The sequence below is a fragment of the Pieris rapae genome, chromosome 3 (assembly GCF_905147795.1).
Source record: "Pieris rapae chromosome 3, ilPieRapa1.1, whole genome shotgun sequence".
Taxonomy (NCBI): domain Eukaryota; kingdom Metazoa; phylum Arthropoda; class Insecta; order Lepidoptera; family Pieridae; genus Pieris; species Pieris rapae.
This window is the reverse complement of record NC_059511.1, coordinates 1,284,703-1,496,195: the sequence shown is the minus strand read 5'-3', so window position 1 is coordinate 1,496,195 and position 211,493 is coordinate 1,284,703. Positions and strand designations below refer to the sequence as shown.

Sequence of the window (211,493 nt, the reverse complement as noted above, 5' to 3'; positions counted from 1 at the left end):
TATTGCAAAAGAATAATAAAACAAGGTTTTTTTATTCCTGGATTCACACTATTTTCTTACTTACATATTATGTATTATTAATCCTAATCTAAACATAATAAAATAATAAATGTAGCTATTCAAAGGGACTAGAACGCGTCCGAAGTCCCTTTAGGTAAGGTTCCGAAGATACTACTAGTATCTTCGGAACCTTGCCTAATAAATAATTTTAATTATTAAACTTTAAGGTTACTTATTAGGGATATTAGAATTATTTACAATTCTTAACTTATTATATATTTTAAATATATGCTTCATAATATAATAATTAATCTTATTATATTATTATTACCGTTTACAAATTCTGTTTATCTTTCTTATTACCAGCAAGACAAGACCCAAGTTGTGTAAAGGCCTATTCCAAAGATGTCTTGGCTGGGTGTTTGACTCCATTGTGAAAAATAATTAGCAAGAATTTTTCGTTTGACGCAGAAACTCACGCTCCAAAACAATTTCCGCGTTGAACATCGCCGTCTCCCATTTCCCTATCATTCGTCAACGTCTCAGCCTATTTCCTAAAGCCGTATGACACGCGCTTGATTCATTAAAATACTCCAGCTACTCGTCAAACATTGAGTTTCGCTATTAAAAAAGAGCTTTGAAAATCTCATAGCTGAAAACTTATATATAAAAATAGATAACGACCTATACTTCGTCTTTAATCGGCAGCTCATGTCTGAACGTCAAGGTCAGCAACGAAGCATCTAGAGTGGACTACCTTCCACCGGTTTCTGACTAGCGCTTCCCTTACGTACAGTTTTGAAGACCATGCGTGTTTCCTTTGATCGGTCCATCTGGTTGGTGAACGGCCACGTGATCTTTTGCCTTCTGTGTTACCAACCACGATCAGTTTCTCCAAGCTCTCATCGCCTTTGCACATTGTATGGCCGAAATGCGATACGATTCGTTGTAGGCATATGGTAGACAAGCAAATTTGTATGCGAAGTTGGGTCAGGGTTGATGTATTGGTGCGCTTCGCTGTCCACTGTATTCTGAGCATTCGCCGCCAGCACCAAATCTCAAACGTTAATCTTTTGCCTTTCTGGAGCCACGATAGTCCACGTTTCTACTACAGGAAGACAGGGATCACTTGAGCCCATATTAGTTTTTTTTTCAGATGTTGACTAAACGTGTCATATCATCTTTAGCCATGCCGATTCACCTTTTTATTTCGGAGACAGAATTGCCGACCTATACTTAGACCTAATGTAAAGATCAGTCGAGGCGTTTGTTTGTTAGAAGTACTGAGACAGATTTTAAGCCATAACGTTCTCATAAAGATATCTCCAAGTATTCTTTTCGGGGTTCGAATGACATACAAAACAGTCATAGACATAGAAATATTATTTATTACAAACAAAACACACACACATAAATACACAACACAGCAGTAATCAAAGAGAAAAAAATAAATAAAAGATATAAAGAGAGGTATATTATTTTTTTTCCTTTCCATTCGGTTCGTCTCAAGCATGTATTGCGTGTGTGCTGTGGCTGTAAATGGCCCTGGCTCAGCATGATGCTGAGGAGCAGAGTGTTCCACAGCGCTGGTCATTCTGCCAGAGACCACATCAGCTAGTTTGCGCCTTAGTCGCAAAAGAAAAGAATATATTAACACTCAGTAGGAAATGATAATAATAACATTATTGAAACTTAGCGATATCGGTAACAAAGTCTTGTGTAATATGGTGTGAAGTAAATAGGTAAAATTAAAGTTTAAATTAAGAATAATTGTTAAGTTTTATTATTACTATTATTATTATTATTTTTTTTACGTCACAGCATTTAATAACCCTAGATAATACAAGTTAATTAAGAATCCTTAAAAATTTAAAAGAGATATATTTTTCAAGTAGCAGGGGAATACAGTAGCAGTTGGAATCGACCCAAATCGGAGTTTTTACTACTCGGAGACTAAACCATTCTCATTCTACCGGTACAAATCATACCCACTTAAAAGGAGAAGAGTTCCTTGTCAAAATTCTTGAATTCCTATTGAAACATTTTTCATATTTGGCAATTTTTTTGAGGTTTAATATGGGTATCCAATGGTCTTTCGCTAGCAAAACTTATAGCATTGCTCATGAAATCTTTTGACCCATCCAAAAACTCTCCAAATATTATAAAAGCACCTGACACCATTTATATTTCCTTTTCACTATATACGCCGAATTGACAAGACTTCTAATGTTATAATAGAAGCATTAACATATGAGTATTATTTAATTAAAAGGCACACATTCTATGGTCAATCACTTCTATGAACGAAATCAAAAACAGGTTTGTATTACGCACTTTAATGACATTGTACATAATTAAATACGCTAGGACCGAGATTCGTTTGCAGCCATTTTGAAAAAACATGTCGATGTCCCGTTTATCTTTTGTTTATCTGTTCGCTCTTCTACGCTGAAGCAATACACTTGATTTACATTTTACCCGTGCTATAGTCGGGTTTCGTGTAATTACTAAAGCAAGCATTATTTCAATGTTTATAAGTTTTCGTGTACTATTACTTTCAAGTGTCTTATAAAATCGATTTTGTAATTTCTTTATGTTATTATGTTGCTCTAAATTTCTGTTTACATTTTCGTGCCTATATTGTATTTTACTTTTTCAGTTGAGTTTCTCATATTTTTATAAAAAGATCTTATCAGTAAGAAAATTAATTGAAAATTTTGTAATTATAATAATTATATATTTGTCACGTTCCACTTCACGATATATTGGTATTTAATGTTATAAGTTTTTAGAAACAATATATTACTAACACATAGATGGTAAAACATAAAAAATCAATAACGTTCATAGACAAACACAGCTTTAAAATATTAACAAAAACATACCTTTGAACCTAACCATAATTACATACATTCTACTTACGTTTCGCATTTTTAGAATTCAAAGTCAAACGAACGACTCAGCGATAACTATCGTTACTGTAAATCACTTTAATATGTAAAAGAAAAACAGCTCTTAAACGTTTATTTCCCGACCCGAAATACATAATAATATTATCTATAAAAAAAATTCTCACTTAATATTTGCACTATAATCTTTAAAATTGCCGGCAGTGCACTCGAGTGAGGGGCATTGAGAGTGTCCATGGGTATCAGATGAGCCTCCTACCCGTTAGCAACCTAAGCTGTATATATAATGCTGGGTATTTACTATGTTGGTGGAACTCTTGCGTTCCGGACTCCTGCAACTGCTCCACACAGTGGATATCTTCGCGCTCACCCATCACGCTCCATGACCGGTTAAACGAATTGATCGGAAGAAAAATGTTTAACTCTAATCAGGTAGTACCGAAAATATACTGTGCTGTGTGATCTCCAGGACGAAAATTTTGCGAGAGCACTGTGGAGTATGCGAGTCCCTATTGTATATACGCATACCGTCTCTATCAGAGCAGTTGCAGGAACGCGGAGCGCAACAAGTTGTATCTTAAGTATAACTTCAAATCCAAAATTAATTTACTAATTGCATTTATTTATACTGTTTGTATTTTTTTTCTGAAAATAAAGCTAGTTCAATAAATGGCACTCTCAATACTGTCTTGTACTTTTTTCATTGAACACAGTGCAGACGGGCAGGAAGCCCACGTGATGCTAAGAGAACGTACGTCATTAAAATACTGCACTTATTATACTTTACGATACTGTATAACATCAATCTTATAGCCACGATTAATAACTGACCATACACCGTCCAAGTCACCTATAAATAATTCACACCTAAAATAGATTCTATAAACAAGAGAATTTTTCACATCTGTAAACTGTTGCTATAATTTAGCCTTAACGCTATGATGAAGAATTTTGTAATCATAAACGCCCAAACTGTTTGAACCTAGAGTTTATTGTATAAACTAGTCAGTTCCTTGATCCCGGATTCTTATTAACTATATTATACCTAATGTAGGCATAATTTATTTGTTTAAAAGACAAGTAAAAAATTTTATGAAATAAAATTCAAAACAAATTTTTCATTTACACATCTACAAAATTTTTAAGTGCCAAATTTCAAATGAAAGGCGAAGACCGAAGAGTTTCATCTGAAGTTGCTTCTTCTGGCCGTTCCACAAGTATTGCCACTTCTCAAATGAACCGCGGAGAGCAGAAAGAAAGAAAGTACCAGGAATCATTCAATCGATTTTTTTTTTCAAAATAAATATAAGAACTGCACAAATCATTTGCACTTGAGATGGAATGACGTCTTCTTTATAATAATGCTACAATTCTGATTTCCGTAGATCTTATAAAACTAGGTTTTTGTTTAAGATGATCATCTTAAACAAAAACTATTACTAATTAGTAAAACTATTTACTAGTTAAAATTAAATTCCAAAAAGCGGTTATGTTAATACATTAACGACAATATTTTTTTGTTAAGCTATCATCGAGAAATCTATGTAAATAAACTTGTCAACGACTTGATTGAGATGTTAACGCGTTAATTGTCACTTGAGATGTAAAATGACAGATGCCAGCGGATATAAGCTGTTTTTGCAGAAATCAAAACGATTATAATTAGCTTGAATCTGCAAAAAAGTCATTAATGGTATAATTATATTTCTCATTAGGGTAACGAATAACGAAACAAACAAAAACATTGACACAGTCATTAAAAGAATAATCATTTTATTTAAGATATATAATATGTTAAATTCATTAGTAAACCTTACATAATTTAAACTTAGTTATTTGAATTCCAAGAAGTTTGGTGTGTTCAGTAAGGAAAGACGGTGCTTTACTCCAGGTCATCGCTTACTGAGATTACACCATCACACCAGCTTCTTCCACTTGACCGTATTCAACAAAGAGTGGTTCGAAACTGAATTAGTTTTCAACGAAGACAATCCAGTTCCAAGCCCCTTGGAATCCTCCATTTCTAGCTATTACGTTGAGAAGTAGGGTCACAAAAATTTGACAGAATTATCTGCTTGAAATGATAACTGGTAATGTAAAATAAATATTCTCTTTAATAATATGATTTAAAATTTAATTTCATAGGTAAAAATGTTAAGAACGTAAAAAATGGCTCATTTATTGAATAAATGTATAAAAAACGTAAATGTTTACAGCGAAACGGTACATTGTAAATATGATACACACAAACCCGCATAGTAGAGCTGTACCGGATACTATTAAATGTTATTATCATGGTGAAGACAAGTTAATTGTACAGGCATATTATAAAGTAAATATTAATTATATTTAATTTTTTTGTATTTTTCCAATAAAAAAAAACAAACTGCTTATTTATTGCCATTAAGGCGGAACAAAGTTCGCCGGGTCAGCTTGTTTTCTATAACATAAACATATATATACCGATCTGGAATTCATACATTCTATCAAATTTCGGTTATGGAAAAACATAATCCTTCCAATTATAAATTAAATATGTGCTTTTCATTGTATTAAATTTATGATTAAAGTAAACAAAGCGTTCGATTTTATTTCGATATCAACAACATGGTAACCATGGCAACCATGGTAACCATGGTAACAAATAGAAATTACTTCGGTTTTACAATTAATATCGATGTTGTCATAAATAAAGATTATTATTATTATAATGCCGTTTAGATTTTCTGGGCCATTTGCACTGTAGCTTACATCTGGCGATTGACAGTTCCATACCTCTCGTAATCCGATGGACATCATTTATACTCCTTAGAGTAGAAGGAAAGAAGGTTTACTTCATCAGACGAACATGAAGCCATCTTTAAGTCTCAACTTCTATGTTGAGTCTATTCCCGTTCCCGCAACCACTTCCAAGTGGCCGAGGCCACAATAGTCTTCAGAAAAAAAAATCCGTCTCGTAAACTTATTTCCACAGATAAGCAAAGAAATTTTAAAGTGAAATAGCGCTCAAATATTAATTCACACGCTTGACGCTTGAAAACTAATACTTTTTCACATCAATCATCGAAAAACACCTTGAAACCACGCTGAATGTCACACACTGATGTCGTTCAAATATCGCTAATGATTTTCATGTTGTATTTTTGATTAAGATACATTCTGTAATGTTGCACAGCAAGTATCTGTCTCTTAAGAGCAAGTCGCAAAAGAGGAGAAGAGATAGGAATAATTGGTGCACACACTGAAGTGACCACAGGGATGTGGTCTCGTGGTGGCTGTGCACCATTGGTGCACAGCCGGGGCTCGAACCTCCAACCTTAGGTATGAGAGTCGCTGAATCCACTAGGCCAACACTGTTACACTAAATTGATTTATTACAATACATATAATCATATTGGAGCAGTGTAGGCCTAGTGGCTTCAGCGACTCTCATACCTGAGGTCGTAGGTTCGATCCCCGGCTGTGCACCAATGGAGTTACTTTCTATGTGCGCATTTAACATTTGCTTGAACGGTGAAGGAAAACATCGTAAAGAAACCGACATGTCTTAGACTCAAAAAGTCTACGGCGTGTGTCACTGGAGGCTGATCATCTACTTGCCTAATTACATTTAAAAATGATCATGAAACAGATTCAGAAATCTGAGGCCAAGACCTAAAGCGGTTGTAGCGCCACTGATTTGTTTTTTAATCATATTAATTTAAATGAGCATAAATTAATTAAATAAGTTAAAGATTCGTCAAATTCCCTTTAGTTAGCAAACGTGTTTTCAGTAAAATTAGAACGTGTATTCAAGTAAAAAAATATGTTTTTAATGAATCTTTTTGTCCAGAAACTCGGTAACAATACACTAATTTAATTCTTGCGTGTAATCAATACGTATGTAACTAGTAATTTTTTGCGTGCAATTAATCACAATAAAGAATTTTTTATTAAGATATATCGTGTCAGTGCCATATCTTGTTCAGTAATTGACACTAGGAACTAAGAAATTAGATAACACGAACTAATAAAAATTATAAAGCCATCTAATCCTATATTTGAGAATAACATTACATATCTGGTATAATAAGTAATTAACAAGAAATACTTGTTCAGCATAGCGTACCAGCTTCTTCATTGTCACTCTATCATTTGATGGAATTGTCCACTCCTCGTCTGTCTGATGCATGTATATGCATCATCCCAGCTCAATAGCTTCCCGCTTTCTCTTTAAAATGAGATGTAGAAGCTTTGTCGTAAATTAATTGAAAAAAATATCATTTAAAAATACGTTTTAAGTCGTCTTGGGTCAAACCCACCATGTTGTTCCAATTATGTTTTTATGAGCGCACAACAGTTGTTCGTTCGCAGAAGGGTTTTTTTTAATCGGAAAGCTTTAATTATATAATAGACCTATAAATTGGGGACGTATATCAGGAACAATATAAAATAGATATAGCAATATATCTGCCATACATTATGATACGTCATCACTAATGCCTAGAGGCTGAACGAGTCAACATTTCAGAGAATCCAACAATTAATACAGAATAAAGTTATCATCTTCGCTAATTTGCAAAGAGATGCCGTTTAGATAATATATGTACCTTTCGTAACAAAAATAATATACGTAATCCATTGTAAGTATAAATCTTATTTGTACATTAATTGTTACTAAGGTAAGGACCGAAAAGATGATCATGTCCTAATATCACTCTTTGTATTTGTATATATATATACACACTATATTCACACTGTTTACACACTGTATAGGTGCTAATGATAATTAAAAAAATAAAAAAATCTGCGTTTACTGCACAAGACGTTATGCAACAGAATTGCCATCTATAGTTCTAATATAATATATTATATCTAACTACTTAACGAATGCATCAACTATTAGCGTGTATTTTTATCGATCTCCCGTTCTCACTCTCTCTCAATCACTCTCTCCCTTGTGTTTGACAAAAACGCTGCACATCTTCGTGACGTTTCATCCGTGAAAATTTCATACGCCTAAAAAGTTTCACTTCAATTATTGGGAATTTCTAGTAACATAAGAACAATTTGTTTTCCCCTTTATAGAGACTATTAGTAGTGTAATTGGACAATTTCTTACGTCCTTATTGGTAAATTAAGATTCACTTCAATTATGTATTTGCCTTAAATTAGTCTAGATTATCCAATCATATCTAAGTGAAGAGTCAATTATTTTAAAGAATTGGAATTGAATTTGTTTATCTTACAAACATGTTATTTTGGTAGGTTTCACTAATATTCAACAACTTCTTAACACACACTTCTTGCGTCGCTGAGTGACACACATGATGATCAAAGTTAAAGTATAAGTTTTGTGTTTATAGGCAAAGAAAGCCGAAGACGGGCCGAATACAGAACGCGACTAAAGAAGAAGCCAAGGAAACCTCTGCTTGTGTCTATAAAACAGTTAACACTGACAAAGACGCGACGTGAAGGCTTTCAGGTTCTCAAACACGAGAATTTCTTACAAATCTATGCGAATATACCACCTTAGTTCATGATATACAAACACATCTAACGGTGCGACAAACAGTTGAACAAAGCAAACCAACACATGACACATTAACATCAAATCTAGATTATATTCAATCCCTATTATCAATTCCCGCCACCACACAACGGTTTAGCGATCAATAGTAATATTGAAATTAAATTCCTTGTACCCTTCAGTTTATTCAATAGATATCGTATAAAATTCACGGATATATCCCATTGTCTTTGACTAGCAAACTCGTGCGCATTGTTGCATTGTATATTCAAAGTAATAGTTTCCCGTGATTCACTATATCCACACTTTATAACTGTTGTCAATCCTAAACCACAGCTGGCTTTTGTTTCATTTCCCATAATTTCGGATTTCATGTAAAGCTGTGAAATATTGAAATATAATTTCAAAGGATCACGTTCGGTGTGAGACTTCGTTCAATCAAGCATTCGTTTGAAGCCTTTTTCCCCTTTTAAGGAAACAAAATATAATGCATCGTTGTCTTTTAATTTACTAAATTATTGTACAGTTTGGTGAACCTGTATTTTACGTCTCGTCCAAGGGATACGCCTTGGACCACTTTTATTACGATACCAATGATCGAAATGACAAATAAAAATCACTTTTGTTTGGTTTCTTATCTATTTATTTATTAACGTTTACCACATCATAATATATCGTTCTAAATCTGAGGCAAATGTTACAAGCTTTTTTATTTAAAATATATGACAATTTATGTAAACATAAACATAAACCTACCTATTTCATTCTCAGCTCACATAAAAAGCTTTTCCCATTCAAATTATATTAATTATTAAGTTATTTGTAAAGTGTTATCTCCAATCTAATCTTATCCTTAATAGAGCCGCGTAATCAATATCTTTACCGTAACCAATTGGCGACTAATCTAAATTGTGGGGCCATTAGCAAATGTCACTTTGTACTTTGCACTCTCTTTAAAACCCCGTGTGCCATCGAGATACACTAGGAATCATTCATTTGTCCTTTCATTACGCGTTTGTATACTTTGAAATCGACTTTTCTATTAATTTTGTAATTTTAATTGTTTTGTTTCATATTTGTATTATCTCTTTGTGTATGTCATTTTGGTCTTGTGTCACATTTAAACTTATATATTGTGGTTCTTTTATCAACGATGCCTTTAATACAGAATTATGATATCATCATCAAACGACTGACATGCGTTTCGGACGGAATTAAAACTTAAAATGAAGACCATATCTCGTTTGGAAGTTTTGTGTGTACAAAGTTTTGGAGTACATCTGAAAAAAATAGTTATTTATTTAATTGGTTGATTCTAGTTGATAAGGTACACCAATCAGCCTTTTAGCTGTTCTATATATTGCGTAAAATAACCACTGGATTAATATTAAATGCAGTTGGTCAACACCATACAATTCATCTAAATCTGAACTATCGTATTAAAAAAATATTTACTGACTGTGGTGAAAAATGCACGCAGCTATATCTTCTATCACAGTAGTGTTTCTCTAGTGGGTTCAGCATGAGACTCCCACCTCTGAGGTCATATTTTCTATTCCCCGTGTAAAATTCTCTCGAACCGTTAAGAAAAACATCGTGAGGAACCGGCTTGCCTTAGACCCAAAAATTCGACGGCGTTTCTCAGGCACAGGCTGATCACCTACCTATTATATATATAGATTAACAGTTGACCATGACATAGATCATTTGAGGCGAGACCTAAAGAGGTATTGAACCACACATTTATTTAATTCTTCTATTTATTTTTTGCTAAATATAAATTGCTTAGTAATTACGAAGTACTGATGCGGTAGGCGACCTATTTTCTTAAGCAATTTATGGGCCGGCGCCTTTGCAACTATCAAAGCGATGACGTGCTAACCAAATCATTGATAACGTAAATAATGGCATTTCATTAATAAACTATGATCGTATAGCGACATAAATTACGTAGTGATTAATTAAAATTCCTTTCACAATAACTCTTTAATAAGAAATAACCAACTTTTCCGTATTATACGTTGGGTGATTCATACATGTTGAGGAGAATAGAAGTATGTTGAGTAAAACCTCACTATTGGTATTTTATTAAAACCTAAATCAAATAAAAATAAAAATACATTGTTAATACTGTATATTCTGTCCCCCAACTTTGATGCCTTTTGTGGTCATCCCGTTGGCTAGTTCGCCTGAGATGGACAGAAGACGACCTGATGTGAAGTTATACCCACATGGATACTGTCTATGCCAGAGGTCTTCACTTATAATACTTAATTGAGCTCGTCACGCAGATCCGTGAGTATTTCCTTGGTGAAAATATTAATCTATAGCGTTTCTATTATGAACATGAAAGGGTTTGCTGATAGCATACTAAGGAATTATGATTTAAAAAAATGTATTAATGAATTTAAATCACATCTTGTAATTTTATATGCCCGTTAAAATAAGCGGGCAGTTTATTTTAATACAAGGAACTACATAAACATTATTATTACATTAAGGGCCTGTTTCACAATGTCCGGATAAGTTCCAAATAAGCTATTTGTTACTTATTTGTAGGATAAACAGTATTTTTTTAGCATTTCACGACTGTCAGATAGCGCTATTCGTCATGAAACGCAAAGTATCTTATTCGGAACTTTTATCTTTCGAATAATTTATGTGTTGCATAGCTATTTGGCACTTTATCCATACATTGTGAAACAGGCCCTAACATTTCAAATTTATATTATAAATAGGGTAGACCTAAAAATAGAAAATATTATTTCAATTAAATTCAAATAGAGCACGATTGACAACGCATCCGGCGCGTCATGTTCACGTCACTCGGAGTCGTGAAAACTCGCGAAGCAGGGTTGTCGGATAACAGATATCTCGAATAAAACGTTACGATGCGGGGCGGAGATTGAATTTATTATTATTAGGATTGAAATTATGCGTTATTGTTTTTTTTCGATTTTCCGATACTTCACACCAAACAACAAGAACAATCAGTATCAAACAACCTGTCAACAATCCTCAACAAATGCGTGACGCAATACTTGTACGCTCCCTTGCACTACGTTCCACTATTTCTAAGTTTGTAAAGATTATTAAATATACATATATATAATATTATAATATTTAATGATATGTATGCAACCCTAGGACGAAAACGTCTTTAATATTCGCTATCTACGGGATCATGACGGAAGCATCAGTTTGTAGCAGCGGTTGCGCATCTCAGCGGATTTTCAGATAAGTCACGAACTTTTGATAGGAAGTAACGCTTTTGTGATATTTATTGCCGATTATAAACATTTTTAGGGCCTGTTTCACAATGTCCGGATAAGTTCCAAATAAGCTATTTGTTACTTATTTGTAGGATAAACAGTATTTTTGCGTTTCACGACTGTCAGATAGCGCTATTTGTCATGAAATGCCAAGTATCTTATTCGGAACTTTTATCTTTCGAATAATTTATGTGTTGCATAGGTATTTGGCACTTTATCCATACATTGTGAAACAGGCCCTCAGACTCATTTATTGTGGATTGTATTGCCTCTTAAAGGATCTGTGTATTTGCTTTTAGGTTTGAATTTCATTCACTATATATACATTTATAGAAAATGATTGCCTCGTAACCGTTCAGTGGTAGACGAATTCAAGATATTATATATACTAACATCCAAACAACTACATACAACTACATATAGCTTCAAAAAAAGCGTACCGATTCCTAAATGGTAACGCACAACGCACACAACTTTAAAAACAAAAGAGAGCTTTACAGAGCAACGTACATGATTTTGTTTTACCGGGAACTGAACTCGCGAACGCTGTGATATTCAGCCGTCGAATTCTCTAACTGTTTAAAAAAATCAACGATACTAAAAATACTTCTTTATGAGTATCACATTATAGCGAGAAAATGGAATTTATGAATTTATTAATTTTTAATTTGTTTTATATTAATGAGTAGGTTAAGAAAATTGACACAAAATACTTTTGATTGTCTTTATTACGAATATACATATAATAAAAATAAAGATCTCCTTTGTTATATTATGTACATATCTCTCATTTATTATGGCACATAAGATAGACAGGTATCACTTATAACTAACCTTAAAATTTAATAATTAAAATATATTATTAAAAGAAGTCCCTATAAGCAAGGTTCCAAAGATACTGGCAGCGTTATCCTTTGAATAGCTAGACTAATTCTTTGTCCGAGGTAGCTGTCAGCTCTTCGGTCTCCTGTAATGTCGACTAACATTTTTGAACTTCTCATTTGTATTAATTACAGAGTTAAGTTGTTTATTGTCTGGGACTAATGGAAATTAATATTTACGATAAAACGAATCCCTTATAAATTATACAATATAAATAATAATGATGAATAACTCATCCATAACAAAGTGTTTGCAATATAGATTATTATGACATAAACTTTAGTTCAGGTAGTCGAATAAATCATATTTAATATTTATATTAAAAAGGGTCTACCTTTTCATACATTAACAAGGTTACATCTACCAAGAAGTAATACAAAGAAAAAAAATGTCAAAAAGTATCCATGCATTTTGGTGACGACATTGATACGGCGTTTTGTGTGTCCTATGACAATGCAAATACGAAAAAGCTCAATTGTACTACTCGCAGAAGTTAACTAGGCACCTCGCTGTAATGACGTCATAGTGATGTACTAACTGCATAAAAATTCTACTCGACATTCGCAATAGTAGGTAAACGTTGATGTTATAAAATAAGGGGGTTAAAAGTAGGTATATTTTTGAAGTAACAGTTCTATATCCATAGGTTAATAAAAAAATATTATATTTAATTTACTGATCGTACTGTCGCGTCAAGGGCGAGAGCGGTAAGCGGTGGGGTGTGGTGGGAGGGGAAGCACACGCCACACAGGTGCCAAGTTGATTTGTGCGTGTAGTAGGACATTAATCAAACTTCTAGTTTGCCACGGCATTGTTTTCTTTACAATAGACTGTTATAAGCTTCGATCTCTCACATATAGTAATTTTATAATTGAATAATCTTCTTTTTTATAAGTAAGGGACCGTTCAAATACGAGAAGGGAGCATCTTGCAATTATCAGCAAAATAATTTATCTTTTCGTGTATGTTATGTTTGCCTCTAAGTCCATGTCAGATTAAATATAGTATTTTTTTGTGCTAATATTGATATATTGGCATTGTGCATTCTATAAATAATATATAAAAGGAAATGCTTGCTTAGAATTCCTATTCGCTGGAAAATACAATGCAGTTAATTAGAGGTTTAGTGCCTCAGACGTTGTAATGAGAAGCATGGAATGTATGATGCTCCAGTTTCAATGTCGAGATTAAAGGTCAAAGTATACCGCAATGCGGTTTCGAGTATTGAATTCTATTGTTGAGATGGTTTTTGTGTTATTAATGCGGAAGTGTTTTTTCTAAATAGATCAATAAATATGTATTTTAAGAAATGGTATATTAAATTTTAAGAAAATGGTTATATACTTATTTATCTTTATGTTTTTTTTAAGTTACAAGAGGCAGACGAGCAGGAGGCTCAGCTGATGTTAAGTGACACCACCGCTCATGGACACTCGCACTGCCAGAATGCTCGCAAGCGCGATGCCAGCCTTTTTAGAATCGGTACGCTATTCTGTTGAAGGCCCATTAGTCGATTTATTTACCAATATAATTTAAAAAAGGGACTGTTTATTTTTTAATTTAATTACTCCTATGTACTAAAGAAGCATGGGTACATATGTACACACGTTAGAAGTTATACTTCATTGTCGTAACAAGATAAAGATCTTTGAAATTTGTTTTCTTTAGCCTTATTCTACGTTTGTAGAAAAACGACACTAACAGTAGAAATGATATTTAATACATTGAAAGTTTTATTATAACTCATTATCTAGTTTAATAAAGTATATTTAAAAATTACAAAAAATATTTCAACATAATTAAATAAATAGACATTTTGTATTTTAAAATGTTGACTGTGCTAACTTCAGAGTGTCGGTTTTTTGTGATGGTGTGCGCGCGCATCTTACAAATGTACTCTTATCATTTTTCCGTAACGCACCTAAAGAACTATTACAATTATAAATTGGATACGCACACACACGAAACTTATCAGAACTGTATGATTTATACATATGTAGATATAATATATATAAACCATAATTCCAGGCTGGCAAGTTTAATTTTGGGCGCCGCCCTTCCAAACAATGGCTTAGTGATTTGGCCATTGTCTTAGATTTTTTAACGTGCGTCTGAATCCAGGTCTCCTTATTTGCTTGATATGTATATGATGATAAGTCGAAAGAGCTTCTGTTTTTTTGGTGTCACGCAAAACGTGTCCGAAATTTTTGAAAAATTTTTTATTAAAAAATTTAATAAGTCAATAATGTTTTCTCTGCCACGGCCAAATCGGGACACGAGACGCAGATCAAAAATTACGTTAAAACCAATTATTAAAAGGAAATGGTTTTAGTAACCTTTTATGCAACAGAAAATTAAAGTGTTGTTTTATTAACTTACTATTACAATTTCGAATATGTGTAAGTAGCTGTGCCTGGCTGTGTAACCCCTCTTTCATAAAAATGTATAGATAATAGTGAAACAAAACGACAATTTCCATTCGAATTTCAAATCCAATGGAAGTGCCACTTAGCTATGGAAAAACGCGGCAATATAGTACAATCGTTTATTCATAGGATAATGTACAAGACAAGCGTATAAAGGCTATTGTTCATTCCACGCCTAGTCATCAATGATAGGGGTGGGGACAGGACAATGGGGGTGATGTTGACTATCGATATTCAGATTTTATCAATGTCGACATACCATTGAAAGCTCTATCGTGACAATGATTTTGAATCATGTCAATGCTCCTAATTAGATTAGCTTCAAAAGAATTCTATTATTTATAATCTGAAAGAGATACCTTCCATGTTCCAAACCCCCATGTAAAATCTTATTCAACGTTAACCATAGGAATAACACGGATTTAATTACATACTGTATAATGAAACAAATTATTTTTTCCTTTACTAGGTAATTTATTTATCAGTATCTAAAGCCAATTTAAGTAAATAAATCGCGGATGTATAGGGAAATCCATATGGGATTAGGGGTCCCACAAACAAAAAAAAAGCGATTTACACAATTAAGATCCACGTAGTTAATTTTTAAACTATTTAAAATGATCACACACGTTCTACTAACATCAGTGTTGGTCGCTGACTCTCATCTCTGTGATTGTAGGTTCAATCTTTGGTCAACGGACTTTTCTATATAAGTGTATAATTAACATTATTATACAGTAATGAAAACATTTGAGAGTCGAAAGTCCTTAGTACCTAAGAGTCGACGACGTAATGCTGATCATATTCATGCCTATTCATCATCGAGAAACAGATACAGAAATCTGATGCCAAGATCAAGGATTATAGCCCCTGTATAGATGCTCTGTTTAATGTAAAAGTTTTCACCGTAAGTACTGTTAGTTACAAGCACTCGTAAACTTACTTTGAACATTCATTAAGTATTCATAACTTCTCGGATGAGCAGCATTTTAATAAATAAAAATACTGTGAAGATCCTAAGGGATCTGAGCGAGACATGACGTGATTGTATGGACGGCAATTTACGACCTTAAGAGCCTATTTCACAATGTATGAATAAAGCGCCAAATAGCTATGCAACACATAAATTATTCGAAAGATAAAAGTTCCGAATAAGATACTTTGCGTTTCATGACGAATAGCGCTATCTGACAGTCGTGAAATGCTAAAAAAATACTGTTTATCCTACCAATAAGTAATAAATAGCTTATTTGGAACTATCCGGACATTGTGAAACAGACCCTAAATGGGACATTCACAGAGTATGTAACAAATTTAAAGATCGACTTTATTAAAAAAAAACGAAAAACTTCAAAAATACGCTATCTCGCGAGTTAAGCAATGTCTATGAATCTTCTATATCAATAGATTATTGGAAAAATACTATTTATTAAGGATTGTATTAACTGTCAATTGTCAAATTGTTAATTGTCTAATCACGTGTCATAAAAAATGTATCGCAACTGTCACGCATAAATCAATTCGTAACAAACAGTTTAAACAATAGAGACACAAGTTAGGGTAACGTTAAATATTAACAAGCCAGATATTGTCAACAATAAATGCACTCGAACGAAGCATAACTCATTCCATTAAACAACCTTCTGCGGGTCCATAACCACGAACTCATCGTCCAATTTAAATCGACCTACAAATATTACATAACATCATAATGCTGTATTAAAATGAGGGGTCAGGCTATAATAGTGATAATTCACTTTTTACGCTAATGATATCTTAACGTTGAGAAAGTCATTTAATTTGACTAATTGCAACTTTAATTGGTGGAAAGTTCGGGTTCGATGCGTAGGCTGTGATACGCCTGATTAGGTTTTGTTTAAAGGGAGCCTTTAATCCTTTATTTATATGAAAATAATTTTATATACAGAATTTCATTGTGTGGAGATCAAGTAAATAATCGTGCATTTGTAAAGAAAGTGATACATTTAGATTTATTACAATAACCACACATATAAAAATAGGCATGCAAATGTTTATTTAATAATAATAACAGTTAAGTTATTTTATATTGTCTACACTTATGGTCTAAATACACTTCCAGTCTTCTTCCTGTTGAAAGGCAGTGTCTTCTATGAACTTGATATGAACTTCGAAGGTACCTAATTGAATAGTTTGATAGGCATTGCGTTCCGTTTTTTTAAATACATCGTGGTGAAATATGCAGGAACCCACAGCCGTGTTGGGTCTCTCAGTAAATACAGGCCAGTTTCTTTGATTGTTTTGTATAAGTTTAGGTACATTTATACAGTCATAAAAAAAATATTTTGTAAGTTTGACATAAATGACATAAAGGTTTCCTAGAGTTATCATTTTAAGTAAACAAAATATATTTTGTCCATTTTCATGAAAATTATATTAAATGAGTCATTATCAAAGATATGATGCGAATCTGAAATCAAGAGATTGATGCTGAATGGAATTTAATCAAAAGATTTCCAGAGTCCTATGGAATTTTATGTTCCCAACATATTGGTATTCTGTGAGTGATAGAGTGAGAGAGTACGCAATAAAAGGCCATCAACGTATCATCCAAATTAGATGTCCATGAACTGTCCTTTACGTTTACCGTTTCTTTATAAAAATCCAGATCTCATATATGTTTTATAGCCACATTTATTTAATTCAAACAGTTTCTATTTTATTTAAAACCTGACACTAAAATACACAATACATTGGAAGTATAAAAATATTGTATATTATGTTTAAACCCACTAAGTTACATTAAATAAACAATATCACACAATGCGTTCATTACACAAAGGCCTAAATTAAAGTCGTTATTCACGAGACAGAAGCTCCACTGAAATTTACGAAGTTGCGCGTAAACTGGGTAATAATATATTTATTAATATGAATAAACGTTATATATTTATTAGATTGATTTGCTATTTTAAAAGAGTACCGAGAGTTCTTTACGTTGGCTTTTTCTCTCGGCCTACACCCTCTCTCTTCTTTGCCCATGTCTAAGGATGTCTACAGATACAAATTGAACGACGTAGAATAAGTGATACGCATCTTTTTTTTTTAAGAATCTTCGTTCAGTTAAAGCATCAAGTCATTGTTCGGTAGGCATCCAAAGTTGAAATAGATGATGATCGCGAACCTTCAAAACAAGATGGCACGCGCTACAACCTTATGAGGTCTAGGCCTCAGATTTCTGTATCTTCTTCACGATCTTATGTTAATCTAATATACAAGTAGGTGATCAGCGTCCTGTGCCCAAGTCTCGCCGACGTGGATTAAACTAAGCCGGTTTCCTCACCGTTCGAGCGAATGTTAAATGTGCCCATAGAAAGAAAGTCCATTGGTGCACAGCTGAGGATCTAACCTACGACCACAGGGATACAATCTGAAGCCACTAGGCCAACACGGCTCGCACTAAAACACTAGTTCAGTCCAACTAAGACGGTCTTATCTCAGGAATAATTAGTTCCTAATTAAAAATTATTTAGGGTTAATTGAAAAGGATTCCGGAAAAGAGTGCAAAAGGCTACTGCAGGCGAGCGATGAGTGAGAAATATTATATTAAGCTAAATTAATACTAGACAACATTTAATAAGCTTATATTATAAGATTAAAAGTCATTCAAATACTTATCCGGAGTCATCGGTGTAGGTATTTCAATAATCATTTGTCATTACACGCGTTGCCGCGTCCATCACCACCCGCTGCGCCTGCGCATCGACTAATATCTATATGTGAACCGCGGTCACTTTGTAAAATCTAGCGCGCGTTTGATGCTATGCGTTTGAGTGTTTTCGGACTGAGTCCTTGAATACATTGCGGAAGTTTTGTTTGGGCCGGTATAATAAACTTTGTTTATGAACTACTACGCTCATTATGTAGAGATCCCGAAAAAAAGTGTAAGCCGAAGTACCCCAGTGCGGCAGAGGACATCCAGCGTAGACAGCCTGTTCGATCTCTCAATTTCACTCCACGTCATTCCTTCCAATTCTTAAAAGGCCGATAACGCACTCGCGAGCCCTCTGGCGTTGAGTGTCCATTGGCGGCGGTATCACTTAACATCATTTGAGCCTCCTGCACTGAAAAAAACAAATATTTTTCGTCGCCAGGTCTGTTTTAGGTGGCTACGTTTTTTTTTGATTTGATTCATTGCATGCATGCATGATTAGAGATTTTTTCGGACCAAAATATTTCAAGTATTTGACGAAGGTTCACGAAGACCTGGAGTTGTTGTGTGGTACTATTTTTATGTTTTTACCGTCGATAAGAGTTTGCAATTATGGTAAATAAATATAACAAAAATATGTTTTAATATTTTAAGTCATTTCATTTCTTATTAACCCTTTTCTCTTCATTTAATTAAAGTCATACCACCACACAAATCAACCAACCTCTGTAATGAATTCTTTTAATATTAAATGGAATAATAATAAACAATGACAAAATTACTGAATCACGGTTCTTTGTATGTGCTGCCATCTTTTACTCAGTAGCTATACATTATGTATGTAACAGACAACGGTCCTCAATGGTTGAATTCGATCTTACAACAAAAAATAGGATTTGTTTTATAGTGCCATCTAGTAAAAAGTCATACGACTACTTAAAATTATAACTATAATTTAAAATATTGGTAATTTTTGTAGCTAAACTAGATTTAGAGATTAGAACTATTTTTATTTGTGCATGTTTTATTTATTGAGAATTTGCTTATTTTTTAAAATATATACTAACAATGACATTGTTTCAGGCCAATTGTCTAGTTTAAACTGACAGTAATAAAACAATAATATATTTTATAAGTCATTACATAGTACATTATTTTGTAAGTCTGTGCAACAAAATCACAAATACAAATTACACAAGTATGTGAAAGAAATTAATGTTAAATTCCTTTAATTGGGATTTTTATGTTGTATAAATATTACATTTTAATTTTGACTTTCATTAGCGTAATTTAATCATAGTCGAAGCAAAGAGAGAAATGTGATTTAGTCCACAATGAAAATAATTACCTGAACCTGACTAATATTGGTATTTCTTCATATTACACTTATTTTCAAAATGAACCCTGCAGCCTGTCGTATGATTGGTAAAAACCTACACCTAAATTTCTATATTAAAATCTTAGGTAGAAGGGTTAACTATAGTACAATAGACGCTATCGACACATTCTCCTATCTGACCAGACACCTCAATAAAAGTGATAATATAATACCTAGACTTCCACAAAACCTGCATAATGATTTCTCTAATAATGATGGACACGTAAGAACTTTTAAAACTGATATCTCTAAATTGTCTGGCATTGAGTTAGACAACATTCTATTAGAACTAGAACATCAAAACAAAGATAGAGAAGTAATAAAATTTATCAAGGAATGTTTGGAATATAAAATAACTATTGGAAAAGATGTGATTAAGAAACTATTTAAAATATACAGCTCCAGAGCTAAAATAGAACATGTGGAACTGTTACAAAAGTACTGTTCTAGGATCACACCTGTTTTGTATAAGAAAAATGGTGAATTTGTCCATTATGTCGCAAAAGCTCAATGTATGAAAGGTAATTCTGATAAAGGACTATCTATTTTACTTGATGCTTATAAAAAGAATGTACATCTAAGAGGATATTACAGGATAATTTTAAAAGAACTAATTCAGGACTCTGTTATGAATAGATCAGAGGCGTCCCTTGTCATTTTTAAAAGATATGTATTAGAATTTAGTTACAAATGGCAAGATAATTTTCCATTGATCTGTCTTTGGCACATTTGCTGGAAGAGTGATTGGTTCTCTGATCAAATGTTAGCTGATGAATTGTTGGAGACATCTAAAAGTCTCCAAAGTATTTTAGCAGACATGTAAGTTTGAAAAAGAAGTTATTTTTAAGTATTGCCATGTATTATAACTTAACAGTAACATAAAAAACAAACAGTTTTCATTATTTTCAGTGTTATAAAACATTGCTTATCAGTAAAGGTTTTTAGTCCTTTACAGTTTACAGATTCTTGTTGCTAAAATGTTTATTTAGAATTTCATAAAATTTATTATAAAGTGCTAATAATGCTTTTTATAGGTCACCTACTCTTTGTCATAGTATTTTAAAAGAATACAATGAAGACGCAGTTACAAGACTCATGCAGTCACTATTGAAGTACAAAATGATGGATCAATATGCTAATGTAATACAAATTCTATTTAACTTTAAATGTGAGTAATTCAGTACAGTATACATACTGCCACTATGGTGTGATTGTTAATGGTTATGGGGTACAGTTCAGAAATCCCTGATTTAGGTTTCTGGCAAAAACTACATTATTATTTAAACTCTAATAATAAATCTTAACAGCTCTATCCCAGAACGCGAATTAGTTTGGAAGTAGTAAAAATTATTAGTTGTAAAGTCCATATAAGTCCATGCCAAAATCAATCTTAATTTTTAACAAACGCCTCTCAGATTTATTAATGTTCTGCTATTTAAAATACATATTAGTTATTTATACATTTCTGATAGCTTATATTGTGTGAACTAGATAAGTCACAGTTTACCTTTGTTCCTCAACAAATATGTTTCTTTCTTATCCCTGATGCTTCATTAGGTTAATCAAATTAATATTAATAATTATTTATAAATATGTTGGAGTGGCAGAAATGGAGTTGATTTGCTACTTTTCATGTATATTTATTTTGCAAATGCAACAAGTTCTTTTTTGTCCAGGACAAGTCTTTTAAATCATCAATGATTATTTTTTCCTTCATGCACTTGATAGTGATTTCATTACTATATTATTTTTAAGGATATGTAATAAGCTACTAAAAATTATAAATATTTTCCATCTATTTAATTTAATGTGATGTTATTATATTTAATTTTTTAGTAAGACACAAAGATGTAAGAGGCTGCACAGAGATTCTTCGGAATTGTGAGGTGCTTGGAATTTCTATACCATCATACCAGCAGAGCCAGTTCATCAAACTAATGATTGGAAAGGAAGGTGATAAGGCAATTCCTACTAAGGTTGAGGACTTCAAATTTAAATTTTAGTTTGCAGTTGCTCAAAAAGTCTTTAAAGTTTGCTCGCTACACAAGAGCGACATTGAGTATTGTGATTATATAACCATATAGAAGTATTAAGTTTGTGCTCCACTCATATCTACATTGTAGTATAATAAGTATTATGTCAAATTTCAAAGACAATATAATTATAGAGCATTAATTATGTTTATGAGTAATACTTTATATAATTTTTACAATACCAGCAAATGTGACATGATAAAAGCATATATTTATTATTAAAATCTTTATATATAAAGAAATCAAACATTCTATATTCATATTTTTAATAACACCGATAAGGACTGGAAATTGTTATTTGTAATATAGTTAAATCGTCATGTATAGTTTTACCTCCTCAGAATTGTATAGTGTAAGATTTAATAGTAACTCTGTAAATAAAGAAGTTTTAAAATGTTTTGTACATGTTTGTATAGTATAGATAATAAATTGGATACACTTTCTATATCTCTAATTTAAATATACCTTGTTAAAAAAGACGTTGAACATTCTCTAACTTCAGATACATCCCACCGCCCAATAGGTGGCGCTAAAAACATTAATTGAAAAGCTATATTTCCGTTTTGTATTCAAATATAAAAATGATCGTAATATTATTTAATCAAAGTATTTCTATTTACTGTTGCTTTCAAATTTTTTGATTCGATTTAAAATCCCTAAATTATTGTGCCGGTTGAATAATTTAACGCAGTAGTCGACGCGCGTTTTTCGATTTGCTTCACTCAATTTGTGAAGTACCCTCCCAACTTTCAAGCATTTTCACTCTCCCAATGTGCTTTAAGTGGATTGAATAGAGTTTTATCCATAACACCGCAGCCCGCAGATAACGCATACGTAGTTTGCGATGGGTACACTTTTTTTTTCTTCCACAATAGCCTTCAATTCTTCGTTATCAATTCTTTGTTTTTTTTTGTTTAAATTGGTCTCCGGCCGTCCACGGGGCTTGTTCGTCAGTACTTGTCTAAATATCCAGAAAGAAAATGTTAGAACCAAAAACGTCTTGTCTTCTCCTTTACGACACAGCCTTCGCACCATGAATCCTTCGATTCTGCAGAATTGGTACCACGGTGGGACTCATACTCGTAAATAACGCTATATTTCATGTTTTCCATTTTATAAATAGAGTTATGTGATGAGTAATATTATATAATAATTCAAACATGAGAATGAAATGAATCATGGTTTTTGAAAAATCAATGCACGATTGATAAGGTATCAATAATTGAATTTGGACTGTATTGAGTATATCTATATATATAAAAGAAAGTCGTGTTAGTTACACCACTTATAACTCAAGAACGAAAGAACAGATTTGAGTGAAAATTGGTATGGAGGTAGCTTAGAGCCAGGAGACGGACATAGGATACTTTTTATCCCGTTCGACAGCGTTCCCGTGGGACTTGACATGAAACGTCAGTCACTATAAAAAGTGGTATAACAAATAAGAATCAGACTTGGAATAATAAAACGCAAATGATAGCTATGTAATTGACGTATAATGACAGCTATGTAATGACGTATATATGACAATTTGATATTTGTAAGAAATCAATATTCAAAATATTTCTATTAAATAAATACGTTTAATTATTTTTACAATTTACAATTTAATTATAATGATAGTGCTATTGCCCATTCGTATAAACAGTGAAGAGAACTATAAAACTCGGTATGGTCGTATGTATACAGTTCATCCAAAGAATGATGAATGTTTCTATTTGTTGTTGTTGTCGAATGACGCATTTAATCGAGTAAAGGAAGTTTATGATACTTTAATGAAGGCAAACGATGATGAAAATGGTGGTTTATATTTCCTAGATGCCCTTGGTGGAACTGGCAAGACATTCCTCATGTCATTAGTTTTAGCAACTGTTCGGGCGAGATCCAACATAGCGGTTGCAGTTGCTTCTTCTGAAATAGCAGCCACATTGTTAGAAGGATGCCGTACGGCTCATTCAGAATTAAAATTACCGTTAAATCTTCAAACTATTGGAGAACCAACGTGTAATATTGCAAAACACTCAGCAATGGCCAAAGTTTTAGCGGCATCGAAAATCATCATCTGGGACGAATGCACAATGGCGCATAAACGTGCATTGGAAGCACTTAACCGAACATTAAAAGATTTACGCAATGAATCGAGATGTTTTGGAGGAGCAATGATTTTACTGTCTGGCGATTTCCGCCAAATACTGCCAGTAATTCCAAGATCTACGGCTGTCGACGAAATAAACGCTTGCCTCAAATCGTCAAATCTATGGCGCTATGTGACGAAACTGCAGCTGACAACAAACATGAGAGTTACATTGCTTACTGATAAAAAAGAAGAAAAAGAATAAAGATGTAGATGACCTGAACTACATAATGGTATGCGTTTGGTGGTTAGAAAATTGAAGAACAATGTAATTTACGCTACGATAATGATAGGAAAATTCAAAGGTGAGGAAGTTCTTATTCCGAGGATCCCGATGATCCCAACCGATATGCCGTTTGAATTTAAAAGACTTCAATTTCCGATACGTCTTGCATTTGCCATGACCATCAACAAATCACAAGGCCAATCCTTAAAAGTTTGTGGTTTAAATCTAGAACATTCATGTTTTTCCCATGGTCAATTATACGTGGCATGTTCACGGGTCGGAAGACCATCAGCGTTGTTTGTTTTTGCGCCTGATAATAAAACAAAAAATATCGTGTATGACAAGGTACTTACGTGAAGAGCAACCTATGTACTAAAATACAGAAATAATAATGAATGATTAATGTAGGTATTTAATTTTTTTGTATTTTTTCCAATAAAAAAACCCAAACTGCTTATTTATTGCCATTAAGGCGGAACAAAGTTCGCCGGGTCAGCTAGTACTTATATATAAATGAGTTCATTACTCCCTTGTAACAACGAGGAAACGTGTTAAGGTTATCAGCAGTATCTATTTAACAACAAACTAAATTTCCCTTAAGCGTTAGTAAGCTGATTTTAAGTAGATTTTAGGGCTCTCTTCGTGTCACTTATTAAAACCATAAACAGTAACACCCAAGAAACGATTCCAATTCAATGATTTTCAATTTAATTTTGAGATATTAGGAATTAAACACAATTACTTTTAAATATTCAATCCATTTTTAATTAAATTATAAAAAATTCATAAACGGAAAAATTACAATAGAAAGTCGGGGTTACCAATAGAAACATTATCTTTATTGAGATTTTCCAATAGGTACATAGGTATTAGCAGATAAACTTAACAATAAATATATTTTAATACAATAACATAAATTGGCTAAAATCTTGTTACTTCGCCATCACATTTATTTTCTGTGGACTGCTCTTGCTGGATTTCCCTTCGTCGAATGATGTAAAGCGTTCTAAAACAAAAAAAAAGTTTAATACTCTGCATTGGTCTCTAGTCTATGTCAAAACTAAGAAGGTAATACACCATATTATGACATTCACGTTACTGCCAAAACATCTGTTTATGATAATATTTACCATAGTTTGCCATTTTAGTATTAATTCACGCAGAAGTGAGGTCATTACTACTAAATGATAGTGTAAATAATAAAAATTCGTCGAAGTAAAAACGCGATGTAAAAACATTCCACTACTATGCCAATTATAATAGAAATAGTTGAATTAATTAAATTAAACTGGGTAATGTGTCATATTTTTTTAACTTTAATAACTTGTGAAGTTTACTTGTTTGTCCACCTAGGATTATTTTTAATAAGAAAGCACAGTTCAGGGCTGTTCGTTTGTAGAAATGTAAGGGCGTGATTGACCGAAGGCCCTTTTGTGTCATTATGTATTATTGCTTCGGTACGTGGAAATATCCCTTACTATTACGCATTTTTATACTAAACATACATATACTATATTTGGAAGATTTCTTTCACTGGTCTTAATACAATATAAAGCAGTTATATTGTATGTGATAGTTTCATGTAAGTTTGGTTTTAACACTATCCCGCATAATGCTAGGCTTAGAAACTATCGACATATTTATATGCAGAATGAATTCACAGCGACATTGTGTGTAGGAGAAGACAAAAGTTGTTGAATGTCAAAAAGTATCACAGCTGTAGAAAAAGTTACACTATCTGTGTTTATTTCCCCGTGACCCCGCACGCTGTAAAGCACGCGAAACGTCGAAAAACTTTAAAATTATCTTAAATAATTAGAAGTTACATAAACCACAGCTTCAAACCGCTAAAAAGTGTTTTCTTTATTATGTTAATTAAATAATTAGAGGTTTAGTAATACATAGCTTCAATCCGGTAAAAAGTGATTTCTTTAAATATGTTAAAGCTATGTTAATAAAAAAATATTACCTATTTTTAACTCTTTACAATTGACAGTACTTACATATAAATTAGACTAGCAGGAACTGCTAAGCTGGCACTGATGAGATAGAAAGCTCCAGCGAACGTGGACAACGTGCTCAAGTAGACCTTGCTGTAGACCGGTGAATATATTACTGGCACCAATGCTTCCGATATGCTGATTAGAGAGCTCGTTTTACCTGAAAAATAATACATTTATTTTTTAAATGTCAAATTTTATAAATACATACATGGACTAATATTTTCTAGCACAAGGGTTTTGTATGTAATCAACAGGTGGTATGTTTGATACTAGACACTGTTACTACTAATCAGTTTCATGACTGACTATTATGTCAGTTACGATATCATATATAAGACAAACATAACTTTTAGTAAAAGATTGACATGGAAATGGACAGGATACATTATGATAGAAGATAAAGAAATGGACGAAAAAAGGTAGGTACGGAATGGCTTTCTCGCTATGACAAAAGAAAACGAAGAGGCCAAATAAAAAGATGGGTGGATGATGTGCGAAATGCAGCTGGCCCTATGTGGCTGGAAACAGAGAGGAGTGGAAGGAAGCTTTTAGAGGAGGCCATGTCCAACGACAAGCTGAAAAACAGGAATGCAACTAATACTAATAATTATTCGAACGGCTTGCCGATTCATTTTTAGTATTTATTTTTGTTTTTAGAGTTATTTTTTTAGTGCTTTGTATTTTTAATATACTAGTATATTAAAAATACAAAGCACTATACTAATTACAGTAATAAAGTCTTCATTAGTATTATATTAGACAAAAGTGTATTTCAACACGAGAGATGAAAAGCATTATTTAAAATATCAAATATTATTGCTGAATGTTTTTCAATACTGATGATTTTTTTTAATTCAACAATCATTAATTACGATACAGTATTCATTTTTGTGTGCTAATTCTAATATAATGTCTAAGATTAGAATAAATTAAATATTGTACATGGACGATGATAAATTTAAGATAAGGGAAGAATGTTTGGCGAACGTGCACGCCATGGTTGGTGCGAGTTTTGCGTAGATGCATTTTTAAACCATTAAAAAAAAGGAAGTTGATAATTCCGTGGGATCAAAGGAAACTATTTCCTTGTCTCCTGTCCTAATGAGAAGGCTGGCATTAACCTAAGGTACCGGACCGTATAAGAGCTGACGACCCTCATCTAGGGCAGATCTCAACCATTTAAACTTCAAATTATGGCCAGTTTTAGAGGACATGGCTTGCTCTCAACGACATGGCGGCGTCTCTTAAAAAATCTTTGAAGCAACCAGTGGTGACTTTTCCCTTGGAAATAGTGCGGAAATCCATAGGTTCGTGGCCAAACAGATGAAAGGCTAAAGGTGGCCATTTTAAATAGAATATTTCTTAATTTTTTTGCTGAGACGGTAATAAATATGTAGGAATAAATTTTAATCATTTTCATTATTAACAAAACTTAATGTTGGACTAGATTGATTTTCCAAAACAAAAAATATTTTAGATGCGAATTATAGAGAAATTATATGAAGGATTAGGAGAAATTATATAAGCTAAATAACTTATTCATATAACGTACTACATCTCTACTTTGTATGCTATCCTGTTATATGTTTCAAACTCAAACTCAAATATATCTTTATTCATACAGGTAAACATGTACACTTATGAACGTCAAAAAAAAACAAATTAAATTAATTGTAAATTTACATTTACAACCAGTTCTCAAGTCAAGCGCGTAGAGCGGGTAAGAAGAACTGGCAAGAAACTTTCCGCCACTCTTTCCAATCGCCAAGTTTTTAATACAAATTGTTTGAACCAAATGAATCCCAAGGATTAGGATCATTTAAGTATCCCTCACTTCTATAAATTATTAATTTATTTACTTTTAACAAGGGCTTGTAGCTGTTATTAAAAAAGTATATAATCAAAAAAGTCAACTACATGAATAATTTTGCCTTAATAATTTAATTAAAGAAATAATTATGTATACATGTAAAATACTTTTTTATAAAATTGAAATGAAGTCATTTTAAGCAGAAATGTAAACTATTTAATTTTCGATTTATTTTTAAGTAAGAATTTAATTTTGAATAAGATTGAGATTATCGCAAGAAATTATAACTGTTCATATTTATTAATATTATTGCATAAAAAAAACAAAACTTACTACTTATAAACATTGTTGAAATAAACACAATACCTGGCATGCAATATTTTGTGTTAATTATGAGGTAGAAGGATTGTTTTTAATTTAAATATATTAACAATTTCACGATGACCTAAGTTTTAGCTCTCATAAGAGGGCCATTATCTTTTTAACTTAACCACTTTTTAAGAAAATCCGAGGCAGCATTACGTTTTTATTAACTTTTAATTAATTATTTAGCCTCGTGTGACCAAGGGTGACTCTCTTATGTCAAAATCCAATACGTTTTTTTCATACTTAGGTCTGCGTAAGTTGAGTATGAATCTGAGTGTGGAAATGGAAAGTGGAGGCTAAGCGTGAACTTACGTATGTCAATAACGTTATTGATTGATTGGTAATTTTGTCGAATCACGGCGCCATCCACTTTTTTTTGATGGGCCTCCATTTTTTTCTACATATTTACATCACTCGAAAATAGTACCATGCAATTATCAAGTGGTGCATGCTTTATAACCCCATATAAATTCATTAAAACAATAGATTTGTGAAATTAAAGAAAGACGGTGCAAATTTTTGTCTTTAACCTAACCTTTTGTAATTTACTGGGGCGTGAGACAATATCATTTACACGCATGTAATATGTATCATCAGTGTTTTAAGGGTCTAAAGACTCTAGACTAAAGGTCTACTGATTGATATTTTCCTAATCTATAGATGATATAAGAGTTTGTTAATCTATCTTTCTGAATGGCAAAAAAAATATAACCGAAGTCTATGAAATAAATTTGTTCATAATTTTGATCTGTCTGCGGCGAATCAGATTTCCTACGGCTTTAAATTTCAAGTAATATATTAATTTTCTTCAATCAACATTCTTATTACTATTTTTACTGATGGCGAAATATTATCTAGATAACATTGTGAATTAGCAACAAACTTATGTCTGCATAAAAAAGTTTCAACAAAGAATTTAATAGTATGATTTCATGATTAAATTTATATCATTTTGCATTTAACCGTGACTACTATAACTATAGAAATTACAGTTTCTGTCGAAATTAAAAAATCTTCCAATACGATAGTTAATATTTAATATTCTAAAATTATTAATATAAAATAATGATAAGTTTTAAATAATTTTAACATATATTACGATTTAATGTTAAGCACGTTTTTGGTACAAAAACAATTTCTTGAGTTCTTTTTTTTTATAGAGCAAACGGGCAGGAGGCTCACCTGATGTTAAGTGATACCGCCGCCCATGGACACTCTCAATTCCAGAGGGATGCGAGTGCGTTGCCGACCTTTTAAGAATTGGTACGCTCTTTTCTTGAAGGCCCCTAAGTCAAATTGGTTCGGAAATACTTCAGTCGGCAGGGGTGCGCGACAAAAACTGCCTAGAAAAAGTTGTGGAACGGTGGACATCGAGGTGATACGGGTGGAATTTGTTTCATGAGGAATCAAACCAATGTCCTTCGGAACTTTTAAGTATTAATTGACTGAAAATTTTGCATTGCATAAATCAAACACATTGGCCTTTAAAACCTATCATTATAATTCAAATAAGATATATTTTACGCATATCACACTTCTTTGTTTATAGGAAAATATAATCTATTGTTTTAATAATGAACAAAGCAAGCGAGTAGACAAATCTAATTTACAATATAAACAATGCCCGTGCACAATTTGTTAAAATTGATAACCATGATCAAAATACATTTAAGGTTAGTTATTAGGTATATTTTTATGTATTATGTTATTTGTTTTTAATTAAATTGTAAATACATTTAACCTTATTAAATGTTTCAGTGGATTTTTTTATCACACATAATCAATATGCAGTTTGTGTTCGTGACACAGAAGGAGTGATCTGATAAATAGAGGAAGAAAGTATCTGCCTGTATCGTCATGAACGCCGACAACATCCTAAGATACGCTTGGATCTTCGTGGAAGCCGGCTGGCTTAAATAGGCTCTTCTTTCGTTTACTCATATTTAATTATATTCATTTTTTTATAGAACAGGGGGCAGACGAGCAAGAGGCTCACCTGATGTTAAGTGATACCGCCGCCCATGGACACTCAATGCCAGAGGGCTCGCGAGTGCGTTGCCGGCCTTTTAAGAATTGGTACACTCTTTTCTTGAAGGACCCATGATTCTGTTTACAGGATGTAAGATGGGGATTAGGTTCCTTTTATTTTTGTCTACAAAATATAACAGAGTTGACCTTCGTGAATGAAAAACCGTATTGGCAGCTAAATATAATACTGGATAATGGAACTATACTTTTCTATACTATTATATATATATATATATATATAGATACTTCTTCTTTTTTATTCTTTATATTTTATGACTGTTACGGCTTTTACGATGGTAAAATAAGAGAGGATAAATCCAAATTAGTAATTAAATAAAAACAAATCTTATATTAACCATTTGGTATGCAAGGAAGAATTTTTAAAAATTTAATGTTCCTCAGTCAACGACTGAGAAACATTTAATTGTTATTTAACATTATTAGTAATGAACAACGAATCAAGACCATTTCAACGATACTTCAAGTGGAATATTACCACATTTACATCTTTTAATTATAATTTTAAATGTAGTCATGACGTAAAAGATACGGCTAATTGAAGTTGAATAGAAATACGGTTTTTTTTTGACAAAGCCTTTATACTAATCTCCTATATATATAAAATAAAATATCATTGTGAAAACACATAAATAAAGCAACTTAAACTTAATTAAACGTTTATGCACGTGTATAAACGCTTTTTACGTTATCGATTTATACATATATTAATAAATAAGATATTAAATACCTATGACCAACTCAGTTTTATAGTCTCTAATTTTCTCGATAAAGCATGTTTTCAATATTTCAAACGAAATACAACAAAAAAATTGAATAAATAATTTCCCAATAATATATATGTTAAAGTACTAGTTACTCTAGTTTTTGAACATACTACTTCTTAATATACGCCCGCTTCAAGTATTGAGTGTAATTATCAGCAATTACTCTACCTTTGTCCTGATTACATTTATTAATAAACTGGCTGTTGCGCGATTTCGTTCGCGATATCTTGGGGCAATACCTATTCGAAGTCGAAAGTTAGCGCCAAATACAGATACCGGCAAACATCTTGAACAAATGTCCTTGCCTGCTCAGAAGCGATTTTTAGGAAGGGTGCGGCGGGGGGGAGTGACGTGTCGATCTCGTTATTGGTAAATCAGTTGACGTTTGTGTCCCGCGCTGCGATACGATGCGCAAAATTTCCCCCACTCCCTTGTTTAATGCTCAAGAAGTTTGCGGGTAGGTATCTGTATCACTCCCGTATGTTATAATCCAGGACTTTATTGACATACTTAATTGCTCATTCTGAATTTAACCCTTAAACCAGACAGCGAGAAGCTACTTTGATTGTTAAGATTTTTAATGAGCATTTATAATGAAAAGCTTACAGTGAAGGAAACTTCTAAGGAACTGCCGTAGCTAATCCTCCCTATTCTATAAATATAGAATAGGGAGGCAAAACGGGACGCCCAAAAAGAGCACACCCATTTTAGTGGGTGCGTTGCCGGCCTTTGAAGGAGGTGAAAACTCCAGAAGACCTATACCGGGAGACGAAATAGTTAGTTTTGTGAAGCAGGCCGTGCAAGAAGATGGCGTGCATTACCCACAACCAAGTTGTTGTGTATCTGATTTCTTTATAAATCCTTTAATCTACTCCTCAGTTGGCTGCTCATGTCTGAGTTCTGAGCTAGGAAGCATCTGGAGCGGACAATCTGTATCCATCGGTTTTTGTCTAGCGCCTTTAATAGCTCCTTTAAACAATTCCAATAAAACCATAATACCAGTAAAAATAGTAAAAACACGCAATTTATTTCATAGCTATGTATTTATACTTTCAATCTTCTTTTTTATCAATGAACGGTTGCTGGGTGATCGCGTGAGTCGTTGCATAACTTGGATTTTTGCATTAACAAAACTAGCTCATGATAATCTATTCTTGTCAATGTAAACTGAATTAAAAATTGTATAAATGATTTTATGATCATGTATTTATGTAAACTTGTTTGAAATAAAATGAATCGGTGGCGCTTCAACCTGATGAGGTATGGGCCTCAGATTTTTGTATTTCACGATCATTTATTCACGATATTTTTCAATCTAATAGGCAAGTAGGTGATCCTGACACACGCCGTCGATTTTTTGGGTCTAAGACAAGCCGGTTTCTTCACGATGTTTCCGCCGTTCGAGCGAATTATAAATGCTGAATAAAAAAATTGGTGTACGCGGGATTGAATCTACCGACCACGCTAACCTCGGTGGCACTAGGCCACCACTGCTTGCATGCATGTAACGTTTTAACGTGGCGACTGACGTTGAATATTAGCTCGATGTGAGCATGTTACAAGTCGAATGCCAAGCAGATCGATACGAGCTGGCGAATCCCTTCGAATTTTAAATTACAAGTCAGTTGCCACCGCCTCTACGTCGACCATTTACACTGCAACTATGGATGGGATGGAGCAAGGCGAATCGCCAATATTCAGGTGTTGTTAATTAAATATTCATGCCAATATTTACATCGAACGAAAGTTCAATGTCAGTCGCCACCTTTATGTTTAATATATTTTAAAAACGGAACGATGGTTCGATTTTTCTGAAACATTTCTCTAGCCATTCTTATTTCACATAAGTTGTCAATATTAATTGACTTTAATTGAATATTTTGTAATAATGAAACGAGAGGTCACTGTCATTAAACACACAGAACAAGATCTATGTAGTATGTAGTTTTTATAAATAGAAATTTAAAAAAAAAAAAGATCAAAGATTAGCAGCATTCCCTTGCTGTATTGTCATACTTTTCGTTGAGCAAGGAAATCTCTGGGGTTACGGTTACTATCTACCAGCCAACATACATCTTTATTTAGCGCCTGTGCCCTTGAACCCTCGACCTAAGTGTCTACTCCAAAGAGAACAAAATGGAAGCGGAATGACTCTTATATTTCAGCCATTTCTGCTTTTTTCTCTTCATAATTAGCAGTTAATCTGCACTAAACTGTAGCTGGAGACATAACTAAAACCTCTTGGAAAATTAAATTATCTATATGCGCTGTACTTATCAAATATCTATAATGATAACGTCTTCTGTCACTCCTGGGAAACGTTATATTTGTAGTCAAATATTTTGTTTACTTCCTTCGTTGCGCTGTGGAAATTTGTAGATGATATGTGATCTAAAATTAGCTATGTATTTTCATACCACCAATTGTTCAAATAAAAATCCATAAACGTCACCGATACAAAATATGAATGTTAGGATAATGACCCCACCGCAGTATTCTGCATATGTTAAATAATCTTTCCTGGCTGTGAGTCAAATTAATAAGTGGGAGACAAAGTGGACACACTGATTTTATTTTAAATTTCGAATACAAGTTACTAAACATGCCTTCTAACGACCACAGAACATCATTATAGTGTTTATTTGTCAAAGCTAATGAAAAACGTTCGAAATTTAAAATTTCGTCAAAATAGCGTGTTTCACTTGTCTTAAACTAATTAAAAAACATTACTCACCAACTTCATCTGCATTGACCAACTTAGTAGCAATCGATCGAAGGGATGTCGCAGCAGCAGCACTGAACATATCCAGAACTGGTCCCAGGAAGTACACAGTTCTGTTCGGTGCCATCGCATACACCACACTGGCTGCTACACGGCTGACACAAGCAATGATTCCGATAATGCTATCATCGATTTTCCATCTCTTACTGAACAGGTATATTGTAATGAAGGAACCTGTAATGCGATTGTATGATTTTCATTTAATTTAGATTACAAAACTCGATTAATACAAGCGAATAGATTGTTTATGGAATAATTATTAGAACTCTAATACACTATAAATGAAAACACAATTAATAAAGTTGGTTACCTTTCGAAGAAGTGTTGCCAACTACGAGAGTTCATGTTTAGTTAATTTATTATGAAATTTCAGCGAAAGGGTTTCAGGTTGCTAAATGCTATATCTGCTATATATCGAAATAGTTATAAACGCAATAATTATTTAAGGCATTCGTGAACTCAACTAGCTTTTATCGTGGTAATTCTTGGAATCATGCTGGTCCGGCTTCATAGGAAAATCGTGCAGAGCTTTGACAAAATCAATTACAACAGCGACAAAAATAGTCGCTGATCTAATTTTACATATTTTTGTTTCATAATACTACAAACTGTAATTATTTTATTTTTATCTCACACACTGTTATATTTTTATAACTCTTTAATGTTTGATATTCTACGATTTCGATATTTGTAAATATGTGAGTGTTTGTTAAAATTGTAAATAATTAATACATTTTATTATATTTTGAAATAAAATATCTGTGAAAAGAGTTTGATATCTAGAATCCGTCAGCTAGCCTAGAGTGAATAATATTAGGAGACTTGTAATTATTATTTTGCGATAATATACACAATATTTCGAAAAGGAATCGAAATGCGTTGGGTTTTTACGTGATTGCTTACGTAACGTGAGTAATGTCATTATTAAAGAAGAATCAATTCGAATCGCCTACGGTACTTGTTGATTATTAAAGGATTACGTATTATATTAAACATGACGTGCCATTTATTAATAGGCGGTAATTAAACTTTGAGAAATGATAATGTAACCGAGACAGTTACGACGAAGCATCATAGATATTCGTCCTGCTCACTTCCCTGCCCACTACGGATGAATGTAAATGCGGCATAATAGCATCAACCTAATATCAGAAAAACGATCGCAACAATACAACCTATGTTAGAGAGAGTCTTTCAGCTTGCTGAGGTAAGAGAAATGGTAGCAATAGATTCGTTTCTAGTATGTCTGCGATGTTTTCTGGTTATGGACTCAAATGCAATCAGCAACTGATGGTGGCGTGATATATTTTTGACGTGAATGTTTTCAATGAGAATAAACTTCGGTCCAAAGATACTTTGAATACTAGCTATATAAAATAGAAATATTAGTTTCTAACAATATGTACAATATTATTTACAAAAGTGCAGGTAGCGCGCATTGATGTAACAACATATAAATAAATGCTAGAAAGGCTTTTACAAACTTTAAACCTAACTAAAAAAATATTTTAAATATGTATAAAACATACACAAAAAACATATTTTAAAGTATGTGTGTAGAAAAGTGTAAAATTTCCATTTGCTAATCGTTCTCAACTAGAATCCAAGGACATCTAATCAATAAAGTTTACGAACAAAACAATTTGCATTTTGACGATGTTCCACACATCAAATCTCCCCTTATGCGTCTTGTTTATTTACACGTTACTAATAATTTTCTATGTTAAACAAACGTGTGATGGGAAATGATTATTCACATAATTCTTATCACATCTGTATACGTATATATATGAATACTTCTAGATCATTCCTAACTTTTATAGACGAATGATTAAGATTGACAATTGTCCGAATGAAACCACAGATTATGCAATTCTATTGAAATTATGGACAATAGCAACTTTTATTGCAGAAATAAAATTGAGATCTCTTATATAAATAATTTGTTACATTATTTTAACTAAAATAATGCAAGGTAATAACAATTGAGGTCTTATTCATATATGCCTTAAAATAGATTAAACGCTGTCCTTTGCATACAGAAAAGTTTACTTTTCTATCTAGCTCATATTTATATGAGCTAAACATGATTTACCTATAGTAAAAACCTATATTAAAACCCAAATGAATTTTCGGGTTGCATAGTGCTTTGCAAGAAAGTCTTCTTATTATTGGGGACGTTTAAAATGTATTATTATATTACGAGATTATAATAAATAAATAAAATCATTTATTTCAGACCAATTAATAAGTCAATATATTGTTAGTATAGTAAAACTTATAACTATGTTAATAAAATTATTAAAAAAAAACTTTTTAATATTCAATTCATAAGTCTAAGATTTGAGACACCAGGTACATGGGTATGTATATTGAACCCAGTGTCTCAAAACAGCATAAGAATGTGGGACACATTAATATTAATATAATTTTTATTTTTCTTCATTTATTATTTTTCATTCAGCGCTCTAATAAATTGTCACGACTTATTGATCGATGTATTAATTTGAACGGGTCATTGAATTAATTTTCGCAAGGTTGTTATTACAATGAGATTATTTTTATTCCATTAAACCAGTTAAATATTAATATAAAATAATAAAAAATCAATGGCGCTTAACCTTTTTAGGTCTGGGACTCAGAATTCTGTATCTGTTTCATGATAATTTGTTATCTAAATCAAACTCAAAATATATTTATTCATATAGGTAAACAAGTTTACATTTACTACCAGTTCGCAAGTCAAGGGCGTAGAGGGGGCAAGAAAAACTGGCAAGAAACATTCAGTACTCCTAATGTAAATGCTTTTTACAGAAACTGAGGTGAATACTAAAGGCTACTACTTTAACATAAACATATTTTTATCTCTATTTAGCAGGCAGTAGGTTATTTTAAAACCTAATATAATGTTATTGTTGATATAAAAGAGATAAGATAAATCTTTATGAGATATTATAAATTTCGTCGAGTTGCAACCGCGCCTCTGTTATTAGGACAATAATGTTATATGTGCCAAATACATACACATGCATCTACGACGTAGCAGAGTACTAGTCGTAGCAAAGAACCGGGAAGTAGATAAAAAAAAGAGTGTGTGTACTTATGTACACGCGTTAGAAGTTATAATTCTTTGGCGTATGGAAAAAAAAACTAAAATGCAGTAGTGATTAACGATAAATGTTAAAATTAATCGAAAAGATTTTATTTAAATAAATAAATTATTAGTAAATATCACCGTCGAAAATGAAATTGATTTAAAAACACCAAAATAATATTTATTTATTCACACTGTTTAATTGTATAATTGATTAATTGTTCTAAATATAAAATACTAGAATATACAACTTGAACATAGTTATCGATTTCCATGCCCTACCACCCAAACCTAACTTTACGATGTCGAATTTAGGTGTTAGCGCGCCTGCATCGTAAAAATTCACTCTCATCCTTTTTCTCCATCGCGCCAAAAGAAGTATAACTTCAAATATGTAAACCTTTAATAATGTTTTACTTGTTTTCTTTTTTACAGACTTCTATCGCTACTATCCCTTAATGTATGGAACATTATTTTTCTTGGAAATGGTGTGTTAGTTAGAAGCAAGATGTGACTTACACTATTGATTTAAAGACTTGCGGGGGTTGGTGAGAAACCCCAGTATTCTACAGAAACTCAGTTTCTCTGTACATAAAGGATATGTGCGACGGTCAATGCCAAGGCTGTTTGTGATACCAGTCTCTTGTACAGATCCCCGTTAACAAAAACGTTGCTTACTGAATGCTTATATAATATATATTTAATATAAGTATTGAAAATTAAGCCGAAAAAATCTGTTAAAATATTTATTTAGAAACAATCTGTTAAAATATTTATTTAGTTAAAATCGCTAATATTGAGTTTATTTTTAGTCTCCAAAAAACAGACACACTTATATTCGGTCGATTCAATTGAAATGTTATTTTTATTAGACCTAGATTTTTATTAGAACTAGACTTGTAAAACTGATGAAAAAATTGTAAATAACTATGTTTAATTTATATTTGATTAATATTTCCGGGCCTTATATTTTATAGTTATTCTACATTACGTTTGAATAACGCAGGCACAGAGATGTTATACGTAACAGGATACAATTTTAAATTACGTTTTAAACATTGTCATTTTTACAAGCTACTATTGTATCTACAACTACCAGATATTACTTAAACAAAAAGCTAATTAGCTATGCTCCTTCCAATGTAAAAATGTTCAACTGGAAACAAAATCTCCGCGTCACACATAATTTGGTAAGATAGTGTTAAGCGTAAATTAAATAATTTGGCTAATTTGAGAATCGTTTGTGAAATATAAACTAAATATCGAGCGCTTAAAGATCGTTCAAGTATTAAGTCACGCAAGTTTAGGAGATTATTGACCCCCCCCAACCCATGTAACGCGCCGTAACGTTATTCTGTATTACTATAGGCACGTAAGTCTAGCGCTGGCCGATACGTGGAGGGGATTGCTGCGCATGTGTACTGTGGTGCGGGGCCGGAATGTGACTGGAGAGCCAATCAACGCTCTTCATTCCGCTAGCCCCCCTCAGGTACCTTATTTTTTACTTCTGCGCAATAACAGTCAGCGCTAGAGTTTCGTGCCGCTACTAATACCTAATAGTAAAACGTCCCGTACCACCCAGTGACACATTAAACCTTAAATTTTCCATTGTGGTGTAAAGTATCGGAAAGTCGAAAATAAATTCAAAGCCCTCGTTAAAAGTAAATTAATTAATAAAGCTTTTTATAAATTTGAAGAATACTTAAATGATCCTAATCCTTGGGATTGATTTGCTCCAGTCCAAACAATTTGTATTAAAAACTTGGAGATTGAAAGGAGCGGCGGAAAGTTTCTTGCCAGTTCTTCTTGCCCGCTCTACGCTTTGACTTGCGAACTGGTAGTAAATGTAAATATACAATTAATTTATTTTTTTTGACGTTCATTAGTGTACTTGTTTACCTAGATGAATAAAGATAATTTGTTGTTGTTGTTCTTATAATATTTCCCCACCCCGCATCGTAACGTTTTACCCCAAAACCCCCCCCCCTCAAATTCGTTACATAATACTTGAACGCTCCCTTAGCTGATAGCAATTTGAAATTGTTGGGCTTACTTAAACTACGGTGGATATTAGACTTGATATATAGTATAGATATATGATATATAGATAGTAATAAAAAAACACTTACCAACAGTACCAACGAGGACGGAGTATGTTAAGAACAAGCTGTAGTCCACTTCGGTGAATTTGTACTTGTAGCGAGTGAACCAGTACGTCATCTGCGCCTCACCTTACCAAACGAAACATCTATTAGTCAAGTGTCGGCGTGTGCGACGATTATCTGCAAACAATTAACAGCTACTTTTGCTGTAACAGTTTGCTATCCTAATCTATTGAGTATTACATGTCCTGACTGTATTGCTATGATAGGAACAAACAAATTATGGGTATAAACGCGTAATAATCTTGTACGATAGATTTAGTTCGTTTTTTTTAGAATAGGGGGCAAACGGGCAGGGGGCTCACCTGATGTTAAGTGATACCGCCGCCCATGGACAATCTTAATGCCAGAGGGCTTCGAGAGTGTCCATGCTTCGTTCTAAAATTTGCTGTCTACAGAAAGTTGTTAATAGATATGCTATTAAGTTATATATCTAAATTACTTTTTTTTAACAGACATAACTTATATTACAAACAAAACACACACACATACATACAAATAACAAGAATTAAAAATAAAATAAGAGATATCAAAATTAAAAAAACCCTTTTCCCATTCGGTTCGTTTCAAATATGTAATACGTGTGTATGTAATTGACCCTGGCTCAGCATTATGCTACGAACTGTTCCACAGCACTGGTTATTCTGCCAGAGACTTTAGAAGCTAGTTTGCGCCTCAGTCACAAAAAAAGGAATGTAATAAATACTTATTCTTATTATTACATTCCTTTTCTTTCTTTTTTCTTTCTTTACTTAATACCTCTGATGACAGGGAATTAGCTAGAAATTCATTGTGCCCTCTGATTAGTGTTACAGGCCTTTATGGAGTACCTACCAAACATTAATTGTTAATAGTCAAGTACTGTAGTTCGATTGTTAAGTCCAGAATATGCCGGAATCTGTGTGATATTTTCTAACACCGATTAAAGAAAAGTTACATACAAAAATCGCGAGGCCAAATTAGACCTTTAATCACTACTATGCTTAGTCTTGCAAGGGTTTGTTTTTTAAATTTGTATAAATAAGATAATATTATATTCTGTTTATTATATATATATATTTTATAAATAACTTCTGGTTATGCACTTCTTGCACTTATCATTTTTATTTATTGTTTTCTTTTCTTACTAGGGTTTTGCCTGGAAGAGATCGCTTGTTAGCGACAAGGCCGCCCGTTGCATCCCCGTAATTTTTATGTATTGTTTTATTTGTGTTTCTTTGCAACGAAGTGTAAATAAATAAATAATGTAGAATATTAGAAACCGTGTTTTTTATTTCCTACATACTTCGTAAGTGACAATAACACAATGTTTATAGAAATTCGTTAAGATTGTCTAAATATACGAATGTAATATATGTAAAAACCAAATTTTAATTAAACTACAAAAAATATAAAAAAACTTTAAATTACACTTTTTGCTTCTTTTTTCAATTATTTCAGTAATTGATATTTTTACCTGTAGTAAATAACCACCAATTAAACTATTAGTACCTAACTATAAAATTTCCGAAACAATTTCAGTAATAATACAATACAAGTACACTATCGTGTATTGTATTATGAATGTATATATTATATGCAGTAATGTATGTAGTTTATTTTCACGGCATACGTTTAAGTCTGTTCTGATAGCGGAAATGAGAACGTTAAAGTAGAACTTGGAAGAACATTTTTTTAGAACAGATGGCATCTGATAAGTGATACTGCTGCCCAGCCAGAGGACTCGCGAGTGCGTTGCCGGCCATTAAATATTAAAATAAGGCATAAATGTATTTTATATTTTCGAACGATTGCGAGGCTTATAGATAAATTCCTTTCAATACACTAAATACAAATTATTTGACACTGAAGCTATTTTTAAATTGATAACAAAATTGGCTGATTCCTATAAATAAAACTAATGCAGTAGATAGAAACCGTGGCAAAATATGATCACATAAATCAACTATTTATAGATACTAGACAAGTTATTTGTTAAAAAGGTTATATAATATAATCAAGACTCATTACTTTAATTAGATTTTCTTCTGTATTTGGTTGGCTCCTTGACACAGCCAGGTCTGGGTTAAATATTCATGAACTTTTATAGTATCTAGCTACGACAAGGGCGATACTTTGTCTCCTATGATACATAAAATTGTATTACAACGTGACCCATTTCTTTAAAATATTACTTACACCCTATAAGTGCAAGGTTCTATAGTTCTCTAATTTAGTTTACCCGACAAGTTCTAATGTAGTCTAAATTACTAGACATTAGATTATCTTAGTCTACGTCAATAAAAGTTTGACATATGTCAAAATTAAAGTCACCTCGTACCGTTTAAACCCATCCAGAAACAAGATGGCGGATGTTTATCATCCTCTATTATTTGTTTAATTGTTATTAATTCTATGTGACATAAAACATATGTGATTAAGAAATACGATTTCATCCTTACTGATTAAAAACTTTAGCGGTTCACTTGACAGAATTTCAACAGTTCTATTAATTATTACTTAAATATTCTATATATTCTATTATTTTCCATTCAAATACTTTTAAGAATTAATATTTTTCCATAATCCTATTACTCCTAAGTGCATTACCAGTCTCCTAAGAATTTGTTTTCTCTCTCTCTCTCTTTTTTTGACTACTCGTATTCTACCAACAACGCGGCTCTTGTCTATTCATTCAAACTTCTAACCTTTGACGTTACCAGTATCAAATGATACAGACGTGAGGACAAAGGGTAAATCTAATTTATATTTCCCCGCCGTTTTCAAAGATAGGTCACGTTGTACGTGCGTTTTTATATTCTGAATATAAGATAATTATACAATGCTCACAATTCTTACGTATTAGGAAATACATAGATTAAAGAACGTAGTCGTTGATGTGTCAGTTACAGGCAAAACAGACGTATTAATAATATACTGGTAGCTTTTTATATAAACTGGCAACACAGAGAATTTTTGTGTACAGACTATATTCTAATAGCAGATAACTAGTATGTGAACAAGGATGTAATGAATATTTGAGAATGCAATGGGATGCAATATAACTTCAGCGATATTATAGTATGGAGCTTCTGTACCACGTATCAAAGTCCCAAGTAGAAAATTAAGAGTAATTGAAATCGACCCTTAATTATTGTCTCAAATTATTCGTTAAAATGTGGGCATCAAATGGTTTAAGCCTTTCTCTATTAATTGATTTCCGAAAAGAAAAAGTTTCCAATTTAAATTTGTATAGATTTATTTATTTATATCATAATTATATATTAACTGTAACTACTAAAGCGATAAAACGACACAATGATACCTACATCGATTATCCTACATAAAAAATCATTAAAAATATATACCTAAATGTAATAACAAATAAAGTAATATATTTGGAATAATAAAAATATTGTTACGAAGACGGGTCAACTGCAATGTTTTTAGATTTTTCCACTACTTAGAGAACTTTTCAGCAGGCTGAAATATGATTTATGACCGTTTCAGGAGAGGGTCAATCACATATTAGAAAATCGAAATTTACGTAATGTTGCCGTAGTTTTCAGGAGGCTGAAACATTTTTTCAGTCGGTTTCAGAACACGTATAGACGAATGGTACACTTTTCAGCAGACCCGTTTTCAGGCGTTTTCAGGCCTGGTTATAACCCTTTGATGAAGGAATGTTCTAGAACGAATTTTCTAGGTGTGGGACAAGCATTGTTTGATACACGAAAGAGAGGAAAGATAAGAACCTTCTCGAAGCTACACCGAGAATTCTAGAACGCCGTACGACAAGCACGTAGCAGTGTGCGAAAGAGATAGCAAGTACGCGCGTTCTAGAATTAGGCGATCGCTACTCAGTAGCGCTCCCGCCTAGAAAGTTCTCGTAAACATCGGAAACATCGTTCGAGATTCTTCCCAGGGATATATAAGCGAGCCAAAACGCGACCACTCAGTTCAGTATTGAATGCGATTCCAAGCGATAAACACCGAAGAGAAAAAGTGCGATTAAGTGCGAACCAGTGATAAAGTACTGAGTGTTTTAAGTGATTAGTGACAGTGTTTCATTGTGTGTGTTATTAGTGCTTTTCTGTGCGTAATTTCCAGATATTAGTGTATACGAATTCCTCGTAGATTTTATTAAAATAAACCCTTGAATAAATCGACGGCAGTTTCTATCCGATCCCCTAGCTCGTAACATTTTGGTGTCAGAATTGGGGATAGAAAAATGCCAATTACTCCAAGGGAGAGTCAAGAGGAGTTTGTAGCAGAGTCTTCAGCTGCGGAGGGAGTGCAGACCAGGGCACAAGCAGCACGCGACGCCGCCCGGAGACAGAGTTTCGATGCGAACCGCGGAATGGGCGAAAGCAGCGACGCCAACATCCTTCTTGCTCTGCGCCAAATGATGGAAGAACAGGCACGCCGTCAGGAGGAGCAGGCACGCCGTCAGGAGGAACAGGCCCGGCATCAGGAGGAACAAGTTCGACAAATGATGGAAGAACAGGCACGCCGTCAGGAGGAACAGGCCCGGCATCAGGAGGAACAAGTTCGACAAATGATGGAAGAACAGGCACGACGTCAAGAGGAACAGACACGCCAAATGGTGGAAGAACAGGCTCAGACACGTCGTATGATGGAGGAACAGGCTCGTCATATAGGAGAAAAATTAGGAGATCTTAAACAAGAAGTTGATAAAAAAAATGAAAATTTGGAATCTGACGTGGATAGCAAGCTAGCGAAACAGGACAAACGGATTCTCGGATTGGAACATGAAATGCAGTGCTTGAAGACCACGGGTGTCGTAACGTCTGTAGCACCATCTGGAAATCTAAAAGTGCCTCCCTTTGATGGTAAATCTTCTTGGGGCGCGTACAAGGTACAGTTTGAGACTGTAGTAGAGTCAAACGGGTGGAATGACGATCAAGCTGTCACCGCCCTTATTATGGGACTGCGAGATGAAGCCCTCACCATACTAGATACCAAGACAGGTAAAGTGACGTTGAAGCAACTGCTGGATGCCCTGGAATCACGGTACGGAGATGCACACTTAGAGCACGTCTATAGGGCTCAATTAAAGGATAGGATACAGCAATCAAATGAAAGCTTGCAAAAATGGGGAGTAGAAATAGAGACGCTGGTTAGGAAAGCTTACGCATCCTTACCAGATGTAGCAGACAAGATATTAGTGCAAACCTTCATAGATGGAATAAGAGATCGTGAAGTCAGGCTGAGAGTGAACCTTGGTCACCACAAGAACCTGAAGGACGCTCTAGCCCATGCGTTGGAGGTAGAGGCGATTCAGAAAGATCCTCGACCTTACCGCATTAGGGCTGTCACGGAAAGAGCTACTGGTCAACGTGGGCCAACCTGTTACATCTGTGGGGAAGTAGGGCACATGAGGTTTTCGTGCCCTAAGAAAGACTTCCGAGGTGATGTAAAGGTTAGACGTGGAAATACCTTAGTCATCGACGGAGAAGTCAATGGAACTAAGTGTAATGTGACACTTGATACTGGAGCTTCACGAACAGTAATCAGACACCAACTTCTGAAGACATTTTCTAGAAACCCTTCTAGAGGAATTGCACAGCTTGTTACAGCTACGGGTCAACGCATAGCCGATCGGGGAGAAGGTATCGCGACCTTCAAGATTGGTGAACGTTTTTACAGACACAAGGTAGTTCTTGCTGACATAGTAGATGACTGTATAATCGGGTTAGACTTTATGAAGTTTTACAAATGTAAAATAGATCTGGAAAAAGGGATCTTCAAGTGTGGAGAACAGGAAGTCTCCTTAAAAGGCAATTCTTCAAATTGTGGTTATGGCATCTGTAGAGTAATCGATGTGGACGGACAGGCCAGTAAACAACAAGAATTGAACGCAGTTCGAACATTTCCGGATAACTATGAGGAAGCCTTATCAACACATCTAGCAAAGGCAGAGGAGCAATTAAAGAAATTTTCCGATTTGTTATCGACCCATGAAAGAGAGCTAAGAAGGTGTTCAGACGATGCGTCTCAAAGGCCAAGTGAAAAAGTCACCAAACAGGACGGAAGGGATGGTAACGTGAGGATGCTTAGAACAGCTATCATTCATTCAGATTTCGGTGGGAGATTGATGCAGATAGCACAGCAAGAGGATTGTGACATTAAACCAATTCTGGATTGGATGAAATCTTCAGCTGTCAAGCCACAATGGAGTAAAGTTGCATCTACAAGTAACACTACTAAGAGTTACTGGGCTGAATGGGACAGTTTAGTTCTACATAATGGAGTGTTATGTCGCAAATTGAAAAATGCTCAAGGCGATCATTTGCAGTTAGTGGTGCCAAGATCCAAGGTTCGCGACATACTAGAAATGTGTCATATTGAGTTGTCGAGTGGACATTCAGGAGTAAAAGGGACTCTTAGGAAGGTTAAAGAAATATTTTACTGGATTAATTATCGTGAAGATGTAGAAGACTGGATCAAGAAGTGTAAAGCTTGTGCAGGCGATAAGGATTCACAGACTCGGTCGCGATGGAAAAGGATAATGAAGAAAGGAAGTGATGATGCTCGGGACGAGCATGTCTAAGGAGAGGGTAGTGTTACGAAGACGGGTCAACTGCAATGTTTTTAGATTTTTCCACTACTTAGAGAACTTTTCAGCAGGCTGAAATATGATTTATGACCGTTTCAGGAGAGGGTCAATCACATATTAGAAAATCGAAATTTACGTAATGTTGCCGTAGTTTTCAGGAGGCTGAAACATTTTTTCAGTCGGTTTCAGAACACGTATAGACGAATGGTACACTTTTCAGCAGACCCGTTTTCAGGCGTTTTCAGGCCTGGTTATAACCCTTTGATGAAGGAATGTTCTAGAACGAATTTTCTAGGTGTGGGACAAGCATTGTTTGATACACGAAAGAGAGGAAAGATAAGAACCTTCTCGAAGCTACACCGAGAATTCTAGAACGCCGTACGACAAGCACGTAGCAGTGTGCGAAAGAGATAGCAAGTACGCGCGTTCTAGAATTAGGCGATCGCTACTCAGTAGCGCTCCCGCCTAGAAAGTTCTCGTAAACATCGGAAACATCGTTCGAGATTCTTCCCAGGGATATATAAGCGAGCCAAAACGCGACCACTCAGTTCAGTATTGAATGCGATTCCAAGCGATAAACACCGAAGAGAAAAAGTGCGATTAAGTGCGAACCAGTGATAAAGTACTGAGTGTTTTAAGTGATTAGTGACAGTGTTTCATTGTGTGTGTTATTAGTGCTTTTCTGTGCGTAATTTCCAGATATTAGTGTATACGAATTCCTCGTAGATTTTATTAAAATAAACCCTTGAATAAATCGACGGCAGTTTCTATCCGATCCCCTAGCTCGTAACAATATATCAGTGGCGCTTCAACCTTTTTTCTGGGCCTCAGATTTTTCTGTATCTAATTGATGATCATTTGAAAATCTCAGAGCGCGGCCACATGATTCGGTAAGTCACACGGGCTTTGCGGTGTGGCAATATATTTTACTTCTCCTGCCTCGACTCGCAGGACACAAGTCCGGCACGCTTGCAGTGCGACGCCGCGAGGCGGTGCAACGCATCGTGTGACATGGTATAGGAATTTGTATGAAGGATGACGGTGCGGTTACGCTTCGGCGCCGTACCGTAACATTACCGCATCGTGTGGCCGCGCTGTAATAGGCCTCCTGTGCCTGACACGCCGTCGACGTTTTGGGTCTAGCGGTGGTTGGAGCAAACGGGTTTTCCCACGATGTTCTCCTTCGTTCGAGCGAATGCTAAACGCACACATAGAAAGAAATACCATTCGTGCACAGCCGGGGATCGAACCTACGACCTCAGGATTGAGAGTCGCACGCTGAACACTGCGCTATTTGCAACAATCAGAAAATAATGAAAATCCACATGTAATAACGTATTTGGAACAAACAGAAATTAATTAAAATCATGCTCAATTGTCGATATCTTTCGCAGTACACGGATATAATTAGTAACATAGGAGTACATTGTATTACCGATGTTAATTAACTGTAATTATATAAAATAGTCGATTTCCAAAAAATTTGATTATATGAACCTAGATCAGCAAAATATATAATATTGTACTTTGTAATATCTATACACTAGCGGGGGCGCGGCCATGCAAACCTGGCAGATGAGGCAAAGAGAGTCTGATAGTCTTGGAAACACAAGGCTCAAGGCCAAATGCGTTGGAGCCTCACTGTTGACGCTCTCTGTCAGATCTGGGGGTTTTAGGGTGACGTCAAGTAAGACTTTGAAATACGTTAATATTATCGAATTTTTAGATTTGTGTTACGACGCCAAAGAGATTGTTTCATTGGTTAATTATTTGTCTTATAATTCGATGGAACCGGCTGCAGGCACGAAAAAACATGACGCATGCGGCGTTACTTCGCTCTTGACGCATGCGGCGTTACCTCTCTATGAGGTGTTCCATTTATAGCTTGAAGTACAAGAGAGAGCGCGGAACGAGCGACAAAGAGGCACCATCGGCCTTGAAGAGCAAATTAGGCAGTCTATATTTTCAGATTTCGCTCAAAGTACGCTTTCCGATTTCCACAGAGTTCCTAGCCGAAATGGCTACGAATTTAAACTTGAATGTCAATTTAGTTTTAATAGCTGGGGCTATAACAATATAGTGAGATTAGTGTTGCCAGTAAAAAAAATACCCATTATAAGGGGAATAATTGGAAGTCATGCAGGCCAAGTTAATTTTATTGAAATGTCTTAATAAAACAATGTACAAATGTGGTATCTTAAATATATATCGAAAATATAGTTGTTCGGAATATAATCATTTTTAGTTTATAAAATTAATTGAGGGCCATGAGGGTGGTCCCAAAAATATTTTTAACTCGGCTGATCCGCGCATACGCAGTGCGAAGGAGTCGTGGTTGAACATTCGTTGCGTAAAGTTAGATGCAATTTTATAGTGTATTTTTGTGCATTTCTTGCTAATAGTTTCGTCCTCCATTAAAACCTATAGTGAGTGTTTTTGTGCGTGAACTATTATTGTAAGGCAAGTTCAACATCAGTCTAACATTTCTTGTTCCCAAAACTAACAATCTATCCATCCTTACGGCTGACGTTTTTTTTTGTGCCTTTCGCCCTAATAAGGAGCAATACCTTGAGGTATGTACTCAGGACTTATTTTAGTATAAGATTACGTATCGACGGCCACCGAACCGTTCTTTGTGATACAATAGTTTTAGGCTTAAATAAATGCGATACTAAAGAATAACTGATATGATATATTTTATTATATGTAGTATAAATATAATATATTTTAACTAGCAATCAGAACCTGAGAATAGATGGTAGTACCAGTTTCAGACGCCGGACAAGAAATGTATGTGGTAGATTCATTTTAAAGAGAAGAAAAACAATATATATATATATATATATATATGACAAGTTTGTATAGAATTAGTATTGTAATTTAGAATTGTAATCTGTACGACAATTATTTTAAATTAATTCTATGTAAAACGAATGTTAATTATTCCATGTACTTGCTATGGTTTTATGTATTCCTATTAAATTTTGTTACTACGGAGCCGTATCTACTGCTCGGTTTTATTATCAAACAAACTTTAGTAGTTGAATATTTTGTGATTGTTTTTAAATGAACACATGGCAACGCGAGCCTTCTAGTAAAGTGAGTGTCTATGGGCGACGGTATTACTTAACATCTATACTATATAGATAAATAATGTTTATTATTAGGGCTTATTAATGCTGGAAATATAGGCGATTTTCCATACAAATGATTCCACTGTGACGCTAAATACTTGTGCTAAATTTCAAACGTAGACATTACAAGGACCAGACGCAATCTGATCTGAGTTAATATTTATCTGCCACGCATACTGTCACATTATTAACATGAGCTAATAAACATGCTGATTGTTTTCAGCAGATGGAAAATTACCAGCTATTTCTATTCTGTGCTGTATCTATTTGTACGTTTCTCTGTGGGGTGAACTTAATTTTTATTATTATTTTCATCAATAGTGTGATTTCCATTAAGTGTTTAATAGTTTATTTGACTAAAATACAAGGATGAGACAAGCACACATGTTGCCAGAAAAGCCGACAATGTACTCGCGAGCCATCTAAAATACGCACTGTCCATAGACGGTATGACTTAACTCAGGTGAGCCTCCTGCACTATAAAAACGCAATGTACAGCTGTAGGCCGAAACTTGTTACTAAAAACATTACATGTTAAGGCGCAAGAGGACTTAGGGTCTTACAAGAAAAGAGCGTACCAAATGTCTCGCAATCTATCTGGCATTAAGATTCCGTTGAATTCATATTGACCGTTTGCCCCCAGTTCTATTAAAAAACACAATTCTTTGATTCTGTCTTTCCCCTATTCAAGTTAATCTTATTACTCTTTTAGCAAGTTATTTGTTAAATAAATGACATCAGTTTTAGATAATTTATAACAATTAAAAACTTGTATTGTAATAATTTAAAATTAAAAACTTTTGTACACTTATGGAAAGAAGAATGTATCAAATCTTCTTTTTTCTAGCGTCTTTATATTTCTGTGTAAGCTTTTCGTTTAACTTATAAGCTCACCCAAAATACAAATGCCAGTTCGATAAAAAAAGTATGGAACGTTATCTGTCACGTTTCATTACAATGCAATTTAACAAATGCTTTCATAAAAAGGCTAAATCAATTTTATTAGTGACTCTCATAAAAGCATAGCGAAACATAACCATATACATATTATACCTTCAAAAGGTATACGTTAGTGGAAATGGGCGCATACTAAGAGGAATAGAAACGTGGAAAAGACAATTAAGAAGGTGGATAAACCAGATTTAGTATATGGCAGAGAGTGGCATAGCGCTGCCAGAAATGGCGGGATATGTAGGCTTAAATTATTAATTATCATTATTATTTTCTGTCCGTCTTTTATGTATCAATTCATTTAGTTGTTTATTGTTTTGTAAGCAACTAGTAATCGACCTCTAAGTTTTTATTAATGTATTCGTTGTTATAAATAAATTATAATCACGATAGAAATTAAACAGCACGAAACCAATCGTAATTTGAATAGTTGTTTTACTTAGCTTAGCTATTCAAGGAGGAAGAAGGAATTATAGTTATGCTAAATGCTTCTTGGTTATTAAATCATGACGATGTTAATATGAAAATTACGTAAATATGCAATATTGTACATGTTAAGTCACTTTTAACCTACTTGAAAAAAAATTTTTTTACTAAATTAGCATAGAATAAACTTACCTATACTAGCATAGTGTATTATAGTAGAAAACTTAGAGCAGTACACTGACTAATAACTGAACAGAAATGGACCAGAACTTGAAGAAGCCTGAAAATTATCTTCAGTCTTCATCAATACTTTACGAATTAGAATTAAACAAGTGTTTTCACCAAATCATCTGAAGACGTTTTTAGGAACTTGGACTGGGAAAATAAAGTAAATTGTCATAATATATTCTAGTTATTCTAAAGTCATTTATTATGACTGCAGTATCTTACTGCAGACATAACATCTTCAAACACTATCAACTCTAAATTCTTCGAAAGTAATTTACTTAAACTTAATAGTTGAAGTATTTCCGAACCAACTCGACTTAGGGTCCTTCAAGGAATGGGCAATTTTTAAAAGGCCCGCAACGCACTCGCGAGCCCTCTGGCATCGAGAGTGTCCATGGGCGGCGTTATCACTTAGCATAAGGTGAACCACTTGCCCGTTTGCCCCCTGTTCTATAAAAAAGGGTGACACCAATATATTATATATAGAAATATAGCATGCAGCAGATCCCTAGACAATGAAATAGCTTAAAGCTACTAGCGCTGAAGGCGATTACTATATAGAATGTTTTTGTTTTTAAAAGATGCAAAGCAAATTAATATTTACGTAAAGAAAGCTTTATTTACACAATCAAAAGCTAATCGTCCAAAAATAGACGATTATCGTAAACGAGTGAAGAAAATAAGTATTTAGATTGTGTGAATCCTCTTCAATATACATATATCTGTCTTTTAGCTTAACAGAAGTAATAATAAAAATGATTGCACAATGATATCTTATTACACTTGCGTTCAGAGGCGAGTAATTATTAGCAATACTTCAGTCAAACTTTCCGTCAAGTAAAACGCAAGAAAGTCCTTGAAAATATAAAGATATTTCTAACAAACTTCGTTAATAATTCTCTGATACATATTGTGAATTCTTTCATACATTGTGACATTCATTTGAATATCAAGTAATACAAGAAATAGTGGATGTATCATACATACCATGTTAATATTATGAATGCAAAAGTAACTATTTCTATGCGACTGTTTATCATTACATTTCAATATTGAAACTTTGTTACGTAAAACAAAAAGTTTCTATTACCGAGTCAGGTATTGACTAACTGTTGTCGAATGTGCCCATTTTTACCTTAGTTAATGTTGACAAAGGTAATATATCGGGTATATACAACAGAGCAGTATTGGCCTAGTGGCTACTGTGGGCTCTCATCCCTAAGACTTTAGGTTCGATCACCTCCTGTGAACCAATAGACCTTATGTATGCATTTAACATTCGCTCGAACGGTAAAAGAAAATATCGTCTGGAAGGCTTGCCTTTGACGCTAGAAGTCGACTGCGTGTGTCAGGCACAGGAGACTTACTTGACCATTAGATTGACAAATAATCATGAAACAAATTCAGAAATGTGTCACCCACACCTAAGAAGGAACAACAGGGATACTTGGCGGGTACTATAACTCCCGTAACTCAAATCTAACACGTTTTTGACTATAACTTTAAAACTAGCAAAAGTAAACTAAACTGATACGTAATTATATTCAATACACGATGGGTTAAAATGGGATGGTCCAATGTGGCTTCGAATCGCTAGAGATCGCCACGATTGGAAAGAAATAGAGGATTTAGAGGAAGCCTTTGTCTAAAGATAAGCTCTATTTCTATTTACTTTATATTTTGCATGTAAGCTAAACAGCATTAAAGGCTTTTTACGATGCACGTGCACATTGTCACAAAAAAAGCGACACCCTGAAGTTGAAGAAGGATAAGGAAGCTATAGTCAACATTTTAGTCTTTTTGTGATATTTAAATAAACAGCTATAACTATATAATGCGTTATAATAAAACTTTCAATGTATTTAAAACCTTTTTTCTATTGTAAGTGTCGTTTTTTTTACAGTTTTTAAAAGATTTTTATCTTATTACACCAAAGAAGTATAACTTCTTACAAGTGTACATTAGTACACACACTTTTTTTTCTATTAACCTTTATACAACACAACATTTATAATTGAAGTATATAACTGCCAGAGTTAGCGTTATCTCTAATCACCAAATAACTAATTTTACTAAGTAATAAAAAATATTAATCTAAATATTAAGTTATTCAATAGAATTTTTGTATAATTATAAATTAAATATATGATGAATTCTTTAAATATTTTTTTATAATTTACCTCCACAATTAAAATTTATTATCAATTAAATAAGTCAATATTTATTGTCTGGCATTATTGATTATATCTATCTATAGATATCTATTATATCTGTTTCATAAGGACCACATTTAAGTTCGTGATTCTGATAGACTTAGTTTTATAACAAAACATGACTGACGGGGATTACGTGTCATTGTTTTGTCTAATTCAGTTGTAAAAACAATTGAGAACCAAACGTAGTTTAGACCTATTTGAAGATAGAAAATATTCCAAGTAAATTTTACTAACGAGACCACTTCATTACTGTTTTTGTAATTTAACCACCAATTCTGTTAGAATGCCGATACGCCTTAGTATACAAAACAACAATGTTTTTCATTAAGTATTACGCATCATAGATAGAAAGAACGACTTGTCTATGAATCACACAGAAATCGAATGTCATTCGAAATTTAAATAATAGAACATGCCTTAAAACAAAAGACATTTGACAAAGTTTGAAAGACGTCTTCTATCTCATAAATACGCTCATAGCAAAATTTTCCATACAAATATTTAACGTAAACCAGTGTTGCGTTAAGAACATCGTTTCAAGCAGTTTAAGACCAAGATAACTAGTGGGTTTGATTCCCCGTCAGAGCAGAAATCATATTTATAATTAGTCCTCGTTTGAGACACTACTAAAAATTATATCAAAAGCCATCGTCATGTCAAAGTATGACTGAACCCCTTAAGTATTAAAATTCTGGCAACGCACTCGCTAATCCTCTAGCATAGTCCATGGGCGACGGTATCACAACATCAGGGAGCCCGTTTCCCCCCTGTTCTATAAAATGCATGAAGAACCCGACACGGTACGTAGGTGACTGATATTTAGACATTATTAGCTTTATCTTCTCTGCTTTATCAATCATATTTGGAATATCCTTAAATATTTTAAAGTCCAGGTCTGTCTGTGTCATTTTGTATAGGCTTTGCGCAGTATAAATTGCCTAAAATATATGTTATAGGTCGCTAAGAATACACGAAATCCACGCGCGTAAAGATGTGATTGGAAGTAGTTTTCAATTGTTAAAGGTTTATTAAACACGTGCATATAATGACTGCGAGGATTTATACACGATAAGTCATAACGAGGTCTAATTTACTTTGTTTTTAACTAAATAAGATTAGCGTCCTTATGACCTTTGAACTGTGATAATTATAATGTAAATACACAAGTTTGAACTAGATTTTTATTGGAGTACTCGTTCCACTATCGTATCGGAGACGATTTAATTACTATTCGGAAGAAGTCTGGTGCGATATGTTCACTAAATAACCCTTCTTATGTTTAATAACGTTTTGGTTAATATGTTTTTTTTTCATTCGAAAGTGTAAATGATTAATGACATAATTAAATACACGCTAGAAACAATTCAATGTTTATTTTGACTCCACCAAAAGTGTAATGAAAACATTGTACAAATCTACGTTCACACATTCTTCATGTAAAGAATTCTAGCAAAACCTGTACGTTTATAAAACAGCACTGAAACAAGTGTATTTACGTTTTGCCATAAAAAGAAAATAAAACGAAGCGATCCAAGCATATGTGAATTTTTACGATAATAATATTTTCATTTATGATGATTTTTTTATCCGTAACAATATACTTATAAAGATATTAATAGTAATTGCTTCGCCACGGTTTACGCTGTATTAGGTATCGAAAAGCAATCAGCATCTTTCGACACCATTAAAATGATTTAGAATTTATTAAAAATTACTTACCGAGAACAGGGCCGACGATTAACATATACGCGAACATTATCAGGATTATTTGCAGGCGTCGGAAGCCTTCCCGAGGCTGGAACGCTACATTCACCGTTGCTACCAGGTCTTTCACGGAAAACGACACTGACTGCTTAGTATCGGTTTCAATTGTCTTTTTCGTTTTCTCCTTCAGTCTTAACAAGATATACACGAATCCTGTCAAGTAAAAAAAGCACGCAACCGTAAACACACCATAGTAGCCGAATCTCTTTGTCATAATACCACTGAGGGCAAGACCGATCGGTCTGCTTAGAGTCAAAATTGCCGTTATAATCCCTAATCGAAAAGTCCTTTCGGATTCACTAGTAATGTCTGTGATATAGCTGTACACTGCCATTGTCATGGCAACGCGGCCACCGGCCAGTGCTGGTGGGAGACCTTCGATAACAGCTGTTTCATTTACACCAACTTGGCGGAAAAACATAGTGCTCAGTATGATTCCAATTATCGATATTAACTTTCCAAGTATAGGTAAAACCATGAACGTCTTTCGGTTTCCAGTGCGATCGCTCCAGGCTCCCACGAATAAGGCTAGAATTCCAGGCAAGGCTGTTTGTAGGGGGAAGCTCCACGCTGTCATACTGGCTACCATTTTTTGGACGTTTTGCTCCTGCTCTGTGAGGTTGCTGGTGCGCCCTTGCATGATGTTGTTGCATGTTCTTTCGTCGTAGCTCAGATTGACGAGGCATGATTTCTCCAAGCAGAGATTCTGCACGGCCAGCCCGGCTAGCACGCTTGGAAGTATATAACATATCACGTACGGCTCAACGGTGACTTTGGATCGGAACGACCACGAATTTTTGATAATCTGCTTGATTCTCCTACTGAGTTTTCCCTCTCTCTTCTTTATCTCGCTACTGAATGATTTAGTACACTTGCAAGTGTCGACATTCACAATTTTTTCACCGGTCACTTCGACCCGCAACGTCATTTTCGAAATGTATTACCACTGTAATGTTCATTTGTTTTCTGGCATAATTTGGGAAAAAATATCTGAGAGATATAATATTTTTCAATTTATTTATTTTGTTCCAGTTTATGTATTTGTTAATAAATATTTCGTAAACTGATTAGCGGCGCGTGCGATTGACGACTTGTTTAGTGTTTTGTAACGCGAGTGTCGTGGCCGAGTTCCGATCGGCTACTACCTATCAGCTGGCTGTGTTACTGTTTAATTTGTACTTTATCTTGTTATCACATGGCCATATTGTTAGCTGCGACTTCTAAGCCCAAGCTTCTTCTAGCGTTAGCCATGCGATATTGCTCACTCCCACAAGCGGTGGCCTTGACGTACTGTATGAAAAACATTACGAACTTTTCTTTTGCTTATAAACGCCAACACGTAGGAACACGTTCTAATTTTTCCCCATAAACTCGGTCAAGAAGAAAATTGCGTAATGTTCTTTTTATTAGTGGTATAGTGATTGGGACTACAGTCAAAAAGCAATTTTGATTTCAAGGTTTGTAATTAATTTTGCTCATTTGAAATTATTTTTTATGCACTCGTAATGAGAACACAAGATAAACACGAACGATACAACAATATTGTCCCTAATTTTATACACTATTGAAGATACAAGTATCAAAATTAAATAGTTAGAAAATGTAAACGCCTCATAAAAGTTATGCCTTTCAAGACGGATGTCATAATATTTGCTCGTTGTTTTATACATATATTCATAAAGGCCTGTAAAAGAGTCGCTGGCTAACTTAATAATTTATTGAAATGTCTTAGTGAAACAATATATGTATGTAGAAAATAAGTTTAAATAAATGTGACACATGACAAACATAGAAGCAACTGAAACGATAGATTTTGTTACTTGTCCTCTTAATATTTTAAAATACCTCGCAATCAGAACCGTTAGATATATAAAACTTTTTCATTTTAATTAACAAACAAGGAACACAAATATATCAATATTAGTTTTATTAGATGTTGGTAAAATTATTAACTGTACGCACCAAGAAATGACAGTTTTTCAGTCTGACATTTCAAAATGGCGACCGTAGTACTGGCCAAGAAAACTATGTTGTATTGAGGTTCTATATTTTATTCTTTTAAATTCATCATATGTCATAGTTCATAAAGTGGACTAAGACTAATCTATATTAATTTTGTTTTTAAAATCACAAATATGCAATGTGTAATTCACTTTGGTAGATCATATTAACACAATCAATAATCCCAAAGAGGCCGTCCATATATTACGTCATTCATTTATTTTATTTCATTACAAATTAGGGGGGGGGGGGGGGGTTTGGTCTGCGGATGACGGTAAAATGATTGATGGGGGGGGGGGGGTGTTTCGAAATTGACTGATTATTTCTAACTAAAATAACTCATTATAAAAGAAATGGTAATTAAAAAGGTATATTATATCAAAGTAAAAATAATAAGAATGTATATTATATCAAAGTTAAAATAATAAAAGGTGATTCTATAACCAAGTGTTTTAATCATATAATACCCTATTTTTCTCTAATCTGCAATGTTTTATTTTGTCAAACTGGTAATGACGTCAATTTTGGGAGAAGGGGGGGGGGTCTGTAAGAAATGACGATAGGATGATTACAGGGGGGAGGCGGTCTAAAATCGGGAAAAAATCGATGACGTAATTTATGGACGGCCCCAAAGTTATTATTACTATAAATTTGCAAATAATTAATAATTGACATCTTGTAAAATTAAAGTGTAGCCCAACTAAAGTCTAGTAAGTAAGTTATTTAAGTCTAATCTAAATTACTTTAAAGAAAAAAAAATACACTACACACTAAAATATATAATGATGTTATTTATCATCATGTTTGTATGTGATTAAATTATAAAGAGGAATTAATTGTGTTGTGTATTTGTAACAAATTCAGAATGTACAAAAAATACAGAATCCAAAATAGATAAAAGTTAGTAAACTGTTTTCTACTTTGGATTCTGTATTCTTTTTATTATTAATCTAGTAAGATTTTTAATTAATCTAGTGAGATTTTTTATTAATCTAGTGAGATTTTTTATTAATCTATTGAGATTAACTAAGTAATATAAGTTATATATTTAAAAATAATTGTCCAATCGTGCTAACATATAAGTATTCCTTAAAAAAAGTTTTAATTAAAAGTAAATCCAATTTACAATAATTTATGCTTAGTTTTTTGTTAGCTAAGTTCTTGTAGGTAGAATCCAATTTGGATATACAATTGACTGACGGAATATATGTTTTGCTATAGATTATTTTAATGACGTGTTCATTGAACTGAAACAATACAAACATCCTTATTAACTTATAAAATATTATATTTGATAGGAGAACAATTATATTGCACGTAGTAAAAGGTGAAAATTCCGAATTCTTCCGAAGCTCTCGGTACTCTTTTAAAATAGCAATTCATCAAACAACATAATTCTTGCAGGCCTTTGCATTCTGAAGTAAAAGTCGCCATCGCAATCTATTTCGTGCTTCTTGCGCCCAAACCCCTATTGGACGTCCTTGACAACTGCATACCACCAACGCAGCCTCGGTCAACCTGGGTTTCTCTTGCAGATGTGAGTCCTGTAAGAACCTTTAGGTTCTGTCATCCACCATTTGGTGCACATGTCCCAACTATTTGACGCAGTTGCATTTTTTCGAAATTTGGTTAATTTAGGAAGTAGCAAAAGTTTTTTGAGTCATAATATTACGTGACTGAGTATCACTTAATCAAAATATAAGTTCAATATGGTACAAAAGGTCTAGGTCACCAGGCAAGTTGTCTACTCGCACACATAGGAATGCACAGATGATTGGGGTTCTGTTGTAAACAGTCACGCACGCGTCGATTTCAAAATCAAACGCTGTTGGGATTGCAACATCGCCGTTGAGTATTTTTTGTTTCATATTAAATAAACAATACATATTGGAAACCGCGAACGTTATTAACAATTTACAAAATATTTTTTAGATCGAGATAATAAATATAATATGAGAGAGAATGCGTGTAGTTTGTGGGTGTGCTGTGCGAAAAAGCATGTGTGTTAAAATTAGCTAATAGTTATTAATATTTTGAGGGAATACATTAGCGATGAAAAAATCGTTGTATACTGCTGACAGGCGACTAGTGAGAATAATCGAATTTATTATTGAGTACATCATATGAACATGTCAAAAGAATGAATGATAGAAGATAAGCTTGCTGCTTGTCCCACTTCACTGTAACTAACGTATTTAACTAGTGATCAAAAAATCAAAATCAGAATTATTTATTCATATAGATAACAACAATGTGTCACTATTGAACGTCAAAAAAGGATTATACATTAAATGCTTCTAAATTTAGATTTACTGCCAGTTCTCATATCAACGTAGAATGGAAGAGTGGAACTGGCAATAAACACTCTGCCTTTCTCTTTAATCGCTAGTTTTTTGTTTTACACAAGGTTTGTAAGGAGCTGCAACCATTACACCATGTTCCATACATCTTAATCTTAATTAATAGTTAATTAATCTTAATAAAAAATAAGTTAAGAGAAGATGTTAGAAATGCGTTCTAAAATAGGTACATTATTTGACATCTTGAAAAGTTAAAACGGTATGTATGATGTTAAAGTTGGTATTATGTATGATTTGACAACTAGTTCCGAGCTGTATAAGTGTCTCATGCTGAAATATGATTAATATTGCTACATGAAAGATACCTTTGTCGTTAAAGTAATTTAATCGAAATCTTTAACGATAACTTACTATTTAACTATCAAAACAATTGTGATACTAAAAATCTAATCTAATAACACTTTTACAATATACGGAACTCCCAATTAAATATAATTTTAAGCTTTTAATATATATTTTTTATATGTTAAAATCTATGCTTAGATAAATAAAATATTAAAGCTCATGGCCATGCTAGTGTTGTACCACAATCATAATTAACACGTTTGAACTTGTCTGAGCGAAGGAACTGTATCATCCTGCAGGCGATTGCATTCGGATAATTCAATCATGAATTTTATCTGTTCAGAAGGCTACTAATAAACATAGTTTAAATAATAATGTATAAGAATGTATGAATTTTAATATAATGTCCGTTACTGTTAATGACATTCATTCAAAGGTCATACGGATATAAATACCAAATGGGATCTCGGCGGAGAAGACGATTTGATATAAACGAATATTATAACATCACCATTAAAGATGCTGCGGTCTCAAGTATAATTAAAAACGAGTTTCGAATACCCAAAGTAACCGATGATGTCAGTTCTTGCTGGTGTTTACAAATAGATAGACATATGTAAAACATAATAAAGCTCAAAAATGTCAAACAAAATAAGTGAATTAGAAATAAATGAAAATAAAGACAGTGAACCAAAAGCCAGTGAAGTATCGGCAGTTTCTTTTAAAGACAGAGTTAAACAAATTTTCAGCAATATAACTGTTGAGCCATTTTTACTATGTTACTTACTGCCAATGGTAATCACTGGTATTGCAGCGCAAAAATTTAATATGATCAAAGCGTGCCGTGTGGACTTGGGATATTCAGAAAGTATTTGTGAAAACGTTGTTAATGGTAACGTAACTGACAATATAACAGCTGAAGCTACAGATGGAGCACAAAGATTAGTAGCTGATATGTATGCGTGGGCTCAGCCACTGCAGACTGGATTACCAGCTTTTATCATTCTCTTCATTGGAGCTTGGAGTGATAAAACCGGAAACAGGAAGGCTTTGATGATCATACCTATATTAGGAGAAACGATATCTGCATTTGGATTATTTCTTGCTACATACTTCCTCTTGGAGTGGCCGCTGTGGGTCACAGGTTTAATTGAAGCACTTCCGTCTGCACTCTCAGGAAGCTTCGCAGTTGCTTTCATGGGATCAACTAGTTATATTGCGGATGTGACGACAGTGGAGTCTAGAACATTTAGAATGGGAGTTGTATCACTTATAGTTTCCATAGGTTTTCCTTTAGGTATTTCTCTTGGTGGCTACTTGACAGAAGTGCTTGGCTTCTTAACGGTGTTTATATCGATGACAGTTTTATTCGCTATTGGATTTATTCACACATTATTTCATATTAAAGATGTCAGACGTCAGCCACTCCAAGGAACAATTTGGAGCAAGCTTACTCAATTTTTTAATTTTGAAATTTTCTTGTCATTTCTGAATTTGTTTCGCGGGAAGAAACTCCTTCGTGTGATACTACTTATTTGTGCTTACATAGTAATAATTGGACCAATTTTTGGTAAGTATTAAATAATTAATAATTAGTAATTCGTGTAAGGTTGTACCGTAATATACGATAAAAAAGTGACATAGTTTATTCGTTAAAAACATTGACCTCCAAAAGAGTGAAAGCCTCTAATCCTTTAATTTATGTCTAATCTTCACTAACTTTCCCGATTTTTACTGCCACATCTTTTATACCATCGAATTTACTAACATTAAAAAACTCTTCGTTATTACATATTGATATAAATGGATGTCCTTCACCGAATGTGTCAGTTCTAAAAAACTACTCAACTACACGAATATTATAAATTGATAGTTATAAATAAAAAACGTGTGTGTACAATGTACACGCTTTTGAAGTAATACTTTTTTGGCAAGTTGGTTACAAGATAAAAATCTTTTTAAGGATTTTTTTTCGCCTTGTTTGTAGAAAAAAACGACACTAACAATAGAAAAATCTATAATGTTGGCTATAGCTAACTTCAGATTAAGAGACATCATCAGCTGTCGGTGCTTTACAACAGTGTGCGCGCGCATCGTAAAAATTGATTTAATATTCTGATCGTTTTCGCGCCAAAATAAGTATAACTTAAAACGTTTGCTTTCCATAATACATTGCTATAATCTTTAATAATTTTGTTATAAGATTAACAATACACGTTTATTTATAAATGTTACACATTACACACAAACATAGAATTTATTTAAAACCAAATTTTATGGTGAACACTGCAATGACAGATACTCGTATATAAAATATAAATAATATTATTATTGAAATAATATGATAAAAAATATAATTGCTTCATGTCTTGTATCCGGAACTGGAAGAGGCTAGAACGATAACTGTTTCGAGTTGAAGGGCATACAAACCAGATAGTCCCATTAAATAGATTCTATATGTCGGCCTGGTTCGTCATTGAGGCAGTGAAATTATTTTTTTACATATATTTATCTATAATTCCCTGACTATACTTTTGAGGTATTAAGTAACATAGGTATATAATATAAGTTAATATTTTTTTTAATAACTTGTTGAATAATATTTACAGCACATTTTGAAAATATCTTTTTTATCATATTTTCTCTTTTAAGTTCGTCTCTTTTACATTTCGATAATTTTTTTCGAACAGATTGTACATTTAAGCAACATTTTACTTTACATTCGAAGCAAAAACACCAACACAATTTTTTTTAAATGAAGCAAAAACAGCGCTGTATCCATGGCGAACTAGGCATCAAAGAAAATAAATTATAATAATTCAAATCGTATTAAAGTGTGTCTAACGAACACAATTAAAACGAGTATTACAAATGGTCCAATTATTAATTTCAGGTGAAACAACTTTGAAATTTCTATACGCTCTCAAAAAGTTTGGAATGACTAACGCCGGGTTCAGTCTATTTACAACATATTCCCAAGTAATAGGAATGGCAGGTAATATTAGTCGATTAATAACAATTGTAGGTGCAAATCTATATTACCTCGACGTCTGTTTCACAATTCAGCGTTATTTTAAGGCAGTTTCTGCCGCGGTTCACCAGTATGTTGAACCAGCTTCCCATTGAAGTATTTACGAACCTTTTCGACTTATGGTCCTTCAAGAAAAGAGGGTACTAATCCTTGAATGGCCGGTAACGCACTCGCGCTCACCGGCATCTGTTAGCGGAAGTATTACTGAACATCAGGTTAGACCCATTTGGCCCCTATTCTATAAAAAATATGCCAGTTTTATCACGATGTTTGTCTTTACCTTACATATTATAGAATAAAGGCCAAATGGGCAGAAGGGCATATATATAATATACATATAGAAATTAAATTCTATGGGCCCATATCTTAATAAATAAATAATATAATATCAAGAAATAAATCTAGATCTGAACGTCTCTTTGGATTAAGAGTCTCTTAGGCCAACTCAGGTCTAAGGAAATCTATTGTGACGGCAGCTCAACAGATATTTTTCTCTGATACTAAGAAGAAAAGCCACATAGTCTATCACAAAATAAAATTGAGATTAATGTGTCATCACAATCATTTGATAGGTGAATAGTTTATACAAGGCAAATCTAGCCTTTCTCCAGGAACCATCCAGGGGTCCACCGCTGACATGATAATAATAATTTGATTAATATTATCGTGTATAACTTACCACGTGACTAATTCGATACTATTTTACTTATTATCCCATTTTTTTAATAGCAGGGGCAAACGGGCGGACTCAAATAATGTTAAGTGATAGTTTATCACATATATTGCCAGAGGGATCCAGAAACCGCCGCCCTCATATTGCCAGAGAGCTCCCATTGCCACCTTAACCCTATTTCCAAATGGCGTAATGACATTGCCACATTTGGTTTCAGGTACCACAATTGTTGTTGCTGTATTCAGCAAATACTTTAACATGCATGACACACTTCTTGGTGTAATTATATCAATAAGTAAAATATTAGGAAACTTTTTCTTTGCCTTGGCTCCAAGCGTTGGATGGTTTTATGTCGCACCTATTATTGATATATTTGGGAACGCTGGAGGTTTAGTCGCAAAATCATTTGGGACGAAAATCGTCGAAGTTCACGAGATTGGTAAGTACCTTAAAACACTTATCTGTGTTGAGTCGAACACGGAAAGTGGCCTCGAAAAACATAGGAATTACTGCTTATTACAGCTCTGTTCTGCGCTATGCCGCAATTTTTATAAGCTTTTGGTATCCTGTTATTGCATTATTTATTAATAGGTACATATAACACTTGTACTAACCAGTTTTTAGAGAGATTAGTATTGTCTATTGAACTAACATTGTGTAACCTTCAGATAGGAAAATATTAGTCTCTATATAATATATTCTCGTGTCACAATGTTAGTTCCCATATCTACTCGTCCGAAACGGATGAACCGATTCTTATGCAATTTAATATTCATGAATGATATGAGAATCGGCTTCTTTCTATGTATGGAACCCCTAAACGAGAAGGGGTGTCCAGCCCAATAATTTATTTTTTATTTTTTAGAATATGTTTTTATGATATAGCATGCAGAAATAGTAAGAACCCTTCATTTTTATTAATTAAGGAGAAACAAAGTTAGCGAAGGCAGCTAGTTATATTACAAAATTTATGACGTATTCTATTTTCAAATTCAAACACAATTCATGACCTCCTTTGTTTATCTATGTTTCAGGAAAAATCTGTTCCCTTCTGGCATTTGTGGAAGCAATAAGTCCAGTAATATACTCGCCTCTATTCTCTAAGGTATATTCGAAAACCCTTCACACACTGCCGGAGGCTTTCTTCTACCTTGGCGGTATTATGACCGTGCCTGGTCTGTTTGCTTTTGTGTAAGTACCAGTCAATAAACTCTTACCTACCAGCCTTTATCACGCCGTTAATTGTTGTTTGTATATGATATTGTATTTTATAACAACTCACAAATATTCACAATTTTCTAGTCTTCCAAATAATAATAATAATAATAATTAAAACGCATTTTAAAAGTTATATTCCTGTGGGATTGTATCTTTGACGCCGGTAGTATTTCTTCACTGTTTTGCGATTATCATTTGTTGAGCCATGAAAACACAAGCTCTGGAGTCATCGGTCCTATCCTCTTCACATCATCACTTAGATCTAATGTACCACACCGTCCAAGAAGAGACTCCAAAGGAAAAAATCTCGAAGTTGGAGGGTAGACTCTTAAATTTTACGCTGTTTATTATTTTCCTCCAGTAGTAGCATAGTATATATTTTTTATCAATATTATATAGTATATTTATAATAATATATACGATTTATTGTATGTTGCCACGCAATTTAAGGTATAAACCTTGAAAATGTTTCTTATCAACTAATTTAAGAAAGTACAATAAAACAAAACAATGTATTTTATACTTAATTACATAAAATAATATACATAGCAAATTTTGTTAATTACTGTGATCGTTATATTACATCAAGGTTTCTTTGATATAACAACATAGGGAAGGGAAGCAATAATATGAAGTGTAACAAGTTATATTTTAGAGTTAGAGGATCTAATGGCTGCTATTTTATAACACTATACACACATATAGAGCAATGTGGGCCTAGTGGTTTCAGCGTGCGATGCTCATAATTGAGGTCGTAGATTAGACTTAGGGTCCTTCAAGAAAAGAGCGTACTAATTCTTAAAAGGCCGGCAACGCACTCGCAAGCCCTCTGGCATTGAGAGTGTCCATGGGCGGCGGTATCACTTAGCATCAGGTGAGCCTCCTGCCCGTTTGCCCCCTGTTCTATAAAAAAAAAATTCGATCCCGGGCTGTGCACCAATGGACTTCCTTTCTATATGCGCATTTAATATTTGCTCGAACGGTGGAGGAAAACATCGTGAGGAAACCGACATGTCTTAGACCCAAAAAGTCGACGACGTGTGTCAGGCACCGGAGGCTGATCACCTACTTTCCTATTAGATTTAAAAATGATCATGAAACAGATTCAGAAATCTGAGGCCAGGATCTAAAGAGGTTATAGCGCCACTGATATATTTTATTTTTTATACACACATATACACATATACACAAACGCACACATAGTCTTACATTTGCATAATACACGTGTAAAATTTATTTAAAAACACATTTTATATAATTCTAGTGACTATATATTTAGTAGATCGGGTTAATATCAGTTTACATGTACTTTTACACAATTTTTTGTAACAGAAATCTTCTTTATTATTTTAAATGCGCACTTCACACATGGCATACTTTATATTATGTATATAATGTATATGTTGTTTGGAAAATGTAAATTATAAATAATTAATTTACAGCTCATTTAAAACTTTCATAAAAATCTAAATTAAAGTCAATCGTCAGGACAACTATTAAAATTAGAGTTTTAATATGACAATAAGCTTATCCATTTTTGTTACCAGAGCTCTCTACATCTTGCATAAAAGAGATGAAAGAGATGTCGTGAAGAATCCCGAAGCGAAGGAGGAGCATGCACATGAAAATTCAGTTACAGTTCTATAATCAGCGGCAATTCCCTGGAATACAAGTGGGCATATGTTTTAATTTCATAAACTGGAAATAAATTTTGGGAGGTTCATCAAAATAAATCAGTGTATAAATGGCGGCCAAAGATGGCGCCAATTGACAAACGCCATAGACTAAATATTCTTCGGTGATTTGACATTTGACACGAATCATAATTATTTCAACAACAATATAATATTCTATGTTTAAATTTTAATGAAATCTTTGTTAATCAAATATATACCTGTGTCATTTTTCTAAGTATCTCTTAGTGATATAGAACACGATATAGCAAAGGAAATTGTAAATTAATATCTACATAAGAAAAAATAGCGTAAAAGCAAGAGATTTAATAAAATAGTTATGAATTTCTTTTCGTTTGTATGTTTATTTTAAATAATAATTTTAACTTATTTTTTGAAGGCGTTTCATTTTCAATATTATTATTACGTAAATTTATAAAGGCGCAATTTTTTATACAGCTTATCAACGGCGGGTTGACTAGCTGTATTTAAAAGAAACGATGAGCATCATCATTTTTATATCGTGTTACATCGTATTTTATTATAAGTTTTATGGAGGCCAGAATGCAGTATTTTCTTACTTCTACGATGACACTAATATAATATTAAAACTATAGATACTATATTATTATTATAACATAACTATATTAGTCTTAATAGTCATTAATAGGATAATACTGCTCTGATAATTTATCTTTCAAAGCCGGGCATTGCGAACGACTATTAGCCCCTTCCAGCCCAAACTATTGTATCAGCGGTAATCGAACCCGATAAAACAAATATTACTTCTCTTTAACCGAGGGGTCCAACAAGTCTGTGGATGCCTGCATGTTGCATCGTAATGTATTTAAAAAAATATTACGCTGTGGCTATTAAATTATTTAATCTGTTATCTACTTTTTTGTGGTTTCTTTACGCTCCGAATAGTAGAATTATTAATAAAATATCGGACAATAACAATAAATAAGTAAAATAATTTTACGAATGCAAACAGCATGGTGCCATCTGTTGACAAAAATGCGCATCGTTATACATCGATTTGTGTCAGTTCAAGAAATTTCGATCTTGAGGTGAATTAGGAGATGGATAACCAGGCTTTGATTTGATCAAGATATGTGTTACCTCATTAAAAAAATTTTGTATATCAGAAAGTACTTTAACATGCAGTATCGCAATATTGGTACTAGAGAAAAGAGGCCTTATGTGTAAAACTGCCATTCATTTTCGCAATGGCAACAATACAACAAAATTTCTGAATTTGTAAAAAAAGTTGTATTATGTAAACCATAATGAAATCTTATAATAAGTTAAAGTAATCTAACAACAATACTATTGACTGTACGGCGGAACGAAGTTAGCCGGGTTAGCTAGTCATAAATAATCTAACTAATTATTATGATATTGTGTTGATGTTTTTATTAGATGACTGAATGAAAATATAATGACTTTTGTATGCCTGTTTTAATATGGCTGATAGTCAATGTGTTTTTACAATCGATCTAAATGTACCACTTTACAAATAAATGATTTATTATGCTTATTTATTTATATAAACAACTAATTACGCAAATAAGTTATTAACATAATAGGTAGGACATTAGCTAAATGATATATTATGATTGAACAAGGAATAATGGAATTCAGAATCAAGATTACTAAAATTTAAAACTTTATGGAAACATCAAAAAATCGCAACTGTTAATACCATAATATTAAATCGCTCGTTTTCTGTCAAAATAGTATGAATTAATACATGAATGCTAAACCTTGAAATCGGGTAGTTTTTATAGCAATTATTTCCAGATGAGTTGTCGCAATGTAAACACGTACAAAGGAAGTAATATCATAAAAAGAAGTCAACGATCTTATATCGTCTATTTAATTAATATTCTTTGTCTCGTTTCACTAAAACAACCTTGCACAGTCGAAATTGCGATAACAAAAACTCGATCACAAGTGTTTTAATATTTGTAGTAACATCATTAACGCTACTCGAATTGCTCAGATAAACGAACATTTTATAAAGACAGTCGTGTGTGATGAGACCTCTGTTATCGCCTGCAACCGAGATCAATTCGTACGCAAGTGCATTCATATCGCGCTTCATTTTACAACTTAACTCGTGTTTTTGGAAACAGAAAGTCACGGATAAAGTAGTCGCTATCGGACGGCGGCGCGTGCCAAGTGTAGTGTTGTGCGCGGATCAAAAACACTTTTACTTACTCTCACTCAATCATGAGTAATACAGTTAATATTTGTGGCTCCGTAGACTTCACCAAATCCAACATTCGCCTCACGGACGACCTTGAACGGGAAACGTGGCGGAGAAAACTGAGCTGCCAAATAAAAAACGTGAAAAATATCCTTCGAGAGACGACCGTGGAGCCATGTCTGTTTACCTACATGTTGTGTACTGCGTTATCCTCGTTGGCCGTGCAGAATATGCACTTGGAAAAATCATGTAGAGTCAACTTTAACTATTCAACAGATATATGTGATCGAATACGTGATAGGAACACAACTGGCTTAGAAAATGAACTGAACAATGTACAATCACTAGTCGCGAAGGTCGTAGCTTGGAAGTTCCCATTACAAACCGCTATCCCGGCTGTTATGGTATTATTTATCGGCGCATGGAGCGATAAAACGAAGAAACGGAAAATTTGTATACTTTTCCCTTTTACGGGGGAGATTATCGCAAACATAGGGCTGTTATTAGCGACATATTACTTCTACGAATTATCATTAACAGCGACGGCGTTAATAGAGGCGCTTCCCGCTGCCTTCACCGGCAGTTACATTATAATATTCATGGGGATGTATAGTTTTATGGCTGATAGAACAAGCGTGAAAGACAGGACATTTCGCTTAGGCGTGGTGACAATTTGTGTGAGCTTTGGCACCCCTGCCGGGACCGCTATAAGTGGTATTGCATTACGTGCGTTGGGTTACTATGGTGTATTTTCCCTCCTACTTGTGTTGCACATTTGTTCCTTCCTTTATGGTTTGTTCAAATTAGAAGATGTGTTGCCGAAGGATGAACGGACGTCAAATGGGAATCAGTTTGATACGAAGTTGTTTGAAGTGTTCGGTTTAGTTGCAAATACTGTGATGGTGATATTACAACCTCGATTTTTTGGATTACGGAAACAAATAATTTGTGTAATTATTTTGTATCTATTGATGGTTGGACCATTGTATGGTAAGTAAATAAGGCAATAAAACCAGCAATTTATATTATTTGTTAAATATTTACGATAGTTCTAATGTAATATACACTGTTTATGGACTAATTAAATCCATGTACGATATATTTATTTAGACATTTATGGCCCTTTTTTTATATCGGTGAATGAAATTTTGTAATCTTTCGTTACAAACGTTCAAATATTTCTTTTTATCTAATAACTGTTACTGAAAGAGTAATTGGTACATTAGGTTATGTGCTTGGGTATAATAATATGAAAATAAATTTGTTAATATAATCAAACATGGTAGATAGTAGTTACATGATGACAAACAAATTTTGATCAATTATCTAATTAAGAGTATGATTAAATTAATATCTATATCCATTAAAAATATATAAAAACTAGTATATGGAGCAGCGGGAAACGAAGATACATTTTTTATAATTATTTAGGTTTTGATATAACAATTTTGTTTAATTAGTAAACTTCACACATGTGATGAGAGTCGTTTTAAAACTTTTCTTATAGCACCTTTATTTCTCTCACAACTGAATTAATTTAATATCTACAAGTAAACGCCACAAACGCCTTGAACTCGTTACGGTACAAATTTAAATATTTTATCGGTATTTGGGGTAAATGGGGTCAATATTTAAAGTCTTAACCATCACTTGCAGCTGCTTTTACATTAATTAAAAACCTATATTAGTTTAGAATGTGTCATATTGGCTGTAAGTTTGTAAATACAGTCAAACCGTTTACGACGACATCGTTTAGAACAACATACCGGTTATATTGACCAAAATCAAAGGTCCCGGCTGAATTGTATTGTATTAGGTTTTCAAAAAATCATTTATTCATATAGGTAACATAATGTACACTTATGAACGTCAAAAAAAAAAGAAATATACATGAAATGATTCCAATTTTACATTAACTGCCAGTTCTCAAATCAAGGGCGTAGAACGGAAGAGAAGAAGGTCAATTTCAGGTCAGTTTTTAATAACAAGGTCACCACGATCGAAGGTCATCAAGATGTTACCACTATCGGTTATTACGACGAAATATGAGTAGTCCCTTCGATGTCGTTATAACAGATTTTGACTGCTATTTCAAGCAGTGATTTCAAATACCAGAGAGTAAAATTGTTTAAAATTCATTAAAATTGTGATATAGACAAATACAGACAGACAGACCGTTAATTGGACAATGAAAATACCGTTAGGAATGTTGGGTATTTTTTTTTTCTTGACACATTTATTATTACAAGAACTGTCTCATTAGTGAGTCTAGATCAAATAATATATGTATGTATGTATGACTGCATTTGGGTCGTTACACTCAAACGCACGAGGTAAACTGCTCGGCACACGCAATATTCCACAATCATAACAAAAAACTAATTTATACAAGGCTCGACGCTTAGACAACGAAGATTATGTGTTTAAATAATAATTGACCAAGCGGACTCTACCAAAATCATATATGCCTACGTACTCGGTATTCGAAGTGGGTTTGCCGACGTCCATAAAAAAAATCAGCGGCGCTACAACCTCTTTTAGGTCTTGGCCTCAGATATCTGTTTCATGATCATTTTTAAATCTAATGGGCAAGTAGGTGATCAGCCTCCAGTGCCTGACACACGACGTCAACTTTTTGGGTCTAAGACGTGTCGGTTTCCTCACGATGTTTTCCTTCACCGTTCGAGCAAATATTAAATGCACACATAGATAGAAAGTCCATTGGTGCACAGCCAGGGATCGAACCTACGACCTCAGGGATGAGATCTGTTCATCTCTTCCAATATCCATAGTCGTCTTTACAGGGCCGGCAACACACTCGCGAGCCCTCTGGCATTGAGTGTCCATGTGCGGCGGTATCACATAACATAAAGTTCTGCCCGTTTGCCCTCTGTTAAGCGTAATTCGAATGTGCCGGGCCGTATTTTAACATTATTTTTACTATTTATTCTAATTCATTCTGGACTGTATTCGCGCATGTATATTTCTTTCACTTTGAGACAGTTATTTATTTAATAGGGGCTATTTTGGGAAGCGGAAACATCTTGACTTTCACAAAAGCAACAATTTAGTTATTTCTTTAAAATATTGTACCGTAAGTTTCATGTTTAATTTTAGTTTTCTTTTTCTTACCTAATATTTTCTCTTTGATATTTTGTTTACCATCGTAATCTGTTTTGGCTTTATCTAAGTGTTATGTAATATGTAGCTATCAGATTAATAGGCATAAAACAATCACATATAAAATACACGCAGTTTATAATAATAATAATATTTATTTATTTTCTCGCAAAACTTACAAAACTTCATACATTATATTATGTTACAACTATTTATTAACGGATCAGTATAAACAATTGTCATTCTTCTTTTGAGGAATTGCTAATATACATTATCTTAAATCTATCAATCAATTATGTAAGATAAAAGACTAAATTAGGTTAGGTTACTGAGATCGAATTACAAATACGATGGATTATGAATAATCTATAAACTTCGTACATACTGGTGCAGTTAACAGATTATATACGGAATAATTTTGAGAGTTCGTGATTTTGAAGTCGGATTCTAAACACTTCTCTAAATCAGAAGACCGAAATTACTTTACTGTAATAAATATATTCCTGGTTATTAAATAATCTGAATAGCTGGCAGCTACCTCGGATAAATAATTAGTCTAGCTTTTCAAAGGGTAACGCTGCCAGTATCTTCGGAACCTTGCCTAAAGGGACTCCTTTTAATAAAATATAAGTTACATTTAGTTAGCTATATGTTTATACTAATGCATATGACAATTAAATAAAAAAATAGCCCGTATTCATGTACTAGACAGTTAGGATTACATTATTCAATTCACATACACTTGTGAACGTCAAAAAAATATATATTAAATGCTTCTAATTTTACATTTACTGCCAGTTCTCAAATCAAGGGCGTAGAACGTAAGGGAAGAACTGGCAATAAACTCCCCGCCACTCTTTTTAATCGCCAAGTTTTTTACACAACGTTTGTAAGGAGCTGCAACCATTACACCATGTTCCATATGACATTTGATTAATAAAGAATAATAAAATAAATTAAAAACAAAGATTAACTCCATCATGTTTCACAATAGTACACGACCTCCGATGTAGTGGAGGCCTTCTCCAAATTCTTGCATTTGTCTCTCATCCTCCTTACTACGTTTCAATTCTTCCCCATCTTTCCAGCTTTCTGGTCGCTCCGTTTTTTTGCTAATTCATTCATTTAATGAAACAGTTGAATTCTCGACGGTTTTATTAAAAAAATATTATAATATAAAAAATAGGGAAAGGTTTTTATACAATTTGTTATAGTGACTTTGAAGATAATTTAAAAATATAAAAAACACTAACTGCCCCCGCAAACTTCGTTTCTCCTTCGTTTTACAAAATAAATTTTATTTATACGTTAGCCTAGTGGTAATCATGATATTGAATTGTAGCTTATCGTTTTACTTTAGGTGTCGGTTTACTATAGCAGTGACATCTATTGATTACTTACTCAAGCCAGTCGCAAAGTATCGACATCTGATAGAATTATAGACAAATAATTTGCAATAATATAAAATTGCAGCTATAATTAAAAATCTAAGTTATCCTATCTCTTAAGTTTTTTTAAATTAAATTGTTTATGAGTCCATCGCGGACAAACATCCTGACAGGAGATTTATATACATATATTAAGATTACTTAACAAAAAAAAACAGGTGGTAAAAATTACAGAATTCATTTGGGAATGCCATTATAATTCACATGTTTATTTTTAAAATGCAGTGCTACCTAAAAATGCGTTATAGCTAATGAGGACGTAAAAATTTTGTAGTCTCAATAAAACCCAGGTATCGACCGAAAAGTTATTCTGAATGTCAACAGCAGTTCTACTTTCATTAAACGCACAGTTTTGTAACTTTATTAACCAGTTTGCAGATTACTTAAATGGCAAAATATGGCTCGATTTACACACGTTTATAGTGTATTTGTTACTAAATAGGAATACTTTATCACTAGCTACCGTTACCGTACAAACGAATTAATGTCCTTCAAGAAAAGAGCGTACCAATTCTTAAAAGCCGACAACGCACTCTCGAGCCCTCGGCATTGAGGGTGTCCATTGGCGGCGGTATCACTAAACATCAGGTGAGCCTTCTACCAGTTTGCCGCTTGTTGAATAAAAGATAAAAAAATATAAAATTATACAATAGACAAACAAAGATTATTTAAAAAAAATACTGCTAAATAAAACCTCCCGTTTCCAAGACATTTTACCCTACGTTTTCTTCTCCTTTGTCTTAAAATATATTATCGATTTATTAAAGGTAAACTATAAAGTGTACCTGCAAGACAACATTTTTGTTTTGATTCGAGACAGTAAACAAACGAATAAAAATCAGTTATAAATAATAATTCTTATTTAACACCGGTAAAATTTCTCTTGTAATGTGTTTTTTGCCTAGAACCCGCTGTTTTTGGTGTATTCAGAGCAAAATTATCGGACTTACTGCCAGTGCTTACTGGGCAGTACTGGTCTTAACTTCTTTGTTTGAATTGCGACGGTGTATTATTTTTTTCTATTCATTTGCGCGGATCGCTTGCACAACGATAGTAAACATTAAGGGGAAAGCGGGATGTCTTTATCTTTAAAAGGCTGATCGCCTATTTGCCCATAAATTGCATTTAAGGTCAAGATCCATGCGGTCTTGTAGCGCCACGGGCTTATGAAAATATCCAATAAGGCATAACGGAAACGATATGGCTGCAAATTTAAAAATTATCACTTTTTTGTTGACAAAAAAGACGCGCGAAGTCGTATTTGGTCCGTAACATTGTCCGATGCATTGGACTCACTAAAACCAAACAGCCTCATTTGCTAGCTATGGACAATGGTAACAGTTTCCCTAAACACATGTCTATTTATTTGGAAACAAAACAGGTACATCTACACAATAAAAAAAAGTTAAAAAAAATAACATAATATGCACACATTGGATGTATACACAAAAAATATCATCTATAAAAACAAAAAGTTTCACTAATAAAAAAAAGTCCCAGTCAAGAGCGTCTTCTACGCTACTGCGAGCTCATCTTCCAAATCACAGAGTGCGTAATCGCGTCGGTCTTTTCGGCTCGGCGGCGTTCTCTTTAAGTGTTACGAGGGACTTACAGAACACTTCAACATTTCTGTCTCTCATAATTGAATTTGTAATAGGTGGCAAACGGGCAGGAGGCACACCTGATGTTAAGCGATACCGCCGCTCATGGAAATTGAAGGCACATAAGTGAGTTCCCGGCTTTTCAAGAATTCTAATTGGTTCGGAAATACTTCAGAGGGCAGTTGACTTTGTTTTTAAGGCAGTTGTCGAACGACGGACATCGAGGTGATACAGATGTAATTTCGTATTTTGCCTTGACGTCCGATAATGAAACTCAGCTGCAGGCATTAGAACGAACAACTTCTCTGAACACTCTCCACGGTAAATGCAGTAGAAGATGCAGAGTGACCCCACATCTCTACGCAACGCCAAGTGAAAATTAACTGATAAAATTTGTTCTTATCTTCGCTACGTGTTTTCGATTGGGTTATTATGATCGTTCTATATCTATAGCCTTCTCTTCTAAATGATTAACTGTATCAAAGTAAAAGAAATGTAAATAATGACGATCGTGATTAGATTACTAATAAACCCTATTTCATATTTACTTAATAAAGTTTTGTTGACGCACGACTTTCCGACACTAAACATCAAAAATCTAAAATACTCTCTAGAGTAAATCATGCATGGCGTCTTCTGGATTAAATTCCCTGTGAAACAATTGTTTCGTGTTGGCAGGCATCGAAGGATCTGCCAAATTTCTATGAAATATTAAGGGTCTGTCGCCAGAACAGTTGAACAAGTTTACGGAATATCAGAGCATTTTAAAATTATTTGGATCCAATATTTGCATGTTCATTTGACTTAATTTCAATAAAGATAATAAAGCATTTCTGATACCCAGAAAAATTCTACCAGATGAACATAAAATGTGTTGAGATACTTAAATTATACGTTGTTCTTAAAAAAATGTTTTCTCTCATTCTTTTTTGTTATTTTGTGTGTTGATGTGTTTTGTTAGTAATAAATCATATGTATGTGTCTATGCCTATGTCTAGATTACGTAAATTGTTTACATCATTATGACATCATCATTGCAGTAACGTAATGTGCAATCTTCTTAGGAATGTTACCAGTTCATTACAGCTGTATTTATTAACCTAACTTTAATAACTATATATCTTTTATCTCTCAATATATTTTGTAAATTAAAAAAGCCAAAAGATGTTTTTTGGCTTAAATTCGTAACATACAAATTATTCCTCATTATAATATTAGTATAAATTATATATTGAGTTCTGTGTACCAATATTCCTCCTCCGTAAAATTTCTTGTGCACACAGCGTTAACCACTCCTACTGTGAATGAAAATATCATGCCTAAGACCCAAATAGTCGACGGCGTGTAGGAAGTATTCAAAGCTTATAGATTTGTCTTTTAAAATAAAGAAAAAAAGTCATGACACATACAAAAGTCTAACGCCAAGACTAAAGATTATATATGAACTGTTTTATTCGTGCGCATTTAACATTCGCACAAACATTGGGAGGAAACCAGCTTCTCTTAGACCAAAAAAAAAATCGATGGCGTATGTCAGGCACAGCAGTCTGACCACCTATCAAGTTAACAAATGGTTATGAAACATAAATAGAAATCTGAGGCCCAGACCATAGGTTATAAAATAAGTCTTATTTATTTATTTATTTTGTATTGTTTGATGATTTGCTTTTTAAAAGAGTACAGAGAGTTTTTTACTCCGGCTTTTTTCTCGGCCTACATCCTCTGTCTTCTTTGCCGATGAATAAGTGATACCTGTCTATCTTATGTACCTTTGTAAACATATTTTGTATGTTATTTTTAATGACGAAAATCTATTGCATCGAGAATAATTATTTTTCCACCCAATGCTAATCTTTTTATCTTGTAACAGTGAAATTGTCGTGATTACCTGAGTTATTAAAGTATTTATTCTTGTCAAAATCTGTATTACCTGAGTTATGAAAGTATTTATTCTGTCTTTCTGTAAAGCGATTACAGAAAGACAGATTTTGATATGATCTTATTATAATATCATTGACGTCTTCTGGTTTTTGGAAATTGTTATCCTATCCTATACTTGATTGTGAATTCTAAATTCAAATTACGGCAATTTTGTTGTTGTAATCTTTACATCCGCTGGGTTGTACATAGCACTTTCTTTATTTTCTTCTGTATGTATAATCTATTTGTATGTATATCAACAAATACAATTTAGCGTTACCATAATAACATTTCTTTTAATATTTTAATAACCTAGTTACAAACAGGAGATAGTAAACTTAAAACCTTGAATTCGCGTTTTATAACTAGGCCGTATATTATGAATATTTAAATTTGGAATTCCAAATTAAGAATGCGATAATTGATATCTAGTTTGTCAATAAGAACAAATTCATATTATTAAGGACCACATTCTTACTAGAGTAGGTTAACGGAAACATTTAAGATATTTCTTTATGGATCTCATAAAATGGGACATGCTTTTTAATTTCTACCGCTAAAAGTTATAATTAAAATGTTAGAAGTTATATTAATTGCACCGAGCTATATCTTTATATGCTGGTAACATATGTACACTCAAAAACTTCTGAAACGAATCTCAAAAAAAGTAAAGCATAGCATTTTTATCAACTTATGCAATTATATTTTTGTATTTACCATTATGTCATTGTGTGTTAGGTTTATTTTCGTTACGGAATTTCTTGATTCGGTTAGTATGCTTATTATTAAACATAACGAGTAACATTTGCTTACTTGTTATATTATATATCCAAAATCAAAAACGAGAAAGTTAGCTGCCTATTTGACGGCAATTTGACGGTTCAAGAGAAGCTAAAGCCTTGCGTTTCACAGCTCCTACGTGAGCCTCTACAATTAATGCTAAACGTTTATAATCAAAAGAAAAATGTATAAAGAGGTGTTTCATAATTATGTAGTTGAAAACTTTTACCAAAAGACGGTTCTAGGGTGGTTCTTTACATTTTCAAATAAGGAAATACTTTCGTCACATAAACTTCAGTATAAAACTGCCTATAAATATGGAGGATTATTGTTGAAAGTATAGTCAATTAAAGATCAACATCAGATTTTCCATGTCACATATTTTCGTCTATAATAAAATATTACTAATATCCTTTTTACTTTGTAATTTAAAAAAATCTAGCGGCGAAACAACCCTTTGTTTGCCAAACTTGGTCCCCGATTAAAAAAAAACATTTCAATCACTTACGACAAAAAAATTAAAATTAGAATCATCAGTAAGTTACCAAAATGTACAAGTATGTATTTTGCAAATTACAATTTCAATTGTTTCAAGCAGAACTAATGAAACAAAACAACTTCAATACGTCTTTAAGTCTTTGCCATAGTCTGTGTTTCGATGTTAATGACCCGCCCAGATAAGGCATCACAATAATATCGACTGATATTTTCTTACAGGGGATTCTCAAGTGGGCTACTTGTACGCGATTCGAAAATTCAACTTTAATGAAGTGGAGTACAGTGTTTACGGGACCATTAACATTATGTTGGGATTGATTGGTGAGTGTTTATCGATGGTAATGCGTGCTCTGATTTGGGCTATGACATCTGAGCTATAAAGCCTATTTCATAGTTATTATTGGTTTTAGGTAAGTAGTTGATCAGTCACCTATATCAAAATATGTTAACCTGGGATTAATAATAGACTTGATTAGTAATAATTCGAATAAGGGTGTTTTAAGAAAAGAGCGTATTAGTTCCTCAAAGGGCGACCGGGTGTCACTTTACATCAGGAGAAAGTATTTTATATTTTTTTATTTTTTTTTGAAGTTAGTATTGTCTTTTATTAACATAACTTTTATACATTTAAAGAAAAACACTTTTTCACTTTTTAATAAATTACGTTAGGTATTTTATCTGTGTATCTAACCCGGTAACTCTAGGTCATAGGCCTTACATAAAATTACTATTAAACATTTATATGCTGTTCAATTATATTCTACACTGCTATAATGTTATAATAGTATTTAGAAATTCTAGACTATGAATCATATAGTGAAGACTTGCCAAATACTTCTCCCCGTACTTGATATACAGTATAAACGTCTCTCGATTTAACGACAAAACAGCGTCGAACTGGGCTTGATTTGGCTTAGCTTTTCTTTCATACAATGATATTCTCTTTACATATCATTACACCCACAATAACGACAATTAAATAATAATGTATATGTATTTTTTATGTTGCCGAAATTAGTCCAAACTGCAAAGCTACATTCTTTTGTCGCTTTATTGTAATAAACTTGATTGTCGACATCATACGTACCGAACTTTCTAAAAAGTTATCTTAGCAGTAAAGGCTATTTTTTAAATGAAATCTAAAGGACGGGTACCTCAGTCGATCGTCCCACTGAAACAGAATTTTGTGTTTCGCTAGAGTAATGCTAGACGCATTTTAAATTGTATCACATTTTTGCCAATTATACTTATTAGTTACGCCTACAATATATTGTTTCTTAGTATTGGTACTATGACTGATAATTATGTGCCTTTATTAAGGTTAAGAATGTATCGAAACGAGGTATGTACTGTGGGCTTAATATTTAAAATTGTGTAACAATCGTCAAGGTGACTGGTCCGCGACGATCTGACGTCCGCACGACGCGTTAGTTGCATCAATGGCTACTACGCAATAAAATTATTATCTTTTTTTATGTTTGAACTTAATTATTAATGCATAAAAAATGATACGTAAGTATGATAATAAATTTAGATATCAAATTATTATAAACTTCATTCCGTCTCCAAATATTTGCAGATATTTTAATATTAATACTGTAAGCATCCGGAGTTTTAGGTTTCTAAACCCATTTTTATGTGGCATTTTTCATTTGAACACAAAATATATACATTATAACTATTGTTTTTCTTAATTTATAATAACTGATTTTGTGTTCCCACAGGCAAACTCCTCTCCCGTTGTCCTCGATTTTTCCTTATTGCATATCAATGTCGTCCAGGTCCTTCTAGCCATTTCCACGATTTCATCAGCCCACCTTTTAAATTGCCTACCTCGGTGTCTTTTAGGGCCTCTTAGTTGCCATAGGAGTCTTACAATTTTGCTCCATGTATCTGCTCGTCTTATAGCATGTCCAGCACATTTCCATTTCAGTTCTTTTTCATATTATGTGTCATTTACATGTAGATAAATATGGCAAAAATGTACCATATTATTTTCTTGTACAGGTACGTTTTTCTGCATATCAGTGCTTAGCAAAAAGTTTGAAGTTCAAGACAGTGTGATCGGAGGTTTAGCTGGTGTGAGCAGGATAGCATCATGTTTCGTATTTGCATTTGCACCTACAAGAAATTGGTACTACGCAGCGCCTGTTTTCAACATTTTCAGTGGCACTGGTCTCACCGCTGTCCGGTCCATCGCTACAAAGATTGTCTCCAATGAAGAAGTAGGTGTGTAGTTAAATAATCGTTAATATAATTGGTTTCTTTATTAAAAGTATATGTAAAGCTAAGATTTATCTATTAACTCAACAAAAATTCTACGAAATCTAGCTTTTAATCTGCCCAAAGAAAATTATCTACTTCTTAATAATAATTCTTATTTTTAACTTTTAATTATATTTTATTAACATCTTTATTAATTGAACTATACACTTTTACAAACTGCATTACGTACACTGGTAACTTTTATTATTATTTTTTCTACTATATATTTAATACATTCTTCATTATGTTTTCTTGATATATTTTTCATTTTTATTTCACTGAAAATATAATAAATAACTGCTTGTATTTGTATTTTTGTGAATAAATAAATATTTTAAGAAATCTCAATGCCATGTTCGATTGTTTCAGCCAAACTAAGTTCAATTATGGGTGTGATGGAGGCACTTGCGCCATCAATTTACATGCCTGCATCCAGCTATATATACATCAGTACAATAGACTGGTTCCCTGGTGCATTCTATTTGTTTGATGCAGCTCTTACAGTATTCGCTTTGGGATTGTTCACGTAAGTCACATAACAAAGGGGCAACGCACTGAGAGCCTTTCTGATAGAGGCTTGCCTTTAACCCTCTGTTATATAATAAGAAAATATATTACGAATCGTTGGGGATATTTCGTTGGGTTTTTTTGTTCACATCAGACATTTTGTACCGGCTGTAGACGGCTCAAGCCGAGGTCCTAGTCTTGCAGGAGACGTACTTGCGATAGTCGCAAAACGCTAATTCCGGCCAACCTACTCTCAAAAATACAACCCAAGCTAAGCATAAAGGCCCTTAAAGCAAATAGCGAGACTCCATTCCAAAAAAAATCTCAAAACTTTTTAGTAGCTACATATCAACACATGAAACATTTTGCTATGTTAACCCATTGAGAACGTTCTCTTTTCCGGAATCAACCTACTTGATAAATAAAACTAAGTTTTTAAATATTTTCTCCCCATAAAAACTTAGCAACTTAGCACAGAGTTCAAGGAATATATAAATTTAAAGATATTCGTGTGCCTCTTAATCGTTGAATTATAAAAAGTATTACACAAGAAAAGAAAGTTTAAATGCAAAAGTTTCTTGAATATTTAAATAACCCTTAAAGATCGATTCGCATTAAGATGTCAATCAAAATTAAACCTGTCTTATGTAAATGATAATTTCTGGAATTTGATATTTTTTTCTGTGATCATTTACGTTTGTTATATGGCAAAAACAGGCAATGAAACATTTATCTATTGGATTTACCTCTTTCTGATAAGAACAATATTAAGGAAACTTTGTTAATAAATACATTAAAAACACGCCTTATTGACTTAATTTGTCACAGACTAAACAAATTACGCGCTTTTTAATACAAATAAAAACTGTTTAGTGGCATACAGTTTATAAATATGGACTAATATTTTTTAATGTCGATTTCTTTGTTTCGACTAACTTAATTTTGAATTATTTTGATATTCTTAATTTAAATGTTACTTTTCAGAGTTATCTATGTACTGGTAAAGAAGAGAAATGAGACAATAGTCACAGACCCACAAAGAAAAGAGGAGTATGCAAGAACAAATGATATTTCGCATTTTTAATATAAATACGATTTTAAAGGCTGTTTATCTGTGCAATAAGAAGTGTAACAAATAGTATAAAAGTTATTTGGTTTTTAATAGTGTGTATTTAATAAATATATGTTGTTATCATTTATTTCCTTAATACGTTTACAGCCGCAGCTTGTAAAAGCATAAAACAAAAAAATCTTGAGGAAATTGTTATCTGAGATAAACAAGAAAAGTAATAAAATTGTGTGAGTACTGATTGAAACCTCTAAAGTTTGACAGAAATAAATTTTAACCGATTATTTATTTGTTCGAACACTGCGAATCAATTTACATAATTTATGTGTCGAATGAAATACTATGTATAACAGTACAGAAAACACAAAACTCCGTTATTCTATTTAATATTCTATGCATCACTTAAAACCCTGTTATATGATATTATATAATACGCCATATTTCTCATAGAAATATTTACAATGATTTTTTTCCTATTTTATTTTAATTTTTGTTAGTATGAGAGCACCTTTTGAATTGAAGGATTAGAGGAGTTTTTAGATTAATATGTATCTGTGTTCCCACGAGAATATAAGTGTGTTCTCCTATTTCATCATGCCTCCTGCTGATAGAGGACAAATCTTTGTTTTTAATTTATTTTATTGTTCTTTATTACTCAAGATCATATGGAACATAGTGTTATAGTTGCAGCTCCTTACAAACGTTGTGTAAAAGAAAAAAGTTGGCGATTAAAAAGAGTGGCGGAGAATTTATTGTCAGCTCTTCTCTTCCGTTCTACGCCCTTGATTTGAGAACTGGCAGTAAATGTAAAATGAGAAGCATTCAATGTATATTTCTTTTTTGACGTTCATAAATGTACATTATGTTACTTACATTAATAAATGATTTTTGGATTTGAATTTGAATACCAACTGAGTTTCTTCATCGGGCGTCGTGGCACAATACGAAATTCTATCTGAATCACTTCGACGTCCTTACACCACTGTCGAACCAGCTGCCCCTGTTTTTACGAACCAATTCCACTTAGCGTCCTTCAATAGAAGAGCATCCTAATACTAAAAAGGCCGGTAACGAATTTGCAAGCCCTGGCAAGGGAAGTGTCCATGGGCGGCGGTACCACTTAACATCAGTTGAGGCTCCTGACCACCCCCTGCAACGTAAAAAATACCAGTTTTTCACTTCATAAGTTACATAAATAAAGCTTCTTTCTTGACTGTTCTATAATGGAGATCTGTGGTCTTCCACGGTGACCAGCTGTCTTGGAAAATTATCTTTTATATATGTATTATATACGTTATGATGGTGCCACAAGGTATGTTAGAAGTCACAAGTCAATATATAGAAAAATGAAAAATAAAGTAAAATATTTGTTCAAAACAGAAACTCTTTTTTGAATATATTGCGTGTGTTCTATCTTAAAACCTAGCTAACTTCAAATATACACGAAACAGGTCAATAGTTTCAAAATGAACAATCAATATGAACACAAAATTGTCATATCAAATGTAACGTGCGAAATACACGTCGAATTTCAAAGTATGGAGATTGGAAATTTCGTTTCCCTTCAATTTGCCGAGTCCATTAGCACCCTTTGCTTCACTTTACCTGCGCCGTCACAGGATACAAGGCAAATATCGTTACTTATATAACCTTATTTGAGAATATTTAATAAAACCTCCACCTGAATAACTGGAGTTTTCACATACGGAAATCGGAAAATTCATTTGGTTAGGGATTTGATGTTATAAATTAAAATGGTTTTCCGTTGAATTATCTGGTTTGTGTTTATAACTAATATGTATTATGAGTATTTTATCGATTCATTACACGCTTTAACAGCGCAGATTTTATATTATTTTATATTATTATTACAAATTGATTAAAACAGACTTATATGTCTCATATGCATTATAATTAGACCAATATGTCTCCTTTCAAATTTATCTTGGCAAAGTGGTCTTGATAATTTTAAGCAATTCTTACCAGGCGCTAAACTACAAGTAAGTTACATCACAAGGAATACATTTTAATCTTAATCTTAATACATATATATATATATATAAATCTCCTGTCACGATGTTTGTCCGCGATGGACTCCTAAACAACTTAACCGATTTTAAATTAAATTGGCACACCGTGTCAAGTCTGGTCGAACTTAAGAGATAGGATAGCTTAGATCTTTAATTATAGTCGCAATTTTATTTTATTGCAAATTATTTCAATCAATAGATGGCACTGCTATGGTAAACCGACAATCGTGTCATATAAGGTTCAATTCAATATCATGATTACCACGTGTTATTGAGGCTAAAGTATAAATTAAATTTATTTTGTGAAACGAAGAAGAAATGAAGTTCGCGGAGGCAGCTAGTATCTTGTAAGTAGTAAGGAGCAGAGGCCTTAGTGGCTTATATACATGATTTTCTACCCTTAGCTCATTTTAATCACGGCTGAGCGTCAATATTATTTTATCTCTTTTTAATTGGCAAGTAGGTGATTCGTTTCCTGTGACAGACACTGGCTTTCACTTAGACTATAAAAAATATTAAAGTTACTGAAGCAATCTATGGCTGATTTATCTTGTAAGGAAAGCGTGCGCCTTCGAATGGGTAGTTGTCAATTGACACCGCCGCCCATGAAAACTCAATGCCAGAGAGCTCGCGAGTGCGTTGCCGGTCTTTTAAGAATTGGTTCCATATAATGGTGTTGCACGGCAATAACGTCAAACCTGCCTTAATAAAAGCTCAGTTGTGGAACGACAGACGTCGAGGTGATACGGATGGAATTTTGTATTCTGCCTCGACGTCCGATAATGAAACTCAGCTGCAGATCGAAGGAATCAGTCACATTATGCTAAGGTTTTTACTGTGTTATGTGAGTTGGCTTATGAAATGATTACAAAAACAATAAATCTTTTTGAGATTGATTTATCAATAAATATCCCTCAAAAATTTGTTAAAATTATAAAATGCATTTACTGCACTAAAATACATAACAATTATCTTGAAAAAATAAAAATATATATATAGCTATTTAAGTAATTTAAAATACTATTTTATTTAAACCAGCCACCAGCCCTCTACCGATTATATCAAGGTCTGGTACTGGTAGTGTTTATTTTTTTGTATTCGCGAAGAATGCCTGAACATTTAAGTACATAACACGTTTCGTTTTCATTGTGAGTCGTCATATACAATTCAGCAAGGCTCTGTAAAGGTTTCAGATTTACGTCATTCACTCGCGGGACACAAAAAATGTTTTATTTAAAATTCAGAGTGGCGCTTTTAGTTTTGACGAGCTTACAAACAAATTTGTTACGGTACGATAAAGACACGAAAGAAAAAAAATGATAGTTTAATTTTAAATTTTTCTATTACGTTTTTTAATTGTTATAAATTATACAGAGCAAGTAATTATTTTAATTTAACGAATGTTTGACCGACTATAACTTAGAGTCTCAGTTTAACACAAAATAAGTTGGATCCTCGCAGCCCTTGTATAATTGTGAGGGTGAAAATGTCTAACGATACCAGAACCAAATAACCAAAGAACTAGATGTTTAGTTGCAGTATAAATAATAACCTAGATACCGACTGCAACGCCATCTGCTGGTTTGTGAATATAAACCATCCATGACGCGACCCAAACGCATACAAAAGTTCATTTAAGTCGGCCCAGCCGTTTATCAGGAGTCCCGTGACATACACACGTACAGCAGAATTATATATATAAAGATGTAATGCACTGTAATAATATTTCAATATATAGACACCATACATGTGCTATCGTAACAAAGTCAGAATTACTTAATATGGTTTTTTTATACCAAATTTTTTATGCAAACGGGCAGGAGGCTCACCTGATGTTAAGTGACACCGTCGCCCATTAACACTCTCAATGCCAGAGGGCTGGTGAGTGCGTCGCCGACCTTTAAAGAATTTTTACGGTCTTTTCGTGAAGGATCCTAAGTCAAATTTGTTCGGAAATAGTTCAGTGGGCAGCTGGTTACAGTTTGTGGTGCGCGGCAAAACTGTCTTATAGTGTTTAAGTATTCGAAAATTTTATCATTTTTAGAGCAATTTTCTTCATTTATATACATATATATATATATATATTTAAATTAAGAAGTAGGTTTATTCATATTGAAGCTTATACCCACTAGATAACTCCCACTCAAAACAGCTATACTAGACGGCAATCTGCTTCCGGAGGCAAACAAGGTGGATGTAGGTAGCGTGGATGCAATATGCCAGCAATAATTCAGTTATTGTATCGATTCTGTCCTTCCCCAAGCAACTAACCTACATCACAGTTATTCAATATTAACTACCCTAGTATATCCCATGAGGCTTTCATTGCAATCATATAGTCTTTAACCCACCACTGATTAAGAAAGGATATTTTTAAACAAAAATTATTACCGCCTTCCGTAGGTACGCATTTGTGTTGTGTGAGAGTAAATTTTTACGATGCCCGCATACACCGTCACAAAAAACAGACACCCTGAAGTTCGCTATACTCAATATTTTAGTTTTTTAAGTTATACTTCTTTTGGCGCCTTAGGAAAAATGATTAGTGTAATTTTTTACCTCTATCAGTTTTACTTGATACGTCAAACAAGTATGGCTTGTACACACAAATGTTTTTTTCTATAACACTCGTCAGTCGAACCAGCGCATTCTGGATACAGCTTCCGGATGCCCACGCCCACTTACATCTAAACGTTTATAAAAAACTGTGGGTTTTGGGGCACAGGAAATAATTAGTTTATGAAAAAAGTTTGAAAAAAATGCAAAATTTAAATTGTGTGATAATCTCTCGAACCTCTCACTAAACACCAAATGAGCCTTCCGCCCGTTTAGCCCCTGTTCTATTAAAAAAGACATACTAAATTGGAATGTCACCATATTTTTGGTCATAATCTATGAATTAACGTAGTCGCGCTAACTGAAGGGTATAAGTAACTTTTTACTTTGCACAACCTAAATATTTTCGTAATAAATTTGTGAAATCTTTTTCACAAGTTTGTTTAGATGTTAGCAAGTCTGAATACACGAGATCTTTAATCCCGGAGATTTAACCAAACAATTGACCAGTTTTTGTTATTCTTTATTACTCAAGATGTCATATGGAACATGGTGTAATGGTTGCAGCTCCTTACAAACGTTGTGTAAAAGAAAAAAAACTTGACGATTAAAAAGTGTGGCGGAGAATTTATTGCCAGCTCTTCTCTTCCGTTCTACGCCCTTGATTTGAGAACTGACAGTAAATGTAAAATTAGAAGAACGATTTAATGTATATTTCTTTTTTGACGTTTATAAGTGTACATTTTGTTACCTACATGAATAAATGATTTTTGATTTGATTTGATTTAAAATTTCAACTAAAGGATTCAACTCACGCCAACCCATGCATGCGCCAAGAAAGCCAAGCTATGACGATCTAATATTATTAACCGGTTTATATATATGTATATTAATTACATTTTTTTCTTTAAATTAAGCCCTGCAAGTTTTAACAAACTGTGCCTCGATTATATTACTACATATAGTATTAAATCTAAGCTTGTAAACCAATGAGAATTCTTCATGAAATAAAAAGCGTCTTAAATATCCTGAAAGTAATCATGTCATTTCCCTTCTCATTTCCCGTTTTTGACGTTCTCTGGAAAACTATCATATGAGGTAACAAATTGCCTTTAATCGGGTAATGATTATAGAGATAAGTTGTATAAACTCCAAAGCTAAATCTGGGTAGAGACTTACGTATGGCTCCCGTATGTCAAATTAAATTTTGACGTATGGAAGTCACCAAGTAACGCACTGAATCTAAGAGAAAGTATTTGCACTGGACAGAGTTTTATGCTAGATAACAAAATATGATTTCGAACATAACAATGTCGTTTTTTTGTGTTTAAGGCCCTATCTCATTACTAATTGCCGTGTTAGTGTCTCGGGGTGGACTTAGCGTAATAGAGAGTTGGAGCACTGAGGCGCACCGGTTCGTAATAGCAATTTGTTATGTAAAACATTTTTACCAATTCTTAAAAGGTCGGCAACGCACTCGCGAGCCCTCTGGCATTGAGAGTGTCCATGGGCGGCGGTATTACTTAACATCAGGTGAGCCTCCTGCCCGTTTGCCCCCGGTTCTATAAAAAAAAAAACATTAAATTAATGTAATTTTGCCATTTTTTTTCTGAAATGGATTACTTGGTTTGCGACAAAATATATCGTGTAAATTTTAAAATCATTTTCAATATAAATATTCGGCATAAAATGAGTGTTTTCATTTCTTTTCTATCGAGCGTAGTTATTTACATCGTGTGTTGATCTTTCAAAATGGATCCATAAACTTCTCAACTCCACCATATATTTCTTTCCTTTTGCCCTACTTTAAGAAACGATGACAAATAATGGACAGAAACAATTCACTTTTTTGGAGTTTGGCGACGGGATAGGTCCTTCTGTGATAACAGTTTGAATTAAATTCATTACCGTTTGTGGCAGCTTTTTCACATTTATAACTTTTAGTACTATTTTTAGTGTGGTGCTCGTTAGTCTTCAGTGTTGAATAGGGGCCAGTGGAAAATAATAGACGTCCGCCATTCTACCTTTACCGCGCACCACCACTTTGCGGAACCAGCTGCCCACTGAAGTATTTCCGAGCCAATTTGACTACGGGTCCTTTTAGAAAAGAGTTTACCAATTCTTAAAAGGTCGGCAACGCACTCGCGAGCCCTTTGGCAATGATTGTCCATGGGCGGCGATATCACTTAACATCATGTGAGCTTCCTGCCCGTTTCCCCCCTGTTCTATAAAAAAAAACAAGAACAGAGTGTCTTTATAGAGCCTGTTAGTATACTGTAGTACTGTTATAGAACACTTTCTTATGTTAAATAAGGTTAGGTTTAAATTATTTACTAGCTGTAAGTTACGCTATATCGTAATGTTAATTGTTGCCTTTGTGCAGAGACAATTGAAAATAAAAAATATATTAAAGAGTATATATTTATATATTACATATTTTTACTTTAACACAGGTTTATCTTTTCTTTATTCTTCTGAAAATTACATTATTTAATCTTTATAACTAAAGAATGTAAGTTTGATATTTCAATATCAAAGACTGAGTCTGTACAAAGGATCGTGATTAAAAATCAAGTAAACCAAAAGTGCTGCGTCATTAAATTGCTGAGCATCATCTTTGAGGGATCTTCACACTCATTGATCCTCGGGAGACGATGTCAACAACACCCTCAAGAATATCTGCGCCAACAATCTGGCCCAAGGCAAAAAATCTCGTTCTTACCTTTGTGCATTGGGATATCCGAGGAACTTATTTTGGAATCATATTTTATTGTATTCTCTTCGCTTCAATTATTGTATACACAACGGGGTAATTTGATTGTTATGTGGGCTATACCTACATTTATTTTGAATTTAAAGTCATCATCCAATACTAATCTCGATCCCGTCGGCCCATCGCTCTATTGGTTTACCTTTGTTTCTTTTGGACCAGTCCATTTGGTTACTGTTTAGACCATCTATTATCTGTACAATGGACTACGTGGCCTCCATGGCTATCCATGGCACAAAACAAAGGGTGGATAAAGTGGAGGAGGCCTTCTTCCGGACAGGGCCCGCATCTTAGTTAAAATTGTATTTAATCTACTTTTTGTTAAATGTATGTTAGGTGTGGATAAATAAAGATAACTGAAGATGTTCCTAGTGATATCTTCCTAAAACCTATCTTGGAAGTTTCTTACGTGTACAATTTTTTTTAATATTAAAAATTATGTATGTTAAGATAGGGCTTGGGGCAAAAAACGTTGTGATATACCAACGAATCGTTATTGATTGAAGCCAAAAGATCAAACTTCTTAAAAGTCTATATCATAATGGTTACACAAAAACTGACTGACCTTGGACTTTTTATGTGTCTTTAAAGTCCTAACTGTGCTACCCACTGAAGTATTACCAAACCTATTCGACTTAGGGTCCTTCAAGAAAAGAGCATAACAATTCTTGAAAGGCGGGCAACGCACTTGAGAGCCTTCTGGCAATGTGAGTAGGTACCCATGGGCGGCGGTATCACTCAACACCAGTTTTCTGCCCGTTTGCCTTTCCATTAATGAAAAAATAAGAGACGAAGACGAAGTTATAGTGTTACTTTAAATGTAATACCTAATCTCCACGTACTTAACATCTGAATATAATTTCATACATTGCGTCTATCGTCCGTAGAAAACCTTGGGAAATGTTGGGTGTATAAACGTCATTAATTTTCCTATAATCCGTTTGAGTGAGCATCGCCGTCTAATCATATTAGTCTATCATAAATCAAAGTACATGAAGAGAATTCAATTGGACACCCCCAGTGAATGAGGGTGTACCTTTTTTAGTGTGAAAATATTATGTTACAGGGAGCTATTAAAGAAAATAACTTTTTTAACGGATTGAAGCTGTGTATTATTGTAAACTTATAATTATTTAAACATAATTTTCAATTTAACCGACGTTTCGCGTGCTTTACACCGTGCGTGGTCACGGTGACTGAAGACAAAGGTGTTGAATGTCAAAAAAGTATCACAGCTGTCGAAAAGTTGTATTATATTTATTTCCCCGGAGATTGTATCGACTAAAGATGTAGGGTTTCTGCAGAAATTTCTCACGGTATCCTTCAGAATTTATGTAGTGTTTTTCTTTAAATGTGTAAAAGTTATGTTAATAAAAGACAATACTAGAGGGAGCTTGTCGATTGAAGTATGTAAAAATGAATGAAGGGCAAATAACGCTCTCTCTTTCTCTCTCTATTTAAAACTGATACTGACGAAATACGGAAGGTAACCAGACCTTCCGTATTTCGTTTCTTAATCTAGTCGCTTTTGTGAAAGCGTTTCGTAGCTTACTAAAACTATGAAAATTTACTAAGTAATACGTAAGTGGTGGTGCACGGCAAAAAATGTCTTCAGAATCGGTCGGTTGTGGGACGACTGTGGTGGAAGTGATACGGATGGTATATTTTTAACACAAAGAAAAAAATTGAACCTACAACGGGATTATTGAAAGACGTTGCAGTTTTTTTTTTTGACGGAATTTTGACGAAAAAGTTTTTACTACAGTCAAAATCTGTTATAACCAGAAAGTTATTCTGAACGAAATCGTTAACGATTTTGGCTGTATATATAAAAATTAAATTGTAGTATATTATTTAAAAAGCACATCAGAAAACAGTGAGAACAATAGAAGAAATCTCATAAATAACTTATAAAACATATTAAGATCATCTGAAATTATTTTTACATTCTATTGATGGATACTATAACACCAAGATGGCAAAAAAAAAACAAAAGAATGTCTAATACAAAAGTTATACAATACATAAAGAAATCAAAAGTTTAAGTCAGTTCTGAACCGAAGCTTGTTACAGTAGGAAATGTGGAATATTTTAATAATGTTTAATAAATTTCAATAATAAGTAAATTGAAGGGAATTATTTACAGTCATAGAATATCAAACTCTGATAAAAGAAACTATGATACTTATTTACTGAAAAAAATTTATTTTTACCCCATAATGCGACTGAATTGACCCAAATGAAGCATAAAGAAGTATCGTGTAGTCATACAAACCCATTACCCCACGTGCTATTTTTGTTTCCTTAAGAATCGAATTTATGTCCTCGAGCCTACACACACAAATACTCTAGTTAATATTAACGAGAACGACACTTACACTTACACAATTAACACTTATTTAAAAATATTCAATACTAAAGAAACTTCATGTCTAAAATATTATTCTCTATTGACTATATAAAAACTCTTTTTATTTATGTTCCATAGATTATCTATAACAACACTGTAGAAGGCGTAAAAAGTTTTAGTAAAGATTGCTCAGCGCAGATTCCAATTGGAGCGAGGAAAAGACAATTTCCAGTGTGTCATTTGATTCGGAGATGTGCAGTCGCGTCGTCTTCCGCGTAGTTTCCCCAAGTTTATAGCGTGGATTGTGTTCTGTGGTTTGTGTTATGAAACAGGATTTAGGCGCACTATTGGTAAGGTTTATAAATATTAAAAATATATGTTGGAAAAAAATGATGATACTAAATGATTTTTACTTTACTAAGGCGTCATCTTATTTATATACATTAATATCTTATTTATGTTATTTACTATTTTATATATCATTTTAAAAAACAACAATAGATTCATTAATTAAATTTGATTTATAATTTGTTATCATTTATATAAAATTTGATATATTGTGTAACTTTATAGTAAGTATAAATACATTCTTTATCCCCCTTTTCATAAAACATATCGGTCTACTTGTATTCTTAACTAAATAACTCTTTCGTCTCTTTCTATTAAATGGTATTTTGGCTGGAATGCAAAGAAATATATTATGAGAGATTACTGTAGTTAAAACGGCACAATTATATTGGATATATTTTTGGAATCGGTATCGGGATACAAGGTGTATTTAATAATTGAGTTTCATTATTACAACTCTATTTGTGTTGAACGATTATTCCCAAATTAAAAATGCTTTCCGTGACAAATATTTGGTAAACAAATGTCACTATTGCTTAAGCAAAATTAAATAGTTGTTTAATTATTCACGAAACATCACACACATAATTTAAAGTTTTTCAGCAGTAATAGTATGCAGAAGGATTCAGTGGAATTCGTTCTTATCCAATGCTGATCTAACAGCTGAAGAGCGTTTTCAATAGTGTTATAGATCAGCAAATACGTATTCTGCAATTATAAAGAGAATACTTTTCTACGAGTCAAAAGTTTGAGGCCTTTAAATATGTTCATCATCGGACGTTGCAACAAAATAATCAGCTGCCCACTAAAGAATTTCCGAACCAATTCGACTTAGGAGCGCACCAATTCTTACAAGGCTGGCAACGCACTCGCGAGCCTTCTGGCATTCTGGTTTATCGGAATCACTTAACATCAGGTGATCTTCCTGCCCGTTTTTAAAAAATATATATAATATAATATTAGAAATAAACTTTCATATATCCTTTTAAAATATACATATTACCAATGAGAGCGTATATTGATTGCTGCTCGAACGAGTGATTTTTTACGACCCATTTTATGATGTACTGCAGAATTGGAGTACTCTCACTATGTCTATATTTACGGCCTTTTACCATTTTTTATTTTCGACAGGTTTGAACAAAATGATATGAAATGAAATCGTTTATTTAATAAGCTAAGATAGCGGTACAATTAAATAGATTAATTATAAAAATCAGGATAATCCGATCCGATATATAAATAGGCATGCAAATATCATATTTATTTTTATAATGTCATATAATAATACAAACATTAACATAATGTCATAATAATAGGTAAGTTGAGTTATTTAGAATTGGTGTCAAACTAATGGTTTTTTTTATAGAACAGGGGGCAAACGGGCAGGAGGCTCACCTGATGTTATGTAAGATACCGCTGCCCATGGACACTCTAGAGGGCTCGCGAGTGCGTTGCCGGCCTTTTAAGAATTTGTACGCTCTTTTCTTGAAGGACCCTAAGTCGAATTGGTTCGGAAATACTTCAGTGGTATCATTATATTATATGTATTGCCTATAAATACGTATGCGTAATATTCGTTAAATATATACGTAATAAAAACTTTAATATGAAAGTGCTTTTGTTAAAATTACCCATTTTTCATGAGATATAAATCTTATTGCTCCGTTTTAACCAAAACAGAAAACAGTCTCTCTCTCTTATCACAGCGAAAACAAAATTAAACTTATTAACGTTATTGTCATATTTATTTATTTACAAATATACCTGCAAGACTGATAAGGACTAGATGTCAGTTTAATTAGTGCGTTTATAAATCACAACGCTTTTAGTTCTGGGCCTCAGATTTGTGTATCTGTTTCATTGGTCAATTTAATAGGTATATAATAAAATTATCAACATTTATTTTTGGCTGTAAAGCTAGCCAGTTTCCTTACGATATTTTCCTTCTGTTCGGTTGATGTTAAATGAGCATACAGAGTCCATTAATGCACGGGATTCGACCCTAAGACCTAAGGGATTAGAGTCACCCTTACTGCGTTGATGAGTGACTAATTTAAGCAATATACCAAATTCTTCAGGGTTTTATTTCAACCATGCAGAACCTAGTATTGTCTTTTATTAACATTTCTTCATAGCTTTTACACATTTAAAGAAAACACTTTTTTACCAGATTGAAGCTATGTCACCATGACACGCACGATGTAAAGCACGCGAAAGGTCGGATAAATTAAAAGATTATGTTTATATAATTATAAGTTTACAATAATACATAGCTTCAATCCGGTAAAAAAGTGTTTTCTTTAAACATGCTGAACGTATTAAAAAAATATTTCGATAACTTGGCACTTGACCTTGAACTCATATGAATGACTGTCGTCGAAGCTAATAAGATAACATTGAAAATATTTTAGCATAGTACGTAAAATATTAGGCTTAAGTAAAACGTGCGTAACACACACACTCAAAGAAAAATTTATTGATTGATTTTAACAATTACGAAAAAGGTTTTGACTTAAGAAACTCGCTTTAATTAATTAGAGTTGTAATATACATTTAGAGTGAGACTCATACCATCAATAAAATAACTCTTGGGTTACCGAATCACCCAATAAATATTATCGTTATTTTTAGCGTTACTTTCTATCGGAACGTATATAGTAATAAATATAAATCCTACTAGACAGAAATTAATTCAGCAAGAGAGAATATAACTGGCAACAACTCAAAATGAAGACGCCAACTAACACACAAGTGGAAATTATTTTAAAATAAATGTAATCTTGTTTAATATGACAGATGTTTATTAAAAGATAACCTCTTTACTGAGTACGCGTCAAAAATCATACAAATCATCACTGTATCTATGTTAAGAATAAATTTGTCTATAGATAATAGATTATATTTTCTAATCAAAGAGCGATATATCTATAAATTGTCTACGGGTTACGGGTCTTAACTGTATAGCCGAAAACAAAAGGCGAACGAAATTAATGATGAAACAAATCACATCGTGAGTCAACCCCACATATACCGTCAGTTAATATCCTTACTTTCACACCATCAAACAACACAGCCGAATTACGTATTTACTTAGTTCGTAAATTTTCCTTTGGGAAATGTTTTAACTTTTACGTTTATATTAGTCATTTCATCATTGGCTAAATCATTAGATTAATTGTTTCATGTTATATATAATTAATGTTAGCAGTTGAATTACAGAGTAAATAAATACATAACACCAAACAGGTGAATGATTGGGTATTATTTGCAATTACGACAGCAAATACATAAATAATTACTGAAGTGTCTTAGATACTGAATATATACAGTCATAATTCCATATTTTAATGAGATAATAAACACGAAAAAATATGTGAAATGGCGCGAAATCGATATAAGTTTATATATTATGTTCCAAATTCAAAATAACTAAAAAGTTGAAAAAAAGAAAAGTTTCGGCTAGACTCTTGAATTGTAGATTACAATTATACGCCCTTGGAAATATAAACGTTTATCAAACACTGTAATTTTAGAAATCTAATTAAGTCGAGAGCTTAGCACTAGCAAATTATTTTCCACTCACAATGCCCTGTTTATTTACATTAGAAGCGATAATGTTTTTAACGACGTGTAATTGGTTCCGCGTTCTTTGTTCTAACATCAATAAGTCGCGAATGAATGAATTGTACTCTTTAATAATAGAGTCATAATGACGCGTCAACTGTTGCTAGTCAAGCTAAAAGTTCTATTACATATAAAATGTATTTTTAAGTGAACATCATGTTACCTAATTTAAAGAATAGTATATTTCATTACAAGTGCGGAAAGCCTGTCATTGCAACGAGTCCGACGGATGTCTACCCGAGCCGAGGCGCAGCCGAAGGTGAGGGTTGACAGTCGGAACAAGTTGCAATGACGGTTCCGCACGTGTACTGAACGACTATTTTTAATACAGTTGCGAAAAGATAAAGCAATTTAATTAAACTATTTGCTTTTTTTCTATTCTCTCTACGGAATAAATTCGTTGCACGTAGATATGTAGCGACTTATATGTTTCCGGTAAATTGTTCTCCGAAGCATTTTATGCAATTATACTGCGTTCGGGTGGTATTCATTCAAATAAAATATCGTCGAAATTACTCATTTTGTGCAACAAATAACTCTACTCGAAAGAACATCTTTGGAAAATGGCGCCAACCGCAAAGAATATGAGCAAAGCTTGTTTTTTCTTTTCTTCACCCATTCTCGGTAGGCAAAGGGAACTTGGCCCATACAGCCAATTCTTCAGTAGACTATTTTTATTAAAAGAAAACCAAATATAACTCATTGAGTCCAATCATTAAATCTGATATTGAAACAAATAGTAGCTTCTTTTTAAAATATTTGCATGAATCATAAAAACTTCTGTGATTTTTTTTAGTAAAAACTTCATGGTTAGTTTTTTCTTTTTAATATTTTTTTTATTGATATGAAATAAAATAAACCTAACCTAACTTATTGAATCCAATTATTAGTAAACTTTTTAAAAATACGTATTTGCATATATTATAAAATTCTTTTTAATATTTTTTTAATTGATATGAAATGAAAAGAAACCTAACCGAACTTATTGAATCCAATTATTATAATATTTAGAAATCATATATCATAAAAACTTCTATGAATCTTTTGAATAAAACCTTCGTGGTTGGTTTTTTCTTTTTAATACACATTGTTTTGACAGTTGGCAAAGAAAACGCACGAGTGCGGGAATGGCAAAGAAAAAGCACGAGTGTGTAATAGCCCACTTTCCGAACGCTATACCCCCCTGCAATATGCCACTTTTTGAGCAACTGTATTAAAAAATATTTTTTTTACCGGATTGAAGCTATGTTAAAAGACAAAATTATTTAAAATTTTTGATCTTTGGTTAAAAATTAAAAGAAACAGTGTAATTAGCGAAGACTTACAAACATAACAGACGTCGTCAAACATTTAAAGTTTCTGACTATATATAATTAATTATAGTAATTCATAGTTTTATAGTTTATAGTAGGTGAATACAGGCTATTTTTATGATTTATTTTATTTAATTGTTCAATACGTTCTACTCCATTTTGATTCAGTATTGCATGCTTCGACGCGTTATTAATGTTTCGTATTGTTTGCGCAGCGGTATTGCCACATAGCCCAGTCATATTAGGTAAGAAAAGGGGTCAACCTCGGAATGAAAAATAATAAGCTGCAAATTGGTATGAACCTTTGTTTTGTCATTCTGAATGTTGTCTCAAAAGTCACAATCGTTATCGTGTCCGCGTCTCAAGATATTCAAGGTCAAAGGTCACAAAAATCGGTTTTTCGCGAATATCTGGCTTCCTATCGGTTAAATGAGATTTGCATTTATTATAAAAGTTGTAGGCTATAAAATTCCCTACAACTTTTGTTTAAACTTTTTTTTCATACGACCAACCGTTTTGAAGGTAGAGCGCGAAGTGCACATCGTACAGACATAAACCTGTACAACTGTCAACACTTCCACCAACAAGTGCAGCAGCTCATCAACACATAAAACGTGTCTACTACCAGATTCAAACGTGGTTAGGGAAGGACTTAGAACCTCAAGAATGGGGCTGGATGCTTGAAAATGAAATCCTGGAGCCCATACGAACGTTATTACCTCCAGCACCAGCCGAACTACTAAACGTAATATTTTGCAATTGCAAAAATGGTTGTGGTTCCCGCTGTGGATGCAGAAAATCAGGGCTACAATGTTCTTTAGCTTGCGGCCAGTGCAACGGACAAGCTTGCCTCAACGCTTCACTGTATCCAAGTAATCCCGATGAAGAAAATACATATGATCCCGATATTCTGGAAGGTTTGGAGATGAACATGACAGATAATGAGGATGATGACAATGAATCGAACATTTTTGAGCGACAAGAAGAAGAAGAAGACGAAGAAGAAGAAGATAATTAGCTTCCATTTCCAATTTCATTACAATTAAAATCAACAAAGATACTTTTGATATTTGAACTCACATTTTGATAAATGTATATTATGCCGTATTTAATAATAAATAAAAATATGTGTAAAATATATACTCTTACTATCATTTTAACTTAAAATAAAACTAAAATATATAATCCAGAATTAATAATATTTTATACTTAAATAGTTAAATATGAATAATTATATATAAATAATCAAGTTACTTACTTTAATTAAATATAAATAATTAATAGTTAGAACATAAATAATAGGCATTGTTTAATAATTATAATTATTGTAAATAATTGACTTTATAACGTACTGATAACCATAACTCACGCTTGACCTTGCATTAGGCCGTATATGACTGTACGATGTGCACTTCGCGCTCTACCTTCAAAACGGTTGGTCGTATGAAAAAAAAGTTTAAACAAAAGTTGTAGGGAATTTTATAGCCTACAACTTTTATAATAAATGCAAATCTCATTTAACCGATAGGAAGCCAGATATTCGCGAAAAACCGATTTTTGTGACCTTTGACCTTGAATATCTTGAGACGCGGACACGATAACGATTGTGACTTTTGAGACAACATTTAGAATGACAAAACAAAGGTTCATACCAATTTGCAGCTTATTATCTTTCATTCCGAGGTGAAACCCCTAATATGACTGGGCTAACACAGGAACTCATAAAAGTGTACGAACTTTCAGTTTATCCATAGCTCCAAAAACCACAATGTAACTAAAACAAAATGCTGAATTTCAACTAAATTAGGACGGCTTTGGATAAAAAAAATCCAATTTCGAATTGCGCTCCAATCCATAGATAATTAAACCTTTTAATGCTGGTTATAGAATCCCTAATTACATAGGTAAAAACACGCAGGAGAGACTTTGTAAAATCGTTAATTTGTACTTTATCTTCATAGTGTTATTAGCTCAACGGCTGCCAAATAATTAAGTTCAAAGCCCGGAGCTTGTTTGAGTTTGCCCTCAGCACATTTTAATTGAAATACAATTAGGTTCTTTAATAAAATACTAATATGTTAAATTAAACATTTAGGACCCTTAAACCTTGAACAATTTTAAACCATGACTTATAAAAGCACACAATCAATGTGTAGAGCAGTCTCATTCTGCATTTAATAGGAGCAACATGGAGCTAATTATATATAGCAGGGGGGATTAGGGCAGGAGACTCACCTGATTATAAGTGCCACCGCCGCCCATGGACACTCCCAATGCCGAGGTCTCGCGAGTGCGTTGCCGGCCTTTTACGATTTTGTACGCTCTGAATCCTAAGTCCCTAAGTCTGGTTAAGTCTGGTCCCTAAGTCGAATTGGTTCGGAAATACTTCAGTGGACAGCTGGTTCCACATAGTAGTGGTGCGCGGCAAAAACTGCCTTGAAAAACGCTCAGTTATGGAATGGCGGACGTCGAGGTGATACGGGTGGAATTTCGTATTGTGCCTCGACGTCCGATGATGAAACTCTGCTGAGCCTCATGAGCCTGTTTCAGAACGATAAGGGAGCACTGGTCGCAGTAGTGTTATTAAAATAATGTGTTTTAGTACATAATAATAATATCCGTAGCACAGATAAGCAACCTTCATCATCAGTTCAAGAGCCTTCAAATAGGATATATGATACCAGATTTACTGTAACCACTAAGCTACAATGGCATTATATATTATGTAAAGAAAAATATATAGACATAGTTATGTAAATTGATATTATCATTTCGTATTTAACATATGCCCAGATAATTATATAATATTTATTGAATCAATGACATAAGTTTATCTAATGCGCTGACCGGAGATATAATCGGTTTTCCTCGGTAGGGTTGCCAACGTAAACTAATTTTTTAAATTATAATCTAAAATTATCACGTTTTTTGTTGTCTAAATTTATAAATGTAAAAATAAAGATTTTTGGGTGTAAGGATTTATAATAATAATAAAATAAAATTTCAATTTATTACATATCTTCTTCCATAAGAATGGAATTGTTTACCGTTTCTAAAAGCCGTGAGTGTGTGAGAGAGTGTGAGAATATTAAAAGTCGTATTAGATATCAGCAGCATCTCCTACTCTACATAATGTGTTCAAAAGCCAGTTCTTTAATCGTATTGTATTGCATAATCAATAATTAATCGTTCCTCTACAAGAAAAGGAACGAATGATTTTTCAAACAGTTTTTAATCGTCATCACAAACACCTGAGATACTCGCCATTTAGTATTTCATTAATATTTAGCACACACATTAGGAGAATCACTTAAGAAGACAATATATTTGTGTTAGCTAAATATACCAGAAGATTTATGGAAAATATATTTTGCTGTGAGATAAAAATCGGTGGAGGCCTTTCGATATAATTGTACTCCCCAATGTCTCCCCTTTCACAGCTACGAGAAAGAAGATACTGACCAAAAAATATATGTGAAAGATTATTAACTCTGATATAGGTAAAGTAAAACTTACTGATTGAAGAAAAATATCTTGAGGAAACCGAGATGTCTTAGACCCAAGTCGACAGGGTGTGTCAGGCACAAGAGGCTGATCACCTACATGCCTATTAGATTGACAATTGATCATGAAACAGATACAACAATCTGAGGCTCAGACCTACAGAAGTTGTAGCGTCATTAATTAATTTATTATTTTTTTATCAATTTAAAATCCCTGTTCACAACCCTGATTTCATGTTTTACGATTTTATTATAAACACACTTTATGACTGCTGTTAGTTTACTGTCGGATATGTTTCAAACTTTTAGATTTAAATTTATTAATATTTCATTTTTATAATAAAATTAATGTAATATTTGTTTCATTTATGAAAAATGTATTTGATTATAGTACTTACGTATTGAACGTATGTTGTTAATACAGTGGTAGTAGTAGTAGTATAGTAGTACTAGTAGTAGTAGTAGTAGTAGTATAGTAGTAGTAAACAGTGGTTCTATAAATATGGACACTGTTTACAGATTCTCCTGATCCTCGTAAATAACTTCAAATGTAAAATCATTATAATATAGTAGTATATCGTGAAAATATTTCATAAATTAACAGAAAGTACATTTACGAATTCAAAATCAACTGTCTTACAAATTCATAACTGTAGTAGACAGTCACCACCCACAAATATTTACCCTTACCCAACAAACCTTGGGCGTAGCCGACAACACAACGTGACATCACGGCCTTTAAATCATTCCCTTCTAAAATATAATTGAGTTCCTGTAAACCGGCGTTTGGTAAAACCGGAAAAGAGAAGTAGTTTTAATAGCCATAGTGTATTTATTTATTTATTCACACGACATATTTATTAAAATATAAATAACATAATATATAACATAAATAACGTAATATTATATATAACATAAAAAACGTTGTTTTTTGTATGTTTCTTTTTAATTCATTAAAACTATAAGGGATGTAACGGGCCTTATCGCTAACAAGACATCTCTTCCAGACATCTTCAGTAAAGGAAACAAAGAAATATGCCGGGTAAAGTTGTTAGAAAATTGCAAACTTTAATCTAAAATAATACAAAAAAATTAATAAAACAATCTAATCTTATGCATTCATGAGTTGCGATGCAATCCAAAATAAAAGTAAATACAAGAATTACAAAACATGATTAAGTAGGATATGGTTAAGAAACGTTTCTGCAGAAGAGTTTTAAAAGATGATAGACCGGGAGACAGTGACACAAATTGTTGGGTCATTTGTACCAGTCTGACGGTTCTTTAGTTTTAATTAACGCATTCGAGATGATATCGGCTGTAAGTCACACCGGAGAAGTATGGCATGACGCATCCGCCGCTTATTTTTTTATGAACTATAACTAAATACTAGAATTTTATGGAACAAATCAGTTGACACTTGTCAATGACTTCAACTAACACCCTCGCGAGGCCCAGGCATAACATTATGCTCTGCTCTGATTATTCGTAATAATATTCGTACTTCCTTTCTTTAACAAATTATTCTAAATTATGATAAAATTAAATAAAATCAAATCATATTAAACAAAGCGACAATAAAAATCAACGATCGATTCCCGATCAGAACATTTTCTGATAATCGGATCATACCCATATACTTACTTATTGACAAAACAAATATTTCTGTCCTAACAGGTGACCCTAAATATTAAATCACACACGAAACAAAAAACAAACATTACAAATTAATTATGAAAATCATGCTAAAGAAATTTATAAAAAATACTATTTACATAGGTATACATATACAACGGGATAATACTAAATATTAGTTATTGATTAAATTAACGTAAACTTTTAATTTATGTCAAAATTCATCATCATAGCATATCTATTACAACAATAACTTGATAAAGTAATCCGATCTTCAACAAAGGGAGAAACTTTACGTTGTCCTCCTTAACAATAACATCGTAAAAAGATTTTAAAAAATGTTAAAAAAAAACTATAAATAAATGGTAAACAAAATTTTACCTAAAAATAATAAATAATAATTTATTGCAAGAATATGGTATAAAAATGTTATGGTGGTACATTCGAAAGTTTGCATATTCTGCCACAGATAATGGCGTGCAAATATGTCTTAAAAGGAATTTAACATAATAAGTAATATCATTTAGTCAATTCTTATATTATTATTTGTCGATATGATTGATTCATTGATAAAATATGAATTTATTAAAATATATTATTACGTTATCAATAATTAACAGAATAATATATTTTTTTCAAAAGCATTATATTAAGGTTTTGTATTCACAATGTCCGGATAAGTTCCAAATAAGCTATTTATTACTTATTGGTAGGATAAACGACTCTGACAGTTGCGTTTCACGACTGTCAGAATGTCATGAAACGCGAAGTTTCTTATTCGAAACTTTTATCTTCCAAATAATTTATGTGTTGCATAGCTATTTGGTACTTTATCCATACATTGTGAAACCTTAAATCTTTTAAAGAAGATACTTTAAATGATTAATAATGGAAATAAAAAATTGTATTTTTCGGATTTTTTTTTCACACATTTTTGTTGTGTTCAACTCTTATACACCATATCAAATCTTTTCTTAAGTTGCTATGTTTTAATATTTCTTGGTTTTTAATTTAACTAAAAAAGCAATTGCCATATTTTATGCTTTCAATATTCAATCTAAACTTTAAACATTTTCAAATTAATTTTACAAGCATAAGGTGCCTTAGGAAATGGAAGGGCTTTATTGAAAAGCATTTTCCGGCATTTAATAAAACATTTTCTTCAAATTTTGGCCTTCGTTTGAAGCGATTAATTTGTATAATTGAAAATCATGAGACCGGTGAGTTCTCTAGTCAAAATGATATAAAAATATTACGAATTGCCAAGGATATGCTATATTAACGTAAATTTGACGTTAGAAGTAACTTAAGATTACTTTTTGCAGATCTTAGATAATTTTCGCTTCCTCTAAAAGTGACCGAAGCTTCTTCAAGTTATTAATATACTCGATTGTCATACAACGCTTTCCGTATCCAATATAATAATGCGGTCAGAGTGCTGATGCGGCTGCCTCGATTCTGCAGCGCATCAGGGATGTTTGCAGAGGCGCGGGTGGATTGTTTCTACGGCACCATGCGCAATAGTCCAGTCATTTAAGCTTAAATTAGGTAAGAATCTCGGAATCCCCCTAATCTATGAAAAAGATATGTATGTTATTAACAGTCGTTTAAATACACCGCATAATTCATTGAATCAAAATCAAAGTCAAAAATCATTTATTCATATAGTTAATACATTTATGAACGTCAAAAAAATATACATTAAATGCTTCTACATTTGCTGCCAGTTCTCAAATCAAGGGCGTAGAACGAAGAAAAGAACTGGCAATTAATTCTCCTCCAATCTTTTTAATCGCCATCTTTCCATATACTTTCTAGCAATAATAAACTAAGGACAAAAACAAGAATCTCTTAGTGTAATGGATGTTTATCTAACCTGTCAATAAATAGCAAATACGTCTGAAGATTCCTGAACAGGCGCCAAACACGCGTCAGTGATCCCTTAAAATTGGATTTATTTTGATCGGGATGAGAATGCCTTTATCTTGTGATTTAAAGGTGCCAGAGCGTAACTTATAAAATATAACTCCATTTTTCTATACAAGCTTTGTATTTGTATGTGATTCCATTAAATTTTTTATTACTGTTCCATTTCCATATCTAACAACATACAATACATCGTGTACAAAACGTAATAATGAATAATATACATCTCTGAGGTCGTAAGTTCGAGTCCCGCCTGTTACAAAGTCGCTCGCTTTTTGCATACAAAAACTGTTGTTGATTAATCATTTTACGATTTTAATAATACAGCGATCAAAAGCTTTATGAGTCTATAAAATTTATGTATTTCTGTTTCTTGCATTGTAGGTGATTATCATCTTGCGTTGTAAACATTTGTCGCCGTCTCGATTGTTATTGTTTACTGAAGAAACAACGAGAGAAAATTACAGTCTACTTTCTTTCTTTAAAATCTTTTCTCATATGATATAGTCGTAGCTATAGTATATAGTATAAGTCTTATCCTTGAAAGAGAAAGGTCCTTTGATATCCTACCGAAGTTTCGATGGACCTTAAAGAAAAAATAATCTATCTAGTATACGCTTTTGAATACTATTATACAATTTTATGTTTAAAGATTTGTTTATGATTCCCGTTCGTGTTGGACAAAATTGCAATCATTGAATGCGACAAAGAATAAACTCGTTAAGTCTAAAACGACATCATACGATGCGACAATTGTAGCAAGTTTAAACGAGCAATATAGTTTTATTGCTATCTCCATCAATGTAGAACATTATAATGAAGTTTATAAACTTCTACCCTTATCTGCAATCTCCTCGTGCATTGTTGACATATATGTTTAATCTACGCTTATGTAAATAGAAAAGATTTGATTATTTGATATGATCACAGTGTTTTATTGTTATTATTATTATTACTCTTTAATGTATAATATTCTTCGGTTTCAATATATGTGAGGAACATCTATCCTATCCTATCCGTCGGATTGCTTAATTTATAGAAAGGCCGGCAGCGCGCTTGCGCGCCTTCTGGCAGTGCGAGTGTCCATGGGCGGCGGTGTCACAAGTAACATCAGGTGAGCCTCCTGCTCGTCTGCCTCCTGTAACATAAAAAAATAAATTAAAAAAATACTTTGTATTTTTTTGTTTTGTAGTTTTATTCTAGGAGTACACTGTCTTCACATATAATTATTTAAGCAATGCACTAATGCATACAAAATATTGTAAAACCGTTTTTAAAAGAGTTAGTTACTTGCCCATTCTTCTCCTTTAATGGTAAAAAGTAACTTCCAAAAGATAGTTTCTCTTTTGAAAGGGGCAACTAGAATATTTTTTTTATTTTATTTACCATCCAAATGTGCCATTTTAGGTGGTCTAATAGGAGTAACTTTGACTTTGATTTTAGAAATGTATAAGTTTAAAAATGACATTTTTAAACTTATTTACAAATTAGCTAATTTGAAGCATTCTTTCGTTAATATAATGCTTTTCTACCAGCAAGTATTTGTCGCGAAAACAATTTCGGTTAGCTAACTAAGCTTGGTTTTAAAAGCATTCCCAGATGGAACACGCCATTTCCATATCGTCCTCGGGAAGTTTTGAATTGAAAAAATCATCTATGCTGCATTGAAAGCCAACCTATATAGATAGGCTTGAATTAAAATTGGACAATTTAATTGAACACATACGTATATATTTATAATATTACGATTTAAAAAAGAAAAAATAAAACATACTTTTCATTTCGATTAATCTTTATTTTAAATGTAAAAATATGCGCAGTTTATATAAATAATCTGAAATATAACCAATCTATATTACGATTAGTTATGTATATAATTAAATTATTATAATTACATTAATCTTGTAGTTTACGAAATCTAAAGGGAATCTTCGTTTGTAAGAACTGTGATGGTATTATTTTATAGCTAATTTCCTGACTCTGTTGTCATCGGATTAAATAACTTAGAGCTTGTAAGACTTGGAGCGAGTGAAATACGAGGCACAAGGCCGAACGCGATGGAGACTCGCTGTGGACGCCCTCTGCCCCACCTAGGGGTTAAAGGACATAAGAGAGAGATGTACAATTTTGATTAAGCACCCATTTCTTTTAACATGCGCATGCGGCGTTACCTCGCTCTGAGGCGTTCAAGTGCAAGCGAGAACGAGCGACAAAGAGGCTCAATCGGCCTCCGCATGTTCTAAATAAATGTAACTTGATCTTTTCAATTGTGACTGAGTAATCAATCCCGTTGGTTTTATTTGTTTAACTATTGTAAGGCCTAAATAACTTTAGTAAGAACTATGTATTGAAAATATATTTTGTTTCATAATTTTACATTCGCTGATTATGTATGCAATGACCTATTTAGTCATATTAATTATGTACGTGATTGTCAGCTCCATATAAAGTGATAAATATTTTAGTATGAGGGTTGGTTTATCCTTGAGTTTGGGAAAAATAAAATAGGTCAAATGGCATTATTGATTGATGTCTAATGGCTAAGGGGCCTTCTACTTGTATAGCTAAAATTTCTTAAATTTTACTTATATAACAATTATAAAAATAAACATAACTTTTACACCATCACACAACACAGCCGAATTATGTACCACTTAGTGAAATAATTTGACTGATTTTTATTAATCCTTTTGTAAATTTTTGAACCTTTTTGTAGTTAAATGTATGCCATCTCTGGCTATATCTTCAGTGTAATTGTTTGTAATATATCATTTTTGTTAGGTGTAGCATTACGAAATAAAAAAAGTATGTAATGTAAATTAATAACTAAAAAGCCTTAATTGTTATGAATTTATATCACTACTGCTACTGATGCTATTTTTTAATAGATAGAGTGATTCAAGAGGAAGGTTTGTATGTATAATAACATCCATTAAATAGTGGAGAAGTACTTTTATTTTTGAGGTTTCTAATGTGATGTCGTAAATAATTACATTTTTTCCGCTTACATTGTAAACGCAGGCTGAACCCTACGAGTATTATTAAATTAATGCATTAAGTATTGTACACATTGAAAAGGTCTACAGAAAAGTCCGTGACGGTATATGTCTATCTCTTATGGATAACCCACATTTTTATTTACAACGTTCACAGATTTTCTATAGTGTATTTAGTATCAGCATTGCACCCGTGCGAAGCCGGGGAGGGTCGCTAGTTTAATATATAAAATAAATAGTATATATTATAGCTTGTGTATAGACCAGACGGCGTAAGACAAGAATATCCCTGCTTGCTTATAAATAAAAATAATCAAAAAATAGATACACAGATACGCTCTTGGCGTATCTGTGTATCTACAAGGGTTGTAGAATTGTGGCGCCACCGTTTATATGCTCACAACAAAACAAAAAAAACTCCACCGCAACGCCACAGTAACTTTGTTGTTAAAGTTGCAAACACATTTGTATTTCCTAATCTAGTTTGTCTTTTGTTTTTATTGTACAAATTATTTTCTCTTTCATCGTTGTAATGATGTTGTGCACACTTGTCATTGATGTCTAGCGTATGTATGTCGTGTGTTGTCTGTGTGTGTCCTTTCGTTAGCGTAAGCATTAATAAATCATACGTCCTTGGCGGAAGTGAATCCTGACAGAAATAGCTTTTCTTTTTCTATCATTCTTGTTTAAAATGAGTTACGATATTGTCGTAGTCATGATGCAATTAAATAATTTTCTAGTGACGTCAACTGCAATGTAGCAATTTTTCTTCCAACCTTATATGTTCATAAATCTATTATCATAACAATATATCGCCAATTTCTTGTAGTTTAGTCGAGAAATCTGTTATTTTGTTTATCGATTGTGGCTGGCTGCCTGCTACAGATATGTTGTAAGTGGAATCTATGGTCATAAATATATGATTTATAGTTTTATTCCACACGTTTCTTGTTTATGAGATATGTTCTATCAAATTCTAAAAATAAACGCTCTCTCTGTCTCTAAAATTACTCTAATGTTTTGTTGACTTAGCGTCTACATAGGTATGCCCTAACTAATATGTCTTAGGTGCCATCAAGGAAAGAGCATCCCAGTCACCTAAAGAACAACAGAGAACCCGTATGAATCTGGTATCACTGGTGTCCATCGTGGATTGAAGCTTTAAACTGACCCGCACGCTCCGTTGATCTTTCAAAGTGTCCCACAAAGAGAGTCCCACATAAACAAAAAGATTTTAATCACACTCCTCGTGCAGGTTTTTTGAAGACGGTTTAAAGTTACCGTAACTTAGTGTTCAATGTAAGTTAAAGTTTCCCTAACACATACTATAAGTAACAAGCATTTGTTATAGGCATAGCAAGCATATGTTATAAAATTATCAAGGTGATTAAGATAGTCATTAAGAGTTGTGCCTAGATTTATTCATGTGGACGGTATTTTATAACGATATTAATCAACCGCTGAACAAATTGTTGCAGTTGACACCTGTAATGACTATCAAATATGAATTTAGCGCTTCTACATAGAAAAACACACAAATACATTATTGCATGTATATTAATTGTATGTAAGATGGGATTTTGTCATTAACTATGTCTATAACATGGAAAGCATTTTTCTTCAGTGTAAGTTTACAACGTAAGGACAAAAAAATCTGTGTGTAAATTGTGTTTCAATAAATTAAAAAATACTCATTCACAAACTGTCAAAATTAAAGAGGAGAAACATAAACAAATCCATGATTTCATCTTAATTTGAGGGATCTTATTTCACGGGTCTGTTCCTCTGTCATTAAGTTCAACATAAAAAGTTATAAATCCATCATGAACTTAATTTTATACCGTCTCAAAGGACTCATTTGCCTTGGAAATTTTTCTTCCATTTATTATTTAAAAGTGGTTTATGGTTACTGAATTGCTTGCGTTAACAGAAACAACATGCGATATGTTGTAATTGTAATTTATGATCATAAATAATATATATTTTATATATATATATATATGTATTTTATATCATCAACATACTAAATTTTTATACAATTTTGAGATTTATAACGCGGATGCATTTTTTTTCACCTTGGGTAACCTTATTGTAGTTTTAATAGGGATCTTTATGATTGATAAACCCTTGATTTGAGAACTGGCAGTAAATGTAAAATTAGAAGCCAAATCATATAGGTACTAAATGTACCTATATGAATCAATGATTTGGAATTTGAATTCAAATGGTGAAAGAATTATTTAAATCAGATTACAGTATTTTTGAGCTATTTCATTGCAAACATACAAATCTTTCCTCTTTATAATATTCGTATAGATTAGCGGTGGGAATAAATTTGTCAACGCGTCTATGATGGCAGTGATTGTAACCGTAGATTGCTTTTTTAGATTAGTGTTATGATATATTACTTTAACAAAACCCATAAGCTATATATAATCGCTGTAAAAAACGATTTGTATTCCAAACGACATTTTTTACATAAAAAGTTCAATTCTCTAACCTGTACTGGGTCAAGCGATTGATAAATTATGTTCGCTTGACGGGATCCTTTGAAATATCGCACCCTGCTTGATTATTCAACCCGACCTCACAAGTACCTTAGCTGACATATTGTTGAATATTCTGTCGATGTATATGTAGTATATACACCTTTCTATACAAATTTGATTCCTTGGAAACACGCTCTCGTTACTTTGAATTCTTGTAAACTATTACATTATTGCTTGTGAGTTAAAATGTATAGTGCAAAGAAATACATAATGTTATATATTACAAAGAAAACATGTATATTATAATAGATATTTTGTGTTTTGTATTTAAAGACCTTTAAACAAATTATTTCCAAGACGATTTTGTTAATGCAATGATGGTATTGAACACATTTATTATTAAAAAAATTGTTACTAATAAATATTTGTAATTGTTGAAAGAAAAAATTGAAAGGATATGAGGCAGAATTGAGACTTATTTGAGCAAACAGTGTTGGCCTATTTCCATTGGCAGAAGGCTCGCAAGTGTGTTGCTGGCTTTTCAAGAATTGGTACGTTCTTTTCTTGAAGGACCAGGAGTCGAATTGGTTCGGAAATACTATAGTGGACAGCTGTATCATCTACATCTCCGTATGGCATGCACACGACTTGTTTTTTCAGGGAAAACAAATGATTATGAAACAGTAACAGTTCAAGTTAAGTACATACACACAGTATTGCTTAGACATTATATATGCTATATGTACAGATAACGTCCTAAAGCTTCACGCCCTAATTAATTATAATTATATGTCACATTAGCAAGTCAATTGCGATCGATAAGTCTTAGAAAGTAGCTTCAGGCTGTGATGTAGAATAGAGCCTCTTGACATTGAGCGGGGCCGTGCATTTCACTCGAGTGCTTTGCCGTGTTCGAGGGCTAGGTTGATAATGTATCTATATCAGAAACATGTATTGAATTCTATATTTCAGATGTATCTTTACGTTCGACTCAAAGGACGTAATATCAGTGTATCATTACTAGCACACAGTTTTAATATAATATAACAACTGGTTCTACATAAAATCGTTTAACTCCCGGTGGGTCTTCTTTTAGAGTTACGATCTCCCAATAATCCACGTAAGGGGGTACTCCTCAAAGGTCGGCAACGCACCCACAAAAAATGGGCTTCTCATTACTAGCACGCAGTTTTAATATAATCGCATCGTTGTAGATAAAATCGTTTGACTCTCGGTGGGTCTTCTTTTAGAGATACGATCTCCAACTACTCCACGTAAGGGGGTACCGGGTACCTCAAAGGCATCCACTAAAATGGGCTGCCATTTAAAGATTTCGTTATTACTTTTTGTACATATTTTATATGGAAAGCTCGTCGTAAAATTGTAAATAATGTTATATAATCTATAGGATATTGTAAAATGTCAAACTATATTTTGATCATCAATTTAAAAAAAATTGTGTAGTTAAATTGTAATCCATAAAGCTGGGAAATGGATGTTTTGCTTTCGATGTTTTAAAAGCTAGATCTATCAATGTGTAAAATTGCCAGCAGTATGATCACAATTTTCCAACGGTTGCGAAATGGAGTGTCATTCGGTATTTACAATTTTATTGGACTTTATTTATTTCTGCTTTTTGAAGTAAAGCTACTTTATCGGCTTCGGAAAAAAAATTACCGCCACATGTATGGTTACGCGTCACAATTATCCGTTTCGCGCCATTTTTTCTTATCACTACCACGCTTGATTCGAAGAAATTCGAAGCCATTAGTAACAAAAATATACAATAACGATTACAATGACAGTAATGATTCCAAATAATATATTTTTTATAGAACAGGGGGCAAACGGCCAGGAGTCTCACCTGATGTTAAATGATACCGCCGCCCATGGACACTCTAAATGCCAGAGGGCTCGCGAGTGCGTTTCCGGCCTTTTAATGAAAAATAAAACCTCTAATTCTGTAAAAATTTGTTAAGTATTTGACAAAAAATATTTAATATATTTCAGAATTTATATTTAGTTTTTTTTTATTTAATTTAGAAAATCTCTATTTTACCTTTATCGAACCAATTTCTGTAAAGATGCATATAGATCATTTTTCGAAAAATAAGGTCATACAGAAATTTCACTTCTTATGTGTAAGCACACATTTTTTTCATTATAAATACTCTATTTAATTTTGAACTTACAACACAATATCTGAAAAACTGATATACTAATAATTTTTATCTCCAAAAGCAAATCTACATGTTGTGCAAAAGTCTCTTTGAGCCTTTAATTAATTCTGAGACTGGCTTGTTATTATTAGTTGTATATGTCTTTTTTACGTACTGTTTTAGAAATCCTTTTATAATATAATGAATGCTGTGTACAATATATGGATTTTATTTCTTTCGAGCGAAGTTATAGCTTGTATCGATCCTTTAAAATGGATACATAAAGTACTCAACTCCACCATATAAAAAATTAAATAATAAAATAAAAATCCGATAGAGTGCACAGATAATATTTCGTCTTGTTTTAACATCGATCATTCTCTACTAGTATACTTACTGCACCTACTTCTGGTGTTCCAATCAATATAATATCAGTATATTGCCATTCCAGGCTGCTCGCAGGTGCATTTTTATCTTATGAAATATTTTCATAAAGCATTTACTGGAATTCAGGAAATACTTCAACGGCAAAATATGTAATATGTTTGAGTATCATATATATTCTTCGTTTATTGTAGAACGTGGAAAGGTGGCTATATTTGGGTTATTTTAAATTTAAGGAGCTATTTAAGATAAATTTATATAGATGAAAAAAGTTTTTTTCTCACAGTGGTTGCCTGGAAGAGATCGCTCGAAAGCGACAAGGCTACCAGTTGCCTTTCTTTTTATTTAATTATGTTTAATTTTTAAATTGTAATGCAACGAAGTGTTAACAAATAAATATATGTTTGGTCATGGCTCCAAATGGCTACAGATTTAATGAGAATCTATATTACTGCTACTTCTAATTAATTTGCTATATTTGTTTTAAATATTGTAGTATTGTTTGAGTAGGTACCGAGAGTTTTTTACACCGGCTTTTTCTCTCGGCCTACACCCTGTCTTCTTTGCCTATGAGTAGGGATGCCTACAGTTTCAAATTTAATGACGTGGAATAAGTGATACCTTGATGATCTAATGTTACAAAATAAACGTATTTTTTATTAAACCTAATAAACATTGATCTGCTTCATAAAATTTTCACACTTCATTTGTTTTATTTACGCGGGTACAGTTTTGACAATTGACTGTTACAGCGCAATTTTTTCAGCTGCAAAAGCTGTTTTGTAGTTTTGTTTTATTTGCCCTACATTTATCAATTCTTTAAAATTCCATCTACCGTTTCCAGTGTTGGCTGAAGAGTTACTTGGAGTGTTGCCAAACGGTCCGTAATTACTATTGAAATCTCTAGAATATTATTTTATGTTCATTTCATGAGTGTACTTGCAACATTTTTAATTTGTAACATCGCGTATATAACCTGATTGTTATTAAGTAGTGTTAGTTAAACAGTTTTACTTTGCGAATGATTAATTATTTAAACATGTTTTAAACATTTTTATTTATTTACAAAAACATTGACCAGAGTGCAAAACATTGCAGACGAAAATATCAACTGGCTATTATAGACACAAAAAAAATAGAGAGAGCTAGACCTTTTGCCAGTTCAGAATTCAGAACAATATGTGCCCTTTTCAGACGGTTAGTCCTATCTATGGGCACTTGGAGTAACTGGGGATGATGTCGCTCCCATCCTTCCCATATAACTTTTTTTTTAAATGAGGCCCACATAACCAAGAATAGATAAGGTCGGATACGGGGCATGGTCAGTTCTAGGCCTCTTAAGAATTAATGATATCCTTATATAACCCTAACATACTACAGTCAAAACCGTTTACGGCGACATCGGCTGTTACGACTATCGGTTTTTACGACCAAATATAAGTAGTATATCTACAATCATTAAAAAGAGTGGCGGAGAGTTTATTGCCAGTTCTTCTCTTCTGTTCTACGCCCTTGATTTGAGAACTGGCAGTATGTATATGTTAAATTAGAATCATTTAATGTATATTTCTTTTTTTGACGTTCACAAGTGTTACATATATGAATAAATTATTTTTGTTTTTTTTTATATTGTATATTATTATATATATATATATATATTTGTTGCGCTTAAATCATTACAGTTTTCTGATGTTTGCAATGCAATGGTTGCAATTTGAATAAATACACAGCTTTGCTCATTTACATTACGACCTCTGTGCTCATTAGCATGCATGTTACGCTTAAGGTGCTTTTGACCTGAGCTTTCTTGAAAGCTACAAATATATAAGTACAAATACGCTGTCTCTTAAAGTAGCAAAATGTATAATTTGTATAAGTGATATTTTTGCTTAAATGATTGCTATTGCTGATCTACTATAGTGAATCAAAACTTTCTAGATTTTTCTAGAACTTAGACGTGTATTCAGAAAGCTGAAATGGGATTTATAAAACTTTCAAGAGAGACACCCTCAGATATTGGAAAATTGAAATTTACGTAAATTTTCTTCCTTTAAACAACTTTTCCGGAGTCTGAAAAGATTTTTGGGCTTTTTCACAACGTGGAACAGTTTCATGAAGCCCAATTTTCTGCTCTTTTCCTTAGTTTGGTGATGGAACTTTCTAGATTGACCTTTATAGGTGCGATAAAGATAAAACATCAGCTACTTAATACCACTCCTGCCTAGAAAGTCATGAAATATCGTTCACGCTAATTTCTAAGATAATAGCGGGCCGAAACGCTACCATTCAATAAATATAAATCTAGTTATAAGTGCGATTCCAAGACATTGAGTACTGTGAAAGTGTGCGGAATTCGAGTAATTAATGATAGTGTTTTGTAAGTTTAAGGGTCTGTAACGCGTAATTTGTTTATTATTAGTTTAAAGAAATTAATTTTAAATTAATTTAAAACAAACCCTTAAAGATACGTTTACGATACCCTTGCTCTTAAAAATGATATTGAATCAAGGCGAGTTGGATGTTGTTGTCTTGATATCCGTAGCGCTGATATTAGCGCATTATATCCGAAAATAAAATACTCTTTATTAATCAAGATCCCTGTAAGTATTGCTATGGAAGTTCTTCAGTCTTTCTCTGCGGTATATCATCATATAATCATGAACCCACTTATAACACGTCACTAACGACGTAGCACAGAGAGTCTGTAATTACACATAGCCTCTACGACGGCTACGCAGATATCAATTGCAATGCTAAATTGCTACGAGACTTCCGCGTGCTATCAAAACAATAAGTGTTTTAATGGTATAATTATAACTGATAATTGTGTTATACGTGTCTTAATTAATTAGCAAGATCTTAATTAATATTCAATTAGGACTAAGCAGAGACGTACTTTTAGATTTCTACCAACTTTAAATTTGACTTACACGACATTGTCTGTATAATATTTATTCATATTTTATTTATCATGATTTCACCACATTTTTAATGCAGTCTCTGTATGAAATATTTATCACTTAAATTGATCCATGGACGTTACAATTATATATAACTTATAATTATTAAATAAGAAATGGCATTCTAGCCTATTAACATCATATTATTTATTATGAGTATGTGTTATAATAATCACGTCTATTATTTGACATAAACACATTACAGTCTAACTTATTTTTTCAATTATAATGACGTGGCATGATAATATGGTATGGTAAAAATATAAAATGATGTAATATTCTGTTTTCCTTAGACCAGTTAGATTTGTCGCAGCTTTATATTACAAATAAAATAGCTCTTTATTTAAAATAATTAATAATAATTTAAACATTTTCAATTTGATTTAGTGAAGTCTATCTACGTTTGAGGGATAATCTATAGATTTTGTTGAATGGAAGCGCTTTCAATAGCAAGTGGGCGAACATCATCGCAGCTAAGCTCAGTCAATCGAAAGACGAATTAGACGGCTTCAGAAATGTTCACACTTTGAAGTAATAAATTGTATAAATTTATTTTATTTATTTTAAGTTCAATTGCAACACTTTAACGATGTCTCACATAACGTTATATTTTTGATGACAATCAAGTATACAGTTTTCATAATCCGCACAGGAATAATAATTAAATATTAAAAGTTGCAGTGTGTGTGGCAGTATACCATTAACGCTGACAACATTTCCTCGCTGTATTGCGATCATCGTTGAGCCCGAATAGCACCAGTTCTATGTTATACGTTCCATTAGTGCATAAACAGTAAAATATGTTTAAAAAAATATGGGGAGCACAAAAACTACGCGAACAAGACTTTTACTGACATTTCCAGTATGCGAATCTGTTGCTGGCCTTTGTAGAAGAAGTAGGCTCTAATTATGATACGGTAATACTCCTCGCAGTAATAAATACAGTACCATACGTTTGTATTTGTTTTTCTAAACATTATTTTTAATTTCCATACATTTATTTACCATGATTGATAACTAAATTTCATAAGAACGAAAAGTCGTAGTATTAATGTAGTTTACGAATAGGGTATCGACTCGTTCCAGACATGGCATTATTGTATACGAATCTATTAAATGAGCCTGTATTATCAACGTTAACTATATAACGTTGTATTTTTTTTAACTTGACGATGGCTTATATTTTTAGTAATTTTCCACTTGTATGCTCACTGTGAAGTATGGAGCACATCTTATATACCCCATTTCGCGTTCATTCAACCGATCTAGGAAAGGTTTTAAAAATAAATTTACACCTTGTTTTTATGTTTTGAATCCTTAAAAGTGCCATTTTACATAAACATTGATGGCCTGTTTAAAAAGAATGTTATTAAAAATAAATAAATAAAAAAGCATTGATAAAACTATTGTTGCATTAATAAAATAAAAAAAACCTTTGTTAAAAAACCGAGATCTGAATCCAATATTGTGTATGAGTTATATGATATAATAAAAGTGTAAAGTTTGGTGGAGTATAAGAATAGATCTCTCATATGTTCAAACCTCGACAATGCACCAATAAATATTTCTTCCTATTAACGCAATTAACATAATGAAAAGAAGAAAAATATAGTGAGAAAACTCTTAAGTTTCGTCTTAAGTGTCTCGTCTTAAGTTTGATAGATCGATGACGAATTTGATGATGAAACAGTTGAAGAAATTAATAGTGCAATTATTATTGGCACAAGGAGGTATTGATGAGAGGAAAATTAAAGTGTTGAGAGTAATTGTTACGATGCGTGTGTACAGCGTCACAAAAAACTGACACCACCATCAATGATGTTAGCTTAGGTCAGTATTTTATTGCTTTTGTGATATTTAAATTTACTTTATTTAAATAGGTAATGCGTTATAATAAAACTTTCAATGTATTAATTTTTTTTCTATTGTTAGTCCTTTTGGCTACAAACGTTGAATAATATATTTATCTTGTTACGCCAAAGAAGTATAACTTCAAACACGTGTACACACACGATTTTTTTATACTAACCACAGTAATTTCCATGTTAAAAGCATTGAAAACTTAACGTATGCATTATTTAAATCAGTTTTATAACTTTAGACGGAAAAACTATGGACAAAAGTTTTCCAACGAGAAAACTGAGCTGAATATCGCGAGATTAAAGTTTTTACATCATGATATTGTACAACAAACTATATTTTATATCATCCGCTGTTGTTTTCACGCAAAAACTTTAGTAAAACTGAATTATTTTAAACGAACTTTATACATGATTAATTTATAAAATATGGCAAAGCTATTTAACAAATCTACTAATATCCTTTCATTTTAAATAAAACATTCTGTATGTGATCCAAACAGATATTTTTTAGATATTTTTAAGATTCGCTGAATAACAAAATACACAACCTTTCTTCATAAAGCTACTTAATATTTAAGAGAACAATAAAGCGGAATAAATAAATGCTTTGTTTTGTTTAGGTGTAATTTATAAGATGGAATATCACCTGCGAGGACGAATGAACGAAATAACGAATAAATGAGCCATTAGAAAGGTTATTATTACAAAGCTAACAGCTATTTAATCTTTTTTCACTTTTCTAATGTTCTAAGATAATTTTAATGAACACATAATTTAAAAGTAATGCTTTGGAATGGCGATCACATTTGTTTTGTCTTGAATATTAGGTGTCGTTTGCTTGATATTTAATTTCAATTTTCTTTCTTTTTATACTATGATTTCTGTTCCATAAAAAGTTAACGTCTCTTTCAGTGAGACTGTGTTAACGCAGTAATGGAGAGAGACAAAGGAGTAGTTTATTTGGCAAAATTAGATTTCTGTTTTATGAATAAAACTTACTATCGCATACCGTGCGATCGGTATCTTCTATCTATTATCCGTGAAACCTCTGTATCCCTAAAAACCTCATGAGAAGACACCCACTGATTATCTTTTAATATAGGTAACGTGCAGAAGGCTCATATATGTGAAGTGATACCGCCCCGCTGCCCATGGACACTCTTTATGCCGGCTCGCAAGTGTATTGCCGGCTTTAAGGTTCCTTAGTCAAACTGGTTAGGGAATACATCAGTGGGTAGCTGTTTCCACATAGTGGAGGTGCGCGGACTATAGGCGTCGTTATATATATGTTATATATGGCCTTCGCTGCTATGACGAGCGACTTTGACTTTATCCCTACTCCGTGGCCGACCGTCACGCGACATGCAACACACAGACGAAAAAGTTTGAGACGATGTAAAATACGTTTATTTTTTTGGAACATAAGATCTTCTAGGTATCACTTAACGTAATAAAAGTTTCACTGTAAAAAATAAAAAAGTGCACTGCAAGAATTAATATATAATAATAAAAACTTTATTCATAACAGAACTATGGTTGTGACAAAATTCATCAATCCTCAGTGTGGGAAACTGGGCAATCCCTGTGTTGTGGGAAACTAGATAACAACTATTCCGTGGTTTTATGTTTAAAACATGTTTTAAGTAGTTCTTGTGCTACAACTAATCAAATACAAATTGTATAAGACATTAAGAATGCGTGAATGTGTGAGTATGTAAATGGGTTTGTGTGCGTATGTGAGTGTAGCTGAGTTTTAGTTTTCGGAACTTCAGAGCTAAAATACAAAAGGTTATTAAATTAAAAGTCAAAAAACTTTAACGTAATTTGCCTAAACGCCACCTAAAAGCCGCCTAAACGCTGTAAAATATCCAAACAGCCCATAAGGATCTTACATAGGTGTAAAATCCGGAAAAGTTTGCCACCAAAATCGTAAATTACGCATTAAAATTCCCCCATGGGACTTGGACGTGACACTATTAAATACGTGCCATCACTTCGAATCGGATTCAGCTATTGAAGTTTTTTCCTTAAAAAAACCTACTTTGCATACATTGTGATTCCTTAAGGAAACCGGCTTGCTTTAGAGTCCAGAGTTCCCCGAACTTTTTTGTGTCGCAGATACCATGCCATGTTTTTCTGTGTTGGGTAGACCACCTGATACGGATTCCCTGTAAATTTCTAACTGTAGTGAAGATTAGTGATAAAAACTTAAACTAAAAACACATGTTAATTTATACAATTATTAATTTAATTTAATTTTTTTTTTTTACAAGTTCAAATGTATTGCGACCACAAAGTGAATACCAACATCCTACAACTTACACAATTTTATAAACATAGTAATTTATTTACTTCATAGGTACCTTATAAATAATGTATATGTTTTGATATTATAGTATGATGTAAGTAAATAGGTACTATCAGTGTACGTGTTGAGATCCACTATCGTGGAACCCCATTTTCATTTAATGGACCCCCAACTTAACCTTTGTTAAATATGTCATAAGAATAGTTCTTAATAAGGGCTGTATTTAATTATATTATCTGTATAAGCAAAAACATTAGAGAAATTGGGTAGCAAAACCGCCAGTATATTATATTTTATATGAAGTGTCTAGAAAAGGCTTAATAAATGAAATAGTCCTTCGGGCAACATCGGGAGCATGTCTCTGCCAACACAAATGTTCTTTTTCCTTATAACATACATATATGACCCACTTGTATGATAATTTATTGCTTCCAATATATTCTCATAAATCTTAATACAAATAAATTGCCATACATACCTGTTACTTAGGCAAGATATTAAATAGTAATTGTTGGGGAAATTTAAAAACTTTATTTGTGTGTGCCGTCTCACCTCCCTCGGACAAGCAAAAATGTTGAGCCTCAAATATTTGGAGTATAGACTCTTGAGCCGTGGCATTAAGTTCAAAGGCACTAATTAAAGATTTATGTTGGCACCTGATAATACAGGTGACCCGTGTTTTCGTCGCTCAACGTATAAGTATCGCAATACAGCGAGAAAATGCTGCCAGCGTTAAAGGTACACTGCGTCAGGGACCAAACTTTTTTTTTATTTTTTTTATTCATTAATATTTCATTATTATTACTATGAAGGTTTATGTTGTAAATTTGTGTCGTGGAAATAATTATCATAATTTATTTAATACAAATATATTTTCATTTATGTTACATATTTTTGTAAAACAAAAAAAAACTTGGCGATTAAAAAGAGTGGCGGAGAGTTTATTGCCAGTTCTTCTCTTCCGTTCTACGCCCTTGATTTGAGAACTGGCAGTAAATATAAAATTAGAAGTATTAAATGTATATTCTTTTTTGTCGTTCATTGCGTTACCTATATGAATTGATGATTTTTGACTTTGATATACTTATGAAATATACTTATTTAACTAACCTTAAATTAGATATATTTTTAGTTTGTAATTGTATATAAATATTTATTAGATATAAAGTAATATGCAGAAAAGAACAGACTGTGATAGGATACTAAATATGTAATTTATATTCTTGGTAATAGATAGCTTAGATACTTATTTATTGTTCAATAAACTCTTTCTTATGTTGTTATGTACTTACTTATATTGTTACTGTTATAATTATTGTTCTCCTACAAATTATCGTAAATGAGTTGTTTGGGATGGCTTCCAACTAATTACTGAATGCTTCTCGTTTCCGCCATTTAATTACATCTCGAGGCACTTCCGTTACATTAACCCCAGTATAATGTACATTTAAACTACACAGCATCCTATCATCCCATTTGTCCCTGCTTCCAGAAGAACGCGTTTAGCTAAAACTCATCTATATCCAGATTGAGCATTCTGATAACGAGGTCTGGATATCTATAGGTCACACTTGATTTTAATTGAAAATTAAATGATTTTCCTTTAGGTGGATAAGTAAATAAACCGAGCTTAAGTGTTACTCAGTTGTCAGATATTAAGGAATTGATGTATATTATCCATCAATTTTTTTTCTTTGATTATACAGATTGCTTGGAAGCACAGGCATTTATGAAAGCCGTTGCATAGTACGGGCTGAAATTGAATTTCTGCATCGGGTGATAGCCGCCATATTGGAATCTTGGATCGTAACTTTGAAGTTATATTATATTTTGTAGAAAACTGTTTTGGCATAAAGACTATATAACTTCAAGTATTGTGCGACAATACAATAAATGTTGAAATCATTCAGAGACACAATCACATGAATATTTAAGCACTTATTTCATTTCTTGGAATACCAGAACCATCCAAAATTCCACTTACAGTGGAATCTCTATAACTCGAACCTTGTTAAGTAGAAATCCTTAGTGATTGGAAAATCTGGCATTCCCTTTCGCTGAAAACATAAATACGCGGTATCTCGAATTATTTAGACTTATTAACTCGAACAAAACTTTATTCCCCTACGTATTGATAATACATATATAACTCGAAGATCAAAAAGGAAACTCCGTAAGTCGTAGTTGAAATATAATGACGTCTTAATTGGGATTCCCCGAAATAATAGAAAATTAATGTTCGGGTTCGGGACTACTTCATTCAAATGTAATTCGTTTTCATATGTAAATTTAAACTACAAAATGTAAGTTGAAAAGTAATTCGATTTCAACTCTACAAATTGAAAATAACACTTAGAAATCGTGCCTTTTAAAGTCGGAATTTCAGTAGTAAAATCATATGTTAAAATAATAATAAAGTTCTTAATTCAAATCTCTAACTCGTTTTTTTGCATTTCCCTTGAGATTCGAGTTATAGAGATTACACTGTATTTTATACATGATTTCACTTTTGAAGTGAAACTTCTTTAGAATCGTTGTGATTTCAAACCGGATGCAACGAAAAAGCGACAGTAAAAAGAGACAGAAACATTAATTCATATGATTTAACGTGGGAGAAAATGAGATAGATAAACTTCTTTCGAATCGTCGTGTTTTCAAACCGGATGCAGCGGTAAAGAGAGACAGAAACATCAATTCATCATATGATTTAACGTGGGAGAAAATGAGATAGCAGGCATTATACAGCCTCTCTTTACTGCCGCTTTTTCATTTGATCGAATTTCAAACTTTCGATGTTTTAGTTTTTCCCAAATTAAAAATTTATATTAAACTTATAAATTAAAATTTATCATTAAAATATACTGTTTTAAAAGAACACACACATTTAGATAATGGAAAATGATTAATTTATATATGATTAATAATAAAAAAAATGTTTTTGAAGGTTTCACTTCTACCATGTGTGAATTGCACATATGTTTTTTTTAAATTTTAAAAGAAGAGTGTAGAGCGTCTGTCTGTTATATTTCCAAATCGATTCAGGCAAAAGAAAAGAGGGACTATCAGACCACAAAAAACATCGCCATGTAACTTAGATTTTTCGCTTCCGTATTAGAAATTTCTGAAAGCTGTCTCGACTACACTTGTTCTAATACTGAAATATGTTTCAGCCTCCATTCCATACCATTATATTTACAATGAACAATTTCTAATGAAATTTGTAATCACATTTCAATATGCTGAAAACGTCTATAACTAGTGGGAAAAATGAAAAACATTACAGTCAACCCGTCTACATAATAAATCGTTTATTTGCTAAGAAACTGCTACATTCCCCTGGATTAATTATAGTAGTAGTAATATACCAAAGCATTGGTGGCATTTAATAAAACATTTTTAAATGAACCTTTTTAAATAGTGAAAGAACCTTCTGAATATAGAACGGTGACTACGGCTATTAATTAAAAAGAAAAAGCTTACTACAGTAGAATAATATTAAATTACACTGGTTTTTATATTATACTTTCAGACTGTATGTAATTAGCGAGGTTTTCATGTCAAAGGGATATTTTATTAATATTTAACGCTAATACTCCATTCTAAGCTACTTTGGACGTGGATAAAAATTATATTCTGGTACAGTAGGCGTACCTGATGTTAGTTGACCACCGTTTATTATGGATGTTCTAGGCCAGTAAACTGGTCAGTGCGCTGCAGGTCATTTAATGTAGTAAAATTTAAAAATGGAACGCTATGAATTGAAATTAAATCAAATTGAATATAATTTTCTTTGTTTTCAGATCATCCGAGCTCCTACTATGTTCAGGTTGGTACGCTTCCGGTATATTTTTTATTCTGTTTTTGGATCGTAAGGACAAAACAACCATACATAAAGCAAGTGAAACGTCATCAGACTATGAATGTTCCATAGAAATTTCGACTTGGTCATTCTCATCTATTCTGATTTTGCCATTTTGACTCCTAATATTTCATACATACAAAGTCTATGAAGTATAAATTTTTAGTCATGCGTACGCTTTATTTAGTGTGTACATTTTCTTTATATATTAGGGCTGAAAAATTTGTAGTCTAACATAGAGGTTTTAGTTTTTAAATTAAAAACTTCAAGATACATCTTATATCCTTAAACGAGCAATTCTTGTATATATTATATAATTATATATAATTGGAATCTCGGAATCGGCTCCAACCATTTTCATGAAATTTAGTATACTGGGGGTTTCGGGGGCGATAAATCGATCTAGGTAGGAAACATTTATAGAAAATGTTATTTTATTCGTGTTTTATCAACTTAAACATAGAATTGTTCGTTTAAAGATGTCAGTCAACTAAAAACTTAAACATGAATATAATTATCTTTATTCGATAATTATATTCATATTTTATTGGTAGTGTTTGTTGCGTTTCACGACTGTCTGATAGCCTTATTCGTCACGAAATGCGAAGTTTCTTATTCGGAACTTTTATCTTCCAAATAATTTACTTGGGCAGGCTACCTCTAATTAATTTGATATATTTGTTTTAAATATTGTTTGATGATTTGCTTTTTTAAAAGAGTACCGAGAGTTTTTTACGCCGGCTTTTTCTCTCGGCCTACACCCTCTGTCTTTGCCGATGAGTAGGGATGCCTACAAGTTCGAATTGATTGACGTGGAATAAGTGATACCTAGATGATCTTATGTTCCAAAATAAACGTATTTTATTTTTATTTTGTGTTGCTTAGCTATTTGGTACTTTATCCATACATTGTAAAACAAACCCTTAATATAGCAAAGTAGTTAATAGACTCTTTAAGACTCTGAGTAAGACTGCTAAACGTTAATTTTTAATTACAAGAGTTTCCACAAACAAACATTACAAATATTCTGTTTGTATTATTCAGGACAAATGCTTAATCCACGGTTATGACCAAAACGCGTTATACAGAAAGGAGAGATTTTCGGTGACACGCTCTCTTCTGACGTAGGACTATGATAACAATTTGTTTTATTAAGGTAAGACGTTCAGAACTTTTCTGCATCATCCCTTCATACCTGTGTGTAGGACAGGACGTAATAATAATTTACTAGTTTAAAATTAACATAAAATCTTATATATAAAATTCTTGTGTCGCGGTGTTTGAGGTTAAACTCCTCCGAAACGGCTTGACCGATTCCCATGAAATTTTGTGTGCATATTGGGTAAATTGGTAAGGTAAAAGGTTTTTAGATAATTTTTTATTTTTTTTATCAACTGTATCAACAGCATTAAAAAATAGATACAACCCTAAATCTTCAACCCTCTACGATCAACCCCTATTTTTATGATAAATTATATACATCGCGAAAACGACGTTTGCCAGGTCAGCTCGTAGGTTTATAAATACTTACATCTTCCGTCCACTCAAGTTTCACTAATTAGAGTTCAGAACTGTTTACAGATCCGTTTAATCTCAGTTCTTAGTCTATTTGATTAAAGGACAGCTCTGGCTAGCTGTATCAAAAGATTTAATAAAACCGCTGCAGTTACTTCCGCCAGACTTCCATGTCGTTTATATATAACATCAATACATCAAAAACTAAAATATTATATATTTAATATGTTTTATATGGATTGTATACATTTATTTTCACTGTATCATCTTTCTAACAAATATTATATAACGAAAAGGTATAAACAAAGATACACCAAACTTCGCAGTGAAGGGAATTTATAATCTTAAGAGGTAATTAAAAGTTTGTAAGATAACGTATATGTACGGGAGTCTTGTTTACGTTTTAACTTTGCTTTCTCACTTTACGCTTTACTACGAAGGCCAGAATTAAGATTTCTTCGCTTAAGTTTCTAGCAAGCAATTTAGCGTACAATTTTCTTGGTGCGGTGGCGACCCGTTATGAATTATAATTTTCAAGCATTTTGTTAATCGTAAAATTTATATTAATTTGCAGATACTGATTGTTATAGTTTCAAACAATATTTAGTTTAGTTCAATATGTATATTTAAAAAAATCATTTTCTAAAAGCGAATATATTTGATTTTTTTTATATAGTCAAGTTTACCAAATCATCTCTCTCTCTCTCTTTAGTCGGCAGCTCATGTCTGAGCGTCGAGGTCAGCAACGAAGCATCTACAGCTGACTATCTGCTCCATGATCTGCTATCTGACCATCGGTTTACCAAATCATACACAATACTATATCTACGGTTTATGTTAAACTCTTTTATCTAAAATGTATGACAGTTTTGTTAAACATAATGTTACGAAAAAAATTCAATTAAAATATATCTCACTCAATCTTCTACCGCATTTACCATGGAGTGTGTTCAGAGGAGATGTTCAGATCTGAACATCTCCTCTGAATACCTGCAACTGAGTTTCATCATCCTACATCGAGGCATAATACGAAATTCCACCCGTATCACCTCGACGTCTGCCGTTCCACATCTGAGCATTTTTCTAGGCAGTTTTTGCCGCGCACCACCACTTTGTGGAACCAGCTGCCCACTGAAGAATTTATCAACCAATTCGACTTAGGGTCCTTCAAGAAAAGAGCGTGACAATTCTTAAAAGGCCGGCAACGCACTCGCGAGCCCACTGGCATTGAGAGTGTCAATGGGCGGCGGTATCACTTGACATCAGGTTAACTTCCTGCCCTGCAAAATATATATATATATATATATACAACATCTATAAAATACAAGAATTTTATTAGGATTTGGATAGGCATTTAAAAATGCTTTCTTTAAAATCGATAAATATTAATTTAACCAATACGTGGTGTAATGCTTACATCTCTTTAAGATTTCGGATTAAATTTATTGCGGATTAAAAAGGGTTGCGGAGAGTTTATTGCCAGTTCTTCTTGTTCTACGTCCTTGATTCATCTGGGAGTTAATGAAATTACGAGCATTTAATATGTATTTATTTATAGACGTTCATAAGTATACATTGTGTTATATAAATTAATACATGATTTTACAACAAATATATAATGTTCTTATATTTAACACGGACATCTTAGCGCAAAATACAACCAGCCAAGATTGTATTTCTATAATTAATCACATCCGTATATCTAAGGAGGAGGAGTTCTCTGTATATCTAAGGAGCTTATCCTTAGATATACAGAGAACAATATAGTCTTCATGACCAACTCGTGCTTAACGTGGTTAAGGCCTGGCCTTTGACCCCAAGAGATTGTGTTATATGAAATAATATTCTATACTGTGAGTCGATTCATACATTTAGTTCATATAAAATTTAAACATTTTGCCTGATAGATTTGTGTGCCCGTTGAATACACGAATCAACAGATATTTATTTCTATTTGCGCAATTAATACTTGCTCGTCTAAGGTTTTCGTTCCGCAACTGAGTTTTTTAAGGCGGTTTTTGGCGCGCACCACTTTTGGAACCAACTGCCCACTGATTTATTTCAAAACGAATTTGACTTAGGCCGAGCATTGAGAGGGCCCATGGGCGTCGGGGCGGTATCACTTTACATCGATGAGCCCTATGCCTGTTAGCTATAATAAAAGATGTGTATATATATATAAAAAAGACCAGTGGAAGTCTCCCCATAGAGTTTGGGAACTTACAAAAATTTCACCGATCATTACACGAAAATTTATTCACTATGAGAATTTTAATTTAACAGTTGTATGCAGTAGGTTAATGTTTAAATAACAAAACTGGAACAATATTTCAATTTTAAAGTTAAAATAAATATAATTTTGCTTCGATTAACTTACATATTATTAAATTATCTTAATGTAATTTCATACGAACATTTTATTAGACAATTACCCCTTTATGCGCGCCCTTTGCCACGCATGTTAAACGAAGCGTGGGATTATGAAAGAGGCCGACTATTATGAATCTGAAAGCTGAAATTTCAAGTCAATTTGTATGAAGATATGTCACATACAAAAAGTTACTTATATATTAGCTGCATTTAAACTCGGCGAAGGGAAAAAGTACAACAAATATTTTTAGGCTAAAGGCTCATTGTCTTATTATGTATGAAATTTCACGTGTAAATTAATAATAATAAAAATACACACAGGTAATAGTACATATATTTTATATTTATAGCCTTATATCAGATTAAATATATATATTGTTTTTGTTGTCTATGATAAATGATTCTGTGTGCCTACTAGCAAAGGCCTTAAAGTATCGGTACAAGTGTTTGTGAACTGTTGATTAGTATAATTTTCGTAATAGTGCATAGCATAGGCGTAAAAAATGTATTATATTATTAATCGTTGCAAAAGGCTTTCTATAAATGCCCATTTTCATCCGTTTTGCACAAAACATAAGTTCGAAATGTTGTTTTATTACGTCTTCTAAAAACATCATGGCTGACTTGGCAGCCGTAAATCTCTGCAGCGAAGAATTTATGGGATCGCAAGCTTATCTGCAAATAAACCCAGAACAAAGTATTCGATTTAAATTTACCATAACACACATAATACAAAGCTGATAAAATCCTATATAGCTTTAGAAGCTTTCCTCAGGAATGTTTTCCCAAAGAACCTTTGGATAATTTAGATTTTAGAGCTTTTGTTGTATTTATTTAAACCCAATCGTTAATACTACAAGAGAATTATCTAGGATTATAAATACTTTCTAAAACCACAATTTAAATATTAATAAAAAAAAGAAGTATAGAAGAAAAGTACTAATTTTCATCTACAGTACAGTATATAATTTTAATTCTCATTTCCGTAGGTTCAAATATAGGCTACAAAATACTTTTGCGTGTGAGATATATTTAGTTGCACAATGGCTGAATTCACAAGAATTGAATTATTACTAAAAAATTACATAAAGATTTAAAAAATCACGATTGCCGTTGCGCACCTCTATGCAATATACACAGGTATGATTACGATACATTTCAGTACAATTATCAATTATATATCAAATTGGAGCTATTTTTACATTTATTATTATATATGTGGATGCTGTATTAAATCTAGCCGCAAATAAGGGTTGCTGGCTATTAAATAGAAGATAAAATCATTTGACAGACGAGAATAGCAATTGCTGGCGAATGCGACACATTTTTAGCAAATAACAGATACGCACTAATTCTTCAGCCGGATATCGTACTATTGATTCGGTAGCCGCGCTCAAAACCTGCGATAAAATCTATGCAATAGCTTAAAATACACAAAACAAATACAGTCTGAGGCCTTAGTAGAGTCTCTGGTTAATAATGTTGAAACTTTGCTATGACGTTTCAATCTTCAGAAGTAATGAAAAACTTCTTCAATATGTTGCCCTCAGTAAATAATATCAAGTGCACTAAAACACTTTACCGACAGTTTCATAAATTGAATTGTACTGGTTCAATGTTAACTAGATCTTCCACGAACCGCCGTTATAATATTATAAAGGAATATGTTGTTTTGATGTTTGAATTAACTATATATACCTTAACTAGAATTTTATAAGAAAAACCCGCGTATCTGGCTTTTTAAGAATTGGTGCTATCTGTTCTTTAAGGATCCTAGAATGATCACACACGTGATACAGGGTCTGCAGATGAAACTGCAGGAAATCCGTACTCCATGTGGGACCAAATTTGCGTGATGCTTTGCGACCTATAACCGTTAGTAAAGTACCGCCCTGCGTTTCTGGGCACGCCAAGATTCTTAGTGACAAGTTAAGGCATACATTCGTTATGCCACCACTAAGTATCCCGCTAGATGAGGCTTAAAGGAAATCGTCTCCGTGGAATTGCAAGTACATATAATTTTATATGTAATAATTTTATATGTCGCAGATTCAGAACGATCGGTTACAACGACATGTTAATTATTTAAAAAAACAATTGAGCGGCAACGAGAAAATTAAACTAAACCCAACAGAAATAACATATTGACAATTGACATAGGTTTTCGTGGTATTGCCATTCCAATAAAATAAAAATAATAAAAATTTATCACTTATGGTATCACTTATTCCACGTCATTAAATTCGAGATTTATTATATTTATTATAAAGACATTTTTACCAGAGACATTTTCATATACAAAACAATAGCCAGCAAGCTAGTTGCAAGTTGTACAAATTGTAGTAAAGAACAGTGTACCAGTACTTTTCGTTTCTACACAAAGATTTTTCTGTATGAAAACTATTATAACACATTAAAAATATGAGGTTTCTATATTCGTTCGGTGTTCTACTTTCCTACATAAATGAAATGCTGGAGGCAATGCTTCTGTACCAGTTATTGTCCTGATACGATACTGTTTTTACTGCGAAATTGTAATTCAAAACTTTGTTTATTTTTAATTCGTGTCTCATAATTTCTGTTCTTTTTTTGTAATAGGAAGCTCATATCTTCTTTCTTCTTCTGTTTATTATTCTTACTACTTCCCCGCGGTTTTACTCGCATATATACGAATCTTGTGGTTATGAAAAGTCTACTAATTCGAATAATAGATATAATTTTGTTATTATAAATGTTACTTAATTTTATTAGTTTTGAATTACTTCCTTTTAAATTATTAGATACACACTTACGAATATAACTTTTACATATTAAAATTCGTAAGATAATTTACGTAGCATACCCGATATTAGAAATTTAAAAACACACAGTTGAAGAGATTTGTTTGTAGAACTTTAGTATTTTAGAACAGTACTATACACGACATTTGACGTAGTTTTATTTTGTAGTTACAACTCAGGAGAGGCAACAAATATTTGCCTATAACAAATAAGGTTAAACATTATGTTGAAGATATTCATTTTACAACATTTTTTTTACAGTATTTTTTGTTCTATTTTGTTTGTTCTATCATTAATATCTCAGCTTCCACAGCGCACGCGATGACAGATTTTCATGAATAATTATTTCACACCTTGAGTTATATTGTAGCATTTTTATTAGAGATCCTTATTTTTATTGAATATGTGCAGCTTTCTAATAGTGAAATATTTTGCATCATGAATTGATGCAAATTATTTCACTATTAGAAAGCTAGTTTTTGTATGAAAACATTACAAACATACATACAAAAACTCAACTGAATCTTTATTATATTAATATAAATCTGTGCGCATCTAACATGCGTACGGTGAAGAAAAACATAGTAACGAAAATCTAATATTACACTTTTCTGTAGTACATTGACAGTACATATCTTTTCGTAGTGTTGTCATTTCAATAAAATAAATACACATATGTCAACTGACAACAATCGATTGAATGCAACAATCGACAAACAGACTTTGAAACATTGACAATTTACCATCCGTAAGATGTCTATGATATTTTATGTGCTCTAAGCTATAACTGAATTATAAACATTACATACGCGCACACCTATTTCTCTGACAGGATATTAATCACCATACACAAACTAATTACTCAAGTTTTCATATTCAAGACATGTTCAAAGTTAATCCTCATTAACTTAAATTACTTGAAAATCCGTCTAAGAAGTGAAAATCAGTCTCAACTTCGTCGAAAATGTATTAAGACAACGAACAGTTAATTTCGTAACAAATTACGACAACACCTTATAAATAGCGTGATTCGAATTAAATGGCTCTAGTACAAGTTGGTACTGAATAAACGTTCTTAATTATTGTGTTACAATATTGTTTACAGATTGTTTTAAGCTTTGCGATTCGGTCTTTGATCAATTGTAGACTCGACAAGCTTGACACTTCTATACTATAGACTATATACTCATAACAAACACATAAAGCACGCCTTCAATTGCCCTTTATTTGTATTTTTTTATACTAATCATGCATGCATGGGTTCGTTTTGATAACACTACATTTTTATGAGCACACCCCACATACACACCATCACGTACACACCCACACTTTTACATCATCACACAACACAACTAATTTAGGCTGAGTTAAATAAATTAAATCACAATTAGTCAAATGTATTAAATAATTTTTGTTTGTTTGTTCCCTTTTTTAAATATTTTTGCTGTTAAATGTATGTATCATCTATGTATTCCATCTTTGGCTATATTCTCAGTATATTTGTTTGTAATTATATATAATTTATGTTAGCTGTAGGAGTACTAAATAAATAAATTAATTACCGGGGCAGGTTTCACGTAGTCTACGAGAAAACGCTCAACAAAGGTTCCAACGGTTTTCCAGAAGCTAGAGGCAACTATGAACAGTTCATGAAAAATTATAACTATAAAATTAAATACCTTTTAACAAATTCAAAAAGCATTAAACATGCATGTTAGAGTGAACATAGTAGACTAAATTTGGGACGGCCCAAAAAAAAAATTAAGTTGTGTAATAAAATATTTCATTGTACTTAATGAGAAATAAAGTTCTTTTAACATTATAAACGATATAAAAATATTATGATTTTTAATATTTACTGAAGTACATTAAAAAACTTTTCTTCCATTAGCAACACGTCTCCTTCGTTGCTACCGTTAGAAAAATGATATTCTTCGTCTCTTTAAACGATATCGTTAGCACATCATGAGCCCATACTAGGCGCGAGCTCAACAAGGCAGCTATCAAGCACAGCGAGGCTTTAACTGTGTTTAATTTCTACATGTGGCTAACAGCTTTGAATATTTTATTGGATTTGTAGCTCGTTTATGTCGCGAACTAATTATAGTTCCATTTATATTTAACCAGATAGCTTATCCATTTTATTTTTTAATATTTTTTTTATAACTATAATTTTAAATCGATGTATTCTGTTTACATTCTCTTTTTTGAATAAAATTAAATCATTTTATTTGAATTATCACTATTTAGTGAATACAAAGAAAATGTTTATCTTCGGATGTATAGGCCAATCGTGTGGAATAGAGATAGATAGATGTAGCGCAAATGTACAATGAGCGTAACGGGACAATGAGTCATACTTTTTCGTGCTGACGTTGATTAGATGCTGTCAATATTTAAAAAGCTAGGAATTAGATGGCTGATTAATGTTTCTACATTGAATGTCTTTATAGTAAACTAAATCTTGAATTGTAAAAAGATTATTAATATATAATGTCTGAATGGGGAATTAAATGTTACGACTTTTCTTAATTATTTAAAAATATAACGCGACAAGAAAAACTCATGCTTGTATTCTAATTCAAACCTCAAGTTATAAGTCTCGTCTCGTTTGGGATATGTCAAACTTTTTTTTTTAGAATGGAATCTCGCTGTTGGCCTTAAGGGCCTTTACAGCTCAGCACGGGCTGTTTGGCGAGCTTAGCTCAGCCGGAAAAGTCAAACTTTATGCCAGACTACGGGCCTTTATAGCAAGGCTCGTTTTATTAAAGCAACTACCAGACCCGACTAACATTCTGTACACACCTGTACACTATGTTTTGAATTAAAAAAATATTAATTTGAAATTAAATAGTAATCATTTTCTAATCGATTTGAACACACAGATTTTTATCATAATCCAGCCGTTTGGAAGGAGTTAAATTACAAATACATTCCCAGATAATTTAACGATGAAAATTAGCAAAAACACTAAACAATATTACTTATAGTTCAGGATGAAACATCAATTATACTATTCAATGTTTTAAATTATTTGGTCCCGATAAAGACATGGTGTCAACAAAGTAAAGGAAATTAAAAACTGTCTTAATCCGGTGTCATCAATCAAACGTAATCCTTCGTTTTATCTTTGGCAAGCAATAAAGGCGACCTCGTTCCTACTGTTCCCAACACGTTACGGAAGTTCACCAAATAAATTCCCATTTCTAATTAATTAACTTCAACGGGAATTCTATCTTTTCGGTGGTTCTGCAATTACTTTTTTTTTACTATATGCCAAGGAAAATATATAAAGACAATTACGTATCTCAAACTCGCGTGTTTCACACAGAAGGTTGATCTACTTGCTTAAACGGAAATAATTAAACGGTTTTAACTAGTTTTATGTGTAAAAAATGTATTATGTTCATAATAATAAACGTCATGTCACGCTACGCTACAAACAAGGCGTCAAAACAGACATTAATACTCACAGTAATTACTTATAAAAATAGATCGTAAAAGCATGAATTAATTATAAAAACTGAAATTTTGAGTATTTTAACTTTAATAATTATAAACAACATTGAGATATCAAATGTTCTATATTCTATTTTGTATAGGACAATTATCAGATGTCGTAAGTATTACGAATTATAAATATAGGACTTATAAGGAGTACACTATATTCTCACAAACATGACACAATGTATGATTTATAGGATTCAGCCGCGTCAGCATTCTAATCTCTTTTAATGTAATGCTTCTTTCGTTCCTATGTTTTCCTTCGTGCGAGCAAGTAAGCATAATTGAATGTATCATTGCCCATTTGCCTCCCGTATAAAAAACAATTTATTTTATATCTACATACTCGCGCACACGTCATATAATATACGTAAATTGTCTCATGAGCGATAAGTCACTGTGACATCAGCCTGCCTCTATTTAAGGGAACAAATTTGAACTCTTATTTAAATATACGAGATTATGATCAGTTGAAAAAAATAATGAGCAGTTATTCATTGCTGGTAAATTTTTGCGACACTAAAACATAGACAGTAATAAAAAACAATTGGGATTTCGTCTCACAATGTCAGGCCTAAAAATACGTAAGCAGACTTGTAAATAAATGGGTAGTAGAATGATGGAATAGGCAGTTCGATAAATAGTTCGGCAGTTTTAGCTATTAGACTGCTCTGTATAATTATGAGCCATTTAATAATTGTTTACTGCTAAGTTTTACTTTACTAACTACTTATTGAACTACTACGCTAACTAGCTACGTACGTAATTCGCTGTTTTGCTGATAATTTTTCATTTTCTCTATTTTAAGTTCCGACATTCTTTGTAATTTTATCTTATTTTATTGTGTAATTATCTTATCTTGTTTATGTTTTTAACTGTATTTTTTTAGCATAACTTATGTTTACGTATATTGTCATACATATTAGATATAAGATTTTATAAAATTATCAGTAGATTTAGTAATATGTATGATGTATGATGTTGTAAACTTAATAAATAAATAAATAAACTTGTTACTGAATATGCGTTTTGTTATTATATGTTTAAAGAACTTATTTCTCGTTACAAAAAATGTATTTATGAGAAACATAATATACGAACGAGATACACGTCGCCCTTAGCCATACTAATTTTGTCTACTAGGCTCATTCGGATATGTATCTTTAATGCCCTTTTAGATTGTTAAAACGCGCTAATATTATGAATTTTACTTTAGTTATTTCTTTAAATAATCTGTAATTTTCAACTTACCAAAAGTACTATGTACAACTGCCGCCTTCAAACATATACATATATATGTTGCATACATATAGAAGTATTTAAATGAAAAGTATTCTGAAAATCATCAGTCACTCAGTTGGTTATTGGAAACTCATGGCAGGTACTTGATTGATCGTAGAAACTTTGACTGTTTGATGTATTACGTTATATTATTAACACTGGAATAAATAACCATTGTTCTTTAATTTGGATGACTTAATTATATTTGTCTCTGGTTTGAGTACGTAATGTAAGCTATGTAACCCCCGAATGTAGCATAATGAAGCTGAAATATTTCTGCGACTGTAAATTTGTTTTCACCATCAGACGAGACGTCACGGCAAAATATCAAACACCATCCGTATCATCTCCACGTTCGGCGATCCATAAATGTGGGTTTGTTAGGGCAGTTTTTGCCGCGCACCACCACTATGTGAAACCAGCTGCCCACTGAAATATTTCCAAACCAATTCGACTTATAGGTCTTCAAGAAAAGAGCGTACCAATTATTCAAAATTTGGCAACGCACTGTGCCTATCCATGGGCTGCAGTATCACTTAACATCAGGTTTTTTATAGAATAGTGGGAAAACGGGGAGGGCTCATCTGATGCTAAGTGACATGCCGCCCATGGACACTCTCAATGCCATAGGACTCGCGAGTTTGTTGCCGGCCTCGGGTCAGCCTCCTACTCGTTTGCCTACATTACATTACATAAAAATAATGAGAAGTGCTAAGCCACTAAGTAATTTATATGCCGCCCGTCGTATTATTAATATGTTGTAACATCAGCAGAACTAAAATTATGTATCTTTATTCGCTTTATTAGCATAATAAAAACATCTAATTACTTGATCAAAACACTAGAACTACTTACAATTTAGCTTATTTTACAACTAAGCTAAACTCACTCCCACATCAGTATCGCAATACAGCGAGGAAATGCTGCCAGGTTAGTGGTACACTGCGTCAGGGACCAAACTTATTAAATTTGTTTAAATTTTATTTTTTAAATTATTATTATTAGTATATTTGTGTGCTGGAAATAATATAATTTTTATTTACTTGCGAAAACACAATAATTCCGTTCACAGTTCATTGTCGTTCCAACCTCGTTCCGGTGAAATATTATTCGTATATCATTTGGATTCGACCAAAACTTTTCTGTTACGGATAGTATGAACACATTCAAACAATATTCTTGCAGAACAAAATCGGACCGCGAAAGACGGATCCAGCCAACGGAAATATCACTCACCGCCCGAAACGAGTGTACAATAATAAATTGCATCACATCACGCCAGAGTGAAGTGTTCTGTTTTCTGTGAGAAACTGGTACTTATCCAGTCGTGCCTGCCCTTTTGGATGAAGCCCGAATACATCATTTTTTTATAGAACAGGAGGCAAACCGGCAGGAGGCTCATCTGATGTTAAGCGATACCGCCGCCCATGGACAGGTACGCCAGAAGGCTTGCAAGTGCGTTGCCAAACTTGCAAGAATTGGTACGCTCTTTTCTTGAAGGACCCTAAGTGGAATTGGTTCAGAAATACTTCAGTGGGCAGCTGGTTCCACAAGGTGGTGGTGCGCGGCAAAATGCCACTTCCACTAGAAAGGGGTTTCACCAGTGGGCGATGTGGTCTTGTGAATTAAATTTTACATGAATTTTGGACAAATGAAAATCCCGCAACCTTTGAGTTTTCTCCAAGATTTAAAAAGCTGGTGGTTTATCTTGAATGAATCTCGTTACAGACTCGTAAGAGGTTTGGAGAAGCTGAGTGCTGTGATTATGAATATTGAGGGGCATCTTAAAAAGTACCTTGTCATTATTCCGGGCCAAATTGTGCCCTTCATGAGTGCTTTGACATTTGAAGGTTTGTAAGGTATATAACTGTGTCTATATACCTTATTTACCTATACTAAAAGTCATTCACAACTTTTTATTTTTTTATCACCAAGGAGTTCCCATTATTACAGTGTCTATGGTATTATTAATTTTATTTAAAATTAACGTTAGCCTATTGGTTTAAACGTTCGATTATAAGACTGAGGTCTTCGTTTGAATCACGGCTGTGCCAATGAATTTTCCTTTCTTTATTCGCAATTAATACTTGCAATGGGAGCTAAAATCATGAGAGGCCTGCATTAAACTCAAGAATCTAACTTAACTTAAATTTGATTTCGATAATGAAACTTTACTTAAATTACTCATACATCAAAGGTTTAATTAAATAAAATTAGGTGTCTAATTAATAATAGACTGAACAATTAACCTTTCCGACAATAGAGAAATGCCTCAAGTTATCTAAAGGGAAAGTTAGAAAAATGGTAAGATAATGCAAATTAACTAGGGGTGTTATCGGTGTGGCTTGAATGTCGCGATGTTTCAATTTCAGTGCACTACCGATCGTTGACTTGAGCGGACGGTGTCTGTGTTACGGTATACACGTGTGTGTGTGTGTTTGTGATTTGTGTATTGGATCGTTTAATCATGTGAGTAAATTATGTTTAGTAAAGGACTTTAAACACCTTGCATTTAAAATTAGGAATTGAGTTTTTTTTATTATTTAAACCCGCGTGTCTTTATTGAACTCGAATACAATAAATAATAACCACATGTTTGTAGTGCTTTCTTATTAAATCTAAGAGATCTCTCATCAGCCTGCCTGACAGGCGTCGTCAAATTATTCGTTCTGGTTTTCTCACGGTATTTTCCTTAACCGTAAAAGAAAGTCTATTAGTGAACAGCCGGGAATCGAACCTACGATCTCGGGGATGAGAGTTTCACGCTGAAGAGACGAGGCTAACACCCCTCTACACTGCTCTGCTCATTCTCATTACTAAATATTTTATCTCACAAACACATACAACAAAGTAATAAAATAAAAACATATATGCAATAAAAAAACTCACAAAGTAACATCCTTATGAATATAACTGAATTCACCTTAATTACAATTTTTAAAACTAAAGTACGTTTGTCTGTTTCTATAAAATTGCATTGCATCTTCTATCGCATTTACCATGGAGAGTGTTCGGATTAATTACATGCAGCTGAGTTTCATCATCGGACGTCGAGGTAGAATACCACCCGTATTACCTCGACGTCCGCTGTACCACAATTGAGCGTTTTTCAAGGCAGTTTGTGCCGCGGAAAGAGCTTCAAGAAAAGAGAGATTATTTTAGTTAATAAGGTACACTAATTATTTTATGTGAGGGTTTGTCAATAATAACATGTAAAGATGTGTATTTACTTTGGAAAAAATGAATTTGAAAGGGGGAACGCTGCTAGTATCTTCAGAACCTCGTCTAAAGAGACTCCTTTTAATAAAATATTTGTTATTGTTTTTTAATATTATCCATGTGTTTGAGACACTTAACATTTCTATGTAAAATGTGCGTTTTTCCATTTAAAAATATATCTCAAAACTAATGAATTCAAAGTTTTGTCAAAAAGATTTTTTAACATTTGGAAAACTCAAACAAAACCAATTCCATCGAAGTTCTGATATTGTTTACGATAATTAAATCTCTCCAACAGAAATAAACACTGAAGATATCTTATCTAGGTTTATGTTTCAATTTAAGTTTTGTTTTTGCGTTGTTAATATTATATCTAGAAGCTTCCACAGTTTTATGAATAAATCATAGATTTATCTCCAGTTCTATTCGCTTCAATGAAGAATTTCACAACACTCTTAACGACGCCAACCTTGCCCAATTAATAAAATGCAACAAGCTCAATGTCTAACACACCGAATGTTAGAAGACAGAAACCCAAGGACCTTTGTGAGTTCAGAACCTGCTGGCAATAAAATCACTGGTAGATCGAGGCTGTGTTAGTGGATGGAGTTGGCGAGGGCCTTGAAACAAAACACTAGAAGCGCGAATAGGCGAAAAATACACGTCGAGGCTAAGGCCCATAAGGAGCGGGTGCAGCCATTGATGATAATGATGACTAATTTATCCAAACTCGCGTTAATTAAAAAATCTAAATACTTTACCAAATTAAAGAAACAGCTGGTGTTACATGGTGGCAAAGAGCAGAGAGAAATGGTGGGATTTGGAGGAAGCCTTTACCAAAAAACTGCAAATAGAAACGTGTTTAAATGTATCTTACTACCTTAGTTTCCTCATTTGTTTTATATTTGAATTAAACACATAGTCGATATTAACTAAAATATATACAGATATTAACTTTTTCTACAACTGTGATACTTTTTGACTATCAACACCCCTTTATCTTCAGTCCGTAGTCCCACGCACGCTGTAAAGCCCGCGAAACGTCGGAAAAATTTAAAATTATGTAAAATAATTATAAATGTATGATAATATATAGTTTCAATCCGTTGAAAAAGTGTTTTCTATAAACACAAAGATTCATCCCGCAGTCTTCAAAAACCAGTTGTAATATCCAGTTCTAGAAATGAGAAGGGAAATCATAGATAAACATTGAGCGGACTATTTCAAGTATTTTAAAGGAAAGACGTCATGAAGATTTACACAGCGCAGGTAATGGAAGCTCTCAATGAGATAAATCTGTTCGCATTTTGCTACATTTCTCATACAAGCTACGCTCTCATTAGTAGTGATATAGTGTAGCTATATAAATGGAGAGTTCGATTCAAAAAGAATTTTAAATCTTACCTTTGTTATATTATTAGTAATTCTATTCAATAATTTAATACTTCAATTTGCTTTGAATCATTCTTGAATATCGTATTGTATTTAGGTTTTACCCAATTGTATAATTTTTTAAGTTTAAATAAACTTTATAAATGTTTTTAGAACGTGTTCAGTAACTATGTTGTGGTTAACACTGTTTACTGACATGTAAAAGAGACATGTTAATATTTCAAAAATAATAAATATTTTTTTGCAAGAAATTGGTACATTTAAATAGATTAAATATATAAAAATATAAAAAAACATTTAACTGCTTATGCTAATTGATTGATTAACAAAAATAATGACAAAAAAGGAGAAAAAGAGACAAATTATTATTTGATTTAAAAGGGCACATAAATCCACACAATCCCCATATCTATAAATCGCCATATAAAAACAGGCATGCAAATGTCATATTTATTTTTATTAAGTCATATAATAAGAACATGCCATATTAAGTTAAACTATGTAAAATGGTTGTCCAATTTATGGTCCAAATACTAGCCTACGCTATAAAGGCACATTGCCTTTAAACATTTAATCACCTACCCCTAGAAACCACTGCCTTACACGGCAGTGAACTATAGTTTATGAACTATAGATTATAGAAGCTCGCCACTAGTGCACATCTTAACCAATATTATATTATTTTTCTAATTTCTACAAAATTATTCCCACAAATAAGACGCAGCGATAAGTTTTGAATCCTTTAATTACCCATAAAATATTTCAGCATTGAAACAGCACAAATAAATTGTGAAAGTAACCTCAGGCCTGTCATAAAGTTGATCGTAAATTCTAAGAGGCCGTTAAGCGAGCTTGATACAATAAAGACGCTCATTGAAGCCACACCTATTTACTCCACCTATTCGTTTCGATTATTATGCATTTGTGGTCAATCACCTGCGCCCAGTCTTAAAAACCGGAAAACTTCGTAATCATATCCTATTAGAGGGTAAGGTATCCTTACTAGGGTTGCCTGGAAGAGATCGCTTATTAGCGATAAAGCTACTCGTTGGATTTCTTGTAATTTTTATGTATTGTGTTTCTTTTATTTTTATTGCAAGTGTAAATAAAAAAATACGTAAAGGCAAAGCCTAAATAGCGTGGCGAGTAATTAGACAGTTTGACACTAAGGGCCTGTTTCACAATGTCCGGATAAGTTCCAAATAAGCTATATATTATTTATTGGTAGGATAAACAGTATTTTTGCATTTCACGACTGTCAGATAGTGCTATTCGTCATGAAACGCGAAGTATCTTATTTAGAACTTTTATCTTTCGAATAATTATTCTTTTTAAATTATAATTTATGTGCTGTATAGATATTTGGTACTTTATCCATACATTGTGAAACAGACCCTAATTCTAATTAACTTAACTTATTATTATGATATTGTGAAAATTAATGACATTGGCATGCCTATTTATATATTGTGCGGATGCCTGTTTTTATCGATCTATCACTATCTTGGCAAATTAAGTATTTATTATTATTATTATCCTACTCAATCGTGACTTTTGTCATTCATGTATTTCTTATTCTTTAGTCTTCTGCCCCTTGATTAAAGGTTGGCTGTTAACAACTTGAATTGCCGCGTTTGTTGAGCCTATCTATAAAGTTCCTCACCAGATGAGATGCTGGACCAGACAACTTCTACCAGCCCGCCTCTTATCTTGAATTTTGCCCATCATTATAAGTTGCAACAAGTGTTAACGATTATTCAGTATTTTAACAGTCTGCATAAACTTTTCTTTTGTTTTTGACTATGTTTGGTAATAATTTTCAGTAGTATATGTAATTTTACGTTTAAGCACTTCTTGCACTTGACGCAGTATTTCTATTAGATTTTTTTCCTTAAATAAGATTTTGGGAAGATGTCTCTCGTCTGCGATAATGCCGCCTGTAATCCCCAATAAAATATGTTTTAAGTTTTTTTTTATGTATAACAAACTATAATTATGCAAACAAATTTGCGCATTTCTCAGTTGCTAATTAAAATATATAGCAGTGAGTTTGTATAAGCGATAACGTTATATTACTAAAAGCTAATACTTTAAATAGATATACCTACTATATCTATAATTGAATATTAATATCGAATATGAACGCGAAGTTTACTAATTGGACGTGTCCATTGCTTTTCATCAGTGTGTAAATCGTGGATCGTACAGTTTTGAGATATCTTTACAAAATGCTGTAATGTGAATTTGACTCAAACTAATTTAAAAGAAATATTCTGTATGTCATATACGAAACATTTGTAATTTCTGCCTAATAATGTCTCTGTCATACCAATGGCATAAGTATTAGCATTATTATACTCAAGTATTAAATTGTATATAATATGTTAAATAATTTGTATGATTATTTAATTCTCATATAATTCAATGTCCTAGGAAGGCAAAACCAGGATATACGACGAGGTCGTAAAATCACTAAGCGAAGATAATCTTATAAAGCCACTGATATTGACCTTAGACGATTATGCTATCAAAGACAATCAACTGTCTGTGTTATGCAACAACGTTCAATAGTAGTAAGAACCAAGATTTTCTTGTTAGGGTAATTTTTTCATACATTGCCTCTTCACTGAGACATTACGATCTAACCTACCATTAGTAATTTAAGTCCAACCTAATTTACTAATAAGGTATTGTCTAATAACACTACTTACAGTCTGGTCTTGTGTTCTATTTCTGTTACCACTGTTTATCACTGTAATCTTCGCACTAGGCTGGTGGTGTGAAGACGTTGAATAGCTTCAACATTCGCTCCAAAATTTGAAGTTGCAAAATGCCGTTAGAGGTCGTTATTGCAGATGAACTAGGAAGCATTGACTTGTGTGGTACATACATTTTAAGCCCTTCCCTTTAATTTATTTGTTGGTAAAAATACAAAAGATTCTGAAAGTTTTAAGAATCTTCCACACCTAATCGTAAAACCACCTGCCTTTCGAATAATTTTCCAAATACTCAAGGCTTTACACAGCGAACTTATTCCTAAAAGCCCACAAACGCATGAGGACGGTCTGTGACGGTGACGGTATGACTTAAGTTTTATAAGTTAGTTTTTGACGTGACAACGACTTATAAATCGATGAACGCGGCTTCACGCTCGAAGAAACTCACTGTCCCGTTACGGTTATTGTACGCTTGCTTGCGCCGCATCTATCTCTCTTTCACTCGATAAGCTAATCCCTAAATATGATTCAATTTAACTTATAAAAGTTGTCAATCATGTCATCAATGTTCTGTCCTGTTTTGTTGAACTATCATCCGTAAACCTACTTTACAGACAACCAGATTTATAATTCTACTTCCTTTGATTGGTAATACATTCTAGTATGAATATTTAAATTAACCAACTGGCCTACACACGCCGTGGTGATTATATGACCGTGAAAAGTCTGTCTGAGGAATACTTGTGTCTTTGATTGTACATTATTGATTATTTAATTTTACTTTACTGTGCTCATATAATGCAATGTTAATGTGAATATTAAAACACTACTGTGGTATTAGCTGGCGACTGCCTGTGTACGACGGAGTTAATCCTAATGATTTGAGTTTATACTTAGAAGAGAAGGCTAATTACTACGCTACTAAAACTACTATTTTTTTATATATGATAGGGTCATTGTCAGTCATCGCAGCCCATGGATATCCATTTTAGTGGATGCGTTGCCGGCCCTTGAGGGAGGAGTATACCAATTCTTCCAACAATTGAAGTTTTCCTAATCTCCCAAGGAAGACCCCGCACTGGGATTCGATTCGACAGTTCGTTGGTTCGCAAATAAAAATGTCTCGTGAAGACTAAAAGACATGAAAGACTAAAGTGATGAGGGTGAAATTTTGAATAAAGATACTAAGGAAACATATTCATATCTGATGAGATCTAAATACAGCCTCAAATTATGTCACCGTTAAAAAGTTCTACATATAACGTTTAGACTAACGAATAATGTTAATATAATCAATTTAATCAGTATCAAATTATACATTTAATGACCAGCGCTGTGGAACACTCTGCTCCTCACCATAATGCTGAGTCAGGGCAAATTATAGTCACAGCACACACACATTACATACTTAAAACATACTTTGTTTTAAAAAATATATCTCATATATTCTCGTATACGTATACGTATATTATTATTATTTTTATCTTTAATTATTGTCGTTTTGTAAGTAATAAATGTTACGTCTTTATCTGTGTATAATTTAAAAAAATCTTCTGACACGATAAATCTTATAACAAATTTCGTTATAGAATATCAAAATATTTAACATTAATTAATTTGCCGTTGTCTACGATACTCGTTAGGTCATGTTTGATATTCACATTACCTGTGGGTATCGGATTATGTTTTCACGAAACTATACCTTAATAACCTGCCTCACGTCAAAATCCGCTCGGTGGCTTTGCGCATTATAAATACGCCAGGATACTAAGAGCGATAATCCTTTGTTGAGTTACCTCCGGTAACATCTTTGGTACACGGTTTTATTACGTCCCCTTAGAATAGAATTCTTGATAGCATTAACTATTTATCACTAATGAGAATTCCAGTTGTCCTCGCTGCATACTCGGGGCTTTTCATATCTTGTAATATTTACCAGAATATTACTAATACAATAAAACAGATACGATCCAGTCTATTTTCTATTAATTAATGTATGTATTACACAATTTTGGGAATCTGATTTCTAAGTCATGATCATAGCATTAGTGTAGACTTAAGTTTTTACTATTCCAGTTATAGAATTAAGTTGTAGAAGCGATTAACGTTTAAAATAGAATAATTATTGTATGTAAACATATAATTAGATACTGCCATAGTTGGGGCAAGTTAAGTGCGGCCTATTAATAGCTTTAAAACTTTATTTATTTATTTAATTCTTGGGTTTTCAAATATTTTTTTAGTCATATTTGCCACACTATCTCTAAAAGCAATGCTGTTTATTTGTTTTATGAATATTACATACGTTTTATGGTATATTAGTAATTTTATTTTTAAACCGTGATTTTATTTTATGTGTATTCGCGTTTCGTTCTCAGTATAATGCTAAAGGATGTTCAATGTCGTATTGAGCAAGACATACTGGTTACACGTAACATGTATAATATAAAATAAAAATTGGCAATTAAAAGCAGCATAATCTTCTTTTGTTCAATGATTCTCGACCTAGTTTTTTTATTTGAGAACTGGTACTAAATGTAAATTTAGTAATTAAATACAACATAAAAAATAAATTAAAAGATAAACACACAAAAGCAGAGTATTTAGAATATCCTTAACATTATCGTAACCTTAATAGTATAAATGAAAATAAAAAAAAATATTAATAGAAAGCTAAAATAATTAAGAATTGGGTCAAGATTATCCAACATACCTATAGTCTTCGAAGGAAAGATTTACATTTTTGGTGTTCATTGTATTACATTGTAATTTAAATTATTTCCGCAATACCGTGATTATTTGAATTTCATTTGAAAATAAACTAGTTGTGTCCAGCGAGTAGGTCCTAACCATCATAATATAATACATTCTGACTATCTAACACAAACATATTGTTTCAGTTAAACCAGTTATTTCTGAGCGTTGCACGCCAAATAGAGAACAAAATTTAGTAGTTGAGACTGAAAACCTACGTTCACAGTATTAACTAGAACATAAACTTTAGTGTCTAATTTGCACACTTATAGTTGCTAATAACACTAGCTGAATATGTCTTAGCTTAAAATTTTAGAGACTTTAGTTTTAACTTCGTCAGCAACGTTTCAAAATATCTTTATTTGGAAAAATGTTGATGTTTCACATTTCATTCAAATAACGACGTTTACCCATAACAACTCTGTGAAATAACCTTTAACTGTTAACAATCGACAAATAGGACAGGTATTCCAGGTCTGCCATAACTCCCTTGATTACGTCACATTTGGGAAGCCATTTATTTCAAATTGTATGTAGTTATATTTTAATGTCCATTATATATAAATTTAAATTATAATATAATTTTACCCTTCTGTTAATAGTTTTTTTAGTTAATATGTTGACGCAATCTTTTTGCAGTCGATATCCAATTTTAATAATTTGAAAAAGAAATAAATGCGAAGTCTACAACATCATACAATCCAAGTAACGTGGGTTTATAAGATATTTTTTTACATATGAAGATGATAATTTTAAAATATTAATTAACAATGTACCTAGATGCAATCAGGTGCACTCCAAGTTCAATTAATACAACGTGTGATGTCAATCAAACGTTATCTATTTCAACGATGCTTTTGCTTTTGAATATAGCATGTCAAAATGGAAATAGGGATTGTTCCATTTTTGAAATAACGAAATATTTAAAGCCTGACTGGTGTATTCTACAATTACACGGAAGCTTCCAACAAAGGATTGTTTATTAGTTTGTGAAACTCTATTTTCTATTGTTACATGTAATAACTGTGATTGAGGGTTTTCATTTGAGATATATATACCTAGCAGTGGCGAAGAGTCCATACAAGCCGATTCCCACCGGGTTACCTTTCAAAAATCAGTTCCATATTCATACAAAAGTATTTACATTCTATTTCATTAACAAAGTATTATTAATTAAATGCCTGCGCGATTTACAATAGCAATAGTAATTCTTAGCAATACCCTAAGTATCACATTTCATTTTATAGTCGTAAATTAATCAGCGCGTCAATTTTTCGTACCTAAATTACATTAAAGGTAACTCGACGAATTACAGCTTATCTCGGCCAACGTTTTACTATGAGGCGAAAAGAGACAGAGCGTGTCAAACCATCTCTTTCTAATGCTCGCTAACTGTACGTAAAATTTAAAGAAAGATAAGGCTGATCGCGACCGGCTTGCAGTTCTCTCCTCTCCTCTATTAGAAAGAGACAAAGAAATTATTGTTATTGAACCACGGCACGGGAGAAAGAAAACACGACAAAATTAAAAAGAATTAGCGTTATAATGAAATCCTTCGCAAGTCATATTCTTTTTATTTTGGCATATTTTCGCGTTCCATTTCGTTTGGTTGAAAATAGATTATTTTTAGTATGTGACATGTGTTCCTATACCACTGGTGCGTGATAATTTCGTTTGTTATATTTTAATATTTGTGTTATTTAAACTGTGACTGATTCTGTAAGGTAATTTAATCGCAGATTTGGTTAAATACTGTGGATTTTGTTTGTTATTATGGCTTTAATTCATATAGAGTGCTGTTCAACATTTTTTTGGACCGGCTTCCCTTTGCCAAAATTTCACCCTTCGCCACTGATACCTAGTGTCTCTTTCTACATACTAAATGACGAAATTAATATGTTTTTTGTCTCAAACTGAGAGTGATTATTATAAATTTAATAGAGTTGGTATACGTTAAATATTCACAATTGTAGCTCCGTTATAAGTAATTATTAAATGCTTATAATATGCAATACGTCTACCTCAAATATTTTATGAACCTCAGATTTATGACAACAAACACACAACCATAACAACTGGATTATTTCGCTTGATTGTCATTTGACAGTTTTTCGTACCGTTTTGGTCAATCACAATACAAAAATTCCTATACAAATCAGTTTCGCATTCATATACATGATGGAATTATTCTTTTTGTACGGACTACGATAGAAAAGATTGACATCTGTTAGTTAGACATATGAAAAACAATAAAATAGACAAACCTTTTACTTCAAAAATTATTATCTATATATAATCTAGCGTAGTGTTGGTATAGTGGCCTCAGCGTACGATTCTCATCCCTGAGGTCGTAGGTTCGATCTCGGCTATGCACCAATAGACTCTATGTGCGCATTTACCGAGAAAACCGGCTTGCCTTAAACTCAAAAAGTCGACGGCGTGTTTATCTACTTTCCAATTAGATTGCAAATGATCATGAAACAGATTCAGAAATCTGAGGCCTATACTAAAAAAGGGTTAGCACCATTGATTTTTTTTTAATTTTCTAATTTGTAGTAATATTAAGGTATTATGTATTTCATTAAAGTTATTAATTTGATATCTTTAATGTATCTCTTGGAAGATATTGTATTTCTCAACACAAAAGATGTAGCGGCGAAGCTAGAGTCATTTTTTAAATATAAAAATCATTTTGTGTAAGGTACTGTAACTGAAATGCAGTTTTTTATAACATATAAAATACTATTTCTATTCTGGTTTCAAGTGACAAAACACTAGATAAAAACTAATTTAAGTGTATTTAAAAAGTGATTTCGTAATTTAAAGTTAGCAATAATCTATCTTTCATAAAGTACAACGAAAGTAAATATATCTTTTATAAAGTACAACGAGCACAACCCGAGAAAGTTTAATTCAGTAACAAGCACGTACTAAGTTGAAATCTGTCCGTGAGTAATGTACTAATACCCTTTCAGAGATTCAATTAATTTCATTAAGTTTTTGAGCCCTCTTGGCTAGTGCTACTAGAAGAAATCTAGTACTTATAACAGTAAAGGCCAGCAGCGCAATTGTGAGCCTCCTAGCATTGTGAGTGTGCATAGGCGGTATCACTTAACATCAGTTGAGCTGTTTGCCTCAAATCGATGTATACGTTCAATGTGTACAATTTTCTATGTATATTGTATACGTTGCTGGTCTAATAGTTGGCAATCGAAGTTCGGCATAAAACATGGCTATGTAATTATAAATAATTACAAGAAAAAATACCATAAATAAATGCATTTAATTCCATTTACAGGCATGGTTAACTTCGCGCGGCTGTTCTTTACAATTTTTCTTTCTATTCTACAGAGAATGGGGCAAATAGACCGAGGTGTAGTGTCACAAAACACTGGGCCATTATTACCAGTGTAGCGGTTCTTCGTCTTATTACGCAATAAAAAAAAATGATGGTCATAGTCATGGTACCAGCGGACCAATCGCGTGGGCGTTAGTCGAAGTCGTCGGATTAATTACGAGTGTCAAACGATTTGTTCCACAAAAAATCTAGTAAAAAAAATCTCTTTTCAGAGAGTCCATAAAAATACGAGGCGGTATTGTCATGCCACACTTCACCGGTGTGACTTAGAGCCCGCCACAGCGACGCGTTAATTAAAAAAAAAGCAAATATTTGTACCAGGATAGGACCTACAATTCTGAATATTTAACTTAACATCTATTTGTTTATTAAAAAATTAAAACCATTTGTCTAATTTGGAAAACAATAAAATATTCATCACAAACATTTTTATTCATAAAATCTTTTGAACAAATTCATAACATTATCATTATGTAGGAAAAACATTTCCATCACAAACACTTTACCCTCGGGATAAACATAACAAACTCGTGAAAAACTCTGCCTTTTCACATTCCTTCCGGTACCTTTCGCATTCAATTGAAAATCTCATGGAGCCAACGTGACAACGAGAGTTGAAGAAGGTCCATACGAACTTATGTTTACCATATATAATGTTAAAATAGTGACATTTGAACAAGACGAATAACATATAAGTATAAAAATTACTATACACTTTAAAAGAAAAACACTTTTTTAACGGATTGAAGTTTTGTGTTATTGTAAAATTATAATTATTTAAACATAATTTTAAATTTAACCGACGTTTCGCGTGCTTTACTAATTATTATTAATAAATAAAATAAAATAATAAATGTTATGCTATATAATAATTCCTCCAAGCGAAGTCTCTACAAAATGGACTAACAAACCGAATCATACATAGTATCTTCTATCTCCTTGATACCGCATACAGATGTCAGAGGAAATAACAATTTAGGTAAAAAGTCTTTTAATCAATTTTTTTATATATTTGCATATAGTTTCACTTGTATATATAATTTCTAGTTTGATCTCAGCATGTCTTTACTTTTCCCTTGACTAAACCTTATCGTACGTATAATTCCACGAAATTTATACATTTTCATTTTACAACGGCAAAGACCTGGCTCAAAAGGCTTTATTCGATATAAAAGGCTAATGGAAGCTTAGTTTAAAAAGCTTGCGGTGAAAGTACAGCTGTATCTCATCATCTGCTATAATAATTAAATTCTGTTTAGTACCTGATAATTCATACTTCTAATTTTATACGCAACTAAGTAATATTGGGGCCGAAAATGGCCTGAATTACTTCGAAAAAACGACAACGCACTTTCGAGCCTTCTGGCAATCTGAGTGTCCATGGGCAGAACGTCATACCATTTCATAAAAATAAATAATGCGTGTCTCATTTTTGTTTGAGTTGGCTCACTGCCGATAAAATAATTTATGATAGAAAAGCCTTAAGATTTAGCCTGTTTTGTTTATTATGTATCAATTATATATCATTATCATAGAAATAAAAGACATAACAAACATATAAATAATATAATAATATAAATAGATAGGACTCATTATGCGGGAAGATAAAGATAAATGGACGAAAAAAGCGACTGAATGGCTTCCTCGCTATGACAAAAAAACGGAAGATAAATAACAAGGTGAGAAGACGATACAAGAAGAGCAGCTGGCCCCACATAGTAGTAGAAAAGCGAAAAAAAACGAATGAAAATACAAAGAATCAAGTGTAAGAAGTGCCTAAAAGTAAAATTCAAGTAACAGTGATTGTCATGTGCCTTACAATATATTAAGCTATTACATAGATTTGGTCTATGAGTGCAGCGAATGAATCAAGAGATTCCGTAACGAAAATAAACCTAACACATCATGATAGGTGCGGCCATTACACGTTAGGGCGGGACAGAACGCATACTGCGTCTCACATCGGTCTGACCAGATCGGTAATGCAGCATAAGCGAGGCCGGTACAGTACGCATTAGAGTGATACAGACTTATAAAGGCGTGTTAGTCTAAGTCTGGTAGAGTAGTAATTTAATTAATATTAAAGCAAAAATATACCGCATAAATATTAAATAACTAAAGAATATTAGTTATTTAATATTTAGGCTTAGAACCCTATTAGAAACGATCATGGAAAATATACAGAAAACTAAAGAATTACAATTGCATAAGTTGATAAAAATAGCTTTACCGCGGCTGTACCCAAGTGCCACACATTTTTTTATATATTAAACTACTATGGGCATTTTTTTTAAGCTTACCCTAGTAAACTGGTTTTATATAGGTTTGATCGCAATGAAAGATGAAGAAGTTATTTATGAAATAAATGTATTGTTTAACAATTTGAAATAACTTTTATAAATCTAATTTATGTAAAGTGACTAAAGAAATGTAGCAAACAAAAAAATATAATCAAAGGTTAACGAAATCTTTGGAGAATACAGACAAGGGGCAGTTATTATATTTATCTTACAGAACATAATACCGTAGGATATCCTTTTTCCTTATAACATTACACTTAAGAAGGTATCATACAAGAGTATTTTTCTGAGCATTTAATAATACGGGAAAAACTTTGTGACTTATGGAAGTAATATCATAAGTCAAATTTTTCTCTATTTAACAAAGAAAGAATAAGTTAAGTTGTTATTTTCTTGAAGATTACGAAGGATTGTATTTTTATAGTACCAAATTTTCGTAAAGGAACCTTACCTTGCATAATTGGGTTCGATTTCTGTGGGATGAATTTTTGTTATTTGGTTTACATAGTTGAATACCTAGTCGAATAGTCAAGTCTTGTGTAACACTACATTTGTAGAAAAAACACGTTTACAACGCACATTGGAGACCAAAGGAAGTAAAAGCACACAGCAACGGCGGTCAAATAGGCATCACCTGGACAGATCCAGAAGTCTGCATCTCTCAGGTGGGATCCATCATTTATCCAGCTCCAGTTATCCAGTATAAAATATCAACCTAAGGTAGCTCAAAGTTTCGACTATGTACTCCGAGTACGGTAGAGGCTTGTGTGGGCTTAAATAATTAAATTACCCTCTGCACATATAACATTAGTGATAAAAAGGATAAGACCTAATTAAAGTTTAATTTTTAAAGTGCCAAAGGCTTACCTAAAGCCCGTGAAAGGTAATTTATTATTCACACCGTTTCAAAACATTGACCTTTTCAACAAAACAAAAATAATAAATTAAATGTGAAAAAATCAGCTTTTATTATTTACAATCGCTTGACTTTTTAATGTAGTACTTCAATAGTCACTGGAGTGTAAAAATTATTTATTTATTTCCACTTCGTTACCCTTAACAAACAAAAAATCTAGTTACATAAGGTATAAGGCAGCGGAAGGCCATATCGCTAACAAATGATTTTTCCAGGCAACCCAAGTATGGAAAAAATAACAACAACTGAGCCTGAATAACATCTAATAGAAAAGTAATTAAACCAGATGTAAATAAATCAAGTATTTTTTTTATTAAAACGTAATTATAACACATTTCAAGTACAAATAGACAAAATCAACATATTTTTATCATTATTGGTAACTTGTGTTAATAACACAGACTTTAAACTGAGATGCCAAAAACCCCTATGTTTTATTTATTATATGGTAAATATTTATTTTATCTTTAGTTATTACTAATATGATAGAACTACATAATAATACTTAATTATTTAAATTATAATTCAAAAATCATTTATTCATGTAGGTAACAGTATGTACACTTATGAACGTCAAAAAAGGAATATACATAGAATGCTTGTAATTTTACATTTACTGTCAGTTCTCAAATCAAGGGCGTAGAACGGAAGAGAAGAACTGGCAATAAACTCTTCGCCACTCTTTTTAATCGCCAAGTTTTTCTTTTACACAACGTTTGTAAGAAGCTGCAACCATTACATCATGACATTTTAAGTAATAACATAATGCTTCAATCAATAATATATTTACATTTATACACATTATTAGTAAAAAATGTATTTAAATGTACTATTCTTAATTAATTTATAATTTAATTAATCGAACTCTATATAAATAACAAATCAGCTTTCCAATTTTAACCCTAGTTTGTATACTTGAGAAATAGTAATAGGCTACAATCCGAAATTGCACATCAACTTGTTAATGACTCTATTAATCAAGTGAGTCTAGGGCGGGACCGAACACCGAATTAATCAACTAATAATCCAACAAATGGATATCCATTTCCCAAATAGTGCTACTCACAAATAATATTTGCGCAATGAACGGAAAATATTTGTCAAATAACTGGCGATCTGCCACTCCTTTCCCATAGCAATTACAATAACAATGACCTTAGCATAGCAATCAATTATAACAACACCGAATTTAACATGCTTTTGATGTATGCGACTTAAATAAATCTTGATTGTAACATATATATCAATCGTAACAAATGAGGTAAATGTAATCAATTTGTTTATTATTATATTTAACTTATTTTTAAAAGGTATTTTTTTATTTATAAAAGGTTTTTTTTGTAAATTCAAATAAATCTCTCTATAAATAGAAATCATGTGGATTTCCATACGATATTATTTCTACGAAAGTATTTATAGCCTTCCTAGAAATTTATTGGTTTACATCCGGGGAATACAAGACTTCACTCTGAAATTTGCTTTGATATGCAGTAAGTAAATATTATTATTTTACAGGTAAAAATCAAGTCAATGCAGCCCACTATATAGCTTCATTCAGATCCGACCTTTCACAAGTTAAAAAAGGTATGAATTTAATTGTATTTAATACGTAACATAAAAATAAAAAAAAGACAAAGCCGTTCATGAAATCGTAAACATGTCATCTCTATAAACTTACAGTTTTACAGCTCTTAAATCAAATCAAATCAAAAATCATTTATTCATATAGGTAACATAATGTGCTGATCGTCAAAAAAAAGAAATATACATTAAATGATTCTAATTATACATTTACTGCCAGTTCTCAAATCAAGGCCGTAGAACGGAAGAGAAGAACTGGCAATAAACTCCCCGCCACCAAGTTTTTTTACACAACGTTTGTAAGGAGCTGCAACCATTACACTATGTTCCATATGACATCTTTAGTAATAAAGAATAATAAAATAAATTAAAAACAAAGATTTGTCCTATATCAGCAGGAGGCATGGTGTAATAGGAGCACGCACTTACATACTCGTGAGAACAACACGCAAATACGTAGTATAAACAACTAATATCACCGCATACATGAATTCAAGTACGACCAGTCACAGTTTAAACTAAAGTTTTACAACGAACACTACAGTCAATATATGTAAGTAAGGTACGATACCGTAAATAAAGACTTCACTATTGTGAATATTTATTTTATTAATTTTCCTCATATTATTCTATATTTACAGTAATTTATAATACGATAACGCTACAAAATAAATACCTATAAACTGATAATTCTATAAATAAAAATAAATAAGTCTCCATCTTTTACCGCATTTACCATGGAGAGTGTTCAGACGAGTTGTTCGGACTGATACGAAGAAGTCAATGCAAAATACAAAATACCATCGGTATCATCTCGATGTCCGTCGTTCCACGGCAGCGTTTTCCAAAGCAGTTTTCGCCGCGTACCAATACTGTGTGGGACCAGTTACCAGTTCCACAAAAACGCTCTACCAATCCTTAAAAGGCCGGCATCGAGAGAAACTTCTAACAATGTGAGTGTCCATGGGCGGCGGTATCACTTAACATCAATCCTCCTGTACGTTTGCCTATTACAGAAAAATTCGACATAAAATATTAGTAAAGCATGAAACTTACCTTAATTATTTATTTCAAAGGTACATCAAAATATTCGTCGTATTTTATAGCTGAAATTGATGTTTAATTGTTTTATTGATAGGTTAACTGAATGCTAGATCATGTTAAATGTTGAATTTAGATACTATAATGACTTAACTAAGCACAATAATACTTGTTGAATTATTATAACATCGAAGCATATAAATTGGGTTATTTGCTTAGTTAAATATCACAGTTGTTCCTGTAATTATTGCTTAGAAATTCTGCAAACATTAACTTCAGACATAGTTATCTTGTATGCAAAGAAATGTGTGTTTATTATTCTGATATTACATAAAATTATCTAAATAAGTTATAGCACTTATATAGATGGAGCACCGGAAAAATGATAAAAAAATAATGCTATGATTTTAGAATTTTTTTTTCCATAACTCATTACGTCTACGTATTTCGTTATCCGATTTAACAAAGTGGTTTGTTATAATTCGACTTATGATTAAATCCAATAGATACATGATACAAAAAATTTAGAACAGATGATATTATTATTATTAGTAATAATACTGGTTAGTTTACACCAGAGTAGTCGACCATCAAAGTCGACGCCACGTTTAACGGCCCTAAATTCATTTTAGTACTAAATCCAATGTACTAACGTCAAACACATGATCAAACGTAACTAAATTTCAAATCCGGAACAACGTTAACTTTAGTCGTTAAATTTAACTACGTTCTGCCTAATTCCATTTCCGAATTTGATTAAATTTATTGGTTCTTTTTGTCAATTAATTTCCTGGAATGTCTAATTCTCCAATTATAGGTTTGATACTAAAATTTCGGAGATTTAAATGGCTTTTTGATGTTGAACGATTCTTTTTCAATTAATCACTGTTACTAGATCGGAATCGAAGAACTATAATTATTTTATGTACTAAGCCAGTGGGTTTGCTACCCAAAAAGTGTCATGGCCATGGCAGCTTCTGCACCTCTTTAACGGTTAGCGTTCAAGTCTCGAATCATTTAATGTATATGTGTGTGGTGAGCACCAGAATGACCTGGTAACACAGAAATTGCTAGTGTAAAACTTACAAAAGTTTAAATAACCTTAGATAATATTTTTATTTATTGGTTTTGTCTTACCAAGAGAATTAAATGTATTAAACGTTAATTGATACTGGATTTCTTTTTTTGTGTGTTGGAGTCTATAAGAATATTTGTTACGATTTCGTTAAAAAATCTATTTTACTTTGGCCTTATAATTTGGCCTTACTCCGAAAAAATATAAAATAAAATAATACACTTCTCATTTTAACAGCACCCTTGCACAATAGCATATAAATATTGAACTAGCGGTGAAATAACAAGCAGAACACAACGGAAGTTACTGTGGGCGGACGAGAGAGATTAATAATTCTCAAACACAAAGGGGAACGCAGAATAACGTAGACGGTGTTAGCTACGACCGTAGCGCTCGTAGAAATCGTAGCAAGGGGCCTCACTGATAAAAGAATCGGATTATATATATATATATATTATTCTGTTAAATTAAAATACTTTTTACCTAGCAATATTTATTAGACGTGAATTAATATAATATATACTAGTTGAATAATTATAACACTACCTTTAGTCCAAGAAATAAGTTGCAGCATTTTACCTACAATCATCAAATGTGAATAAAGGTATGTTAATGGTAAAGCGATTTCCAAATAGTTTTGTATTGTTGGAAGTAATACAATAAACATTTTGGAGCAATGTATGTAATGTCAATTTATGATACTGGTAAAAATGAAATAAAATAAGTAAGACATACCTCTCGTTGCAGTTCCATATATCTCGCAACAGATTGAAGATTAGCTGTAAACAGAATTAGATCAATAGGAATTAATACTAATTAGTAATGCACGGCCAATATTTCATTGTTATCTGTAATCCGATATTGTTCAGCTTATCTATGATAGGAATTATTGCTATAGACATTCAAATAATAACTTCTAGTAACTACGGTTATGATATCTTGCCTATTTAACCTACAAAAAGCATATAAAGTAATAAACAAATATATAATTACAATCTTATGCTTTACCTTCTCAACCTGTACTGTGTTGAAACGGAACGTATTTATCTTATGCAATATTAGCTTAGTTATAAAATTATAAGTGTTATGTAGAATTTTTTAAAGTATCTAAAATTATTATTATGTCAACTGAAGAGACTAACTGTCCACGACTCAGGATATTCTAGTATAATAATATATTAACAAAAAACCCCTTAGTACAACGAATATCAAATACAAATCCGTACGTTTTGTAATGAATTATCGTGTTTACTACTAGACCACGTAGTAGCTTTATATTTATTGATTATTTTGTTTGATCTTTACCTATAAAAGTACAAATATAGTAGAATTCTACTCTACATACAATGCAAAAAACATACCAGCACCAATATTAAAATTATGTCTATTAATAAATATTAATAAAGCAAATAACTATTCGGTAATTGCAAACTTGCAAAATTGCAATCAAATAAGCTGCGCCAACAGTGCCTGTACAAAACGATAGTAAGCTTAGCTCTAGTGGGAGGAATATAATCCCAATACAAAGGAACAAGAATAGAAACTATGTAGGAGATACAATGAGCTTAGACCAGCAGACCAAATTATAATGGAATTATTTATAAATAAAACAGTATCAGCGTAGTGAGACTTTGTAATCTTAGCCTTGACTGTGAGTTCTGATACACCCTATTCATAGTAGTGTAGTGAAGTATTTCCGAACTAAATTCTACTTAGAGTCGTTCAGGTATAGAGCGCACCAATTGAGAGTGTTCATGGGTATCACTTAACACCAGGTGAGCCGTTCCCTGTTTGTCTCTTGTCAATAAATGTTTAAAGAACTTTATTTCTCATTACAAAAAAAAATATTTACAAGAGAGACTTAATATTAACAACTGTGTTCACTCTAACATGCACATTTAACACACCAATACTGAGAATTTTATATGGTAATTGATTAAATAATTGCACACCATCATACCTAATAGACTTCTTCAAATAATTGTACGCGGCTTCGGCAAGATAACCAAACTCGCTCGACGAGTATTTGATTTTTGTAAATGATAAGCTACTATGGAGAGAGTTATTTAAAATTTGTTTAAGTAAGATGCAGGTGATACACATATAGTTGTTTAATCGTCATAATTTTGGTTTCTTGGTAGATTTCAATAAAATACAATTAACAATAAAAACACCATATGAGAAACATGCCTGCATAAACCAACCTAGGACTTACTTACTTACTTACATAAAGCTCTCGTTAAAAAAATTTTACGATAATAACGGATTAAACAGTACTTATTCAGAGCTGCATATATTTGGTAGTAGGCTGACCAATTTTAAAGAAAGCATTGTTAAGCCAAACTTATACCTAATCCACTGTTATAAAACATACTAGTATTTTGTGTGTTATATATTGTTACGAGCTAGGGGATCGGATAGAAACTGCCGTCGATTTATTCAAGGGTTTATTTCAATAAAATCTATGAGGAATTCGTTTACACTAATATCTTGAAATTACGCACAGAAAAACACTAATAACACACACAATGAAACACTGTCACTAATCACTTAAATCACTCAGTACTTTATCACTGGTATCACTTAATCGCACTTTTTCTCTTCGCTGTTTATCGCTTGGAATCGCATTCAAAACTGAACTCAGTGGTCGCGTTTTGGCTCGCTTATATATCCCTGGGAAGAATCTCGAACGATGTTTCCGATGTTTACGAGAACTTTCTAAGCGGGAGCGCTACTGAGTAGCGGTCGCCTAATTCTAGAACGCGCATACTTGCTATCTCTTTCGCACACTGCTACGTGCTTGTCGTACGGCGTTCTAGAGTTCTCGGTCTAGCTTCGAGAAGGTTCTTATCTTTTCTCTCTTTCGCGTATCAAACAGAGCTTGTTCCACACCTAGAAAATTCGTTCTAGAATATTCCTTCTTCACAGGGGTATAACCAGGCCTGAAAACGCCTGAAAACGGGTCTGCTGAAAAGTGAACCATTCGTCTATACGTGTTCTGAAACCGACTGAAAAAATGTTTCAGCCTCCTGAAAACTACGGCAACATTATGTAAATTTCGATTTTCTAATATGTGATTGACCTTCTCCTGAAACGGTCATAAATCATATTTCAGCCTGCTGAAAAGTTCTCAAGTAGTGGAAAAATCTAAAAACATTGCAGTTGACCCGTCTTCGTAACAATATTATATATTTGTGAAAGATATAGTGTTATATATAATGTGGTAAACTTCACTAAATTAACACGAGCGGTGAAGGGAAACATCTTGAGGAAACCAGTACCTTTGACCTAAAAAATAGGTCTTGCAACTTTATATCCCGTCTATACATTTGCACAAAACAATTGTAATTATATGCATGATTACAAATTGTAATTATATACATGCAAATGCGTTTCGAGCTTTAAAAATCAAGTAACGCAAGGCAAGTCGTAATACAGTCGTCATATAAGTTAAATAATTTAATCATATAGGTAACATAATGTACACTTATGACCGTCAAAAAAGAAATATAAGGGCGTTGAACGGAAGAGAAGAACTGGCCTAAAAATAAACTCTCCGCCCCTCAATTTTTTTGTTTGTTTCTTATACACAAGGTTTGTGAGTTTGTGCCAGTACTTCTTACCCGCTCTACACCCTTGACTTGCGAACTGGTGGTAAATGTAAATTTACGATTAATTTAATTTGTTTTTCTTGACGTTCATAAGTGTACGTTTACCTAAATGTAGTGTATGTTTACCTAAATGAATAAAGATATTATGACTATGACTAAGGACCTGCAACTATGCAAAACTAGTGCTTCAAGTATTTTTCATTCACTTTTGACATTTTTGTGTAGACATTTGCTCCTACCTATTGTTACTGTTATTTAACATTTTATAAATTTAAATTCATACTTAGACATATACTTAATGAACAAATTACTTTATATATTTAATAAATAAGAAATTATCTTCTTAATATTGACACGAATTTTGTTTAGTCTTGGGCTTTACAAAAATGTACTAAATTTTACTAAAGAACTTAGTTACCGCTCAACCAAGACAATTAATGATCATAATTTATATTAATGATTCTAATTCAGTCAAAGAACCTGTAACTTCAAAGCGGTTTATCTTAAGGTAAAAATATCTGTTTTATATTATATATTCATATTGATTTTTCTTGTGAGAACTTCTACCTAATAAAGTTGTTGTCTCGCAACCGAAGGCATATTTCAAATGCATGTATATGATATTGATAAATTTTTATGCCTTTGCTATTATAGCCTATGCTACCAATTAATCTAAAAAAATATTGTTTTAACGGCTTAAATCGTTGTATTTGCGATACGGCATGTATTTAACCTTAATACAATCGACTCTAACGCGAATTCTCGTAGCGTCGGAGTGGGTTACTTGATTATGTGGTTATTTATATACAGAACATATATCTACGTGACTAATCCGACGTAAGAGGCAAACAAGTAAGAGCAGAAAGTAAATGTAGCTCTTACAAAAGCTTAAATACCGCAGTTATTGACTAACCCCGACCATATATAATCTGGACAAAAATGCTAACAGGTAGTCAAATAAGAAATAAAAATACAATAGTTTGGCGGCGACGCCAGTCGGTAAGGCATGAAATATTATTATTATTCAGTCTTTGTGCTGACACCTATTATATATACATTTGTTTTAGTTACATAACTTAACTTTAACTAATACATCAGATGTGCTGGTTTTGGTGATATGCATGTCATGTGACACATATGTATAGGCCTCATCCAGGTGCCTCTATTCTGCCTCTTCTCTTTATATCGTCTGCCCAACTCTTGCTCTGTCTTCTTATATTCCTGTTCCATGTCGTGCTTACCTTTTTTTAATTAAACCATATATATATGTCTATAATATGGAAGACATATCTAATTTGGCGTGGGCGAGTAACATTCAAAGTAAAATAAACAGTTATTCATTTCATCATTATTAAGTAATTTCAAAAACACGTAACCAAACAAAGCTGACCATTTTAATTAATGGGTTTTTAACGAAAAAACTCTTTGGAAATATCATTAATGAGGTTGCGTTAACAATTGAAAGATAATGAAATATCGTTTCAGGCAATTTCGCGCGCTTAACCAATGATAATATTTTAATGAAAGGATAAATGAAAACAATTGAACTGATGAGATAAGGCTACCTACAGATAACACGTTTGTTTTCAGACTGTGTTGAATACGAAATCGTTGATTTTGCAATAAAGCAATTTCTCATTTAGTAGTATGGGCATATTTTCTATGCTGTATTATAAAGCAATCTTTTTATTTATGAGCAGTGTTGGCCTAGTGGCTTCAGCGTGCGACTCTCATCCTTAAGGTCGTAGGTTCGAGCCCCGGCTATGCACCAATGGATTTTCATAGCGCTATTAACATTCACTCGAACGGTGTAGGACAACATCGTGAGGAACCTAGCTTGCCTTAGACCCAAAAAGTCAGGCGTGCATCAAGCGCCAAAGGCTCATCATCTACCTGCCTATTACATTTCCAAGTAATCATAAAACCGAAACATAAATCTGAGGCCTAGACCTAAAAACGTTGTAACGACATTTATTTATTTTATCTTTCTATTTGGTCCATATTTCCTAAAATTGATCCTGAGAGTTATATAAGCCACACTTACAAGGTCACACTATTAATTAAAATCTTTGTCTTCGTCCTGTCCTCTAGGTCATATTGTTTTTAATAGGCAATACTGTCACTCGCTAGCATCTAATCGGGTACATAGACAGAATAATCCATTATATTATATTATAGGTGCTTGGTGAAGTATATCTCGGAGCAATGGGTTATCTGCCATACAAAGGCACTTAAAAATAAGTCTTAGATTGTCGTAAGTATGCGGCCGATGTCATTAACTTAATTTTTGATATCATCAACGCTGCAGCGTCTCCTATTTTTGATGAGTTCAGTTCGTGCTTTCTCGTAATTGTTAATTCAGCTCAGATCAGATCTTTTTTAAATTGGCGCGTATGACAAATGCTTCCGGCGAATTTATTTTTTACAGTATTCATTTGAAATTTATGTAAAAAACGATTTAACTTTGTCTAAGAAGGTTTTAAATTTCAATGGATTTCGCTAAATCATTAAAAATGTAACAATCCAAACTCATTATGAACTCGTTTAAACTTTTAAGTAAATTATAAAACCGACTTGTTCGCGGTTCGAAGGTTTTGTTAGGGATTTACGTAATATAGATATTATCTTTAATGACGTTCAGGCAAGTTTACATTGTCAGGTTTCTTAGAAATCTTTGGATTGTAAATATAATAATATGTTACACAAAGCTATTAAAATAATTTTTAATTCACAACTCAGACGACTGTATAAATAATGATAAAACTTTATTAATGATGGAGACACTATGTTGTGGGTAACTAGATAACAAATTTCAATTTCGTGGTACATGGTGCATGATTAAAACAATTTCTTAAAGAAAAATAAATTTTAGTATTACATGTACTCATACAGTAGAATACTTCGTCTACTGGCGCTACGTTATCCGGAGATGTAGTTAACGACTTGAATAGACGACGCACTAGACGATACGATTACTTAGTGCATATGATGCTGCATTGACACCTTCCTTTTGCCAGTCCATGTCTTACAAACACAATATTTTTTGATATCGCAACATTCTCATATTACAATTTGCATGATCCATATTATTAATAGCAGACTCGGCCAAGCGTTGCTGTGGCTAAGGTTTTTGTTATATTACATAGTAGTAAATTAATCAAGGGAAACCGTAGGAGAACTTATGTGAAACGTTGGTACCACGACACGGACCTAAACTAAACTACCTTTAACTCAGCGCCATCTGTTAGAATTGTATCAAATGATAAACAAATGTTAATGTTATCGTAATTTTAGTAAGGATGCCTATTTTTTCTGAAAATGAAATATAGCCTATGTCACTCAGGAATGATGTAGCTTTCCAACAGTGAAAGAATTTTTCAAATCTGCCAAGTAGTTTCGGAGCCTATTCAATTCATACAAACAAACAAAAAATCAAACCTTTCCTCTTTATAATATTATTATATTATATGTAGTATAGATGATATGGGGCTATGGGGCTTAGTAACAATTTTTTAACAGATTACTATAATTAATTAGGGAGTACTTTGTTTATTATATATAAATTCTATGACTCTTATCGAAGAACTATGGTTAAGGTAGAGACTTTTTTATCCCCTTCAGTCAAATCGAACGTGGATTTGATTCTCTCAGTAATAACCAATAATGTTACTCATAGGCATCAATTCAACATTCCGTTCTCAAACATTAATTGAAAATGAACATCTTAAATATCAGGCGGTTTCCCGATAATAATTATTCATAGGAAATTCTCTTTTATCAAAATATTCATCTAAGTTTGAGATAAGCTCGAAGTTTAGAGATCTGTGTTATACTCGTATACCAAAACTTTGAAGATTGTGGGCGACATATGAAATATTATTTAAGTGATTATTTTCAATTTTATCAATAAAATAAACATGTCAATGGCACTACAAACTTTTTAGTTCTGGGCCTCAGATTTCTGATCATTTGTCAATCTTATAGGCAAGTAGGTGATCAGCTGCCTGTGCCTAACCCACAACGTAATTTTTTTTTTGGTCTAAGGCAAGCCAGTTCCCTCACGATATATTCCTTCACCGTTCGAGCGAATGTTAAATGCGCACATAGAAAGAGTCCATTCGTGTACAGCCGGGGATCGACCCTACAACCTCAAGGATGAGAGTAGTACGCGGTAGCCACTCGGCCATCAATTAAATAGCTAGAGTGAAATAGCGGATAACTTGTATCCCTAGATTTGTTTATGATGTAGGAGAGAAAGAGGCAGCAGGCTCTACTTATGTTAAATGATACTGCCGCCCATGGAGACATAGGAGTTTTGAAACTTGGTTGCAAACTTCGAAAACATCTATTTTTGATTTCGAATGTCAATAATGACTGGACTACAGTGTTATTTGTAATTCGGATGATTAATTGCTTGAAAAGTCTTAAGTACATTTTCTGGGCAAGATGGCGTCGAAGCAATTGCCATGAACACTTAAACACATAAAGAAAACGTCAATATTTTGCGTTCGTAATTTTGCGATTTGTGTTACACACAGTGATTTTTGTGTGCAAACCCGAAATGTTGATACCATTGTCCAAAAAATAATAAAAAAAAATTTGGGGTCACCCTTAACATTTAGGGGGATGAAAAATAGATGTTGTTCGATTCTTAGACCTACCCATACGCACACAAAATTTCATGAGAATCGGTCCAGCCGTTTCGGAGGAGTTCGGTTACTAACCCCGTGACACAAGAATTTTATATATTAGATGAATTGATTCCCGCTGCATTTGCATGTATTTCCCCGTAGGCTTCTCTTTCTTAAAAACGTTGACCTTTTAATTATTGTTGAATTATTGTAAACATTTGCTCAAAATAAACTAAATTTGATATGTACTATTAAAATGTATCAATTTACCATCTCATAAATAGGGATTGAATTATTAAATTAAGTATTTTAAAGATTTTTTCTCAGTAATCAATCAATAAAACTATACTCAAAAGAGTATAATTTTATTGATTACAATCAAGTATACAATGTTTAAAATTTTCTTAACCAACAAAGTAATTATAGATTTATTATAAAGGGTTATCGTTTTTAGAAGTGTTAATTTTTCAGCTAAATAACAGCGCAATGACTATGATAATTAAAACTTTTGAAAGTTAAAAAAACCCAAACAGCGACGAATTTCATATATTCGCCCCTGTTAACCAAACTATATAAAAACACTTCATAGTTGAAAAACTATATTTTGATGAAAATTCGCTTTTCTTTTTCCGCAAACGTATGAGGACAGATTGGCTGTGTCCAGCTTGTCACCTTCACGTTGCAATTTGTCAACGTCCTGTTATTCCCAGTAGGATTTTTATTTATTGTCTTTCTGGGTTTGGATTTTTCCTTGTCATGTTTTTTCTCTATATGCCTAGATTAACGACTTAGATCGTATACCAATAGAGAATAGACTGTCTTAATAAACACAATATCTAGTTATGGTGTAAAAATATTAATAAATTGTTTATTTACACTTCGTTGTAAGAAAAACAGTATAATTAAAAAATTAAAGAAAATGGCGGGTGGCCTTACATCGAGCATTCTCTTCCAGACACGAATATCTGACCTGATCTGACACATGTCAGAAATGATACCTCTTTGTAAATTAATTATTACTAAGGTAAAGCCTCAATAAATAATCATGAATCAGTATAATTATGATCACTCCATGTATTTGTATATCTCCCTGTAAACGTGCTAATGATAATGTAAATAATAAAAAATCTGAGTTTACTGCTAGCTACAACTCTATTTTCTATATATCTCATTGGCGGTGACTGACTGAATTTTTGCTAGATACTTATAATAAAAAATATATTATACAGATCACGATCAGAATATTTAAACCGCGAGACACTGTAAGTACTGTAATAACACCGATAAATTTAAATTAGATATATTTCAAAACCGGATGATTGCTATAAAATTCTAATTATTGATGTCGATATGGAAACTACTAAGTTTATAATTGATAAGAGATACTTGTTATTTATTAATTGAGGTAATTATAATAATCCATCCAATTGGCTTCATAGGAACCCTCTTATCTTGAAGGACCCTAACTCGAATTGGTTCTGAAATACTTCAGTGGGTAGTCGCAGTGCGCGAAAAATACTGCCTTTAATAACGTCACATCAACTTTTTAATTGACTAAAAAAATATATATTGTTATGATATTGTTGAATTTGATATAAATATAAATATGAATTTATTTATTTATACAAACACTACTGCCCCAACTGGCGACTCCAAGTGTGCACAATAAGTGACAAATTAAAGACCAAACAAAAAAAAGCAAATTAGGAAATTAATTCGAAAAAATTACATATTAAGAAATACAAGACACAAATTACTACAGGTACTTTTGACAGTTCACTCTCTCAAAGGGGTCCTTTAACCAATATAATTCGTAAATTAAATTGAATTATATGTGCCCTTTTCAGAAGGTTCGTCCTAGCTATGGGCACAAGATGTAGCGGAGGATGTCGCTTTCTGACGTACTCATCAGGCACATTAAAGCGAAGGTACTGAAGTACTACCGAATTACTGTCCTTGACATGTAACAATTTTATTGAGTACATCACAAGCGCGAATTCTTGGCGTACTCTAAGCTCATTGTAGCCCACAGAACCTGGAATAAATACGGTCGGATACAGGAGTTGGTAAAGAGCGTACACACCGTACATCTAAAGATAAGATGTGCCTCAAAAATATGTTTTGTAGCCGCTACAACATCACCTTATATAGAGCCCAATTCGCTGAATTATGCTCCATATGTCTCCAGTAAAAGACACTCCCAGTAGTGATGTTCATGACTACCTTGACTTGTCTCAGTTCAAAGCCAAGTTTCTTATAAGACTTTCGACAAATCTGTCTTATGTGCGTCATCAATTCTAGCGTAAACACAACTTCGAGATCTTTTGTTTGAGTAACCCATATGCTGATCTACTTAGAGTTCCAATCGTGTATGTCTATTTTGTAGGAGCATATATTTGTGTGTTTGTCTATAAATTTCTTCGAACTATAAATCATATTGACTTGAATTCTATCAAATATATTCCAACATAAAGATCAGTCCAAATGGCATCCTACATTTATACATATACCCTACGCGTATAAGTAATAAATATATAATTTTTGAACTACCTTTTTAATCAACACCACAAAAAAATTACCGTACATAATTCCCTAGGCAAGGATCTTGATAAAGTATCAAGCGTAATGAATGTCAATAAAGCTGTAACGAAATTAATAAATATAATAGAGTGGGTTAATTAACGGCTGTGTTCTCGAGGGCTTTGTTAATCAAATACGGTCCGAAGTCGTTTCAGCCTGCGTTTTATAACTTGTTCTAGAGTTCATATATCCTCGTTTAATAAACGTAGTACGTAGCTTGTTGAGTTAATATTTACATTACATTATATGGAGAAATCTCATTTAGTCTTGAACTCACTATATCAAGAAAGATAAATCATGCCGCGAAGATATCATAATTGTTCTTTAACATATTGTATTATTTTCAATTTGTTTGTTATCTCCGTGGCTTATTATTTATTTATTTATTTATTGGGAAACCAGACAGATACACCCTTATAATAAAAACAAAGTCAAAAATAAAACACAATACAAACACATTGGATGCATCCACAACAGGTTACACTTATACAACCATAAAAATAACACATGACAACAACACACATAATAATAGTAGAGAGTTAAGACATTAAGAGCTGCTTTATTTTATTCTTAAACATTATTTGGCATAATATAGCTAAATTAGCCGTTAAACATACTATACATACATATATTTGTATTCGGTCCGAATGAATAGTGTTTAAATTTATAAGTGTAAGGTGTAAGGAGTACTAACTAAACTTTGGTAAAAAGTTTCAAGACAGCCAGCCTTAATGCAAACTATGACGCCCGTTTGTAAAAATGCAATAAATTTTTGATGTACAGATCAAATCAAATAATTTATTTCAATTAGACCGCCTAAAATGGCACTTTTGAACGTTAAATAAAATATAAAGATGATTCTAGTTGCATCTTCTAAAAGGTAGTTTCGTGTGGAGAAGAATGGGCAATACTATATAATTATATGTGAAGCCAATGTACTCACTACGCTACTAATAGACGAAAATAGAGAAAATGGTGGCAAAAGTCTAAGTAGATTATGTCCCTAATGAAAAGCTCAAATTATGAGTTCATGCCCTTTTTACGGAGAGTGACAGAATGATAGCTGAAGTGTCCTTATAAAAAATATATGAACATTTATTTGACGTTAAATTGATTACATAGAACTTCTATATCGTTTGTATTGATTCGTTACTTCGTTTCAAAAGCATTTGAAAATCCAATAAAACTTGTATCTTATCACAGTGTAGTAAGAAACATCGACTTTCAAAGTAGCTCTGCCATTTCTATGTCCAATGCAATATTGCGAAATGTATTGACTGAGACTAACGTAAATATTTTCTCGTTTTCCGATTAAGGTTGGTCTTCGATATTAAAGTAAAAACTTCTTTGGCAGTGTACACTTTTTTGGAATTGGTAAAAAATGTTAAACTCCCGTCAGCACACGAGACCTGATCGAAAATTCGTAAGACGGATGGAGAGTATTTAATCTTAATATATATAAATCTCCTGTCACGATGTTTGTCCGCGATAGACTCCTAAACTACTTAACCGATTATAAATTAAATTGGCACACCGTGAGCACTCTGGTCCAACTTAAGAGATAGGGTAGCTTAGATCTTTAATTATAGTCGCAATTTAATTTTATTGCAAATATTTGTTTATTATTTGATACAATTCTAACAGATGGCGCTGTGTTAAAAGTACCAACGTTTCACATAAGTTCTTTTACCGTTTGCCTTGAATAGTTTACCTTAGCCACAGCAACGCTTGGCCGAGTCAGCTAGTGTAATATAAATTGTCATGTTTGTGTACGATAGCGCAATAAATAAATACTGTATTACATACATATGTACATAAATGATACTTTTATATTGATGAAATATCAAAAATGCACAACATTAATATTCAAGTTTTCACATCTGCCGGCACAAGAACAGTTTACTACTGATTAACGAGTCCTGAGGTCATGTGTTTAAAGCTCAGAGGTACGTTAATGGCTTGTTATTAAGTGCGTAATTAACACGTCTTTAGGAAGCCAGCATATAGTTAACTAGAGTCTAGAACTATTTAAGACACCACGGCGAAGAATCTTAGTAGCTGATTATTTAAATAACTAAAATAAATAATAGAATACAAATTACCATCCGTATCACCTTGACGTCCATCGCTCCACAACTAAGCGATACTTAAATTCTGCCACGCACCACCACGATTTGGAACCAATTGCCCACTGAAGTATTTCCGAACCAATTCCACTTAGGGTCCTTCAAGAAGAGAGCGTACCGATTCTTAAAAGGCCGGCGGCGCGCTTGCGAGCCTTCTGGCAGTGCGAGTATCCATGGGCGGCGGTGTCACTTAACATCAGATGAGCCTCCTACTCGTCTGCCTCCTAACATAAAAAAAAATAACTGCGGAATTCTGCCTATTCAACTTGCCAAAAGTTAAAACCACCTTCATTTCGATCATCATTACAGAGCTTTAAAACGTTTTATTCAACCAAAAACGTGCTTAATTGCCACCGGGGAATCTCGAATATACATAAAAATAGCAAATAAAATATTCTAACACTGATATTAAAATGTTTCATATTAAACCCTCGTTTAAATGTTATTCTTTCGTCTGCTGGGATTCCCAGTAACGTTTACAGAATATAATGTTGTTACTTACGTTGATTTGAATATGGTTTGAAGGTAGTACTAATCGTAGTTTCGTATAGTTAATAGCGAACATAAAGAACACCTCAAACTCGTTTCTTCACCCTACAAGGTGTATTAATTCCAGATTTCCTTTCATATCAACGTGATGGCTGGAATTCTACAGACCGCTATTTTTAGCGAATTAACGAAGTAAGACAAAAAATACTCAGGTGAGGTCTTCCCTGGGAAAAACGACGTCCAATTCTTTATAAAGGGTGCAACTACACTTAAGGGCGGGGCTGTGATGATCGCCCTTTATGGGTGTCCGGCCCATCGGTAGGCTCGTTGCCCCGTTTCCTATAAACAACATCTTGATATAGGTTTTGAACTTGATCCGTGAACGTAAAAGCATTAGTACATAACTGAAAACTCAAATAGTCCCACTGTTTGTTGTAGGTATTACACACACACACGTGAACCGTTAGACTGATAGATTTAGAGACAGTTTTCTCTTTTTATTAGGTATTTAGTATATAGGCTAATACAATATTATTATTTTTTAAATATATTTATTTTATTTCTCACAATCTAATAATAATAGATTTTAAAATTGTACAAAGCACACAGAAAAATGCATAGTATAATATTATAACACAATCGAATTAGTCCATTCATACTAGACAGTCAAACTCCACCTAGAAAGAAATCCTATACGGGAAGAATGCTGTACATCTTAGCGATCTGTATAAGGTATCACAAATCCATGGATCATGAACAAATCCGGACACTTACAGGAACAGCCGTTTTGTATTCCCAACGCCAAAACGAAGGACTGCATTTGGCCCACGCTTTTTGCATTTAGAGGGCCCTTCTTTTATAATAAAATGTTACAATCTATTCGTTCTGATATAGCAAAATATCCAGATACAAACTCGTAAATCGCATAAAGATTACGCCGAATTGAATTTTGATGTACAGAGGCTCTACTATATAATATCTGGGTATGACTTTGAGGTTCCGGAAACTACCACAGACACAACGCACGATCATAATAATTCTCAGCTATACACAATTACACACCCATTCATACACTCACACATTATTACTTTTTGTCTTTGTGACTGTTGTAACACTAATATTTTTTTAAACCTTTTTAAACTTGTACCATGTACCAGGGAATGATTGTTACGAATGTTGTGTTAACAACACAGTGTGTGTGAACTAAAATGAGATATGAATTTTGTCTCAACCATAAATGAAGTTTTATTATTTTTTAGTTATTTTGCACACATTTGACACACATGCGCGAGCCCTCTGGTATTGAAAGTGTCCATGGATGTATCCCCTGTTCTACAAAAAAAACCCGGTTGAATGTTCTTCAAGACAAGGAGAAATGGAAAAATATGAAGGAGGCTTTTAACCTAAAAGGGCCATAGAAAATGTAGACCACTGAAAAAATATCTAAGTTGAAATTATTAGAACTTATAATAATAATGGAACTTTTATCAGTTACAATTTAATTAAACTACAGACTCCGTGATTATTGTTCGCGCGTTTGGCACGCAAGATTTCAATTTGATATATTTTTGGGAACACTATATCAATTTCACATCTAAAGGTCAAAGGTTACTTGCTAACTTGGCTTTAAAGAAACATTTACCTGCGACGTTCGATATATTCTATTTTACTATTGACTTACTGTGATCAAATCAAATCAAAAATCATTTATTCATATAGGTAACATAATGTACACTTATGAACGTCAAAAAAAAGAAATATACATTAAATGATTCTAATTTTACATTTACTGCCAGTTCTTAAATGAAGGGCGTAGAACGGAAGAGAAGAACTGGCAATAAACTCGCCGCCACTCTTTTTACTCGCCAAGTTTTTTTTACACAATGTTTGTAAGAAGCTGCAACCATTACATCATGTTTCATATGACATCTTGAGTAATAAAGAATAATAAAATGAATTAAAAACAAAGATTTGTCCTCTATCAGCAGGAGGCACGGTGATCAGTTATACATGAAAACGTATTAAACTATTTATTTACAAGTTATAAGAATTTTTCTATTCGCTAAACGTTCAATTATTATCATCTCTGGTTGTTCTATTCATCAAAGAACTTAAAGATCTTTCATATCATAAATACCAATGGCTCGTAAAGAAACCATCACCAGGAAACCGATATTACTTTGACCCAAACATAAATATCAGACGCTTATGAATCACTATAATTATTTAATTTCTTCAATATGTCATGAGCACGGTGAAATGAATGCTTTAAAATCTTTTGACAACTTTTAAAAACAAGAGATAAAGTGCGAATAAAGTTAAGACAAGTACTGTGTGTGCGTAATGTTCGGTTTTAGTGGAAACAAATTTTTCAGGCCGGCAACGCACTCGCGAGCCCTCTGGCATTGAGAGTGTCCATGGGCGGCGGTATCACTTAACATCAGATGAGCCTCCTGCCCGTTTGACCCGTTCTTTTTTCCGTTCGTTTTCAAAAAAAATTTTGAAAACAACCTTGAAGATCTCCACGGCATTTTCTATCCGATCCTTTAGCTCGGAATAATATAAACTATACTTGGGGTACTTATTTCTATATACATAATTAAAATTAAAGTATTGAGTAAATGTATTTTGACTTGATAAGGTACAGCTAAGTAATATCCGTGCAAGATAAATCTACCTACTCGTAATTCTTTTTAATTTACTTTAGAAAATGAGTTGGAAATATACCTTTTTAACCCACGTTACGTAATCTAACTGCAGCCAATTCCGCCGCAATAAAGGCTTTAAAGGAAATGGGGCAGCTTTGTAAGCATTCCTGTCCATTCATCAACGTTTTCATATTCACCTTTGCCTTAAATTCAATATTTATTCTGGAAGCCTTTATGGTATATGGTTTGTATAGATTTTTTTTTCATTTAAATAAACATGCATATATAATTACGTATATAATTCGTTATTAATTGTGAATATCTTATCGTCTGTGATTTTGTATTAAGATGTAAATAAATAATTCCTTTTATATTAATAATCATTTATTTATCTTCATCGACAACAATTAATTAACTATCGCCATACTAATTACTACATAACACAGTTAAGAGATAAGCATTACTTCGCAACATGTCGCTCGGGGAGAGATTTTTAAATAAATTAATGACAGCAAATATATCCGCCCTTTCTGAAAAGCGTGCAAAAATATTAAATAAATAGTAACTATAATTTATTTAGCATAAAATATGCTGTATTAATAAATACATTTTTCAAGCATCAATTTAACACAAACATTTCTGCCGTCAAAGTGCCGCAAAAGCGAAAAAGTTAGAGGTAGCCGCCACTCAAAATAATTGAGCTTTTGTAGTTCGAAAGCTAGCTTCAATTTATTCATTTACATTATTTCAAAGCTGAGGGACGTTTATTAATTTCAAAACTCAAGTTCTCAAAGGTTTCCCTCGCTCAAAGTGCTAATATTTTATTGTTCATATTCATAACCGGTCTGTGATATTATATCGTTGTGTATACTAATGTATACACAACGCGATATAATTCTCTGACATAATAATTGGCTGAGTTAAAGATGGGGTCAAGGGTCAAGAAAAAAGCGTACCAATTCTTAAAAAGACGGCAACGTACATACGAGCCTACTCGCAATGGAAGGTGGTTTCAATTCCAGTGAGTCACCTACCCGTTTGCCTCATATTACATAAAACAAAAAATATATAACAATCGTTGTACAAGTTCATTTTCGCTGACTACTATGTAATATATTAATATCCAGTAATTTATTATTATATTCGAAGTGGCGTTTGTGTTTTGGATATAAGCTAAAAGATATAGCTTATAAGCTAAAAATATTACACGGAAAAATAAAGACTATACGATACTTTCTTCGCTCCTTGCATCTCTGTAGCACACGGACAAAATTTCTTAATTGTAAATAGTTACAATAGAAGTTATTTGATTGTTATTAATTATACAGAACAAAAGATGATATTAATTTAACAAGTGTTAGATGTCTAATACAACCTAGAATCTTAATTCAAGAAAGACAAGAATAACGATGATAAATAAAATTATACTATATTTTATTATATTATAATCTTTGCTATCCAAATAGTATATGAGTGCATAGGTAATACAGCCAGGGTTTGAAGGGACGACCACAGAGATAATTCAGTCGCCAATATACAATCATGTAGGCTGTACTAGTCACTACATATTATAAAACAAAGTCGCCTTCTCTGTCCCTATGTCCCTTTGTATGCTTAAATCTATGAAACCACGAAACGGGTTTTGATGCGGTTGTTTTAATAGATAGAGTGATTCAAGAGGAAGGTTTATATGTAAAATAACATCCATTAAATAGTGGAGAAATACTGTAATTTTTGAGGTTTCTAATGTGATGTCGTAAATAATTACATTTTTTCCGGTTACATTGCAAACACAGGCTGAACCCTACGAGTTTTATCAAAATAATGCACTAAGTATTGTACTCGTCGGGTTACAGAAAAGTCCGTGATGGTATATGTATATCTCTTATGGATAACCCACATTTTTATATACAACGTTCACAGATTTTCTGTAGTGTATTTAGTATCAGCATTGCACCCGTGCGAAGCCCGGGCGGTTCGCTAGTTTAGCATAAACAGGAAGAATTAAATGGCCGTTGACACAAAAGCTACTCAACGCTAATGGACTGGGATAATCAAACGTTGCAAGGCCTAAAGTGCTTCGTAAATAGTCTCAGTGATTAGGTTATTTGATCTAAAGGAGAGAGACGTCATTAGAACTATAAATAGAATTGCTAATTAAACTAGTTTTCATAATTAGTTACGATTATATTGATTTACGTCAAACAAATGCGTATTTTCCATATCCCACTCTGAGGTTCTTCTATTTTTGGAGCGTGTTCATTACTGAATGCTGGCTGTCAGTAGAAATACCCGTCCATCCTTCCCTGTATTTATATTCTAGAAATTTGTTTCGAAAACCATAAGAAACATAATATGTAACTACTAAACGAATACATAGCCTTTTTTTATAGAACAGGGGGCAAACGGGCAGGAGGCTCACCTGATGTTAAGTGATATCGCCGCCCATGGACACTCTAGTTTTGCCTTGTTTTTTTCTCGATTCTTTCTCACTCTCTCTCAATCGGTCTCAATCGCTCTGTCCCTTTTCTTCGACAAAAACGCTGCACATATTCGTGACGTTCCGTAAAAATTTTACTCTCATGCGCCTAAAGAACTTTCTCATCAAAAAATAATGTCGATTCGAGCTGACGACACGGCTTTTGAAAAATAAATGAATTTGGTATTTTTCATTTAACTATAATTCAACTATGTGGAGCGAGGTGTAGTGGTTGCATACAAACATATATAAAATAATAATAAAATAAAAAAGCCTTTTAATTCTTACAGTAGAACAAGAAGTTGGATTAATTAAGTTTACTTACATACTAGTGTTAGTTTTGTTAGTAATTAAATTTGTATCCTAAATTTTTTTTCCTACTTTTAAACTTCTTCCGTAAAAACCCCTCTATAGGCCTCCTTCAGAGATAGCCAGTCCTCTCTCGATTGGGACCAGTTGGGACCAGCTGTTTTTTTTAATTTCGTCTTCCCAGCTAGCCACAGCTTACAAACTTACCGAAACAAAATACTAAATTTGTGAAACTGTTTTCGTGTCTATCTAATTGTACATTCAGTTAAAAATCGTTTTAATGCTGAGTTAAAAACGTTATTACTTTTTTATTTAAGTGCACTGTGTCTCACTAATTGGACTTTTCACAGTTGAGCGAGATTCCCCTTGACAGTGATAGAAAACTTAATAAGTTTTCCATACTGTATACTGTTTCCTTGTACACAAATATCAAACGAAACATTATCTTTTTTTAACGGATATACAATAATAAAATTTATATGTATGACGTAAATACTGCCCATTGGTTTGACTGCTTCTCATGGGCTGAATCTCTGGGCTTTGGATTTCTGAAGTTGATCCACGATCATTTGTCAGTTATCAGATTCATCAGTTTATCAGCCTCCTGTGTCTGACAAACCCGTGCAACGTTTTTGGTCTAAGGCACGTCAGTTTACTCACGATATTTTCCTTCACCGTTTAGCGAATGATAAATACGCACATAGACAGAAAGTCCATTGGTGCACCGAGGATCGAACCTACGACCTCAGGAATGAGAGAAGCACGCCCAACTGCTGGGCCAACACAGCACATTAATTTTACAAATTTCTTAAATCTTAATATATATAAATCTCCTGTCACGATGTTTGTCCGCGATGGACTCCTAAACTACTTAACCGATTTTAAATTAAATTGGGACACCGTGAGCAGTCTGGTCCAACATAAGAGATAGGGTAGCTTAGATCTTTAATTATAGTCGCAATTTTGTTTTGTTGCAAATATTTGTTTATTATTTGATACAATTCTAACAGATGGCGCTGTGTTAAAAGTACCAATGTTTCACATAAGCTCTACTAATGGTTCCCTTGAATAGTTTACTACTATGTAATGTTACAAAAACCTTAGTCACAGCAACGCTTGGCCGAGTCTGATAGTATATAATAAAAAGTCCAGTCATAATCATTAATACTACTACGCCTTCAAACAACACTTGAATACCTACCTGTATGGAATTGTCGGTACCACGTTGTTTCAAATGAAAAAAGAGTAAAATGTAGGTTGCAAGCTAATCGTCATCTATTGTTTGAAAGTCTAAATTGTTTGCAACGAAACCGTTTTCTAGGGCAAGCATCTAGCTTCATGATAAGCTCTCACCTCGGCTTATTTACAAAAACTTTAATATAATACGTAATTATAAATTTTGACGTATTAAAATTCAAAATCATTTAGTCATTTAGGTTTCACAATGTACACTTATGAACGTCAGAAGAAATATCAGAATATCAGAAGAAAATTGCTTCTAATTTTACATGTACAGCCACTTCTCAAATTAAGGACGTAGAACGGAAGAACAGATGATGCCATGAACAGATGATGATGGCAATAAACTCTCCGCCACTCTTTTTAAACGCCAAATGTTTTTTATAGACAAGGCTTGTAAAGAGCTGCAACCATTACACCATGTTCCACATGACATCTTAAGTAATTAATAATATAAAACAAATGAATAACAAGGATTTGTCCTCAATCAGCAGAAGGCATGGTGAAATAGAAGCACGCACTTACATTATATTGGGAACAATTCGCAATATTACATACGCAATTAAATGATCAAATGTATTTTTTTAATTACTATGAATAAAACCGCTGGTGCGATTTTTCGGCTGCTATCACACATCGATACATGGTGTTATCATGCCGCACGGTTCTTGCTAGAATGTGCGACATTTTTAACTTTGTAGCATGCGGCTTCGTGGCATGCTGCAATGCCGCTCAATAATGCCCCGACCGATAGAAGAGAAGCAGAATAGAAGAGCTTAAAAGATAGCCTTGGCTTCAACGTGCTGTGAACCTGAGATTGGAGGTTCAAGGGACTTTTTCCTTGCGTACATTTAATATTCGCTCGAGCTGTACGGAAAATACCGTGAGGACCGGCTTGCTTAAGATACAAAATCGATGGCGTGTGTCAGTCACAGGAGGCGGATCAGCTGCTGAGACCCATACCTAAAAAGCGCCACTATCGCTATTCTTAAATCTTTTGCTCCTTCATAATTAATTCTGCTCATCCTTATAAATAAATCATAAGAGTATACATGTTTAACATAGCCAGGCTTGAGTAATAAATTTTAGAGCCAATAAAAACAACAGTATTTATTTTATTACCACGCATGTCATTGATGTTATAGCGAAGAAAGGTGGCATCCCTATTTCTATATATTGATTTATCTTAATTTTTCAAAGCGTAAATATTAATTACGTTAGTATTAGTCTAGTCTATGTTTTATTGTAAACTTATAATTATTTAACATAATTTTAAGTTTATCCGATGTTTCGCGTGCTTTACAGCGTGCGTGGTCACGGTGACTGAAGACAAAAGGTGTTGAAGTCAAAAAAGTATCACAGCTGTACAAAAAGTTGTATTAGCTGTATTTATTTCCCAGGAGATCTAGTCATTTAGATTTGTCCTATATCAGTACTAGGCATAGTTCAAATTTACCAGATATTAACATATGTATTATTTACATAACATGTTTAATAACATCTTGTATGTAACACGACACGCAATATATAGAATAAATAAAACAACAAATACACTTTAGTGTGATTGACATGAAACGATTTTCCTACTTCCACGTAGGTAATTTATACGTTACAGCCTACAATTAGTTAATGGTGTGAGAATTAACACAGCTGTAAAATTAGCAACTACCAAAGAGCACTACTAATAATTCTCACGGCACATATATTTAGGTAGGGTCTGTGGTGTGTTAGATTATTAGAGTATATCTCATATTATACCACAATATTTTTTCTAATAACACATGTTTTTAATGGAAGCATAATTCCACCCGTGTCGACGTCCCTTGTTCCGGAACTGAGCATTTTATAAGGCAGCTGCCCACTGAACTATGTATTTAAAAATAAAATTAGTTCTTCAAGAAAAGAGCGTACAACTTCTGAAAAATCCGGCAAAAAAAAAAAAACAAAAAAAAATTACTGGCATTGTATCACTTCCTGTTCTCTAAAAAAATCATAGGAGTTCACTCATGCTTACCAATATGATTTAAAAAAATTGATTCCATATGCGTATTTCTGTTAACATCATCAGCGTCGTTTCTTACAGAAATGAACGAACGAAAACCGTAATGTCAAAACTTTTGTCCAACATGAACAATATGCATCATATCTATAGTAAGTTTCTCAGCCAATATATTGACGAACTCAAATAAAGTTCTACACTTGAACTAGAATCAAACTATTATGAATTGCGACAGTTTGAGAAGTGATTGAACAGCAACTTGGATGCCCGCATATCTGAGTTGTGTCCTCTTACGTTCTTTTTAACTTCAAAAATGATATTATTGAATGTGATATTATCACAATTTCCCCGTACTAGACTATGTAAAGTTAGTATTTTTTTTTTGAGAAAAGGGATACTCTTCTTTAATAAAATCCCAGAGGCTCTTTTATCTCTGCCTTTTATTAAATTTTAGAAATGTATTAAAGAAAAGCTGTGTAAAAAGGCTTACTATAAGGTTAAGTGATACCTTGATGATCTTATGTTGCAAAATAAACGTATTTTATTTATTTTATTGAATCTGATCGTGATCTACCTAGTTTCACTTGAATTCGATCGAATTTTGAGATCCATTTTTAAAGTTACTTGTTTTAAGTAGAGATTAAAGAATTTAAGTATCGGAATACAGCAAGGAAATCCAGCCATCCACCACCATCGTGCCACAGGGACGAACCTTTTTAAATTTGATTTAATTTTAGTTTAATAAATTTTATTTATTTTTTAATTGATTTGTGTGTTAGAAATAAATTTATATCACTTAATTATTTTAATTATTTAGGGACAGCCGTATGTTGGGAACGTCTGTACCGTATCTATCATCTCATTTTTTTTCTAATTTGTTCGTATTCACGTTCGCGTCATGTTTGACAGCAACTTGCAATAAATTTAGCGGAAACATTTAATGTATATGGGCAATAGCGCACTAGCGGCCAGGCCGCAGCGGCCAGGGCGCGGCGGCCATCGAGATAGAAACCATAGTATGAAATCGCCATATAGCACGCGCACCTGGCCGCACCGGCCGCACGCGGCCAGCGGCCACACCGAGCCGCAGCGGCCAGCGAGATCGAAGCGACGCATTTGCGGCCCGTGTTCGGTCGCTGGTCGCTGCGGCCACTGGGATCAATTGCATTGTAGTTAAATAAGCAGTGTGCGCGCACTAGCCGCGGCGGCCGCGGCGACCGCGGAACTACAGCGTGTTTTGTAATCATTGCGATGTCTTTGGACACTGAAAGATTTATAACTGATTTATTGATTATTTATTATGTATTGATGGACTTAATTTTCTTAACAGTTCTTCAAACGAAGACTTGCTCATCCGCAAATAATTAAAGAACTTTTCATCATATTGCTGAAGGTCGGTGAAATAAGTATGAAATAATCCCTTTGTTCGCCTTTCACGTAGTAAGGGATGGACCCAATATTTTTCCTTTTCTTTTTCTGCTTCTTACTAAGATACAAAAGCACTACTATTTCCTCAACCCCCATTTTGAAGCGCGCTGTATAAGCAACTGACTATCGTAGCAGCAGTTTTGGCCGCGTTGCAAATCGCAACCCCTGCAGCGGCCAGACGCGCGGCCTGGCCGCTAGTGCGCTATTACCCTATGTGTGTGATATACAGCATGTGTGCTGAGCGTGGGTTTGCTTTACGTTTAAACTGTTATCAGCTGGTCATCCTGACATTTGTGACGTCATGTGTCATGTTCATCATGTTCATACATGTCTAAACATGCATAAACTAGGTTACGAATTTCTATTCAATTGTTAAAGTTCTAAAAAAGTTCTTAAAATTACAAGAAAATTTGGCATTCGAATTTAAACAGATCAATAATACTACAATTTCGAAGGTAATTTAGGACTATTTATTAATATGTAAGTTCTACAATATTTATCTGCGTTCCTTATTTTAGTTTACGGCTGTAGCATAGATATGTCTTGAGATGAAGCACTTTCAAATTAGAAAAGGCAATTCTTTGTTATAATTAATAAAATATCAAAATATATAATTATTTATAATGAAACATAATCGTTTATTAAAACCTAACAATCAAATATACCGTATTTTACAGTTATAAAAATAATTAAAAATTCATAAAAAGCAAATTAAATTCGCATCTCCTGTGTTGCGATACTTAAAAGATATTTAATAGATTTTTTTAATAATTATATGCGTGATTAAATACGGTATTCTTTTAAATATATCACACATTTTAATCCGGCAAATGCCTGATTTTATATGTACATAAACTATGACTTATGACTGATAAATATTAAACACATGTGGGAAGGTTTTTCATGAACGCAATTTAAGTAAAAAAATATAAAATTAGAATTCCTATTGAATTACACAAAGCAAATAACAGAAATATTTCAGACCCCATATCAAACGTTTTGATAAATATTTAACATTCAACCTCCCGTATTTAATAAAACAGAGGTTTAATAAGAATAATACTGTTTGAAAACGGAATAATAAGATTTGTATTAAGAGTTTCTTTAAGAGCGCTTGCCGTATTCACTCCAACCTTTTTCTGTGAATTTCATGAATAAAATAAAACTATTTATTGTATGGAATACAAAAAAGGCCATCCATCGATATAGAAGTCTGGCGAGTTAGTTTGTCGAAGATCTGGCTGACAAACCCTAAATAGATCTGCCTTGCAGATACTCCGATTGATAGCTGGTTTATCTTAGGCAAAATTACAATAGACTTGTCTAGGGTTCTTCTTAAACTCTTGGATCGATATTTTTTGAATTCAGCATTTTCTAACAAGTAAAGTAATGTAGTACATTTATATATATCAGATGCGAAACATCTGCCGGTATGTGAGCAAATGCATCTCATGCACCGATGGCTAGTAAATAAAGGTAGGTTACGGATCGGTACACATAACTTTTCAACTTGTACCAGTAGCTCATAGGTCGCTCGTAGCTCACTCCAATCTTAGGTATAGGCTCATATGATATTAAATAAATATTTGCCATGACCTTGAAAGATCTATGTGATCTAAGTGTTTTAGAGTATGTGGTTTATTTTTTATATCATTAAAGTTCGTTACATTAAAAAAACAAATGACAAAAGTAAGGATTGCAACGGGCTGCCTTATCTAGCGATCTCTTCCAGCCAACCCTAATTAGGAAAAAGTAACACTGATAAATTATAGAATTACCAAACTTTATCTAAAATAATTAATAAAATTAACTAAGACTTAAATCTGATCTCATTGTTCATTAATTACGATGCAATAGAAAAGAATTACAAGATACACAATTAGACGGGAAAGGATATGGTTAAAGGGTTTATGTTTACGTGTACGGGCTTTTTTTTTATAGAACAGGGGGCAAACGGGCAGGAGGCTCACCTGATGTTACGTGATACCGCCGCCCATGGACACTCTCAACGCCAGAGGGCTCGCGAGTGCGTTGCCGGCCTTTTAAGTATTGGTACGCTCTTTTCTTGAAGGACCCTAAGTCAAATTGGTTCCTATGTTTTACAGTATTATTTTTATTGTAAAAGCTTGCCAATGCTCGGGACACTGATACACTGGTAAAAGAACCACAATATACAATTTCTAATATGACAAGCACTTATATTCAAACTTGACAGACACCTAGGAGATAATACAATATTAAACAAAACAAATTAAAATTATAAAAACTTAATTAAATTCGGTTTAAAAGTGTGATGGAAGCTACTATGGATATCCACAAGCTCGTTTATCAGAATGCTCAATCAGGACATTGGTTAGTTTTGACCAAAACGAGTTCTTCGGATAATCATGATAATAGATCAATCTTATTCATAATCCTAAACTTACAGAACTACATCTTTAGATAAATAAGTTTGTACACAATATTCTATATGAAGGCAAGGAATAAGAACACAACAGCTCTTTACAGTTAACTCTGAACCCAAAACCTCGCCTATCATTTGTTCCAAATTCTACAGCCTGTAGAAGCTTCAATAGACCTTGATTACAAATGTAATAAAGGGAGCTCCGTCTGAGTAATCGAATGTTACTTCAACGATATTGCGTTTTCAAAGTGATTTGATACATTTTCTTCTGATGAGGTGTTGTAGCATCGGCAACTCGTTGTAAATTATTACGTTAAGAATGTATGAATGAGACAAAATATTCGATTATATTTCCTACGTTGCTGTGTTATTATTAACTTAAGTCATATTGAGTTGGAGTTATATATTTTTATTTACTACTGTTTACCAGTCCACTAACTCTTATACAAATATTGTATTTTTTTTCAATGGGCCCTTGGTATCAAGAAGTTGAATAGCCTCGAATTAATAGTGGCCTTTGTGCGTGGGCGTGAGAGCGTTATTACATATATATTTATATATATATATATATATTGTTTGGATGTGTCTCTTACTGGTACAGCTACACTTCGCATTGCTATCTGCCTCCGCTTAGGAGTGTCCATATGTACTCCACATGTGTCCGGCTTTGAAGTAACTGCAAATCGTATTTCTCCCCACACCGCCCTCTTGCCTCCGCCTATGTTCCGACCATTTTGGAGTCAACTGGCATCGCTAGAAAGGATGGCAAGCGGCCGGGTGAATGTATTTTGTCCCTAGCAGGATTGGACGGGACGTCCTTTACTACTTTGATGACCATGTAAAGTAGTTTAAATTTTTTTATTCACTTTTAATTCTTTTTTGTTTTTGCTATGTATGAAAATTGTAAAATTAAATCAAAGGTATTGAACGCTCAATCTTTGAAATCACTGACGTTGCTCTTCCATCTTTAAAACTATTAAATCTTGTAAAAGTTCTTTATAATTTATTATTTACGGGGCGTTTCGTGCGGTAAATTTATTACGACGGGAATTTAACACTAAAATACGCACTGCATATTTTTAGTTCACTGCATTTGATAGTATAATCAATCAAATTCATTTATTCATATAGGTAACATAATGTACACTTATGAACATCAAAAAAAGAAATATACATTAAATCATTTTACATTTACTGCCATGCCATATATTAACTGAAATGCTATTAAATGGATAGGATATATACTATTACAAATGTATTTTTATCTTAATTTATAGGTCATGTCTTCCGCGTAATTCCATCGGAACTTTTATCGGCTTGCTCGAACTTTATAGAACTTAAGTGCATTTTCATTTATATCGGAACCTGTGGTAAGCTTATAAGCTTTATAAACAAACTTAGTAGCTAATGGACTTTGCTTTGAACGCTCAATCTTTGAAATCACTGACGTTGCTCTTCCATCTTTAAAACTATTTATACCATAGTTCATGTACACAAAATATTTTTTCTGCTGTCATATTTTTAAATTATAAGTTACATAAAATTTAATTATGATACATAGGCCTTATTCACAAACTTAATTTATTGAGTTTATATATTTTAAATTCATTTATGATTCGTTGCAGAAAGAATACATTGAATTAAATGAAAAGAAGTGCAATTGGCGGCATTATCGCTTTCAAGTGATATCTTCCTGGCAACCACTCCAATTTAGACTGTTTCCATAATTTTCTTAGTAAAATGAGAAAGACATTTATAATTTCAGATTTCATATAACTAAATCTTATATCAATAAAGCTGCTTATTCTAATCACTGTTCTGTTGAAAATTAAATATATGGAGTACTTTTTTTTATACAGAACAGGGGGCAAACGGGCAGGAAGCTCACCTGATGTTAAGTGATACCGCCGCCCATGGACACTCTCAATGCCATTGGCCTCGCGAGTGCGTTGCCGGCCTTTTAAGAATTGGTACGCTCTTTTCTTCAGCTGGTTCTGCAGCTGGTTCCACAAAGTGGAAATTTTATTATATATTTGTATGTGTATAATTAACATATATAAGAATAAAGTACATAACATTACCATACTCCCGCTTCAGGTAAACTTAGCGCTAATTAATACTCCCATATGTCAATATTTATAGGTCCTTGGTCGTCGGGGTGCTTTAGATAATAAAGGATTTTCGTTTAACTATATTAACCACTCACGTACCACAGAATATAACAAAATAATAAAATGATACTTGCTATCTAACGAATAATGTTACTACGACTGTAATGTAAATGTTGAAGAGAGAGATTAGTGTCAGTGATTAAGGAAATTGCCACACTTACAAAACTAAGAAAGCCTGGGTAAACAAAACACGGCCTTGGCTTATACAGGAACATATATATATATATATATATGTAACTTTCTATAAGCAAAGCTAAGGTAAAGATTTTCATAGAACTTTCTGTGACACATCAACGCTATAAACTGTACTACTTTATAGTGCTAATGTGTGTTGATGTGTGTAGTACTTGTTAATATCCAAGACACTGGCAAAGGGCTCGCGAGAGCGTTGCAGGCCTTTAAGGAATTGGCTCTTTCCTTAAAGGACCCTAAATCGAATTGGTTCGGCAATACTTAGGTGGGTAGCTCGTTCCTCTAAGTAGTGGTTGTATATTTTTGTAGTTTAAAACGATTCCAATTTGTATTAAACTTTAAAAATTTTATTATATTGTGCCTCAAAGGAGATACTTGGAAATTGCACTTCTGTCTACTTTAGAAGTTAACGGAAGCTTCTCGATATAATTGTATACACTACAAAGTAAATATAATTTGTTTAAACTAGCTAGCCCGAGCTATAAATAGTTATTATTGAAACAAAAGCTGCATTACCCGCGAGCCTTTTAAGCTAAGCAATTTAAGCGTGCAACTGTGTAAAAGTCAGAGTTGACAACACTAAGTATGACATCCGTAACTCAAATTACAATTAAAAACATTAAAGTATTTAATGAAAAGTTTAGTACATTTAGAAAGTGAAAAAAGTTAAATTTATAAATGATTCATTATAAAAACTTTGTTTTTGAAGGTATCACTTCTACCACGTGTGAATTGCACATAATATGTTTTTTTTTAATGTTAACAAATTCTTGGCCATTCAATTTCGTTGGTTAATGAAATTTTTCTCGCGTTTAGATTGAATATAGGATTAACTCCGCACCCTTTGGGAAATAAATTTTTATGTACAAAGATGGAAAACCGTACCTAAAACATTCACACGTATTGTGAATGTTTTGCGTGTAAAACCTAATAAGCCTTTTTAATTAAAATACCAGCATTGTCTGTACTTCAAACTTTCAACAGTTCTAAGTACAAATATTTTTGCGCCACGTTTCGTTACTTACCAGCTCACCCTAAGCAAGCAATGTATAACTGTCTTTCTAGTTATATAAAAAATCTTGCAATTCGTTCGTGGTAGAAGTGAAACCTTCAAAAATTTTTGTTTCAAGATAATTATATTTTAAGTTTAATATCAATTTTGAATTTAGATAAAATGTACAATGATAAAAACTGTTTATAATCAATAATATGTAAATATACTTTTTTACCGACAAAATGTAGTATTTTTCTCTCAATCACAAACACAATGGTATGTGTTCAGTACAAAAATATTGTATTTCACCGTTTTTGAACCTTAATCAATCAAAATTGACATTTCAATTATTCTCCAATATTTTCATCTAACCCATAGTTACAATACATAATATGTTACCTATCAAATAAATTAGTGCTATTGCTCTGATTCGCACAAAAATATGGAAATTACCAAAGTATTCTGCCTCCGTTTTGAATATGTCAAAAGAAAAACGTATAATCGAAAACGTTCTTGTCGTTATTCCTATTTAAAAGCTAAAATAATAAATAAAATAAAAATTTACTTTATCAAAACAAATATAACATATTACAATATTCAGTCTAAAATCTCTCAGCTTTTTTTATTAAAACTTTGATTTAGAACAACCAATACGTTGATACTTCGATTTTATTAAAGATAAAAATATGGTTAATAATAATAAGCCAGCAACGCACTCGCGAGCCCTCTGGCATGAAGAGTGTCCATGGGCGGCGGTATCACATAACATCAGGTGAGCCTCTGAGAAAAAAGGTCACTTAAAATGAACATTACAGATTTACCTTGTACAAGCTATAAATGTATGAATTTTATTATTCTGGTTAAAATGAGCGGCTCCAATGAATTTCCATCTTGAGGAAACTTTTTTATTCACTTTTTATTAGCAATTGGGCAGACCTTACCAAATTAGCCATCAACCTTTATTATTATATTGGTTATTCTACTTTTCTCTGAACCACTTCCCACTTTAATACAATTGTATAATTTCCTTGTTCGCTGTATTCTTTAAGAGCACTTGAGTATTTCATTCGATACGAAGATAGTTTTGTTATCAGTCTAAAAATACAATTGTACTTTTGTTTCTCTAATACAAGTTCCAGATTTAAAAAAGGAACGGAGAAATTCTTGCCAGTATTTTTGTTTAATGATATGAGAAATTGTAGCAAATGTTAACAATTGATTTATTTTTAAGTATTTGTTCCCTATGAAAAAAAAAATTATGTTGTTGTTTTCAACATTGCAACTAAAAGCATTTGGATTTGGAATTTTAAACCATGAGATTAATGGCCCTGTTAACAACGATATAATTAAACTAATTAGAAACATAAGCCTAAAGAAAACATTAGCGCTGTCAACACTTACTTGGTCAACATACAATTAATTACAATGTTCACATATACGAAATTAACTAAATTATACCCTTATTTGATTTAATTAATTATCCAAGGAACATGTCGGCGAAAATTACTGTTAATACAAGCCTTAATTTTCTTCATATTAACGATGAATTCGTGTAGTGAAATAAGAATCACTGGTTTTTAAATTTTCCAACAAACCCGAAGCAGATACAAATTTGTTAAATTTATTTATTTTTAATTAGATAGTTTAACAAAGTAACTCGTTGTGTTAACTGCTTATAAGAAATAAATAAATCAGTGGTGCTACAACCTCTTTAGGTCTTGGCCTCAGATTTCCGAATCTGTTTCATGTTTCATAATAGGCAAGTAGGTGATCAGCCTCCAGTGCCTGACACACGTCATCGACTTTTTGGGTCTAGGACATGTCGGTTTCCTCACGATGTTTTCCTTCACCGTTCGAGCAAATGTTAAATGCGCACGTAGAAAGAAACTCCATTGGTGCACAGCCGGGGATCGAACCTGCGACCTCTTGTATGAGAGTCGCACGCTAAAGCCACTAGGCCAACACTGCTCTATAGTTAGTATAGTAATAATGTAACGTTGTAACTGCTTATAATACAAAACTTTATTTACATTCTATCGCCAACGACCAATTGCATTCCGTACAACTTGATCCCTTGGCGTTTCATAGAGATGTGGGGTCTCTCTTCTACCCCATTTACCAGAGCAGTTATTTGGACTAATACCTGCAGATGCGTTTCATTATTGGATGTCAAAAGAATACGAAATACTCCTAGGTCCTTCAAGAAAAAGCGTACAAATTCTTAAAAGGTCTCTTCAATGTGAGTCGGTATAGGTGACTATACGCATAGGTATGAGCCGTCTACCCATTTACCATAATGAATTATACCTTTCGAAACAGATTTCTAATAACAAAGTAGAAATAACAGAGTTGTTTTAACTCACCCGCGCCACAGGTTTGAATTAATTTTCTTTGTGTTTGAATACTAGGAACGCTTCTATATTCTAAAAAAGTCTTTATTAATTTTTCATTCATGTACATACTTTATTCATCATGTACATTTTCTTTTCAAAGTGTAAGATTTGGAAACCCTTTTAAGAAAAAAATACCTGTGTTAGGGTTCCCAGCTCTTGCATAAACAAACTTAATTACTTAAAATAATTACATTATTTAACCTATTTTTTGTAACCGTTTCCTTTTATTTTTCTTTTGTGTGTGAATGTGTTAGGTGTAAATGTGTGAGAGAGTGAATGAGTAAAGTGTATTTACATCGTGGGTCTCAAAAGCAGTTCTAATACTGCATAAGGCGTGTTCTTAAGCCAGTCTTTTATTAGGGTTTTTAGGTTGTAGGCGGTGAGAGGGTAGATGTCAAGCAGCCTATTTAATTTAAAGAAACGAGCTTAGTTATTTCTTGTATTGTATTATTATTCGTAAGTTAAATTCGTTAACAATTGTATTGTTAGAAATGGGAAAGCGAAGTTTAAAAGATCTAAGAGAAGACTTTGTAAAACAATAAACTACAAATTTCTCTGAAAGACACTTTGTACCGAGTTCCTTATTAAAGAATATCTATAGAAGGCGTGGCACCTAGTATCAAAATATGACGCCACACACTTAAACTTGCACTCGGTGATATCATATGGCATTGAAAGAATTTCATGCACTAAATTTATATAGAAAACGCTTTTTAAGAGTTCTTTCATTTGAAATATGCCTATGCGTAAAGTTTAAACCTTATTATACGTGACGCACATGTAAAAAGATTTAGATTGTTTTATACAGAAGTAAAAATGCCATAATCAATTTAGTTATTGTGTTAAAGATATATACGAAAGGTCTTACAAATTCTTAGGATGGAAAATCTAAGAGATATATTTAATGTGGGAAACCTACTGAATACATTATTCAACGCATTTCATTTCAGTCATGGGCAGTTTTGCCGGTAAAAATATATTTCTTTAAGACTAAGTTTATTACATATTCAAGACGCTGTCCGTTAGGGTATACTTAAGTGTAACAACCGCACAGTTTGATATTTTTGTTCTCGTTCATTTTATGGCTTTCCTTTGACATTCTTCGTTTTAGTTATTTATCATTTTTCATCATCATCTTTTGTCATCTATCACCTGTTTCAACGAGTAAGAGAATATTTTCCGCGAGTATGAGATATTTAAGTCGATCTCTTTAGGTCTTGGCCTCAGATTTTTGAATCTGTTTCATGATCATTTTTTAAATCTAAATGGCAAGTAGGTGATCAGCCTCCAGTGCCTGGCACACGTCGACTTTTTAAAATGTTTTTCTATACCGTTCGTTAAATGCGCACATATAAAGAAAGTCCATTGGTGCACAGCCGGGGATCGAACCTGCGACCTCTTGTATGAGAGTCGCACGCTGAAGCCACTAGGCCAACACTGCTCTAAGTCGATCCTTACTACAACTAAAATAAATAAAACAGTGGAGCTACCTTATTAGGTCCGGGCCTCAGATTTCTGTGTCTCTTTCATGATCATTTGCCAATCTAACTGGCAAGTAAGTGATCAGCCTCCTTTGCCTAACACACGCCAACTTTTTGGGCCTAAGGCAAGCCGGATTCCTCACCATGTTGTCCTTCACCGTTCGAGTGTATGTTAAATGTCATAGAAAGAAAGTCCATCTCTGCACAGCAAAGAGAAAAGAGATCGAAACGTCAGGTCGCATTAGGCCAACTAGCCAACACTGCTCACTATTACTAAATAAATATTTATTTATTTATTTAATTATAAGTAATCGAACAGCTTATACTTATTCATATTATAAGACAAAACACTAAGACAATACAGAAAGCCAAAACAGATTACATAGATAAACAATATATTTATATAAAACAGAAAACAAGCAAGTACATTAATAAACAAAGATACATTAAATTAAACTAAATTAAACTGAAATTTAACATTTAAAACAACAAATAATACTTAGAATTTAAAACTACTATTAAACAAAATCACAGTCTTCCCGCTTCTTCAAGTACTTTTTGACTTCTTTTTTTTTGTAGTGATATCAATATCCTGATAATGGATGTCATAGCTCGATAAAACCCGTAACATTGGTGATGATGCAGGTAATTCTACTTCGTACGTGGCACACGGAAAAAAATTGTGTATCTTGTCGCATAAGATAATAAAAAGGTAAACTCGCGTATTATATAAAATAAAACTTATCAATCGAAATGAACTAACTCTTTTTGCTTTACCAATGTGTTATTTATTTTAAAAAGTTTAACCATCAGCTTACATCTAGAAAGCCAATAACAATAAATACTGGTTTTGCCAATAACTATTGAAAACTTAAAGAGTTATTACGAACTATAAATTTGTGCTAGATAAAGCGACAGATATGTTTAGATACTGCAAACATTTGTAAAAGATAGCTCTGCGAAACTTAATGGAAGACATACATTTTAGGGGAAAATTTAGTATTAATAATAATAATAAATCATTTATTTGCAAGAAAGTGGTACATTATAACGATCTATTATAAAAATCCGCACTTTTACAGCGGTACCTATATGGTACCTATATATATGGGGCTGAATAAAGGAGTGTTTTGAGACGAGCCGATCCAGAATATTTTTCTTTGAGGTTTGAGTAGTATTTCGAAGAATCACCTACCACACACTACACTAACAGTTTCTCGCACATCAGACTGAGACCTGTGTCTGTTAGCTTGTATCGTTTCTGAAGCATTAGTTCGGTTACATTTAGAAAACATCAAGAATACATCTGAACCTATAATGCGTCATCGTATGTTAGGCTTATTTTCGTTACGAAATTTCTGGATTCGGTCGCCGCGCTCAAAGCCCACGATAAAATCTAAACAATAGCTTAAAAAACACAACAAAAACTACTGAACTGTGTTTGGCGGTAGAACAAATTAATGACATTCTAGTTAATTTTAATAGGGAAAATTACTGTTTAGTAAGTCAGTAAGTAAGTAAACCAACCTCTTCTCTGTCATATCATGAAATTATAAGAGATGTTATCAATTGAATAATACTTAATCTGTGTAACTTATACCACAACAATACAGATACACCAGCGGACATGCTCCTACATAAATTAGTATACTGTACGTAATGCTAAAGCAAAGCGATTATTAGTGCCAAACAGCACATAAAACCTAAATACCATATACATATTATATCGAAGTAATGCTAACAGACACGTTATCTTAAGAAAATAAAACCAATGACTCTCTTTGCAGGTTAAGCGGACAACTTGGAAGACAATTATAAAAAAGTACGAGTTCCTTGCACGATACACAAATACTCTTACACCGTCGATGTTTACTTTGGGAGTCTTATCATTTGATAAGTTAAAACACAAGCCAATTGTAAACAATCTTATCATGGTAACATTCTTACTGAAGACGCGAAATTATCCAGAATCTGATACACGCCGACGAGACGCGCTCCGTACGTAAATCGCCTTTGTATAACGGTCGGAATGGAAGTAGAAGTTTGTATAAATGGATAAATAGTGCACCAAAGAGAGAAGTGATTTCTAGTCGGTAGTTGCTGAAGTGTATCAAACTGGAGGACCTACAGACCTTGGACAGCGCTGATGGCGTTGGTGATAATGTTAGTGAGGAATGCCTTGAGAAGAATTTCAATCTCTCCCTGAACTTCTGTCCTGCCTACTTTGATGGACTTCTGTGCTGGGACCCAACGCCGTGGAACACCCTGGCTGTGCAGAAGTGCTTCAGCGAGTTCCACGGCGTCCAGTATGATAATACTCGTAAGTATGATGCTGTTATTTTAGTTTAAATATTATGATTCCTCTTGAGGAATAACTTGTTATTGCGCCCATAAATGAAGTAATAAATTAGTTTTATCAATCTTTAATGAAAGTTTATGATGACACATTCACTAAATTTGACTACATATTACGTCACATATATCTTGTATCGATATTATGTAAACAGATTTATTGAATATTCTAGATATTAATATAATATATAGTACGTTTAAAAGATTTAAAACACAAAGCTTTTGACTTTGATTTCAGAATGAGAAATGTTTCCACTCGTAGACAAGCATGGTCTTAATTCTTCAATTCAATTGGTCTTAATTTATAAATAAATGACGATCGAGGAATGGAAGCAAAATGTCCCACCTATTGGGTCCTATGAAATAGCTAAGAAAAATATTCTAAAACTAAAAAATACAGAATCTCATAACACCAAATAAAGCTATTTTAACAAAAAAAAACTTCCAATAACGAGCCAAAGAAACTACTTTGTTTTTACCAAATGTCCGTGATCCGACATGAAACTTCGCGACATTGAATATTTCATGAATGTCACCGCAATCAAGACACTTTTGTTTACCAAACAAAAAGCCTTTGTTTGAAATAGGTTTTGTTTCAACTCTAAAGTTTATTATTAAGACTTTACAAGGCCTCAGATACAAATACGTGCGATTGTGAATTTCATTATCCATTTATGAATCGTTTCGCTTCTAATTTATTCTACAGTCAGGCGTTTGTTACCATTTATCTACATTATGCATGGGGTTCTAAGAAATATTAATTACTTTAGCTTAAGATGCGATATTGCTTGTGATTGCTATTGATTTTTAATGTAACATTTATTTATTATTACTAAAATACATATTAGAGACCATGCCAATACGATAATATTGAGAATCATTAATTCATCATTATTAAACACATAATATACACAATATACTGTAAATTCACTCTGCGAACATACAAATATGTCGATAGTGTCGGAGGCAGCATTCAGTAGGCGTAACATGACACAGACTTACAAAAATTGAGCCGAATATACAAAGTAATTGACGATATTACTCCTATGTATTTAATATAGTGATTTTAAAGTACAAACACAAAAACCGATTTTATATTTAATTTAATATTAAAGGCTGGCAACGCATGAGCCCATTTGAGAGTGTCCATGGGCTATGGCGGTGTCACTTAACATCAGATGAACAATACAAATATGAAACGCGTTTTAATTTTCACTTAAACTGCGAACACCTGTGTCGTAGGAATCTTAATTTGGCTTAAAAATACTTTTAATTCATAATTAGAAAATTTATAAGTAACTGAATCGTTATCAATGTTTATAATTCTTAACTAATTTAAGCATTTACTCAGTGATAACAATATAATAACATCGTGTTTAATCAAATTAATTTTAAGCAATTATGAAAATGAAACGAAAATTCTTTGATAAAGATATTCATTTATGATGTATTTCATTGATAATATACAAACAGAAATACGATATAGAATGTTTATGTACCTTTAATTCATTTAGAAAGAAAGAGTAATATAATAATGCGTTAGTTAATTATTTAAAAAAGCGTTATTTTATATTTATATTTCAAATCTATATTTATAAAAAAAATTTGAAGCTTATAATATTTAATGACTAATTTGACACGTATGATCGCCAATTAATTACTACGTACTATAATTTGTCTCATGATTATTTATCTGTTAATCTACACCCAAACCCAATATGGGTATTGGGTTTGGGTGTAGATTACGTACGTTATTACGTATCTCAATCCATTTTTGACCATCTGAGATAGAAATCTTAATACAAATATTGATAAAAGTGTGCCAATAACCAATAAGCGCATTGTAATAGCCACCTGTCGGTACAAGCTATCCATAGTAGGTCGGATCGGTGTATGTGGGTAAACCTTTGTATGAAAATGACAATTTAACTGTGACAATATCCTATCTTAAGATTTTAACTTACACCAGTTTTAAAAACATATGTTTATAACACAGACATGTATATGTTAATATTATATGTACGGTAATAAAATAAATTAAAAAAAATATACATCCAAAATTGGCATTAACATAGGTAGCTTGGAGTTTAACAGAACAGCAAAGGTAGCGAATTCTTGATACAATTTCAACGTTTTTCCATTCTCAGAAAATGCATCGCGATTATGTTTGGAGGGAGAGTGGCATAATTACTCCAATTATGCCAACTGCACGGAGAGGATTGCCAACGTGTCACCAACAGATGTTAGTAGCCTGATTTACCTCACTGGTTACTCAATCAGCTTGGCTGTACTGTCTCTGGCAGTCTTCGTCTTCTTGTATTTCAAGTAAGTTTATTTATTTATTAAAGTCTATCACATCGTAGTACAAAATCACGGCATATGTTACAAACTTTTAGTAAAAACATACAAAAAAATATTTAAAAAAATAAATAAATTATATATGAGGTAAAATAAGCATACAATAAGATTACCAGATTTTTTGTTATGCAGAAAAAAATTATCAGTTATAAGTTTAATTGATTCCATATTACTAACAACTTGACTTTAATAAATGTTAATTATTATTTATATATAAGCAGTATGAAGTATTTCTGAGAGGCCCTTAAAGAAAAGAGCGTACCAATTCTTAAAAGGCAATGCACAACGACAATGCTGGCATTGTTTATGGGCGGTATCACTTAACTTAATAAAAAAAACCCTTAAAACAGTTTAGGAGGATTAACAGGTGCCTCTTTCTTGTTCATAAAGATGTGTGTATGTCGTAAAATTCCAAAATTATGTTAAGCTTGTAAATATTATAAAAGATTTCAAAATTCAAATTTGTTGGTATCTATTAATATAATCACCCAGCAGTGCTCGATAATTAATTGTATCGATATATCGCAAATTCTCTTGAATGAATAAAATATATGTAAATTCTAATTAACTGCTTATGATAAATTCGTAAACATTTTAGGTAATACTAAGAAGTTGTTTTGTTAGGTTTCCAACGAATCTTCGAAATTAAGAGGCAAAATATTTCAAGAAGGTTTCTTTTACTTGATTGAATTTATTTGAAAAAATTCGTATAATAAAAAAATAAAATAAAAAAGCCTTTTAAATCTTACAGCAGAACAAGTTACATTAATAAAGTTTACTTACATACTAGTGTTAGTTTTGTTAGTAATTAAATTTGTATCCTAAATTTAGTTGTGTTAGTTTTTCCTATTTTTAAACTATTATTTTTCTGTAAGAACTCCTCTATGGGTGAAGGCCTCCTCAAAAGCCAGTCTTCTCTCGATTGGGCTACTTGGATCCAGTTGAAACCAGCAATTATAACATTAATTATAACATTAATAAATACTAATGTTTTAAAAAAGAAAACTATTTATCAAAACTTGGATATTCCAAAAACACAGAAGAGAAGAATTAGTGAATTGGAAAGACGAATAAATATAGATTTAAATATGAACTTGTTTCGGAAATCAAGTAAAATAAATTCGCTACATTTACTACAATCGTTCTGTACTTAGATATAGAGATTGCAAACAAAAATGTGGTCGTATTTGGAAGAAAGTTACAGAATACCGATGCTACATTTTACAATACAAACAAAAGTTTTTAAGAAAATTTATTATTTTACAGGGATCTGAGATGTCTTCGCAATACAATACACACAAATTTGATGACAACATATATTTTGTCTGCGTGTAGTTGGATGTTAAACTTAGCTTTACAAGTGAGTATAATATATATACATATATAAAATAATGAAATAATCATGGAGGTGTATTATTTGACCATTTTGTTTTACATTTATAATGAACACCCTAGCTTTCAGTCAGCAAAATAGTTAAACGTTTTCGACGCTGCTTTATTTAAATTAAAATGCTAGCGACTTGACTGAATATCGATCGATTTTTTTAAAATCATTTATAGTAAAATAAATGTCTTACAAAACACTTTTGATTACTTAAAAGGTTTCTCATTTCTCATTAAGGAGTGAAGGTACTACCGTATCTAAAGCATGGACACATCAAATAAAACCTGCTTTAAATTCCTACCCATATAAATCGATTTGAAAAGAAAATGTTCAGGCGTCCTGAAACAATTTCTCGCTTTACTACGTGCAAATAAAGGAAACCTACGTGAGCGCTTCCTAGCAAAATATCCGCTAAGGAAATAATAATCCGAGATTGATACTATGAATGTTAAGATTATCTGTCTATAGTCTATTGTCTATCGTCTCTCTATATATGAGTAAAAATTACGTGTTTGCGACTATTAAATTTAACGAAGAAAGTGATAGTGATATCAGGAATAATAGTTTATATTTTTTTACTATAAATCTACTAACACGTTCATGTTTAATATTACATACAAAGTTTTTACAACAAACATAGGCCGTCTTGAGCCTTAAGCGCTCAGATTAAAATAAATGTCAATAAGATAAACAATTTGACTATATTCAAGACTTACAACAATGTATATCATTAATTGTGAATTGTGAAAATCATACATATTTCCTTATAGTAAAAGTAGTTTGACGAAATTTAGTTTACTTTGAAATCCTTATTAAATATTTTTTGTTTAAATCATATACTAAAAATCATTTACACTATATGTATAATCCATATATTTTAACATTTTTTTCCTGAAATAGATTACTTGGCTTGTTCTAAATAAACTGAATTCAAAGTGTCAAAAATTCGCTATGTTTGGATTTTTTTCTACGATTATTTGAATCGTGTTTCGATCTGTCCAAATGGATACATAAACCAACTCAACTCCACCATACATTTTTTCCATCCCTACTTTAAGAAACGATTAACTTCTTTGGAGTTTGGCGACTTTAAAAATGCTTAGCATGCACTAAATCGAATGTACAATATATCAAGGATTATTGAAACGAAGTTGCTAGCACCAGGTCATACTAAAATTAAAATGCAGTATTACTATAAAATAACTATACACGATATATTAAGTTGTATTGACCAAGTGTCTTACCAAAGCGGCTTTATGCTTTCCGTATTCTCCAAGAACCTGAGAATCTAAAAAGAATGTACATTTTCTTATTCACATTACAACACACACAATTAGAAACTTACGAAAATATGTTATACAAGGGATATACACGAGAAAATGACATGATAACTTATGAAGGCGCTAACCAGATCCAAACAACTTCCTCACAATAACTAACTAACAACTCACGAGGGAAGACTTTTTCAGAGCACTTAACACATTAAGTGCTTTCTCGGATCCAAGTGGAGCGGGCCCATATACCGGTGCCGCCCACTGGAATCCATGCGATCCTGGTCATTTTTTAAACCATTGCCATCCCTAGCTCTCGGATCCGAGTATTCGGTACCCAACGTGTTGTATGAAGGCCACTCGGATCCGAACAATTGTTTTTTCAATAAAAAATATTATACATTTTACTTTCAAACATTTAAATTTACTTTTTTTTAATGGAACGGGAGACTCACCTGATGTTAAGTGATACCACCGCCCATGGACACTCTCAATGCAAGAGAGCTCGCGAGTGCGTTGCCGGCCTTTTAATAATTTTGCAGCTTTTACTTTGTATTCATTGTTTAAGCATTCAATGTAACGAGTGGCAATTAACTAGATTACGAATATGACTAACGATAATTGACGAGTTTAATATCGATCAATTTGTTACAGAATTGGTCGGATGAAGCGCCGTCAGACCAGACCTCATGTATGATTCTGGTGATATGCATGCATTACTTCTACCTCACGAACTTTTTCTGGATGCTTGTTGAAGGTAATGTCCTTCATCATCGAGCCTCATCATCATAAAATATTAGTGAATTTTAATTCCCTTGTTTGGTCTAATGTTTTTGACTCACCACCTACAAACCTTACGCTTACGGTATTTTTTTTATAAATTGTGTTTTTTGGAAATTATATTTAAGTACGAGTTACATATGTACTAATAAAATGATGAAATATGAATATCATTATCGAATAAACAGAATTATATTCATATGTAAGTTTTTATTTGATTGACATCTTTAAACGAGGAATTGTATGTTTAAGTTGATAAAACACGAATAAAATGACATTATCTAGAAATGATTCCTAGCTCGTATACTAAATTAGTAAACGACCCCCCGTATACTAAATTTCATGAAAATCGTTGCTCGTTTGAAGATATAAGATATCTAAAATTCTCACATACATTTTCTATATAACCTTGTTTGTTTTTGTTAACTAATGTATTCATTTGCCTCAGGCCTCTACCTGTATATGTTGGTCGTCGAAACTTTCACAGCCGAAAACATAAAGTTAAAAGTATACACGAGTATTGGATGGGGTAAGTTATAACTTTGTTTTATACTGAAAAATAACATGTTAACCGTACCAGGAATATATGTTTAAATTTCACAGGTCGAAACAGTAATATGTTTTAAATTCAAACTAAAAATATATTTATTCATATAGGTAAACAAGTACACTTATGAACATCAAAAAAATTAAATTAAATTTATATTTACTACCAATTCTCAAGTAAAGGGCGTAACGCGGGCAAGATAAACTGGCAAGAAACTTTCCGCCAATTCAATCGCCAAGTTTTTATTACAAATTGTTTGTACTGGAGCAAATCAATCCCAAGGATTAGGATCATCTGATGATGATCTATAAAAAGTAAAAAAGTCCCTATTGCATGAGAGCAGACAAAAAAAGTGTTGACGAAAGTTAGAAGCCTACAGTTTTTCTCAATTTTTAAACGTTGCGACGTTTTTTTTCGCCTAATCACTATTACCTGCCTACTAAGTGTATATTTACCGATAGTGTAATTGACTGTACAACATACAAGACTCATCTGTGATTAAACCACAGTGTGGCTAACGTACGCTGCTGTATTTCATTTAGAACATTTCCATTCCCGCAGAAATGAAAATTGTTTTTTCCAAACATTAATTAAATTATAACAGTGAGTGGGCAAAGTGAAATTTGATGTATGAATTTATATTTTGACAAATTTTAAGATAATTAAAAGACATATTATATTTGATAGGAATACCTATCCACGGCTAGGGATCAATGACTGTTATTCAAACTCAAAATAAGTTTATTTGTATAGGTAAATAAGTATAGTTATGAACGTCACCAGGTAAAATTATAAATTAATTCTAGATATACATTGACCACCAGTTCGCAAGTTAAGGGCTTACAGTGGGCAAGAAACTCTCCGCCACTCTTTTTAATTGCTAAGTTTTGAGTCATACTATTAGACATCATAATAGTAGACTCCCGTAAATACAGAAATAGCATTTTCGACAATGCATCTTAAATGTTAGCTATAAAGATATCTATTAATTATTATAACTTACAGGTGCTCCAGCTATTTTCATCACAATTTGGGTGATAGCAAGATGTTTCGTCACTGTGGTGCCATCTACTGGTCCTGATGGGGTAAGTTTTTTTAGCAAAGAGCTTTATAATTTAATTATAGCCATTTTTACGAAATATGTTTTATTAATCTACACTTACATTATAAAGAGCTAGGATTTGACGGTTTGTTTGCACTGAAAATACTCCAAAACTATTGCACCAATTAAAAAAATTCTTTCACGGTTAGAAACATTAGCCCTCATGAGCATAGGCTATAGAATAATTTTGTACGAACTACAAAGCAAAGTATTGTACTACAGTTTTATACAGACAATATTCCTCTAAAACAAAGTGCGCGACAATCCTTGCCACTGGCATATGACTATTATGGTTATATGACAATAACAACTTACATGGGAATAACATATATACATAACATAACACAACATTAAATAGTAACGCCAGTAAAAATGCCACATTTTTCATATCTGAGCATATTTTGCTTGTCTAAAATAAAATAATAAAAATAATATAAAATATACATTATATTTTGACAACCAATGTTTATTCAAATCGACAGTTTTCTCTCAAATTTATTTTACAAAAAGTCGCAGGAGGCGGATCACCTACTTGTCTATTAGATTGAGAAATTAAACATATATATTTATCTGAGGCACAGACCTCAAAACGTTGCACAGCCACAGATTTATTAATTTAACTAGAATAGTTAAAGTCAATATTTAACAGAATTCAAAATAAGAATTTCATCTTCTATTTTTCGTTTTAAAAATCTTGTCCATTTCCATTGTTATACAAATTATGTAAAATTACAAGCGAATTGCGATTTTCTACGGCAAAAAATTGCTAAAGTTCTCGAAATGTGCCCCGTGATTGTTAAATTTTATTCTGTTCACAACTTAAATACAATCTAATTTCAGGACCTCCAAAAGTTTATTAAACTTTGCTTAAATTTCAGAATTCCTTACGCATTATAATATTTGTTTACCAGGACCAACGTAACTTTCTAACCAATAACAGATATATGGAAACGGCTACAGATTTGTTTATAAAATTACACTCACTATTTTGAATTCCTTAGCATTGATCCTAATGATCATTTAATTAAAAAAATATAAATCTTCACTCTATTATTCTTACAATAAATTGTGGGGGAAGGGTGGACTAGACCAGGTCATCAGCGACAATCCATCCACAAAATAGGCCGGCTCAGCTATTTGGGTTTTGACCAGACTTTTCGAGGATTCTCACTTTTGTTTGGAGGAACAGTAGTCCGTCCTTCCCCCACTTCTTCTTAATATTGTAAGAAATATCTTATATGGAATAGAATTTCTCAATGATTCTTTTTATTGTTTCAGCTAACACTAGCTAGCGATGCCAAAATGTGCACATGGATTCATGAACATCAAGTAGATTGGATTCACAAGGCGCCAGCGTTAATCGGTCTTGCGCTCAACTTATTTTTTTTAATAAGAATTATGTGGGTAAGTATTGAGGCCGAATAAAAATATTCGGTTAAAAAAGTTATATTATGTATATAGTTGCGTTTTTTACTAGAATGATAGATTTGAACTAATCCCAGCTAGACAAAGAAAATTTATTGATTCCAAAAAAAATGTGCTATTGTAAGCGAAGTATACGAGTATTTTCCAGATCGAAAAAGTTCGTAAAATTATCTCTCAAGTATTTTTTTAGCAACTTCGTTTTCCAGTTACAATTATTAGTAAGTACGTAATACGTATGTGACCTAAGAATACGTACGTGAGTTTATACATGAAACGCGTATATACGTATAAAGCTATGCAAGTAAAACGACTAGATTCCTAATAACAATCAACACAATTACCGTCATTCTCGCCCATTTACATTAGTTATATGGTATATATAAGTAGATATGTACATATTTTTTACTATTTTAGGATTTCCAAATTACTGCGGAAACAGTTTGCACTAGCAACACTAGTTATTGATGTTACTTTACAATAGTCAGTAGAATAGTTCAATTGTTCTAAAATAAATATTTTCCTAAGGTCCTAATCACAAAGCTGCGTTCAGCAAATACCCTCGAAACAGAGCAGTACAGAAAAGCGACGAAAGCGCTTTTAGTGCTGATTCCACTTCTGGGCATCACCAATCTGCTTGTACTCTGTGGACCAAGTGATGACTCATGGTTCGCCTATGCCTTTGACTATAGTAGGGCACTAATGCTATCCACACAGGTGAGTTGTCTAAATCGATTCATTTTGCAGGAACTCATTTCACGACATTCCAACACATTTGTGTGTATAGGGTTTATATGCCTCATTATTAACTTCGTCATTGGACGCCAAATTCGTATCGAGGCGGATACGGGTGGAATTTCGTATTCTGCCTCGACATCCGCCGTTCCACAACTGAGCATTTTTTAAGGCAGTTTCTATTTCCCACTCACCACCACTAAGTGGAAGCAGCTGCCTATTGAAGTGCTTCCAGACCAATTCAACTTAGAGTTCTTAAAGAAAAAAGCGTACCAATTCTTAAAAGGCTGGCAGCCCACGAGCCTTCTGGTAATACCGGTCATGGGCGGGCGGCATCACTTAACATCAGATGAGCCTTCTGCCCGTTTGCCCTGTAACATAAAACAAATAAATACACAACTACTACACGAACTTGTCTTTCCACAGCCGTACACAAATTAATTACAGAAATCCATCAACTAATGTTATGCATTTATTTAATGGACTACCGTCAAAATCGTATTTAATAAATTTAAAGGTACATACATTTTGAGCTCAGAAGACACAAATTACGAAATTAATACTGTCAAATCACTACGTTCGTTTCCTATAATATACAGTATTAAAATATGTTTTTTAATAATAAAGTTATTTATCGTTTCACAAACTAATCTATTCATGAGTGTAGGGAAGTATTATGTTAGTTTTGTCAAGTTACGCTCTGGGCTTTACTGGCATGAAAGCAATCAAAGGTATGTTGTAAGTTTTACTGAATTATTTGTAACACACACAAGGACTTCAAAATAAAACACATCAATTGGCGTACTGGTTCTTTTCAAGGGGTTTAGAATTAAAAAATATAAATTGTAAGAAAGTAATACATTTTGCTTTAATAACTTGCTAATGCTAATTCTTTAACTAATATTACATAATACATAATAATATTGAAAACAATTATTTCTAAGCAAATATTAATTTGTATTATATAAATGGAAACCGCTGAAATCTGTTCGTGACGTTGAAAATGCTTATTCAACATTAAATAGGCATCTGCTTTTGACGGATTGATGAGCAAATTAGACAGAGATCTTAATCATTGTACGGCTATTATGAAAATGTCCCTTCAGGACTTAGGGTTATGTTTATAACTATAGGTATTCAATTACAAATTCATACGAAAGAAAAGCTATGATGCTTGTCATAATTATTGCAGACCCGCGTTTGTAAATACATTTTGTATTTTAATTTATGTATGTATGTGTTTTAATGCTTTGGTATATTTTACAACAATCTTTCAACTCACCGTAACTCTATAAATCATGCTCTTATTGAGGTTTTCGTTTCTATTTATTTTTTGGTACAATTTTTTTTAATCTGTGGTTGCTTGTTCCTTTTTTCCCTTGCCTTATATGGTAATATATATATGTGTATGCGGGACGAAAAGTTTTGATGTCATATTTTTTTGTATAATTGTATGCATAAACGTTGTTTTAGAACGACAGCGACGCTTCATTCAATTGTAGATTTCCGATCTATCTTCTTTTGGTGCCTCTCCATTACTGGAGATCAGACTCGTAGACCGTCTTATGCTTACCTGAAATCGATATACCTATTGCATGAACAGAACAGAAACAACACAGACTAACACATAACTTGTAAATACTTCGTGACTTTTAATCCCCCTTAAGATGTAAGTAATCACTGAGGCACGAAATTCTAGAATTTTCGATGTTAGTTACATCGAACTTTCTAGAATAATAATTGTTAGCCCATAATACCATTTAAGTCTCAAGTTCAGATATTTTACATAGCTTTTTAACAATACAATCTTAGCTTTGATCCTTGTAAACTGATTGACCTTTTGTTAAACTAGACTAAAGCCTGGAAAAATTTAAGTAAATAATTACGTAGTAAGTTTCAAGTTGTAACAATATTTTTTATAGATGTATAATGCATATTATCTCTTTACAATAGAGACTCTTGGGCCATGGGGTTAAAGTGCACAAGTGCTAATGACAAATTTAAGTTGGCGGTAAATAGTACCGATGTCCCCAGAGCTGGTGCTTTTCTCGCTTAACGAATACTTTTCTTTTCTAATTATTATTATTTATATGTTCTGACCAACTGTCCAATGTTGTTACGATAGGATTTTACACTGATCAAGCTATGGGCCTAAAAGTAACGGATACAAATTTAATGGAAATAATGTTCAACAGTAAATTAAGCGGTATCTTATTGGGATTTGCTGTGAAGGTCATACTTTTTAGTTAAAAGAAATAGGTAGTAGTGTTTTATAATCCGAGTTACCAATACCTTTTACGTAAACTATTTAATACCTCCGACGACTACATAGTCGAAGAATTATCTAGAAAATATTAAATATACCTATTATTATTATTTCTATGTAGGTTAGAATTATTAATTATTGTATTAATGTATTTACCTCCTAAATCATACCATTTTACTTACTTTAATAATACCGTGTATATACAACGGACCACAGATAACAGTTAAACAACAATTACTTTTTATGGACAAATTTCGGTTTTAATCTTTAAGATTCGTAAACAATAATGCTCAAGAAATAAATGTTTAATTATGCAAATTTAATTAATTTCCTTTTCAAATCTTATTAAATAACAATTGAGTTACTATCGTGCAACTACACTTAAAATGTCGGAGATTTTCTTACCTAGAAAAAGTAATTGAAGAGTGAACTAATTGAATCGCAAGTCTAGCACGACATCGAGAAAATGGAACTCTGACGTCAATGTTCTTAAGAGAAATAAGTGATCCGTCTTTTTCCATCACAGCGTGAATTTAATTCGATGGAAAGAGATGAATGTGTATGTTAATTGTAATAGTACTAAATCGCACCTTTAATTATCATATGGCTATTATGAAAATGTCCCTTCAGGACTTAGGGTTATGTTTATAACTATAGGTATTCAATTACAAATTCATACGAAAGAAAAGCTATGATGCTTGTCATAATTATTGCAGACCCGCGTTTGTAAATACATTTTGTATTTTAATTTATGTATGTATGTGTTTTAATGCTTTGGTATATTTTACAACAATCTTTCAACTCACCGTAACTCTATAAATCATGCTCTTATTGAGGTTTTCGTTTCTATTTATTTTTTGGTACAATTTTTTTTAATCTGTGGTTGCTTGTTCCTTTTTTCCCTTGCCTTATATGGTAATATATATATGTGTATGCGGGACGAAAAGTTTTGATGTCATATTTTTTTGTATAATTGTATGCATAAACGTTGTTTTAGAACGACAGCGACGCTTCATTCAATTGTAGATTTCCGATCTATCTTCTTTTGGTGCCTCTCCATTACTGGAGATCAGACTCGTAGACCGTCTTATGCTTACCTGAAATCGATATACCTATTGCATGAACAGAACAGAAACAACACAGACTAACACATAACTTGTAAATACTTCGTGACTTTTAATCCCCCTTAAGATGTAAGTAATCACTGAGGCACGAAATTCTAGAATTTTCGATGTTAGTTACATCGAACTTTCTAGAATAATAATTGTTAGCCCATAATACCATTTAAGTCTCAAGTTCAGATATTTTACATAGCTTTTTAACAATACAATCACAATCACGTAAACAATAATGCTCAAGAAATAAATGTTTAATTATGCAAATTTAATTAATTTCCTTTTCAAATCTTATTAAATAACAATTGAGTTACTATCGTGCAACTACACTTAAAATGTCGGAGATTTTCTTACCTAGAAAAAGTAATTGAAGAGTGAACTAATTGAATCGCAAGTCTAGCACGACATCGAGAAAATGGAACTCTGACGTCAATGTTCTTAAGAGAAATAAGTGATCCGTCTTTTTCCATCACAGCGTGAATTTAATTCGATGGAAAGAGATGAATGTGTATGTTAATTGTAATAGTACTAAATCGCACCTTTAATTATCACTAGATGATCTGTAAATCTTTGTACTACATACATTTGTGTTAAATTTATTACAAAATTATTAAAACAGACAAATAAACACATTTTTTTTAATAAAGGCAAGACTACTTGGCAAGGCTACACATTTTTTTTATTTCTAAAAAGACATAAGACCCAGCTAGGAATATTTTTTAATAGAAAATTAAAATTCTTTAATTTCCCGCCGTTTAAACCTTCTCTGAACTTCCCCAATTTTCAAATAGCCAAATCGGTCTAGCCATTTTTGAGATTTAGTGGGACAAATGAACAGCAATTTAATATTATGTATAAAGCGTAATCTGGATTTATGGAATTTTTTTATTCGTTACTGAATAACGTTACTTAATGGTTTAGTAATCCATAGGCAAAGTCGTCCCAAGTTCAACTTAGATACCTTAAAGACTGTTAAATTTCCTTTCTTTATTTTGCTCCAGGGTTTTACAGTCGCGTTGTTCTACTGCTTTATGAACACGGAAGTTCGGCACGCGATTCGGTACCATGTGGAGAGGTGGAAAACTGGACGAACGATTGGCGGGGGAAGGAGAAGAGGAGCGTCCTACTCTAAGGATTGGTCTCCAAGATCAAGGACGGAGAGTATTCGGTATGTATTCGATATTATCTCGCCTCAACTGTATGAAGTACGAAAGCATGACACCACACCTTGTATAATAAATACTTTAAGAGATATCCCTTGGCAATGCACGCATGCATGTATGACCTCTTATAAGCTATAAGATCCATGCAATTCCCCCTTAAAGCCCATTACATATTGCAGTGAAAACTATGTCAAATAGTGTTCGGATATAGATAGGAGAATAATACTTATAATTGAGTATACATCGTTAAATATTTGTCTATAATTTGTCAGTGTAGGTATGTCCTACACATATGTAAAATTCGCATCTTAATTCGATAAAATACGTTTGTGGGATACACTATCTATTTCTATACCTGAACACTCGGTAAGTGTCAGCTCTAAGTTAATATCCGATTACCGTTCGACCAGTAATTACCATAAACATTTTGGTATTTTAAATTGTAGCATAAACAAGGATTCTATAACCATAAACTGTAGAAGTTATGCATGTTTACCATAGCCTAAGTATATCCATCCAAAATTCATGTTTGATCATCAATTTCTCTTCAATAGGCTCACCGTTTGATCGTTGGCCATTGGATATGCATTTATGAAGAGGAGCCATCTTGGATTTGGATTATATTTTGTTTATTTGTTATTTTAATAAATATTATTTTATCGCTTTGTATGTTTTATTTTTCGCTTTATGCATGACATACATTTCTTTCCTCGCGCTTCATATCACATATTTTAATAACCGAACGAACACATATATGAAACCAGACAATCATTTTAATGGGACATACAGTTTATGTATTTACAGATTATGAATGAAATGTTAATGCGTCTTTGTACATTTAATATTTTTGTAGGAGTTCAGAGATTAATCAAAGTTTTTTTATATAGTCTAACAAGTAAAATGTGGGACAGATTATATAGCCAGCCATCAAAACGGGAATCAGCTGCGTCTGAGACGACTACCACAACGTTATTGGTACCGAGGACATCACTGGCTCCCCTCTACGACACCAAGCACTTACATGCCGTAAGTTTACCATAAAATAGGTTCGTAGCTAAAATCACTTTTAGAGAGGTCGATATAGGTCAAATACCTCCAACCAAAAAGAAGCGTACCAATTCTTAAACGCCGGCAACGCACTCGCGAGCCCTCTGGCATTGAGAGTGTCCATGGGCGGCGGTATCACTTAACATTAGGTGAGCCTCCTGCCCGTTTGTCTCCTGTTCTATAAAAAAACCATTTCGTCAGTTTCTCTGGAAGGTGATGGTGACATGCGGAAACGATGGATGCTGTGTGTTAGAGCTAATATGTTCATTCGGTGCACGGTGTTTGTAGAAGGTTAATGGTTGTTGGGGTTGATGGGGCTCCCTGGCTATTGCAGAGCGTCTTCAATTGTTTTTAGACTGTTTTGGTCGATATAGATACAGATACAGGATCATCATCGCCATGATGCGCAAGGAAGCTGTATCTCTGGTAAGCCGCGGGGGAACTCTAACAGTATGCTGGCTGTAAATTGTAATAGTGGGAAGGTTGGATTGCTCTAACATGGGTCATTGCAATGGGTTGCATGTCAGATTTTATAATTTTATGATGAATGTACTATAAGCTAACCTACTAACATAATATTTAATGCAATAATGTAACTAGCACCACAGTAAATACGTGATGAACTGATTGAATAAATAAATGATTATTTATTTATTTATTTATTAACACTTAGTTACATAAAAGGAAAAAAAATATTAAACATAATTTGAGTGAAAAGCAACTGGCGGCCTTATCGCTTTAGAGCGATTTCTTCCAGACAACCACTGTGAGTAAAGGAAAAAAAAAGTAAATTATTATTTTACTTAGTATGATAATTGTAGAAAAATCCTTTTTTAAAACCAACGTGTTTCCATAATCTATTACATATCTGAGGATATAGTACATTTAACTATAAAGCAAAGCCCTAATTTTATTATATAATTAACTTTTAAAAAATATGACAGTAATAGGATAATAAGTTATATGCCACATAATTTAAGGAAGGTAAGAGCGTCACTATCATGGATACTATAACCAGTAAATAAAAGTTAACCATTATAAGGGGAATAATTTGAAGTCATGCAACATAATAATGTATTGAAATATCTTAGTAAAACAATATATACAGATACCGGCAAATTTCTTGAGCATTAAACAAGGGAGTGGGGGACCGTTTGCGCATCGTATCGCAGCGCGGGACACAAAACGTCAACTGATTTACCAATCACGCGAACGACACGTCACTCTCCTGCCGGAGTGATACCTAAAAATCGCTTCTGCGCAGGCAAAGACATTTGTTCGAGATGTTTGGCGGTATCTGTACTAGTTTCTAGAAAATACAGTTTAGGCTAAATGAATGTGACACACTTTGGACCAAGATTTAGATTTTGTTACCTGTACTATTTCTATAACGTCTTTCAAGATAGCTAACAATCAGAACGTTTGATAATAAAACTTTGTCAAAAAAGCAAGGAATAAAAATATTTTAGTTGAATTTTATGAGATTTTAGGTTTACATATTTGTTACTCGCTTTATTAACACTAATTAAAATATATTTTGGTCTTTAAATGCAGGATTACATCACAAGCGGTAGCGCGAGCGGCGAGCAATCCCCCGTGTGAGGAGGGGGGCGGGAGAGGCGCCTGCGCACCTTGCTTGAAGAAGACGCTCCTCCCGCCATAGATCCCAAACAAATATCCCACAATGGAACTCTAGATATATCTGTGGAAGTGACTATTCCAGTCGATAATGATCTCAGGTCAAAATGTTTAAATGGTCTTTATGTGTTACCTCTTGAGAATCAGTAGGTTATTTAATTAAATAATTGATTGTAATATATCTAATAGTATAATCTACCTTAAGTTACCAAATATTTACCTTCATACTTTGGATAAGGTCCCTTATTCACAAATCGATCCCGATCGCCACATATATTAAGAGAACTACATCCAACTGGCATACGTCGCCGTCCGGCCGATTTAATAGCCGCGTTTGGAAATTGCAGAAGAGTTATTTGGAACGTTTTGTTAATAATCTATACCAATATTATATAATGAGCGTGTTAGTTATAATTTGTAGTTCTTCTAGGCTAGTGTTTCCCAACCTTTTTTTGTACCATATACCTTAGCCACTAAAATTCGTATGCATCAATTCAACACATATATTTTAAAGAAAGATAAATGATATCATAATTTTCCTTTTTAGTAAGAAATTACTTGGAAATTGATACGATACACAGTAAGTAAAACATATAATAAAAAACTTAAATTCTAATTCCGATTAATTTGACTAAATTTTCGAAAAACCCTTTACAATCAAAGTCCTGTGGGGCGGTGGCCCGTTGGGAAAACTGCTCCAGGCGATATTCAAGATGAGAAGAACTCACTAAATACCGTGCTCGTGTAACTTGGTAAATAATTCATGAAAAGGACAAGATGAATTCAAACAAACTATTGTTCTACTATTTCTGTTTAGATATAGATTATATACATATTTAAGGTAAGGTAATATGCCACAGAGTTTTGTAATCCTAAAATATAGCACTGTATATAAAGATATGTTTAGGAATTTAATATTTATATATTTTTTCTCTCAAACATCACACTACAACAATCTCATACAATGCTATAAAAAAAGATATACATGTGTGAAAATATCATGAGAAATTAAGCAGGTCTAACCGAGTACCCTACCATATCTCAGCACATTCAGGCGGTGACTTACATACAAAAAAAACCATACGAAAAAATTATATTGAATTTTTAATTCATACTCAAAACGTTCTTTACAAGTTACGGAAATTTCATAAAATCAAATCTATCGTTTTTAAGGCCTCTTCTTGTACTTGAAATGTAATAACTTAATTCAGTTTTGATTGTTGGTTGGTTTAAAAAGTTTTAGTTTTAAAATTATTGATGATTGATTGACTATTGATAATGAAAATATTGATATACATGTCGCTTTTGTGAAGATAGAGAAGAAGAAATATATGTAAATATCTTTATAGTGGTTTTTGGTGTCCCGTTACCTCTCAATGGGATCTCTCATATTACTGCGCCTCGTTGATTGAAGGAAAGTAGGTATCTTACCAAAACAATTTTTCGCCGGAAATGTAACTAAGATCTTCTAGATTAGCGATTGTCGTTAATTAATATTATTTTCAATTTTCACCGAAAAATTGAAAATAATACCCTTGAGATATGTCACGATGTACAAATGAATTTAATATCATACATATAATATAACATATATATTGTATAATGTCATATTGTATTAATAGTCACTATTTTAAATGTTAGAGACATATAGTAACATTTATTGTATATACGTATAGTAAAAGCATAAATGTTATAAATTACTTAATGTGATATATTTTCTAACGTTTTCAACATATAGTCTAAGACATTTTTTTCACCCACCATAACCTATAAGAATTCAAAAAATATTATAAGAATTGATATTAGTTCAGTATCATTTTTTTTTATTCATCAAAACACTCCTGCCTTAACAGGTGACCCTAAATTAACAAGAGTGAACAATAAGTGAATAAAATTTACAGACGAAACAAAAAACGCAAATATATGAAATTAATTAGGAAAAACAACATTACAGAATTAAAAATATTCATATTTGGCTTTATTCAAGTTTCTTCAAATCATAAATGGAAAGGTTTTAACGATTGAAACAAAATATAGTGTACTATAAAATTTAACATATACTCAAACGGTGAAGAAAAACATCGCCGGGAAATTCGCTTGCCTTAGGCCCAAATACTCAACGGCGTGTGAGGCAAAGGAGGCTGATCACTTGTGTATTAGATTGACAAATGATCGTGAAACAGATACACAAATCTGAATCTGATCTAAAGATTTTACAATTGTCTTCTTCCACGTTTATATTTTCAACTATAGGAACAAAAAGTTTTTAGTTTAAGAACAATATAAATTTATTATAAATTGGACTTATCCTACGAAACTAATTTAAACAAAATACCTCTAACATAACTGTGAATGTAGCATAAAATATAGTGTATTAAAAAAAATATTTTATATGCCGTGTATATTGTATAGCTTATGTAAAATCTGTATTTACGGGTAATAGACTTTGCTATAGAAGTACAAAAAGTATGGGTATTTTAACAAAGTAGAAGCTATGAACAAATGAAAAACGAATCCATGCGTTTAATTGTGATTGATAACATGACGTAGCCGCGTATCAAGAGAATAATCAAAACTAAACAATCACAGCGAAACGAATGATGCCACCATTTCGTTTTTCATTCTATTTAGCTCCCTTTTTTACTTTTCTTGTATTATCACAGAGTGATTTGCCATAATGATATTTTAGTAAAAGGTGTAATGAATAAGAGATGAAAAAAAAAATACTAATCAAGGATAAAATAGCTTCGTCTTTCTTTTATGACATATCAATATTATGTGATCCCGTGTTTGCTACTTCTATCATTCCTGTCTTTAAAGAAGTATGTTTATTGGTTAGTTTAACAGTACTAAAAGCTTTTGAATTTAAAAATAAACCACTTAAATATATAGGGAAGTGAAGAGTACGTTGGTATTCTGTAATATAAACTTCCTGTTTTCTACAAATGGATTATCCTAACTTAAATATCTCGGAAGGTAAATTGTCAAGATTAGAGAATCGCGAATGTTCATTTCGTGACAAAATATAAAAACCACTGCATTTACGACTCATGCCAAATTATTTGCCGATCGCAAATTTAGATATAAAATATTTTTAAAATTATATTAAGTAATGTATTGCCAATATCTAACAAATAAGAAAAAAATGGGAAACAAAACGCTATTTGCTAATAAAATTAGAGATATTCCGTATAACAAATGGTTATGTAAGTATAAATTCTAATTGTTGTCATGTAAATAGTCTAAAACCTACATTGTATTTCCATTTGCCGTTCGTGTATATATCACTTGTAATTAAGATGTGTCTAAATATATATAATCCTAAAACATTACCTGTATTTTGTTTGCGTTAGATTTTCTATTTTTTTTTCTAAGTCTAATATTATAAAAAAATTTAAAATCTGTTGTGTAATACAAAAATCCAGTACGTAATAATTTTTAAAAATAATTTATAGATAGGTTAAAAATATTCAAATTATCATTTACATTTTCATTAATTTTTATCTATACTAGGTATTGTATGGGTAAATATTATTTGCTATTGTAAAACATAACTTAAAAAGAAAAATTATAAACTGTGAGTGCATATTGTTTACTTAGCTTAATTTAAGTGTTTTTTTGAATCATCAAAGATCACTTCTTTGTATACGAGATATTTATAACCGATGTACAATTTTCATATATCGTTCATGTTTCATACTATGTGAATATATAAATGTTTGTATGTTTAATAAATATTTAAAATACAAGCTATTATCTCTGTTTAATTACAACTACATATATCGCTATTTCTAATCCTGTTATCTATTCATACGCGCTCAATCCGCTGTAGCTGCAGTCCTAATAATGTCTTGGTGTTCAAAAGTAACTTGCCAATTTTCGTTAGGCCGACCTACTGATCTCCGAGCACTAGACCTGCTCAAAGTGCCCCGGATACACACTTGATATTTACACTTGTAGCTTCTGCTACTTTCATGGCTAGCACTGGTCATATAACATAGTATTGTAAGTACAGTCTAACATAACGTAACAATGAAACAATATCGCCAGTACTTGGCATATAATTTGAGATATCATTTTATTACAAGGAAATTAGTGATTACAATTTTGGCTACTGGATTCACAATATTTTCCGCTATTTTACAAACTAGTAGTCATATAAAGGAAAGGCTATTATGATCAAAGTTTATTTCAAGACTAGGGTTGAGACAAGGTTTTTCCTAATAAAGCTATGTTTCAACAACTGAACAACAAAATGTGGAACAACCCTGTTGGCTATTCTCCTATGCCTCATACTTCGTAGTTGGTGATAAGCCTTTTGAAGCAAATCGTCGACATGGTTCCTGATAGAAAGAAATCCATAGAAAGAAAAATCAACCTTTTTTTATAGATCACGGGGCAAACGGGCAGGAGGCTCAGGCAAGCAAGTGATACCGCCGCCCATGGACACTCTCAATGCTAGAGTGCCCGATGCGTTGCCGGCCTTTTAAGAATCTGTACGCTCTTTTCTCAAAGGACCCTAAGTCGAATTGGTTCGGAAATACTTCCGTGGGCAGCTGGTTCCACAAAGTGGTGGTGCTCGACAATAACTGCCTTTGAAAAACGCGCAGTTTTGGAACGGCGGACGTCGAGGTGATACGGGTGGAACCTCTGTTAAAAGATGGCTTTAAGCCACTACATCAACCGTATAATATATAAACCATTTAATTTTGACCAAATAATTGATAGGAATGCAAATCATCAATTCAATGACAAAATGGAAAATTAACAGTCCCATCTCGTTTCAGGGGTAATGCAAGTTCAATTACACAAATGACGACATATTGTCAGCG

The 211,493-nt window shown here is 32.8% G+C and overlaps 5 protein-coding genes and 1 long non-coding RNA gene across 11 annotated transcripts; 5 read left to right on the top strand and 1 right to left on the bottom strand.

The window, feature by feature from the left end:
* The first annotated feature begins 19,850 nt into the window (after positions 1–19,850).
* Positions 19,851–22,536, top strand: LOC110991538. The gene is made up of 3 exons (XM_022256911.2): positions 19,851–20,886; positions 21,102–21,235; positions 21,904–22,536. Exons 1-3 carry the CDS (start codon positions 20,087–20,089, stop codon positions 22,068–22,070), a joined length of 1,101 nt encoding a protein of 366 aa, XP_022112603.2. The 5' UTR covers positions 19,851–20,086; the 3' UTR covers positions 22,071–22,536.
* Positions 22,537–25,277: 2,741 nt separating this feature from the next.
* Positions 25,278–55,926, bottom strand: LOC110991550 (proton-coupled folate transporter). Its single transcript, XM_022256926.2, has 5 exons — positions 54,724–55,926; positions 39,458–39,559; positions 34,187–34,408; positions 26,464–26,620; positions 25,278–25,466 (listed from the first exon to the last, which is right to left on the bottom strand). The coding sequence occupies exons 1-5, from the start codon at positions 55,694–55,696 to the stop codon at positions 25,382–25,384; spliced, it is 1,539 nt and encodes a 512-aa protein (XP_022112618.2). The 5' UTR covers positions 55,697–55,926; the 3' UTR covers positions 25,278–25,381.
* Positions 55,927–59,976: 4,050 nt separating this feature from the next.
* On the top strand, positions 59,977–66,009 carry LOC110991516 (proton-coupled folate transporter-like). Its single transcript, XM_022256888.2, has 5 exons — positions 59,977–60,984; positions 62,308–62,409; positions 63,336–63,557; positions 64,153–64,309; positions 65,884–66,009. The coding sequence occupies exons 1-5, from the start codon at positions 60,054–60,056 to the stop codon at positions 65,981–65,983; spliced, it is 1,512 nt and encodes a 503-aa protein (XP_022112580.2). The 5' UTR covers positions 59,977–60,053; the 3' UTR covers positions 65,984–66,009.
* A 1,894-nt stretch (positions 66,010–67,903) lies between these two features.
* LOC110991547 (proton-coupled folate transporter) lies at positions 67,904–81,662 on the top strand. Of its 2 annotated transcripts, XM_022256922.2 has the most exons (5): positions 67,904–69,211; positions 77,808–77,909; positions 79,596–79,817; positions 80,223–80,379; positions 81,345–81,662. In XM_022256922.2, exons 1-5 carry the CDS (start codon positions 68,245–68,247, stop codon positions 81,442–81,444), a joined length of 1,548 nt encoding a protein of 515 aa, XP_022112614.2. In that variant the 5' UTR covers positions 67,904–68,244; the 3' UTR covers positions 81,445–81,662. The 2 variants fall into 2 exon arrangements, with proteins under 2 accessions (XP_022112614.2, XP_022112615.2); XM_022256923.2 differs by lacking the exon at positions 81,345–81,662 and having other exon boundaries at positions 67,907–69,211; positions 79,596–79,813; positions 80,223–80,335.
* A 9,718-nt stretch (positions 81,663–91,380) lies between these two features.
* Positions 91,381–189,721, top strand: LOC110991524. Its single transcript, XR_006751291.1, has 3 exons — positions 91,381–91,485; positions 122,446–122,471; positions 189,269–189,721. It is a non-coding gene; the product is annotated as an uncharacterized LOC110991524 (long non-coding RNA).
* Positions 189,722–192,028: 2,307 nt separating this feature from the next.
* LOC110991505 (diuretic hormone receptor) lies at positions 192,029–206,973 on the top strand. Of its 5 annotated transcripts, none has more exons than XM_022256874.2 (10): positions 192,029–192,158; positions 193,458–193,551; positions 195,501–195,603; positions 196,075–196,155; positions 197,179–197,258; positions 198,554–198,679; positions 199,226–199,414; positions 203,815–203,981; positions 204,888–205,002; positions 206,578–206,973. In XM_022256874.2, exons 2-10 carry the CDS (start codon positions 193,498–193,500, stop codon positions 206,623–206,625), a joined length of 963 nt encoding a protein of 320 aa, XP_022112566.1. In that variant the 5' UTR covers positions 192,029–192,158; positions 193,458–193,497; the 3' UTR covers positions 206,626–206,973. The 5 variants fall into 5 exon arrangements, with proteins under 5 accessions (XP_022112566.1, XP_022112565.1, XP_045490520.1 ...); XM_022256873.2 differs by having other exon boundaries at positions 204,864–205,002; XM_045634564.1 differs by having other exon boundaries at positions 204,864–205,022; positions 206,578–206,661.
* The last annotated feature ends 4,520 nt before the right edge of the window (positions 206,974–211,493 follow it).

What these genes read in the sequence shown, in the direction of transcription:
- LOC110991538 (XM_022256911.2), top strand. Translation starts at nt 20,087, where the DNA reads ATGAACCCTGCAGCCTGTCGTATGATTGGTAAAAACCTACACCTAAAT. An exon ending in CAAAGTATTTTAGCAGACAT is followed by an intron (nt 20,887 to 21,101) that starts GTAAGTTTGAAA and finishes TGCTTTTTATAG; the next exon opens with GTCACCTACTCTTTGTCATA. An exon ending in AATTCTATTTAACTTTAAAT is followed by an intron (nt 21,236 to 21,903) that starts GTGAGTAATTCA and finishes TTAATTTTTTAG; the next exon opens with TAAGACACAAAGATGTAAGA.
- LOC110991550 (XM_022256926.2), bottom strand. Translation starts at nt 55,696, where the DNA reads ATGACGTTGCGGGTCGAAGTGACCGGTGAAAAAATTGTGAATGTCGAC. An exon ending in CGTCCTCGTTGGTACTGTTG is followed by an intron (nt 34,409 to 39,457) that starts GTAAGTGTTTTT and finishes ATCGCATTACAG; the next exon opens with GTTCCTTCATTACAATATAC. An exon ending in CCTGCTAGTCTAATTTATAT is followed by an intron (nt 25,467 to 26,463) that starts GTAAGTACTGTC and finishes TTTTTGTTTTAG; the next exon opens with AACGCTTTACATCATTCGAC.
- LOC110991516 (XM_022256888.2), top strand. Translation starts at nt 60,054, where the DNA reads ATGTCAAACAAAATAAGTGAATTAGAAATAAATGAAAATAAAGACAGT. An exon ending in AATAATTGGACCAATTTTTG is followed by an intron (nt 60,985 to 62,307) that starts GTAAGTATTAAA and finishes TATTAATTTCAG; the next exon opens with GTGAAACAACTTTGAAATTT. An exon ending in CGTCGAAGTTCACGAGATTG is followed by an intron (nt 63,558 to 64,152) that starts GTAAGTACCTTA and finishes TCTATGTTTCAG; the next exon opens with GAAAAATCTGTTCCCTTCTG.
- LOC110991547 (XM_022256922.2), top strand. Translation starts at nt 68,245, where the DNA reads ATGAGTAATACAGTTAATATTTGTGGCTCCGTAGACTTCACCAAATCC. An exon ending in CATTATGTTGGGATTGATTG is followed by an intron (nt 77,910 to 79,595) that starts GTGAGTGTTTAT and finishes TTTCTTGTACAG; the next exon opens with GTACGTTTTTCTGCATATCA. An exon ending in TTCGCTTTGGGATTGTTCAC is followed by an intron (nt 80,380 to 81,344) that starts GTAAGTCACATA and finishes GTTACTTTTCAG; the next exon opens with AGTTATCTATGTACTGGTAA.
- LOC110991505 (XM_022256873.2), top strand. Translation starts at nt 193,498, where the DNA reads ATGACAACATATATTTTGTCTGCGTGTAGTTGGATGTTAAACTTAGCT. An exon ending in TCAAGGACGGAGAGTATTCG is followed by an intron (nt 203,982 to 204,863) that starts GTATGTATTCGA and finishes TTTTTTATATAG; the next exon opens with TCTAACAAGTAAAATGTGGG. An exon ending in ACACCAAGCACTTACATGCC is followed by an intron (nt 205,003 to 206,577) that starts GTAAGTTTACCA and finishes CTTTAAATGCAG; the next exon opens with GATTACATCACAAGCGGTAG.